Source organism: Artibeus jamaicensis, unplaced genomic scaffold, assembly GCF_021234435.1.
Source record: "Artibeus jamaicensis isolate MK-2021 breed Jamaican fruit bat unplaced genomic scaffold, CSHL_Jam_final contig_311, whole genome shotgun sequence".
NCBI lineage: Eukaryota > Metazoa > Chordata > Mammalia > Chiroptera > Phyllostomidae > Artibeus > Artibeus jamaicensis.
In genome coordinates this window covers 613,920-902,277 of record NW_026521717.1, presented here as the reverse complement: position 1 = coordinate 902,277, position 288,358 = coordinate 613,920, and the positions used below count along the sequence as shown (strand labels likewise).

Below are 288,358 nucleotides of genomic sequence, written 5' to 3'. Positions count from 1 at the left end.
CATGCTTTCTTATCCATTCAGCTATCCTGTGTCTTTTGATTGGAGCATTTAATCCATTGACGTTTAAAGTTATTATTGATAGGTACTTATTAATTGCCATTTTTGTACCTTTGTTCCTCTCTGTCTCTCACTTTTCCTTCCTTTCCTTAAAGCAGACCTTTTAGTATTTCTTGTAGGACTGGTTTGGTGGAGGCGTATTCTTTTAGACTACTTTTGTCTTGAAAGCTCTTTATTTGGCCTTCTATTTTGATTGAGAGCCTTGCTGGGTAAAGTAGCCATAGCTGTAGGCCTCTGTTTCTCATTACTTGGAATATTTCTTGCCATTCTTTTCTTGCTTGGGGTGTTTCCATTGAGAAGTCAGTAGCTAACCTTATTGGGACTCCCTTGTATGTTACTTCTTTTTTCTCCCTTGCTGCCTTTAAGATTCTCTCTTTGTCTTGGAATTTTGCCTTTTTGATGATGATGTGTCTTGAAGTGGGCCTCCTTGGGTTCCTCTTGCTCTCTGTGATTTCTGAATTTGTGTGACTTTTTCTCTCATCAAATTAGGGAAATTTTCTCTCATTACTCTTTCAAATATGTTTTCCATCCCTTTTTCTTCTTCTCCTTCTGGTACTCTATTATTCGGATATTATTATGTTTCATATTGTCTTGTATTTCTCTTAATCACTCTTCATTCTTTCTGAGTTTCTTTTCATTTTCCTGCTCTTTCTGCATGATGCTTTCTACTTTGTCCTCCAGCTTGCTAATCCTATCCTCAGCCTCATCTATCCTACTTTTGAAACTTTCTACTGTGTTCTTCAATTCAGAAATTGTATTCTTCATTTCCTCTTGTCCCTTGCTGATATTTTATATTTCCTTTTTCATGTTAATATAGTTTGTGGTGAGATCATTATAGTTCCCCTGTAGTTTCTGGTCGCTCATTGTGAGCTCTTTCAACTTCGTTGTAACCAGTGCTTAGAATTCCTTATCTGATAGTTGATTAGCCTCTATTTCATCTAACATTCTTTCTGAAGCCTCTGCTTTTTTTTTCATTTGGGGATTGTTTCTTTGTCTCCCCATTGTTTGTGAGACTCTTCTTGTTAGCCTCAGCTTCTAAAATTGATCTGTTCTGACTCCCTGACCACAGAGGTTCTACTGTGAACCTCTGTGGTATAATGCCTGTATATTTCAGTGGTGCAGACTCCTTCAGGTATCTTGATGTTCTCTGTTTCCACATACTCCTTTTATCGTGTATGTGTAATCAGTTGTAGGAGGAGGCAAAATGATTTTTGACAGCAGAAGAGTATTTTATGATATTTACAGTCACAGCCAGTAGAGAGGAGATAGGCGATCTTTAGGCTATATATAGTGTTAACCATATTCTTCAGCCCAACTTGCCACTTTTATGAGAGGATGGACAAAAGATAAGCCTCCCGTTGGGGAGGAAAGTCTTGTTAGTTGGAACTAGAAAGCAGTGAGGTTTCAGACAGTCAGATTTTGAGGTAAGGTGAGTGTAAGGAACAGTAAATAGGTGTAGTGTGTGAGCAAATAGTTAATCACTACAGTGATAGAATTCAGGGACCTGTACAATGGGGTAAGATCTGTGAGATGTGTTGTGAAGTATTTACTTTTGTATAGATCAGCTATTATTTACACTAATATTAGAGCAGCACTCATACAACAAACTCTATGTGATCTGTCTGAGTAGGGGGAATAGAGCTTTAGGTAGTGTGCTAAAGGAAAACAAGTGGCATGGAGTTTAGAGGATTAGCAAAGCACTGTGGAGGAAAAGACAGGGGGAGCCTGTCTAATAATACCATATAACTACTCAAGACTGAGAAGCCTCTACAGAAAGAGGAGGAATACAGAGATATTATTAAAATATAAAAGAGGTGAAAATAATGAAAAAATATGTAACACCTCATGGCTTCTCTGCTATAGGAAGGTGAAATTAGTCTCTCTGTGTCTACTGTTGAGATGCCCCCTCTTTGGGTCCCATTCTGGTCCTTTCACAGTTCCTAGTTGTTTGTGTCTCTTGTGGGTAAAAGGAAACGAAGCAACAAACAAACAGAAAGGCAGGAGAAGGGAGGTGAAAGCGATGAGTTTAAGAGGAAAGGAAGAAGGACTAAAATGGAAAAAAAAGGAGAGGAACAGAGTATAGAAAGATAAAGCAGTGATAAAATTTAAAAAATATAAGAGTACTAAACAAATGTACACTGTATGTATGTGCTGGGATAAGACAATTGGGGCCCCCAATATTCTTGGTCTGCCACATCTGGGATAAGCCTCTGCTCTATAATTAGGACTGGGTGGAGGAAGGAGCCCCTTAGCTCTCCATAGCATTCATCTGGAATTTAGCCTGTGCAATTCAGTGTGTAGGAATGAGAAGTGCCATTGGCCAACACCCCTAGGGAGATTGTCTAAGAGTTAGAGTATGAAATGGGAGAATAGGGAACCTTACTTTCTTGTCCCTCACCCCCTTAGAGCTGCTGTCACACCAAACTAGGGGAGGGAAAAAGGAGTACCTTGTGGCTAACATAACTATAGCCTTTTTAAAAGCTAACTGGCTTTTACTGTTCTTGCTAAGATTTACTATATTTTCTTGAATGAATGTTTTTTCACTGCTGTATGCCATAAGGACAATATCCAGAGAATTTAAGTATTTGATCATTTTTACCAGTAATGGTTCTTTGGCTGAGAAGCAAGTCAACAGGTTACCTCACTTTGTTGTTCTGGAAGTTGTCCTTCAGTTTAACACTAATTTCTGTGGGTTCAGTGCTTCTGTTGTTTCACCTTCAAAGTGACTCACCCACCTCCTGAGACATTCTTTGACTATGGGCCAGGTGCTTTTTCTATATAATTTTCATTTTGTTCCTCATACAATTCCTGTGAAGGAACTTCTAATAACTAATAACCATGAGGCTCAGAGAAGTTACAGGTCTTTCCAGAAATCACATCTCGTGCTCGGATTTTGAGCCATTGGAAAGTTTAGACTCATTTCTACTCAGAGGGAAGTCATCTGACAGTTTACTTCAGAGAGTCAGAGAAGCACTCCTTGTTATGCTTTCCTTTTTAGAGAACTTACCAGCCTGTTCTACCCTCCCATGGGGTCTCAAACTGCGGAAAATTTCCTGAGGAAACCAATGATCACCGCAGGATAAAGGTGGTGCACTACCCAGATTCCAACTTGTTGCTCTGTCATTGATTACTAACAGCCTTTACTAATATCATTCTGCCTAACACAGCCCAAAGTTTGTAAAGGTCTATCAGTAGTTTTTCAATATGTTTAGTGGGGTGTCATAGGCTACTACAGAGCTTTTCAGAGCCTTTAAGATATCAAAGGGCATTTTTGACTGTTCAAGAGTAGAATATTTCATGCAACATTTCTCAGTTTACTTGGCCATGCATTCCTACATTTCCTTGTAACATTTATATTCTGTGTTGGAGAAGGTTGGCCTAAAACATATTCCACAAAGGGCATGAGAAATCTTCACCATTGGCTGGAAAACATTTGGATACCAACAATTGTTTCCAGCTGCCATCCTTTAGGGTGTGCTTATGGAAGAGAATACCTACATACATTTTGTCTTTTAAAAGGAAGGCTCATTGACAAAATGTTCAGTAGCTGCAAGGGTCTGTGAAGGCATACCCAGCTTCCCATTGAACCCTAATCTATATTTGTATCTGGAGAACTCTGAAATAATCTCACAAACTGTCGACATGTTGATCCTTGGAAAAAATTCAGAAAAACACTTGAAACCAGTGATTAACCTTGCTATAACAAGAGCACATTGTTGGATTCTCCAGTGTCAACATGATGCTTTGTGTATAATAGGAATTAGATAAATACTTGTATAACTACATTATGTAAGTACTAAATCAGTGCACCTTTGAGTCAAGTCTTCAAAAAAAAAAAAGAAAGAAAGAAAAGAAAAGAAAAGAAAATTACCTCTGTCCTCACTGTTGGGGAGGGGACTTATTCTGACAAGAGAGAGAATGAAACAATCTCTGCTGCTGGAGACATTTATCAACCTGAAAAGACTGGGTCACTGGGGCCTGCATTATTATGCATTGCTCATACATTTATTAGAAATAGAAGCTCATGTTTCTCTTCCCTGAACCTGCTGAGTTAGAATCATTGGGGAATCATTTGCCCAGGAAACTACTTTAACAAAGCATCCAGGTGATTCTTATTCACATTAAATTTTAGAAAAGTTATTCACCTAGACCAGGGATGTCAAACTCATTTTCAGCAGGGGCCACATTAGTTTCACAGTTGCCTTCAAAGGGCCAATGTAATTTCAACTCCTTAACAGTTAAGGAGTAGTTATATTTGTACAGTCCTAAAATTATTTTGGCCCTTTTAAGGCAACTGCAAGGCTGATATGGCTCCTGGTAAAAATTAGCTTGACACTCCTGATGAAGACCATCCTTCTGAGGTAAAAGTGATTGCTTTGGACAGACTAAATATATGTTTGTCTCCTTCAAATTTATGTGTTAAAATCCTAATTGTAATGTGATGGTATTAGGAGGTGGAGCCTTTAGGAAGTGATTAGATCATAAGAGTGGAGCTCTCATAAATGGATTTAGTGTCCTTATAAAAGAGATCCTAGAGCGCTCTGTGGCCCATTTTTTTTAATGAAGTTGTACTGAGAAGACTGCTGCTTATAAATCAGGAAGCCAACTTTTTTTCAGATACCAGATCTGCCAGCACCTTGATCTTGGACTTCTAAGACTTCAGAAGTGTGAGAAATAAATTTCTGTTGTTTAAGCCATCTAGTTAATGGTATTTTGTTGAAGCAGAAGAACAGTAGTTGTGAAACCTGGGTGAACATTAGAAAAATCTGTAAAACTTGAGAAAAAACAGATGGACACAAAGTTCCATCCCAAAAGATTTAAAGAAGAATCTTCAGACAATAAGATTAGATTATTGATAACCTAAATGGTTCCTTAGGTGATTCTATTGTGCAGTCCACAGAGAACCATTGACTTCATGAAATGGGCTTTCAAGATGGGCTGAAAGAACTGTGGTACTCAAAAAACCAGTGGGGCTCAGCAGCACTTTGTTTGACCAGGAACCCTGAAGCTTACCAACTAAAGGCAGGAACAATACAGTGGTGCTTCACACCTGAGGCTACATTAGAGACACTAATTTAAAAATATGTGGTAACATCAAGTGAGAATCCTTAACCAAAAGTTCAACACGTCGAGTGCATCTATGTGTTCTAGGCGCTTGGATACAGCAGCATACAAAAAAAGGCAAAGTCCTCAGTCTCATGGGGTTTACCATCTAGTGGTGGGCACAGAAAAATTTTAAAAAATGGTTAAACTATGTTAAATGACAAATGGTAATTAAAGAGAAAAATAAAGCAGAGATTTAGAGGGATTGTTTTCATAGCAAAATCAGAGAAATTCTCATTAGTAGGGTACCAGCTGAGCAGACCTGAATGAAGTGAGGAAGTAAGTTATGTGGGTATACTGAGGTGTATTTGAAGAAAATGCAAGAGCAAAAGCAAAAGCAAAAGCAGAATCATGCTTGGGATGAGGAGGTTCTGTGTCTGGACTACAGAGGGAAATAGAATCATAAGGTTAAATGGGAGTAGAGGGGGAAATGGGCAGGTGATATGGGCTTCTGTAAGAACACTAGCTTTTCTTTAAATCAGGAAACTGTTGGAGAGTTTTGAGTAAGAAGTGAAGTAATTGGCCCTGGCTGGTGTAGCTCAGTGAATTGAGCATGGGCCTGCGAACCACACAATCGCAGTTTGATTCCCAGTCAGGGCACATGCCTAGGTTTCAGGCCAGTTCCCATCAGGGGACTCATGAGAGGCAACCATACATTGATATTTCTCTCCTTCTCTCCTTCCCTTTCCCTCTAAAAAAAAATAAATAAAATCTTTAAAAAAAAAGAAGTGAAGTAATTGGAATTATATTCTATCAGGGTAATTCTGCTGCTGAAGAGTATAAAAGCAGGGATTCCAGTTAGCAGTCCTGCAATAGTCCTGGTGAGAGATTACAATAGCTTGGACCAAGGTGGCAACAATAGGATAGCTGAGACATGGCTGCACTCTGCATGTATCTTGAAGATAGCAGCAACAGAATTTGATGATGAATTGGATACAAAGTGAGAAAGAAGGATAAAACTTGAGGAAGATGCTAAAGTTTTTGGTCTGAGAAGTTTTAAGGATAAAGTTGTTATTTACTGAAATTGGGAAGACTGAAAGAGAAGCTGGTTGGGGTGGGGAGGCAAAACTGAGGACATGTTCAGGATTTGGAATCCTTAGACATGTTAAGTTTGAGACATCCAAGTGGAATGTCAGGTGAACTCTTTGAATACATGGGGCAGAATTTTAGGAGAGAGGTTCATAATAGAGACAGAAATACAGTATAAAACTCATCAACAAGTAGAGTGTGTTTGTGCCATGAGAGTAAACTTGAGCCTGCTACTTACAGCACTTAACATCATCTGAGATGTTATTAGAAATCTCAGAACCTACTTCAGAACTACTGAATCAGTATTGACATTTTATCATGATCCCCAGATGACTGGTAGGCATTTTAAAGCTTAAGGGTGTTTTCATATTAGATAATCTAGGGTCTGAATGAATACAGAAAAGAGGGCCTGGGGGCCTGAGACTATCTAACTTTGGAGGCTGCAGAAAAAAGATAGAGACTAAGATGGTATACTGGAAGGAAATTAAGAGAGAACAGTGTTCAATCTAGTTCAGAATGAGTTTTAAGAAGAGATATATATCTACTTAGTCAAATGTTATAGGTTGCAGGTGGCCAACACAAGGCCCACAGGTCAAATACAGCCCTCCACCTTGTTTTATCCAGCCCAGCACCTTGTTTCTACCCAGTGGCTGTGCTGAGCTCTCACTTTACTGTTAAGGAGTCCTTCCACTTATGCAGTCCTAAAATTACATTTGGCCCTTTGAAGGCAACCATGAGGCTAATGTGGCCCTCAGTGAAAATAAGTTTAACATTCTTGTGTAGGCCAATTAAGATGAAGAAAGAGAATTGACTACTGGATTTAGAATTTAAAATGTCACTGGTGATTTCTATTAGAGCACTTTAGAGGGATTCAAGATACTAGGAAGAGAGAAATTATAGATGCTGAGTATAGACTTTTATGAAATTTGGTTGAAGTAAAGTAGATAAATGGGTAGTAAATGGATGGTAAAGTGAAGTCATTTTTTGTTTATATTTGAGATGAGGAAATAACATCTTATTGGTGTTTTGGATGGGGAGATAATTAACTAAGGAGAGATAGGAATTGGTGGAGCTGAAGGAGAGTTGTCCCAAATACCTTGAGCAGGTGAGAGTGAAGGTATCTATCTAGGGCACAAGAAAAGGGATCACTGTTAGTGAGGATGGTGGACATTATTATTGGAACAGGAGAGAAAGTAGGTTGATAAATGTGGGAATGGGAAATTATGAAAGCTTTTTTATTTTGATTGACTCAACTTTCATCAATTAAATAGGAAGAAAATAAAAAATTGAGCATAAGAATGGCAAAGGCAATATTGGGGATTTACAGAGAAAGAAGTGTAAATTTTCTTCTAAGATAATTTCCTCTAATTTTTGAAGCCAAGGTACACATTTAAAAGAAATATTTTAGTGGCACACTTGGGTAATTAGGAAGGCATTTGGACTCCTGGACAAATTTATTGGGGCAGGAGGCAGCTGGCCCAAGAATTCTGGTTGTCATTGAGCACTGTTTACATACCCAGATAGCTAAAGAAAGTAATTTCTTCTAGCAACCTGGTCCTGTTTGGCACACATAAAGGTAAATGGACAGAGAAAACTTAAAAATATAGCTGGGTATCAGGAAAGGATCCACGTGTATTGGAGTTCATGAATTTGAAGAGAGACTAGTAAAGATGGTTGTGGTTTTTAGCCATCTTCAGCTACACACGTATAGTCATATAGGTGATTACATTTGATAGATAACTGGGTTTAACTAGGTTTGGCGTTATACCAAGCAGATACGACAGAAAATAGAGGGGTTAAGTAGTTGATGAAGATGCTAAGGAATGAATAATTATGTAGCAGGTAATATAAACTAGGTGATGAGAGAAAGTAGGACATGGAATGGGTGACGAATATTGAAAAGATAGGTGGTTTAATGGACTGTGAATGTTATGGGGTCTTAATTTTTTTTATTTTGTAAGATGATCAGATGATAAAATAATTGAAATTGAGATCGTGATGGGATGCAGATATTGGTAATGACAAAGTCAGGGTACTGCATGGCAGTGAATAGCTGAGGTGAAGTGAAGGAAGAGGTTGGTGAATTCAGAGGTCAGAATATCAAAAGAATTATTTACATTGATATTAAAATCACCAGGCTTCTGGCCGAGATGGAGGTGTAGGTAGACACACATTGTACCTCCTCATACAATCAAAACAAGGACAACAAAAAATTTAAAAACAAAAACCAACCATAACTGACAAAAAATCAAACTGTATGAAAGTCCAGCAACCAAAGAGTTAAAGAAACATTCATCTAGACAGGTAGGAGGGGCAGAGATGGGCAGCCAGGTAGAGAGTACTCTCAGCAAAGCGGCAGCTGGCAGACTGGGTGAGGCAGTGACTTGCAGACTGGGCAGTCTCACTTCATGTGCAGATAAACCTAGAGGAACAACTAGGGAGTGAGACAGACCACACAACACAGGGTTACAGTACTGGGAAATAAAGCCTCAAAGCCTCTGACTGAAAACAGCTCTGGGGGTTGAGGCAGCAGTGGGAGAAACTCCCAGCCTCACAGGAGAGTTCATTGGAGAGACCCACAGAGTTCTAGAATTTACACACACCTACCCACTGGGAATCAGCAACAGAAAGGCCCAATTTGATTATGGGTAGCCAGGGAAGTGACTAAAATCCAGCAGAGAGCAGAGCAAGTGCCATTGTTCCCTCTCAGACCCCTCCCCCACATACAGCATTACAACACAGCCACGTGGGTTGCCTCGCCCTGGTGAACACCTAAGACTCCACCCTTTATTACATAACAGGTGTGCCAAAACACTGTAGGGGACCACTTTACCTGGTTTCAGGGATTGTAACTCTAGCCCCCCCCCCCCCCCCCCGTGGCTAAGGATGAGCGAGTGACCTCTGGAGTGCGAGCCACAGGAGACAAAGCTTATCTCTGGTAGCAAATGCTGCCTCAGTTTCCTCCCTGCCCCCAAAGCTTGGTCAGAAGTCAATGACAGGTAAGACCCCTCACAGCAGGGGGCCAGACTCAATCACTTGGGAGGCCTTCATGGAAGGACTTGGGGAGCTGCAACAAAGAGCCAGCAATAGACTCTTGCCCCTCGGCTATGTGACATAGCCCAAGTCTCCATTTCCTCTGGGAGAAGCGCTTACTGGCTCTTATCCCCTTAAGTCTGAATACCTGATGGGGAGGGGTACAGCTCCTTGCATTGCCAGACCTGGTCCTGGGGGAAAATCTGGCATCACAAAGAATTCCTGAAAAACCTTTGAAATCTGTTCTGCTAAGAGTGCTTTCATTCATATGTTAAGGGTCCGAGCAGGAAACCCAAAAGTTTCTGCAAAACTCCCTTCTTGACAGACTCTGACTCAGACTAAGCCTTCAGATTTCTTTGAAATGTTATCTACTGTTTGATCCTTGCTGCCCTGTATTCCTGTGTATTACAACCCAATAAAAGTCCCTGGAGGAAGGGGCTCAAGGCCCTTTTTTCCTCGGAGAAACTGGCCACCTCTCCTTTTCAAGCAGATCATGTCTTGGTAGTGTTTACTTTTATCCATGGCAGACAGGGGGACTCATGAGAAAAGTCGCCCCAACATGACACAAATGAAAGAACAGTTGAAAGCTCCAGAAAAAATACAACTAAGCCTTGAAGAGATAGCCAACCTATCAGATACATAGTTCAAAACACTGGTTATCAGGATGCTCCAGGGACTCACTGGGCACTTCAACAGCATAAAAAAGAGCTGGGGAGCAATGAAAGTTGCATTATGTGAAATAAAGAGAAATCTATAGAGAACCAAAAGTGATGTGAAGGAAACCGGGACTCAAATCAATGCTTTGAAGCAGAAGGAAGAAATAAACATTTAACCAGAACAGAATGAAGAAACAAGAATTCGACAAAAATGAGGAGAGGCTTAGGAACCTCCAGGACATCTTTAAATATTCCAACATCTGAATCATAGGGGTGCCAGAAGGAGAAGAGGAAGAGCAAGAAATTGAAAACTAATTTGAAAACATAATGAAGGAGTACTTCCCCAATCTGGCAAAGGAAATAAACTTCCAGGAAGTCCAGGAAGCTCAGAGAGTCCCAAAGAAGTTGGACCCAAGTAGGAACACACCAAGGCACATCATAATTAAGTTATACAAGATTAAAGATAAGGAGAGAATTTTAAAAGCAGCAAGAGAGAAGGAGAGGGTTACCTACAAAGAAGTTCCCATTAGACTATCAGCTGATTTCTCAGAAGAAACCTTGAAGGCAAAAAGGGACTGGAAAGAAGTATTCAAAGTCATGAAAAGTAAGGGCCTCCATCCAAGATTACTCTACCAGCAAAGCTATCATTTAGAATAGAAGGGCAGATAAAGTACTTCCCAAATGAAGTCAATTTAAAGGAGTTCAGCATCACCCAGTCCTTATTACATAAAATGTAATAAGGGACTTATCTAAGAAAGAGAAGATAAAAAATATGAACACTAAAATGACAACAAACTCACAATTATTAGCAATCACACCTAAAAAGAAGAACAAAAACAAACTAAGCAAACAACTAGAATAGGAACAGAATCACAGAAATGGAGATCACATGGAGGGTTATCAGTGTGGGAGTGGGAAGGGGAGAGAGGGGGGAAGGTATAGAGAATAAGTAGCATAAATGGTAGGTAGAAAATAGACAGAGGGAGGTTAAGAATATTATAGCAAATGGAGAAGCCAAAGAACTTATATGTATGACCATGGATGTGAACTAAAGAGGGGGAATGCGGGTGGGAGGGGATGTGGAGGGCATAGGGGAGTGAAAGGGGGAGAATGAGACAACTGTATTAGCATAATCAGTAAAATATATTTTTAAAAAATCTCCAAAAACATTACCAAATGAGGGTAATAGTGAATCTAAAGATAAAGCTTTAATAAATGAGTCTCAGTAAATGAAAGTCTTCAATAAATGAAAGAATATACATGACTAGAAGGATAAGGTCTAGTGTAGTCAGGTAGCAGAGTCTAATGTCAGAACTTCAAAGAAGGGAATTACTGAAAAAAAGAGATACAACTTGTGGATGGGACAATGAGACTCAAGGAGACCATCTTCCTTCACCTCCAACTCTAGTGGTACAAGACACATGAGGGAAAAAGCACACCACTTGAGATAGCCCCAGGGAGGACAGTGAGCTCAGAGGGAGCCATGTTTTTGTTAGAAAAATGTGGCAAAGAAAACAGTTGGCCAAGTGTTTGAATATGCAGGAGAATCTGTTGAGAGGGCCATGATTCCAGGGGGCATACTGGGAGGATTTGAAGGAATCTGGGTGATCTGAAAGATGGCAGCAGATTGAGGGATATGTGGAATCACAGGGTGGACTTCAGGTGGACTTCAGGTGATGGCCTATCTTGAAGCTCTGAGCTTCTTGTTACTAATTACTGCTGTTGTTAGAGTTACTCATGAGCAACAGCTCCAGGTCGTTCAAAGTTTTGTGCCTAAGTAAGTACATGTTATCTAACATCACTCTCCAGAGAACATTTTTTTTAAAGGCAGAAAATATTTTCTCCATAATCTAGCTGAGGAAACTGCTTGGCCTCCCCTGACCCTTACTTTAAAATTTCCTCAAAACTATCAGTTCCAGAAATGAGAAATTGCAGAATCTTGTCTAATCCCTTGCATTAAGAAATTCATCCTAGAAAAATAATTACCCATTTTCTTTAAGACTCTGGCTTTCAAGCCTCTTTATTTTTCCTTTCCAAACCATAAGCAGACCTTACTTCATCATATTCTTACATATCAGGGTATGAACCTTTGCTGTGGGTGTTAGGGAGTGTATAACAGTGTACGTGAGTACCAGTATGTGTGCTGGGCGGTGGTGTAGTGCTGTCCTTAATTCTCTTTAGACCTCACCTTTATGGATCTCATGGTAGTTCTGTTTCCTGTGACCTGTGTGACTTTGGTGACGAATATTCTTTCAAAAAGCACTGCACTAAAGGGCAGCTAGAAAATTCTAGGAGTCTGTCCAAGTTCTAATTGACTTGCAATTTCCTACCCTCACAGACATTTACTGAGCAACTTTGTTAGCACGTATTTTCCAAGTTTCCAGATTACTCATTTCAGAGTTCAACTACCCAGAAATTACTTACTTCCATATCAACAATAAGAGGTAAGCAAGAGGTGTCTGCAATAAAGACAATCAGTATCCAGGACGAGAGCTGTCAGGTGGGTGGTTCCATCTTTGTTGTGAAGCTACAGGGAAGAGAAAGGCCGGCATTCCAGCAGGCAGTGAATAACCCCAGTGGGACATCCTACCTCACATCTTGGCAGTTGTATTGGTTGGGCTTTTCAAAATCACAAAAAGGAGTTCTGTTCACCTAACATTCAGTGATACGATTTTATTGTCTGAATATGTAAGAACTTTGGGTAGGATGGGAATTTCCTCATCAGTTGCATAACTCTTCCTGGTCCCAGGGCTTCAGAGCTGAAATAATCAATATTAATCCTCTTACCTAACAATCAAAGCACAGAGAGAGAACATGTCTTCCTTTTGTTCTCCTTATACAACAGAGAGTGTTTGATTGAGTTTGATTGAATCACCACTGGACTTCTCACTATGGAGCTCCCCAACTAAAAATAATTCCTAGCAACTCACCTCTTTTGACAGTTAGCTCTCTAGCATCAGGGGTTTTGACTAGGGGCTTTGGGGATCCATAAACTTCCTAAAAGTTATTTTCTCAAATGAGGATTGGCCTACATGTGCATTTTCTGACCCATGTCTCTGTGCAGAGGGAAATTTTTAACTATTCCCAAAAAGTTCTTAGTATTTCCATTGTTGACTCAGACCTAATCAAAAGCAATATGAGAGCAAATGAACAGCAAATCTTAGAATGTCCCAATGCTGTTATTCAACCACAAAGATGAAATAAGTGACGTAAACTTGTGTTGACTTTTTAGTCAGTTATTCTAAGTCAAATCCACTTACCTCTTAGTGTTATTATTTGCTTTCATAGCCAGGGGTCTACCTGGTTGGTGAGTTAGAAAAACTGAAAATGGAGGGGAGGTTTGGGTGCTGTTCACTTTGGAGCAATGCAATATGTACTTCACATATTCAACCTGATGTCATTAACTCTATGAGAATTCATCAGCAGTACCTTCCTACCAAAGGTAACTGAAGTCAGGAAACAAAATTTATTTCACCAGTCTTTCAGTTCAATGACATTGAAGGGTTTAGAGACTTGATAACATAAATATATCACGAAGTCCTTACAATTTTTTAAGACAAATCTGCTGGGGGGATAATCACTGCTCTACTCAACTCCATCCATGTTATTCATTTCAACTTAAACTTTCTAGTGAAGATGAATGTAATTTGTAAGAAATACTCTTAATTTTCATCCACTGAGTAAGCTGAACTCCTTTTTTTTAGATTTTATTTATTTATCTTTAGAAGAGAATGGAAGGAGAGAGGGAGAGAAATATCAGTGTATGGTTGCCTTTCATGCGTCCCCTGCTGGGAACTGGCCTGCAACCCAGGCATGTGCCCTGACTGGGAATTGAACCGCAGTTCTTTGGTTCGCAGGCCCGCGCTCAATCCACTGAGCCACACCAGCCAGGTTGAACTCTTTTTTTTAAGGGAATGAAAATTAATTTCACTCAGTGTTTATTTGTATTTTATGCATTTGTTTGGGGGGATATTTTATTTTTATCAATTCCAGATTTTTTATTACAATCTTCTGAAAAAAGTCAATATTTCAATAACATGTTTCATAAAGCCTTAAAGAAAGTTCCCATATAAATAACGAATAGATTCTAAAAGATGCATATAAAGAATGACAATTACATTTTACTTTGCTCTTTGGAGTAGAAAGGGGCTGAAACAATGCTTAAAGTGGAACAAAACCCCTGTGAAGAAAAAACAGTCAACACAACAAGCTGGCATCATGTTTATGTCTCAGTATTAAAAGGGGAACTTTTTTGGCTCTGCTTCTGACCTTGTATTTTACACTGTTGTTCATTTGGTTTTCAGAGGGCTTGGTTCTTTTTATTTTATTTATATACAAATCCTTTTTGTTGGAAGAACTTTCGTTAAATTCTCTTGCCAGCTCCCACCAAACTTTCTTCTCCCAGTTCTTGCTATCTATGTTGTAAGAATCCATGGCAAACCAAGAGGTCCAGAAGGAATGTGTGTTGAATCTTCTAGAAACATGCTTGCCCTGGATTTTGTGAGATCTTTGCCTCTGGGTAAACAGCAGGGAGAAGGTAGGTTAGCCTGCAGAGAGTCTGTTATGATGGACAGGTTTTTCTTTACAGAAGCCATGTAAAGTAGTAATACCTTGGGGACAGATACCAAGCTGAGGGGCCAGAAGAATGTTATTAATAAATGTGAAATACTCAGCTCTCCTGCAGTTACTTCTTGGATGATGTTTATCCCGAGGATTCCCTCGGAGTCTTTGGAATCACTTCCTTTCAAACTTTTTGCTATGAAGACAGAAATGATGAAAACAGTGACACCAAGTACATTTTATTTCAATGAGCAGTTTTATTTCTTCTAAGGGACAGTTATGGCCGCTGTGGCTGTGAATCACTGCATTAGGTTAGTGTGGCTAACTGAGGGTATGAGACAGTCCACTCTCCTTCGCAGCTCTCTGTCTTGGGAGTGCAGTGCTAGGTGGGTAGTGACACGTCTTCCAGCTTTCTTTAGTTGAAGTAGAGCTTGGAGAGAACATAGAATCCAGTCTCTTGTTTTTAAAACTGTGAAGAGTCATCTTAATTCAAATAATACAGTAAACTGACAATTTACTTTTAAAACAAAGTGATATACAAGTTAGAGAAAAATACAAAGAAATGCCGACTTCTAGGTTTGACTTAAACATTCTCATTCCCTAAATTAAGGATTATTAAACTGTGCTAGTGTGGCATGGAAGGGAGGAGAGTTAAACCCCCAGGCTCTGCATCAGGGGACTTGTTTAATAGTGTTATACATACTGGGAAATGCTCACTTTAGACCTAGTGTGAAAGTGACACCTTTCTTCCACCAAAAGGAGCAGAGAAGAAAGCTATCTCCCCCAAAAATATAGGCACTCTCACTAGGTAGAGCTGTATGAAATTGCTGATACCCAATTTCATGATACCTGATAGAATCAACAACTTCTTCTAAGGAAGACTGGGCTTTTACATTTTTTTTTCCTTTCTCCCATGCTTGAGCAGACATTTCCAGTAGGGAGTGAAACTTACTCTGCCCCTAGAACAGACAAGGAAATGTTTTCTCTTCTTCCATCCAGCTGCAGTATTACAGAATATTTGGGAGTGCCCCATGAGACCTCAGCAGTATGCCTGCTCTCTTCTGGGATCCAGCCATCTCCATTTCAGTGAGCCTCAACTTTCTCTCCAATGTTTAATGGGGCAGAGGAAGGGTGGGGCAAAGGAGAGACTGTTTTTCTCTACATACATAAAGTTATTTCTCTATAGAGTAGGTATAGTTATTCTCAATTCTTATTTTCTGATATCTTACATTAAAAATAAAACTCCTTTGGGTATTGTTAGTGATATAAATCTATAACCTCAACTGATTAGGATTGTGTTATTCCATGAGTGTAGGCCAAATAAGCATCATTCTTACATAATGCTGCAGCTTAATGAGCGTTACAACTGTCTAAGAATGGTGGGTGTTACACTTTCATACATTTTGGCTTTCCTAGAGACTGTCTCATACATTTATATGACTCACTGCTTCTATATTCTTGGCTTTCTTTAAGTACAGTTGATAGCAATGTGTGCTTGCTCACAGTACCTACTATTAAACTGAACACTTATTTCCTGGAATGGGGAAATAACTTCTAACTTCTTCAGACCAGTATCAAACATATCCAGGCCAGTTCACTGTTAACTCTTCTCTTAGAATAATCTCATCTTTTGTAGAATTTTCAACATTCAAAATGAAGGAACTTTCAGATTATTATGGAACTCTTTTCAACATCTTTTTTCTTTTTTGTTAAAAAAGTATATCATCTCTATATTGTTTTGTGTGTTCATCACCCTAAGTCAAATTTCCTTCCATCACCATTTACCCTCTCCCCTTTACATTTTTCTGCCTCCCACTACCTCCCTTTCCCTCTGGTAATCACCATACTGTTGTCCGTATCTTTTTTTTTTTTTCTGCTTAATCCCTTCACCATTTTTACCCAGCCCTAACATTCCTCCCTCTGACAGCTGTAAGTCTCTTCTCTGTATCTATGAGTCTGTCTCTATTTTGTTTGTCTGTTTATTTTGATAATTAGAACCCACATATAAGTGAAATTACATGGTACTTCTCTTTATCTGACTGGCTTCTTTCTTTCTTTTTTATTTCCTCAGGTCTTTATTTTTTTAATTTAATCTTTGTTGTATTTTTTCCATTATCATTTAGCTTCCTTATCCCTACCTCCCCACAGCAATCACCACATTGTTGTCCATGTCCATGAGTCCTTTTTCCTTTTTACTCAATCCCTGCATCCCCTAACCTCCCCACCAACACTAGCTATCATCCTGCTTTCCATCTATGAGTGTGTCCCCATTTTCCTTGTTAGTTCAGTTTGTTCACTGGATTCCACATCTGAGTGAAATCATATGGTATTAGTTTTTCTCTGACTGGCTTATTTCACTTAGCATAATGTTCTCCAGGTTCATCTATACCATCACAAAGGGTAACGTTCCTTTTTCATGGCTGAGTAGTATTCTATTGTGTAAATGTCCCATAGTTGTTTTATCTACTCATATACTGATGGACAATTGGGCTGCTTCCATATCTTGGCAATTGTAAATAACACTACAATGAACATAGGGGTACCTATGTTCTTCTGAACTAGTGTTTTGGGTTCCTTCAGATATATACCCAGAAGTGGGTCAAAGAGCAGATCCACTTTTAACCTTTTGAAGTATCTCCATACTGCCTTTCACAGTGGCTGCACCAATCTGCATTTCTACCAAGAGGGCAAAAGGGTTCTTTTTTCGCCACATCCTCATCAGCAATTATTATTTGTTGATTTGTTAATGATAGCCATTCTGAAAGGTGTGAGATGGTATCTCATTGTAGTTTTAATTTGTACTCTCTGATGATTAGTTGATGAGCATCTTTTCATATGTCTATTGGCCAAATATCCCATACTTTTTATCTTGAAACTTTTCTGAATTTACTTAACAGCTCTAGTGTTTTGGGGTGGAAGCTTATGGTTCTCTCTATTTGGTATCATGCCATCTGCAAATAAAGACAGTTTTACTTCTTATTTTCCAATTCAGATGCCTTTTATGTATTCCTCTAGTCTGACTGCTGTGACTAGGATTTCACTACTATGTTAAATAAGAATGGGAAAGCAAACATCTCTGTCTTGTTCCCATTCTTAAAAGAAATGCTTTTAGTTTTTACCTAGTGAGTGTGACGTTGTCTGTGGGTTAGTCATATATGGCTTTTATTACATTGTGGTATGGTCCCTCTATCCCCACTTTATTGAGAATTTTTATCATAAATGGGTGCCAGATTTTATGAAAAGCTTTTTCTGCATCTATTGATATGATCATGTGGTTTTTATCCTTCATTTTTTTACGTGGTGAATCACATTTATTGATTTGTAAATATTCTGCCTACCTTGCATTCCCAGAATAAATCCCACTTTTTATGGTCTATGATCGTTTTGATGTGTTTGATGCGTTCCTATATTCAGTTTGCTAATATTTTGTTGAGGACTTTAACATTTATGTTCATCAAAGATATTGGCCTATAATTTTCTTTCTTCATAATGTCTTTAACTGATTTTGAGATTAAGATAAGGTTGGTCTCATAAAATGAGTTTGGGAGCCTTCCCTCCTCTTGAATTTTATGACATACTTTGAGATGGAGAGGTGTTAGTTCTTTTTGGAATGTTACCAATTTACCTGTGAAGCCATGTGGTTCAGAGCTTTTGTTTGTTGGGAGGTTTTTGATTACTGCTTTAATTTCACTAGATATAATCTGTCTATTCAGATTCTCTGATTCTTTCTGATTTAGTGTTGGAAGAGTGTATGTTTCTAGGAATTTGTCCATTTTGTCTGTTGTCCAATTTGTTGGCATATAGTTGTTCATAATATTTTCTTACAATCCTTTGTATTTCTTTGGTGTCAGTCATTATTTCTCCTCTTTCATTCCCCATTTTCTTTATTTGAGTCCTCTCTCTTTTTTACTTTATGACTCTGGTTAAAGGTTAGTCAATCTCGTTTATCTTTTCAAAGAACCAGCCCTTGGATTCATTGATATTTTGTATCATTTTTTAGACTATTTGGTGTATTTCTGCTCTAATCTTTATTATTTCCTTTCTTCCACTCACATTGGGCTTTGTTTGTTTTTTTCAAGTTTTTGTAAATATGAAGTTAGATTGTTTATTTGAGATTTTCTTGCTTTTTGAGATAGGCTTGTAATGCTATGAGTTTCTCTCTTAGGAGTGTTTTTCCAGTGTCTCACAGATTTTGAATTGTTGTGTCTTCATTTTCATTAGTTTCAAGGTGTCTTTTGATTTCTTCCTTGATCCTGTTATTGAGCCATTCATCGTTTAATAACATGATGTTTAGCTTCTGTGTCTTTGCTTGTTTTTCATTGTTCTTGTGATTGACTTCTACTTTCATAGCATTGTGATCAGAGAAGATGCTTGATATGATTTCAATCTTCTCAAATTTATTGAGACTTGTTTTGTGTCCTAAATGTGTGGTCTATCCTAGAAAATATTTCATGTGCACTTGGAAAACATGCATATTACACTGCTTTTGAGTGAAATGCTCTGGAGATATCAATTAAATGCATTTCATCTAGTGTGTCCTTTAAGGCCTCTGTCTCCTTGTTGATTTTCTACCTGGAAGATATATCCACTGAAGTCAATGGGGTATTAAAATTCTTGACTATGACTGTATTTCTATTGATCTGTCTCTCCTTTAATGTCCATCAAGTTTTGCTTTACATATTTAGGTGCTCCTATGTTGGGTGCATAAATCTTTACATCCTCTTGTTGGATTGTTTCCTTTATCACTATGTAGTCCTTCTTGTCTCTCACTACAGCCTTGGTTTTGAAGTCTATTTTTTCAGATATAAGTATTGCTACCCCAGCTTTTGTTTTTCTTCTATTTGCATGAAATATCTTTTTCCATCCCTTCCTTTTAGCATGTGTGTATCTTTTGATCTGAAATGGGCCTCTTGGAGGTTATCCATTTAGCTACCCTATGTATTTTGATTGAAGCATTTAAGCCATTTACCATATCTTGCCACGTATAATGTGTACTTTTTTCCCAAAAGTTTTGAGGAAAAAATGAGGATATTCATTATACATGGGTATTTCCTGAAATACCTTGTATCTGCTCTTGTGTTTCATAATTATTTGTTATATAAAATTGCTTGTACCATAATATGTTAAAAAATAAATCCTAAAATTTCTTTATAAAATGAAAACAGATATCTAAATATAAATAGGTAAATAAATTGAATTAAAAAATTAAAGCAAAAGATTTTTTTCCCTCTGGGCCAAATTTGGGCCAAAAATGTGTGTGCACATATACATGGGAACTCATTAATAGTTGGTAATTGATAGGTATGTATGAAGTGCCATTTTATCGTTATACTATTTTCATCTTTTTAAAAAATTTCTTCTTAAAGCAAGGCCTTTAATATTTGTTGCAGTAGTGGTTGGGTGTTAACAAACTCCTTTAGCTTTTTCTTGTCTGAGAAGCTCCTTATTTCTCCTTCTGTTTTAAATAATAGCCTTGCTGGTTAAAGTAGGCTTGGTTGTATGTCCTTGGTTTTCATCACCTTGAATATTTCACACCACTCCTTTCTGGCCTGAAATGTTTCTGTTGAGTAATCAGATGACAGTCTATTTAGTGCTCCCTTATATGTAACTATCTGCTTTTCTCTTTTGGCTTTTAGGATTCTCTCCTTGTCTTTAAGCCTTGTCATTTTAATTATGTGTCTTATTGTAGGTCTCTGGGTCCAACTTGTTTGCAACCTCTGAACTTCCTGGACTTGTCTTTTTTCTCCACCAAATCAGGGATTTATTATTTCTCTCTAAGAATCGAACTTACAACCCTTCACTTTGTGGGAAGATGCCCAACCAACTGAGCTGAACTGGTCAGGGCATCTGAATTTTTTGAGGTTACTGAATATTGGTACAGTGGCTGTACCAATTTTCATCTCAACTAACAGTACATGAGGGCTCCCTTTTCTTCACATACATGCCAACACTTTTTTGTTGATTTGTTGATGATAACCATAATGACAGGTTTGAGAGGATATCTCATTGTGGTTTTAATTTGTATTTCTTTGATGACATTGAACATCTTTTCATATATCTATTAGCCATCAGTATACCTCTTTGGAGAAGTGTCTATTCAAGTATTTTGCCAGTTTTTTTAATTGGATTGTTGGGTTTTTTGGTGTTGATTTTTATAAGGTTCTTAAAAGTTTTGGACATTAACTGCTTGTCAGATGTATCATTGGTGAATATGTTCTCCCATTCAGTGGATTGTCTTTTCAACATCTTTTTGGATACTGATAGCATTGAATCTCTTGATTAATAATAATATTTTTTAAGAAAAGTGATGATTATACTTCTTAGCAATGCTATAACAAAGTACCAAATTAGGTTGATTCAAACAACAGAAAGTTATTCTTCCACAGTTCTGTAAGATCTATAAGTCCAAAGTCAAGATATTGGTACAGCTTGTTCTCCTGAAGTCTCTAGGGGTGTATCCCTCTTTCTTCTTCCTAGTTGATAGTTGCAGGTAATCCTTGCCATTCCTTGGTTTGTAAATATGAGGTTTGTCTGTAAAAAGCCCAGCCACTAATATAATGAAAATGGTTTGAGTAACATCAGTGTTACCTGGCAGCCAAGGAGGGTGGACTGGAATGTGCATGTGCAAACAATAACGACTTCGCTGTATTAATCAGTGGGGGCGGTAGATACTGTTGAGTGAGCATATGTACAGTATTGTCATTGCATTCAAAATGACTAAATGAATAGAGCAACAAATCTGCATAAAATTTTGCCTTAAGCTTGAACATTCCTCCATGGAAAATATTCAGATGATTCAGAAGGCTGCAGCTATGAGCAACTGGTGATTGTCAGTTTCATCACTACAAAATGCCTACTCATGCATCACATCTTGTGCAGAGTTTTTCAGCAAAATATCATCACCTAGGTGACTCAGGCCCACTATAGACTTGATCTGGTGCCCTGAGACTTCTGGCTTTTTTCAAAACTAAAATCACCTTTGAAAGGGTAGAGGTTTCAGACTGTCAGTGAGATTCAGGAAAATACAACAGGATGCTGATGGTGATTGGAAGAATTATGTGAGGTCCAAGGTGTCTACTTTGAAGGGGACTGAAGTATCCTTGTCCTACATACAATGTTTCTTGTATCTTGAATCTTGTTCAACAAGTGTCTCTATTTTTCATACTATATGGATGGATACCTTGTGGACAGACCTTGCATGTCTCTCCAGTTTCTGACTCTGGATGTTGGAATTTTTTTCTTCATATAAGAATATTCAAGAGTCACTATATTAAGACCTATCTTCATCCTTAACTTAATGTGCTTACATATGCAAAGACTCTATTTCCAAATTGGGTTTCATTCACAAGTTCAAATGGACATGATTTAGGGGAAAACATTGTTGAACTCAGAACAGGTAATCTGAAAGATATTCTAAATCCTTTTAAATAAAAGTAATTATGATTGAAACAAATACCTATCTATAAATAAATAATCATCACCATGCCCCAAGCTCCATAGGACCATGTTTATAGCCATTTAACAAATATTTATTGAGAATCTTTTTATGTCCATAAACAGTGCTGGGTGCCGGGGACACAGTAATGAACCAGCGAGCTGAGGTCCTTGTTTTTAAGGAACTTACATTCTAGTTGGGAAAAAGACATGCAAATATAATTTCATTTTTGCTCTTAAACAATATTCATTGAGAATTGATCATGGGGTCACCGAGAATGAAAAAAAAAAGGGAAAAAAAGCCCAAGCTTTCATGTAATTTACATTCAATTGGTACAGGGATAATATGAATAAGTAAGTAAACAAAGTAACCTTAGATAATAATAAGTGCTATGAAGAAATAAAAGGCAGGGCACAGTGGTACAGGATAAAGGGTTATGTATCTTCTGATAGGAACTCTGAAGAAGCCCAGGCATTAGTATTGTGAAGATTTGGTGTTCTAGTGGAAATAAAGTATGCAGGCACAAATACCCTGAGGGGATCCTGAAGTAGAAAAAGCAGAAGGCTACTGTGGCCTCTGGTAGCAAACCAGAAAAGAATGGAAAGAAAAGGATTCAACAGTTTGGAAGCTGGAACAGAGACTAGTAAACCACATAATAGTTAATGCTCTAAGTGCTCTGGAAAGCAGTCTGAGGGGTGTGAGAAGGACAGTAACTTGATTTTACTTGGATTTATAGGGGACTCTCCCTTACCAGCTATTGTGTGAGTAATGGAAAATAGGGAACGATGGATAGAAAAGAGGTCAGGGTTAGGGTGGGGGAATTTGAATACAGAACCAGAGGGATTCAGACAGTAGAAAGTGCTATGAGGTAAACAAGCCATGAGAGAGAGGATTTATATGAAGGAGGGCTGGGTAGTTAGTAGCCCTGCAAAGGGTCCCTAATGTTACATTTTAGCTCATACACTAATGACTAGAATTAGCCAACTTTGTAAAACTCCTGGGAAACATGTTTTCAAGTAGAAGGAATAGACATTAGAAAGCCCTAAGTCTGGTGTGTTAGAGGTAAGAAAGAAAGACAAATGCTGTAACTTCACAGAAACTCCATTTCTTTAACATGGCCCTTTGTCTTTTTTGTCCATCCACATCCTTCTTTAATCATTAAGCCCTTAGGACATCAGATTCTGGTCATCATCAAACTGTCTCAAGAACAAAGCCTCATGCCTATTGACCACAAAAACAGAGTTTTGTTCAAGGCAAAGATAACATCTTAATCTCAGTTGTGTTTCAGATCCAAGCCATGAAAGCAGACAGCACTATGGACTGCACTCCCATGAAACCAAATGGAACAGTGCCCTGGCTGACATTGGGACCTGATACACTGATCAACTGCTCCTTACCCACAACCTCACTGATTTTGCCATCATGATTTTGTTTTCTGAACCAATAGATTTATTGAGTTGCAGCTTGGCAGTAGTGCTGCTACTGGGCAGCATGGGGTTCAGCTACTTGTTGCCATATACACACATAACATGAAGATTAATGGGGAAGGAAATAGGCTTTTATTAACAGGGGTCCCAATTTGATGGGGCTGGGAGCATTTCTGCTCCAAGCTGGCCTCATCCACAATGCACAGACATTTCCCTATTCCCAGAAAGATTAAAGCCCAAAACCAAACCCAGAAGTTACCCATTATTTTCTATCTGTAGCCCAAGGTTGTTACTTGAACAGCTCTCTATCCTTCCTGCTCTAGACTCTGTTTCTCTCAGGTGCCAGAGTTGCCATTGCCTGGGGCTGAAGAACTTTCCAACTCTTGTCTCAGAGTGCTGCTTTCAGGGTAAGAGAGTGGAGGCAGTCTAGGACCCATGTTCCACGCTGCCCAGTCATGGGGTCCCAAGGGATGGTGCCCAGGCAGGCACACATCCCAACGTGGGACCCTGCCTGCTGCAGTTGGCCTCTGACTGTGTGGGGCCTAAGCCCCAGGTTGGTCATCCCACGAATGCTCCAGTCAGTCCAAAGAAGAGTGCAGCTTCTGCCTGACTTTGATAGGGGACTCAAGAGTTGGAAAACTTTAGTTTAAAGTAAATAGTTAATAAGCCTAGTAGGTAGTGCATACGTAAAAAGCTATTGTTTCAGGAACTTAAGGTATGATCCACCTTGACTTCAGGAGACTATAAGTGGTTCCACCTTTGTACCTCAGGAGGACTGCAAGTAATTCAAGATGGTCTGTGACCCACTGTACTCCAGAGTGAGATGACCACTGCCTAAGACACAGCTAAAAACCACTGCCTGGGGCAAGAATGCTACAGTTTTTTCAATCCAATTAACTTTTACCTGAATTCCAAACCCCTTTGTTCTTCTCATAAAAAGGGCCATTTTAAAATGGAACTTAAGACAGTTTGTTAGGGTACAAACATGCCATCTTCTCAGATCACCAGCCATCTGAATAAGGCACCTATAAGAATTCAATTCTGTCTCTGCTTTTGGGTTTGGTAAGTGACATGCAGCATGAATGCCGGGGTATTTTTTATGGTTTCACCTTTTTATGGCTCCCCAAATCCCCCATGTGCAGGAAGCCAATGGGAGTGTCTACCTTTTCAATAAATGAGGGCTAATTTTGGCATGTTTGTCTTTGCCTCTCTTCTGGCCACCACGTTCCATAAGAGGGCAAAGTCTCCAGTCATCCACAGTGTGGCGACAGCTTATGCAGGCTCTGTGCAGCCTGTGTCATGACCTGTGTTGATTGTTAACTTTCCCCAAGAATATGGAAGCAGGCTCCAGCTCCAGTTTTAATCCCTGGCTGACTGGTCCTTCCCAACTTTTCAGGTGTGTTTCTGGAGAGTGCATGCAGCTCTGGCTCTCTGTCCCTCCTCCTGCTAACTGCTGCTAGTGACCCTGCCTGAGGCAGTAGCCTTCTCTGCAGCTCCCTTGCTTGGGAAGGCATGGGCTGCTTGGACGTTGGGGCAACATATGCTAGCTCGTTTACTGTTGCCTTTGGGGTAATCTCCCTTCTTTGGCAGCCCATCTCTTTGGAGAAGGCAGGGTGCTTCAGTCTACTGCCTTAGCAACTCTCCCCATTCTCTGCCTTCTCCTGTTGTGTGTGAGGGAGTAGCATCTTGTGCTAAATTGGGTTTTTCTGAATTCAGGTCCTCAGCAATTTTGTCTGAGAAGTCAGAGAAAAGAAGTCTTTGGAGACAAGTTTAGAGGGTTAGTCTGAGATGAACTGCTGCTGCTCATTGCTCCCCTCTGGAAGTCTCATGAGATCCCTTAGAGTGTAGGAGATATATTCCTGCACTCTCTTATGGTGTATGAGATTCTCTGAGCCATGTGTTCAGAGATGAGTGAAGTGAGGAGAGGCAACTTTCTCTGAAAAATGTCTCTGTGTCCCATCATTGCAGGACAGCCTCTGCTGAAAGACCTGACCACCATTATATTTACTCTGCCACTCTTTAGCCACCATATTGTTACCTGAGGTATACTGCACTAATAAACCAGTATCTTGGGTCTTAATTTTTCTTTGACAACAGACTTGCTCATGGTAGCCTTGAGTTAATCACTCTGGGTCTAAGCTATTCATCTGTAAATTGAAGATAAAGATACTATATTCATACTTGTCTAAAGGCAGGAGAAGTGAACATGTAGTTCTTCCAATTTCAATTTTTATTATGACCAACTTTATTCTCTGCTTTTCTCTTGTCATATTCTTTCTGGTTTTCCTATCTTTTCTATTATATATACTGAGTATTCCAGATATCCCATTATTACCTGAAATTGAGATTTATAGAACTGAGCTCAGTGTTGCATGCTAAGAACTACTATCCATGCAGTTTCTAACTGAAGAGAAGAAATTAGGGCGACTTGCATGTTTCATGTCTCTATGTTACTGACAACTAAGATAAGAAACCAAGGATAAGAGCTCATAAAGGTCAAAGAGAAGAAATAGGTGCAGGGGTGAACATGTTCAACTTTAAGGCAATTCTCTGACACCCATCTCATTGTCAGTTCAGTCTAGGTATTTACAACCTATCATATAGATATGCATTTTGGATAAACATCATCATAGAGGTTGTTAAAACCATGGGAGTGGATGAGATTCTTCAGGAAGAGTGTGGTAAGTAGAATAACAAGTGCAAAGGTAGATTGTTCTTGGACTTCAGAGGGAAACAGATACAGAGGGTCCAGTAAAGGAGCCGGAGAAGTAACTGCCAGGGAGGAGAAAGAATATTGAAAGAGCCTGGTGTCCTGGAGGCAAAGAAAGGTGAGAAAGCTATGTGGTGGTGGTTGGGATGGGGGGAACATGATCAATAATATCAAATGCAACATGGAAATATAGCAATTTAAGGCTTAATAGCCACTCATTGGTTCTAGGTATTAGAAGATGACTGGTGATTTTAGGAATAGCAGTTTCACTATAGAGTGAATAAAGAGCACATTTTAATTGGTTAAAAAATATAGGAGGAGAGAAAAAGTCTGGGTATGAAGGCATGAAAAGATATCAGTCACTAAAAAGGAGTCCTTTTTATTTCTTAATGAGGACTTTTCTAACTTACCTACTGACTTAAGGAAAAGAACTAAAATGAGGGGAGATAAAGTGGATCAAGTAGGTTATTGAAGGAGTGAGGTCTTGGGGATCATTGTGGAGGTGAAAGAGAAAACCCTATCTTTTATAATACAAAGTGTCTAGTTTGGGTTCTTTAAGAAGCAGACACCAAGATGTAATTAGTTGTGTGAGAGATTTATTGGGGAAAATGCCTGTGAAGGCTAAGGAGGAGGGACAAGAGAAAGTGAAGAGACCACAACTCAAAGTGTTGACAGGAGAGAACTGGTTCTTCTTGCTGACATGAGTAAAGAATTACAGATTAGCAAATCTATTAGCATATAATCAGTTTACTAGTGATCCATTCCCTTGTAAGAAAACAAGACTAGCTAGTGTGGAGGGTGAAAGGTAAAGTTTCAGGGCAAAGCAAGGTGGTAAAAGTAAGAGTGGCTGAAGACCAGGATGGCAAGCCCCTCGGTGGCCTGAGACCAGGTGGCCAGAGGCCCAGTGGCCAGAAAACCAAGAGCACCAAGAGCACCCTGACCCCTCAAGAGAGAGGAGTCCTTTGTTTTGAGGACTTATATAGTTGGCTGTATAGGAGAAAAAAGTTGCATATTGATTAACAGGTAAATATGGTACCAGCTCTCTGGGGGGAGGGGATGTGGCTACCCAAACTTAGGTATGTGTGGAGATCTGTTAACCCTAATCTTTATCTTGCTTGAGACTCCATTGTTCATCTTGTTATAAAACATATGTGTGACAAGAGGCAGTTAATTAAAATTGGAGCACTTTCCAAAGTTATTTATGGGCTTCTTCTTTGGGCACCATGGACCCTCTTCCACATTCCAGACTGGGATGAAAGCACAGTTTCCAGGTTTTCTCTCCCAGATAGTAGAAACGCTACATAGAAATTCAAGGACTTCCCTCCTTTCTTGCTAACATAGTGTTTCTTGTGACGTTGGAACACTTGGCAATATTATCAGACCAGGCTCAGGACTACTGAGTTAGCATGTGAGACATGTCTTCTTCCTCCCTGCCTTGGTTTACTATTTATTTTACCTACGTGATAAAGGTGTTTCCTGGCAACCAGAATGCTAGATGCTGGCCAGGAACAGCAGTACATTCTGAGTTCTTCCTATGCTGTCTCCTGACTCAAAAGGAACTCTGACACTTGTGAAGGAAAGTGAATGAAAGGGGAGGCAGGAAGTATTTCAATTGTAGCGCAAGTTCCAAGTAAGTTTTGGGCAGTCTTATGGAATGCCAAAGTCTCTAGTTAAAGGAGTCCCATGTCTCACTGGAATGGGTCTACTAATGTCCTCTCAATGTTCAGTCACTGACTGAGGCAGAATGTGGGAAGCCTGGCCACAAAAAAAAAAGTGCATGCTAATCCCTTCACCTTCTTTCATCCACTCTCTGCTTCCTCCCCACCCCCCCATGCATAATCCATAGACACAAATAACAATGTGGTGATGGCCAGAGGGAAAGGGAGGTAGCTAGATGGAGTGGACAAAGTGGGGGATATAGGGACATCTGTAATAGTATAAACAATAAAAATGAAGTAAAACAAAATAAGCTTGCTTTTAGAAGAAAATTTTTTAAAAGTGTAGAAACAAAAATAGAATAAATGTAGGCACGAACCTCTAAAATTATGCCTCCTGCACCAGGAAACCTGGACAGTGCATTTTCATGGCAAAACACTGATATACTCTGGCTCTATTTGAATGTCAAGAACTGAGGACTACCAGAAGATAAGGAAAGTTCTGGCTGGTAGTTTCCTTTACCTTTTAAGTAAGAAGCATTATTCTGGTTAGAATGAGAGAAGACAGATCAGAATTGGGGGAGAGATTTCTGTGATGAAAATTTGGAAGAGCAGAAACTGAAAGATAAATGATTTTATGTCATGCAAGTTCTCATGGAGGATAGAACTATAATGGACTGTGTGTGAAATGGTACTAACAAGTCATATATGTTGTTCTCCATAAGCATACAGTAAGAATAGAGAAAGTAGGTGTTATGGCTGATTCTTTTACTGTTAATGCTAACACTCCTGGTCCTCAGAGTTTTTTAGCTTTAGACTTAAGTTATTAGGAAGTTATTCTTCATTTAATTAAATGCAAAAATATAGATTTATTGATTATTTATTATGTATAAAGTACAGAAAGAGATATAAAGATGAGTTTTTGTCCTGTGGTAATATGTAACTTAATAATAGCAGTACCTCTGACACAAGGGAAACTATGACTGGTAGGCATAAGAGAGGCACAAATAAAGGCTGTGGGGCTTCAGAAGAGTTATAAAGCCACCTGAGTGAGAGATGCAGAGTGGGGATGTGTAAATCAAGAAAGCCTTTGTGGAGGTGGCTTTGCATTGTGACTACTGAAGTGGCTATAATTGTGACAGGTTTATCTTTATTGTCTAATATGTATCAGGCACCAACACTTCATTTCTCCTTTTTTAAATCTCCCTATTGAGGACCTTGATTTGTACTGGATGGTGACCACCTCAGGCTTATATTGCTAATAAACTGCTCAGTCACCCTTTAAATATACTGTCTCATATTGAAAACGGAAAAGCCAGCATTCATACTCCCTGTCACATACCAACCCTATAAGCAGAGATTGGGTACTTTATTCAGATGGCCAGGGATACGAGAAGACAGTGGGGTTATGTCCTAATGGACCATCCTACATTTCCTTCCAAGCCAGCCTTTTTATAACAGAAAACAAAGTGTGGTGAGGGGGTTTGAAATTCAGGGAAAATTAGATTAAAAAACTGCAGCATTCTTGCCCTGGGCTGTCAGCAGCCCCTGGTGTGGGGTGGTGGTGGGGGAGGAGAGTGGTCTTTAGCTGTGCCCAGGAGGTTGGCTGTGTCTTCTGGGAGTGGTGGGCCTTACCTGCAGTTCACAATAACTTTAACATATGCAATACCTACTAGGCTTATTAAGTATTTACTAAAATTTTCTAACTCTTGAGTCCTTTATCGATATGCTCAATTTGCACACAGTTGGGTAAATTATGTTGTTTATATACTCCAGAAACTTCAGGGGATCTTTCCTATTGCCCAAACATAACTGGTGCTACAGCATTTTCATATTTTGCACATTTGCAGATTACCTTATTGCTCTAAAGCATTTTCTCCAGTAAATGGTGATAACTTTGTAAGCAGGAAACTACACATATTTGATAAATAGTAGTGTTGGTGCAAGGTCTTAATTACTCATTTTGTTTTCTTACCTGCCAAGGAGTCTTTAAATAGCTATCTAGGTCTGGGTTGGGAGAGGAAGAGAAGTAGCCCTACTAAGTTATCTAACCTACTTTAACTAGTAAACAAGCTAATCCTAAACATTAATTCGTATCTTAATCTGTTCAGGCTGCCTTAGAGAAAACACCTTAGACTGGGTGGTTTATAAACAATATAAATTTATTCCTTACATTTCTGAAGGCTGGGGAGTCCAAGACCAAGACACAAACAAAAATCAGTGACAAGTGAGGAACTGCTTCTTGGTTCATAAATGGATGAATTTCCCATGCCTTCATGTGGCAGAAGGGTCCTGGGAGCTCTCTGGGATTTTATTCATAAAGGCACTAATCTCATTCAGTAGGGTTCCACCCACTGACTTAATTTCTCTCCAAAGCCCCACCTCCTAATACCATCAATTGGGAATTAGGTTTCCACATATAAATTTTGAGGGGACACAAACTTTAATTTTACAGAATTTCTTCACTTGGATCATTTTGTTGGTTTCCAAAGGACTGAGCCTACAATATGTTCATAATATGTGGATTTATTTAAATGTAGTTTCCACTCCTTAATAATAAACCTGTAATAAGTTCTTCTGCCTTTCAAGTAACATGAAATAAAAATCAATTGGAAGACACAGAAAGTGGAACACTGTATAGTCAAGGCCTCTATCTTATAAAATAACAATGATTGCCACTTCTTCTGGAAAATGTACTTCTTGTAGAGTATGGAGTTTATTCAATGCTACTGCTAAGTTCTTCAGATAGAGCAAAATGCAATGCATCAATTAGCTATGCCTAAACTCATTATCTTCACTGTTAATGTTGCACAGTGGATTCCAGTCAAGAAAATATGTTTAAGATGCTTCAAACTTCAATGATTCACTCCAGGCTTCATAATGTCTTATAGAGGTATGCGTAAATAGTTGTGAATGAAATTAGTGTCCCTGAAACCTTCAGCCCCTTCCAACAGGTTTTTCTGATGAGTTTACTGATGTCACTTGAAGTATTTCATAATTAGTAATTTTTCATCCTTTCTGAAATCATCTGAGAGGTAAAATTTTGAGGATAGAGATTTCAGCTCCAATCTCTATGTTCTACATATACCATTGTTCTGTTAAGATTCCTTTTCTTCAGAAGGCAGTAAGGCTTCTTTTTGGAAACTTTGGTAAGGTCAGAAGAACACAGAATACATTTATTTTAATAATTCTTTTATCTCATTGTGGTTTTAATTTGCATTTCTCTGATAATACGTGATGTTGAGATTTTTTTCATATGTCTATTGACTGTCCTCTTTGGAGAATTGTCTATCCAGGTTCTTTGCCCATTTTTAAATTGTATTGTTTCTTTTTATGGTGTTGAATTGTATAAGTTCTTTATAAGTTTTGGATATTAACCTCTTATTTGATGTGTTACTGGCAAATATTTTCTCCCATTCAGTGGGTTGTCTTTTTATTTTGTTGATGGTTTTCTTTGGTGTGCAAGAACTTTTTAGTTTGATGTAATCCCGTTTGTTTATTTTTTCTTCTGTTTCCTTTGTCTGAAGAGATATATCAGAAAAAATATTACTATGAGAAATGTTTGAGTGGTTATGTCTAAGATGGAGATGTAGGTAGAAATACTTTGCACAACCAAATGAATAATACTTCCTTGCACAACCAAATGAATAATAACAACCAATTTAAAAATAATAAACAACCAGAGGTGCTAGAAAATCAAATTGCATGGAACTTCTACAACTAAGGAGTTACAGAAACATTCATCCAGACTGGTAGGAGGGTTGGAGACCCACAGCCAAGCAGACAGGATGCACAGAAAGGTGGTGGACCATGTGGGTGATGTGGAACTATGTGGCTGAACAAGAAACAAAAGACTCAAAATCTTTAGCTGTAAAATGCCATGGGGGTTGAAACAATGGGAGAAACTCACAGTCTCACAGGGAAGTTCATTGGAAAGTGGGGCTAAAGTGGAGAAAGCAAGTGGCATTGTTCCCTCTCTGCCTCTCTCCCACATACAGCAGCCATAAGACAGAAAAGTAGGTTGCCCTGCTTTGATGAATATATAAGTCTCCGCCCCTTACACATAACGTGTGCTGAGACAAAGAAATATGGCCCAAATGAAAGAACATATCAAAACTCCAGAAAAAGAGCTAAGTGATGAGGAGATAGACAACCTATCTCATGCAGAGTTTAATATACTGGTAATCAGGATGCTTGCAGAATTGATTGAACTTGGTCACAAAATGAAGGAAAAAAGGAAGGCTACACAAAATGAAATAAAGCAAAATATACAGGGAACCAACAGTGAAGGGAACAAAACTGGGACTCGTATGATGATTTGAAACAAAAGAAAGAAATAAAAATCCAACCAGAACAGAATGAAGAAAAAAGAATTCAAAAAGATTAGGAGAGCTTTAAGAATCTATGGGACAACTTTAAGTGCTCTAGCATCTGAATTATAGGGGTACCAGAAGAAGAAGAACAAGAGCAAGATATTGAAAACCTATTTGAACAAATAATGAAGGAAAACTTTCCCAATCTGGAAAAGGAAAAAGACTTCCAGGAAGTCCAGGAAGCCCAGAGTGTCCCCCCAAAAATTTGACCCATGGAGGAACACACCAAGGCACATCATAATTAAGTTATTCAATATTAATGATAAAGAGAGAATCTTGGAAGCAGCAAGAGAAAAGGAGAGGGTTACCTACAAAGGAGTTCCCATAAAAGACTGTCAGCTGATTTCTCAAAAGAAACCTTATAGGCAAGAAGGGGCTGGAAAGAAGTATTCCAAGTCTTGAAAGGCAAGGACCTACATCCAAGATTACTCTTCCCAGCAAAGCTATCATTTAGAATGGGAAGGCAGATTAAGTGTTTTCCAGATAAAGTCAAGTTAAAGGAGTTCATCATCACCAAGCCCTTAATATATGACATGTTAAAGGGACCTATCTAAGAAATAGAAGAAGATCATGCCCAATTTCAGGCTAAAGTAAATTGTCAGAAAAGTCTGAACAACAAAGAGGTTTGAAAAATGTGATTTATGCTGTTTTGCTTTTGTTTTTCAATAGTATTTTAGTGAAAGTATTACTATATTTGGATTTCAACACTATTGAAAAAATTTGTCATGAAGAAAATATAACATTGATTATTTAAGACTCTTGGTATAGAGGCCCAGAAACCAAATTAATTTAGCAGTATTTGTTATTTCCTAAAGAGAATACCCTAAATCAATGGGTGGTCATCATAGAGGGAATTCAGCTATAAGCCAGAAATTACTTGAATATCTGTGTGCGGTTTCTAGTTGTGAGGGCCAAGCAGATACATCAGACATTTTGGATAAAAAAGAAGTTGTATAGTTAAAAGAACTTGTTGATTTCTTTTAAAGAATCTGGTAGGATTTTTGTTAGGATTGCTTTAAAATGTATATTTAGGAAATACTGACTCAAAATTGAATCTTCCTAGTGCTAACATCCTGTATCTTGACATTTATGTACTTCTTGTTTAATTTGTCAGAAATATTTTGTTTTTTCAGTGTAAAGGTTTTACATTTATTTCATGTATTTGATGCTATTGTAACTGGCATTGTTTTCTAATTGTTTATCAGTAGAATATAAAAATACAATTTTTCTTTTTATAAATATTTTTATTGATTATGCTATTATAGTTTTCCCATTTTCCCCCTTTTATCTTCACTCTGCCAAACTATCCAGCACCACCCACCCTTAGTTCACGCCCATGGTTATACATATAAGTTCTTTGAGTCCTCTGTTTCCTATACCATTTTTATCTCTCCCCATCTATTTTATGCCTACTAATTATGCTTCTTCTTCCCTGTACCTTTCTCCAACTGTTCCTGTCTTTTTCCTCCACATTGAAATCCTTCCATGTGATGTCCATTTCTCTGATTCTATTCCTGTTGTGGTTGTTTGCTTAGCTTTTGTTTTCATTGTTCTTCTTTTCTTTTAGGTTCATGTGTTGATAGTTGTGAGTTTGTTGTCATTTCATTGTTCACATTTTAATCTTCTTTTCCTTAGATAAGTCTCATTAACATTTCACACAATGAGGGCTTGGTGATGATGAACTCCTTTAACTTGACCTTATCTGAGAAGCACTTTACCTACCCTTCCATTTTAAATGAAAGCTCTGCTCAATAGAGTACTCTTGGATGTAGGTCCTTACCTTTCATGATTTCAATACTTCTTTCCAGCCCTTTCTTGCCTGCAAAGTTTCCTTTGAGAAATCAGCTGATAGCCTTTATGGGAACTTCTTTATAGGTAACTGTCTCCTTTTCTTTTGCTGCTTTTAAGATTCTCTCCTTATCTTTAATATTGTGTAGCTTAATGATGGTGTGCCTTGGAATGTTCCTGTTTGTGTTCAATTTCTTTGGAACTCTCTGAGCTTCCTGGATTTCCTTGAAATCTATTTCCTTTGCCAGATTGGGGAAGTTCTCCTTCATTATTTTTTCAAATAATTTTCCAGTCTCTTGATCTTCCTCTTTTTCTTCTGGTGTCCCTATGATTTGCATGTTGGAACAGTTAAAGATGTCCTGGAGGTTCCTAAGTCTCTCCTCATTTTTTTGAATTCTTGTTTCTTCATTCTGTTCTGGTTGAATGTTTCTTTCTTCTTTCTGATCCACATCATTGATTTGACTCCCAGTTTCTTTCCTGTCCCTGTTGGTTCCCTGTACATTTTCCTTTATTTCACTTAGCATAGCCTTCATTTTTTCCTCTAATTTGTGACCATATTCAACCAATGCTGTGAGCATCTTGATTACCAGTGTTTTGAACTGTGCATCTGATAGGTTGGCTGTCTGTCCTATAGTTGTATTTTTTCTGGAGCTTTAATCTATTCTCTCATTTGGGTCATTTTTTTTGGTCTCAGTGTGCCTGTTACATAGTAAGGGGCAGAGCCTTAGATGTTCACTAGGGTGGGCCAACCCACGTTGCTGTGTTGTGATGCTCATGTGGGGGAGGGGTCTGAGAGGGAGCAATACAGCTTGCTCCACTCTCTGCTGGTTTTCAGCTACTTCCCCCACTACTCACAATCAAATTGGGTCTTTCTGGTGCTGATTACCAAGTGGGCGGGCTGGTGTATGTTCTAGGACCCTGGTGGTCTTTCCAATGAATTCTCATGTGAGGGTGGCAGTTTCTCCCACTCCTGCCTCAACCCCCATAGGTGCTTTCAGTCAGAGGTTTGAGGCTTTACTTCCTGGTACTGGAACTCTTGGTTGTGCAGTCTGTCTCACTCCCAGTTTATCTGCACATGAATGTGGGACCATCCAGTCCACAAATCCACCAATTTGCAGGGTCTGCAAGCCACTGCCTTGCCTGCCATCCACAGCTTTACCCACCCCAGTCCTACAGCTGCTGCCTTGCTGGGAGTCCTCTCTGCCTGGCTGCCTGTCTGCATTCCTTCTACTGGTCTGGATGAATGTTTCTTCTTTAACTCCTTGGTGGTCAGACTTCCATACAGTTGGATTTTTTGTCAGTTCTGGTTGTTTTTTGTTTTTAAATTTGTTGTTGTCCTTGTTTTGGTTGTATGAGGAGGCGCAGTGTATCTACCTACACTTCCATCTTGGCTGGAAGTATAAAAATACAATTTATTTTTTTATGCTGACCATATATTATGGAACTTATCAAATTTAAGCATTAGTTCTATTAGCTCTTTCGTAGATGCTATAGGACTTACTATGTACATGATCATGTCATCTGCAAATATAATGACAGTTTAATGAAAATAATAACAGTTTAATTGTTACTGTCCGAATACATGGACCTTTATTTTGGGCAAGTGTCTGTTTCTAGCAAAAGTGCCAAGAGTATGACCAGAAATTAGACCTGCAACCTAGGTATATGCCCTGACTGTGGATCAGACCAGCAACATTTTGGTGTATGGGACGATGCTCTAACCAACTGAGCCACCCAGCCAGGGTTACATTATGGATTTTGATTGTAGCATTTAATCCATATACATTTAAAGTGGCTAGTGAGAGGGATGTACTTATTGTCATTTTATTATACATATTTATGTTCCCCTTTTTCTTTTCTAGTTCTTAAATAAGTCTCTTTAACATTTCTTGTAATAGTTTTGTGATGATAAACTCCTTTAGCTTTTTCTTGTCTGGGAAGCTCTTTATTTCTCCTTCCGTTTTAAATAATAGGCTTGTTAGGAAAAGTATTCTTAGTCGTAGGTCTTATTTTTATCACTTTGAAGATTTGTTGCCAATCCCTTCTGGCCTACAAAAGTTCTGTTGAGAAATCAGCTGAACTCTAAAGGTAGGTTCCTTATAGGTAACTAACTGCTTTTCTCTCACTGCTTTTAAGATTCTATCTTTGTCTTTAACCTCTGGCATTTGAATTATGAGGTGTATTTTGGTGGGCCTCTTTATGCTCATCTTGTTTGGGATTCTCTGTGTTGTTTTGGACATTTGTGTCTCTTTTCTTCACCAGGTTAAAGTTTTCAGTCATTTTTTTTTTCAAATAGATTCTCAATTCTTTGCTATCTTCTTTTTCTGGTACCTCTATTATGTGAATGTTACTGTGTTGGTGGCATTCCAAAGTCCCTTGCACTATTTCTATTTTTTAAATCCTCTTTTCTTTTTGGTGCTCTTACACTTTGTTGATTTGATCTTCTGCTTTATCTACTGCGCAGTTGATTACTTCTAGTACATTCTTCATTTCAGATATTGTAATTTTCATTGCTGACTGGTTATTTTTATGGTTTCTGTTGAGGTCCAAAACAGATGTTGAAAAGGGACAATCCTGAGCGAGCCCCAGATAAAGTTAGGCTGACCAAGAACTAAAGTTAGGCTGACCAGGAACAGGGAAATTTTTACTTCCTAAAAGGGCTAACCGCCAACTACATAAAGAGCCTTTTGAATTTCCCTAATAAACCAATGACAATCAGCTGCTTAGAGCTAGCCAATAGCTAACAGCCACATCTGCTTCTGTTCAAAGCTTGCTTGCATACCCCTATGTAAGGACATAGCTGTAAGCGCCGGGGTGCGGCTCTCATCTGCAGCTCTCTTGAGCGTAGTGTCCTCGGGCACTCAGAGAGCTCGCCCCTGCGCAGGTAAAACTTGGCCAATAAAGTAACATCTTGAAAATTCGGAAAGTCTCCGAACCTCTGTTTCTCGTGACGGCGGATGCAACAGTTTCTATGTTTTTTATGTTTACTATATTTCTGTTTAAGTTATAATTGAGTTAATCTATTCTTCCCCTAAGTTCATTAAGCATCATTAAAACCATTTTTTTTGTTTTTCCCATTTTAAACATGTCACTTTTATTTATTAAAATTTTTATTGTATTTTCTCTCAAAACCATTGTTTCTAACTTTCTGGTGGCTTGCTTGCCTTCATTTCATTTAGTTTTTTGTTTGTTTTTTCTTGAGATTTATTGTCCTGCTCTTTCATTTCAGGCAGGTTTCTTTGTCCCTTGATTTGTTGGATCCTCATATTTGTTTCTGTGCATTAGGAAAACCTTCTTTGTCTCCCAGTCTTATTTAATACAAAAATGATAGATTTATTCTTTTTCCTTCTTTTCCCATTTTTTAATCCTTTTTATTTTTAATTAATAGTTGGCATACATTATTGTATTAGTCTCAAGTGTACCTCCCAGTGATTAAATATTACATAACTTGCTAAGTGACCATTCTCATAAATCTTGCACCCCTTTGACACAATATATAGTTATTAGAGTATTACTGACCATATTTTCTATGCTGTACTTTACAACCCATGGCTATTCTGTAATAACTAATTTGTACTTCTTAATCCCCTCAACTTTTCATCCATCCTCCCAGGCCCTTCCCATCTAGCAACTGTCGAAATGTTTTCTGTAATGTAGTCTGTTTCTGTTCTGCTTGTTAGTTTACTTACTTAAGATTTTTATTTATTTTTTAGAGAGAGGGAAGGGAGGGATAAAAAGTGGGAGAGAAACATAGATATGAGAGAAACATTGATCAGTTGCTTCTCATATGTGTCCTGACTGGGGATGGAAACTGCAACGCAGGCATGTGCACTGAATGGTAATCAAACTAGTGACATTTCATTTTGCAGAACGATGCCCAGCCAACTGAACCACACTGGTCAGGGCTGTTTATTTATTTCACACTTCTGATTTAATTGTTGATATATATGTATAATGCCATTTATATTTCATGTTTTTAACAGTTCTCTGGGTTTTATTTATTTATTTTTATAGAGAGGGGAAGGGAGGGAAAAAGAAAGGGAGAGACACATCAATTGGTTACATCTCCCATGCCCCAACTGGAGACCTGGTTTGAAACACAGGCATGTACCTTGACTGGGAATCATACTGGCAACATTTCAGTTCTCAGGGTGGCACTCAATCTACTGAGACACACCACCCAGGGCTATTTAATTATTTTTTTATTCTCCTTAAAGAATACCCGTTAACATTTTATATAGTACTGGTTTAGTGGTGAGGAACTCCTTTAGCGTTTTCTTGTATGGGAGGCTCTTTATATATATATTTTTTTAATTTTAAATGAACGGCTTTGCTGGGTAGACTGATCTTGAGTATAAGTCCTTTCTTTTCATCATTTTGATTATTTCTTGTCAACTTTTTAAGGTCTGAAAAGTTTCTGTTGAAATATCAGGGGTGGACAATGGAAGCTCCCTTGTAGGTAACTAACTGCTTTTCTCTTGCTGCTTTTCATTCTTTTTGTTTTTAATATTTTGTACTTTAATTATGATGTGTTTTGGTGTGGGATTCTTTGGGTTCTTCTAGTTTGAGACTTTTTGCACTTCCTAGACTTGTGTGTCTATTTCCTTTGCCAGGCTAGGGAAATTTTTTTGTCTTTATTTTTTCAAATAGGTTTCCAATTATTCTCTCTCTTCTCTTTCCAGCATTGTTATGATGTAAATATTGGTATGCTTGATGTTATCCCAGAGGCTCCTTATACTATCCTTGTGTTTGTTTGTTTATGTGTTTGTTTTGCTGTTCTGATTGGGTGTTTTTTGCTTCCTTATATACCTAGTTGCTGTTATAATTGCCTGCTTCATCTACTTTATTGTTGATTTCCTGTAAAGTATTTTTTCATTAGTTAGTGTGTTCATTTCTCACTTTTTTATGCTGTTTAAATTCTTACTAAGTTTATTGTGCATCCTCATAATCAGTGTTTCGAACTCTACACCTACTAGATTGCTCTTGTCTCAATTTTGTTTAGTCTTTTTATCCTGGAGTTTTGTTCTATTATTTCAGTTGGGACATGTTTCTTTGTCTACTCATTTTGGCAGCTTCCCTGTATTTGTGTCTATGTATTAGGTAGAACTGCTATGTCTCCAATCTTGGTAGAGTGGCCTAATGTAGTAGGCTGTGTACACATGGGCTGTGTAAACACATTCTGTTGTAGTTGAGCCTTGATTGCTATTGGCCTGTCAATGGGAGGGATTTACCTTCACGATGATCAGCTACAAAACTGTCTGTGACCACTGACCTCCAACAACTGTGGAGAATCAGCTGTGTAGTGACCCACCTCACAGAGCAGGAATTACTTTAGTGGTGCTCTGCTAAGTCTTCTCCTTGAGTATATCACTTATGGTGATGCTTCAACAATGTCTGAAGCTGTCCACTAGGTACAGACTCCCAAGAAGTGCAGAACAAGGTCTGCCATATCTTGTGTTCTGCCATTATGAGCTACAAAGCAATATTTGATGTCTACTACTTGTTCTGGGATTGGATGTCCCCAGGTGAGGCTAAACTGTGAACCAAGGTAGGCTTCTTCTAGTGCCGGGGTTGGAGCCACTTAGCCAGTACAAGTAATACTGAGGCCAGATGCTGCTTGTTTATAAGATTTTAGGAAAATCTTAAGCATGAGCCAAGACAGGTGATTTGTATGAAAAACCTACTGGAAACACCTTGGGTGGGCCTGAAAGATTGGGCTGGGCCCCAGGAAATCACTAGGATGGGGCAACATTGTGAGCCAGGTTGATGAGTCTCAACTATGGCACCTGCCTGCCCACTCATGTTTGTGAAGTTTCAGAACAGGAACAATGGCCTCTGCCAGCATTTCTGCCTGGGATAAAGCTGTCTCACTGGCTCTTGCACTGATGTCAGACACTTCAGTTCCTCCCCATATGAATCTGGTGCCTTTCATGCTGCTTCTCCAGTGCTGGAGTCAGAGAGAGTCCATGTGTGTGAGACCTTTAAGAGCAACTACCTGGACCTCCAAAAATTCTTCATTTCCCTCAGCCTCAATCCCTGCTGCTATTTACAGCCAGAAGTTATGGGGACTTCTTTTCCTGGCATTGGAACCCTGGGATGGGGTGCCTGAATATGGGGGTGGCACCCCTTTCTCCTCAGGGGGGATCTCTGCAACTGAGATATACTTTTCAATATTTGTCAGCTACTCATAGGTGTTGGACCAGCCCATTCCTCATCTCTGGTTTTTGTACTAGTCTTGATGTGCTTCTTCAATTTTCTATTTGTAGGGCTTCCATTTACCAGATTTTAGGCATTTCTGAATGATGATTATTCTAGAGTTTAATTGTAATTTTGATGTGTTTGTGGGAGGAGGTGAATACTGCACTTACTGATGCCACCAACTTGCCTGAAAGTCTCTCCCAGTCTTGATAGGGTGGCCTGTGGGGCTCAGTGGTGCAGTCTCTCTGATCACCTGAGCTGGCACTCAAGGAATGTCCTTTGTGTTGGTTATATGAGCCATCCTGTTGTAGTGAGTTTTGATTGCAGTTGACTTGTTTGTGAGTGATATTGACCTTCAGGCTGGCTGACTAAGATGATTGACCCTGACCAACTGTACAAGCTGCTGCTGTGTGTGGGCTCACCCCATAAAGTGGAATTCACCTCTGCAAGGTGGTGTCTCCCTAAATCTTCCTTTGGATATGCAACTTGGGGAGCTAATAAGGTCATGCTCTCATGTGGTCTGAAGTCAGCCACGGTGTGTGTTGATTCTGGGTCTTCTAGGGAAAGACTCTGGTGCAGGTCAGTGTCACATGCTGCCTATGACAATCCTGGACTACCTGTAAGAAGCTACAAAGAAATTCATGTTTTTTAGCTGCGTGAGCTAAGCTTGGGTGCACATGGGAGATATCAAGCTGTTTGCAGAGGCCAGCTGCCACCAATACTGAGCCTGGAGAGGGGCAGAGAAAGCCCCAAGATACCTAAATATTTGCTTCCACATTCCAGTCACCTATTAGGTTCTGCCACTGAAAGAGCCTCTGGTGATTGGGTGACTTGCATGAAGCAGGTTCTTAATGAGTTACCAGGTAAGTTCACCAGGTTGATATGGATTCAATTTTGGCACCATTGCTGCATCTGAAGCAACTCAGCAAAAGTCTCAGGGTATACCGAGGTCAGCTGCCACCCATCTTGGGCCTGTGGACCTCTGTGTTGGGGCAGTATCTCATGGAGTCCTCAGCATGAGGCCAGTAGATTTTATTAGGCTAAAATATTAAGATTTGACTGTGTGCAGGGAAGGATCTGCAAAGAAACTGAGCCAGTGGCTCTGGTTGGGCATGCAGGGAAGAATGGCCCCCAAACCACTCCACTCAGTTTCTCTTTGTGTATCTCTTACAGCCCCCAAGTCTGTCTGGACTTCCTCAAGAGCCTTCCAGGAAAGACTAGCATTCCCAGGCTGTCCACAGTTAGCTGATTGCTCTGCTGGACTTGAACTTGGCAGGGCAGGGCCACAGGTATTCAGCAGGTTGGGAATAATGCCATGTGAAGGGGCATGCTCAACCCAGGAAAGATGGTAATTTGTGGGCAGTATGAGAGATGGACTCAGCGTAAGGACGGGACAGCTCTCCTTTTAACACTTTGCCTGAAGCCACACAACACAATCTCTTTCTGTATGACTCCACTGGCGAATGTATTCTGCCTTATAGCAGTTTCCTTTTTATTTTGTTGATGGTTTCTTTTGCTGTGCAGCTTATTAGTTTGATGTACTCTCATTTGTTTAATTTTTCCTTTATTTCCATTGTCCTAGGAGGTACATCACCAACAATATTGCTATGCAAGATGCCTGAGATCTTACTGCTTATGTTTTCAAAGGATTTTTATGGTTTCATAACTGACATTTGAGAGTTTTATTCATTTTGAGTTTATTCTTCTGTATGGTTTACGTTGGTCATCCATTTATTTATTTATTTTGCATATACCAGTCCAATTTTCTGAACACCATTCATTGAAGACATTGTTTTTTATTCCATCATATGCTTTTGCCTCCTTTGTCAAATGTTAATTAACCATAAAGGCATGGGTTGATTTCTGGACTCTCTGTTCTGATCCTTTGATCAATATGCCTATTCTTGTGCCAGTACCAACGTGTTTTGATTTTAGTGGTTGGTGGTTAGATATCAGATATTATGAGACCACCAACTTTGTCCTTCTTTCTCAAGATTGCTGTGGTTATTTGGGTTCTTTCTTGGTTCAATATACATTTTTTGAATATTTATTCTATATCTGTGAAACATTTCATTGGTATTTTAACAGAAATTGCATTGAATCTATAGGTTGCTTTGTGTAGTATGAGCTTTTTGATGATGTTAATTCTTCTAATCCATGACATATGTGTTCCCACTTGCCTGTGTCTTCGTCTATTTCTTTTTAAAATGTCCTATAGTTTTTCAGTATAGGTCTTTTACCTCCTTGGTTAAGTTTATTACTAGGTACCTTATTATTTTTGTTGTTGCATTGGTAAATGGAATTGTTTTTAGCTTCTCTTTCTGGGAGTTCAGTATTGATGCCATCAATTTCTGAATATTAATTTTGTATTCTGTTACTATGCTGAATTGATTTGTTGAATCTATTAGTTTTTTTTTAGTGAAGTCTCTAGGGTTTACTATGTACAATATCATGTCATCTGTGAATAATGACAGTTTTACTTCTTCCTTTCCAATTTGGAAGTGTTTTCCTTTATTTTTATCCAGTTGCTTGGCTAGGTCTTCCACTACTACATTGGATAAAAGTGGTGAAAACGGATATCCCTGTCTTGTTCCTGATTGTAAGAAAAACACTTTCACTTTTGCCCATTAAGTATGATGTTGGCTATGAATTTGTCATATATGGCCTTTATTGTGTTGAAGTATGATCACCCTATTCCCACTTTCCTGAGAGCTTTTATCATAACTGGGTGCTAGATTTTATCAATTGCTTTTTCTGTATCCATTGATGGTATCATGTGAATTTTATCCTTCATTTTATGTGATGTATCACATTTATTGATTTGCAAATATTGAGCCAACCTTGCATCTATTTACTATTTTCTTGAGGATCTTTCCATCTATTGTCATAAGGCATATTGACCTATAACTTTCTTTCTTTGTGGTGTCTTTATCCAGATTTGAAATGGGGATTATGCTGGCCTTATAAAATGGGCTTGGAAGTCTGCCCTTTTCTCGAACTTTTTCAAATACTTTGAGGAGAATAAGTGTAGTTCTTCTTTGAATGTTTGGTAAATTTGAACTGTGAAACCATCCAGATTAGGACTTTAGTGTGCTGGGAGTTTTTAAGTGACTGCTTCAATTTCATTAGTTGTTTTCAACCTACTCAGGTTTTCTGATTTTTCCTGATAGAGTTTTTGAAGACTGTGTTTCCAGGAAGTTGTCAGTTTTGCTCAGGTTGTTCAATTTGTTGGCATATAGTTGTTCATAGTATTTTCTACAATCCTTTCTATTTCTGTGATGTCCATAGTTACTTGGCCCTTTTTATTCTTGATTTTATTTATTTGAGTCCTCTCTACTTGTTTCTTGATGAGTCTGGCCATAGGTTCTTTTTTAAAAAATAAATTGTATTGATTATGCTAATACAGTTGTCCCATTTTCTACCCTTCATTATCCTCTCCTCTGCACACCTCTCCAACCTGCATTCCCCCCACCTTCAGTTCATGTCATGGGTCCTAGATATAAGTTCTTTGGCTTCTCCATATCCAATACTATTTCTAACCTCCCCCTGTCTATTTTCTACCTACCATTTATGTTTCTTATTCCCTGTACCTTTTCCCAGTTTCACCCCTCGCCATCCCCTCTTGATAACCCTCCATGTGATCTCAATTTCTGTGAGTCTGTTCCTGTTATAGTTGTTTGCTTATTTTTTTTAGGTTTGGTTGTTGATAGTTGTGCATTTGTAGTCATTTTAGTGTTCATATTTTTTATCTTCTTTGCTTTAGATAAGTCCCTTTAACATTTCATGTCATAAGGGCTTGGTGGTGATAAACTCTTTGACTTGACCTTATCTGGGAAGCACTTTATATGCCCTCCCATTCTAAATGATTGCTTTGCTGGATAGAGTAATCTTGGGTGTAAGTCCTTGCTTTCCAGGACTTTGAATGCTTCTTTCCAGCCCCTTATTACCTGTAAAGATTCTTTTGAGAAATCAGCTCATAGTCTTACAGGAGCTCCTTTGTAAGTAACCATCTCCCTTTCTCTTGCTGTTTTTAAGATTCTCTCCTTATTGTTAATCTTGGATAATGTAACTATGATGTGTCTTGGTGTGTACTTCCTGAATCCTACTACTTTGAGATTCTCTGAGCTTCCTGGAAGTCTACTTTCTTTGCCAGATTGGGGAATTTCTCCTTAATTATTTTTTTCAAATAAGTTTTCCATTTCTTGCTCTTTCTCTTCTCTTTCTGGCACCCCTATGATATGGATGTTGGAATGTTTAAAGTTGTCCTGGAAGTTCCTAAGTCTAACCTCATTTTTTTTAATTGTTGTTTTTTCATTCTGTTCTGGTTGACAGTTTATTTCTTCCTTCTGGTCCAAACTGTTGATTTGAGTCCCAGTTTCCTTCCCACCACTGTTGGCCCCTGTACATTTTCCTTTATTTCACTTTTTATAGCCTTCACTTTTTTCTCTATTTTTGACTGTACTCAACGAAGTCTGAGCATTGTGATTACCAGTGTTTTGAACTTTACATCTGATACATTGGTTATCTCTTCATCACTTCATTGTATTTTTTCTTGAGCTTTGATCTGTTCTTTCATTTGAGCTCCCCCCCCTTTTTTTTTGTCTGAGTGTGCTCGTTATCTAGTAAGTTATTAGGGCTGGGCAACCCACATCAACATGTTATAGCACTGTATATGGAGGAGGGGCCCAAGAGGGAATAATCTATGAGTCAAGAATCTATGTCCAGAAATTCCACTTGTTCAGCTCTCTGCTGGCTGTACACCACTACTCACAAGCAAATTGGGCCCTTCTGATGCTGATTACTGGGGTGTGGGTTTGTGTACAATCTAGGATTTGTGGGTATCTCCAACAAACTCTTCTGTGAGGCTGGGATTCTCTCCCACTGCCTCAGCCCTCACAGGCTTTTCAATCAGAGGTTTTGAGGCTTTATTTCCCTGTGCTGGGACCTTGGGATGTGCTGTCTGTCTCACTCCCCAGTTGTTCCCTCCAGTATCTGCACTCAAATGTGGGACCACCCACTCTGCCAGCCGCCACCTCACCTGGTCTGCCAGTTGCCACCTTGCCCACCTTGGTCCTCTAGCCACTGCCTTGCTGTCAGTCCTCTCCACCCAGCCCTCCTACTGGTCTGGATAATTGTTTCTTCTTTACCTCCTTGTTTGTTGGTCTTCCATAGAGTTCAATTTTCTGGCAATTCTGGTTGTTTTTGTTTTTAAATTTGTTGTCCTTCTTTTGGTTGGAGGAGGAGGCAGAGTGTGGCTACCTATGACTCCATCTTGGCCAGAATTTCTGGACATAGATTCTTGACTCTTATTTATGGTTTCATTGATCTTTTGCATTATTTCGAAGTTTTTATGTCATTTACTTCTTCTCTAATCTTTATTATTTCCTTCCTTCTACTTACTCTAGGCTTTTCTTGTTCTTTTTCTGATTCTTTCATGCAGGATTAAATTATTTCATATTTTTCTTGATTCTCGAGGTAGGCCTATAATGCTATGAACTTCCCTCTCAGGACTGCTTTTGCTGTGTCCCATAGATTTGGGGTTGTTGTATGTTGATTTTCATTTGTTTCCAGGTAGTTTTTGCTTTCTTCCTTGATGTCATCAGTAACCTATTTATTGTTTAATAACATACTATTTATTCTCCATGTATTTGAATGTTTTTGAGAGTTTTTTTATTGTAATTGATTTTTAGATTTACACAATTGTGATCCTAGAAGATGCTTGACATAATTTCATTCTTCTTGAATTTGTTAAGACTTACTGTGTTTCCTTACAGGTGGTCTAATCTTGAAAATGTTCTATGTGCACATGAGAATGTAGATTCTGCTGCTTTGGGATACAATGTTAATTGTATCCCAAATAATAATGTAAATATTAATTAAATCCATCTGTTCTGGTGTGTCATTTAAGGTCACTGTTTTTTTGTTGATTTTTTTGTCTGGAATATGTATCTACTGATATCAGCGGAGTGTTAAAGTCCCATACTATGTCTGTATTGCTGTCAATCTTTTTCTTAAAGTCCACCAAGAGTTTTTTATATGTATATATTTAGATGCTTCTATATTAGATGCATATATCCTTACAACAGTTATATTCTTTTGTTGGTTCAATCTCTTTAGTATTATGTAATGTCCTTTTTTGCTTCTTGTTATGACCTTTGCTTTGAAGTCTATTTTGCAGTATTGCTGTCCCAGCTTTGTTTTGATTCCATTTGCATGGAATGTTTTTTTCCATCCCTTCATTTTCAGCCCTGTGTGAATCTTGTGTTCTGAGTTGAATCTCTTATAGACAGCTTATACATGGCTCCTGTTTTCTCATTCATTCAGCTACTCTGTATCTTTTAATTGGAGCATTTAATCCATTTACATGTGAAGTTATTATTGATAGGTACTTATTAACCGCCATTTTTATTCTTTATGCCTATGTTTTTCTCTTTCTTGATTTCTTCTCCTTTAACATTTCTTGCAGTGATGGTTTAGTGTTAATGAACTATATTAGCTTTTTTTTTTTTTGGTCTGAGAATTTCTTTGTATTACATTCAATTTGGAACATAGCATTGCTGGATAAAGTAATCTTGGTTTCAGATCTTTGCTTTTCATTACTTTGAATAGTTAATATCAATCCCTCTAGTCTGTAGTGCTTCTGTTGATAAATCAGCTGACAGCCATAAGGGAACTTCCTTGTAGGTAACTAACTGCTTGTCTCTCTTGCTGCCTTTAAGATCCTCTCTTATCTGTAATGTTTGCCATTTTAATTATGATATGTTTTGGTGTTGGTATATCTGGGTTCAATTTAATTGGGACTCTTTGTACCTTCTAAACTTGTGTGACATTTTCCTTCATTAGGTTAGGGAAGTTTTCCAACATTGTCTCTTGAATCAGGTTTTCTATCTCTTCCTCTCTTTTTTCTTCTTTTTGTATTTCTATTAAGTGGATGTTGTTACATTTCATGTTGTTTCAAAGATATCTTAAACCATCCTCCTGCTTATTCTATTTACTTTTGCTGCTCTGATTGATTTCTTTCTACCTTGTCTTCTAATTCACTGATTCAATTTTTTGTTCTATCCAACCTATTGATTATTCCTTCCAGTATATTCTTCATTTTATATATGTCATTCTTCATTTCTGACTAGTTACATTTCACGGTTTCTATGTTGTTTTTCATGCTGTTCAGCATACTTATAACCCTTATTTTGAAATCTGTTTCTGATAAATTGCTTACCTCCATTTCATCTAGCTACTTTTCTTGAGATTCCTCTTGTTCTTTCACTTGGGGCCTGTTTATTTGTCTCCCTTTTATGGCTCTTTGTATTTGTTTATATGAATTAAATAAAATGGCTCTGACTCCAAGTCTTTGTGGGGTGGCATTCTGTAGTAGGTGCCTTGTGGTTCCCAGTGATTCAGTCTCCTTGATCTCCTGAACTGGGGGCTTAGGAATGACTTTTTGTGGTTTATGTGGGTCCTCTTGTTATAATTTGTTCTTGATTGCTATAGTCCTGTTCAGGAGTAGGCTCAACCCTCAGGCTGATTAACTATAAGGCTCAACCCCAGCAATGTGTCATGCAAACTGATGTACAGGTGCTGAGAGAATAAAACAAGAGAAGATAAGACAAAACAAAACCATAAACAGCTCAACAACGAAAAATAAAGCAACAACAAAAACAACAATGACAAAATAGTAAGAAAATAAAATAATAAGAAACAAAAAGAACTGGAGAAGGAAAAAGGAAATGGAAAAGAGGATATGATAGGGAAGAAGGAAGAGAAAATAAAGAGAAAAATAATAATTAAAAAGTACTAGTTCATTTATACAATGGAATACTCTGCATCAGAAGGAAAAAAGGAGCTCCTACATTTTGCAATGGCATGGATGGAACTGGAGAGCATTATGCTAAGTGAAATGAGTCAGGTGGTGAAAGACAAATGCCATATGATCTCACCTATAGGTGGAACCTAATCAACAAAACAAAGTAGCATGCAAAATATAACCATGTCAAGTATGCAGAAACATTGAAATTAAGAACAATCTGACAGTAACCAGGGAGTAGGTGGGAGTGGGTAATGGGGGGTAAGAGGGGAAGTGCTTTCAGGAACAACTGTAAAGGACACATGGACAAAACCAAGATGGGGTGGAATTAGGGGAGGGATATGAGGATGGCTGGGGTTGGGGGGAAGTGGTGGAGGTGAATGCAGACAACTGTACTTGAACAATAATAAAATAAGCTTAAAAAGTACTAGTTCAATAAATTTATATATATATATATATATATATATATATATATATATAGACAGAGAGAGAGAGAGAAGATAAAGAATAGGAAAATAAATTGTAAAAAATCTTTAAAAAGTGAAATAAGTAAAGAAAAAGAGAATGAGATATGGAAGAAAGAAGAGAAGAAAAAAATGAAATAGGAAAAAAAGGATCCCTGGATGGATGTCGAATTTTGTCAGATGCTTTTTATATACCTAGTGATATGATCATATCATTATTTTTCATTCTACTAATGTAATTTATCACAGTTATTGATTTATATATGTTGAACCATCCTTCCATGCCAAGGATAAATCCCACCTAATCATCAAATATGGTCCTATTAATGCGCTGATTGATTTTTTCTTACTAATCTCTCTCTAGTCTGTTTGATTATAATACTATCCCCAGCATCTGTTACATACTATAGGTGGTAAACTCTTATTGTCTGAAGCAGTTACCTACTTGGTAAACTCTTATTGTCTGAAGCAGTTACCTTCTTTGAGTTTTTTGTCAACACCAAACCTTATCCATAGAAGACATTCAATATGTGTGTGTGTTTTAATGAAAATAAAATATAGTTTTACTGGAACAGGGACTCAGTCTGGAGTGAGTCAGCCTCAGGCTGATCAGTAGGATGTGGGTTCTAGACTCCATGCAGGAAAGATTTCATAACATGAGTCCAGGTAATTTTCAGAGAACATTTATTAAAGCTGGATACAGTAAAACAAGGGAAGGCCTAGGGCAGATGAAGCGATAAAAGAGAGCCCAAGTTGGAGGCTCTGGCTATCTAGAAATTCAGAAAAAAGATGGCATTAAAGACATGATCACGGTGTTAGTCTGGGCCAAGCTATCACTGCCTATTGCTCCCCTGATAGCAAGTCTTATGGGGACCCTTAGAGTTTAGTAGAAAGAAGATTCACTCAAAAAGATTCAAGTGAGCATGCCCCAAGGAAAATGCATCTGATTTTTGAATGTTTATCAAACTTTGCGTTTCTGGTACAAACTTCAGTTGGATATGATGTAGTACGTTTTATTATATTGCTATTCAAGTACAATTGTCTCCATTTTCACCCTACCACGAACCCCCCCCCCACCCATCCCTGCTTTCTACCCTCAAACCCACCCCCTTTGGCTTTGTCCATGTGTCCTTCATACATATTCCTTGATAGCACCCCATTATTCCCTATTATCCTTCTCCCCACTTCTGTCTAGCTAGTCAGATTGTTCTTTATTTCAATGTCTCTGGTTGTATTTTGCTACTTGTTTGTTTTGTTGATTAGGTTCCACTTATAGGTGAGATCATATAGTATTTATCTTTTATTGCCTGGTTTGTTTCACTTAGCATAATGCTCTCCAGTTCCATCCATGGTGTTGCAAAGGGTAGCAGCTCCTTTTTACTTTCTGCTGTGTAGTATTTCATTGTGTAAATGTACCACAGTTTTTTGATCCACTCATTTACTGATGGGTATTCCATGTTGCTTCAAGCACTAGGCTATTGTGAATTGTTCTCCTATGAACATGTGCTGCTGAATTCTATTTGCTATTATTTTATTAAATATGTTTGTATCTCTGTCCATGAGGATTATTGGTTTTCTTGTAAAATGTTTGGTTTCTGTGTTCAGTTAATTGATTATTCTTTATTATTTCAACTTTATCTACACTGTTGATTTGCTAGGTATGTTTTAGTAGTTTATCTTCAGTTGGCAATGTTTCTATTTAATTCATTACCTTGTACCTTCAAATAATATTTCAACACTTCACATATACCACAGGTGGCAAACACAAGGCCCATGCACCGAATCTTGCCCTCTGCCTTATTGTATCCAGCCTGGCACCTTGTTTCTATCAGGTGGCAGTGCCAAACTCTCACTTAACTGTTAAGGACTGCTTACATTTATACAGTCCTAAAATTAGATTTGGCCCTTTGAAGGCAACCCTGAGGCTGATGTGGCCCCTCGTGAAAATGATTTTGACACCTGTGATGTGTACTGTAAGAATCACAGTTACCACAATTACTATTTCCCTCAACATATCCCATCTCCTGTGCTATCGTTGTCATACATTTTACTTTCATGTCATAAACTCCATAATTCATTGATTGTTACTTTTTTCCTTTAAACAATTATCTTTTAGATAATTTAAAAAGCTTTTATTTACTCACATGTGATTTCTGGCACTGCTCATTTTGAGGGTTAAGGTCCAAGTGTTTTTGTTTATTTTAAGTGTACTTGGAATATAATCTTATATTGGTTATATTAATGTCAGGTAGACAATATAGTGATTTGGCATTTTGATAACTTACAATGTGATCACCTCACTAATTTGACTAATCATCTATCACTGTGTAAACCTATCACAATATTATTTACTGTAGTCCAAATATTGCTTAGGAATAAATCATTTTATCTGAAGAACTTCCTTTGATATTTCTTGTAGTGAGATCTGATGAGAGCAAACTTTCATTTATCTAAAAATAATAGTCTTCATTTTTTATGTAAACTTTAGTCTACTTTTAAAGACTTATTATAAATATAATTTAAAGTATCTCAATATTTTACATTGATTAGTTTTTGAAATGCTAATATTTTGGATATAGTGAGTTAAATAACATGTACCATTGTTATAATTAACTTTAAAAAATGTGGCTACTAGAAAATTTAAAAAAATATATATATATGTGACTCACATTCTTGGCTAATATTATATTTTGGACACTACTGAACTGTAAACAGTCTTTTAAAAATATAAATGAATGTCTGACAGTTGCTTAAAACCATTCAGTTACTTCTCATTGTGATACAGATTCTTTCCAGAGCCTTCCAGAATCCAGTATCTGTCAAACCATTCACCTTTGTCTCTTCTTTTTCTTGTGGCTAAATGTGTTCCCGGCCCACAGGCCTCCTTCCTATTTATTACTTTTTTTAGAGCAGCTGCCGGTGCTCTCTCTCCCTGGCTTCTACATTCCTTAATCCCTTTCATCCTCAGGTATCAAAGTAAATGTTTGGTCTCTTGGAGACCTTTCCTTGAATTATTCTTCCCTGAAGTATTTTTTTCTCCATGACCTTTACCAAGAGCTCTGTCTCATCACTCTATTGATGTTTTAAAAGAACATACAGGACATGAAATTAATTTGGTTTATTCATTTACTCACTGTCTCACCCTAATAGACTATAAGTTCCAAAACAGAAGGTACCTTTACCCCCCAGTCCCTGAGGGCACTTTGAATAGATGCAAACTTTTGAATTAGCTCAGGAGAAATATTTTCCTCATTTTCTGAAACTATAACTCAAATAACTTTAATGGTATATTTAGCTGATACCTTTATAAGGTATGAGAATGTATAGAAATGACTATCAGAATTTCAGGTTTTCTGTTGTGCTTATCTTTCTGGGAACAAGAAAAATTCTCTAACATCCACTGAAGATACTGAAGCCCTAAGATATTAAGTATCATCTCAGTTAGCTTTGTAGTTAGAATTTTAGCTCCTGCCTCTTGATATTCAAATGTCTTGACTATTACAGGCAGAGTGGATATAGTGTGTAATTGTGCATATCCCTTCTCAATGTGTCCCTTCTCTCAAACTAACACTTAACTGACATCTTGGTCCACAACTAAACATATTTATTCACAGTAAAAAGAAAAACAAGCTAAAGTGAGTATATCTATTCACTAATTACACCTTTGACACCTATGGGATCTTTTACTTTTTGAGAAAAATGACTTTGCAAAAGGACTGTGAGAGAATTCAGAAAGCATCACCTAACTTGTGTAATTGGTCATAGTTGCTAACAGCTGGTGCCTAAACCATGCGATAGCTAGGGCTAGGCAACTGAATTTAATTATTATTAACTGCCCAGGAAAAAATGTATTTGTGGGACTTCCAGCCAAGATGGAGGTAGAGATACATACATTTTGCTTCCTTACACACCTAAAAGAAGGGTAACAAAAAAATTTAAAAACTAAAAATGACCAGAACTGTATGGAAGTCTGACAACCAAAGAGTTAAACATTCATCCAGACTGGTGTGCTGATACAAAGAGATATAGCCCAAATGAAACAACAGATCAATATTCCAGAGAAATAACTAAACAATGAGGAAATAGCCAACCTATCAGATGCAGAGTTCAAACCTCTGGTAATCAGGATGCTCATAGAATTGGTTGAGTATGGTTGCAAAATAGAGGAAATGACTATTTTATCAGTGAGGGTGGTAACTAGGAACATTTTGTTGTTACCTCATTTCATGGTTATGGACAACTTATAGGGTTAACACAATCCTATTTTACTACTGAGAAAACTAGATCAGACATTAAATAATTTCTTTGGCCACAGAGCTAATAAATGGCAGTGTTTAATTCAGCCCCAAATTTGTTTATCACTAATGACCTTTTTACCTCCCAAACAACCCAGCCCCACCACTAGGTTCCCTTATGTGGTATAGCCTTTCAAAGATTTTTGGCCATGACATCACAACCCAGTATGTGTATTCATACATCTGCATGCTGGAAACAAAAGCTTCACAAACAGTTCTTACTTTTATTGACTATGAAACTGCAATGTTCTCTGTCATCTGTTTTTTTCTTCAAAAACCTTGCTAGTAGTGACTCACTTAATTTCTATAATGACGGTAGGTCTGTACCTGTCATTTGAAAGCCCCAGATCTAAATGCCTTTAGACATCTTGCAGTCTGCTATTCCATCATCAAAACTGCACATAGAGAATTTTACTGACAAATCAAAACTGCATGGATCAGCTACTATATGTCTTCTAAATAATGTATTCTGATTTCGGTTGTGTTTTCTCTGGTCCCTAGTATACTAATGGGATCTTTATCTTCAGAAAAGAGGCTAATGTAAAACGCAATGACTAATCACTAAGAATTCAAAATGGATATAGTCTAAGCAGGTGTCTGTAAGCAGAAGGAAACACATTAGGTATTGGTCTGATTTTGAGAGTTTTGTTCCCAAGATTAGTCTTCTTGTGGAAACACTTAAGAGTATCAAATACCATGGAGCACCAAGAACTTGAATTCAGCTCAAAGGAGTTGTGTTCAAACCTAAGACTATTTTCTCTAGCCTCTTCCCCCCACCCACCCACCCACCCACCCACCTCAATGCACATTTCTCTGTACACATGGTCTAAGCTGTACACCTCCAGGATTCTCCTTGCAGTGGTAAAGCCCAGGCCGAATGTTGACATGTATTAGAACTGAGTTCTTTCCTGGTAGGCTTTTCTCCACTTCATCCCTTATGGCATAATCTGGACTACATATTTTTTTAAGATACTGTATTTGTAGTAATTTGAGTTTAATATAGCAGAAAGGCATTGTGTGTACTTCAGTGTTAACCATTCTGACCAAGAATAATTTGAGCTGTAGACAAAAAATTGCAGCAAAATTATTTCACTAATTCAATATTTTATTTGATGTCAAAGCATCTTAACTTTGAGTTGTATAAGGGTAATTTCATTAAGTAATTTAAAAAGAAACAGTTCTAGAAAGTATCAATTATACTACTAGAATTAAATTGAAAAGGGAATTAACTCAAATTAATTTATTGAAGCACTTACACAATTCTTTTTGATATCCACTTACATACAAAACTTTTTATAAGAAAGATAACCTTTTTATTGCATTATATAATTTTATATTTTACAGTCACAATGCAAACTCATGAGCATAAATATACATGATGCAACCAAACAGCAATGTAACTATTAAAAGATTTAAAATATAAAACTAGAATTTAACAGGCAAAATACTTAATATGGCTTTTAATGGAAAATAACTGTTTAGAAATGATTAAGTTATTGCCTCATTCTAGTCGTTCCTTATCAAGTGAACATAAAATTATGATCTCCATTTAAAATGGCACACTTTATCCAAGTCAACACTGTACACATTTTATAACATGTAGTATGCAATATGATTCATGGACTTTCTTAAATATATACATATATACAGATACATGGTACACAGTTTTGTTTTAATACCCCCTGAACATGTTGATTAAAACTATTACAATAATTCTATTCTACAACTACTTGGAACGTTGGCATAACTTCTTGATATTGAAGTTCGACCCTACAGAACTAGAAAAAAAACAACAAAATGTTGGTTATAAATACATTCTTTACAAACAATTGAATAGTGGTCCTGCACTCATACTTCATATTGCTGTGAAAATATTTTATTCATTTAAAGGTATTTACATCTTGTTGTCCGTGGTTTATGTTTGAAATATATTGAAGTTAAGAGAGAGAATATTGTAGGCAGGCCTATTTGTTAGGTTTTTGTACTTGTTCATTTTTGTGTAAGTTCCAAATCTCTTCTTTTGAGTTGTTGTTTATTTCTATTTGCCTTGTATTACTGCTGCTGCTGCCTCTTTTGGTGCTCTGGGAACACTGAGTAACTTTACTTCTGGGAACAGGAAGAAAAGATTTAACTCTTAAAACACCCAACTCAGTCTTTGATTTACTGTTGCTGCATTCCATAGTTTGATGGCTGCTGAGAGGACTGACCTCCTGTGAGAGAAGATATACAAAAAACAAGTGTCACATTTGACAGTGTTACCAACTTTTAGTATCAGTCCTAACACTTCTTCCTCTCTTTATCTGAGCACCCATGTGGGAGTTTCTCCCAAAACAAAGTTAAAAAGACAATGGAGAGAAGTTGTTGAACAATTAACTTCCTAAAGACTTAGTGATTTTCATCAGGCCCTTTGTGGTGTAAGAAAAGTGTGAGATACAGGAGTCAGTGAAGCAAATGCCAAAGAGTCTGGGATTTCCTCACCAAGAGGAGCTTCACAGAAATTATCAAACTGGACCAACTATATGTAGGCAGCTGTACAAATCGACTATCACCTACCTTTTCTGAGTGAGTCACCTAAGTTTTCTGCTTTCTACTTTCAGATCTATAAAGTAAAAGTTGGACTAATATTCAATAGTAATCAACAAATATTTTTTGAGCATTAATTTTAAGATGAGCACTGTGCTAGCTAGGTGCCTGGCATAGAGCAGAGAACACAAGAGAGAAATGCCCTTGCTCTAATGGCGCCCACACAGTAGTGTAGGTTCTGTGCAGCAACGCTATGATTAGGTGGCTCCAAATCTTCTGGGCTTGCTCTCATTTCTCCAGTGTTTGTTTTAGAATTCTTATGACCATCTGGTCCATGTCTCTCATTTTTCCCACAAGGAAACTGAGCACTGGATAGGTAAGATTATCTGCCCAGAGTCACACAGGGATGAAGCTGGCACAAGGCCTCATGCTCCCAACTTTTACTCAAGGTGTCTTCCCTGGTATTGTGTTAAATTCCAGCAACCAGCAACAGTGAAGTGAGTTGCTGAGTGAGCTGCTCCAAATGCCTCTGAAGCAGTTAACATTGATTACTTTCCCTAGTTTTAAATTTAAAAGTAATAACACAACCAAACAGCAATGTCATCTTTAAAAGATTTAAAATGTAAAACTAGAACTTAAAATACTTAATGGAAAGGAACAATTTGGCCTCAGCTGATAGTTGGATTCTCCTGGGTGTCTTCGTAAATCTGTAAAATGTGACTGACTCACCAGCCTAGTAAGGCAAATCCCACTTTGTAATTTAGTCTAAAACTAAATTCAACACACAAAGTATTCAGAAGACACAACATGTTATAATACAAAGAACAGCTAATGCGTAAGTATATAGAATTCATGAGGAAGAGAGGTGGTGTAACTATAAAAATTTTGCCACAATCTTTGACTTTCTGGAAATCAGAGCTAGTGCCAAGGCCCAGGTAGAGTGAAGGCAACTCACGATGTGTTGTTTACTTGTCTGCCGCTTCATCTGCATCATGCGGGCAGGGAACTGCATCTTTATGATAAGAGGCAGGAAATGCTCATGTGAACTGAAGTACCAGGAAGCACCAATAACAGTTAAAAATGTGGGTGGGGTGTGGAAGCTGGGCATGGATATATGGAGCTGAACCAGTCCTTGGAGGTAGGAGGACAGGACAGGAGAGTGTAGAAAATCACTTGCTGAGTGAGGCAAATGATTTAATTCAGGGCTGAGAGTATAAGAATAGGGCAAATGACTGATACACACACAGCAATGTTCCTGAGACTCTGGCAGCCAACCACAGGTTTTGAGGTGTTTTCCCCACAACTAAGAAGTACCAGAGCTAAGAAAGTTAAAGGTGTTTACTGCTTCCTGAGCTAAAATCCAAGCGTTCTCTGTGTTAAAAACATATATGGTTACTATCAGTGCTGTGCATACCTGGCTCGAAGAAAACCTCAGTTTGTATAGCAAGGCACTGCCCATTAGTAGTCTGAAAGAAATATTGTTAAATTATAGTTGTTCTTTCATTCACTCAATACTGAACATCTGCCGGAAGCTAAGAGAATGTTATAATTTCTGCTCTCCAGATGGAAAAGTAGGGGGCAGGAAGTAAGGGAAAATGCTGTAGGGATGATGGCATTGCAGATGGCACTTCAAGGATGTACAGGATTGTGACAGGTGAAGAGGAGTGAAAGGGTTCCATGGGTAGGAGAAAGGGTGGACAGACAAGGAGAGGTGTAGGGTATGCAAATAGAAAATTACATCTAAAAATAAGTTACATGAAGGTGTATCAACCCCTCTAAAGATACATTTGAGAGGAAAGGAATGGGGTGGAAAATAAGGATGACAGAGCTGTTTTAAAGCCATGAGTCTAAGCAAGCCTCAGCTCCACCTAAGAACCACTAGGGAGCTTTTAAAAACTTCATTGTCAATGTTGCACCTCAGATGAATTACATCAGAACCTTTAGGGAACATGGGCCAAGCACTGAGGAATAAAAAGATATCCTCAAGTGGATTTACTTATGTAATAACCAAAAATAGCTTTTGCTTTAGGGCGATTAATTTGCATTTTCATGAGAAGAAAACATTTGTTAGTATCTGCTCCTTCTATTGACAATTTATGTGTGTGCTGTTTTTCTAATTTAGAAGGGTTGCTAACATGCCATGCAATTAATAAACCCCACTATGTTCTCTTACTGCTGTAGTAGTAAGGAATTGTATCGTGACAAATGAAGAGTAGGAGGGTAATTTACTGAAACTTGTGTTCCAGTGTATGATGGTGGCTGCTAAGCTCCTTTAGGGCTACACAGGATAAATGATTTCTAGTAAGCCAGAAAGCTCTTACTTCTAAAGGGAATTACTTCCTGATAACAGAAGAAACTGGGCATCTGACCAAGAAATGCCAGCTGAGGAAAGGGAATTAGCCTGCCAAATAGTCAGAAGGTTGCCAAGTGAGTGCTACTTTGCCCTCTGCTGGCAGCTTCTGGGAAACACACTTTCCAACCATTGGGGAAGTGTCTCCTACCTAAGGTTCCATCAAATCACATTTCAACAAGCACATGGTTCTATTTTTAACAGCCCAGAGAGCATAAAAGAACCCATTTTTAAAAAGTGTCCCTTTTAAAACAAAGCAGCCCTGAGCTTCCCAGAACTTATCCCACTTTCGGTACTATTTTTTATAGGTAGTACCTTATTGTAGCAACTGGACATGTTCATGTGACAGAGAAGTAGGGGTACAAAACTGTCTCCATTGAACATGTAAACAAAGGCAGCCAGTCACTACCAGTCAGCATTTTTCTATAGAAAGTGACTTAGCCCTGTGGAGAAACGGTGGCTCATTGTTCCTCTTCCTAGACCTTCATGGCTCCTTCCACTGCCTATCCCACAAGGAATCCTGAAGAGCGGTCCTGGAGGCCCAAGAAAGGTGCTCTGAGCCAAAGGTCAGTGACAGCTCCTGAACAATTCTCAGTAGTGACCCCAGGTCACCTGCTTTCACCCTCCCTTATATGCTCTCCAAACTATGCTGTGCTACTAAACTGTTCCCAACTGAAGAAAGAAAAAGCAGACATGATGAAGTGAGCCAGAAAGCTCACACTCATCTTCACAGATAGTCATGTGATGTATTTGTATGTGGGATTTAGTCTTGCCAATACCTCCTGACCCCTACTTCTTTCCCCAACACACACAACAGTTTCACAGATAACTCATCAGAACTGAAACCTAACAAAGCAGGGAGAGAACATGGACCCAAGGGCTCAAGGCTCTCAGGTGATCAGATAAGGATTAATAATTTAATGGTCTCACTGCATTTGCTTTATAATCCTGCTCTGTGCACTCCCCCCAACCCTCATAGGTCTCTGAGCCACTGTATGAGAGGATGAGAACAGGATGTAAACCCCATTAACACAGGTTGGTAAGCAAAGCATATAATCCTAAATGCCTCTATGAAATCTGCATCCTCACAAAATAACTAGTGGATGAGATGTAGTTTTACTGTTCCTCTCTACTCAGGTGCACCATGCTGGCCCATCTTTTGGCATTTATTAAGCAATTGCAGAAGTTATTTTGAGAGGTTAATGATGAAGTCTTTGGAAATTCTGGCTCTTCAGTTTGACATTCTGACTTGTTTTTAAAGGAAAGCCTCTCACTGAGATAGTGCATGTTAGGGCAAGTTAAGAAACTAAACTAAAAATGAGATTTTTTTAACATGTAAAAAGATCTTTATGTTATCACTCAGTCCTTTGCTATAATTAACTCCAAAGTTCTAAAGTGCAGGAAATCTTAAAATTTCTCAAATGAAAAACAATACATTTAAAATGGAACAACCAAGAAGACACAAATTACATTATTTCCAGTTTTGACATACACAAATGAAGACCTCAAAAGACACCTAAAATTTCTGAGTAAAAGTTTAGGTATCAAAAAGAAAGTTAAAAAATAGTTATTCTTTTCTGATTATTCTTTCTAGCTATTATCCAAACAAACTTTCTAACTTTGCTTAACTAATGAACACATTTACCTTAATTCTATTTCTTATTTCATCATAGTTGTGGTTTGAAAATAATTTTGTCATTTACATTAAAAGAAGATTTTTGAAGTCAATTCCAAAGCAATTCCTGTTTGCTTGATTTTGAAGGCAAAGGAACACTTACCTTTTGTGACACTGGCATTCTTAGGTTATTAACAGTTGCTGAAAATGTAGGGTTGTTTCCTGGACTATCAAACCTCCTTACATCACCCCTGAAATCTGCAATCTGGAAAATACAATTAATCAAGTCATGTTTTCACAGTTACACTGTGACACACTTAAGACACTATTTAGGCACCCTCTTGTTCCCTGATGTGCAGTAGCTCTACAGAACATATCCTCAAGTCTTATACTGTTCACACAGCAGACTTGAAGTCTTCCTGTGAACTAACAGCAAATGCATGAGAAACAGCCTTTAAGGGAAGAGAATCTACTTTAAAAAGTCAGAAGGAAATGAGCAGAATAGTCCTATAAAAATTAGTTGGCAAAAAAACAAAGAATGTAAAAATTGTAAATTTTTATTCATTATTTTTTCCAGTGGATAAGGGTTTCAGTTCATTTTTCAGAAGGTTAAATGAGATAGGTGATGCTACTTGGTTCTAGAGATTATGACTTGTCAAATGCAATAGTTGAGCTTAAGTAGAGATCCCTTATTATATATAAATGGTATTTTGGAATAAAGGGCTTTTCTGAGCAAGGATAGGGTTATTCTGATCTGGAGCATTAACCATGCTATTTCATAAGTAATTTCTTTCAGGGAATGAAGGTATAATGTGGCTCCAAGAAGTCTTTCTGCTGTTAGGTGGAGCCATTTAATGCCCCCCTAATTTGCTCTGCTTACCTTGCTTATATCTGATTCAGATTTGCTAGAGCACATACTTTGAAGTTCCTTGACAAGGTCTGCTTCATCATCTGAATCCAGACAGAGTCTGTGATCCAAGTTCAATGTCAAGGACAGATCATTCTCTAAAGACCTAACACAAAGTTTAGAAAAGAGTTTTTATAGTGAGAGGCACAATACAATTCCCAATATGGAAATCTAGACATAATGCCTTGTTTTAACTTTGGTGTGCAGTAGAAAAATTGTTTTAAAAATCCTTTAAATTTCATTTAATATAACAACCCACTTTCCTAAGATTTTGATAACTCTTATTCACCATTTTCCTTAATAGGATAAAATTTTATTCACCAAGAAGAAATCCACTTTGACCTACTACATTCCAGTCTCCTTACTCTTCCCTTTCCTTCTCCATCTATAAGGCTAAATAAAGCTAAGACACCATATACTCTGTGTCATAGAGGACAGTATGATAATGAAACAAATATGAATTTCAAACTTAGCTCTGCCACGTACTAGCAATATGGCCATTGCTCAGGTTTACTTTAACACTTCAGTTTCTGGTTCGCTTCTGTAATGGATTCCTTATATGTGAATTATAGAGTTACTGGGGAAAGTATATACCAAACGAATCTAGCAGTGGGCCTGGCAGGAAGAAGCATATGGTGCTGTTCCTTTATCACCTTTCTCTTCAACCTCCTCACTTCTGTAATTCAGTGAACCAGGGACAGGGTATTATATGTTACCTGCCAGGGGATAGACCACACAATTTACTGGGCAAACTGCTCAACATTTCTACCCTATGATTAACTAAATCATTCTTTACCTCAAAATTTGTAAGCTGAAATAATCAACAATAATAACACAGGAAAATAAATAATATCAGTTTAAACATTTAACACCTACAAGCAAACATCATACCATGTTTCTATAAATCTAGTATTAAAAAATCAGTCATCTGAAGTCTGTTTAAAATGTAAAACACAGGATTTTACATCCTTATGTCAAATGTATTACTAATAATTTTCAAGTTTGATAAAAATAAAGCTAATAATAATAATATTCTAACCTTTTCAACAAATTGCTTTTTTAAAAATTTTATTAACATTATGAAAGCTGCACAACTAATAATGAGAGTGTATTGTTTGCTCTGAGTTAATTGGAAAGGGGAACTTACTTTTGTTTTGACAGAGACACATTCCTGTTACAATTCGGCTGTGATATAGTCATATTTTTGATACCTGCAAGGAAAAATTTAATCATTTCAATAGAATGATTCATTGTCCCTGTGCATCTTAAATTCTGTATTAAAAAAAACAGACTATGGTCTCCACTGCACTTTTATATTGTTTTTGGATTGAATCCATCTCTTGAGGGGTTTTCCTCAGACAGTGGCTCCAGATGTAACTTCCTGCACAGCCACCAGGGGAAAGTCCTTGTGTATTTTCACAACTGAATTAAGCCCAGTTAATACCACCTGACCTTGCAAACCAAGTACAGTTTCTGAGGTGTGGACCCCCCCCCAATGTATCACAGTGTGTGGTATAAGTAGTGTACTTGTAGAAATTCAACTTTTAACTACTGTGCATTATACAGAAAAGAAAATATGAACAGTATATAAAAAGATACAAAATATCAGATTTCATTGTTTGCAGTAAATATATTGATTGTATCAGTTATATATGCACAAAAAATGCATAGGTTTATATATGTATTAGTCATAATATAAAACATTTCTCACTGCGGGGTATGGTCAAAAGTTTGAGAAAATAATGTTTTAAACCATTTCGGACTCTAAAATGTCTGTATAATATACTAAATTTTTTAAGCTCATTTAAACATGTAGTTGCTTCTGAGTGAATTCTAAAATTGTATGAAGATTTTTAGTACAAATTCTCTCTAGAGAATAATTTAAAAACAATTTTTGAAGATTTTATTTATTTTCAGAGAGAGGGAAAGGGTGGGAGAAAGAGAGGAACATCAATGTGTGAGAGGAACTTTAATCAGTGGCCTCCTACATGCTCTCAACTGGGGACCTGGCCCACAACCAATACATGTGCCCTTACTGGGAAATGAACTGGCAACCTTTTTGGTTTCCAGGCTGGTGGTCAATCCACTGAGTCACACAAGCCAGGGCAAGAATAATTTGGAAAAGTAAACTGAATTTAATATATCCTCATTAAAAGCAAATAATCAGAGATAATGTTTCTACTAGTTTCTTTACCCATACTTTTGTCCTTATTGTCAGAAAGCATTGACTAGTGGCTTTTTTTAATTACTGAAAGTGACTAGGATTTCCAGAATCCTATGACCTAACATCATACGTTTCTGTTTCAGGTCAGGGAAGAAAGAGGCTGTATATTTACTAACTTCATGACCTTCCATGATGATCTGCATGGAATGCAAAGTGGTTCCTATTTTTGTATTCTTTTAACAATGGTATATAAAAACACCCAAATCAAGCCCAATTTTGTTATAATCCTACACTGAATGCAATTATTGGAAAAAATTACTGTTATAAAAAAACAATAACCAGAGAGCTATTTGAATCTTTGGTTCATTCATCTACCCATGATGTGTGGTTAAAATTAATGGTCCATGAATTTGACTTTGTAAAATTAGTTTTTAGGTTTTATAAATATTTAAGTTGAAATCCATGTAAAAAGTGGTTACAATAATTTTATTAATTTTTCAAATAAGGTTTCATGTTTTAAAGAATATTTTAATAATATTATGTCAAATAGTTTAAACTATAAAATAGTTATTAAAAATATAAATTTAAAATCATTTGTAATTCAGTTTTCTGAGTTAGAAATATTTCCATAATAATACTTTAAATCTATATTCATTTTATTGATTGTGTTTGTGAACAAGTATATATTTCAACAATTATTATTTAGGTAATTATTTAGGTCAAGAAAGAAGCTGGTCCTAAACCCTACAGAAATTATAATAAACTTAGAAATGATGATGAAAAGCTTGGATGGGTGTTTACTTATCTGGGCGCTTAGGGATTATTACAGGTGCCACAGGATTAGAGTCACATGCCCTGAAGAAAACAGCATTAAACTGGCAAGAAACAAAAACGTGGACTGCAGAACCCTATGTCTCCAGGAGGGGATTTTCAGCAGGCAGCAAGGGTTTCTGAACCTCACTTTTGTTATCTGTAAATGAAGATAATAATCCTTATATTTGAACTCTTTTGCATACTATAATGGGATAAACAAATAAAAGGTATAGTTCTTTAATCCTTGCTACAGAAAGTCATCTGGGGAGTCTCTGCTACATTGGGGGACTTTATTCTCTGACTCAAACATTCTTTGAGGAAGTAATAGTAAGATCTTGAGGTCAGAATATAACCTGTTATAAATACATACAACAAAAAAGGTATCAGTAAAACTGTCATTTTACTTAGTGACTCTCCATTTAATCATTAAAAAAAAAAAGTAGTCATGGGTTTTCAAGATGGTGGTAGAGTAGGTGGACCTTACTCTCATATCATCCGAGAACTTAATTGGGGAATGAACACCCTGAATTACCAACTAAAAAGACTATCTGAAGAGGAGACACATCCAAGGAAAGGAAGAAGCCACGGCATGACCACTTCAAACAGGTTGAGCCAGCATAGATAACATCTCTCAGTGGATTACATCAGAGTCCCTTCTGAGAGGCTCAGAATCAACACATCATGTGGCTAGCTTCAGATAATGTTGGAGCAGGGTCCAACAAGCTTCAATAAACAGCATATCCAAAGAGAGATCACAACAGGCACTAAGCTCTACTGAGACAAACTCCACTTTTTTCTTTTTTTTCCTTGCTTTTCTTATTTTCCATGCCTTTTTTCTTTTTCTTTTCTATTTCTCTTTAATTCTTTCCTTTTCTTATTCTATTTTTCCATTTTTCTTATTTCTTTTTCACATTATTTTCTTGTTTTTCTTTTACCACTTTACATTTTTATTTACTTAACTTTTTTTCCCTTTCCCTATCTTTGTTGTTTTTGGTTTTTTGTTTTATTTTGTTTTGTTTGGTTGGGTTTGCTTTTGTCAGAACAGCTACTTGCACACCATGGTGGGGGTTCAGCCTCCCAGCCAGCTAGACTGAGGGTTGATCCAAGACATGAACAGGCTAATAGTAATCAGGACCCAATTATAGCAGGAAGCCCACATAAACCACACAAGAAACATTCCTAGACACCAGCTCAGGAGATGAAGGAGACTTGTACCATGGGATTCCACAGGACACGAGCCACATAAGGCCACCCCACGAAGACTGGGAGTCACTGCAGTTCTATTAAATACATAGAAAAAAAAACACACAAAGAGACAGACAAAATAGGCAGACAAACAAATCTCAAATGAAAGAACAAGAGGAATCTCAAAAAAAAGAGCAACATGAAATGAAGGTAAGCAATTTATCAGATATAGATTTCAAAGTAATGGTTCTAAAGCTGCTGAACAACATGAAAGAGGATATACAAAAATAACCAATTAAAAATGAGGATTAAGATATCTGACAAAAAATACACTGGAAAGAATAAAAAGTAGGTTGCATAAAACAGGAGCAATTTAGAAGACAAAGTAGGAAAAAACATCCAATCACAGCAAAAAAAGAAAAAAGAATGAAAAAGAATAAGGATACTTCCATATCTTGGCAATTACAAATAACCCTGCAATGAACACAGAGATGTTCATGTTACTTTTATTTAGTGTTTTGGGTTCCTTCTGATATATTTCCAGAAGTGGGGTCACTGGGTCAAAGGCAAATTCATTTTTAATTTTTGAGGTGTCTCCGTATGGTTTTCCACAGTCACTGCACCAATCTACATTCCCACCAACAGTGCACTAAGATTCCCTTCTGTCCACATCCTTGCCACCACTTGTTTGTTGATTAAAGATAGTTGTAGGGAAAATGGAGTCGGTCAGGCTCCCTCACCTGGATGCCCAGGCAACTGTGGCTTAGCAGCATTTATATAACCTTGAGCAGGATCAAGCTCTGTTATATAATATTTTGGCATTCTGCTGGTTTTGTGTGCATTTAGTATATAAGGGAGTTGGGACTGCCTGCTGTGTGACATGCAGCTTGCAACATGCGTGCATTGCCCTACTCCAGAATAAAGGTATGTTAGGCATTCCCATGGCTCTGTGAATTTTCTTCTGTCTGCCTGAATCCCATCTGAACCTGCCTGGCCTTGAATGGCTTCAAGACAATAGCCATTCTGTCAGGTGTGAGATGTTATCTCCTTATGGTTTTAATTTGTATTTCTCTAATGATTAGTGATGTTGAACATATTTTCATATACCTATTAACCAATGTATGTCCTCTTTGGAGAAGTGTCTATTCAGGTCCTTTCACCATTTTTTAATTGGGTTGTTTGGTTTTTTGGTGTTGAGATTTGTACGTTCTTCATACATTTTAGATATGAACACCTTATCAGCTGTATTGGCGAATATGTTTTTTTATTCTCTGGGTTGTCTTTTTTGTGTGTGGATGATTTTCTTTGCTGTGCAAAAGCTTTTTAGTTTGAATTAAGTCCCATTTGTTTATTTTTTTTCCTTTGATTCCCTTGCCTGGGGAGATATATCTGATAAAGTACTTCTATGAGCAATGCCTGAGATTTTGTGGCCTATGTTTTCTTCTATGATTTTTATAGCTTTGGATATAATGTTAAGTCTTTGTGTCTATCAGCAGGTGAATGGATAAAACAACCATGAGGAATTTACACAATGTACTACTACTCAGTCGTAAAAAAGAAAATTTTACCTTTTGAGACAAATACCATATGATCTTACTCATATGTGAATCTAATGAACAAACTGAACTAACAAGGAAAATTGAAACAGACTTATAGATGGAGAGCAGGATGATATCTAGTGGGGGGAGGGTAGAGGGATTGAGCAAAAAGGTAAAAGGACACATGGACAACAGTGCGGGGATTGCTAGGGAGAGGGGTGTATAAGAGGACTAAATGGTAATGGGAGACTAAATTACAGTAAATATTGAATTTTAAAAGAATAAGAATAGTTTAAAGGAACTCTGGGACAACATGAAATGTAACAATATCCTCATTATAGGGTACCAAAAGGGGAAGAAAGCAAGGAATCGAGATCCTATTTGAAGAAATAATAACTTAAAATTTCTCTAACCTGGCAAAGACAAAAAGAAACACAAGTCCAGGAAGCACAGAGTCCCAAATAAGATGAACCCAAAGAGGCTTACATCAAAGGGCAAATTTAAAGAGAAAGAAAGAATCTTAAAAGCGGCAAGAGAAAAGAAGCTAATTACTTACAAGAGAGATCTCTTAAGACTGTCAGCTGATTTCTCAACAGAAACATTTCAGGCCAGAGAGGTTGGCATGAAATATTCAAAGTGATGCAAAGCAAGACCCATGACTATGACTACTTTACCAAGCTATGAAATCATTTAAAGTTAAAGGAGAAATAACTTCCCAGTTAAGAAAAACCTAAAGGAGTTTGTTACCATCAAGCCAACATTACAAAAATGTTAAATGGCTTACTTGAAGAAGAAAGTGGATGAGAAAAAGGAGGAGGAAGAGAGAAACAAACAAAAAGAAACTAAGGTAAAAGAATAAAATGGCAATAAATGTAATCCTATCAGTAATCACTTCAATGTAAATTACTTAAATGCTCCAACCAAAGGCATAGGTTAGCTGTATACATAAAGCATGACCCACATATGCTGTCTACAGGGACCTGCCTCAGAACAAAGGATATTCACAGACTTTTAAAAGTAAAGGATGGATTCAACATAAGGGATGGATTCAAGAGGGATGGATTTCATTTCTATTTCATTGAAATAGAAATGAAAACTGGGGTAGCAATACTTATATCTGACAAAATAAACTTTAAAACAAAGGCTAGACTAAGAGACAAGGGACACAGTATAATGATAAATGGAACAATCCAACAAGAGAATATAACTGGTAAATATTTATACTACCAACAAAAGAGCACTTAAATATATAAAACAAATCTTGATGGACATAAAGGGAGAGACTGACAATAATATAGTCAGAGTAAGAAATTTTAACATGGAATTGACATCAATGAATAGATATTCAAGGGAGAAAATCAACAAGCAATCTTGAGAAAGAAGAACAAAGTCAGAGGTCTCACAATACCTGAGAGGCAAATCAAAACAACCTGGTACTGGCATAAGAACAGGCATATAGAAAATTGGAACAGAACAGAGTTCAGAAATCAACCCATACCCCTATGGTCAATTAATATTTGATAATGGAGGCAAGAACATATAATGGGGTAAAAAGTCTCTTCAATAAATGGTGTTGGAAAATTTGGACAGACACACACAAAAACTAGACCACCAACTTACACCACACATGAGAATAAACTCAAAATGGGTAAAAGACTTAAATGTAATTCATGAAACCATAAAAATTCTGGAATTTGAAAACATAAGCAGTAAATTCTTAGACATCTCTTGGAGGAATATTTTTGCTGATATAAATGAAAATAAAGAAAAAATAATGGAAATAAAGAAAAAATAAACAGTGGAGCAATGGAAATAAAGAAAATAAACAGGACTTCCACCAAGATGAAGGCATAGGTGGAGATGCTGTGCTTTCTCACACAACCAAGTTTAGAGACAACAAAATATTAGCAACAGAAAACACAGCCAGAACACAAAAAATTGAACTTTTCAGAAGTCTGATAACAACGAATGCTTCAGCCTGACTGGTAAGAGGGGCGAAACCAGCAGCTGGTGGAACAGGATTGCACAGGAAAACTCAGTCAGATGGACTCAGGCGCGCAGATCCCAGGTGTGGGGTTGCAAAGGGTGGACCCAGTGAGCAACCCAGAGAGCACAACCCAGTGAGTGACCCAATGAGTGACCCAGTGAGCAACTGGCAGATCCAGCGAGGGCGCGGGGCGGTGGGTGGCACATTCCTGCGCAGATAGACTGGAGAGGGAGTGGGCAGTGAGACGGGACTGAGCGGGTCCCAGCAATGGGAGGCAGCAGAGAGGGCCGCCATGTTCTGGCTCTGACCCTGCCCCCACATACAGCGTCACAACCTAGCGACTTGAGCGACCCTACCCTGGTGAACACTTAAGGCTCTGATCCTCACCCAGCTGCGGGAAGCAGGAGAGGGAGATGCCATTTCCTCACTCTGACCCTGCCCCCACATACAGCCTCACAACCTGGCGACCCCACCCTGGAGGCCCCACCCAGCCCCTAAGGCTCTGCTCCTCATACTTAATGGGCATGAACAGACCAAAAATGACTCAAGAAGATCTCAAAGCCCCAGAGCCCGTAACTCTAAGTGATGAAGAAATAGCAAAACTTTCAGATGCACAGTTCAAAATACTGGTGATCAGGATGCTCACAGAACTGACTGATTTTAGTCACAAATTAGAGGAACATATGAAGGCTAAACTAATTGAAATGAAGGGAATTGCACTGGAAACCAATAGTGATGAAAAGGAAACTAGTACTCAAATCAAGGGAGTGAACCAGAAGGAAGGCAAAAATGACCAAACAGGAAAATATGAAGAAACAAGAATTCAGAAAAATGAGGAGAGACTTAGGAACCTCCGGGACATCTTTAAACGCTCCAACATCCAAATTATAGGGGTACCAGAAGGGGAAGAGGAACAGCCATGAGTGGAAAACTTATTTGAACAAATAATAAAGGAGAATTTCCCCAATCTGGCAAAGGCAATAGACTTCCAGGAACTCCAGGAAGCTCACAGGGTCCCAAAGAGGTTGGACCCAAGGAGGAACACACCAAGTCACATCATAATTACATTAGCCAAGATTAAAATGAAGGAGAGAATCCTAGAAGCAGCAAGAGAAAAGGGGACAGTCACCTACGAAGGAGCTCCCATTAGACTGTCAGCTGATTTCTCAAAAGAGACCTTCCAGGCAAGAAGGGGCTGGAAAGAGGTATTCCAAGTCATGAAATCCAAAGACCTACAACCAAGATTGCTCTATCCAGCAAAACTTTCATTTAGAATGGAAGGGCAGATAAAGTGCTTCTCAGATAAGATCAAATTCAAGGAGTTCATCATCACCAAGCCCTTATTATATGAAATGTTAAAGGGACTTATCGAAGAAAAAGAAGATAAAAAAGATGAACAGTGAAAGGACAGCAAACTCAGTTATTAACAACCACATCTAAAACAAAAGCAAGCTAAAAGGACAGCTAGATCAGGAGCAGAACCATAGAAATGAAGATCTCATGGAGTGTTAGCAACAGGGGAGTGGGAGAAGGGGGGAGAAGGTACAGAAAATAAGTAGCATAGACGGTAGGTAGAAAATAGATAGGGGGAGGGCAAGAATAGTATGGGAAATATAGAATCCAAAGAACTTGAGACACATGGTCATAAACTAAAGGGGGAGAATGGTAAGGGTAGGGGGTGCAGGGTGGAGGGGAATGAAGGGGGGGAATAGAACAACTATAATGGCATAATCAAGAAAATAAAAATAAAAATAAAAATAAAGAAAATAAACAAATGCGACTACATTAAACTAAAAAGCTTCTGCATAGGAAAAGAAACCATCAACAAAATGAACAGGGAACCTACTTAATGGAAGAACGTACTTACCAATGATACCTGTGACAGGGGTTAATCTCCAAAATATGTAAAGAACTGATACAACTCAACACCAGGAACACAAATAATCCAATTAAAAATGGGCAAAGAAACTGAACAGACATTTCTCCAAAGAGGACACAGACATGGCCAAAAAGATGGCCAAAAGACATATGGAAAATGATCAGGGTCACTAATCATCAGAGAGATTCAAGTTAAAACTATGAGATATATCACCTTACACCCACCAGAATGACTACCACTAATAAAGCAACAAATGACAAGTGCTGGTGAGGATGTGGACAAAAGGGAACCTTAATGCTCTGTTGGTGGGTGCAGACTGGTGCAGCCACTGTGGAAAACAGTATGGAATTTCCTCAAAAAATAAAAAATGGAACTGCCTTTTGATTCAGTGATACCACTTCTGGAGATATATCCTAAGAATCCCAAAACACCAGTTTGAAAGAATATATGCACTCCTGTGTTCATAGCAGCCTTATTTACAACTGCCAAGATATGAAAACAGCCCAAGTGCCCACTAGTAGATGAGTGGATAAAAAAGCTGTAACATATTTGCACGATGGAATATTATGTGGGCATAAAAAGAAGGAAAGCTTTTCTTTTGGATGGATCCATCCAACTGCATGGATGGTTCTGGAGATTATTATGCTAAGTATAATAAGGTAGGCAGAGAAAGGCAAATACCATATGATCACACATATATATGGAATCTAATGAACAAAATAAACTGACAAACAAAATATTAGAAAGAGAGGAATAGATATGTGGAACAGAGTGACAGCTTTCAGAGAGGAAGTGGAGAAGAGGGACTAGAAGACAGAAGGTGAAGGGATTAGTCAAAGAACATATATGTACAAATCATGGACACAGACAACAGTGTGGTGATGGCCAGAGAGAAGGGAGAGCAGGAGGTGGGAGGAGAGGGGCAAAGGGAGGAAATGGGGACATCTGCAATAGTATCAACAATAAAAATAAAGGAAAAGAAAGATGAGATAACAACTACTGGAGAATATGTTGAGAAGAGAAAACCCTTGTACAGTACTGTTAGCAGAAATGTAAATTGATACAGCCACTATGAGAAACAGTATGAGGTTCCTCAAAAAACTAAAAACAGAGCTACCACATGATCCATCAATCCCACTTCTGGGTATATATTTGAACAAAATGAAGTCATTATCCCAAAGAGATATCTTCATTCCCATGTTCACTGCAGCATTATTTACTACAGCCAAGACATGGAAACAACCTAAGTTTCTATCAAGAGATGAAGGATAAAGTGAATATTATATACATATAATACTTATACAGAAAATGGAATACTACTGGTATATATAATATTTACATATAATGGAAATTATTCAGCCCTAAGAAGAAGAAAATTCTGCCATTTGTGACAACATGGATGGGCCTTGAGGGCACTGTGCTAAGTGGAGTGAGTCAGAGAGAGAGGGACAAACTCTGTATGACCTCACTTATGTGTGGATTCTCAAAAAACCAAACTCGCCCCAGCTGGTGTAGCTCAGTGGATTGAGCACCGGGCCTGCAAACCAAAAGATTGTGGTTCGATTCCCAGTCAAGGCACATGCCTGGGTTGCAGGCCAGTCCCCAGTAGGGGATGCATGAGAGGCAACCATACATTGTATTTCTCTCCCTCTCTCCTTCCCTTCCCCTCTAAAGATAAATAAATAAAATCTTAAAACAAAACCCAAACTCATAGAAACATTGTGATTATCAGAGGATGGGATGAGTTGGGGAAATTGGGTAAAGCTGGCTAAAAGGTACAAATTTCCAGTTATAAGATATGTAAGTCCTTGGTATGTAATATACAACAGAATGACTACAGTTAATAATACTGTAATGTAGCCCTGGCTGGTGTAGCTCAGTGGATTGAGAGGGGACCTGTGAACCAAAGGGTTGCTGGTTTGATTCCCAGTCAGGGGACATGCCTCAGTTGCAGGCCAGGTCCCCAGCAGGGGCTGTGTGAGAGGCAACCACACATTAATGCTTCTCTTCCTTTCTTTCTCTTTCCCTTTCCCTCTCTCTAAAAGTAAATAAATAAAATCTTTAAAAAAACCCCAATACTGTATTGTATAACTCAAAGTTGCTAAGAGAGTAAATTTTAAAAGTTCTCATTACCAAAAAAATGTGTAACTATGTGAAGAGATAGATGTTGACTAACTTTATTATTGTAATCATTTTGTGTTGTGTGTGTATATATATATTTGAAATCATTATGTTGTACAATTTAAACTTATTCAGTGGTATGTGTCAATTATATCTCCATAAAAAAAGACATAAACAGTCATACATAAATGAATGGGTACAGCTGTGGTCCTAGTAAACAGACCCCTGGTCTACTAGATCATCAGTTAATGAAGGTATATGTATCTTACCTTAAAATTTCCAAAAAATATGATATCTGAGAAGATATTTTCAACTTCATTATTTTTCCAAAGAGATATAAAGTACAACATTTGGAATATAGTCAATAATATTGTAATAACTTTGTATCGTGCCAGGTGGGTACTAGACTTACTGAGGGGATCACTTTGTTAGTTATATAAATGTCTAAACACTAGGCTGTACACCTGAAACTAATATAGTATTCAATGTCAACTGTAATTGAAAACTAAAGAATTTAAAAAGGAGAGACAGGAAAAAAGTCAATCATAATTTACTAACACACACATTTGAGGTAATTACAAAACTCCAGCATGAATTAATATGCTTAAAAATCATATTAAATTTTTATTAAAAATTAACAAAATATAAGCTAAAGTGTGGGTATTAATGAACAAAGTGTTTTTATGTTTTTAAATTTCAGGCATCATATTCACACATTTACCAACCCCACTGCTGTACACTCGGCATATAATGACACAGGACAAAGTAGTTGGAGGTGGCTCCTCAAGGCCTAAATTACATATATCAGAAATCTACCACATATGTATGTTGGAACATCGTTTCATTCTTACTGAAATATAGATTTCCTTTAGGAAGGACATTTATAATTTATATAATTATCAAAACCAAAAGAAACAGGTCTAACACCAAAGATAGATGTGCTATATCTCCTTTGTTAAAATGAAAACTTATGTATTCCTTTTTTATAAATGACATTCCATTATATAGATTCTGTTTAATGATTTTTTAGAATGTAAACTCTATGAGGGCAGTGATTGTTGCTGCTTTTAGTGCTTTATTTCCATTGCCTAGAATGGTACCTGGCAAATGGTACACATTATATATGAAAAAGAAATATATAAAAGTTATATGTATTCACTTATAAAGGTCTCAACTGGTACCAAATACGTCTGTACATATACCTTTAAAAATTTAAGGTTGGCTTAAGGATGGCACATAAACGGAAAGCAATATGCCAAAGTACAATTACTGAAAGACAAAAATTTAATTGTGGACACCACAAATATCAAATTAATTTTAAAAGACCATTAACATGGTAAAGATAAATTTAATATCAGAAATCTAGTATGAAAAATGATTTTCAGTTAGGGGACTCCCATGTAATTTTGGAAATGTACCTACCATGTACTTTATTTCATGAAAAATGTGCTTTGAGATACTCAGAATTTTGTTGAATGTATAGTGAAAAAAAAAGAAAGAAAAGAAAAGCACATTTGCATTGAGAAACTAGATCTTGAGTGCCCAGGTGCCTCTAGGTGCCATGACAGCTCCCTTACCTTTCTCACTCAGGACTGGCTTGCTCCAGGTGGGTGAAGACAAACAGCCAGACTTCTTGTGAGGACTGGTGCTCACCTTTCTCTAGGCACCACTCTCTCCTTTCTTCTTGCTGCAACTGTTATAACTTCAAACTATGCATAAAGGGAAACTTCCTCCTTTGAAATCAGTGGTATGCTGGTCCAGCTCTGAAACAACAAAAATCATGTTTTGCCAAAAAGAAAGAAGTGATAATGCAGTTTCATAGTGTCAAGCAAAATGCACATTTCTAATTCTCAAAGGAGACTCTTCAAAATCACAAGCCTACTTAATACTGAAGCAGGAATTCCGTGAACCATCACATGTAGTAGACTGCTCTGCCTGATTTTAGGAATTGTATCTCTACCCCTTGTAGCTAAGGGTGAGAGACGACCTCTGGAATGCCAGCCACAGGAGACAAAGTTTGTCTCTAGTAGCAAATGCTGCCTCAGTTCCTCTCCCTGCCCCCAGAGCTTGGACGGAAGTCAATGACGGGTAAGACCCCTCACAGCGGGGGGGGGGGGGGGCAACCTAAGCCAGACTCGATCACCTGGAGGCCTTCATGGAAGGACTCAGGGGGCTGCAACAGAGAGCAATGGACTCTCATCCCCCAGCTTTGTCAAAGGCTGAGTCCCCATGTTGTCTGGGAGAAGCGCTTCCTGGCTCTAATCCCCTTAAGCCTGAATACCTGTTGGGGAGGGGTGCAGCTCCTTGCCTGGCCACAGCATGCCCTGGGGAAAAATCTGGCACCAAAGACTTGCTGATAAACCTGTGAAATCTGCTCTGCTAAGAGTGCTTTCATTCATATGATAAAGGTCCAAGAGGAAACGAGTATGTCTCCCGAAGTTTCTGCAACTCTCTTCCTGACAGACACTCACTCAGACTGAAACCCTCAGATTCCTTTGAAATGTTATCTACTGTTTGATCCTTGATGCCCTGTATTCCTGTGTATTACAACCCAATAAAAGGCTATGGAGAAAGGCGCTCGAGGCCTTTTTCTCCTCAGAGAAACTGGCCGCTGCTGGCCTCTTTCTCCCCAGAGAAACTGGCCACAGCCCATTCCTCCATCCCCAAACAGATCTCATCTTGTCTCGGCCATATTTACTCATTCACGAGTGACCATGGCACCAGGGGGACCTTGCAAAGTAGTCGCCCCCACAATCACACTTTACTCGGAGGTGTCAAATTTAAACATTAGCAAGTAATTACAAAAGAGAGAGACAGTTCTGGAGCAATGGTATGAAATGTTCATTAATGCTGAGATAATTTCTCTAGTTACAGAAAGAAAAACCAGAGCTCTCTAATAACAAATTTAAACAAGTTTGACATAAAAGTACAGCTTCTCTCTCCTCCCAGCACAAGCCCACATACCTGCTCTCTGGAGGGGACATCCATGCAGAACAGCTTTATTGAGCAAGATGCTGAGCAGTTTTAACCACAGCCTGCTATCCTTGGCTAGGGTGCTTTTTTGTTTGCACAAGACTAGGGTGTCTTCACAGAGGCTCTTGCCAATATTGCTTCTTGAACTCTGGGTGCAATGACAGCATTCCACAGTTTACACATCCACCTTGCAAAAGAGGGGTGGACACAGTTAGGACCAGGCCTCTCAGGAGTTATAGACAAGTCTACAAAAGTACAATTTGAAGACCGTAGAAAAAACATAAGTGTTTCTAAAGGTATGCTATTTTTTCCAAGTAGCTCTGGAACAAGTATAATTATCCAACCCCAAAGTAGTTTGACTTTGCCTCAAAAATACAATCTATTTCAAATGAAACTGTTTACACGCCCCTCTCCTTTTGCTTTGTATGATCCTTGAGAGCAGAAATCAATGCTTGAGTGTGTGTTGGATGAATGCATGAATAAAATATATGGAAAGATATTATTATATAGTTGTACACTTGAAACATACATAATCTTATTAACCAAAATCACCCCAAGAAATTTAATAAAATTTGTTTAAAAAGACATGGAAAGGTAAATTTATAGACAGAAGAAGTCTGGAAAAAAAAGGTTTCCTGCAAGTTCATGTTTAAATAGCTTAAATTTATTTGCCATATTTCCTTAATAAGAAACATGTATTTTAATAATTCTGAAATTGGGATACATCTAAAAATCACTGGCAAGTTAAACATTGCCCCCAGGCGAGGGCTCAGTGTCTGCACTCAGGCAGGCTTAGCTGTGCAGACAGGGGACAGGTAAACAAGCTTCAGGCAGACCTTTGCATTAATAGCTAGCTGTAGCACTGGAACTTAAGCTCAAGTTTGGAGTACCCAATACCAATGAAAATTCCTTAAAAAATTACATTTTGTTGTAGAATTAAAAATCAGTTAACATGATCAAAGTTATAGGGACAAAAACACATCTCCCAGAATAGGAAAGTTTTCAAAGCTATTAGGTAGTGGCATAAACCTTTTATGACTGTTAAAACGCCCTGGAAGGTGTGGCTCAGTGGATTTGAAGTGGGAAGCTTTGGAAGACCTTTGTTCACCCAAATCCCAGGTGCCCTGAGAGAGCGATAAAGCCCTCTGGGAAAAGCAAACAGCAGGATAGTCACAAGAACTGGGGCTAGCACCCCCGCAGATAGAACTAATTTTCACATTTGGCCTTTGTACTTTGCTTCTGCCCCGTAGCTAGAACTAATTTCTGCATTCCACTTCTGTATCCTGTTTTGCTACTTAGACAGGAAGACCCCATAGACTATATAAACCCCAAGAATCCTTTGTTTGGGGCTCAGAATTTGGAGACTGACTCCTCTGAGCCCATGCACGTTAATAAACCTCGTACTCCAGAATCCCCCGGTGTCTGGTTGCTTCATTTTCCTGTAACAGATTGAGTGCCGGCTTGTGAACCTAACGGTCATGGGGCGGGGGTGGGGAGAGGGGGCAGTACAGGGCCTGTGAGAAACAACCACACAGTGAAGTTTCTCTCCCCTTTTCCCTCCCCTTCATTCTGTCTAAAAAAATTAAATCTTTAAAAAATTGCATATTAAAAAAAGACTTAAAACTTACTCATGTATCAAGAATCTATCTACTGTAAACTTCTTCATTACTGTCTAATGATAATGTAATTCAAGAAAAAAAGAAACTACAATAGAGAATATAAAAATAATCTGGTATTCTACCATGTGAGTCAAACTTGCAGTTACTCTAAAAGTGCTAAAAGGGTAGAGATAATAAGCTTTGTTTTTAAAAAAATAGCAGTTCCTTAATATGGCTGTTGGGAGACAATTCTCTATGACACATTTGCACACTGTGTGTCAGCATTTGTTCCAGACTACCTTTTCAAGGATGTTAGTAGAGCACACCGTCTTGAAGATGGACCCAATGTCCATCTGCTCTCTTTCTGGAGCAGAAGGCAGGTTTGTTTCCTGACCAGGATAATGAAAGTAACATCTCCTTCCAGGGCAAAGGGTGGGAAGATCTGGCAGCAATCTCTTTAGAAGCCTGGGGATTCCCAAGCTCAAGGTCTGCAGCTGTTGATGGAAATCCAGCATCCACCTGGGTCACTGTGCATCACCTAGGGGAATGTGAGGAGCTGGGGGAACCAATGAAATATGAAGCCCAAGCTGGGGCTGTGATGCAAGTGATGAAGTCCTTGGCCTCTGACCCAGCACCCTGAACTTGTTAGCTTGCAAACACAGTACAAATCTCAGAGCCTCTACAGTTCTCTATATTGACTGTACTCCTGACAGGAAAGGCCAACACTGGATCCTAAAAATCTTGAGGCTCTGAGTGTAAAAAGGCTTAACTTAATTGTAATACTGATTTTAAAAAGGGCATGATTATATGCATAAATGTATTTCTGCTCTTGAGTAAGAGAATGCTGTGTATATTTTAACACAGTGATTCTTCCTCCCCACTCCCAATTACCTGTAATTAAATCGACAGTTTGTCTTATAATAAAGAAGATATACTATTTGTATTCCACTTTCCAAAATGGATTTCTTCCCAGGATGCCAGCAATTGCAGAATAAAAGCTACCAGCTAATCACAAAACCCTTACTAAGCTGGATCGTGACAATTATTTTTCTACCTTTTGATTTTCTCTTTCATTAACTGTATTGTTTATCTGTCTGTTCTCATAAGCTGCTACAAAGAAAAGCATTGTAAGTACAAAAGTTTCATTAATATAGAAGGCAGTTTTGAGTTCAGCAGTAGAATATAAGGCTTTGGTTATGAGATACTTGACCAAATTTCTCATATGGGCCTTCCCAGGAGACACTGCACAGCCAGTCACACATGACTTTGATGAGAGTTTTGTAAAAGAGGTAAACTGCTATCTAATTCTTAGTAAAAAAAGTTTCCTTAAGAGTTACCCAACAGACGTCATAGTTTTCCTCTGACACCTCATACTGATGACAGGAGATGGCTATCAGCATTCTTACTCTCAAAAAGAAGCCCAAGTTGGCCATGGCTCTATTTTAAAAAGGCAAATAAAGACAAAAGACACTTACTTCACTGTCACTTTGGCAGGTCCTGGGACTACAGGGCAAGACAGGAAATACTTTGGCCCAAGAAGTGCTTCGGGTATACCCAAGTGGACCAGGCAGAAGATGAGCTGGTGCCAGACGGCCAGGGCCCAGTCAACTGTCTTGCACATGGGGTCGCAGGGAGAGGACACCTGACCTCTGAACTAGAGTCAGGGAGGCAGAACACAAGGGCATGATTTAGAACAGTGCTTGTTTCCCTTTTGCTTTTAACAGTCCAAAATTAAAAACAAACACATTTAAAATTACAAAACAAAAATGTAGCTGAATCAGATTTTACATTCGTTTGATGTAGTTGAAGAAGGGATAATATCTCAAGTGTTAGTATGAGATATGGACCTGTGCCTCCTCATATGAACTGGAAAGGTTCAGACATAATGGAGCAATAAGTAGACTAAGGAGAAACTTTGGATGAATTCTTAAACATCAGTTCTGGAAGAAATCCTTGTTCACTAGTACATAAAGGACCTCATAGGGTCTTACATATAAGTGTTTCTAAAAGGAGTTTTGAATTAATTAAATAAAAAATAAAATTAAATATTTTCATATTTGGGGTGATGAGATCTACATGGTACATCTGGATCTGTAGCATGTTCACCCGTATTGATATAATTTCCCTAGCTAAAATGCGAACTTCCTTAAAATGTACAAAGCTCTGCTGATAAAAAGAAACTTGTCTTTTGTTTTTTTAAAATTTACTATCATATCAATAGATGTGAAAAAGCATTCAATAAGGTATAGCACCCATTTATGATAAAAACACTCAGCAAAGTGGGAGTAGAGGGAGCATTCCTCAACATAATAAAGGCCATATATGACCTACAGCCAACATCATATTCAATGGGCAAAAACCTAAAGCTTTCACACTGAGATAAGGAACCAGATAAGGATGTCTGCTTTCACCACTTCAATTCAGTGTAGTATTGGAAATCCTAGCTACAGTGATAATACTAGAAAACAGAACTAGAAAAAAATTTTCATCTACCATAGCAACAAGAAAAATAAAGTACCTAGGAATACACCTAACCAAGGGGTAAAAGACCTGTACTCAGAAAACTACACAACACTGAAGTAAGAAATTAAGGAAGATACAAATAAATAGAAGCATATACCATGTTAATGGATTGGAAGTGTCCATACTACCCAAAGCAATTTATAGATTCAATGCAATACCTATTAAAGTACCAATGCATATTTCACAGATATAGAACAAACATTTCAAACAATTTATATGGAGTCATAAATGATCCCAAATAGCCTCAGCAATTTTGAGAAAGGAGAACAAAGTAGGAGGGATCACAATACCTGATATCAAACTATATTACAAGGCCACTGTAATCAAGTCTGGTACTGGCATAAGAATAGACACATAGACCAATGGAACAGAATAGAGTCCAGAAATAAACCCATGTCTCTAGGGTCAATTAATATTTGACAAAGGGGCAGGAGTATAAAATGGAGTAAAAATAGCTTTTTCAACAAATGGTGTTAGATCTGGACACCTACATGCAAAAAAATGAAATTTGACTATCAACTTATACCATACACAAAAATAAACTCAAGGTGGATAAAAGACTTAAATATAAGTCACAGCACCATAAAAGTCCTCGAGGAAAACATAAGCAGGAAAATATCATATATTCCACACAGCAGTATTTTCACCAATACATGCTGTAGAGCAAAGGATATAAAGGAAGGAATAAACAAATATGACTACATCAAACTAAAAAGTTTCTGCATGGCTGAAGAAAACATCAATCAAATGGAAAGGGAACCAACTGTATGTACCTCAGACAAGGGTTTGATCTCCAAAATATATGAAAAACTCATATTACTCCACTCCAGAAAGATAAACAATTCAATTAAAAAATGGGCAAAGGACCTGAACAGACACTTCTCCAAGAAGGACATAAAAAGGGCCCATAGACACAATGAAAAAATGCTCAACATCACTAGCCATCAGAGAGATGAAAATTAAAACTGCAGTGAGATACCAGTTCACACCAGTCAGATGGCCATCATAAACAAATCAACAAACAACACATGCTGGCAAAAAGGGAAATTGTGGAGAAAAGGGAACCCTAGTACACTGTTGGCATGCAGACTACTGCAGCCACTGTGGTAAATAGTATGGAACTTCCTCAAAAACTAAAAATGGAACTGCCTTTCAGTCTAGTGATTCCACTGCTCGGACTTTACCCTAAGAATCTTAAATCACCCAGTGTTATTTACAACAGCCAAGAGCCGGAAACAGCCTAAGTGCCCGTCAGTAAATGAGTAGATCAAAAAACTGTGGTACATTTACACAATGGAATACTACTCAGTAGAAAGAAAGGAGCTCCTCCCCTTCACAACAGCATGAATAGAACTGTAGAGCATTATGCTAAGCGATATAAGATAGACAGTAAAAGACAAATACCATATGATCTCACCTATAAGTGGAATGTAGTCAACAAAACAAACCAATGAGCAAAATAGAACCAGAGAGTTGGAAATAAAGAACCAAAACAGTGACCAGAGGGGAGGGTGAGGGGTATAACAGAGGAAAGAAGAGGAAGGGGCAAGCAAAGGAACTCGAATAGAGGATTCATAGGTGTGAATAATGGGGAGGAACTGACTGTGGAAGTAGGGGGAGGATGGGGTAGGGGTGAGCTATGGTGAAAAAGGCAGTACAACTATAACTGAACAACAATAAATAAATAAATAAAAAATAAATAAATGAAAATCTGTCATGATCTTTACCTCACCTTTTTGGTTACTGGTTGAGGTCATACAAGAGCTGTGCTCTGTTCACAAGTATGTATTTATAACCAGGCAACTGACTTTAACAAACTTGAGTTTGAAGATTTCTCTGATTAAATTAAGAATTCCAGACATTACTTAAATGACTAATTGCAGGCACTGTTCATTGAATTACCAAAGCCACTCCTACCCCACACTTTTCCCTCTGTCCAACCTCCTCTGTCCCCCACACCCACAAATGCATGTCCATTCACATCTTCTATGTAGCACAACAGACATAATTTTGTTTAACTATCTGGTGGAGAGCTGTGATCTAAGAAAGGTAGTTCTGGGATAGCCTGGACTGAAGGGGTGGGCATAAAACCAATTCTGGTTAATGAAACATTAAAGGAAGTCTTATATTTCTAGGAGTTCCAGAAAAAGATGCTTTCCTCCCTAAGAAGGAGACTGATAAAACTTTTTACGCCCACAACACCCTGATTCCTGCCTTTGAACATGTTTGTCTGAGTATGTGGTGCCTGAAGTCCTACGGACATTCTGCAATCTTGAAGGCAGAGGTCACGAAACTCCCAGACCTGGCACCTGACATCATGAGGTTCTGGGCTGATGCCAGTAAAACCTACCTTATGACATTTGGTATGGTGAGGGGAAAATGCCTCTTTTGTGAAGCAGCTAGTGATGGGATGTTGTGTGATTTACAGCTTCAAATACTGTGCTGATCCAAATGGTCTCACTGTGCAGGAACACATTTTTATAAATCATGCTAAATAAAACTTTTATTTCAAATCTGCGTTGACACTCAACTACTCACTGAACTTAAGATTACTAAATTAAATAGTAATGCACTAGATTTTGTTAGCCTTAAGCTAATTTGTTATTTGGGAGAATATATACTATTTATTTTAATATTTAGAAAAATCACTAAAAGTTATTACTCTTGAAAATGTATGAAAAGAGGCTCTGGCCAAGATGATAGAGAAGGTTATATTGGGAACCATCCTGTCTGGTTTCAGAAGCTGTAACCCCCATGGCTAAGGCTGAAAGACCTTGGGACCATAAGCCACTAAGGAGACAGAGCTTATCTCCCTGGCATGGGTGCTGCCTCTGCCCCCTTTACTTCACCCTATCTGGCCCCCAGTGCATGACCAGCTAGCCAATGACAGGTAAGATTTCTCAAGGGAGGGATGACCTAAGACAGGCACAGTCACAGGGGGCCCCTCAAGGAAGGACTTGGGGTGGGGATATAGCAAAAGGGGGAGAAGAACTCTCACCCCTCGGCTTTAACACAGCCTGAGTCCTTATTCTGTCTGCAAGAAGTCTCCTAATCTCTTGGCTGCCTTACTTCCCCTGACTTAAGCCTGAAACAATGACAGAGGGAGGTGCAGCCCTGTGCTTGAAAGGGCAGGTTCCCCAGGAGATCAGGTCTAAGAAAGAATACATGAACTCCTATAAAATCTGTTTTGCTAAGAATGCTCTCAATTAAATGATAAGGGTCCAGGCAGGAAATGAGTTTGTTTCCCAAAGTTTTATGGCCCCTTAGCTAACTGACCCTGACTCAGAATAAGCCCTGGTAGTTCTTTGTATGTTATCTATTGTTTGATCTTTAATGCCTGACAATGACTGATGAGCTTTACCTGTATTCCTGTGCAAATTGAACCCAATAAAAGCCCACTGAGGAAAAGGCTCTTGGTCCTTGTCCTTTAAGAGATCAGCCACCTTTCCTCCCCAAGCAGATCATGTCTTGGTAGATTTATTCTCATCTGTGGCAGATGAGGGTATCTGCAGACAAAGCTCCCCTACAAAGATAAGTGTTATACTTGCCTCCTTCCATAATCACATCAAAATTACAACTAATCTGCTTAATAACAATCATTCAGATGCCTGAAAATTGGCTGAACAGAACTCCTGTAACTAAGGATATTGAAAAGAAGCCACATAGAGCCTTGGAGGAGGGGTGGAGACATGGAATGGGCTGCTCCAACACTCAGGTGTGGTGGATAAAATTCGGAGGGCTAGCTCAGCTGTGGGAGGTCCCGCCTAAGGAGTGAGAGTTCCCAGCCACACACAAGGCTCCCTAATCCTGTGTTCCAGTGTTAGGAAGAGAAGTACTCAGACTTCTGGCTGTAAAAACCTGTGGGGACTGTGGCTGAGACAAAGGGCTCCTGGACTCTCAAGTGTTCCTTTTTAATATTCTGCACATGGACTTACCTGTTGACAGATTCACTCGCTCTAAGCTCCAGTGGTAGGACAGAAACTCAAAAGGCACCAGGAGGAAATGAATTATCTGGCTTTAGCACAAGTGTTGGATGGACAGCTTTCTCCCAGACAGAAGTGCGGCAGAGGCCATTGTTCATTTGCTGAGTCCTCCCCCTGCATGCAGGTAGCTTATCTGAATTTCCATCAGTATGGATACCACTGTACGCCTGCCTTGGTGATTTCCAGAGACTCCACTCACCCAACTAGTAAGCCCACCCAAGCAATTTCCAGTGGCTTTTTCATATATATGGACTGTCTTGGATCATCCTCTGGTCTTTCCTAAAATCCCTCAAAGGTTCACAAACCCCAAACAAGTAGCATCTGGCCTCCACATACCTCTCACTAAGCAATCCCCAGCCAAGCATTAGTGGTAGCTGGCCTCAGTTCACAGCGTAGCCTCTCTCAGGCACCTCTAGGCCCAGAACGAGTGGCAACCATTTTCAAATTACCTCATAGCTCACACCAAGTGGCCCTGGGGAACTGTAAAAGCAGTGGCAGACCTTGGCCTGAACTAGAGTTCCTGCCAAGAGGCTCCAGAACTAACACACCAGGTGGCTAGCCACTGATCACACCAGCTCCACAAACAGTACATCCAAAGAGCAGACATGGCAGACCCTAGACCTCTACTGAAGCAAACCCTGCTCCATAGGGTCACCTCCTACATAATAGCTCCTCCACTGTAGTCAAGGCCAGTTCTCACTACCAATCAGCCAAAGGGTGAATACCTCACAATGATGTGCAAACAGTAATCAAGGCTCAACAACAATAGGAAGACACACAACCCACCTGGAGCACCCAGCTCAGGTGACCAGGATGACTATGCCACTGGGCCCCACAAGACATCTACTACATAAGGCCACTCTACCAAGACTGAGAGATATATCAATTGTACCCAATTCATAGAAATAAACACAGGGAGGCAGAAAAAATGAGGAGACAAAGAAACATGTCTCAAATAAAAGAACAAAACAAAACTCCAAAAAAAGAACATAACAAAATGGAGGTAGGCAATTTATTAGATACAGAGTTCAAAACACTGATTATAAGGATGCTCAATGACTAAGTGAGAATGTCAACAAAGAGACAGGAAACATAAACATGGACATAGAAAACATAAAGAAATAATCAGACATGAAGAATACAATAACTGAACTGAAGAATATATTAGAGGGAATTAAAAGTAGATTAGGTGAAGCAGGGGATTAAATCAGCAATTTGGGAGTAGCAGAAAAAATGAATCAGAACAGCAAAAAAAAAAAGAATCTTAAAAAATTAGGATAGTTTAAAGGGCATTTAAGACAACTTCAAGTATAACAACATTCATATTACGGGAGCATCAGAAGGTGAAGAGAGAGAAAGGGATTGGAAACTATTTGAAAAGATAATGATGGAAAACTTCCCTAACTTGGTGAAGGAAATACAAGCTCAGGATTTACAGAGTCTCAAACATGATGAACCCAAAGAGGCCCACATCAAGACATCTCATAACCGAAATGTTAAAGTTTAAAAACAAAGAGAGAATCTTAAAAGCAGCAAGAAAAGTAGTTGGTTATCTAAAATGGAGCTCCCGTGAGTGTGAGCTGATTTCTCAACAGGAACTTTGCACACCAGAAGGGACTGGTATGAAATATTCACAGTGATGAATAGCAAGTACTTACAACCAAGATTATTCTATGCAGCAAAGTGATCATTTAGAGTTGAAGAATAGATAAAAGACTTCCTAGATAAGAAAATGCTAAAAGAGTTGATCACGACCAAACCATTATTATATGAAATGTTAAAGGAACTCTTTAAGAAAAAAAGAGAAAAAATATGAATAATAAAATAGCAATAACCACATATTATTAACAACTACATTAAATGTAAATGAATTAAATGCTCCAAACAAAAGGTGTATGGTGGCTGAATGGATAATAAAACAGGACCCTTCAGATGCTGTCTGCAAGAGACTCCCTTCAGATTGAAAACAACACATAGACTGAAAGTAAAGGGATGGAAAAAGCTATTTTATGAAAATGGCAACAAACAAACAAAAAAGCTGGGGTATCAATACTTATTATACCAGACAAAACCAGACTTTAAAATGAAGGCTACTATGGGAGACAAAGGACCTAGCAATTCCACTTCTGGGTATTTTTTCCAGAGAAATCCAAAACACTAGTTTGAAAAGATATTTGTATCCATATGTTCACTGCAGCATTATTTATAATAGCCAAGTTATGGAAGCAACCTAGGTGTCCATCAATAGATAAATACATAAAGAAGAAGTGGTACATATGTACACTGTAACATGACAGACCCATAAAAAAGAATCAAATCCTGCCATCTACAACAACTCTAATGGACTTAGAGGGTATTATGCTAAGTGAAATAAGTCAGACAGAGAAAGACAAATGCTGTTTAATTTCACTTACATGTCCATTCCAATAAACAAAATACACAAGTAGGACTGAAACAGACTCATAGATATAGAGAACATTTTGATAGTTTCCAGATGGGAGGGGGTAAGGAATAAAAAAGGGGAAGAGATTAATAAGTACAAATTGGTGGTTACAAAATAGTCACTGGGATGTAAAGTACAGCATAGGGCCCTGGCTGGTGTGGCTCAGTGGATTGAGTGCTGGCCTGTGAAACAAAGGGTCACGGGTTCAATTCCCAGTTAGAGCACATGTCTGGGTTGCAGGCAAGGTCCCCAGTGTGGGGTGCACAAGAGGCAACCACATATTGATGTTTCTCTCCCTCTCTTTCTCTCTCCCTTTCTCCGTCCCTTTCATTCTGTCTAAAAGTAAATAAAAGTAAAATGTTTAAAAAAATAAAGTACATCATAGGGAATATGGTCAATAATATTGTAAGAACTATGTACAATGCCAGGTAGTTACTAAATTTATTGGGGTAATCAATTTCTAAGTTTTATAAGTGTCTATGTTGCACACCTAAAATTAATATATTATTGTGTGTCAACTGTAATTGAAAAATAAAAAAATATTTTAAAAAAGGAAATGCACCAAAAAATAGAGCTCTAATTTTTCATGTGACCTTTTAATATTACTGTAGCCAATTTAACAGTCTTATATTAAAAGTAGCTTGAGTGGGTGGATGATGTTCTGAAGACCTCATGGTAGCACTGGCTTCTCCTTAAGAATAGTGATTAACTTTACAATCTAGTCTTCTATGGCATCTAGAACTTGGTTAGTTAATAATGGTAAAAACCTATTTACCTTTAGATAACTTAATATGGTCTAGAAACTGTTATGGATTTTATATACCTTATCTTATTTAATCCTTGAATATGAAAATATTGCACTTGCCTGAGGCCACAAAGTTAGTAAATGGTAGAACTAAGCCCAAGTTTCCAGACACCAAAACCCCTCTCCTAAAAAGCTGCAGCTCTGGGCTGGCTACCTGATTTACAACTTTCCTTCTTAAGGACCTCTGCAGCAGGCCCTGCACGGGCTTGCTGTCCCACCGCAGCTGCACCCAGTGAAAATGCTGCTGCACCAGCAAGTCAGAGCCCTGAGACAGGCCTTCGCAACGGTGCCCATCAGAAAGCAGCTCTCATGAAAGTAGTAACATTTTGATGTTCCATTTCCCAAAATGAGCCATGTTATACAACAAATGCAAATTAAAATAAGTCAAAGAAAGAAGAAAAAGAAACATAGCATGTACTCTGGAGACAGAAGGAGTAGAATGATCGCACAGGAGCTTGCTTTTCAGCATGGTCTTGTCTCACCGCAATCATTACCTGTTTGGAAAGTACAGGGGCTTTCTGTGCTGTGATTTTCCAGAGGTGCCAAGCAGTCCCCCAATAACTCTGACAATGAAGATTTTTCCAAATTCTCTAAGATTATGATGATTTTCTTATTAACAGGAGATTGTTTCACTGGGATCAGACAAGATGTGGTCAGAAATGAAATTAAGTGATTCAAGCTTTTACAACCATCTATATGAATTGGCAAAAATTACAAAGTCTGAGGACATAAAGTGGTAGTAAAGATGTGACATAACAAGAATGCTCTTAAGTTGTTGCAGGAGTATAGGACTCTGGCAGACAGTTTGGCACTATTTAACACAGTCGAAGATATACACATGCAACCAGTCAATACTAGTTCCACAACAGATCCCAAACAGAATCAACTGAACTGTCCGCCAACAATGCAATGGATAAATAAACAGGAATATATTCAGGCAATGGGTATGAAAGTGAACAAATAACCAGAGCAACAACACAAAGGATTATCACAATAAAGTAAGGTGCAAAATACAAAAAGATATGTACAATATTTCATCATATTAAGTTTGAACATGGGCAACATTACACATATAAAGATTAATATATTAATAGTGAAACTATAAATAAAAGAAGAGAAATGATTATCACAAAGGACACATTCATGGTTATCTGCAGAAGGAAGGGTTTGTGAACCTAGGCAGGAGCCTGTGGGCACATTTTAGAAGCTGGGAATATATTACTTGTTCTGATCAGTAGTTAAATGGTTATTTTATTTTAAATTATTCACTGATTTGTAAATACATAGGTAGGATATATTTTACAGGTGTATTTTTCACAATACAAAAGGTCAAACTCCTTGTATGACCTTTAAATTGCACATATATAATAAAATGTTCATAAAACGAGGGAGACAAGATCTCAGAGAGATAATCAGACCCTTCCTTTCTTTTCAAGTCTCAGAGAGGTTACTGTGATGTGACTAGGGTTTTAGAACAGTGGTAACAGAGGACTAAAATCTCTAGGGCTTGAGAGTCTTGTTTTAGTGGTCCTGGTCCTCTCAATAAAGATAGGGAGACTGTATTGAATACCAACCTCATATAAGAGAGAAAGCATATGGAAAGTTATTATATGTAGGAAACAAATATGTCAGTGGACAAAACATACTTGAAATAGTGCCTCACACCTACCAAGCACTCAAATGTTAATCATATTGTAGTTAAAATGCGTATAGTATTTTACTTCTTCTATACTGATGAATTAATAAAAAATTAAAGTCACTTTTAAAATTGTTTAGAAGATTCTAATAGCCTGTAGTCTTAGCCAATTTAACCTTGAGGAAAAGATCAGTTTAAAGTGCTTGAGGAATTTTGTCAAATATTTCACTTTTCTCAAATACTCCTAATAGCGTATTATATACTCCCTTCTTCCTTGATACTATAAATACAATGCATTCTCACTTTCAAAAGAACTCCTTGAACATTGTAAATGAATCTCTTCTGAGACTGAAATAGCTTTTCTGGATGCTATGAAGCTTTAAAAATTAGAAGACTAGAAACACTAACATCCTCCTCTCAATTTAGTTATATTTGTGGGGGTCACTACAGTAGTGCCTAGTATATGCTGGATCCCCTTCTATGAAGTTATTCAGTAAAAGGTGTTCAACTACTATGAGTCTTGGTGTTCAAATGTTCTCTCAGGAATAATTGATTATGGTAGTATGATAAATCTATAGTTTGTTAAAACAACGATGATAAACTAACAAACCAGTAATAAAAAGTAGACCAGTCTGGATGGTTTATGTATATATGCATTCCTGTAACTAAACACTAAAGGTCTCCAGTTTTCTTTGATTTTTGTTAAGTACCTAGCTAGTTTCTAGGGCCCTAAACTTTCTGTAGTGAGCCAGAATCTCTCTAGGAACATGTAACTACATGTCAACAAATGTTTACCCAGTGCCCCTTCACTGTGCTACATCATATTGAAGATGACTGTTTCTAACTGGGGGATGTGGCACTTTAAACTGGACCTATTATAAGGAATGGCATCCCAATAGGTGGAGAGGTTAGGAGAAGGCTTACTAAGTGTATGAAATGGCATAGGCAGAGAATGGAGGCTTAGCAGGACTCAGTCCTGGAACAGCTGCAGAGTGGCATGACAGTGACCTCCAAATTGATAGCTCCCTCCAGTCAAGACTGGTTGGGATCTTCTTGTGGTGCCACACTGGTATACTGGGATCAAGTAGCAAGAGCTGTGGGGAGCTGCACAGCAGGCTGTGTCCCTCCAGGGCTGCACAGTGCCATCACCCGGGGTCTGCCCCCAAGAGGCTCTGATTTAACTATCTGTGCTGGGCCCTGAGCACTGTGTGCAGCCATGGGTGAGAACAGCTGCTATGATCACAACTCAACTACAAATGAAAAGTGGAAGACCCAGAATGTCATGCTGGGAGGGAGAAACTACCAGTTCTGGTAATCAGTGGACCTCTCTAAGCAGGGAGATAAACAGGATTTGACTCCTGCTTTGAGATCTCACTTCGATGTGAAGAATTCACTGGAAAGGACAGAAACAGGAGAACAGGCTTTTATTGCTGAAGGCAAAAGGCAATGGGCACCTCATCGAGGGCCAAGGCAGAGAATGCAAAGGCATCTTGAGAGACAGTAAGTAAGCCTTGGGGGTGGTTATCTTGAGAGAGTGCTGGGGAAGAAATCTTAGTAACACTGGAGTTCCCATGGGAGAAGAGGTTGTACAGGAAATGGAGGTGAGGCACATGAGCAAGAGTGTACTTGCAAATGGGGGTGAGGTGCTAGTTTATACCTCAGGCCTGATGTGCCTGATGAGCAAGACAGCCCCTCTGAGATGTCCAGCAGGTGGTGAGACGCGAAGATGGGAGCAGAGAGGGAGGATTCAGGATGCAAATAAAATACGTGACTTTGTAGGAAAGAGACAGCAAACTCATTCTGGGTCTACAAACAAGTACTGTATTGCTAATAGCTTAATTAATCCCACTCCTAATGGACAATCTGAGCCCTAGATGGGGTTGCTGTTAATAACATCTGGGTTGGGCTTTGACTTCATCTTTGTCTATCTTGGTCTCCCATGAAGGACAAACATGAGTCAAACAAATGGGTTTCTCTAGTGAAAAGCTTGGTATTCTACACTGCTAACCTAATTTCCTCAATTTTTCAGGAACACCAATTTCTCCATTTAACCATTTAAGTTCAGTATCCTCAAACAAGTTAGTCCAAAGGCAAACTTTATTTTAGTTGAGAAAAAGCATGTGTCTAATTCAGGTTATTTGGTATAATTTCAGGTTTACTATTTTAACCAACCACAGAAGCAGGAAGTCATTACTGTTTCCAGTTTGAAGGGTTCAACAGCCTCTGATCAAGGTTTATGGAGATGAAAGGAGGCCACAGTCCCCACCCACTTTGGAGCTATAGAGTCCTTCTGGTTTGGTGCCAGAAAGGGAACTGTTCAGAATACCTCTGTCTGATGCTACTTGATGGTCCTATTTATGGAACTTATCTACCCTTTTGTCCTTTTTTCCTCCAACTTTATAAGCTGGTATTGGTGAAGAAAAGATAGAAAAAATTCCAGGGGGAAGATGGCGACAGAGTAGGGTGGAGCGGATTCCAGCTCCTGTACTCATGGGTGAAAATCCTGGCAGATCTATAGAAAAGCAGCGCACTAATTCATCAGTTATCCAGCATTTGTGAAATTAAAAGAACAGAGACTGTGACGGACGCTGAAACACCAGAAAGCGGCAGGTCAGTGGGGTCTTGGGGACCAGAGTAAAGACAAAGCAGCAGTGGGGGCTGGCACCCCTGGCCAGGTGGCCCTGGTGCTGCCTCTACGGCCAGGGTCCAGAGCCATTGGTCTGAGACCAACACCAGAGAGGTCTACCACAGGAGCCTGGGCACCCAGTGGCCCCAGGGGCCACCGGCGCGGGCCAGCAGCTCCCCCGCTTCCTGTATAAGCAAAACTGGACAACACCGGGCAGAGACCTGTCTGCTTGCCCGCCTGCATTATCAAGGAAGGGTACAAAGACACAGGGCCCGGTTCAACTGCAGACTCTGTGACCGCAAGCCTGGGAGAATTGAGAGACGCATTAGCCCCACGGTCTGGTCGGGGACTGAACAGGGCTGAGAGACAGGCTGTCTGGAGAGTTTTGTTTTGTTCTGTTTTTTTATTGAAAGTGGACTGAGGTATTTTCCTGCCAGGGTAGCTTGGCTTGCTTCCCATCTGGCCTTGCAGTGAGCCAGGGGGAAACTGGAGGCATTTGGGGACTAGCCACAGTACTGGAAGTGCCCTGCCGGTATCTCAGGTCCCAGACGGCTTGGTGATATCGGAGGCCTCTGAGCCACCGCCAGGGGACTGGGAAACACGCTGCTGGTTTCGCATGTCCCAGAAGGCCAGGTGGACGAGCGCATGGGTGCAGAGAATTCAGGGCCGGTGCCACAGGACCTGGAAACGCCCAGCCAGTTTCGCCGGTCCCAGAAGGCCTGGCTGTCCAGGGTGCAGGCGCAGAGAACTCCAGACCGGTGCCACAGGACCGGGAAGCCCTTGCCGGTTTCGCAGTCCCTGACTGCCCTATGAGTGTGCGAGTGCCCACACCCCAATCTGGCAGCCTGGTTGGGGCGCTCACTTGCCCCGGCATCCCAGCACACATAGAGATCTTGCTGCAACCAGAAAAACCAGTCTGGACAGTTTGAAACCAACAAGGGAAGGGTTTCTCTGTTGTTGTTGTTTTTGTTTTATTTTTGTTGCTGTTTGCTTGTTTATTTATTTTTTTAATTTTTTTCTATTTTTTCCCTTTTTTAGTAACTTTTTTGTGCATTAGTTCACTAACCTTATATATTTTTTAATTTTATCACTGCTTTATCTTTCTATACTTTGTTCCTCTCCTTTCTTTTTCCCTGTTTTAGTCCTTCTTCCTTTCCTCTTAAACTCATCGCTTTTGCCTCTCCTCTCCTGCCTTTTTGTTTGATTGTTTGTTTGTTGCTTCGTTTCCTTTTACCCACAAGAGACACAAACAACTAGGAACTGTGAAAGGACCAGAATGGGACCCAAAGAGGGGGCATCTCAACAGTAGACACAGAGAGACAAATTTCACCTTTCTATAGCAGAGAAGCCACGAGGAGTTGCATATTTTTTCATTATTTTCACCTCTTTTATATTTTAATAATATCTCTGTATTCCTCCTTTCTGTAGAGGCTTCTCAGTCTCGAGTAGTTATATCGTATTATTAGACAGCTTCCCCCCATTCTTTCCTCCACAGTGCTTTGCTAATCTTCTAAACTCCATGCCACTTGTTTTCCTTTAGCACACTACCTAAAGCTCTATACCCCCTACTCAGACAGATCACATAGAGTTTGTTATATGAGTGCTGCTCTAATATTAGTGTAAATAATAGCTGGTCTATACAACAGTAAATACTTCACAACACATCTCACATATCTTACCCCATTGTACAGGTCCCTGAATTCTATCACTATAGTGATTAACTCTATTTGCTCACACACTACACATATTTACTGTTCCTTATGCTCACCTTACCTCATAACCTGACCGTCTGAAACTTCACTGCTTTCTAGTTCCAACTAACAAGCCTTCCCTCCCCAACAAGAGGCTTATCTTTTGTCCATCCTCTTGCAAAAGTGGCAAGTTGGGCTGAAGAATACGGTTAACACAATATATAGTGTAAAGATCGCCTATCTCCTCTCTACTGGCTGTGACTGTAAATATCATAAAATACTCTTCTGCTGTCATAAACCATTTTTCCTCCTCCTACAACTGATTACACATACACAATAAAAGGAGTAGTTGGAAACTGAGAACATCAAGATACCTGAAGGAGTCTGCACCACTGAAATTCACAGGCATTATACCACAGAGGTTCACAGTATAAACCCAGGGAGTCAGAACAGATCAATTTTAGAAGCTGAGGCTAACAAGAAGAGTCTCACAAACAATGGGAAGACAAAGAAAAAATCCCCAAATGAAAGAAAAAGCAGAGGCTTCAGAAAGAATGTTAGATGAAATAGAGGCTAATCAACTATCAGATAGCGAATTCAAAGCACTGGTAGTCATGAAGCTCAAACAGCCCACAATGAGCTACCAAAAACTACAGGGGAGCTACAATGATCTCACCCCAAACTTTATAAACATGAAAAAGGAAACAGAAACTATCAGCAAGGGACAAGAGGAAATGAAGAATACAATTTCTGAATTGAAGAACACAGTAGATAGTTTCAAAAGTAGGATGAATCAGGCTGAGGAAAGGATGAGTGAGCTGGAGAACAAAGTAGAAAGAATCTCACAGAAAGAGCAGGAAAATGAAAAGAAACTCAGAAAGAATGAAGAGGGATTAAGAGAAATACAAGACAATATGAAATGTAATAATATCCGAATAATAGGGATACCAGAAGGAGAAGAAGAAGAACAAGGGATAGAAAACATATTTGAAAGAGTAATGAGAGAAAATTTCCCTAATTTGACGAGAGAAAACGTCACACAAATCCAGAAATCACAGAGAGTCCTAAACAAGAGAAACCCAAGGAGGCCCACCTCAAGACACATCATCAAAATGGCAAAATTCCAAGACAAAGATAGAATCTTAAAGGCAGTAAGGGAGAAAAAAGAAGTAACATACAAGGGAGCCCCAATAAGGTTAGCTACTGACTTCTCAATGGAAACACTCCAAGCAAGAAGAGAATGGCAAGAAATATCCCAAGTAATGAGAACCAGAGGCCTACAACTAAGGCTACTTTACCCAGCAAGGCTCTCAATCAAGATAGAAGGCCAAATAAAGAGCTTCCCAGACAAAAGAAGTCTAAAAGAATATGTCCCCACCAAACCAGTACTACAAGAAAAACTAAAAAGACTACTTTAAGGAAAGGAAGGAAAAGTGAGAGACAAAGAAGAACACAGGTACAAGAATGGCAATGAATAAGTACCTATCAATAATAACCTTAAACATAAATGGATTAAATGCTCCAATCAAAAGACACAGAATAGCCCAATGGATAAGAAAGCATGACCCTCACATATGTTGTCTACAAGAGACCGACCTCAGGACAAACTACCATCACAGACTAAAAGTGAAAGGCTGGAAATAAATTTACCAAGCAAACGGACAAGAAAAAAAAGCTGGGGTAGCAATTCTCATATCAGACAAAGTAGACTTCAAAAAAAAGGCTATAAAGAGAGACCCAAAAGGTCACTTCATAATACTCAAGGGAAGAATCCACCAAGAAGACATTAACATCATAAATATACACACGCCCAACATAGGAGCACCCAAATATATCAAGAAAATCTTAGAGGACTTCAAGAAAGATATTGACAGCAACACAATTATAGTAGGGGATTTTAATACCCCACTATCAAAAATGGACAGATCTTCCAAACAAAAGATCAACAAAGATATTGTGGCATTAAACAACATACTAGAGGAAATGGACTAAACTGATATATATAGAGCCCTTCATCCCAAATAAGCTAAATACACATTCTTTTCAAATGCACATGGAACATTCTCAAAGATAGACCACATGATAGGACACGAAACAAGCCTCAACAAATTTAAGAAAATTGAAATCATACCAAGCATCTTCTCTGACCACAAGGGACTGAAATTGGAAACCAACCCCAAAGGAAAAAACCCAAAGCACCAAAATCATGGAGACTGAATGGTATGCTATTAAACAACGAATGGGTCAAGAAAGAAATGAGGGAAGAAATCAAAACGTTTCTGGAAACAAATGAAAATGATCTCACAACAACCCAAAACTTATGGGGCACAGCAAAGGCAGTCCTGAGAGGGAAGTTCATATCAATACAGGCCTACCTAAAGAAGATAGAAACATTTCAAACAAAACATCTAACCCTAAGCCTGCAAGAACTTGAGGAACAAAAACAAAGACAGCCCAGAGCAAGTAGAAGGAAGGAAATAACCAAGATTAGAGCAGAACTAAATAACATAGAGACTAAAAGCACAATTCTAAGGATCAATGAATCCAGGACTTTGTTCTTTGAAAAGATAAACAAAATAGACAAGCCTTTAAGTAGGCTCATCAAGGAAAGAAGGGAGAGGACTCAAATAAACACAATCAGAAATGAAAGAAGAGAGATTACAACTGATACCACAGATATAGAAGAGATTGTAAGAAATTACTATGAAGAACTGTATGCCAAGAAATTTGAAAACCTAGGGGAAATGGACACATTTCTAGAAAAATTCAATCTTCCAAAACGTAATGAAAAAGTAAGCACATAATCTAAATACACCAATAACAGCAAAAGAAATTGAAGCAGTAATCATAAAACTCCCATCAACAAAAGCCCTGAACCAGATGGTTTCACAGGAGAATTCTACAAAGCATTTAAGGAAGAGCTAACCGCTATTCTCCACAGACTATTCCAAAAAATACAGAAGGATGGAAAACTCCCAAATTCTTTTTATGAAGCCAGTATCATCTTAATTTCAAAACCAGATAGAGACACAACAGAGAAAGAGAACTTCAGGCCAATATTGCTGATGAACATAGATGCTAAAATCCTCAACAAAATACTGGCAAATCGCAATCAACAATATATCAAAAAGATCATACACCATGACCACGTGGGATTCATCCCAGTGATGCAAGGAATATTCAACATTCCCAAATCAGTAAATGTAATTCATCACATAAACAAAAGCAAAGACAAAAACCACATGATCATGTCAATAGACGCGGAAAAAGCTTTTGATAAGGTACAACACCCATTTATGATAAAAACACTCAGCAAAGTGGGAATACAGGGAGCATTCCTTAATATAATAAAGGCCATATATGAGAGACCTACAGCCAACATCATGCTCAATGAGCAAAAACTAAAAGCTTTTTTTTCCACTAAGATCAGGAACAAGACAAGGATGTCCACTTTCATCACTTCTATTCAATATAGGTTTGGAAGTTTTGGCCACAGCGATCATGCAGGAAAAAGAAATAAAAGGTATCCAAATAGGAAAGGAGGAAACAAAACTGTCACTGTTTGCAGATGACATGATAGTGTACATGGAAAATCCTCTAGACTCTACCAAAAAACTCTTCAAACTAATTAATGAATTTGGCAAAACATCAGGATACAAAGTCAATATCCAGAAATCAAAGGCATTTTTTTATACTAACAATGAATCAGCAGAAGTGGAAATCAAGAAAAAAAAATCCCATTCCATATAGCAAAAAGAAAAATAAAATATCTGGGAATAAACCTAACCAAGGAGGTAAAAGACCTGTATGCAGAAAGCTACACAACACTGAAGAAAGCAATCAAGGAAGACACAAACAAATGGAAACATATACCATGTTCATGGATTGGAAGAATTAACATCATCAAAATGTCCATACTACCCAAAGCAATATACACATTCAATGCAATACCTATTAAAGTACCAATGGCATATTTCGCAGACATAGAACAAACACTTCAAAAATTTATATGGAACCATAAATGAGCCCGAATAGCAGGTGCACTTTTGAGAAAGAAGAACAAAGTAAGAGGGATCACAATACCTGATATCAAACTGTATTACAAGGTCACTGTAATCAAAACAGCCTGGTACTGGCATCAAAACAGGCACATAGACCAATGGAACAGAACAGAGAGCCAGGAATCAACCCAGATCACTACAGTCAATTAATATTGGACAAAGGGGGCAGTAACAGAAAATGGAGTAATGATAGCCTCTTCAACAAATGGTGTTGGGAGAACTGGACAGCTACGTGCAAAAAAATGAAACTTGAGCACAAACTTACACCATACACCAAAATAAATTCAAGGTGGATAAAAGACTTAAATATAAGCCGTGACACCATTAAAGTCCTAGAGGAGAACATTGGCAAGAAAATCTCAGATATTTCACGCAGCAACATTTTTACCGGTATGTCCCCTAGAGCAAGGAATATAAAGGAAAGAATAAACAAATGGGATCTCATCAAAATAAAAAGCTTCTGGGTGGCTGAAGAAAACAGTATTAAATTAAAAAGACAACAAACTGTATGGGAAAATATATTTGCCAATGATACCTCAGACAAAGATTTAATCTCCAAAATATACAAAGAACTTACATGACTCCACTCTAAGAAGACATCTAACCCAATTAACAAATGGGAAAAGGACTTGAATAGACACTTCACCAAGGTGGACATACAGAATATCCAGAAACACATGAAGAGATGCTCAATATTGTTAGCTATCAGAGAGATGCAAATTAAAACCACTATGAGATACCACTTTACACCAGTCAGGATGGCTATCATAAACAAAGCAACAAACAACAAATGTTGGAGAGGTTGTGGGGAAAAGGGTTCCTTAGTTCACTGTTGGTGGGATTGCAGACTGGTACAACCATTATGGAAAACAGTGGAATTTTCTCAGAAAAATAAAAATTGACCTGCCTTTTGACCCAGCAATTCCACTGCTAGGATTATATCCTAAGAATCCTAAAATATCAATTTCAAAGAACCTATGCACCACAATGTTCATAGCAGCACAATTTACAATAGCCAAGTGTTGGAAGCAACCTAGGTGCCCGACAGTAAATGAATGGATCAAAAAATTGTGGTACATATACACAATGGAATTCTATGCAGCAGAGGGAAAGAAGGAGCTACTACCATTTGCAACAACATGGATGGAACTGGAAAGCATTATGCTGAGTGAAATAGGCCAGAGGTTGAAAGACAAATACCATATGATCTCACCTTTAACGGGAAGCTAAACAACAAAACGAGCAAGCAAGCAGAATAAAAACAGAGACACTGAAATAGAGAACAAGGGGACAGTGACTGGAGGGGAGAGGGAAGGGAATTTAAGGGGGAAGGGGGGAGGGATTTCGAGGAACAAATGTGAAGGATGCAGGGAGGAGAGCTGGGGGGTGGAGATGGGAGGGAGGTGGGAGGTGGGAAGCAGAGGACAGGGGGCGGGGCTGGGATGGGAGAAATAGATAGAAAAACTGTTATTGAAAAATAACTAAATTAAAAAAAAGAAAAAAAAAGAAGATAGAAAGAAGTAAATGTCTGCTCTGCTCCTCTCCTATAGGTTGATAATCTCAATCAGACATCCCCCTTGGCTAGCTCAGGGCTACACTGCAGTTTTGAACAACCTTGTTCTAAAAGATCTGTACAGTCAGTCCTAGAGCAACACTCATTGGTTTAAAAGTATTTAACGTATCACATTTATCATTAAATTCAAACTCCTTTGTGGCTAATGTCACTACAAGTCTACAATCTTCCCCATGGGAACAGAAAGCAGCTGTCTTTTACACTGCGTACTTAAAGGACAAGGCTCTGAGAGTCCAGATGAGGAGCAAGGGGTAAGCCCTGGAAGAGCCTCCTATATGTCATGCAGGATCCAGGAAGGTGAACTCAGTCACATAGATGCTGATGAGCATATTCTCCTCATGTTATGATAGTAATTCCATCTTTATTACTTCTAAAAAGGAAAGTCCTCTCAGGAATTCAAAGTAATATTTTAAAATACTAACGTAGGATTAATTTTTTTCCTTACTGTCATGTGTAACTTAAAAAAAATATCTGTCTGGCTAACCTAACTCTATACTTTACACTGAGACAAATTTTGATCCAGTTCTAGTACATGTTCTCACCCTTCTTACTATATAGCAGAGGCATGGGGCATGGCTGTCTCTCAAAAAGGTAATATGAAAAGGGAGACCTCGTTTTAAATGGTTTTAAAATAAACAGAATAACTCTTGCTAGTGTAAGTGTTATGTTATTCTTTCTGAAGTGTTCTTTTGTTCTACCTTCTTTTCTTCACTGATACAATTTTAATCTCCATATAAATTTTAAATTCTTAAAACTCATTATTTAAAATACATTTGCTATGTTTTTTGCTTGTACAGTTTTTATTCATTCTCTGTCTACTGGCTTTCTCCTACAGATTTGTAGAGAGAAACAAATAAGGTTATATATGTGCTGTGCACAGTGGAAGATAAAATTCAACATTCTCACATTGGCCCAATCTAAGTAGTTTAAATCTCTTTCATGAGAGAAAATAAAGTTAAACACCAGGAGGAAGCATAGAATGCCTTATGAATAAGTATACTTCTCACTTGTAGTAATATAATTTGATCAATTTTATTTTTTGTTTAATAAAGCAAGAGAGTAACTGATAATTGTTATCCCCTCATTATTCTAAAAGTTTGAGTGGAACAGCCTAGGAATACCTTTTTATTCTCCACTCTCCAGTCAAGAGGTAGACAGAGAGTCTACTTCAGAGAATGAATAAGGTAGACTCTCCATCTACCTGTTGACCAAAAGAACATCCCTGCATTGCGCTTTCTGAACTACAGAAGTGACACCAAACCACTGACAGATCTGACCCTCTTTTTCCCTCGAGATTCTCCAGCACTCTCCGAAGCATTCGGTGTCCCCACCTACAGGACTTTTGGTCTATGTTCTCCAGGAGCTCTTCATTGGTCACAGTCAATAGCAATAGGTCCTACTGAGAAAATGATGGTGATGGTGGAGAGAGTTTTAGGAGATAAGGTTAGACGGTAGCAAGAGCAAGGTCAGACAAAGGCTGGACCATAATGTTATTGACATAACATTCAGGGAACTCTACATTTTATTCTGGAACCATTGCAGCATAATAGCAGGGAACTATTATGAGCAGTTTTGTCTTCTGGACTGAGCCTACAGAAGCTCATAGATGGAGAGAAGTCCAGAACAAACAAGAAATGTTAGTGTTGAGGACTCCTTAGTTTCTGAGCGAGAAATGAGAGTTGGTATGGTGAATGAAGAGTAGGAGGTAGAAATGAAAGATAGGAAGCAGATTCAACAGAACTAAAGACTGACTAGACATGGGAAATGAGGCAAATTGAGGAATGGATCATAAAGCTCAGGCAGCTAAGTTGGACAACTGCATTGAAGGTCTTAGCAGATGAACTTTGTGTTTGTGTCTTAGCACTGCTATTTTAAAAAGAAGCTTCCTTTTTATTTTTTTTATTTTTTTTATTTTAATTTTATTTAGTTATTTTTAGAAGTTCTTGCCCCCCCCATTTCCCCCCTGTTCTGTCTTCTTTTTCTTTCTGCCTCTCTTTTTTTTTTGCTTTGTTTATGATAGCCATCCTTTTTAAATGTATTTGATGTTTACAAATGACTTATCTTTTACTTACTGATAATAATTGCTTATCATCTCCAAACACAGAACAAAATCCTTTCATATTTGGAGATGACACACCATTTCCTACATAAGAAAGTAGATGGGAGATTTGGGGGGCCCCAGTCTACTGCTTAAATACTTCATTTTTCATGCACTGTACAGCATGGTGACTATGGTCAGTAATATGATATTGTATATTTGAAAGTTGTTAAGAAAGTAGATCTTAAAAGTTTTCATCACAAGAAAAAACTTTTTAAATTATGTATGATGACAGATATTAACTGGACTTATTGTGGTGGTCATTTTGCAATACATGCAAATGCTGAATCATTGCGTTATATATGTGCAATTAGTATGTTACATATTAATTACATTTCAGTTAAAAAATAAAATTTAAAATATACTTCATTTTTCAAATTTAATTAACTCTATAGCCCTATGCCCTATCAACTCCTCCCTTATCAACCCCTGCACTCTCTAATCGTATTTCTTACTGCCTTCACTCCATGCAAGTTCTTCTACTTGCTGACACCTGAATATGACTCGCATTTCTTTTTTCTTTTCCCATTCTATTTTCTGTGTAAGATTCACCCTTCTTCAACATATAATCATTGGCAATCAGTGTGCAATGTAAAGTTAAAAAAAAAGCTACACATTACTAGCCTTCAAAGAGCTCAGTATATAACATGTGTTTGAGCCAACGCAACAGCCCAAATAATATCCTCACTGCCTTGACCTATAGTTAGGTGGGAAACAGAGGTTTAAACAAAGTCTACTGCTGTTCATTAAAGGAAGCTGTCATTTTGGGAGGGATCAGAGAGGCCTTCATTTGAGGTGTCTTTAGAGCATTTTAAATAGGGATTTTTCTTGTCATAGGTCATATCTATTTTAATGAGTACTGTATAATATACTTTGTGTAGTACCTGCCATGTGGGAGTTGTACTGTGTGTTGGAAGTAAAAGGATTGTGTGTTCACTTTATAATTCTAGGTGAAAATTGCAGAAAGAACAAACACGTGGACAGTAGGAAAAACATGTAAGAAACACCATATTTTGCAGGAGGATAGGCATCTATTTTTTAAAAAGTCAGATATTATAAAGAAGACATACTAATGGCCAATGGGTACATGAAAACTCAACATTACTAATCTTCAGAAAAATGCAAATCAAAATCAAAATGGCCTATTGCTTCATGCTTGTCAGAATAACTATTATTAAAAAAAGAAGAGATAAGTATTGGCAAGGATGTGAACAAGAGGGAACCATTGTATACTGTTGGCAGGAATTTGTGCAGCTACCATGGAAAACAGTACGAAGAGTCCACAAAAAAATTCAAAATATAACTACCATATGATCCAGCAATTTAGGTATATATCCCAAAAAGATGAAACCAGGATGTTAAAAAGATATATGCTCCCCTATATTCACTGCAGCATCTTTTACAATAGGCAAGATAAGGAAACAACTTAAGTGTTAAACAACAGATAAATAGATAAAGAAAATATCATTACACACACACACACAATGGAATATTATCTAGTCATAGGAAAGAAGAAAATCCTGCCATTTGTGACAACGTGGATAAACCTTGAGGGCATTATGCTAAGTGATGTAAATCAGGCAAACAAAAACCATATATCACATATGTGGAATCTGAAAACGCCAAACTCATAGAAACAGAGAGAGTAGAATGGTGGTTGGTGGCACAGGGGGATCAGGAAAATGGGGAGATGTTTATAAAACAAATAAATTTTGGGGATCTAATGTATAGCATGACTATGGTTAACAATCTATTATTATACATATGAAAGTTACTAAAATATGTTCTTGCCACAAAAAAAGAAATGGTAATTATGTGGGGTGATGATCGTAATCGTTTTTCAATGTACAAGTATATCAAATCAACACACTGTAACCAATAATCATATATAATGTTATAGCTAGATAAAAAATAAATAAGGGTCAAATAAGCAAATCAGATGAATGAATGTCCTTGGACAGAAGGTCTTGAATAGCATTGACTTAATTTAGTGGGCAATGGAAGGATGTGAGGAGCAGGAACCACAGAGAACTTTTAATCAGGGGCTGGCTTCTGAGGGGCATTCAGAGAGAAGAAACAAGCAGAGCAGCCACTTACAGGAAAGCATATAAGAAATAGGCAAAGGGGGCAGAAAGTAAGGTGGTGCTGATGGCAATGAAGGAAAATGCACACAGAGAGCAACTTGGCAGGACATAACTGTGGACTGGCTATGGGATTGGGGTGATGGGTCCATGAGTGAGAGGACCTCGGGGTTCTATGTCAGTCTCCTATTGCTTTAAAAATTGAAATAGCTGACAATACTGAAAGGACAAAACCATACATTTCACATAAATACCTAAATTTCTGGCTTCTTCCTAAAAGTTATAAGATCTCAGGACACTAAATCTACACTTCTGCCAGTAACAAGCTGCTGGAGCTGAGAGCTACCTTCAAGGTAAATGGAGACATGCCTCCTCCTCCCTCCAGCCCCATCCAGCCTGGTTCATCTGTTAATGTGGCTTGTTGGCACCTGTGGTCATGTAAGTTTTCAAGCCTGTGAATAAGACCTGAGTTTCTACTTCGAGGGACCAAAAGACTTGTGCCATTAACCAAATTTGAAAATCATTAAGAGGAGTTCTTTTTCTTTGGGGGGGGGAAATAATTTTTAGTTCTTTTTTCTTTCCAAACACACCAGAGAATCATGCAATGCTGCCAGCGTTGGATGCAATCCTGGGCCACAAATCCAAGATTTTCCCCATAGATTTAGAAATGTGAGTCATCCACCTTAGGTCACCTCATGACCTACTTCACTGCTCATCTATGTTCTTAGCTCTCTAGGCTTAAGTGGAATACAGTCTGTAGTTGCTATCTATCTGATAGGGAGAGAAAAATATTTTAGCTTCTTACTTTGAGATAAAAAAAAGACAAAGCCAAAAAACGTGCAGTGCATTAATTACATAACTAAAAGGGAAACAGAAATTTTGGCACAGGTGTTTTTAAGAAGTGGCTAGCAGTGATTCAGATTGTGTTCAGGAGTCAGATGTTTGGGTTTAAGTCTTCTTCTGTGTCTTAGCTGAAGGACCTTATGCAAAGTACTTAACCTCTCTCTTGTTTCTTTTTAAGATTTTATTTATTTCTAGAGAGAAGGGAAGGGAGGAGAAAGGGAGGGAGAGAAACATCAATGTGTGGTTGCCTCTCACATGCCCCCAACTGGGGACCTGACCCACAAGCCAGGCATGTGCCCTGACTGGGAATCGAACTGGCAATTCTTTGATTCACAGGCTGGTACTCAATACACACTAGCCAGGGCCAAAGTACTTAATCTCTTATTTCAAGTGTTTCATGTTTATAAATCAGGGTGTTTAGAATAGGTCCTACCAGAATAAGAGCTTAATAAATTTTAGCTATTATTAATAACATCTTCAGAGGAAACAGTTTTCTGTAGCTAACATTCACTGCTTTCTGGCCAAAGGCTAGCCTGGGTACTACAGCAACATTCAGATTCTAGCGGGATTTTCCTGTATCCAAAGTGTGCGTCTAGGAATCTTCAGTCCATCCCCAAATCTGCCTCTTAATTTTATTTCTTGAGTTAGGAACTACTGGTCATTTCCTTCTTCCTAAACTTGGTCAACAGCTGCCCCAGCCACAAGATAGTACACTTGATTACAGCTCCAAAGATGAGAAGAATCCCTCCCTCCAAAAGGGAGATCTGAATTTGGGCTTCAAACCATCCTTCATGTATCTTACAACTAACTGCCTCCCCTCTTCAGCTGCTCCCCAGGGCTCTCTGTGGCTCTTATCCTGTGGAAACTGGGGTATGCTTCATTTCAGTTTTGTGTCATAGTCACTAGTCATGCTACCCTATGCAGGGCTATGCTAATTCCACCTGTGGTGAAATGGTCATAGTCTTAAACTCTGAAACCTAAGATGTACAATTCAAGAAAACGCATTTAATCCTCGTTCTTTCACCATGTAATTGTGGCAAGTTATTGATCTTCTCTGTGCCTATTTCCTCACCTTTGAAATGGAGATAATTATACCTCCTTTCATAGTGTTGTCAGAGATTAAATGCATGCAATGTGTTTAGCAAAGTGCCAGTGAATACCATACTGAGGGTGGTGTGAAGAAGGTAGTTCAATAATAAAAATTACCATAACCAATCTCTTATTATCACCATGCAATTCTAAACAGTATCAGTGATGCAATACTCAGTCCCACTAGGGTAGACTGCTCCCACCAATTTCTCCTTGGTATACTCTGGTGCCAGTAATACAGTATGCTCACATAGATGACTTATTTTAAAAAGATTTAAAAAGAAGAAAATGCAGAATGTAAAATAAGTATAATGATGTATATATTTTTACAACTGTTGATGCGTAATTTTTGCAAATGTTCACCTGAGTTGCCAATTTTCATCCCATAGCTGTTGAATAATTGAAAAGTGGATTTTATTTCCAAGCAACAACTTTACTGGCTTTAATGGGATCACTGAAGAGCATGCCTTTGGTTATTACAGTTCAGTTTGCTGAAATGGTCTTACCGCTACTGATGAACAGGTCTACTAGCTGTTCCTTAGAGAAACCAGCATCCACTTCCGCTCTCACTATTTCACAGGAGAATCCTGAAGTCATTTGCTTGTGCTTTGATAAGGAAGGACACTGGTTAGTTCTGCACACATTTGAGTTTTCAAAGAAAAGAAGAGGGTATGCAAGTAATTGGTACCTTCATGCAGACTGCAAGCTGATATACTATGTAGTCCTGCAAGCTTCCTTGTGGGCCATGGAAAATGACAGTATGATATTGCTCAACCTATTAATAAACCAAGAAGAGAATTTAAGTGAAAATTCTAAGTTCAGAAGAGAAAAAATGATGGTATACAAGTGTGAAAATCCCTTTATGATTGTCCTTAGTCTTTCAAAGGATTAAAATAATATTTTAATTAATTAGCTTTATTCATTGGACATGCCATGTTTTTCACTTTCATGTGAAACATTGGAATATATTATATATTTATATGTATTTTTGTATAGTGCTTGTATATTTAAAGCAAGAGATGGTATTTTATGAAAAAGCATACTCTTTGTTGTATTATCTACAGCTGTACAGTGTATTAGCTGGGAACAGGGTTCCCAGCATATTTTGTCCCTTACAGAAGTTCTATTATTCTTTTTCTTTATTATTGCTTGTAGATGATCTTTAGTTTGAGTTTTTCCACTGCTTATTTTACTTTTCATAATTAAGAGGTGAACATTAAGAAGAGTTTGGAAAAGAAATATGCAAGGCCCAGGCGATGTAGCTCTGATTGGGGACCTGCGAACCAGCGATCGCGTTCGTTCCCAGGGGCACATGCCTGGTTGCAATTCCTGCAGGCTATCCCAGCAGGGGCGTAGAAAGGCAACCATACATTGATGTTTCTCTCCCTCTCTCCTTCCCTTCCCCTCTAAAGACAAATAAATAAAATATTAAAAAAAAAAAAGAAATATAAAGCAGAGAAATCACTAAAGCAACCATTATGTTTCCTTCTAGCTTTTTTCTTTGCAAAGCTGATGTATTGATATGTTTTTAAGAATATATGAGTGTTATCTATTTATGGCTGTTGTACATCACAGAGTATCTTTGACTTTTTATGTAAAAGATATCTTGATGAATATCAAAAATTCTTTGATAAACCAAGGGTGTCCAAGCTGTGGCCCATGGGCCACATGTAACTCAGGATGGCTATGAATGTGGCCCATTACAAAGTCATAAATTTACTTAAAACATTGAGGTTTTTTTGTGATTACATGTCACAATGTATTTAATGTGTAGCCCAAGACAACTGTTCTTCCAGCGTGGCCCACAGACACAAAAAGTTTGGACACCCCTTATAGTATTCTGTTCTGAATTTAATGTTTCAAAGAAATTTAGGTAGAGACTGATCACTTTTACTTTGTAAAAAAAAATCTACCTGGATGCCTATAGGATTTAAAAAAATGTTTATCTTCATATATAAGGATATTTCATCTGAGAACATGTAGAGATGTAGCACTGCTGGGATGGAAAGCCAATGTCCTTCTTTGCCATTGGGCAAAGACAGTGATGTTTGGAGCAAGATGTAGAGGAGATGTCATTTTCCACCTCCATCACCCCAGAGCTGAGCTCCCACTCCCAACTTACATGCTTGAGAGAGGCTTTCTTCTTGGAAAGGTCTTTCAGAATAAGACGTGCATAGATAAAGTGACAACCTAACTGGTACAGTCAGAGGTAGCTCATGTACACAGATTGAGCCACACAGACTTAGAAACATGTTAAACCTGAAAGGGTCTGTTTTCTCTTTATAATTTGGAATGGGACAATGTAAGTATACACTTGTGTATGTAACCTTTGTGCTGCTGTTGCTCTCTCATGCTCTGATGATGCTATCCCTTTGAGATTATAAGGGAAAGCCACATCTTTGAGGGTGTTTGGAGTGGACTTCTCTGAAAATGGTGAATGTGCCCCTGGTTTGTCATTACAGGAGAAGGCAGATTCTAGGATACAAAGGGAGAGCTTGAGAGAAAGCCTTCAGCATGAAAGAGGAAACCCTTTCCTATCTGGGGCCTCCAAGGAGACCAAGACATGCTTAGAAGAACTCCTGGAAAGGGGAAAAATGAGACTTGATTACCAGATGTCAGACCATGAGCTAACAAAAAGTGGTCCTTTAAGGGACTCCTTATGTTTGTTGTTGAACTTGGGTTTTAGGCTCTGAAAGACAACATATCTGGTAGCCATGAGCAATTTTCTCAGGGTTTGAATACTATTCCACTACTGTTAACCCTTCAATAGAAAAGGGAGCGGTTGGATTCACACTTGGACTAAGGCAGCAACAGGGAAAGTGGTATGACAGTGGTTTTAGCTGCCCAAGAAATGTCAGCATCCTAAAGTCACAGGGTGAACTCGGCAGTGGCTGATCTGGGCTGTTTTCTGTGGTAGGGGGTCTGTGAACCAAGCAATGTTATACCTGCCAGCGAGGAGCAAGACATGGACAGGGACTCCCCACACACATGGGAGACAGGATATCCTAGCAAGCTCAACTGAGGTTCTGCTTCTAGGGAGTGAGGCTATGGAGCCACCAAACTGAAGAGGTAATTTATTACTAAAAATAATTTTTAAAGGATAGTCTGTTCTCATTTGTACCTACAAGATGCAAAAGCTTGGGGATAAATAAATTGTACCTGTAAAAAAAAATGTAACCTGGAGTTATCTAGTTGTGGCTTCTCTCTCTGAATTTTACATGAAACATGGTAAATCCTATAGATATGCATAGCCAGGCCTTTTTTGGCTTAGACAATTTTTCTCCCATTATGTTTTTGGTAATTTCTCCTTTCCTAGCTCTGTTACTTCTAACCTATCATCCAATGTTAGAGTAGGTAGCTAGTTAGATATTAACAAGGAAAGAGGGAGCAAAAACCCCAAAACATTTGTCTAAGCAGGGTAAATAGCCTTGCAGTCACGATGGGGTGGGGGACAGTAAAAGACATAGTTCCACCAGCTCAACAAGCCTGGGAAAAACCACAGGCATCCTGTGAGGAGAGTGAAAGGGTCAGAGGGAATTGCCTATTATTAGCTCCTGGGCAGACCTGTACACAAGTCGCCTTGAAGTGACCTCTCTTCAATTATACCAATTATAATAAATTAGCATTGCATTTTTGATACCTCTCCATGCCCCACTGTAGACAAATCTAGACAATTGTGGGCAGGAGCCAGAGTGGTAGGACACTATCCTAAAGAAAACAGGACAGGATTGGATAGCTTAAAAATAAGCCTGTTCTTTTTAGGGATGGGATAGTTCTAAATAAACTCACTCTTCTACCAGCCTAGGAGAACAAAAGGATCATAATACCAAAGGATCCATGCAGTTGCTTTTTTAGCTTACCTGCTCTCTCTCCCTGAGTGTACTTCTGCTTTAAGGGGCATTTGCTCTTTCAGCCTGCCCACTCTCTCTGAGTATACTTTCACTTTAATAAATCTAGCCACTGCTGCTTGAACCACTCTTCTGTGAGTGTATCCCTGAATTCTCTCCTGTAATACCTCAAAGAACCTTCTCCATCTGGGGACATTATCATGCTTACTTATTTTCCTTTGCTGAGCTCTGTGAAGACATCTATCATCATCATAACTCTGTCCTCCATCATAACTCTGTCCTCTCTGGGAGAGCTCCAGTTAGACTTCTCACAACACTAACTATTCCCTGTCTCACTTCTGTTCTTTATTGTCCCAAGTACAGTTTAATGAAGCCACTGCATTTTTAATTGTTTTTATAGTTCCTTACCTTGTCCACCTCCTTTATAACACTTTTTTTTTTAAATCTTAGCCTGCACTCTACCATGGCTTTAGTGTCCTGATTTCATAGTTTATCTCCTTGCATTCTCTAGAGAATAAGCATAAGTTTCTACTTTTTTCTTGTAATTTTTAAGGTGTGCTTTTCTTCTGAGTTTTGAAAATGATTAGCTCTGCCATTCTTCTGCAATATTCTTCCTACATAATGTTAACTTGATATTAGTATTTATGTACTTGTGAAATCACTGGAAGAATTCTGCAGTAAAGCAAGATGTGGGAACTAGGACAGGCTTCATTTGGTGTCTAGTAATTTTTTGGCTGAATTCCTGCCTTAGGCCATTGGGCGGGTAGTGGGCTGGTGTCTAGAGTTTATAGCTAAATTCTAGGATCCAGGACTAGCTGCAGTGGGCTGAACTCTTGCAGACACTGAACACCATGGCAGACAAATGCATGAGATAAAACTGAAGACCCAGGGAGAAGGATGCTCCTGTATCCACCCCACTGACAGTGTTTATCTAATACACTATCCAGATGCAGCACACTCTCCCCAAGCCCAACAACTTCCTGCCAGGTATTTCCAGGAGCTTTCATCTCTGAATGAATGTGGAAGGACCTGTACTGACAGAAGGTAAAGGAGCAAGCATGTCAGGGTAGTGCAGAAAGCAGAGACTATAAAGTCAAGGTAATATGTCCATTTTCTAACCAGTATAAACCTTTCCTTTTAAAATATTAGTAATATAATAATAGTGTAGTAGGCAGTTAGAGAGGCATGAGCAGAGCAAGGGTGATAGACCAAGTACCAAAGTCACCAAGGGTGGAAAGCCCTGGGCACCTAGCAAATGGACAATTGTAGGGTTGGACCTCACTGCTAGGGTGACCTTTCCTTCCCTAGCATATCACTGGTCATGTGATATGCTATGGGAGTTCAGACTGGTCATGTGATATGCTATGTAGTTCAGACTCTGCTGACCTTTCATATTGCTGGTCCTGTAGTTTGAGCACTCCTTGACCTTTCCTCCCCTGGGATGTCACTAGTCATGTGCTAGATCCCCTTACAGGAGGAAAAGGGACCAGAGAATAGCCACACAACTCTCAAAAACCCTTCCACAGTCACTCCCTTAAGCATTAATCTGTAAAGATAATAGATTAGGCCTGTTGTGTTCCAGCTCTAGGCCCCAAAAATCAGCAAGGCCAGGTGGAGGCAATGCCATCAGGAACCTCCGCCTTGGGGCCAACCAGTTAGTAGAGACCATGACTCTGAAAGGGCACACCTGAGAAGCTGATGAATATTCTATTGAGATCCTCCCCTGAGACCTCCAGATAAAAGATAAAAACCCTCAAGACAAACAGCTCAGCATGGTATCTGTTTATCTGTCTGTTTCTCTAGAACATCCATACCTTTCTCCACCCTTTGTCCCCAGGGGGCACTCTCTCTTTCTGGAGTATACGTGTGTTTTTCCCCCTCTCCTCCCTCCAGGGGCATTCTTTCTACTTTCTCTGAATATCCAAGGGCCCTTCTTTTGCCTGTATAACTTGTATCCTGAGCCCATGCAGCCCAACTTGCTCACTTCTTCTGTAGCTCACTCCTTCTACCTCTGACTTTCTACATAAATTTGCTTATCTTTGAGTCTTAGCTCTGAGTTCTTTCTTAGCCAGAACTGAAGTACTGAGGTTGCTGAACCAAGGTCCAATTGTGGGTAATAATCTGATGTCTTTTTTGCTGCCAACAGTAGAAAGGCATTAAAAGTGTTTTCCTACCTAATTTCTAGTTGGCCTAAAATAAGTAGGCCTAAAAGGGCAGTAGAAAGTTTTTCTAGATTATCATCAAAAAGAGAACTTAGTTCTATTTTTTCTGTTATTGTGAGGTTTTATCACTTTTCAAAAGTATTTCAGTGGGAAACTGTGTGTTAGGCACTGCAAGCCAGGTGCAACTTTAAACCATAAATCTTGAGCTCTCCAAATTAATTTCAAACTGCCATGACTTACTGGGTAGAAATTCTCTCACAAAGAATGGATTATTTCATAACAGTGAAATTAAATATAGAATTTCAAGATTTACTGAATATTCGACCTCTGAGATTTTCAAGTAGCATTGTCATTTAATCTTGTCTCACTTTTGAAAACAAGGGTGCTCTCTATTCATTACAGCCATCCTGTCAAACAGCCTGTACTCTCTTAAGATTGATTTTGAAATCATATAACAGCAAGAGACCCATCTTTGCAGATAAGCTGTCTTCAATTTCAACACCTCATTTGTTCTCAGACTGTAGGGGTCTTATGAAATATAGGTAGAATACATTTCATTTACAATTTTATTGAAAAGACTGTTCACTAGCAGTGAGCATTTTGTATTCACAGAGACTATTATCCTTTCTGCAAAAGAGTAAACTATAAATAAGTGAACAAAGTAAGTAAATAAAGAGAAAAACAAACATATGCATTCCAATAGTAAGTTTCTCCTCACTTCAGGCATTATCACATTTTTTCAATGTTATTTTGTTCTATCTAGTCAATGATATAGCTGTGCTGGTTACCATTTAAATTCTGAACCAAAAAGTTTAATTGCTGGGAGCCTATTACTCTACTGAGACTGGTGCAAACATGCAAAGCTATGCAAGAAAAAATAGTTAGCTATTTTAGCATTACCATTTACATTTCACTAAATACTAAGATCTGAGGTATGGTAATTATATATGCTACGTGCTTCCACCAGAGGGCTCTAAAGATAGATAGGTAAGTAGATGCACAGAAAGACATGCAAGCAAGCAGACAGATTTTTTAGGGTAAGAGGTAAATATTTTAATTGTGTTAAAAGGAGATCTCTTCTTTGAAAAAGAAAATCAAAGTTAATTTCTAAAAAGGTGAACTGTAGTTGTCAGAATTATCCCCTACGTGCATGCTTATAGTGTAACATTTTTGCTTATTAGTGAAAGGACTTGGGCCTTATCACCACAATTGGTACCAATCCTTTTTATTCTGGTGTCTTCACAGCCTATTCAGGAAGCTGTTATCACATGTCAATTAGTGCTTTGTGAGGCAAATGAATTCTGCATTAAATGGAACAATGAACTCAACAAAGGCCCATCCATTCCTTTATTTTTTTCCCTGCACAGTGGTTTTTCTGCAGAAATGGAGTTCACAAGACTACTCACAAGAGTAGTCTCCACTATGGTCAATGTGGCAAATGCAATGTGGTTTCAGGCTTGTGGCATTGTTTCAGAATTGTGGCAATATACTTCACCTTTTATTTGGAGTTCTATTTGTCAGAGTCTGAGGAAAAGCTTCTATGGTACTGAGACAGTTTCAGGCCAGGTTGTGGTAAGATGCTGAACTCAAAAAAGAATGAAAAATAAAAGGTCTTTACCCAGCCAATGAAATATGGATGGCTATAGCTTAACATGTCATGTTTTATAGCTAGAACTTTCATTCTGACTTCTTCTGACACTTGGTTTTAAAGAAATAATTCATATGTGACTTCAGAGCCACAAATGACAGTTACTAGCAATTTATTCATATAAAATCCTCCAAATATATTTGCACATCCAGCACAGGGAATACACAAAACTGGAGTCCTTCTTGTTAGAGAAGGTTTTAACCATTTGCTGAGGTCCCTCTTAATAGAATAGATATATAAGAGAATAGAACTGAAGAGAAATTACAGTTTACAAATGAAGACACACATTTTCTATTTTTAAAAATTATCCCACTGAAACTGTAAAAGCTGACTTCAGACTTGGTTACTAAATTCCAATAAAGCTAGGCCATCATTTATTAACATAAATATACTAACTTGGTTATTATAGTTATGTAAGGAAAAAGGACTGATGGACAAGTGTGGTGATTGCTTGGGGGAAGGGGATATAAAGGAACTAAATAGTAATTGAAAAATATAATAACGATTATATAAAAAAATAAAAATATAAAACTCTAGATATCTTGACCATAACCCTACCTTGTACCTAGGTTCTAGCACTCATGAACTCTTCCTGCTCCAGACCTCCTCTGGACTGACAGCAGCACAACTGGCTAGAACCTTCCTCTACTACAACCATGGGAGCCTAAAGATCCACTGGTTTTAGAGCCACCTCTTCCTCATACTGGGAAACGAGCCTCCTCCTTCTACTGGAACATCACCCAGCCTTGCACCTTCACATCTTGGAAAAGATCAGGATGGACATGGTCATCTGCTAAAGAGATTGATGGAGATTTTGTGGGCTGTTTTAGGTATATAACCAGTATTTATGAGATCATTTTTATGGGGCCATAGCAAATTTATTTTTGTATTTATTAAAATAATCTCCTAGTGAGGACTGAAGTGGACAGCCAATAAGTGGAAGAATCTAAAGATTTATGTCCTGTTGGAATCAGAGTAGTACATTTTAAAAATAGTGCTCAGAGTAGGACTTCTGGCCAAGATGGAGGTGAAGGTACACACACTTCGCCACGTTGCACAGCCAAAAAAAAAAAGACAACAAATTTAAAAGCAAAAAATTAGCAAAACTGACAGAAAACTGAACTCTACGGAAGTCCAAAAACCAGCGACTTAAAGAAGAAACATTCATCTAGATTGGTAGGAGGGGTGGAGAGGGCAGCTAGAGCACAGAGAACTCGTGGCAAGGTGGTAGCTGGAGGAGCAGGTGGTCCCACATCTGCATGTGGATAAACTGGGAGGTACAACTCGGGAGTGAGACAGACCTCTCAACCCAGAGGTCCAGTGCGGGAAATAAAGCCTCAAAATCTCTGAGTGAAAACACCTTCGGGGGTTGAGGTGGCAGGAGAAACTCCCATCCTCACAGGAGAGTTAATTGCAGAGACCCACAGGGTCCTACAATTCACACAAAACCAGCTACCTTGGAATCAGCACCAGAAGGGCCCAATTTCCTTGTGGGTAGAGGATGAAGTGAATGAAAGCTGACAGACAGCTGAGTAAGCAGCACTGTTCCCTCTCGGACTCCTCCCCCACATACAGCACCATAATGCAGCCACATGGGTTGCCCCATCCTGGCAAACACCCAAGGCTCCACCCCTTACTACATAACTGGCATGCCAAGACAATAAAATATGGCCCAGATGAAGGAACAGATCAAAGCTCCAGAAAAAATATAACTAAGTGATAAAGAGATAGCCAACCTATCAGATGCAGAGTTCAAAATACTGGTAATCAGGATGCTCACAGAAAGGGTTTAATATGGGCACAAAACAGAGGGAAAAGTGAAGGCTATGAAAAATGAAATAAAGGAAAATGTACAGGGACCAATACTGAAGAGACGGAAACTAAAATGCAAATCAACGGTTTGGAGCAGAAGGAAGAAACAAACATTCAACCAGAACAAAATGAAGAAACAAGAATTTTAAAAGTGAGGAGAGGCTTAGGAACCTCCGGGACATCTTTAAATGTTCCAACATCCAAATCATAAGGGTGCCAGAAGGAGAAGGGGAACAGCAAGAAACTGAAAACTTATTTGAAAACATAATGTAGGGAACTTCCCTAATCTGGCAAAGGAAGTAGACTTCCAGGAAGCTCAGAGAGTCCCAGAGAAGTTGGATCCAAAAAAGGACACACCAAGAGACATCATTATTAAGTTACTCAAGAACTTAACGAGAGAAGAGGGGGAGAAGAGAACAACTGTAATGGCATAATCAGTAAAATATATTAAAAAAAGAACTTAACGAGACTCTTAAAAGCAAGAGAAAAGAAGACAGTTACCTACAAAGGAGTTCCCATAAGACTATCAGTTGATTTCTCAAAAGAAACTTTACAGGCAAGAAAGGGTTGGAAAGAAGTATTTGAAGTCATGAAAAGCAAGAACCTACATCCAAGATTACTCTATCCAGCAAAGATATCGTTTAGAATGGAAGGGCAGAAAACGTGCTTCCCAGATAGGGTCAAGTTAAAGGAGTTCATCATCACCAAGCCCTTATATATGAAATGTTAAAGGGATTTATCTAAGAAAAAGAAGATAAAAAATACAAACAGTAAAATGATAACAAACTCCAAAATATCAACAACAGAACCTAAAAAAAACAAAAACAAAAATGAACTAAGCAAACAACTAGAACAAGAGCAGCATCACAAAAATAGAGATCACATGGAGGGTTATCAGTGGGAAAGGGGAGGGGAAAATGTGGGAAAAGGTACAGGGAATAAGAAGCATAAATGGCAGGTACAAAATACACAGGGGAGGTTAAGAATAATATGGGAAATGTGAAAACCAAAGGACTTATGTATATGACCCATAGATGTGAACTAAGGTGGCAGGATTGTACAGGGTTGAGGTTAATAAAGGGGAGAAAAAAATGGGACAACTGTAATAGCATAATCAATAAAATATGTTATAAAAATAGGGCTCATCTATTAGCATGATCTATTCAAGTATTTTTCTAAATAGTGTGATCTAGTCAAGTATTTTCTATTATATTCTTCTAATATAATAATCACTAAGTTATTAAAATACAAAGCTATGAATAAGCTAATAAAAACTGCTAACTGGCTATAAGAGAAAAAATTGAGTTAACAGAAAAAGTTCAGCTACTATAAATTATTAGTGATTAAAAGCTCAAATAAGTGAAATGCTTCCATATTAACTCAAAAATGGAGATTTAAAATGGATTTGTATTAACTATTTATTAAAAGTATTTAAAAATAACATCGCTTATTTTAAATGCTTGATTTGGAGTCTTCATTCCATATGGTTTTCTGCATAAAGGCTTTCATACATGCATTTGATATAACACATTTACGCACATAATAAAAACTGATTACTACAACTCTTTCTTAACCAATGAGTTAATAACTAGTATAAAGTATGGTTAAATGCATGTGAACAAAAGACAGCCTAAGTTCAACTCCTCAGGTTCAACCACTTACTTGCTGAGGACCTTAGGCAAGTTATTGTGAATCTTGGTTTATTTACCTGTAAAATGGGAGTAATGAGTATAAGTACCTACTTTATAGAATGATTAAAGACACAATCTATTAACTTAGAACAGAGCTTGGCATATAATAAATACTCATTAAAGTATTACTAGCTTTGCACCTCTATTGTACAGATTTTCAACAATTCTAAAGCACAGCAGTGGGCATATAATTATTTTTGTACATGCTAATTCATCTGCTTCAAATACCCTCCATGAGGCCTTCACTTCACTTGGTCTTCTGTTTACCTGTTACCACAGAAAGGTTTTTCCTATCAACTCCATCTAAAATCCATCCCTGCCACTAGCTTTTATTTCCTCACCTGCTTTATTTTTCTTTATATTTATAAATAGTGCTGGCCTCACATTATATGTTTTTATTTGTTTGTTTTTTATCTGTCTTCCTCACTAGAATATGAGCTCCATGCATTTAGGGAATGCATCTTATTTATACATAGCTATATCCTAAATTCCTAAAACTGTCTTCATTTAGGAGGCTTTCAATAAATAGTTATCGAACAATTGAATTAAATAATTACACAAAATACAAAAATGCATAACACATGGTCTCTCTCCTTAAGGGGTTTATACTTCTGTATGGAAGAGGAAACACTGACAACCATTATAGTATACTATTGCCTCACTCATTAAAATTTTGAAGCAATTGCTAACATTATAGTTTTTATTTTCATCCATGAGTTAATTATTAGATTAAAAACATCCTTGCCTACAATCATTAAATTGAGAACAGTGTTAACAACACTACTCATTTAGTGTCTGGTTTGCTGGTCATTGGTAGGCAAACTATGCCTTATGCGTTAGGAGCCACACCCATAATTGCAACTGGAATGTGACTAGTGGACATTTCATTTGACAGATCTACTCAGACAAGGCTAAAATGCAGTTGTAATTCAGTTTTCTACTTATTTTATTAGCTAAACAGGTGAATGAGAAGCTCTGAGCCTAACCTGGCCTGGTACAGAGACACTGAGGATGGGGAAGGAGAGAAGGAAGTGGTTGTAGAATCTGACTCCACTGAGAGCTTTAAGTTCACATTCCTTAAAACCATTTGCTGACACAACTTCAAGCTGCACTTAAGCAAAGGAATGAGACAGATCCCCTTCCCATTTGTATAAAACCCACAGGCTTACTTTGATGTACTAGAGAAGAGGAGCAAACAGCAAATAAAAAAAGTAAAAGTGAGAAGACACCATCTCTCCTAAATTGTAAGGTCTTTGAATGTTTCTATGCCACTGTAGCTACTTTTATCAGTCCCAACTTTGAGCCTAACTAGATCAATGGAATGGTTTTCAATACTTCTTTTCATAAGGGCTTCTGGCTAGTGTTGATGGTTGAAAAAGCAGGACTTAAACCTGCTAATTATGTCACAATTTTGGTAAAAGAAGACGTAGAAAAACATTAGAATCCAGTAAAATTTCTATGCAGCAACCATCTTTGACCAATACAACACTAATTAAAAGCAGCCACAGCTGCTGATTCCTCTGAATGAACAGAAAGCTGCTTTTGAATCTGTTTTTGTTGAAACTAGCAAGGATTCACCTGATTCCACTGGGACGAGTGGAGATAAACAAGATCTTTGATATCTTTCATGTTTGCCTGCAGTTGAGCTAGAGAGCACTTAAAAAATTCTTACAAAGAAGTCACTCTACAATACAATGAACACACTTAGTTGCTATTCCAGGTATTTGCTGTTAGAAATTATTAAAGTTGTACACTAGTATCCTGGTCTGTGACCTGGTTACATTTTATAAGTTATTAGGCCACAAAGATGTTTGTTTTACATTGATTTTAAGATTATGGAAACTGTTATCATTTTCATCTTACTTGAAAGAAGGGGGAAGACTAATGAACTATGGAATATACTATTTGCTACAGTGGGGATTATTAATGCAATTTAAAATTCTACATCAACTGTCTTGGAATGCTCAGAAATTGAGTGCTAACAGATGAGAACATGAAAAAGGGCCAATTTTTTTTACAACTTTAATTATATTGAATGAAAATGTTCTGATCTGTATTTAAAAATACTTCTTTTCATCAGGAACAAAGATACCAATTCATAGTTAATAAAAACAATTTTTGTAAAGGGTCATACTCAAGCTCATTTACTTTAAAAAAAAATCCTCACCCAAGGTTTTTTTTTTTTTTTTAATTGATTTTAGAGAGGGAGGGAGGGGGAGAGAGAAACATCAATGTGAGAAACATGTGCCTGGATCAGGGATGGAGCCTGCAACCTGTCAGTGTATGCACTGACACTCCTACAATCTAATTCAAAAATGATTCCTTAGTTAATGTTTTGCACCACCAACATATATGAGTTTTAGAGAGACCTCACATATAGATACACATGTGTATCTGGGACTGTATTACCCTGGCTTCATCACTCTGTAGCTATGTGGCCTTGTAACTATTTTACCTCTCTTTGCCTCAGTTTCCTCATCTATATTTATAAGATGGGTGGTATTATCTATTTTGGAGGGGTATTTTCAGGAATCAATAAATCAGATATATTGCTTAGCATGTAATAAGTACTGGACAAATGCAAAACATTACATTTATCCATTTTGTATTGAGGATTTGCTACTTACTCTTGATAATCATACTCCCTACTTCTGTATTTTAGTAACAGAACTGCTTAATATTAGCAGAGTTGCCCAGCAAAACACACTTGCCAGTCCCACCTGGACGTGTGTCTAAACTCTCGTCAGGGGGATGTGGATAGGAATGGTGTGTGCAACTCCCCTGAAAGGAAAAGGCTTGCCCTCCAGGCTCTCCTTCCTCAGGCTGAAGCCTGGGGATGCAGCTGTGCCTCTCTGAGACAGGCTACATAAGCCATGCCCCAGGGAACAGTGGAGCACTGAGAGAGAAGGTGCTGCAGGGGTCACCCAGCCCTTGCACCCTCCCTGGATCTCTCACCTGCCAGGACTTCTATATTTGAGAAAAACAAACTTCTATACTGTGTAAAATATAGTTTTCTGGTTTCTGTTAAGTGGCCAAATAAAAATTCAGACTAATGCTAATTTACTTGTTTTTTAATTATGAAAATTTATAGCAAGGCATCTTGGTATTATTTATAGCCACTCTCTTCCATACTGATTAGTTACTTGATGTCAAGTCCTTGTTAGGGAAAGACAATCTTCTCCTGTTCAAATTACAGCAGTCACAACTCACAGGTGGTCTCTGGATCCAGGTAATGAACACCTAGATGGCAATGGCAGAAATCCAGAATTAAGTGATCAAAAGCCTCCCAAGGAGAGGGCTATTGGGGAAGGTAATGGGATCAGGGCACAGGCAATAGGGTGGGCAAGAGCTCACACACTCTTGTAAACATCAAAACAGGACACCTGATGTGGGATGGGAGTGTGAGGCTCCACTCAACAATGTCCACCTACCAGCCTGAGGTAGTTCTGCAGCATCTGAAGAGGAATCGTAGATGCATAAGTCACACTACAGAGGCAGCCTTCTTGAGGACCTGCAAGAAAGAAAAACAGAGAAGAAACACCAGCTCTGATCAGTGCATTCACTATTTTACTGTTTATAAGCAAACAATATCAGAGCTTGGTTCCGATATTCAGAAAGCTCTAGTCTTGGTCAGTATCAGTGCACAGGTCTGAGTTCTCCCTTTGGGCCCATTTCTCAGCTCTGTCTTCCCAACCCCCTATAAGTTTTGCTATTCTCTCAATGCATTATTTGAACCTAAAGGAATTTTCTAGGAGAATCCCATACTTTTTTAAAAACTAAGTATTATTCAAACAATAAAATAAAACTTTATTAGTTGAGACTGAATTTTTAAAGACTCCATTCCCAAGTATGGGAAATACATGATGAAATCTATAGCCTTCAATCTGAGCTTTAATTTCCTTGTATACAAAACTAGAACAAACAGAAATATGTATCCCTTTGGGTTGCTATAAGGATTAAATGAATTTATACTTTAAAGAAAATTCCTACCTGAGGATATTTTTGTTGACTTTAGAGAGAAAGAAAGGGAAAGAAAGAGAGAGAAAGGGGAGAAGTACAGATGTGGGAGAAACACTGATCAGCTGCCTTCCATACATGCCCTGACTGGGGATCAAAACTGCTATCTAGGAGGAGGAATTGTTAGGTTGAGGAAAAGGAAATACATTGATGTTTCTCTCCTCTTTTTCGATAAATAAAAAAATCTTTAAAAAACAAATGTGTGCCCTGACCAGGGATTGAGCCTGCAACCTTTTTCGTGTACAGGATGATGCTTCACCTGAGCTGCCCAGCCAGGGCTTGAATTTATACTTTTTAATGTGCTGTAAACAGGGCTTAGCACATAGCAGGTACTCACTAAACATTAGCTGGTACCATTATAGTAATCATATTGATCATACACTGTACTTGACAGTAACAAACTTCTGTTAACACCCTTTCTGTCATTCTTATCAGAGCATTAGTTTGACCTCTGATTTGTTCCTAATGGAATGCAATAAAAAATTGCAGGAATCAACAATCATCACCACAGTTATCCTTCTTAATGGAAGGTTCCAACAAACACTAATTACTATTAGTGGTAGTCACATGTGCATGGCTAGAGGAGGCAGGATTAAAACATGCAGGTTTAAGAACTGGTACTTCTAATTAATCATGAAGCAAATGCTCTGTCAATGTTATCTCACTGTAGAATATCTTTACCTGACAAAAGCACAGTGACTTGCTCTGTTTTATATTTTCTCATAAAGTCCCATGGGGATAGGGTGGAACTCTGACCTTCTGACCATGGCACACTTCCTAGTTCAAAGAAATTTTTTAAAATGTCAAGAGTTTTAAAAGTAATTTTTCTTCTAAAATTTGATATATAATCTCCTCTCTGAGAACCCTAAGGAATCCAGAGCTTAAACTGTCAAATGCATAGAGAGAATGTGTAAGGGTTACAGGTGGCGAACTTTCTAGTACAACTTTTATGGAAGGTCAAGAGGAAGACCTTCAAACTACAGGCCTCTCCAAAGTTGTCCTGAGGAGGTTTTGGGAGCAAACTTGAGCATGAAAATACAACTAAAGATTTCTAGGGTTAAGTTTTCAGGAGTGAACTGGTTACAACTGTTCATTGTTCTTCCAGTGCCTACTTCATAAAGGCCAAGCACTTTGAGCAAAGTAACAGGTCCTTTATGATCTAGTCCCTGACTCCTTTTCCAGCAAAATTTTAGACTCCAGAAAAAAAAACTCAGATAACCTCAGGTGCTCAGGAGTTTTCTCACGGTCTGGGCCCTCTGCTCACTCTTACTCAGAAAGGGTTCTATTTCACAGGTGCCTTCTCTGTGGAGGGATTAGTAATAACTTGTTTTCATCTCCTTCCTTCCACAGATTAATTCTTAAATAACTATTCTCAGCATGTCCCCAACATACATGTCCACCCCACCTGTAACTTTCAGTTATCTGTTAGCCAGGGCCCTTTTAATTTAGCTTAGGTTATCAACACAGTAGAATGACATATATATATGAATAACAACAATAATGTAGTTATCGATTATAAGAGGCTATAGCCAGGAACTTAACAAAGCCCTGTACCCAATGATTTTAGATCTAAAATTCTATGGGGGTGCCCTGCCCTCAGTGATGAGCATCAATGCTGAAATCCACTGCTCACAGAAAAATCTACCTGATGGTGGTGAATACCCATCTTCCTTTGCCAGTTTCCAGATTAACAAGATGAGGGCATATGGTAGAAGTATGTTTCCTTCAAAACATAGCTGTCTTTGTTTATCAGACCCCTAAGGCTGACCCACACCTTTAATAACACTGTTGCATGGACAAAATGTGATGCTCAAAGTCATTTCCAACTTCTTTTAATGCAATTATTTAATTATATATTTTTGGTAATAATTATTGTAATTTTAATTGTGCCAAAGAGCTTTGGAAGTTGTTGTGAATGTTTTAAAATCTAGCAGTAATATATATTTTCAAAGTATATTAGCATATATGAGTGAAGAAAAAAACATTTCTACTATAATAAGCCTATACATTAATGGCATGGTGAAAACCACCCTTCTCTCTACCTGGACCATGCTTTTGCAACATGGTTTTGTTGAGGTAAACAGGCTTCCCTATCAGATACACTGGGGTTTGAGTCCTGACTGCTGTGCTTGTTAGCTGCACTTCAGACAGGTCATCATGTAACTTGTCTAGTTATCTGTAAAATGAGCCTGTTGTAGGTCCCTGTTGTAGGAAACAATAAAAAGCACCCAGCACAATTCTGGCACAGTCCTAGCTGGTTACTGCAGATGTTAGCTCTCCTGGTTTAAGAGGAATGAAACTAACCACTGATGACTAAAATTTACAGAGCACTAAATATGCTCACAAAAAAGCAAATTTTATCTTTGTAAGGTCTTTTGAGGATGTTTCATGGATAGTCAAACCTTAGTTCTTGAATGTCTTAGTTCTCAGACAATGCTATTCTCGACCAAGTTGTTCATGGAAAAAAATGCCTTGGTTGTCTAACAAAACTTCAGGTTTCAATTCTCTACCCAGCAACACTTTCATGCTGATACCTGTATGATTACTCACAAGTCTCTCAGGTGACAAATAAAGATTTGGTTTTCAAACAAATTGTTTCTCAAACAGTTTTCCGGAATGAATTAAGTTTGAGAACCAAGGTTCCACTGTAACCAGCCATCACTCTGATTCACCCCATGTAGGGGATTTAAATATATTTTCATCAAAGTACTTCTTCCAACTCTAGACTTCATTAGGACTCTTGTTCTTGGAGGTGTTAATGGACACACAGGGGTTTCCAACCTGTGGCCCATGGGCTGCATATAGCCCAGGATGGCAATAAATGTGGCCCAACACAAAATCGTAAATTTACTTAAAACATAATGAGATTTTTTTGTGATTACGTGTCACAATGTATTTAATGTGTGGCCCAATATAACTCTTCTTCTTCCAGTATGGCCCAGAGGCGCTAAAAGGTTGGACACCCCTGGACAGCACCCCTGGAACTGCTCATGTACAAATTTGGAGCTGTGTTCAGTACTTGTGCATTAGCAAGCAGTTGCAGTGTGGTTACTTTCTTGCATTTATCTAGTGCAAGTGCAATCACAAGTCCTCATCAAGGGCTTTCATGTTCTTTACTCTCTGAGTATTATCTGAGGCATAAAAGCATTTTTATACTAACAGGCAACATTATGTAATGGTTGCACTGTGAATACTCAAGTTTCAGCACCAGCAACTGCCACAAGTGAGCTTTGAATGTGTTTAATCAGTAAAGTAAGTCTCAAGTTATGAAGCTCATAAACACAATCAACCCAGAAATTCAGCTTTCTCTTTACCACAGAACTGTTGATACCTAGAGTGATGGATTGCACACTGCCTGCACCGAGGCCAACACTGGAGTCAGTGGTGTTATTAAACGTCACATCTTCCAGACTCCACCATTTATCAGAAGAGATGGCTTGGAAATGATCTGTCAGAGCTTGACTCACTGCTTTTGAAAAATCATCCCATGATGTCTGTTTGCGGATATTTAAAGCACATATTGTATTTTCACATTCAAAGTCATCAGAACTGTAGTTGCCTGGTTGGATCTCACCCACTGAAATCCTTAAGGGTATTTTAAGAGCATCTGTTGAAAGAATTTAAAAAATTAGAAGTTTAAAAAAATATATCCTGATAGAAAAACAGCAAAACTATAATGTAAAATAAGCAAATATGAACATTTTAAAAGCAAATCTAAGGGTAGCTTCAATATTTCTTTAAATAACATCAATTCAGTGTTCTCACACTGGAGTAAACTTTGGTCTTTCATCTCTTCATGGTTTTTTTTGGAATCAAGGTTGCTTGAGCTGTTAATCTTTCCTTGTATCTTTGGCCTTTTCTTCTTCACTGACTCATTCCCTTCAGCATGATTCTCAAGTCCTTTAAAAGAATCTGTGAAAATAGGGGCCTTCCCTGAACCCTGGATTCTCTGTATTGCCCTTTCTCCTTAGCTTCATTGATAATGTCACGAATGAGGCAGGTTATAAATACTCTATGTATATAAAAGCAACCATAACAAGAATCTATGGGTCTTTAGTAGGGCTGTAAAGGACAGAATATTGTGGATATCACTCATTTGAAGGGTGGCCAGGAGTCAGAGCTAACTCAATGGCATGTAACATACACATGGCTCTATAGGTCAATGTGCTTAGGTTATGGCTTCAGTCACACAAACTTGATCTCAGCCTCAGGATAAGCAGTCTCTTAGCTGTGAGTACTCAGTAAATTGCTTCCATTTCGCTATACCCCAATTTCTCCTATACAATGGAAGGAAGGTAAAATCAAGGTATTCTGGAGAATAAATGAACTCACATTTGGAATAAATTTAACACACTGTTACATGATAAGTACTACTAAGAATGAGATAAATGGCAAACAGTACAGTATAAGCTTCTAAAATGATCTTTCCAACCTTTCTGTGACACCAACTGACTGAGGCCCCACTTAGGTGGGCAGCAAACCCCATGCACTTCCTTCCGTATGAATCGATTTAGATACTTACCAAGTCACATATCATTATTCCCAAATCCTCTATGTCTGTTAACTCATCACTGTAATTAGCAAATTAAATGTTTTATAAACTGATTTAAATGAGTTACTATTCCTAAGAAAACTAAGTTGAACACTTTAGAGACACAAACAAAGGAGTTTCTAAGAAAAAAGTCATCTAATAAAGTACATGAGGCAATTACATAAAATTAGTAAACAATTTAATTATCTCTATACAGATACTATTTTCAGTTTGTTTCACAAACACAAGATCTGTACAGAAAAAAAGTCCAGCCATTTTAATAATTAGAATGGTTTTGTGACATTCATGTGACCTGGCAGCCCAGGAGAGTGGACTGGAATGAGCATGTGTGCACAATGACAATGTCATTGTACTAGTCAGTGCGGGTGGTAGACACCACTGAGTGAGCCCATATACTCTATGGCTATCACATTCAAAATGACTGAGCAAGGACAGCAATGAATCTGCATCAAATTTTACATTAAGCTTGAACATTCCTCCACAAAATCTATTTGGATGGTTCAGAAGGCTGTAGCTATGGGCAACTGGTGATGGGCAGCTTCATCACAACATGCCCACTCATGCATCACATCTCCTGCAGAGATTTTGGCAAAACATCAAATTACCCCAGATTTAGCCAAATAGCTCAGATTTGGCACCCTGATACTTCTGACTTTTCCCCAAGCTAAAATCACATTTGAAAGGGAAGGGACTTTAGACCATTGGTGGCATTCAAGAAAATACCATGGGGCAGCTGATAGCGATTGGAGAACTATGCGAGGTCCCAAGGTGTCTGCTTTAAAGGGGACTGAGGTGTCATTATTCTATGTACAATATTTCTTTTATTTGGTGTCTTCTTCAAGAAATGTCTCTATTTTTTATGTTATATGGCTGGATACCTTCTGGACAGACCTCACATATTTAAATCCCCAAACAACAGATATCATAGATAAAGCATTGAAGGTGTGGTTGTTCAAACAAGAATAGTATGTAGAACTTCAGTCAGTAGAGACATACTAAAATGAAGACTTCCACCTAAAAATTAGTAAAAAGTTACTTCAAATTAAAATAAAATGTTTAAAAACATGTATTTTATGATCCCCATTCTTAAATTGGCTTTTCCTATTAACTGGATAACTAGTGGATTGTTTTCTTTTCTGGTTGTTAATACTCAATTCTCGACTTAGTTATCACCAGCATCTGACCGAACGGATGTCTCTGCTCTCTGATGAAGACTCCTACTGGATTTCCTCATACCTCAATGGCTACTCTTTACTGTTGTTCCTTTTTAGGTCCCTCCACTTTTTCAAGATTTCTTAATGACAGTGTTGCAAGGCTCATTTTTCTTATTTTCTATCTGCGTTCACTTCCTTAGTGATCTCATTCAGTCCCATGACTTTAAATATCATCTACAGACTGCTGACTCTCAGATTTACACATCCAGCTTATACTCACCTCTGAATTCCGCTGACTTGACATCTCTGTATAGTTCTAACAGACATCTCAGATTCTTACACTCAAACTGAACTTCTGATCCTTATTAGCAAAATCTGCTTCACCCGCAGCCTTCCCATTGACAGTTGACAGGGACTCCATCCTGCCAGTTAGTTGCTCAGCCTAAAAATCTGGAGTTATCCACAAATCCCTTCTCTCATACACTTTATTTAAATTTTATTTTTCAATTAAAGTTTATATTCAATATCACTTTGTATTACTTTCAGGTATACAGCATTCCCCTCACTTATACTTCAATTTCAATCCGCAGGAAGTTTGATTGGCTCAACCTTCAGCTATATGCAGAACCAAACCCCTTCTTACTATCTCACTGGCTACAATCCTAAACTGAGCCATCATTATTGTCTCTTACCTAGAATACTACATCAATGGCCTAGGAAGTCCCCTGATTTTTACCTGCGACTCTTACAGTTTATTCTCAACAAAGCAGCCAGTATGACTATTAAAATGTACTTCAGATACTGTCACTCCTACATTTGAACACTGACATGGTTCCCCCCTAAGTCCTTAGGATGCTGCAAATTTTGACAAGATCAGGCCCCCTAACCCACTGTATCTTCAAACTTCTCTGACCTCTCTTCCTTCTTCTCTCCCCTTGCTCATTCGTTCTGACAGTTCCTCAGGCACATAGGTATGCCCTACCTTAGGGCCTCTGTCTACCTGATGTTCTTCCTGGAAAACTCTAACCTGAGATATCTACATAGCTTCCCTTCTCCTCCTTCAAGTGTTTGCTTGGATGTCTTGTCAGTGAGGGTACCCTGTCCATCATTTTAAAAACTGGAATTCCTACACTCATTTTAAAAACTCCCGTTCTCTATCCTGCTTGATCTTTTCCATAGTGCATATTACCACCTCACATATCCCAGAATATATTATTTCTTATATTTATTGTTCATTTCTTTTCTCTTAACATTAAAATACAAACTGAAGTAGAATTATTTATATGGCTAGCTGACAGAATAGATTGAGTGATAATCTCAACCTAAGAGGTCACTCATACTATTTTGTATGACCTAGCACTCCATATTCATAAACCCACAAGTAAACCTTTCATATAATGTGCTGAGAGTATATATTCTTTAATCTGGAAGACACCAAAAAAAATCACCAATTACCTTCACAGACAGGCAAACAGATGTGGAGAGACAAAAAACTCACCTAGGTGCATACAACCAGCTCATGGCAAAGTACCCAGCCATGATTTCTCATACCCTCTTAGTCTCATGTCTATAAAAACAATCTAAGTCAGAAGGAAATAATAATAATCACTTAGACTTCTTTTCCAGAAAGATTGTTCATTATCTGAATATCAACTAATTCTGTAAAAAAGCCATTCTACATGGAAAAAATAATTACCGTAGCTGTGATCAATAAAGAGGGTTTTTTTGTTTGTTTATAACAGCTAGGGTTCAAAGAAAGGTAATGCAGAGAATGAGAAAACAGAGTTGCATTAATATTTTTCCCATTGTCCCTGAGGCCCCACACTGAGGATGAGGGATGAACAATGACACTGTGAAAGGTACTCACTCAGGTTCTCCAGCAGATGCTTGTAGTCATCAGTGGCAACGTCATGCGCAGTCCAGCCACACTTATCTCTCCTATCTGGCTTGAGTCCTTCATGTGTACACAGGATTTCTAGGCAGTTCTGTAGGACAAGAGCTCTATTACCTCATGCCCAAATGAATAATCTTAAGCTTAAGCCCCCAGGGAAAAGTCTGTTGCCCACAGCAAGCAAATCATGAATTCTCAGCCAGAAATCTTATTTCAATTCCAGTAACCCAAATATACAGATTACTCTTATCAATGTCTCAAAAAGAAAAGCAAAGAGTACTTCATTTAACTGTGAATCATAGTATCAAAACAATGTCCACAGAATAGCCTCTTAGGTTTCACTAGAAAAAAGATTAGTTTATTAATCACTCAGCTTGCACGGTGAAGTTAGGAAATTGACTTCAGTAGATGGCATCCCTCTATGGTAATTCAGCAATGTAAAACAAAAAGACTTATGCTACAACTGGATGCTACTTGCTGTCTTTTAGACTATGAACTGCTTTCCTGGTCATATAAGTGCACAGCTCCAATTTTAACAATTCTGTCCTTGAAAGCACTTTTATATTAAGATCTTACACCGTCTGTTTTTCTTTTAAAAATTATTTATTTATTTATTTTTAGAGAGAGGGGAAGGGAGAGAGAAGGAGAGACAGAAACATCAATGTGTGGTTGCCTCTCATGTGGCCCCCACTGGGGACCTGGCCCGCAACCCAGGCATGTGCCCTGATTGGGAATCGAACTGGTGACCCTTTGGTTCATAGCCTGCGCTCAATCCACTGAGTACTGTCTGTTTTTCTTTTAAATTTAAAATACATAAAGACCATATTGGTTGAATTTTTAGAAACATATTCCCAATTGATACTAAAGTTATATTCCCTCTTCTTCATCTTTTCTTCTTCTGTGCTGCTTAGGAAAAATCTTCACTCAAAAAACATCAATAACCTACAAACTGACAAGCCTTATTTTCAAAAGTCTTCAAACCAATGTAGAAGTAAATGCAAACATTTTCTAATAAATAATTGCATGGCATGATATGACATCAGGCTATTTACCAAGGAACTCTACTAGCTTAACTTTGGCCACTTCATGTTTCGTTCACTGATTTCCTACAAGAACAAGCACAAAACTAAATGGACCAGAGTCAATGAAAAGGAACTACCAACCAATGCAAGCAATATCCTTCTCATCACTTATACATACACACAGGCTTTGATATAAAATACCCTTTTTATGTTTGGAAAAGCACACTCTTTTCCTTTTTATTTTTCTCTTTTAGCGAAGTAGAATATTTACATAGGATGTACACAAATAAGTGTGCGGTTTGAAGAATGATCACAAAATGCAATGCTTGTGTAAGGAGCACTTTGTGAGTTTCCATCTCAATCTCTAGCCCCTGCTTTCTTTCCCCACAGGTACCAACAATTCTGATTTCTAGTATTAAAAACTGGCTAGCCTATTTATGAACTTTATATAAATGGAATCATAGTGTAGCCACAGTTTTATATTTGGCTTGTTTCAGTCAACATAATGTCTACAAAAAATATCCATGTGTTGGGAGTAGTCACAGTCCATCTTTTGTTTTGCTCTTTTTAAAATTACTATGTGGTATTGTGTGATGTGAATATACCACAATTTATAATCTCATTCATGGGCATTTGGATCCTTCTATGAACATTCTAGTCAGAGTCCTTTGGAAGACACATGCACACATTTCTATTGAGTACATGTACCAGAGTTGGACTGCTAGGTCACAGGTATCCACATGTTCTAAGTCAGTATATACTGCAAAGTGCTTTTAAAGAAGCTATACCAATTTCCACTCCCACCAGGAGAACAAATGAGCTCCAATTGCTTTGTATTGCTCAAAAAAAATTCTTTAAATGAACAAAGAATGCAAGTTTACAAGGAAGTAAAAGAAATCCCTAACAGCCAGAAAGAAAACCAAGGAGTCAGATGAAACCACCAATTAAGTGAAATTTGAACAGGAAACCAGTGCTGGTTTAAGGGCAAAGCTGATAAAGACATGTTTTGGACACTGTGGGGATGGAAATCTAGGCCTTGGGACCCGCAGATTGGAGAAGCTGAACCAGAGGAACCCTGGGTAAAGAAAATCTGCCCGTCTGCCAAGGGGATCAGCTCGGACATCTGTTTCTCGCTGCCTCTGCTCAGAGTAGAGGAATTGCCCCTATAATTGTAATCAAAGTCTAGCTTTTGTGGGTCTGGGATTCAGATCTAAGAAATCACTATGTCAAGAAATTAATTGAAAACAAAGCAAAATATATAAGTAACACTTCTAATCAAACTGTTTTATTAATTAGCACAAAAGCAGTGAATGCATAAGGTAGTTAATGAGAAATTCAGAAATGCTGACTTAGACATGAACTCTAAAATGAGTATTAAGTAGAATGCAGTCTAAGCACTAAACTCTGTGAATTCCCAGATGATAAGAGAGAAAAACACATTTATTATACAAGTTAGTACCTGCAGCAAAAGCCGGTAAGACTCAAAACAAACCTGGATTGTAATCCTGCCAATATAAATTATTTTATCTGTATCTTTGGTAAATTATTTAACTTTTTTTGGCTTCAGTTACCTTATCTGTGTTTCAAATGTCTATTTAAATAGGAGTTTTTATATCATTTACATGAAAAGTAATTATATCATTTACCATCTCTACCATGGTCCTTTAAGAAGAGCTGAGAAGCAAGGTACAAGCACCAAGGGGACTAAGTAGAAACCCCAAGTCCAAAGAGCTAGAGATAAAATCAAAGTCAAGGCAGAGAGCTGAGAGTTTGATATTGGACAGAGGGAGTGACAGCAAAAGCAGTTTGCAGACACACAGGAGGTAAGGTCCAGTGCAGGTACTAGGAACAACCTTGGGTGTGGGTGTACCCACTGTTTTGCAGGGCAGGGGAGATGAAAGCTGTTAAAATGGGAAATAAGGGCATAAGCAAGAAGGTAGATTTTTGGATGAGTGGTGAAAAATAAAGACAGCTGGAGTCAGCTGTGAAGGATTGAGTGCTATGAGTTTGGATGCTTTTCTATTGACATGAGGATATGTTCAGGTAGCAAAGTGTCACAATCAGGTCAGTTCCCAAAACCAGCTAGTGCATTTGGATGATATACTGGAAAGGAAGAGGGTGATAGGAAGGGAGCTGTTAAAAAGAACTACAGTAATTTACTCTTTGATTCAACAAACATTAGTACTTTGGGTCAGAGACTCTGCTGGGCATATACAAAGATGGAAAAGTAATTTTGGAGAGGAGGCAGAAAAGAAGAGAGGCATGCAAACAATTACAGTTTTAAAGTACAAACTCGCTAACTGAAGTGTGAAGAGGTGCCCTGGGAATATCTGTCTCTTGGAAGCTAAGACTTAAGCTGAGATGTTTTCTAGGCAGAGAAGGGTCAGGACAGGAGAGGAAGCCATTTGAGGTAATAGGAACAGCAGATGCAAAGATAGGGAGAGAAGAGAAAGCACAGGCTGCCTGCACTGCAGTCAGTAGTGCCTGGTTAGAACAGGAATGCATTTTGGAATGAGACAGGAAGTGCACCTGAGGAGGCAGACTGAGGCCAAATTAGGAAGGGACTTGTCTGCCATGACAAAGGTCACTTATCCCAGAAGTGATAGAGCCTTGTAAAGACATTAGGCAGGTAAACTACATGATCTTTGGTCCTGTTTGCAAGGCCCCTCTGATGGCAGTGTGAAGGAGTGGGAGTGACTGAGTGGAGAGATGCCACTGGTGCCTGCACAGCAGATGATAAGGGCACTCCAAGGACGGTGCTCATCAGGCATGAGAGAGGTGACATATTCAAAATTCAGTCATAAAAGAATAAAATCTAGAATTTTACTGATCAGTTGAAATCATTACGTTAGGAAGATGAAGCAAGTGAACACAAATGGCAGGTGATGTTTTCAGATAAAGAAAGGAAGAACAAGAGAGATGTGGCAGACAGGCTAAGGAGCATAAACATGGGGGCCCAAGGATTCACTGACTTGGAGCTGCTGGGTAGAAGCAAAAATGGATATGCTTGTCAATAGGGTTAACATGTAATTTTCTAAACTGGGACACTTTTAAGAGTAAAAAGGAGGCATTGTTAATAATTACACTGATATGACAGGTATAAGCAAGAACTGTACTAGCCAGAGTGGAAAGTTTGAATCTCTAGTTATCAAGGAAATGCCCTGTGAACTGTGGTCATCAGGGAGAACTCAGGAAATGGTAAGCTGGGCAAGAGGTAAGATTTTGGAATCTCTAATAGATTGCATTCTGAGGATCGATAAGATCACTCCAGGGAGTAAGTACAGAGTGGGATAAATGGGTCAAAATCCAGATCAATGAAGGTGTTGGTGGAAAATATTGCAAAGTCTATGAGCATGTCTGTTAAAAGTTTATGCACTGCTGCTCAAATTAGGCAAGAATGCCATACTCTGCACTGAACACTGTGGAATGTGTATTAAAAAAATAGTCTTCCCTCTGTTTACGCAGAGCTAAGTCAATCTGGTCTTTCAAAAATAATTTTATAAAAATTAAGAGAAAAAATAATCATGGAAAATTAAAAGCACAAGAACAGATTCCAAAGAAGAGATTTCTATTTATCATGAAAAACCTCTAGTCCCAAAGATATGGTTCAACTTCACAGGTATCCCGTCTTTCTCCTCTCAGTCAGTTATCCAGCTCTGTGTGACTCTTGATCACTTTTTTCTCCTTTCAGCCATGATCTACGAGGAGGGAATCAAAATCTCAGGGCCCCAAGTAGACCTGCGCACTTCAGACACACACTTCATCCAGACCAAGCAGTTGAGGGAAGATGGTACGATGTGAACAGAAATTTCTGACACTCGCCCAGCTGAAAGTGAAGGATGCCTCAGGGAGACCACAATCCTAACACAATGCAAGAATGGCCTGAAGATGGTGACAAGAGGGCCACCATCTAATGAGAAGACAATGGGCATGCCCAGAGATGACTTCTAGGATGCTGGAAGTAAATGTCTGGAAGACAGTTAAAAAGCCAGATGTGAAGATTTGGGTTTGGGACTAGTTACTGTAGAAGCCACAGTTGAAGCTAAAAGACTGGGTGAATTCTTAAAAAGTAGGACTAGCTAGCTGTGAATGGAGCTTGGAAACTGCTTATGGTTAAACAGAAGAAAAAATCTGGAAAAACAAAATGAAAACCTGGTCATCAAAGTCAGAGGGGAAGCGAGGAAGTGAACAGTGTTGGGGGAGGAGTTTGCATTAAAGAGTCAACTCAGAGAGACCGAATAAGAGCGTTAAGTGGTTAAGTGGTAAGAAGGCAATGGCTTTGACAATATATTAACTAGAACTATAATCTCCTCCTGCAGTCAAAAAGACACTCAGTTCCAATACAAAGAATTTCTTTGTATGAGAGTTTCAACAGCAAGGATGCTCAAATCCACACAATCTCCCTAATATGTTTCTGCTGCAGGAACTTGAAATGTCAACGTTCTCATAACAGAACAGAGTTTTGCTAAGACAAGACACTCTTCTAACTACACACACTAACTGATGAAAATAAAGGCATATCCTCAGCGATTAGTTCAGCTCCGGAGTCACACCCGAGTTTTAGAGAGGGGTACATCCTAATACCAAACAAAAGATAATGATTTGCACAAATTGCTTAACTGTTGGGAAGAAGACCAAGGATAAAAATAGAAAAAATACTGATTTAGAAATCTGATCTCCTACAAATCGACCTTGGGGAATTAGTTATACTAATTTATAAGACTTAATTTTTCCATCTGTAAGATGAGGATGTTAGACTGGATGAAGTATCTCTCTTTGAACTCTGAAACCCCACAGTTCTTTATTAAAAAACTGGAAAACTGAGGTCATCTTGGGTGAAAGTACTACTACTTTATGTAGACTGGACACATATACTACTGCAAAGAGAAAAAAAACTCATTTTTTAAAATCTACTTGTGGTCAGTGCAGAACCTTTTTACATGATTACCTCAGAACTGTTTTTTTATTTTTTCAGAAAACTGTTCTTCACAACTTAGTCGTAAATGGATTACCTCTCTGGAGAACTACTTTAACCAGAATATAAACTTTGTAAGGCAAATGATGCAAAAATATTTTCCAATACCTTTGACTAGGAAGGAAGGCAGCATGGTATAGTGTGAAGAGCAATAAATTAGGCAATATAGGCTTCATTCCTGACTTCTATCTATTAATCCTTCAAGGTTTAAATGTCTTCATACTCATAATAATAAGAAAACAAATAAGTCAGACTGAAAGATTAAGTATCCACTTCAGGGCTAAAAATCTATTATTTTACTTAGATGAGTTTGAATATTGTCAGTCAAGCTCAAGATCTTTTTAAGATCTTTCTTTTCTTATTGAATAGAGAATTGACTCTTTTCCCCACTGACGATGGCAATTCTAGCTCACTCTGCAAGGATAAATATCCAAATGATATTTAGCTCCTCTTGAATGAGTAATTTCTGAGCCCAACTCTCCTGTAAATCTTATGCTTCTTAAAGTATAAGAAAATACAGGGACAGACACATTCCATGTGAGAAAGAGGTCACAGTTCCTTTTATTCGACAAGGACAGAACACCCACATTTGCCAAGTGCCTGGGGACCCATGAAGGTAATCAAGGGTGTATCAAAAGCACCAGCACTAATAAGGAGTCATAATTAAAAAGCTGAGCTACAACACAAGCACCCTCCCTACACTGTAGTGTGACTCATGCCAGAGAGCAGGTTCTCCTCTCTGCCTAGCATAAGGTTCAATAGCTGAATATTCTAGATCACTTATGTTCAGGTTTTGTTTTGCTCTTTCATTTCTTTTTGCCTTCAGGTTGAATACATGTACACTCACTCCTACCAGTCACATACTGCATTATACTCAAGAGATTTTCTTTAGGGGGTTTAGAATAGGTTGTAAACTACCCCTTACATGCCCCATTCCATCTTTAAATGAGATTCACTGTCCTAGATTAATGGTCTATTTTTAAATTTAAACTTTCCACATTTCTCATTTTTGTCTCCTACAAATTTTATGTCAAATCCTATTAAATTCCATGCAAATCAATATATTTTGTATACATATTAAGTGTACAAGATTTTTGTAGTTTTTTGTTAAAGAACAAAATGAAAAAACTGTTAATGAAGAATACCTTACAATTGAACTGAATCATACCTTTTTCTCATTAAAAAAAAAACCACCAAAGTCCCAAATTACCACCTTTTTTTCTAGATCACAGTAACAGGAAGTTATCCAACCAGGACTTCCAAATGCATATTTTTAGGTATTCCCATATGTCTCCAACTGGATAAACATATCACAGCACATAAATTCAGCATGTCTAAACCCACATTCTATCTTCTTGATCACATGATATCACTTTTCTTTCTGGGAACATCACTATTACCCTTTTATTCAGCTTCCTCATTTCCCATATCTAATGTGCCTTCAACCCTTGGACATTTCTAGTCTGAAATAGCTCTTATTATTTCTACCACTCCCATCATCTTTAAGCTAGTCTCTCTCCCTTGATTCCCACTTTTTTATAATCCTGAATCTTCTAAATGTTTTTGCCAAATTAATCAATTTAAACTAGAGGGCTGATTACTTTGCTCCCCTGTGCAAAATCTTTCAATGGCTTTACTCTGACTAGTAAATAAAGCCCAAACTCCTTAATATATCAATGAAGGCTGATGCCATTCTATGAAACTCCCAGTCCAGTCTTATTTCTTCTCATTAACTCAGTTGGAGCTATTGCCCACCTGCCCTTCCCATTCTCTGTTCCTATTGCTTCCTCCATCTGAACTACTCTTTTCCCCACTGACGATGGCAATTCTAGCTCACTCTGCAAGGATAAATATCCAAATGATATTTAGCTCCTCTTGAATGAGTAATTTCTGAGCCCAACTCCCCTGTAAATCTGCTCTCTGAAATATGGGCATTCTCTTTTTTCCACAAAAATAAAAACCTACATTTTTCTATTGTTTCTACCATACACTTCTTTTTAATATAATGTCCATGGTAGTTGACATTCTGTTATCTTGTTTTAGGTTTTTTGTGCTTATCTTACAGCTGCCTTATACCCCACACCCTTGCCACTGGATGAAAGACTTACCTAATGGCATAAATGATCCCTGCAAATGATATCATAAACAGTGCCATGAACTCAGAAGCTTTCTCATAGCTTATTATTATAGAGCATATTATTTCCAAAATGGCATAAATAGAAAAAGAAGTTTAAATGAATGTCTCACTATATCATTTCTTTAATATTCAAAATCTTTTTCAACTTTAACTGGTAAGTAAAATCCAGAGCTCCCTCTATTAGCAGGACAACACAGGTAGGGCATCGTGAGGCTGTCATGTTAGAAGGCAGGTATCTGAGTTCAGGCCCTTCCTCTAACTAGTATGATAGGCTTGGTACTGAATCAAACAACCCAGTAGACTAAACCAACACCAGTTTTTTTTCCTAATTTTAGATGAGATGTTTCTATAATTACTCTTACATTTCTTGTTAACAAACACCAAACATTTTTTATGAAAAGTCTCATATACTCTTGACCATAAATATTTGCTGGACAGAAAAAATATCAGTTCCTATAGGTAGCTAGTTAATCATCTACTGCAATGGTATCATTCAGTTTCCTATTATGTAACTGACATACACTCAGTCAATAGCAGACAACTTTGCCACTCATCAAATCACAACTGCATAATGAGGTCAGCTGCACCACAGGCACACCTTAAAACCCTTTGAAGCAGCAATATGGGCAGCAGTCCAGCCTTCTCTGTCAGCATAGTTAATGAGGTCTGCAGGAACAACAGGTTTGGCTGTGCCTTCAGGACTCTCTTCTCCCTGATCCAAGTCAAAAACATCCGACCTGACTTCTTCCTCATGCAAGGAATTTCCACGAGTTGGTGCTCCATGATACATGGAGCTTGAGCTGTCCACATTGCCAGTGCCCACAGCTGCGTGAACTGGTGTACAGCCATCCTGAAAATAAAATGACCAGGGGAAACTGTTGATTATGATATTAAAATTGAGACCAGTGTTACTTAAAGTTCACTTCTAAATGTTCCTGAGCATGGACCATTGAGCTGGGAAAAGCAGGCATTCCAATCCTGAATATCACTGATGAGTGGAGTCAAGTTCTCTGACCTCGGTCAATTAGTGTATTACCATCGCTATGACTCATGTTTTTTTTGTAAGAATTTCTACTTAAAAGTTAACCATTTGGAATAAGTAGGTGCTACCCAGGTTGGTAATTAAGCATTATGTATGGAGAACCAAAATCTCAATTTAATACTACAAAAGAGAGTAAACTTTAACATGAAAATGTTTTTAAAAATGTATATCTAGCTACAGTTTACTAAATAAATGCTATTATAAGCTGTTTTTATTTACAGGGCAGAGTTTTAATTCTAGTGATCTTAAAATTTTATGTTAATGATTCTGGGAGATTCTAGATAATAGGGAAAAGGTAGGCATACAGGAAAAACAGAGCCAAATTACTTCATGGTGTGCCTGTGGGTCTCTATTGAGTGTTCTGTAATGGCAGTGGGCCACTGATACATAAAGCTTAGAAATGTTTCAACTAAAATGCTTGGGACCATTTTCTGGGATGTATTACTTTGAAGTCTCAATCATCCACTTAGCTGATTTCTAGAGTAGACTCAACTCTTCTGTAGGGCAATGGTTCTCAGGTATGGGCCCGAGACCACCAGCATTGCATTACCTGGAAACTTGTTAGAAATGCAAATTCTTGAGTATAATTCAAAAACTACAGAATCAGAAAATCTTCAGGTGTGGTGAGCAATCCAGGTGATCTGGATGCACTAAAGTTTGACAAGCACTATTCTAGAGTAAATCTTTGTCCCCTTGGAGGGTTATATTTTCTTATATAGAGATGAGCCTGCCTTCTATTCAGGTATTTGTCTTCATTAGATTTTTAACACTTCCATAAAAGAACTGAGCTTCATTTTGGTGATTTTTGTCTTGGCTTTATTTTATTTTCCTACCTTTATTTTCCTTTTGGCATGTTTTTTCATGTGGTGTTGTTACCAGTAGACAGTCTGTCCAAAGCCCAGGGAATCTCCCCCACTGAGCAAGATGGCAGCAGGGGGTGGTCCTCAGACTGAGTGCCAAAAAGCTACCAAGATAATTGGATAGGAAAAAGCCCCCTATTCCAGTACCAGATTGGGTGTGGGACCAAGGAAAGGCAGACACATGCACCACAGAAGTCAAAATGGTGCAGGAGGAGGTGGTGGACCAACAAAGTCTATTAGTCTAGCCTGGGGAAAGAAGGGATTGGTTGGGAGGTAGACCCACCCAAAGTGCTCAAAAGTTTGGAAAGTTGATTGGTCATTTTGAGAAAGCACCTGGCCTAACTCACACCCAAGCTAATATCCCATGGAAACAAAAAAAGGTTTGTTCTCTCTGGCTCATGGCTCACTGGCTTGGGACCTGCACTGGTACAGTGCACTGGCCTGTTCTCTTCTTAGCAGCCACATGGCTCATGGCCTTCAGGAGGGAGCCCCTCTCACTCACCTGGTGATGCTTTCACTGGTGTGTTCACATGCTCTTTCTGGAGACCATGCAACCTTGCAGTCCTAGCAGACGCATGGCCAATGACCACATGGGCTGCACATGCAGGCTCCAAGAGGGAGTCTGAAATGGACAGCAGCTGGAAATAAGCTAAGCTACCTGGATGGCTACTTAGCAGCCACTGGCCAGCTTCAAAGGGCTGTACTTTGAAATGTGCTTTTGTCTTGGTTTTGTGGAGTAGGTGAGCTTCGAGACAGGAGCCTGTCAATTTAACAGATAGTGCAGCATCTGAATAAAACCTCTTCTTACACCAGCATCTGCTTCACAAGTTTGGCTTCTGTGACTATAGGCAGCTGAACCTCCTTTTTTGGTTCAGTAATAGTGTTTCATATAGCTATACTAGACATTTTTTGGTGAGCTCCAGTACACTTTAAAAAAATACAGGGTAAAAGGGAGAAAACTAGACAAAATGGTAACAATGTACATTAAGACTGAGTAATCCAATCATTTGCTAATGCTGCCCCTTGATAAAGTGGTTTTCTTTTTTTCTTTTTTTTTTTTTTTTGGACTGGTTCTGTACCACCTATCAGTGAAGTCAACTTGGCTAAGACCATGGGCAGTAACTGGAATACCATACAATGCTTGGATGGGCTCCAGCAGGCTCCAGCCATGTAAAGCATTTAACGGCTTGTTCTTTTTTGGGCTGTGGACACCTTTACTTGGGTATCAGCCTTACATAGCCTTACATAGCTACTGGAGTATAAGTGCTCTTAACCATCCCTAATTTACATTACAAAGGCCATGCAGCCTTTCCTGAAAAACTTTCAATCTTCCATTTTCCTGTGATTTCTTATTAAAAGTAACAAGAGATAATTATTCCCTTAAAATCCTCTATCAATTATACTGTTTACCTCTGTACTTTCAACAACTTGCTTGAGAACATGAATTTCTGTGTTCTCTAACTTACAGGCATGTGACAAATTTTTCTGTGGCACTATTTATTTTTCATTCAGTTTGATAATGTAAAATTCTTTCAGTTTTCACATTAAGGTAGAATTTCACAATTTCATATTGAAATCTATATAACATCACATTTTTTTCAGAAAAAAGCATATAAACAGCATGAATAAATATAACACTAGATTTCTCTTAGATTTTCAAAAATTAAATAGAAAGTTTTTTTTAAAAATAGCTTTAACACTAGTATTCAATGGAAAATGTTTATACCTAACTTATTTCCCTGATTATACCCTTAATTGCTGGTTCTTTTGGGAAATTACTTAAGAAAGCCCATATGAAACAGTGACCTACAAAACAAGATAATACACCTTTTTATCCTAAAAGGATAAAATTTTTACCCTAAAAATTTTAAAGATGTTTCCTATGAAATGGATGCCCAGTATAGTCAATTCTCTATTAACAGAAGCAATCTAAGGTACAGACAACCTTTGGACATTAAAATGTCTGTATTTGTCTTTCATCAGGTATATGTTGGAGGGTGATAATTACTACATAATATTATGGGAAGCTGCAATAACAAAAATAAAATAATGCCTGGGCCCAATGACCAGTGGATCATGATGGAAGCTCCTTAACTCCTCCAGACCTTAAATAGGCCTCTGTCAGAGAAGCGCTTGTCAGTGTACACAGGGCCGATTTCTTGATCTTCAAGGACACCATGATAGCTTGATAAAGACAAATTTTGGAGAGTTAATTGGGAAGTTTTATTTCAAATGCATTCTCATGTGGCTGAGCCAGAAGTACCATCCAAGGACTTTGTCAACTTCTAAATCTCTCTTCACCTGTGCAGCTTTGTACAGGCATTACTGGGACTGTGAAGGGTGAAGTCAACAGTTACATCACTGTGTTAGGTTTTATAGTACATTTCCACATAGTGTTTCAAGTTCTGAGGCGAATTAGACGGTGACCTTGAGCTCTGTGAGGTGCTGTACAATCTTAGCAATAACAAAAACCATTCTAGGAGAAATAGTCAACACAAATAACCCTCCTCCATTGCAGGGCAGAGGCCACCATGAAACTCCCTTTTGTTTACACATTACAACTCAGTACTACTATTGATGATGATGATAATACCTAAGATTTGTTGAGTACTTACAATTGTTCCATTTTCACTGAAGACTTTTCTGATCAGTTTTTTTATAAGGTAATCTCTGCCCCGGGTATTCCTATCTCCTGAACATCCAACTACTATCTAGTGACTTATTTGTTTACTATTGCCCTCTCCCCAATAATGGAATATAAGATCAATGAGGGCAGGGGCTATTTTGGTGGCTGCTCTCTCTTTTAGTCCCTAGGACAGCTGGTACTCAGGAAATACTTGTTGGATGAATGAAAACAGTTCAGGACACAGGTACTCATTTTGAATAAACTGTAGTCCCGAGGTAAAGGTCTGGTTAGCCTAATAGACAAAGCTTTTACTTGGAAGAGCTTCAAAGAACAGACATTGTCCTTATTCAATATCCTGAAAGCAAAACAAACTCTAGCTTTTTAACATATTTTATTTTTCTAGCTGTACAATTTGTAGACACATTGTAAATTATACAACTAAACCCCTAAAACTGGTACTCACTCCGGTTTTTACACTTTGGTCACTTCCAGCTTCCAACAAGAGCTTAATACATTCTTTATTTCCATTTTTACAGGCCAGGTGTAGAGGTGTCTGTCCTCCATCAGCAGCATGGTTAATGTCAGCATCATATGCAATTAAGAATTCTACACACCTAAACACAAGATTATGATTAATAACAGATAAACTGGGTTTGATTTCTGAAGTGGTACCTAACCAAAATATTAAATATTGATAATTATAAAGTAATTTTGCATCTTTATATATGAAATATATAAATATATATGAAGAACTAGTGTGGGTCTTATTATATGGGAACTTTTTTTTAACAAGGCTAGATGTGTTTTAATCACAAATTTAATTACTCCTACAAAGATTTAAAACAGTAACCTTGATTAAGTGCTGAAAATTAGTTTATGACACTTCTCTGTAACCAACTTGTAAAAGTGGGAGTCTTTGGAATATATTTAACTTATTGGAATGACTGACTGACTTAACTATGCTTGACATATATATTGTAAGTGGTTCAAAATAGTTTGAACCTTGAAAAAAGTCAGGCTGCTGAGTAATTCTGAGATTTTTCACTTGAGAAAATAACTATAAATAGTGCAGACAGCAGGGCACCATGTGCTTCCACTATAAAAAGCAGCAAGGAGAGAGAAAAAGGTTGCCTGGGGGAAAAAAGACGGCAGAGGCTGTGCTGTCCCCTAACGGGCTGCTGGTTTACCAGGGAAGAGACACAGCTAAGCAGAAACTTACTGCCCTGAGATTCAAGACAGTAAGAAATTAGGTGAATGCAAGACGCAGTAATCACTTACTAACTAGCAAAACAGTGAACCTTGAGTTTATAAAATTAGATGAAAATAAACTTAGAAAAGAAGACTAAATCATAGTTAAATTAAGAAGTAATTCACATCTTTTTTTTTTACTTTGGGTACATGCTTTCTCATCATTTCCCTTGACATTTGATATTTGTGTGTGTGTGAATATATGTATATATATGAGAAAATATTACATATTAATATGTGTATATATAACATGCACATTTAAATTAATCAACCCCAGCACTCTTCTTTTTTATAAAGTGATCCATGCCTCTATTCCCATGACTATTATACTATCCAAGTGAGTGGCCCTACAGATTGCCCAGTGAAAGTAAAGGTAAAAGTACAGCCCAGAAAAAATCCTCTTGGAGGACTCAAGACGTACAAAAAGTAGGAGCAAAATCTACAGTCTTCAATAACAACTCAGAGTGATGATATGCAGGAAAAAATAAATAATGTATACTTTAAGGGTGAATTGTGAATTTTGAAATTTTTCCAATTAGAATTTAAGTTGAATTTATTAGGTTACACTGGTTAATAAAATTATTCAGGTTTAAAGGGTATAATTCTCTAATACATCATCTGTGTATTGTATTGTGTGTTCACCACCCCAAGTCATGTTTCTTTCCATCACCATTTATCCTCCCTTTACTCTGGGCTTACCTTCCCCTAGTCCCATTTCTCTCTGGTAACGACCATACTGTTACCTGTCTATAGGTTTTTGGGTTGTTTGTTTGTTTGTTGCTTAATCCCTTCACTTTTTAAAATATCATTAGCGTGAGCCTTAAAACCCATATTTTAAAAATTCTGAACTTCATCAAAGAACATTTCTATCAGGATAGTGATGTAAAAAGTTGAACATAGCTTGCAATCCCTGCAACCTGCTATTTCAGCACAGGCCCAGAAAACAATTTAGCTACATTCCCTTTTAGTAAAATGTGAGACAATTTTTAAAAAACTATTACTATGTTCAACTGCCTTAATAAGCTACTGAAGGAATCATTACTACAGTTATGTATATTTTAATTGATAGGCTCTTTTGGTTTTGTGCTCTCATTATTTTCAGTATATAAAGTTTCTGCTTCTTTTTATGATAAAACAAGGTAAATAATTGAGATTTAATACTGAATAAATTGCTACTAGTAAGTTAAGATTGTTACAAATAATATAGTCCAATGTTGTATTTTTAATGCCATTGTAAGTAAAATTGTTTCTTTGTGTTGGAGTGGTAGAAAATGGTGAAGAACAAAGTCTAACAGCCCATTAAATTGCCACATATATGTTGCCATACTATCACAAGATTATCTTCTTCAGAATCAAGTTCACTCCTGTGAGGTTTGGACACTGCATATTTCTCTTCTTCCCATCTCTCATACACAGCTCTTTACCAGTTACTAAGAACAATTTTAGGATCCTAATGTGTTTAAGTCCTCAAAAAAATTTAATAAATTTATTTGACAGTAGAGTTTAAGCACTAGCTTACACAGTAAGCCAGAATAAAATATGTGTGCAAATTATAAATAACCTCTCCTCATAAGAAAACAAAGAATCACTTACTTGAAATGTCCCTGAGAAGCTGCAGCACACAACGGTGTGAAGCCATTTTTATCAGCAGCATTGACTTGGGCTTCTGCATTCAGCAGCAATCTCACACAGTCTACGGATTTTAACAGAAAGTCACTTTAATTCCCCATTCAAGGTTTCAGTGAACCAAACTCTATAAAAGCTGTAGACAGATACTAAACCCAAAGGACCTCTTCCATGCACAGTCCATCTGATAACTCTATCATCCAAATGTAAGACCCCACAGACTATTTACAGGAAAAGCAGCCTCTTTTCCTGAACACTGTAATACCCCAGACTTACCAACTGAGACGTGATCTTTATTTTTTTTGGTGCTTTGGGAACAGTCGCTGATGAGTGAGAGAACTGTCTGTCATGTCAGAAAACACTTTACCAGATTTTTCTACCAGACTACCCCAGAAAATAATGTTATTGGATGGAGAACCAAATCCATTTACTTAATTGAAATACCACTCTTTATATTTAGTAAACTCTTACTTTATGTTTTGTTTAATCTTTAAAATGCTTGTGTCATGGTCATGCTACACTTAACTCCATGAATGAGTCTAAAGGTGACCCAGTCTTCAAACTGTGTTATGCCTGACTCAGGCATAAATAGCACCATCTAGATCTCGTGTTCCTCTTGTCATTCACTAGATTCAATTTCTCTATACTAAAGAAAATTCCCATAGTGCTTTTGAAGTAAAAATGAATCCCAAACTACTTTTAAAATAATGACCTACATTCTTAGCTCACTAGAACCTTCCATTTAATCCACTTGAACACAATGAAGTTCTGAAGACTTCCAAACCACCTTATCTGAATTGACAATTGTCCAGTTACAAATAGCATCATAGACAATGCTATTTGACTTTACATTTGCAGTCAAATCATCTTTTTCTTCACTAGCTTATGTTTTAGTATATTTGACTAGGATTTGCATTCAAGAAACAAAAATAATTCCCAGACTTCATCAATCTGTCATTTACAGTTGTATAACTTCTTAGCCTCTAAAACAATCCAAATAACTATAAATTGCTTCAACTACAGGACAATTTCAGACCCATTACCTGTCCTAACTACTAAAACTTTCCCTCTCCATAGCATGCACTAAAGTTCAGGTGCTTTGACTTTCACACACATCAGATATTTCTAACAGACAAATTAGGGCTGTTTCATCCCGACCAAACTGATCACAGGTGGAGGGTTTTATTCTACAATGTGCATTACAGTTACTAGACCTAAAATTTCTGTATACACATTTCATTGTGCATAAAAGGACACTTTTTTCTAGCTGCTAAACATTTTACATTATTATAAAACTGTACAATTTGGATTCTTAAAAATGTTTACAGTAATACTTAAATCATAAAAAAATTATCCAGTACTATCTGTAAGGGAAAATTGAAATAAAAACGAAACTTTTGCTCATGACAGTGTCACAAATGCTTCTGACTCTCCATCCTTTTGCAAGCAGGTACTGGTATGATGAGGTAATATTATCACCATCTTTACCTGTATGTTCATTCTTAGCAGCAGAATACAAGGCAGAATGGCCATCTTCACAGGAGTAGTTAATGTCCAGTCCTTCTTCATTAAGCAGCATTGATAATAAAGTGACATTTCCCTGGGCAGCAGCTTGCTGAAGAAGGGTGGGCCTGCCAGCCAGGGGGGCAGGACCACCACTCATTAGCAAAGGGGTTAGGGAGGGTGACCAGCCTGTAGGTTAAAGTGACCCTAGTTAGAGAGTAGGAGGGAGGATAAATGACAGACATCACCCACTCCTTTCTGAATTATAGACACACAGATGCAGGAACATGCATTCTTAGAGAATTATGTGGTTTCTAACGTTATCAATCTGTTAATAGTTATTGAGCACAAATCTGTATGGTTATCTCAATCTTATATTTACTAATTAATTTACTAATTAATATACATGGTGACAAATTATTTGTAGACATCAGTCTTGCACAGGTAAGGGTTAAGGTGGGGACTGGTTTTAGGAAACTACAATGGCTATCTCATTTTGAAAGTTCAAATTCATTTTCAAGGTTTTAAAGCAATGTGAATTTTAAAATTATGTAGAATTTTTTTCAATTTCAGTATCAATCTAAATAAGTGAGCTAATCTTAAGGTGTAAGACAAAAATAATTGTAAGAAATAGAGGTTTTCCTTCTTTGAAAATGTTTCCAAGGTACTTGATTTTACATAAACCACTAAGATGGACCAAATACTGTCAAGGAATTTACTTACACTCCTTGAATTTCCTTATTTGAGAATAAAAATAATGGGGGCCAACTATTCCATATCAACAGCTAATTGAAGCACTACATATATAATTGCATCTAAAATATATCACCATAGACCTGGCTGGTGAAGCTCAGTGGATTGAGTGTGGGCCTGTGAACCAAACAACCATGGTTTGATTCCCAGTCAGCGCACATGCCTGGGTTGCAGGCCAGTTCCCAGCAGGGGATACACAAGAGGTAACCATACACTGATATTTCTCTCCCTCTCTCCTTCCCTTCCCCTCTAAAGATAAATAAATAAAAATCTTTAAAAAATATATATCACCACAAATCAATACAATTTTTAAAGATTGTATCATCTGGCCATCTTTATAACATGTGTTCCATACATTTTTAATCAGCTAACAGAATAGGACACTGTACACAGAGATTTAACAAAAATTATAAGAGTTATCATAGTTAGATATTTATCATCAGTATTCAGCAGCTTTAGAAGAGAATCTGTTAAGTGTGTAAAGTTGGCTGCATATAGCATGGAAAATTTTCTGAACTCTTCCTTGATTAAAAAGCTGTAAAAACAGTAAAGCAAAAATGTTTATTTAATGTGACATAGGTATTTTGTGTACTTTAAGCTTAAATACCATTAACTTTCAAAACACATCATTTTATTTTCTTCCTCATGGAGCTTGAAATACATCTAAGCAATGCTGATAAAAATACAAAGGCATGTGTGCACACTGTCAGCCCTTGGGTACAGTTTCTAATATCTCTGATAACATTCCATGTAGTAATATATGCTAGATGGATGTTTTATATTCTCTGCACATTCTAGGTATATGGGTATCATATTTGTATGTATGTAATATTCAATTCTTAAAATTGAATCTTAATTATTGGCCTTAAACTATTTTAATAAATATTAAGAGTGCATATCAAAGGATTTCTCAGTATTTTAAAAATTCTTTGTAATAAAGCAGTTAATACAAATGAAACTAGAACTGCTTATTAAAAGCTGCTGATTATATATCTTCATATTCAATTTATTTGGGCCCATAAATAATTTATTGCTTTATTAGACTGTAATGACATACATTGAAATGGCTATAAAATTAAATATTTATCTAAACTTTGTGATATTTTCCCATTGATATTCATTAATGCCTCTAACAAAGTTATTATTTTTACTTCATACTTACAAGAAAGCTCCTCTCTGGTACATTTTACCTTTTATATTAAAACAAATAAAAACAAACCCATAAAAATTAAATCAGCACTTATTAAAATGGATGATAAACAGAAAAACTATAAACACCAAGGTACAAAACCTTGACTGCAAAGGAAACACAATGGCAACACGAAGGCATTGTACTGTGGTCCTCTGTAGAACCCCAGGGAATGTGGCTCACACTCTATTTCTCTCTTTCTCTCTTCTTTCTTTTCTTCCCTCCATTTCTCTCTCTCTCTCTATTTCCCTCTATCTCATCCAAGTGTTCTTTGATATCCCTTTAAGAATATTGCTGGGGCCATGTGGCTCCTTGGTTGGAGCATTGTCTCATACATCAAGAGGTTTGATTTGATCCCTGATAAGGGCACACAAGGAGGTTGTGGGTTTGTTCCCCAGCTGGGGCAAGTATGGAAGCAACCAATCCATGTTTCCACATCTCTCTCCCTCCCTCTCCCTCCCTCTATCTCCCCCTCTCCTTTCCTCTCTCTAAAATCAATAAAAATATATCCTCAAGTGAGGATTAAAAAAATGTCAACAGGTGTATATTAAATGGTTTGCTATTATTTGGGTTTTGTTTCCATTTTTTCTATACAGTTCTAAGCTTTGGAAGACAATTTAAATATAACTATATTTAACTGATGTATATGGAAATAGTCAACCTTAGATATAATTTCCTGAGAAACCCTATTTTCAATGAAAAGCTATCTGAATAATAAAATATTTTTTTCAAAACTTTCCTTAATCCTTAGGCCACTCAAAAGCCTTCAAGTTCTGTTACACAAAACTGCAGGAAAATGTATATTAATTTTCTTATTACTTACCAGTTTGCAACAGGGTTTAAAATGATTTACAATGAAAAACTGTTAAAGTTTAAGTAAATATTCTATCTGCACTATCATTTTCAATTTTCTCTAACCAAACTTAAGTTATTGTAATAAACCTCCTCTAAGTATGAGAAAAATAAAACTTTACCATGAAAAAAACTTTGACATTTATTAACTCATCTGAAGTTGCCAACAATGATAAAAATGATATTTAGTTGACTTTTTAAGTAATGCTTTAGTAATGAAGAACAGATCTGCACTCATATAGCTATTTTAATGATGTTAGGAAAAGGTCTTCAGCTTTACAGTGTCACGTGCAAGCATCAGGAAGGTGAGCATCTCACAGAACATGCAGTGACAAAGGGAACAGACAGCACATGCCATGGCAACAGAAGAGTTGAGAGCAACTTCTGGCATCAGCTTCAGAGTGTGGAAAAGGTTAATGTATAGCTCAGATCAATCTTGCTTTCTGATTTAGCTTTTAAGCCAATCACATGTGGTGGAGAATAATTTTTAAAATGTATGTGTAAATAAGAGAAAAAGGTCTGAACCAAAATAAATGTATCAAATTAAAAAAATACAGAAAAAATCTCCAAGGGTATGGAAACTCAGCTGCCGGGGGTGATTTCTGGTTTAGGCTTCTCTTCCTCTAACAAATCCAGGAAGAACAAGAAAATCCAATTTATTTAGAATTTAAAATGTTATTTAAAAAATTATCATTTGGCCATAAAAATTATTAATAGGGTTAGAGTAATTCACAACATAATTCACCGAAATGGTATCTTTTGCCATTGCGATCTCCTCAGTGCTTTATTAATCATAATTGTTTATCATAAATATAAGCTGATATAGAAACACAGAATTTTAGAGTTTGAAAGATCATGAGATCTAGCGGTTTTCCAAGGAGGGAGAAGGTAGTGAGTAGTTGGAGAATTCAATAGGCGAGTTTCATAAATCTTTCTGGTTTGGAATCATTATTACTTTTTGGTTCAATGCTTTCATTTTTAGATGGGAAAATTAACAGTTCAGAGAGAATTTGCTCTTTAGGGTGATAATTAGAAAGGGACAGAAATGGACTAACTTTGCCTTCTTACACTTAGCCTGGTGCTCTCTGCACCACTGAAACTGGAACAGATATCTACTATGTATTTGGCAGATGTGATCTGTCCCCATGACCAGTTTTTACCAACTATAATGGCATTGGTGGCTTTTTAGAAGAATAATGCCCTGCAATGAGCTTATGATCTGGAGAGGCACGGACTCACTCAGGCAGAAATGGGTTAAGAAGCAGGCTGGAGGAAGCTCTGGTGCCTCCTAGATGCAATGGGTAAGTCATCACAAGTGGGGTACTCTAAATGGAAAGCAGAGTTGAAGTCCTGTATCTCATTTAAAAAATGTAGGCTGACCTGCACCCATGATACAGTTATACACCCCCCATTATGTAATAGTAATATTTCCATCCCCCGAATACACTACATGTTCAGTAAACACTTGCTGAATAAGTAATGACCTCACTGTCTCCATTTCAACTAATATGCCACACCCTCAAATCAAATGAAATAGAAACCTGTTATCCCACCAAAGGTAATCCTGCAGTTCTGAAAATATTTTGGGCAAATTACAAAATCAGAGAATAAGAAATAAGGAACCAGTTTCACATATTTTTATTGGCTGTTATTTATTTGGTTCCACTATTTACTAACTCTATAGGTACAAACCAAGGGCACTTTCAGATGGCTCTTTCATCCAAAATTCCACTGTATCCTATGCAGGTCATTCTGGTGAATACACATTGGCAAGCAAAAGTAGGTTTATAGTTGGTTGTACGGAAAATAACACAATTAATAAATAGTAATACAAGAGTAAACTGTTTCACATACTCACAACTATAAACCTACTTTTGCTCATCCCTACTGACAAAATGCTCATCTATTACAAATCCTGGTTTTAAAGCTTTTCTACTGAACCCTGGAGGCACATAAAAACTGACAAAATTTATATATCCCAGGAAGTGTTTTCTGTGCATTTACGTTGATAACGCTCCACTGCTCGGAACAGATTTTTTGAAATCTGTTTTGCGACTGCCTTACAACCATACAGCACATTCTCTGATTCTCCTGAATGCTAGCAAAAATTCCTTCTTTGAGGGTGGATTTAAAACGTGGGAAATCAGCCAACATCAATCATTTCAGGCCAGGAGAAGGCCATCTAGCTTAGTAATACCATTTTGGATCATATACACATATATAATGCTAGATGTCCATAAACACATAAAAAAGTAACACTGAAGTCAATTCTAAAGCATATTTTCAAAAATGCTTTTAGTAACAGTATCACTGAAGCAGCAATATCACCTTTACTTATTCATCACCCATGCTGCTCTACACTCAATACTACGCTCTTTGGACATGTTATATTAAAACCTCCTGTCACCCTCCCCACATTAGTAGCATAAGTTCCAATGAGAAGACTTGCTCAGTTCAAGAAAATACATCCAAAATACACAGCTGCAAATGGCAGAGCCCAGATTCCAACACAGATGTGACAGATACCAAAGTCCCTGCTGTTTCCAATTTTGCCCCTAAAATATAAAAAAAAGCCTCTCAAGGAACTTAATTTCAAGGATACAGTTTATAACTGGGTGAATAAGTCCTGGTGTGCCGCTCTCATTACCTGATAATTACCAACTACTTGTTTCTCTATGGAGAGCAGATAACAGTAGTGGGGTTGGGGGTAGGTTAGGAGACTGAGGGATTGAGTGAAAAGGAAAAAGGACTCATGGACACAGACAACAGTGTGGTGCTCTCTGGGGTGTAAGGGGGGTAGGGGACTAAATGATAATGGAAAAAATACAATAAAGATTAAATCAAAAGAAAGATAAAATAATTCTTAAAGCTCTCTCATCAGAACAAATAGTCTCTGCTAACCACTAGGATACTGTGAAGAGCTAATCCAGTCACACTGGTAAAAAAACCACTTCCTCTAGTACTTCATAACAAAAGGGAAAAATCCAGATCTTTATCAGCTTCTTTGTTCAAGAGTCCCAGATTCTGTGACTTTGTAAAAAGCACATCTGCAATGGACACCTTTTCAATGCAGGCCACATGCTCACCACCTGTGCTCAAGTGTTAGCAGACAGCTCTGAAATAAACTACACTTAAAACAGAGATCGATAAATATACACACTCTTTCTGAGGTTAAAAAGTTAACACCAAACTGATATTAAAATTTAGAACATAACAATTATAGAACAAATCTAAACAATTTGATAATCCAAGTCGGACTGTAGTGTTAATAACTACTTGAAAGGATTGCTTTTCTGTCATAGCAGACAGGGTAGAACTAAACACATAGTGCCTGGTGATGACTCACTAAAATTGAAGTCTTGAGAGAGAAATATTTAATAAAAAGGAAAGTCTTTCTTCCCATGGAAATGCTTTAGTCTCTAAATCAATGATCTCCGTGTGCTACAAACCACAATTTTGGGTTATTAAAAGCAAAAAAAGAAAGGAAAGCACTTAGCATAACAAAACCGCAATTCATATAGCAAAATGAATCACCATACCCTGGAGCCTTTAAAAAAAGAGGAAAGAAATATATATTAAAAAGTATCAAATTAAAAAAAAGTTTCAAGGAATTGTGAAAGAAATTAAGGCAAGTAAGAGGACAGACCACATTCTTAAAAAGGGTATAACATTACAATCCCTTTACCTGATGCTGTTACCAGGAGGCTGTCTGAGGCACCTGTTCTACAGGATGAGGCACTAACAGGGTTTATGGAAGAGCAAAAGGCAATGGTGGTGGGAATGACAAGGGAATGTTCTGAACATGCAGGCTGATTCAGTCCAGGGGTTTCAGCAGGCCAGGCACCCACCTGAGACGTGGCCAGGGCTGAAACGGCACAGCCTGCGGGTGCCACAGTTAAATCTATGGATGGTTTTGGTGGAGGTTGAGGAGAGGATGGTTTAGGGAGATTCTCCTCACTTATGACCCTGCTCCCTTGGGGTAAACTGGAAGGAGGTGAAGCCACAGTTTTGTTATCCACTTTGGCCCCAGCACTGGAGGCCCTGCCGCTATCCACAATAACTTTGAACTGGGGGTGGGGTGGAGAAGGAGCTTGGGAGAGCCCTGGCTTTTTTGGAGGGATAGGAGGAGGGTTTCCTCTGTCAACTCGTGGTGCACTGGGAGTCTTTACGCTGGTCCGGCTGACTGAAGGGTAGGTGCCAACATCTGCAGCCACTCCAGGCCTTGGGGGTGCTCCTGCTTGAGGGCCTGTAAATCTGGAGAGTGCTTGGGTCACAGTATTCCGAGCCATTTGTTTGGCCACTAGGTTGTCATGGCTTGTAGGAGAGACATCTCTTGATGGAGGACTTTGAGTAGTATTTCCATTTTGGTCTGGGTCATTAGCATTGCCCTGGAATCTAAATCTAGCTGCTTGGATTCGTGGGTTTAGACCTGAATGCAGAGATGCATTGGCACACGGTGAATGTAAACTGTGTGCAGGTGGAGCTTGCGAGTAGTTCTGGGGACTTGTGCCTGGTGTTTGCACGGTGAGAGAAGCAGCATTGCTGGGAGGTGGGGGTGTACTACTTGTTAAATCTGGCGTTGAGACTGTGCTGGGTCCATTTTCCTCAATTCTGTTTACACTTGGAGGTGGAACAGTGGACAGAGAAGAACCAATCAAGTCACCATGGGAAGCCTGCCTGTCAATACCTGGTCTGATAGAGGTGGCATTTGTACATGCATTCCCTTTTGCATTTGCAGAAACTAGGGGGCTCCCTGTGGAAGGCTTTACAGGCACAGTCAAAGGCAACTTCTTCACATGGTCAGTGCCTTCTATCACTAGGTCTGTCTGGCAAGCAACAGATCTTGTCATAGGTCCTTCTGTTCCCACAGATATGGAGACCAAACGCCTATCTTTTGTCTTCCGGGGGAGAGAGAGGCTTGGTTTGCTGTCATTTCCCCTTTTTAGTTGCTCAATCATTTTCTTCATCTTGTCTATCTCCTCTTTGAGGTCAGTGGTGTGTGCTTCTTCTCGGTGCAGCTTGGCACGAAGCTGTTCCCGTTCGGTGTCAAACTCAGAGAGCTGTTTTTCCATCTGAGCTTCCATTTCTATGCTTCTTCGTTTCTCAACAGAGAGTTCCTCTTCTAATGCACTCGTCTTTTTCTTTTCTTCATTCAGTTTGGCCATTACTTCCTCTAGCTTCTGGGCCTCCTCTATGACTTTGCCTGAGAGCTGTTTGCACTCCTTCACCAGCATCAGGACCACATGCTTGTTCTTGCCACGCTCTTCCTCCAGGCGAGAGGTCAGCTTCTTGTGCTCTTGCTCAAGGGTTTGTAGCTGAAGCTTTTCCATCTCCAGCTGAAAGAAATTCATAGGACAGCTCTGTTAATATGCAGAGAATTCTTTTAGACCAAGAAGTGCTTCTTGTGACATTTTTGTTAATTTCCTTACAATTACATGGTTTGGTTTAGCTAAAATACCACATTTTCAAAATGTGTTATGATATGAAAGATATTACATTAGACACATTAAAATGAGAAAATAAATGTAAGTGATTTTATGAAAAACATCTAAGTTACACCAAAAGAGAATTTTCTTAAATCTACTAAAGTTAACTATAGAAAAGAAAAATAGTAATCTCGTGCTTCAAATCATAGCACAGAGTTCAATAAGTTCTATTTTCTTGTAAAAATATAGCTCTGTTAGGAAACTGATTTTTTTAAGGTTTAATGCTTTAAAATTACTAACTAATCTTTGAGGTACAGTATAAAGAAAAGTGCTACTTAACAGCAGACTTCAGTTACAGTATAAGCTCCTATATTTTCTAATTGTATTACTTAGCATTTTTTAAAAATCTTCAAGTTTCTTATGATGGGTTGCTGTAGAAATCATTTAAAATTATATATGAAAGTTCTCTGGAAACTATAAAGAGCTAAAGAAATATCTTTGAACTATAATCAATGTCAGTGAACCCATTTCTGACCTCATCTTCTACTTCAGTCTCATTTGCACCCTTAAATTCCACTACACTGGGTTCTACTCAGTGTCTTGAACATAGTCCCACCTTAGAGTCTTTGACCTTGTTCTTTTTTTTTTTAAAGGTTTTTAAAAATATTTTATTTATTTATTTTTTGAGAGAGGGGAAGGGAAGGAGAAAGAGTGGGAGAGAAACATCAATGTACGGTTGCCTCTCATGCATCCCCTGCTGGGAACTGACCTGCAACCCAGGCATGTGCCCTGACTGGGAATCGAACCTCAATACTCTGGTTCACAGGCCCACGCTCAATCCACTGAGCTATGCCAGCCAGGGGGTGACCTTGTTCTTCTCTCTGCCTAGAATCCCACCACACATCTTCATGTAGGGTTCCTGCAGTAGGCAATGACCAAAAGAAGAGAATGGCTCCCTGCCCAGATAGGAGTCTGGCATATTATTCATTTATTTGAGGTGCTTCCAGCTTTGAAGCTGTTGAGTAACATTGCAATGGGTCCTGTGAATAAGTAATCAGGAATACAGATAATTCTCCAAGATTAGAGGCCACTGTTTATTCACATACATTACTACATTATTCACATACATTCTACTATATAAAATTTGGGTGGTGACTTTATAAGTAGATCAGGTAAGACTTGGAGAAAAATAGTGTTGTAATATATTTATATATGCATTTCTCACTATATCACAGATCGTGCCCACAAGCATTTCTTCACTATGGGTCATCAAATTTTATTTGCTGAAATGATAACTTTCATCTTAAACTTTAGAATCAAATTGAAGACAGGCCTCCAACTGAAGATGAACTCAATCTCAACTATTTATGTAGAAAACTCTACTACTATAACTCTCCCATAATTCATTGCATGTTTGCCCTTGTATCACTTGTGCTTTATAAATATTATCTCAAGCTAACATGAGTCCTTTATAATCTTACCACAGACTGAAGAACACAGAGGAAACCACATAATTGATGCACCTACAAACACATGGCTCTAAACTTGCCTGAGCTCTGAGCCAGGCGAATCGTCTGTCATTCTACCTAACTCTGTTTACCTTCCCTCACAGGGTGTCCAACCTTTTGGTGTCTCTGAGCCACACTGGAAGAAGAGTTCTCTTGGGCCAAACATTAAATATACAAACATTAACGGAAACTTATGAGCATAAAAAGGTCTTAACAAAGGGGGCAATAACATAAAACGGAGTAAAGATAACCCCTTCAACAAATGGTGTTGGGAGAACTGGACAGCTACATGCAAAAAAATAAAACTTGAGCACAAACTTACACCATACACCAAAATAAATTCAAGGTGGATAAAAGACTTAAATATAAGCCATGACACCATTAAAGTCCTAGAGGAGAACATTGGCAAGAAAATCTCAGATATTACACACAGCAACATTTTTACCAATATGTCCCCTAGAGCAAGGAATATAAAGGAAAGAATAAACAAATGGGACCTCATCAAAATAAAAAGCTTCTGCGTGGCTAAAGAAAACAGTATTAAATTAAAAAGACAACCAACTGTATGGGAAACCATATTTGCCAATGATACCTCGGACAAAGGTTTAATCTCCAAAATATACAAAGAACTTACACGACTCCACTCTAAGAAGACATCTAACCCAATTAAAAAATGGGAAAAGGACTTGAACAGACACTTCTCCAAGGAGGACATACAGAGAATCCAGAGACACATGAAGAGATGCTCAATATCACTAGCTATCAGAGAGATGCAAATTAAAACCACAATGAGATACCACTTTACACCGGTCAGGATAGCTATCATAAACAAAGCAACAAACAACAAATGTTGGAGAGGTTGTGGGGAAAAGGGATCCTTAGTTCACTGTTGGTGGGATTGCAGACTGGTACAACCATTATGGAAAACAGTACGGAATTTTCTCAGAAAAATAAAAATCGACCTGCCTTTTGACCCAGCAATTCCACTGCTAGGATTATATCCCAAGAATCCTAAAACATCAATTTCAAAGAACCTATGCACCACAATGTTCATAGCAGCACAATTTACAATAGCCAAGAGTTGGAAGCAACCTAGGTGCTCATCAGTAAATGAATGGATCAAAAAATTGTGGTACATATACACAATGGAATTCTATGCAGCAGAGGGAAAGAAGGAGCTCCTACCCTTTGCAACAACGTGGATGGAACTGGAAAGCATTATGCTGAGTGAAATAGGCCAGGGGTTGAAAGACAAATACCATATGATCTTACCTTTAACAGGAAGCTAAACAATAAAACAAACAAGCAAGCAGAATAAAAACAAAGACACTGAAATAGAGAACAAGGGGACAGTGACTGGAGGGGAGAGGGAAGGGAATTTAAGGGGGAAAAAAGGGAGGGATTTGGAGGAACAAATATGAAGGACACAGGGACGAGAACTAAGAGGGGTGGAAATGGGAGGCAGGTGGGGAGCACGGGGTGGGGGGGCTGGGATAGGAGAAACAGACAAAAAACTGCACTTGAAAAATAACTAAATAAAATTATTGAGAAACAATAAAGAAAAAGAAAACAAAATGAAAAATAAAGTCTCAAGTAAATTTATGATTTTGGGTTAAGCTGCATTCACAGCCATCCTTGGCCACATGCTGCCTGAGGGCCATGGGTTGGACACCCTTGCTAATTTACTTCATGGGATATTTAAACCTTTGCCACTCTGCCCTGACTGGTGTGGCTCAGTGGGTTGGGTATAGTCCTGCAAACCGAAAGATTTCCAGTTCAATTTCCAGTCAGTCTACATGTCTGGTTGGCAGGACAGGTCCCTAGTTGGGGGCATGTGAGAGGCAACCTATCAAATGTTTCTCTCCTTCTCCCTCCCTTTCCCTCTCTAAAAATAAATAAAATCTTTGAAAAAAAATAAATACATGGCAAAGGCTCTTCCACTATCCCGAAAACTTCACCCAAAGATTATTGAACTGGCCCTCAGTCTATTCTAATGGATCCATTTAACAAGATAATTCAGACTAATATCCTGTCTTTTATATCCTGTCTCCTGCATTAAGCTTTTTCATAGCCATGCAAATCCGTATGTTCTTCCCTTCACTCTAAGGGAGAAAGGTTTCCATCTGTTGAAGTTCAGACAGTCTTCAGCAATTAACTTCATTCTCTCCTGTTACCTCTGAGACTTGCTGAATTACTCATCACACTGCTCTTTATAAATATTACACATCTCTACCAGCTCCTTCCAATTAGTATAAACATACTCTCACATTTAAAAAATAAGTTTTTACATTAAAAATTCTTTTGACCATTCTGGCTCAGATACAGGGTTTTTGTGCTTGAAAAAGTAAGAGATGAGGCCCTGGTCAGATAGCTCAGTTGGTGAGAGCATCACTCCAATACACCAAGGTCGAGGGTTTGATCCCTGGTAAGGGCACGTACAAGAATTAGTAACCTGATGTTTGTTTCTCTCTCTCTCTCTCTGCCCCCTCCATCTCTCTAAAATCAATAATTTAAAAGAAAGAAAAAATATAGTATTGAGTTGGCCAAAAAGTCTGTTTAGTTTTATCCATAAAATAAAAGACACATTTTTCATCTTCACCAATAACTACTGATTTGGATATTTTGAGTATGTCAGACACACCTGCTTGGTATAACACTGATTGTTCTCAATTAATGTCTTGATTTGATCTCTATCAACTTCAACTGGCCTACACCCAACTGTGGAGAAATCTTTAGCATGCAACTTCACAAACCACCTTTGACACATTTGATCAGTCACAGTACCTTCTCTATACACTGCACAAATCTTTTTTTCTGCATTTCAATTGTGTTTTCACCTTTCTTGAAATAATAAAGCATAATATGCCAAACATGTTGTGTATTTTTTCATGTTCAATATTAAAATGGCTACACAAATATTCACCAATTTTGATGTTTTTTTAAAATGCATACTGACATGACAGCTGTCACAATACAATCTGATAAAATTGTTTCGAATGAAGTTATAAAGACAACTAAGCACTACTAGAGACATCTTATGGACAAAACCAAATGAACTTTGTGCACAATACACAAAAAATAGTGACTACAGATTAAATAAGGCAGCACATGTACAGCTTGCACCATTGTGCCTGCCACTAAAAAATGTTCAGTTTTCCGTTTATAATAACAATTTTTGCTACTTAAAAATGTGTTGCTTTTGCACAATGTTTTTCCTCTGAAGACATATTTATAGGCAAACCAGGAACTAGAGAATTGTCAATACTGAACATATAGATGTTTCTGTACATTAGATAGCAGTGGTAATTCAACAATTAAAAAGTACAACAGAGAAAGTTCTACTACCAGTAATGGTGAAATAATGTCTTTAGACTATCTATCCTGCAAATAATTATGAACCTTTGAAAAATACAAAAAATAACTATTTGAAGTCTCTGGAGAGCAGTAAAAGTAGTAGAACTAAGAAAGGAGCCAACAGCATTGGACAAGCTTTACCCTTGTGTAGCTTTTCAAGTGAGGGCAATTCTCTGTCCTGATAACACTGGCAGCAGGAGCTCAAGCACAGAGCACCCCTTATTCTGGTCCAAGAAGGCAGAGGGTGAAACTGAAAGCTGCCACAATGAACCCACGAGCATCTTTGGTTGACACTTGAGTTACACATTCATCAGGGAGACTCCACACTAAATGACAGAGGTGGCTGCTGAGTGGCTGAGAGAACTCAGCAAATATTTCAGGTATTGCCAGCTGCAAGGGGACAGAGTATGAAATATGAATTTCACCAGGTTCACTGCTTCCTAGAACAAAACACATTCTTCAGAAGATAACAGAATCTAGGGTCTCTACCATATCATCCATAATGTTTAGTATAAAACAAATTATTAGACAAGCAAAAAATTTATTTTTTAAAGTGATTCACTGTCAAGAGAAATGTACTCAAATATAAACTGGGTCCAAGATGATCTATATTGGAATTAGAAAACAAGGACCTTAAAGCAGTCATTGTCAAAGAAAGTATGGTCATAATGACAGAACATAATGGGAATGTTGGCACAGAAATAGAAACAAAAAAATAAAATGAATATCTAGAACTAAAAAATGTAGTATCTAAAATAAAAAACTAGTTCACCAAGTGGGCTTAACAGTAGATTTGAGAGAGTAAAATTAAAAAGGACAATGAATATGAAAATAGAGCAAAAGTATCTAACTTGAGACATAGAAAAAAAGATTGACAAAAGTGAACAGCCCCTCAGTAACCTGTAAGACAATATAAAGTGGTCTAAATTCTATGAAAGTAGAGTTTAAGAAAGAAGAAAGAGAAAATGAGGAAGAAAAATATAGTAAAAGAAAGAATAGCTAAAAAATGTACAAATACAATTTTTAAAAAAAATTTATAATCCAGGAAGCTCAGCAACCCAAAGCAGGAGAAATATAAAGAAAATCATACCTAGGTACATTATAGTAAAACTGCTGAAAACAAAGATAAGAAGCAATTCTTGAAAATAGAGGGAAAAAGACACACTACATACAAATGATGGCTAAATTATTATATCTAAAATATACAAGACGAAAACTGACATAATCAAGGGGAGAAATAGAAAAATATATGATAACAAGCTTCTCTCAGAAAAAGAAAACTATATTAAAAATCAGCAAGAATAGCCCTGACTAGTGTGACTCAGTGGGTTGGGCATCATCCTTTAAACTGGAAGGTTCAATGCCTGGTCAGGGCAAATGCCTATGTTGCAGGCCAGGTCCCCAGTTGGGAGTATGTGAGAGGCAACCAATTGATGTTTCTCTCATACTTCAAAGTTTCTCTTCCTCTGTCTCTCTCACTTTCCCCCCTCCCTAAAAATAAACAAGTAAAATCTTTTAAAATACCAGCAAGAATACAGATCTTAATACTATGAACATGCCATGGCCTAACTGACATTACAGAATAGGATAGCCTATGACTACAGAAGATGTAGTCTTTTGCAATTGTTAAGCTTATCAAAACCACCAAAAAATTTATGGAAGACTAAAATCTTACACAATATGTTCTCTGACTACAGTAAAATTAAATTATAAATAAATCAAAATAAGATATTAAGAAACCCCAAAATTCAAAAATAAAAAACCATACTTCTAAATAGTAAAAAAGTTTTAAAAAGAAATCACAAAGGAAAGTAGAATATATTTGGGGTTGAATGAAAATAAAAACAGAACATACCAAAATTTGTGGGACGCTGTGAAGAATATTTAAAGGTAGCTAGGGCAGAGGACAGAAAAATATTTATATCTCTAATTGCCTATCTGGAAGAGTTATCTGAAATCAATCCTTTGAGTTATACCTTAGGAAGCTATGAAAAGTTAAGCAAATTGTAGGAGGAAATAAAGGTTAAAAAAATGAAATAAAGGAGACAAATGATAGAGAAATTATGAAAACCAAAGTCTTTTCTTCTCAAAGACTGATAATATTGTTAAACATTTAGAACAAACAGGTTAAGGCAGAGAAACACATTGCAGATAACAGGCATATAAAAGGAGATAATCACTACTGAATGAATATTAAAAGAATAATGAATAACCTTGTGGTAACAAATTCAACAAATTAAATTCCTGACATAAAAACACATTTTATGTCAGAGTTGACATAAAATGGCACAGAAAATTAAGTAGCTCTGTATTTTTTAAAGATATTGAATTCACAAATAAAAACTTTTCCTCAAAAAGAACTCCTAGCGTATACAACTTTCTAGTGACTTCTACCAAACATCAAAGAAAGAAATAATGCCAAACTTACACATGCCCTTTAAGAAAACAGAGGAGGGAATGTTCTAGTTCACTATATAAACCTAGGACTAGCATCAGTCAAAACACCACGTATTTATTTAATTTACAGAAAAATTATTACTAATGAACACAGAGACAAGATGCCTTAGCAAAATATAGGCAGACTGAATCCACCAATAAATAAAATGAATAAAAGGTGACCCACTGAAGTTTACCTCAGGAATCCAAAGTTACTTTAATATTTGAAAACCAATTAATGTTTTCACAAGATGAAAGAGAAAACTATGTAGGTGGTTGCAGAGCAGCATTGTGAAGGCAATTACTTCTAATTCAAAGTGGAAAACAGAGAAGGAAGCAACTGTGGTCATTCATAAAATGAGAAAGCAAACTGCATGCAACCACAAAATATTCTTATGACATTTAATTATATCCATTATTGCTTCACCATATCTTTTAATACTCACTGCATTTTTGTCCTCTTCTGCAACTACACACCCCCAGCCACCTGCCCAATACTGGTAAACAAATAAATAACAAAATACATTAAAACATTTTTTTCTTTATAGGGGCTGGAGCTCCCAGTCAGCAGTTAGGGTTCTGCAGATGCCATCTGTCTCCTCTTCATCTAGAGTTTCATAGGGAACACAAGACATGGATCAAGTGAACTGCCCTCTACTCTGTTTCTGCTCAGAGCCACAGACCTCAGTAGCCAGCTCCCCCTTAACACTCACTGCAGTGTGCCTGGGGAGTCAAAATGCATGCTGAAATGTAACAATGAATAATTAAAAAAATAATCACTCATGTACAAAATGCCCTAAATACTCTTCCTAAAAATGCTATTTTAGATGATTTCCTACCATGTTGTCCCTTAAACAGAAGTCTAGAAAGCAACTTAAATTATATTTTATAAACCAGTATATAATTAAGTAGAAAGCACTAAATACAATTGGCAGAACAGTTCCATTTGTTATAATAGGAAGAAAAGACATGAAAGAAATTAAACAAAATAATTTGATTACACTTTTCCGGTCTAACTGTCATTTCTTTGGCTACCTAGCACCTGAAACTCCTTCGTGTGTTAGAATTCTCCACCTTATTATTCTCCCCTACAGAAGGAAAATATGTCCAATAGTAGCTTTCCTAGTAGCCAAAGAGAGAGTGTGGGGCCTTAGCCTGACCAACCAAATACTCCTGTTCTTAGGCTTCAAGTGAAAAATGAGAGATGCAAAGAAGCAGGACCAGGCGAGGTACCACAAGAGGCACCACTAAAGACCCAATGATGGCAAAGGTGCTGCCTGGAGTCTGCAACCTGCAGACTCGGGCATCACCACTTAAGACTAGATCTATAGAGAACATTTGTTGGTGGTGATGTTGACTGGAGGAGTTGGTCCCTTAACTGTCCCAGCTATGCTCTACCATGCTGTATACTAATCAATAAATGCTTTTTCAGCTTAACTCAATAAAACTGGCTTCATTTGCTCACAACAAAGAATCCTGCATGATACATCTACTACCATACAACCAACCTCAGTATGCTGAACTGCCACCTAAAAGAAGCTACACCCAATATACAGAGCTACTTCAAGTTTTCATACTGGTGAAAAAAAATTTTTTTGCCCCCTTCTGAATTTCCTACTTATCTTAGCTTCTTACTTTTAAAGGCTCTGCTCAAATTAAAAGGTCTTTCCTCTTTCAGGGTTAGAAATTATAGTTTCTAAGGATGAATAAAATGATTGGAAATAAATTAGGATACAAACTATTAAGAGATGATGTACAAGATAATAAAAAGACAAATACCATTCTATCCTAAGTTACTATCTGTAAACAAGGAGTAGATTACTGGAGGCAAAGTTCCCCATGATGATTATTCATTAGCTTATTCAAAGCGGCTTTAAGGACTCAGTCCATTTGCCAAATTGATTCTTGCCCAAATTTTCCTGGCACACAAACTACCGGTTAACCCTCCTATTAGCAGTCTCAGTAGGAACCAACACATGAATGAGCATGGAACCTCTTCTCTCTCCTGGAGAGGCCAACCAGAGCAGCACTCAGGCCAAATGTCTCAGAATTACCCAAGAGCTGTGCCCAGTGTCAGATAATAAATACTTGAATTGTAGATAATAAGGCCTTTGCTTTCCCTGACTCTTGCTCTGGCAGTGATTTAAAGAACTGGTCTCATTGAAAATAATGGATTTTTTGGTCTTACTATTTTAGATTTCTAAAGCTTCAGTTTATTCTATATGCAAGGGAATTGAAGATGTTTGGTTAAAACACTTTCAGGATTACAAGTGACAGGTAATTTTGTTGCTAAAAAGATGAGTTTGGTGTTTCTGGCCTTATCAGCTGATATAGTATTTTTGTTGTAAGATTCAGGATAAGAGTATGAACTGTAACTTTTCTTACATGACACGATCCACCAGAACAGAATATCCATCAGGTGCACACAAGGTAGCACTGCCTAACAGAATGAACCTCCACTGAGACTACACAGCCAATGAATCCGTCCATAAAGGACCACTGTATCCCTATTATATGGGAGACAGATCACTGGTTCATTTCATATTATCCTGTCAGGACTCATAGGACAGAAAAATATCTTTCATTCCCAGCCAGGTTGGAAATGACCCTGTCATTCAGAAACAAACAGGATGTAAGTCAATTTTTTTAAAAGTTAGTTAGATAATAAAATCTTTGATTCAAGTCAAAATGAGTTTCTTCTTTTTCTAAAAGAGAAATAGGAGATAGAATGCACAACTGAAGTAAAATTTTAAAAAGTATGTATTTTCATATGTTAAGTGAAAACTATAATGAAAACCAAATAGTTCTTGATTTTTGATAATACAGCATAAAATCTAGCAGAATCTGACTTTATTATGAAATAGGTCATTGGACATGTTGAGAACATAATTGAAAAGTGTTCCATCCAAGAAATATAAATGAGCTTCAGTGACATCAGTTGAAATACATTGGATCTTGCTTCTGTAGTTTCTGGAGATTTCTGACAATCTTCGGAGACCTCAGTGGTTGTCTGCTGGGATTTGCAGACGGTCTGCAACATCCAAAGTAAAATTGTTTGATTGCACCTCACATCCATGCAAAGCCTTCAGTTCTTCCTTCTTTAATATATTACCCGGTGCTATAGTGATGAAAATGTCTGCTTTTATTCAACGCCCATACCAGAAACACTGACATACATATGTTAATGCAAAGATATAATTACAGGGAAAAGACATACACATTAAATGACAGTATCATAAATATTTATAGTATAGTGCATTCAGGTTGATAAGCAAGTGTTACATGTGAGCTGTACAACTTCTCTGAAAAGCACAAATAGAAATATTTTAATTTATGCTTTAATGAGGGCTGGAAGAACATATTGCTCTTTATTCTGATTACACTACACATCATTAGCTTCCATGAGTTCCTCACTCTCTTTTCTAATAAAGGAAATTAGCAGTATTGGCTGCATATCAGAAGGACAAAATTAAACTTTTATTTCCTCATGGCTGATGACAGTAAGCTTCTATCACTTGGCAGTCTTTGAACCATCTACTCATGTGCAATAAATAAGTGTGTGTTGGTCGGGGGGAGGCGAGGGGTGAGGAGGAAGTCAGTTTAAATGAAACACATGTGAGCGGGAGCCTGGCGGTCTGCAGCAAATACAGCTATCAGACCTCAGAGGCAAGTCTGAGACTGGCCAGGACTTCAAAACGACACGAAGTGAGATCGCATGCAAACTTTCATTCTAATTCTCCTCATGCTGGAGAAATAATTTTCCAAAGAAATAATTTAAATGATTTTGAGTTTTAAAGAAATATTTGAGACAGCTGGATAACGTAAGTTGGGAATGCCACCACATGGTCAGGGTCATGGCTGCATGACTGGATCTCCCACCTAGCAGTTAGGCATGTCTTATGCCACTAGAAAAGAGAAATTAAGAGGAGAAAATTCATATTTTAAAGAAGGCATTAAAGTCACCATTATGGAAAACACAATTTGTTTGTCAAACATCTTTTCTAGTTCAATATTTTGTTTTTTTTAATTTTGAGTGACATTTGAAAAAAAAACACTAGAATCTGTAAGAATTTTGAATTTCTGAGTACTTATCCCACACAATACAATATTTAAGAATAAGAGATAACCTCAGAGATGGTCTCTGCATTCTACACTGTATTATGGGACAAATGACCATTTGAAAGTCTCAATACCTTCTTTTGTCTGCTCTCAGCAGCAGCTAGCTGTGTGGACATCCTTTCTTGCATTTTTCTGCAGTGGGCCATGACTGCTTCAAGGATGGAGAGGGGGTTGGTACAAACTGGCTTCTTGTCTTTATCGCCGGCACCTGCTTCATAGTCTCTCTGCAGTGCCAAGAATGGGTCGTTTAAATTAAATCTTCCATATCGTTCCTGGATAAATACCTCCTTCCTGCGAGCCTAGAACAAAATCAGAGGAACGTACTGAAGAAAGAAATGAGAAGTTAAGATATTTATAAGGAGGTTCTGTGATTACATTTCCAAATGGAATTCACAATTCTTTTATGTAATGGCTTGTGTGTAATATTAGGTAGAGAGCAAGATGCAAGGGGAGTTTGACCCCAATTTCTGACTAGCCTGGCATGTCACTGGATCTACTTTTAAATTTTCTTCCTTTAAGAATATTGTCTTTTAAATTGCAAATGATAATGATATATTTTTCCTATGATGCCCACTCCTTCAAGGATCTGTTTTAGGTGCAACCTATTTTTAATTTAAAGTAAAAATCAGAACAATCAACAATTAAAATAAGTTTTAGCAAAAGTTCAAAAAATAAAATTATCTCTGTTGTCAGAACTTATATTATTTCTCATAATACTTATGCAGTCACAAAATATAAATCTCCTACAAGTTTTGTATAGCCAAAAAGAATTTGTAAGGATATTTGCTAAAGAAGAAAATACTTTATGAATTTTTTTTAGTTAAAAATTCACAACATTCTCATTTTGTGAAGTTTAAACAACTATAAAAAACCTCCAGAAAATTTAAGGAGATATAAATATCTCATCATTGAAGGGCATTAAAATATAGTTGACATAATCCCAGGAAAGAATGTAACTGCATTTTACTCTAAATGTCAGTCCATCAGCATTCAAAGTTAATGGCACATCCACATGGCACTACATGCAATCTTTGATAATTAGCCTACTCTAGTCTTTGCATAAAATGGAAAATTGAAGTAGAAATATATTGAAAACTAGCAACATTCTTCTAATTCAGGTCATTTGAAAGAGCCCTTAGGGAAAAAAATTATTCTATGTCACTGCCAGTGGAAAAATAGGATAGTTTATTATAAATCAAGCTTAATTGTCCCAAATGTTAAGTGTGTTTTCCAAAGATATATTACATACTTTTCCTCACTTTAAAAAGCAACCACAATGAGCTACACTATTCCATTTTTAGACCACTGTCAGCAAGCCAACAACTAGATAAACACAAGTGCAAATGACAAATGAGAAAACCTAACATTTTGTTTTCCTATTACCAAATTATATCAATTTGGAGATGCAATTTACAAAAAGTCCAATTTCATCATTAAATCTAAGTGAGTGTTCAGAGCATCATCTGAAACTTAAAAGTGAACATGGTTTACGAATCAAAAAGCATTTGATATTTCTAGATTCTTATGTAATCAATACACTGAAAAAAAAATGCTTTTGAGGTACAATTTCAAAAGAAGTTTCATTTTTAACAATTTAAAAATTAAGTCATTCACTTAATTCTTATTCAATGTAGTAGTTCACCCCCCACCTCAGACGAAATCTTAGAAAACCCCATGGTTTTTCAAATTACTGTTATCTAATACAAGTCCTGTAATCACTTTAAAACATAAAAGTCTCCACCTGGCTATTGGAATCTCCAGCTTCAGTGGTATGACAGCTTACCTTCCCCACCAAGGACCTGCTGCAGATTTGCATGCACCACCTGGGAAAGGAGTGTTTATGAAAACCTCTTTTCATCTGAATCATCTCTCCCCCTTCCTAAGCTGTTTTTAGTCCTCTCTGGGGTGGAAGGGACTGGAGGTAGATGATGAAAATAGAGGTCAGAGAAGCAGGAACATTCTACCTGACTGGTTCACTAGCCTTGTCAATGAGTATGGTGAGTATTTAAAGACTACTCTTTCTCACTTTAGAGCAGTGGTCCCCAACCTTCTTGGCACCAGGGACTGGTTTTGTGGAAGACAATTTTCCCATGGATCCTGGCTGGGGGGGGGCAGTCACAGGTAGTGGGGAGGCAATGGCTTCAGGATGATTCAAGCCCAGTACATTCAAGCTCACCTCCTGCTGTGTGGCCCAGTTCCTAACAAGCCACAGACCACTACTGGTGTGTGGTCAAGGAGTTAGGGACCCCTGCTTTAGAGGACCATCCCATCTCCCCCTGCTGAGACCCCTTCATCATAGTTTCCTTAAGGCAGGTAATAAATGTAAGACAGACTACAAATGGTAATCTGTGGGAGTCCAGTAAAAAATGAAAACATAAGGCTGTTTATTTAAAAAATTAAGAATTTCAAGATGGTAATAGCATCCTATTTAACCAAGTATGGGGCCCTTCTTAGGGCCTGCCTTTTTGCAACTGCGTAGGTCACACACCCATGAAGGTGGCCCTGCATACACTTCTTGTGAAGCATCTAGAAAGCAGATTTTGTGGGCTGAGGTCCCATGTTATCGAGTCTTCTTTATTAAACAGGACCTGAACCAATCTCATTCCCACCCTTTGATGTCCATGGCCCAACATCATCTATAGGACACACTCACAGGTCTTCATCTAAACAAAATCTGACAGTGCAAGATGACTCTTGAAATCACCATTGTCATTTCTATAGGATTCCAGCTTTTTCATCTCCACTTAGATTCTAACCACCAAGGCCTTCAGGAGAAACTTATTAAGTCAACTTGTGTCCTTGAAGCCTGTCTCTCAACTTGAGATGAAAGGAGAAGCAACTAGATGGGGTAGGACTCAGCCCAAGTCTCTCCAGAGACTTTGTCAAAGAACATTTACTCTGATTAAAAAAAACAAACAAATTAAAAAAACAAAAACTGTCTTTATAATCTCCAACAACTACATTCTTTTACACCCTCAATGTGGGTAAGGCGTTTAAAAATTAAAACTGGATTTCAAAATTGCTTTACAAAATTGTGTATCTCCATCCTCACTTTAAGGATCCAATATTTATTATGGGTTCCCCACTGAAATGTATGCTTTAACAATCAATTATAATTACTTGATGTCTACTCACATATCCAATATATTTTATGACATACAGTGCTATAACACACTCAAGTGATTTCTTAACCACATGGGTTATTCTTAAATCAGAGTGAACTTTTGATAAATGGGTTAATTTTATATTAATATAAGAGATAAATACATGTATCACTGACCTGTTTCCAGTTGAAATAGATTTTATGTTCAGCAAACATTTAATATTATTTTTACTAATGTGAAAAAGTTTTGTGTATTTTTTGTTGTGTTTGCTTCTGTTTTAAAATGACTACTTTAAATGATAGTCCCGCTGAGACATTGTTAAATGTGGGCAATTTTTTTTCTGCTAAAAATGTACAATTGTATTCAAGATCATCAACAAAAAATGGCCAGTGATTTTCTTTGTAAATGTACACTTACATTTAATTTTATGACGAAGTACAAGATACATACATTCAGTTCCTTTAAGGGTACCAGTAGTGGCTCTATATTTTCTGCCATTCATTTCAAATTATTTTCTAAGTTCTTTGTGATTTTGTCTTTGCCGTATGAATTAGAGAAATTTTTTTCAAAAATTTTCAGATATTTAGAGTTTTCCTACATAGCTCATTGTTATTGAGTTCTAGGTTACTTCTTTTGAGTTCACTGAATACATTCTACAAATACAAAGGTCAATTAAGATGATTGATAATACTGGACTTCTGGCCAAGATGGAGGTGCAGGTAGATACACTTTGCCTCCTCGCACAACCAAAAGATGGACAACAACAAATTTAAAAACAGAAAATAACCAGACCTGACAGAAAATCAAACTGTATGGAAGTCCCACAACCAAGGAGTTAAAAAAGAAACATTCATTCAGGCTGGTGGGAGGGGCAGAGAGAGGCAGTGGAAGTAGAGAGAATATTCAGCAAGGCAGTGGCTGCTGGTTGGTGGAATATATGTACATTCTTATACATATATAAGAACTTGTATGATCCATGGACATGAACTAAGGGGGAGGAATAATGGGGGGGTACAGGGCAGAGGGGAATAAAAGGGAGAAAAAATGGGACAACTGTAATAGCATAATCAATAAAATATATTTTAAAAAAATATTTTAAAAGCTTTTTTCTTTACTTTTATTTTTATTCTCATCTATAAACTATGGCTTATTTAAAAAGATGATAGTGTTATTCATATTTCCTGTTTTTACTGTTTTTTCCTATCAACTACTGATGGAGGTATTAAAATTTATGATTATGAAATTATGTTTCTCCCTTTAATTTGTCATTTTTTGTCTCAATTTCATATATTTTGAGGCTCTGTTACTAGTCACACAAACATTTATAGTTACATCTTTGTGATGAATTATCCCTTTTATCTCTATAATCCCGGGTCTGTTTCTAAATCTTCATTCTGCTTCCTTTATCTTTCTATTCATAATTTGCCAGTACAAATGGTCTAATTTGTATTAAGTGCTACCAACCAGTAGAACAAGCTTCCTTCACAAAAATGTTTCTAAAAATTCCTTTGCTATGTTGTCAGCTCCTTTTTCTAGATAAAATGGCAATTTATCAACTTCTAAAAAATGTATTAAAATATTGATTGGAATTATGCATACATTAGACCAGGGGTGTCTGTGTCAAACTCATGTTCACCAGGAACCACATCAGCCTCAAAGTTGCCTTCAAAGGGCCAAATAAATTTTAGGACGGTATAAATGTAACTACTCCTTAACTGTTAAGGAGTTGAAATTACATTTGGCCCTTTGAAGGCAACCGCAAGGCTGATGTGGTTCCCAGTAAAAATGAGTTTGACACGCCTGCTTTAGATACACACTGGAAGAAGACATTTTCATGAACTTGAGTCCTGTCATTGGAAAATAATCTTTTTCATTTATTAAAATTTGTTTTTATATCTTACAGAAGTTTGATATTTTCAAATCAATTAACATAAATTGAACAATGAGATCCTTTGTACATACCCTTGGCAATATTCCCCACTTTCTTAATTATCTGTGCACAGTACATATTTTATCTTGATTAAAATCGGTGGTGCTCTCAGTGCTGGCTGCTTTTCAGAATCACACTCAGCTTTGTCCAAGCACTCAGTTGGAAAGTCTACCAAAAGTCCCCTTAGTACTTAATGCCCCAGCCAAGGACAAGAACTAATAACCAATTTTTTTGTTCCTTTGTGCATTTCTTGTACCATTACTTATTTTTATACTGATTTCTAACTAGGAAATTCTCTTGTCATTTATTTTTCAAGTAGATTTTAGATGGAATTATTTTATATTGTCAATCTCAGGATGATTGTTTCTTCTTATATGATCACTACCTTGTCTAGGTAAAAACAGTTATAAGTGATTTCCTTCAACTAAGACATTGTTTTAAGACACTGAAATAGAGAACAAGGGGATAGTGACCAGAGGGGAGAAGGAAAGGAAGTTAAGGGGAAAAAGGGGGAGGGATTTGGAGGAACAAATAGGAAGGACACAGGGATGAGAACTAAGGGGGGTGGAAATGGGAGGGAGGTGGGGAGCAAGGGGTGGGGGAGGCTGGGATGGGAAAAATAGACAAACTGTACTTGAAAAATAACTAAATAAAATTTTAAAAAAAGACATTGTTTTATCACCTTCAGCATTCTGCAGTGCACAAGAGCAAGGCTAAGTGAGGCAGTGTTTTCTCCCTTTCAGGTAATCCTTGTGCTTTTCTGCCCAATTAACTTGTTTTCCTACCCTTAAAATTAATAAATAACATTTAAGATTATTCCTAGTGTTGGCTGGTATTGCTCTGGCATGTAGTTTTTTTTAATCTAAAGATACTGCTACATTTGGTTTGCAGCATCAATTCCATTTGCTCCAGTCTCTTTAAAACACACGATTTTATCTCCTATGGAATCTCCATTCTGTATTGTCCATATACATATATATCTTTTCTACTCTATCACTGTATTCCATTCCTCTGGGTTCTGGGAGATCTTGATTTCATTATGGATTTAATTTCTAATAGTGTTGATTTTTCACTGTTACTTCCATATATGCTTTGTTTCTCCTAGTTCATTTAAAATTTTCGTAATAACCATATTAAGTAGGTACCCCAGGAGAAATCTGCCAAGTGTCCAGTGTGCTAGATGATTGTTTTCATGTATGTGCCCACATGTGGACAACTATTCTGTCTCTCCTATGCATCATATACCTTAATAGGGAAGCCTGTGATTCTGAAGTCCATTATTCTAGAGTCCCCTCAGTGTGTGTGGGAAGCCACGCACTGAGGGCATACTCATGAAATGCTACACATAAACAGAATCAATGTGCCCATGGGCGGAAATGAACTCACCATCCCACAGTTACAGAAATACACACAAATACGACACTCTATGGGTAGAGAAAATAGAAATAATATTTTTGAGAGATCTTTTTAAAGAATTACAGAACAAAAGCAAAGACTTAGAAAAAATACAACAGAATCCTTTTTCAATACTACTCTTTAATACATAAAATCAAATGTTTTAATGTAAATCAAATGATGTATTCTGATGCACCATATTTAGGGAAAGGAGATACTGTTATGAGATAAACCTCAGAAGCTTTGCCATTATGAATAGAATTTAAATATCACATGTAAATATTCTATTTGTGGCCATAAAATAACAAATGTATTTCACTTGCTCAAGTTGTACATCGTATTCTTCATGCTAAGTTTTCAAAAGTTTTTAGATTTTGAGTAAACTGGTAGAATTTTCCAACAAAATAAATAACCCCATCAAAAAATGTATCAAAGTTTGTGACATTAGAGTGAAGCAGCAACATAAAAGCTCCTGGTAAAGAGGCAACTTAGAACATATGTAGGAAAATATGTTTCCAATGATTAAAAGAGAGTAGATTTGGCTTGAGCATTTATTTTCAAAATAAATGTTTGAAAAACAGGCTTTTGTTGAGTGGTCAGACACTGTCTACTTCTGGGGACCGAGCAGTCCTGTACCAAGTGCGCCAGTGGGGATTCTGCAGGTACCTCCCTTCACATGTGCTGGACCAAATCTGTGTTCTGAAAATCACCAAATAGGTCTTTCTCCCACTTGCATGTTATTCACATCATTAGGACTGCACAAAAGTATTTCCTTAATTGGTTTTAATCATCTAGGACTTCTAATTCATACCAAGAAAAAAAACCAGCGTTAAACATCTTTCCTAAAAATGAACATAAAAGCAGTTATCCAAATGACCAAACAAACAAACCTCAAGAAAATGCAAGGTAGCTTCTTGGAAATGTTTTAACAGCTCCGGAATAATGTAGTTAGCCAATATGATAATTCCAGAAATACCTATTATTTATAACTCAAGGAGAAAAATGTGGAAACAGTGTTAATATAAGCATGCCTACGCAAAATTTTTAAAAAATGAAAAACAAAGAAATAAAGGCAGTGTCTTGTCTACTGGGGATAATGTAACAGATAATTTCTGTGGACAGAGGTTGTGATTAAAAAATTAAAATACCCTCCCTTTTTTAGCTGCAGGAAACATAAGTTGGCTTGGTTAAAAACAAAAGTCCCCAGGACACAAAGAGAGAATGATGGAGACAGTTTTGCTCTCGGTGCTGTGCCCTTTCCCAACTCCCTACAAAACCTCCTTTGGTCACCTGAGTAGTAACTTACTAATCATGAGAACTGTTGAGCATCAGCAAAACATAAATAAAAAGATCTTAACATTCTCACCTCCTACCAGCTGAAACGGCTCTCTTTTATCAACAATTAAGGGAAACGGAAGGTCAAAGGTTGAAAAGCAGTCTTTATTCAAACTCTGCCAGTAATTTTACCACCATTAAATGTTCCCAAGTTCTTCAAAGAATGTATACCTGCTGCTTCTCCCCACAGCAAACCAGAAAATGGCTGCAGCTGCCAGAAAGAATTCTTTCCATGGATCACAGGACAACCCTGGGAGAAAGCAGAGTCCCTGGCAGGTAACTTCATCAGATGCCTGCATAACGGTGTGTGCTCCATTATGTGCAGATGTACAAACTGTGGGTTGGACACTCCTGGCTACCCTTAAGTTAGAGGCACAAAGACCTAATAGGCAAGAAGTGAGGAAAAGAGCTGACTGTCTTAAAACAACAGGCATATCTCAGCAGGACAAATGTCATTTGCAAGAACAGGGTAAGACTCCATTTCAGATCATGGAATTTTATTTCCCTTCATTGTATCTGATGCAAGGACAGCTGCAAAAATGCTTTATAAACCATCAAATGTGGTACACAGGGTGGCTGATATTATTAACATGAAACTTGTCATTTTTCACAGGCCTGTTTGTGTTGGTTCATACCAGTAAAAATGCTCAACTCTTTGTGTTTCTGCTAGACTTTTCTTTTTACATTTCATCATTTATTCAAGCAAGGTTTACACATTGGCTATTTTTCTCCAGCAACCAAGCTGCCCTTCTCTTCTTTATTGTGCTGGGCATCTGTGAGCAGAATGGGAAGGGGCACTTAACTAGTCTGCAATATAGAATAAATTACGGAATACTGTAAGCATGTGTTATACATTATGAAACAGTGGAATGTAGAGTATCCTCCAAAGGAGTTTAGGCCAAGATGAATGGTAATCATTTCCTGAGTCTCCAACATGATTTGTGACTGACTGTGATCAATTTCTGAAGAGTAATCTGAACTATAGTTTTAAAGTTTATTCTTGTAAGAATTCAACTTCTCCTCTCTCCAAGCTATGCCACCCACTTTCTCACTGAAAGACTTAGTGGCCTTAGACCAGATGACACTGCTGTTCTGTGTAGGCGGCAAGTTACAGTGCTTACTGGAATGTGCTGCAGGAAGGAGATGAGGATTCTGTCATTCCCACCCCCTCTGTTCTGGAGCAGTTACTGAAGGCATCTGTTTTTGTCCTCTAATATCCTTAGTCTCCTGTTAACACTCCTGGAGAACACAAGGAGAGTGAAATAAAGTTACTTAGGATGGGATTAAGGTCACCAACTTTGCAAAAATCATTTAAGCTCTCAAACTCTCATCAGTTATAGGCAACTGTTACATGTAACTAAAGCCTACAATCATGGTCCCTCAGCTGAAGTAAATAAGGCTACCATTCACATTAAAGGTAATAATTTCCTGTATACAAGATCAATCAGATTATATTATGAAATGTCCCAGAAGACATACATCCCCTAGGACCAACAGGACTAGGAATGGGCTATCCAGACACACTTGTTGCCCATTCCTATGAGGGGCTGGGTGACCCCCCCATAGGGCTAGCCAGCAGGGAAGGATTCGTGTATAATTTTACTGCTTCCGTGCTACAGTAAATGTGCCAAGTGGGAACAACATCCATAATCCTGGTCACAGCCCCACATTCATAACAACTGACCTAAATGCACATCCGAATTTCTAAAGAAGGATCTGCCAGAGTATACACAGACATCATGAGAGCTGTCTGAGCTGACTCGGTATATCTATACACTTAAAAGATCCCTGCAAAATAATATTGTGCTTGGAAGTGAACACGCAGACTGTTTTGCCTGTATAATCTATTTTTAAATATTGCTACCAGGCATGGATACCTCCAGCTAGCTGTGTTCGAGAAGTAAAGGATAACATGTACTTTCTTGAAATTAGGCCTTGCATCCACAGAAACATTCCCTACTCCATACAAAAAATCAAAAAATCTTAATAGCCCATTTACAAAATAATTCTTCCTGAAGCTGAATTAGGATTCAGTAACAGTCTTAATTTTATTAGTATTTCCTAGTGTAAAAATGACCCTAACAAACAAAAACATTTTTAAATGCACATGACACATATGAACAGGTAAATTGCCTTTATATCATAAAGGATAATAGTCAAATAAATGCACCCTTAAAAGTGATCTGTTATAGTGTTTTTTTGCTATGATCCTGTTGGGCCACGAAATCACACTAGAAGTCCAGCATCAAGGGCCCCCTGAGTTATCTTCTACGGTCAAGAAATTCATCAGCACTGTGACATACTAAGAATCTACCCTAGGATTAATAAGCCCATTAGCCAACATCTGAGTGAAAGGAACAGAGACACATCAGAACACACTATGCATGGTTCTCTAATTCTTTTCTCTCACTTTTCAAGTGTGAAGATTTTGAAATTAAGATTTGGAAATAAGAGTAAAAAATCAGAAATCCAAACATAGAGCCACTGGGAGGAATGTTGTCTTCATGCTGACACATTATTTGGAGAGAGAAGAGTCCCAGAAAGGCATGAAAGCTGCTAACCACTGATGGTTTTGCTACAGCATTGGACTACTTTTTCCTTCATTACAAAGGATTCACTGGTAGAATGAACCACACTCTTCCCTGAATATATGGCCCTGGAGGCTGCCTGCTCCTCATAGGAAATAAACACCTCTCAGCCTGAATTAATTGAAAAAGTAATGACTGTTTTTGTTTGACAAGGTCATAAATGAAATTTATATTTGAACTACCCTTTGGGGATGAATGACCTAGATTAATAAATGGTCAAAGAATCCTACTGGCTATTAAAAAGCTAATGATGTTTCCACATGTAAGCTTTTTTTAAGTAATGGATGTTAAGGTAAGGTACAAATCTAACTGGATAAAATATTTACTGGTTATTGTATCTTCATATCAAAGACTTGGGGAAAAATAAAATGCCTTATCTAAGAGTTTAATGTCCCCCACCCCACTTCACTAAAAATTTTTCTACAATCCAGGAGGCCTTGAATTATGTGAATAAGCAAAAGGATCGGAGTTTACCATTTATTAATGTCCTTGGCCTCAACAATAAACTCTCAATATTCTCATGTCCTGGTACTGCCACAGGTAGCCAGGGAGTCTCCTCTATAGGCCCAGATGCTACCAGGGGAGTTTCTTACAGTGAGTGCAATAAAAACTAGAAAGTTGAATGAACAGGACCCAAGTGCATCAAAAGCTAGCCAGATAATAAGATTGAAAAAAAAGGCCTCCCCTCCTATCCTTATAAGAACTCTGGACTTGAGCAGGAAGGGGAATGGACTTTAACATGGGAGTCCACCATTCTCCCATGTCACAGCATCTGAATAAACCTCTTACCTTCTGTACCAGCACTTCTATCATGGGTTTGGCTTTCACTGCGGCAAGCAGCTGAACTTGTGTTTTGGTTTCAGTTTTTGGCGACTCCACTGGGACAGTATGGACCTTGGTAAGTCCTGGAGGGCCTAAGGCTGGGGTCCCAATTGCCTGTGGCAGGCTGACCCCAGGAATGGGGCTAAGGGGACTTCCAGTAGGTGCTGAGAGCTTTTTTCAGGGAATTTTCCTGCATTCCTTGTGTATGTGTCAGCCACCTTCAGTACTTGGCTGGTGAAAGAAAACAGTTTTCTGGGGAGCAGGGAGACTCCAAGACTGGGTAAGTTGAGCTAGTGTGCACACTGGAGGTCCTCCATCCCCACCAACTGGGCTTTGCGCTACTTGGAATTCATGCCATATAGGCTTTATGCAATTTGGGTCTGGGTAGGACTATTTGGGGCACCAGTTTGTAGGCACCTGTTTGTGACAACTGAGCTTCGTGACACTAGGGCTTTGTGCCACTTAGGAAGAGTTAGGATCATTTGTAGTACTGGTTAGTAGGCTATCCCTGCGTCTTGGGCTTCATGATACTTGAGTTTGGTCAGGAATGCTTGCAGTATTGGTTGGCATGAGATAAGATGCTATGACTTGCTTGTGAATGCTCAGTGGACTAACAGAATTAATAGATGCAAGTTTTGCTCATATTTTCTGTTTAGTCTAGGGTCTTTCTATGCTTCTGATTTTGGGTTTGTACTTTCATGCCATCAGGCATTGTTCGGGTTTAACTCCTGAAAGGAGTTCGGCCCAACGGGCCAAATTTTAGCAAACCAGTCCATGTACAGCTATGATCCAATGACTAAGACGCAAATGGTTTTTTATTGTAACATTTCTTGCCCTATGTATACTTTAGACTATGGGGAGAAATGACCCCTAAATAGTTCCCTAAATTACTACATAATCATACAATTGGAATTGTTTTGCCAACAGTCAGGGAAATGAGATGAAATACCTTACGTCCAGGCATTTATGTTTTTACACAATAAGGATTCAGCAAAGAAAGGGAACAACTTAATGATGCAGAGAAGGGAAATGAACTTAAAACCCCTCCCTGATAGTAAGACATAGTAACAAAAAGAAAATGGGGAGATGAATCTCTGTAATGCCCTGAACCCAGGAGACCCAGGGTTAGTAGCAAGAAGATTTCCCCCACCACCACCCCAGCTGCTAGATACCCCTGAAATAGGGCTCAGAGAGGCTACAGCCCCATGTTTTTATGATGAAGGAATGGTCTCTCTCTGGAAAACCTGGCAGGGGCCCAATTTTCCCAGGGTGCATCTCTATCCAGAGCAGGACAATTCTCTTTGAGGCAACACCCTACAGGCAGAATAAGCCAGCCCACTGGCCACTACTGGGCCCATACTCCATTTTCCACATCAGATTTACTAAATTAGAAAATTCCAACCTCTCATATAGGGAGGATTCTCAGAAAATGGCAGATCTTATCACCTCCATTTTTGTCACTCATCATCTAAACTGGGAAGATGTACAGGTTCTCCTTAATATCCTAATAGGAGATGAAGCCAGCTAGTCAGAGATAAGGCTTATTGCCTCCATCGAGAGAATCCCAATGTGACTCCCAACCCAACGGAGGTGATTCCCTTGATAGAGCCAAACTGGGACTAAAACAGCAGGGACCCAGTCTGCACAGAACATTGCAAAGGTGCATATTAGGAAGGCTGACAAAGGAGTGCCTAAACAAAAGAGCCTGAATATGATACGTGCCATTCAACAAAAAAAAAACAAACGAAGACCCTTCTAAATTTTTATAAAGGATCTATCAGGCCTACCAAAAGCACACTGATGCTGATCCACAGGCACCAGAAAATGTCTACATGGTAAATATGGCTTTTATTGGGCAAAGTGCCTCAGACATCAGAAGGAAGTTCCAGTGTTTAGATGGGGCATTGGGAATGAATTCCTCCCAACCAGTGGACATAGCCTTTGAAGTTTACCATGGCTGAGAAACAAGGAAATAAATACAGGCCATTGTTTTCATAGAAACAGTGTGGGGGGAAACCAGGAGAGGTAGGACCCAAAAGAAAAAGGTTTTGAAAGACCCACTAGATGCTAATCAATGAACCTATTGCAAAGAGGAAGGGTATCAGAGAAAGGATTGCCTGGAACTCAAAAAGAAGAATGCTTATAAAAAAAACAGAAACTCTTGCCAAGAAACATTAGAAAGAATGATGAATCTGATGATGAACAAGGAGGCCCAGGGACTACCCGTGATACTTCTCAACCTATTACTGTTTTCCCATAGGTGCCCTGAGTACAAGTGACAGTGGCGATCAAGCTAATTGACTTCCTTATAGATGTGGGAAGTTACCTAATCAGCACGTAATACAAAACTAACCAGGAGAAGTCCATCTGTGGTGTCAGTTACTGGAATGAACAGACAATTACAAAAATAGGTGTTCATTCAAGCTCTAAATGCCAGTCTGAGGATCAAAAACTTTTGATTAGTCTTCTTTACATGCTAAACTGCCCCATTCCATTGCTAGGCCAAGATTTACTTTGTAAACTGCCTACACAAATAACTTTTTCCCCTGAGAAGCAGCAATTAATGTTTAGGAGTCCTGCAGGAACATGCTCTCCAGCTCCAGGTGCTCCAAACTTGCCCAGAAGGACTCAGAGGTGAACTCTTCCCACATGAGATCTACAGACAGGTTGCTAGAGTCATTTGGGCTGATAGAAGCCCAGGTAGGGCAATTAACACCCAACCCATAAAAATTAACCTGAAAAAGGGTATGGATCCCATTAAGAAATAATACTCTCTTTGAAAAAGAAGCTTTAGAGCATAGGTGGCAAGTACAAGGCCCGCAGATTCGGCCCTCTGCCTTCTTTTATCTGGTCCGGCACCTTGATTCTACCAGGCAGTAGCTTTGAGCTCCTTGCCCCAGTTAAGGAGTAGTTACATTTATACAGTCCTAAAATTACATTCGGCCCTTTGAAGGCAACTGAGAGGCTGATGTGGCCCCTAATGAAAATGAGTTTGACACTCCTGCTTTAGAGGGAGGGGATTCAACCAGCATTGCAGAAATTCTTAAAATCAGGATTAATTTGACCATGTCAGCCTACCTATAACATCCCCATTTTGCCAGTCAAAAAGCCTCACACTGAAGAACACTGATTTGTATAGAACCTTAGGGCCATAAATAACATCATTCAGGATATTTATCCTACTGTGCCCAACCCTTATACTTTCTTGACTATAGTGCCTAGGGATAGCCAATGGTTTTCTGTCCTTGACTTGAAGGATGCTTTTTTCTGAAACCTAATAGATGAACAGGCTCAAATATTATTTGCCTTTGAATGGCAGGACCCAGAAACTAAAACCACACTCTGAACTGTTGCAGACTGTCACCAGAAGGATTTAAGAATCCCTTCACCATATGTAAGAAAATATTAGCAGAAGATCAAGGGACATTAAATTTAAATCAAAAATTCTTCTATAATATGTAGATGACTTAACACCTACACTGACTGTAAATATGTCTTCATGGTAGGAGTCCATCGCCATGGGGCAATATGGAAAGAAAAACGACTCACCCTCAGGGAATAAGGACATCAAACAACCAGACTGCCATAATGCACTGCCCAGGACATGAGAAGGATGGTTCCCAAATAAGTTAGGGACACCAAACTGCCAACAAAGCGACAAGACAAGGCACCCGAGAATCACCACTTCTTGGGGTTTTAATTCCCCACCTAGACTAATGAGAATTTAAACTCCATTACACAGAATAAGGTGAGGAATAAACCCATGAATGGGGATTCTCTAACACTAACCCTAATTTTTTATGGAAGGTCAACACTCACGGTATGATCTTACTCCCTGAAGCTCTAGTATATCCTATCCTCAAACACCTAAATGAAGGAACATATTATGGAAGGGATACTTTAAGGAACCTCATTAGACCACATCTGAAGGGCCCTCATTTACAAAGAACCATTCAAAAGATTACCTGAGACTATCAGATATGGGACAAAAACAATACTAAGATATAGAATGCACCCCAACGAGAAAGGGAGTACAATATAAAGGGATATCCCATTTAAGGACTGGCAAGTTGACTTTACACAGATGCCTAAAACCATAGGAAACTTTAAATTTTTATTAGTTTTTATAGACACCCTTCCTGGATGGACAGAGAAATACCCCACTAGAACTGAGAAGGCAACTGAGGTAGCAAACCTTCTACTCAGATAGATGATTCTTCAGTTTGGACTTCCTTACAGCATTCAAAATGACAATGGGTGGTTGCACACTTCAGAAATCTTCCAGAAGATAGGACAGGCACTACAGATTCAATGGGAAATGCATGCATTTTGGAGACCCCAATCTATGTGGAAGACTGAAAATATGAACCACAAAATAAAGACCATGCCAGGAAACACAACTAAAATAGGACCAGGCACTGCCTATTACCTTGCTCCAGATTAGGGATGATGTCACTTCCCAAAGCTAAGTGATAATGTTACATTTTATTTATTTTTTTGATAGTTGCTACTGACAATGCCTTTGTCCACATTTCCCAGACAGTGGCTTTCTTGGCAAACTTATCCTGATGTTGGGTATGTCACCCAAAGCCCCACTCTAGATTATATCATGGGAATCCTTTAGTCTCTCCAGTTCTGATTTCACTACGATTCCCCCTGCACCACTAGGCATACTCCTCAATAAATACTTGATTCCTTGTCTACACAATAGGTCTCACTTTGGAAACCCATCTGCAACACTGCCTCTTGAAATATGAAGCAGTCTACCAGCTTTTCCTGTTCAGCAGTGCCATCCTCTAAACATTGCATGTTCTGCCTTCCAAAGTCAGCCATCCTTCCTCCTCGCATAAAGGCTTCCTACCATTATTGATCCCCTTCTTCTTTTGGTAGATAGCAAGAATCTCTGGACCCAGTGATAGATAAGACTATGCCCCTTAACAGCAGGAAGAAACTATATATGATAAGACCTCTATCTATTTATCCTTGTAAGATTAGAAGAGTCCAGAGTTTGGAAGGGAAAACTGCTACCGTAGATAATCAAGGAGCACTGGGGAATCTCCCCCATCAGCAAAAATGGTGCAGGAGTAGGTTCTTACACTGAGTGAACCAAAAGCTAGAATGATGAATGTACAGGACTTGAGAGTGCCAAAAGCTAGCAAGACAATTGATAGAAGAAAATGTCCTCCCTTCCCTATTTCTGTAAGAACTTTGAACTTGAGCAAGGCGATGGTCTTTGACACAGGAACCACCATTCTCCCAAGTCACAACACCTGAATAAGCCTCTTTCCTTCTGCACTAATACCTGTCTCATGAGTTTGGTTTTCATTGAGGTAGGCAGTTGAACCTGCATTTTGGTTTCTATTGGACTCCATCATGACAACACAAAGATCTCAGTGCCTTCATTTCCCCCAGTGAATTTCTCACTAAAACACTTCTCTGCATCCAGTGTAGAGCTCATGTTTCTCCAGATGCTATTTCTTCAAACCATTATTTCTCAATATTGTATGCTTGCATCTATCCAGAACATTCCATCTATGCTTTCTCAGGAGGCTGAGCAGTGTGAAAGCACACAACTGCATATTTTAAAGCCAACACACATTTGAAGTCTACAAATTCATCTGAGCTAAGACTTCTACAGGTCCAGATCATACTGGACAAAGGAGTCTTATTCTCCCACATGGACCTGGTTACAGGGTAGACATTCCAAAACTTCTCTATGTTCCTAACCCATCTTTAGTTTCCTCATGACATTCAAACTTGCTTTCTTCCTGCTGCTGGTATTCACTTTTTATTAGTATTCTCAAAATTCTGTTTTATGCCTTATTATCATTCTGAAAGGAAACTGCCTGTAAGGTTAATTCTATCTATGCTTCACCTTCCATCTCTACTTTTATCTCAAAGCTGCTACAAACAGTACTACTCTGTGACTAAAATTACTTTTCCCAGGCCCTTAAATTCAACTGCCTGCTAAATTACTTAATCTGTATGCTTCAACAAGACCAGACAACTCAATAAGCACCAAATGGAACTTTTCATCTTCCCCACTACACACCTTTTACCTCACATATTCCCGGACTTGGCTGTGGCAGCACCACCCTACAGCTCACCTGAAACCTGAGTGTCAACAGAGCTACCACTTTCAACCCTCTCATACTCACAGCTGACCAGTACAAGCTTATCAGTGCTACACCCTAAATAATTCTCCTATGTGTCCCCTCCTCTTTGTTCCAGCCATCACTGCCTTACTCTAGCCCCTTGTCATCTTTCCCAGTAACACTTGCAAGAGTCTCCTGGGTGATCTCCACATCTCCAGACCTGACACCCCCTCCAATCAATCTTCCTCTTTGTTTATAAGAAAGATTACCCTGAAATACAGGTCTAAGTTATTATTGCATTGCTCATAATCTGCCAAGAGCTCTTTATTACTTCCAATGCTGTTACAAGACCATCAGCTATTCAGTGGCTCTAATACCTTCCTGGGGATCTTCTCCCTCCAATTAATGTGTCAGCTATGAGGACAACATTCCTCTCAGGAGTTGTATGTTTAGATTTCTAATTCGTTACTCTCATTTCTAAATCTTACTTTCAAGTTCTTCACACTTGAAGAATGAAAGAAAAGAAATGAGGATACCATGAATAGTGTGTTCTGAATGTGTCTGTTTCATTCAGACATGGGCTAATGAGTTTATTAATCCTGGAGTAGATTTTAGTATACCAAGGTGCTGATTAATTTCTTGACCTTAGAAGACACCCATGGAACCCCTGATGTTGGTCTCCTAGTGTAACTTTGTGGCTCAACAGGATCATAGCAAAAAACACTCTCCCAGGGTCAGCTGATGATTAGAGATAGCAAATGACTCTCTGAGAAGGGGACTGTCATTTGTAAACCAACCAATCTAGAGCCCACACCCCCCTTTATCAAACTTTAACACTTCAAGCCACTATTCCCCTGACCTAGTCACTGCAGGGCCAGGTATCAGACAACTAGGCAGAAGTCCCCATATTCTGGAGCCTTCTGAAATTATTCAAACTAGCCAAAATATGCCTGCTTACCTTGGCTTGTGCATTCCTTCACAGGGAAACCACAATAAAGGCTTTGCCTATGTTTTGCCTTCCCCTTTCTACCTCCCGACTAACCCTGGTGCTTCCCCATGTGGCCCTGTGAGGCAGTGCTGTGCTTCCTGTTTGTAGGAATCTGAGTACAAAATTTTCAACCTTCAAAAATGTCATTTTCACGTTTGCGTGTCTTACCATATCTTATTAAAACAAATCCTGTTTTACATTGTAAAATCAGGTTAAACTACAAAACTATTGACAAGGTCCTGAGTTCATCATGCTGTTGCATAACTCTATGTGTAGATGGTATATTGTATTCTTCTAATGAGACCCAATTTCAAGTTTATTTTTCTCTGGAAAACCTTTTCTGACCACCCCAGTGCTGAACTGGTTCTCTTTGTGCCAACACTGTATTTTGCATACAGCCTTGGCTGAATATTTGCTATTTTACCACAACATAGTTATTTGCTTGAAAGTCCACTTCTCTCTTCCCAAAAAGTTACGCTGTGAATATGAGTGTATACTGGCACACTCATATTTATTATGAGCACTGAGCCTAGTACACCATAAGAACTCAGTGAATTCTTCCTAAACTAATTTAAATGTACATAAGTAGTGTTAGTATAGAATAGTGCTGATGACCAGCTTTGCTGCTGTGAAATAGAGCTTTCTTGTTACTAATTTCCAGCTGGAAGTTGATCAGTAACAATACATATACATATATAATTACATATATTATTTATATACATATGTAAATGTATATAACATACAATACTACTATATATTCTTATATATTATTATATATACTGTGTGTATGGATAGCATCTTCATGGTGGCTCAACCAGTGAGATGTGCTGATTTCAGAATGTATTTTTATACATATTATTTGGCTAAGGGTATATGATATAACCTGAGAATCAACAATATAATATACCTTAAAAAATCGGGGAAGACAAATCTGATTCTGACTTAGTAGTAACTGGTAACTTCCTACTTAAGACTTCTTTTGTCATTCACTCCATTTAGGAAATGATATAAAACACACATCTAAACAAACTGATCTCATTTCCTCCACATAAAAGGCAATTTACAATTTCGATGTTAAGTTGGTAGACTTCAAGGTAAGTTCACAGTTTGGAGAAAATATTGATCTATGTCAATTTATTAAAGAACTATGATAAAATTAACATTAAGAACAAACAAACATTACTTTTTAAAGTGGTGGTCATACATTTATCCATTTTAACGTTTGAAGAAATCTCATTTAAGGCATTCAGTCTATTGCTTTTAAGAAGTAATGAGCTTTTATAATTTGTTCTGTTTTCTTTTGAACACAGGAAGAGGAATGCAGAGACTAATTCTCTGTTCCACGTGGACTGTGCCACACTGGGTTTACATATGTTCTCAAAATAAAAGAATTATGGTCCTTCAAAAGCTATATGAAGCCAAAAAGTTCAGGTTTTTCTTGTTTATTTAGAGGTGTCTCCTGAAAATGCCCAGAAGGTATGCAGTGGTGCTCCAGTTTTCCCACACCTCTCAGTAACTGTCAGCATTAACAAAAGAAAAACAGCTCACAAAGCTCACATCATTTGGTGGGTTTCTGAACGCAAGTAAGCCAGCCACCACATGTGGATGGATGCTCTGACCAAGCTTCCAACAGGGGATGACTAAAGTTGCCTTTGAAAAGTGTTTGCAGGAGTAGTCCTCTCTGAGCCCCAAGGACATCATGAAGAGCTACCAGTGTGTCTCATCCAACTTGAAAGACAAGCACACTAACACATGGCTCATTCGTCTTGCCTAAAGTAAGAGGGTCTGGTTGAGCATCTGGAAAGAAATAGGAGATTCTGGAGATGGAAAACCACACAATTCATTCCAGAATAAGGCTCTAGTTTCAACTGCCTCGATTTGAATTTTGGTTCTAAAATTTGCTACCTCTGTGACCTTTGTCAAGCTGCTAACCACTCTAAACCTCAGTTTCTCATGTGTAAAATACAAATAATAATACCTAAATCATAGGATTGTTTTAAGGCTTAAAGAGATCATTACTACACAGTGCATAGCATGTTGCCTGATACAACAAGCGTTCAGTTCTGTCGCTGTAATAGAGAATTTAAAAACTTATACACAAGTTACAAACTACTAGACTAAGACGTTTGGGCTGGAGGGTGGGTTATAGCAGGCATTACCAAGACTGATGTTCCTACTTCCTCCTGCTACTTCAAATTTTAAACACAGGCAATGTTCTTGGATCAGCAGGCTAAAACCTGCTGCTATAACTTTTCAAAAACCATTTTTTAGAGCAGTTTGAGATTCGAGAGAAAGGTACAGAGATTTCCCATACACCTCCTGTCCCTATAACTGCATAGCCCTCTCCCCAATATCAACACCCGCCACCAGAGTGGTACATTTGTTACAACTGATGAACCTACACTGGCAAATTATAATCACCCAAAGTCCACAGTTTACCTTACTTAGGGTTCACTCTTGGTCTTGCACCTTCTATGGGTTTGGACAAACATTATGACATATCCTTTTATTATCATACAGAGTAGATCTGCTGCCCTCAAAATACTGTATTCTACCTCTTCTTTCTTCTCCCCCTCTTCACTGCTGCCACAACCACTGATCTTTTGACAGTGCCTGTTTTGCCTATTTTGGAATGTCATATAGTTGAAATCATGCAGTAGGTAGCCTCTTAGATTGGCTTATTTTATGTAGCAATATGCATTTCAGGTTCCTCAATGTCTTCTCGTGGCTTGACAGCTCATTTCATTTTAGCACTGACTAATATATCAATGTGTGGATATACTACTGAATGTTTATCCATGTTGTCCTACTGAAGGAAATGTTGGTAGTACCCAAGTTTGGGCAATAATTTAAAAAAAGCTGCTATAAACATCCATATGCTGATTTTTGTGTGGACACAAAATTTTGCATTTTCAACCCATCTGGGTAAATACCAAGGAGCACCACTGCTGGCCTGTATGGTGAAAGTTAAGTTTAGTTGTTTTTTTTTAAGTTATCCCCCATGGGCATTTTTTCTTTTCTTTTTAGAGAGAGAATAAGGAAGAAGGGAGAAAGAAAAGAAACATCAGTGTGAGACAGAAGCACCAATTGGTTGCCTCGAGTACGTATTGGAAATGGGTATTGCACATGCACAGCCTGGGGACTGTATGCACCTGGACCTGGGACAGAACCTGCAACCTAGGCATGTACCCTGACTGGGAATCAAACACGCAAACTTTCAGTCACAGGAGGACACTCCAACCAACTGAGTCACACCAGCCAGGGCAAGTGAGTATGTTCAGTTTTGTAAGAAACCTCCAAACTGCCTTCCAGAGTGGCTATATCCCTTTATATTCCTATCTATAATAAGAGAGTTTCTGTTGCTCTACATCCTCACCAGCATTTGGTATTGCCAAGTGTTTGGATTTGGCCATTCTAATAAGTGTGTGGTGCTGCTAAATGTTTTACTATTTCCTGTTTCCCCCCCTGTACGTTTCTCTTTCATAGTGGTCTTTATGCCCTGGCTGGTGTAGGTCAATGGATTGAGCACAGGCCTGTGAAGCAAAGGGTCACTAGTTCAATTTCCAGTCAGGGCACATGCCTGGGTTGCAAGCCAGGTCCCCAGTGGGGGACACATGAGAGGCAACCACACAATGATGCTTCTCTCCCTCTCTTTCTCCCTCCCTTCTCTTCTCTCTAAAAATAAATAAATAAAAAACTTTTAAAAATAGTGGTTTTTATGAATACTGACTGAGAAAGTTAATAAAATGTAAGTCCTATAGAAGATACTGTTAGACAGAATAAGGGTCTCAAGGTCTGGGCCTTTCTTACTAAATGCTATTCTTGCTAAATGTTAAAATGTAGCACAGTGTTTTGCAGACCAGCTTTAAACAGGATGAGCCTCACAGGAACCTAACCCAGAAGTCTAGCCAACTGAAATCAATATAAAATGACTAAATAGTGTATATAAGCAATGGCTATGCCCCCTTTCAGGGAGGCAAAGTTCAGGACATGAATCTGGTCTCTTTTACTTGCTGTGAAAGAATAAACTACCTTGTGACAACCACATTTTGTTTTTGAATAGAGCATTCCAAGTGGTGAACCCCTTGAGTTCAGTAACAATACCCTAATGCTCCAGCTCTACCAATATTGTACTTTTCAGAGAAACCAGGGCCATTTTTGGTGATACTGAGTTCTGATTGACATCCCTTAAGTCCTTGGGTTTAGCCACACCTAAAGTCTAGACTTATTCCTGTGATTTTTCAATTACGTGAACCAATATATTCCTTGGGAGATATTTGGTTTCTATCAATTGCAACCAAAAAAATTTTAATAACAGTGACACTTAATTCCACAGTTTGTAGCAATACCACCAATAACAACAAATGTTCAATGTTAACATCCACTAGCCTAAGAAACTTTAACTGCTCTCTCAACCACTGTACTGACAGCATCCTTTTCAGATTCTTTCTGATCTCCACTATCCTCTCTTGGTACTCTCTGGCTACACTCTTTACTCTTATATTCTTCCCATCACTTGCCCTAACCAATTTCTCCCAGTTAAGGAAATATAAAACTATCTGCATCTAAAGAATGGCTTAGAGGCCACAGAAAGGTGGCATCAACCTGGAGCTGAGACCCACAAGGTCCTTCCTTCTCAGCCTCACCTCTCACTACCCTATCCTACCCACTAGTCCATTTAAACCCTACCAACCCACAAAGACCACAACAGAAACAAATCACGGTTTAAAATAAAAATGTTGTAGATTATTTATTCGGCAATAGATAACTAAAATATTGGCCTAAGGGATACAATCTTCTGAGAGGAGATACATAGACCTCACCAAGAGATTAAGTGCCACACTCAGTAGCATTGAATAGTTTAATACTTTCTACAAATCTTCTTATGCATCAGAGCCCTTCTTTGGTGTTAGAAATCACCAGCATAAAGTGGGAAAAAACTAGATTCTAACACTAAGATCAGTGCAGTTAACCATCTGAGCTGCAGTTCCCCATTGTAAAAGGGGGCACATTATAGAGCAAGGGCACCAAACTCATTTTCACTGGGGGCCACATCAGCCTCGTGCTTGCCTTCAAAGGGCTGCATGTAATTTCAACTCCTTAACAGTTAAGGAGTAGTTACATTTGTACAGTCCTAAAATTATTTTGGCTCTTTTAAGGCAACTGTGAGGCTGATGTGGCCCCCAGTGGAAATGAGTTTGACACCCGTTATAGAGAATGCATGGCACAAAATATCGGCATATTCCCTATCGCCAAGTATTACTAAAGGGCTAACATAATATATAACACTGTAATGGGAATGAGTGAAGCACTGAAGACAGTGTGTGTCACCCCAGTGACCAGGACCTGCACGTGACATGTACATGATACAGCAGAAAGAATCGTGGCATAGGGCTGGTGCCAAAAGCTGAGGAGGTAATTGGATGGGAGGGACATACCCTCCCACCTATTGCACTGTGCACGGGATTATGCAGACAGTTTGTAACAGCAGAGCACGTGGAAGTTGGGTGCTTTTGCTCCCCCACCTCCTGGCTGGTTGGTCTGCAGCTGGGGGATGAGTTTCCTGAGCCAGTAGGCCTTGCCAGGATGATACCTCAAGCCCCTGCTGGGCCAGGAGTACAGCAGGCTGGTAAGGGGGCAGAAGAGAGGCTGGTGCACTCAGGAAAGGAGGCTGGCTGGGATATTCACTCCTTTTCCCAGACAGGAAACCTTGGCCACTGCCCGTCAATGGCCCATGCCAGTGCAAGCCTGCCAGGACAGGTCTCACACTTGTCCCCAAGAGTTCTGGTCCTGACCAGGAGTGCTGTGGGTGCTAGGCTCATAAGAAAGGGGTAAGGAAGTTAGGGCTGGAGATTCCAGCTGTGGGCACAGCCGGGCAGAAAGCCCTGCACCCGTCCCCCACACACACGAAGTCTCAGGAAGCTGCCTCAGCAGCCACCCAACAGCCACCTGTGCACTCCTCTGGCTGGAGGTAGGTCCCATCAAGAAACCTGCTGTGCATATTTTAAATTTAAAAAGTTCCTTCTTCTTTTTAATTCAACTCTGTCTCTAGAGTTTTTTCTATGGGTGGTTAGCAATAGGACCCCACTGGGTGTTCGGTTATAATAATGATGCCCAACGTGGGGCCTCAGCTGCTTGTGGCAGGTTGACTCCCCCCCACCCCGACAAAGAGTAGGGCTGTGGGGCTTCCCAGTCACTGGGAAGTTCTCTGCACTCCCACTAAAAGCTTTGGCTACTTAAACATGCCTGGCAGGTGCAAAGAAAATGGGTCTGAGAAGGGAGCAGACTCTGGGAAGGAGGAAGGATCACCTGAGTTTTAGGGCTGTGAACCAGGGTCTGAGTAAGAACAGGCCAAGTTCTGGGAAGGCCATTGTTTTGGGAAGGCCTGTTTGTGCAGTTGAAGGGCAGAAAACCTTGCTTGTGAGTATTTGTTAGAATAACAAAGTTGCAGATGCCAGTTTTCTCTGTATGTTCCCAGGTTGCCTGGCTTCTTTTGCTCATAGGGTTGGGACTGTTGTATATTTGGGCCAGCAGAGGCCATTCTGGGTTGGTTCCTGGAGAGTCCTCTGGGTGAAATGTTAGTGTACTGGGGTATGTACAACCATTATCCAAGGTCCAAGGAAGTATTGGCTCATTACTGTAATACTGTATGAGCTATGTACATTTTGGATTGTGCGTAAGGGGGCCCATGGATGGTTCCCTAGATTACTGTATTATTATGCAACTGGAACAATATTGCCAACAGTTACATAAATAGGATGTCAAGGCATCCTATTTCAAATGCTGTGCCAAGGCATTTATGTCATTGTATAACAGGATTTCACCAGAGACAAAGATCCACATGATGGTGCAGAGAAGGGAAGGGGAAACCTTGCCTGATAGTATACAGGAAGAGAAGAAGAATGAGGAAATAGGCCTCATTAATGCCCCTCCTCCATCACCACCCCCACTGCTAGCTATCCCTGAAGTAGGGCCTACAGAGACAATGGCTCCACCCCTGTATGATGATGGATGGATCTCTCCCTCAAAGACCCACAAGGGCAGCCAATTTGGCCAGAGAACATCCTGATCTGGAGCAAGGCAGTTTCCTTTGAGGCAATCCCCCGTAGGCAGAGTAACTCGGGGAGGCCAGCCCGCTGGCCACTGTTGGGCCCATACTACATTCTCCACTTTAGATTTACTGAATTGGAAAAATTCCAAACTCTCTATGGGGAAGAACCTCAGAGAATGGCAGAACTTATTGCCTCCATTTCTGTCACTTACCCTCCAAACTAGGCAGATATACAGGCTCTCCTTAACACCTCACTAACAGTAGATGTGAGACAGCTGGTTACATATATGGCTAATGAAGAGAATATGGCCTTGAAGAGAACAAATATGGCCTCTACCAAGAGAATCCTAACAGGATCTCCAACCCAGCTGGAGCAATTCCCTTGACAGAGCTTGACTGGAACCCAAATGGTTGGGGCCTAGCCTTCCTGGAACATTATAGAAAGTGCATACAGAAAGGGCTTAAGAAAGAGGTACCCAAGCAAAAGAGCCTGAATGTGGCACAGACCCTTCAGCAAAAGCCAGATGAGGACCCTTCTAAACTTTTAGAAAATCTATCAGACCTGTAGAAAGCACACTGATGCTGATCCACAGGCACCAGAGAATGTGCGGATGGTGAACATGACTTTTATTGGGCAATATGCCCCAGATATGAGAAAAAAACTCCAGCGTTTACATGGGACATTGGGAATGAATCCCTCTCAGCTGGTAGACACAGCCTTTAAAGTCTACAATGGCCAGGAACCAAGGAAGATAAAGCAGGCCACAGTGTTTTTAGAAACAGGGTGGTAAGATGAGAAGAGGCAGGACCCTAAAAAAGAAAAAAAGAGAGGCCCACTAAGTACCAATCAATGTGCCTATTGTAAACAGCAGGACCACTGGAGAAAAAAGTGCCCAAAATTCAAAAGGGAAAGTAGGGATGGAAACCCTTACTGGGAAATGCTAAAAAGGCAAGAGAGTCCGATGATGAATGAGGAGGACCATGGGCTCCCTTGGACATCTCCTGACCTATTACTCTTTCCCCACAGGAGCCCCAGGTATGGTTGATGGTGGGAAACCAATTATTTTCTTGTAGATATAAGAGCCACATGCTCCATACTGAATTCAAAAGTAACCAGAGAAAGTTCCATTATAGTAACAATTACTAGAGTGACTAGAAAATTACAAAAATAGGCATTCCTTCAACCCCAAGAATGCCGGCTTGAGGAACAAAGGACTGTACAATAGTTTTCTCTACAATGCCAGTCCACCCTATTCCACCACTGGGACAAGATTCACTTTGCAAATTGTATGCACAAATAACTTTTTATCCTGAAAAGCAGCAACTATGTATAAAGGACCCACTGGAATATGCTCTCCAGTTCCAGGTGCTCCTTACTTGCCCAGAAGGCCTCAGAGGTAAACTTTCCCTACCTGAAATCTATGACCAGGCCCTGTTTGGGCTGATGGAACCCTAGATAAAGCAGTTAATGTGCAATCCATAAAAGTCAACCTAAAAGAAGGGGCATGGATCCCATGGAAAAAACAGTACCCACTCAAAAAGGAGATTTCAGAGGGGACTCAGACAATCTTGCACAAGTTCTTAAAATCGGAACTAAATTGGTCATGCTAGTCTCCTGATGACACTCCAATATTTCCAGTGAAAAAGGCTCACTCTAATGCATATTGATTGGTAGAAAATCTTAAGAGGCATAAATGACATTATGCAAGACAGTCATCCTATGGAGACCAACCATTATATTCTGTTGATCATGGTGCCTGGAGATAACCAATGTTTTTGGTTCCTAGACACAAAGGATGATTTTTTCTGCATCCCAAAAGATGAACAGGTGCAATTATTGTTTGCTTTTGAATGGCAGGACCCAGAAACAAAAGCTATGCACCAATACTGCTGGACTGTGCTGCCACAAGGATTTAAGAACTCCCCGACTATAGTTGGTAAACTATATAGCCAAGGACGTGAGGAATATTCAGTTTAGATCAGTTCTTCTTCAGTATTTAGATGACATATTGATACCTCACAACATCAGTAAGGATTGTTTGCTCAACACCATCACAGTCCTAAATCATTTAGCAAAAAGAGGATATAAGGTATCACTTCACAAGGCCAAGCTTTGAAAACAGGACATGGCATACCTGGGATTTCAACTGAAACAGGGCACTAGGATCTTGATGGTGGATAGAAAACTAGCCATTGCTCCACTAAAAATCCCAATCCCAGGGAACTAAAAGGAGCTTTGTGGGTTCTTAGGGATTGCAGGGTTCTGCCAAAATTGGATTCTGAACTTTAGACTTATAGCCAAACCACTTTGCAATTCCTTGAAAGGACTGGACTCTGAACATTTAGAATGGACAAAGGATGGTCTGGTAGCATTTGATAACTTGAAGGAAAAGCTGATCTTGGCTCCTCTACTAGGATTGCCCAATTTACAGAAGCCTTTCAAATTCTACATTCATATAGGCAGAGGACTGGACTGGGTTTACTAACCCAAACTCTGGGAGACATCCCTACACCCATAACCTATCTCTCAAAGAAGTTGGATCATACGACGAAGGGATGGCAATCACGTCTTTGAGCAATGGCAGCTCCTGTGACATCTTACAGGAAGCCGAGAAGTCCACTTTGGGACAGTCCACTACAGTATCGGTCCTAACTCTATCGGAACAGGAGGGTATTGGCCAACAGTAGATTGCATGAGAAAATACCAGGCCATTCTGTAGGACAATCCAAAAATGGTGCTCTGAGAACTTCCTTAACTTTAAATCTGGCTACTCTGCTCATGGACTCAGAGGAAGACTCAGCCCTCCAGCATGACTGATTGGAAATTACTGACTAGATTTATACTAGCAGGCCAGTTCTACTGGATCAATCACTCGTAGCACCAGACTAGGAGCTATGTACAGAGGGGAGCAGTTTCATGGACAATGTCCAACAATGAGCTGGGTATGCAGTAGTTACCACAGCCAAGGTAACAAAAGCCCAAGTCCTTGCATCAGAAACCTCAGCACAAAGAGCTGAGTTGATGATAGCCCTCACAAAAGGATTAGTACTGTCCCAGAGAAAGAAGGTTAACATCTACATAGATGTCATATATGCCTTCATGGCAGTCCATGACCATGAAGCAATATGGAAGGAGAAAGGACTCTTAACCTTGAGGAATAAGGATGTTAGACATGCAGAGATTTTACAATTGCTTGTGGCAGTTAATCTTCTGAACTAGGTTGCCATAACGAACAGCCCAGAACACCAAAGACACAGTTCCCAAATGAGCCAGGGAAACCAAACTGCTGATAAAGCAGCAAGATAAGCAGTCAGAGGGCTGCCACACTCAAGGGTATTGATCCTACTTGGACTTGTCAAAATTTAAACCTTGTTACACAGAACAAGATGAGGAAAGGGCCTGTGAATGGGGATTCACTAACACTGATCCCAATTCCATATGGAAGAGCAACACCCATGGAAAGATCTTACTCTCTGAGACTCTAGTGTATCCCATCCTCAAACACCTACATGAAGGGACACATTATGTAAGGGATGCTTTGATGACCTCATTAGGCCACATCTGAAAGACCCCCATTTGCAAAAGACTGTTCAGAGGATTACCCAAGCCTGTCAGATCTGTGCCAAAAACAATCCTAGGACAGAATGTGCCCCAGTAAAAAAGGGAATACAATATAGTTATGCCCACTAGAAGACTGGCAAGTATTTTACACAAATGCCTAAAACTAGAAGGAATTTCAAATTTTTATTAGTTTTTGCAGATACTTTTTTTCAGATGGGTAGAGGCATAGCCATCTAGAACTAAGAAGTTGACTGAGGTAGCAAAACTACTTAGAGAAATAATTCCCAGGTTTGGATTTGCTCACAGCATTCAAAATGACAATGGACCATCATTCACTTTGGAGATCTCCCAGAAGGTTGGACAGGCACTGCAAATAAGATGGAAATTACATGCATCTTGGAGACCTCAATCTACAGGAAAGACTAAGAAAATGACTCACAATAAAGAAGATCCTGGCAAAATATAGCAGGAAATGCATTTGAAATGGGACTGCGAACTTCCCATTGCTTTGCTCCGGATTATGGTAGTGCCCAGAAGTAGACTTAAGTTAAGCCATTTTTAAATAGTTTATGGGAAACCCTTCCAAATCTCAGTTATGGGAGAAACCCCTCAGATATGGAGTATGAGTCAAAAATGAAGCAATCTGTGCAACATGTAGGGGAAATACTAACCATTCTGCACATTTGCTCATTGCAGGTCCACCTATCCATCTAACAAGCCCTTACACTCACTCCAGCTGGGGGACTGAGTCTTTCTTAAGACTTGGAAGACTCAAGGACTTTAACAGCAGTTAGCCAAGCAATGAACAGTTCCCTATTACACAGAACTGACAACACACTATTCTCTAAAGCTCATGGGAATTATGCCCTGGATCCACCATACATGAATAAAATACATACTGCCTGAGGAGAAATTGAACCCTGCTACTGTGGTTGATGCTGAACCTGCACTCCAGAACATTTTAAATTTCTCAAGAAGAGAGCAGGCCCCAATGCAAAGTGACAATGTTCCTTTATTTGTTTGTAGATTTAAGGGCTTTTAGCTGCTAGATACTGAATTCGAGTGTGGTCATTTCCATAGTTAAAAGGAAAAGGACTGAAAGTGTGTTATGGTTATTCCTTAGCAAGTGAGAAAGTCTATGAAGGTTGGAGGTGTGTAGAAAGTTGAATGCCTACAGAAAGCTAAAGAAAAGGTTTGTGAAGGTTGTAGAGGCCATAAAAGGGTATGAAAACATTTTTTGAAAGGAAAGAAACCTCAGTGCTTGGGTTCAGTTATTCTTTTATTTATGTTTTATTTTGTTTCTTGCTTTCTGATTACCGGGGACTTGGAGAACATTACTGTTCTGTGTATATTGGCATCTGGGCCTCATAAAAGTTGTTTGTGGTACCAGTTTGCATGAGAACAAGTCTCTGTTGTTTGCAGCTTTGTGCCATTTGGACCTAAAAGATTGTCTAGTGCCAGTGAGAACCGGCTGGGATGAGAGAGCATGTTTCTGCCATGATACCAATTGGTCAGAGCTCATGTCTGTCAGAAGACCAGTGAACACAATGGTGGCAAGAGAATGCCTTGGGGCTTTGTGCCATTGGTGCCAGGTAAATTACAGCTGGCAAGAACATATCTCTGCTGTTTGGGGCTTCATGCTGCTCATCTGGTGCCAGTTAGAGCCAGCTGAGGCAAGAGAATGTCTGTACCATTGAGGCTTCATGCTATTTGGGACCTGAAAAAAGTCTGTGTGACTGGTTAGTGTGACTGGTTGGTAAGGAACAAGATTCTAAGGCTAGTTTCATTCCGTGCCCCACCCCCACCTTTTTGAACTCCATCTTTGCTTTAGATTTTTTGTTTTGTTTCTGTTTTAAAAAATAAATTGAGGTTTCTAAGGGTTAAAACTTCACATTAAATTAGGAATTAATGAAAGATGTAAGGCATGGAAATGCAATTTGGGTAGATATTGGAAGAAAAAAGATTTTCCCTTTTGCTTTGTATTTTTCACCCTACTTGATCTCTCTAGGATTTGGCATTCTTAATGATGAGTAATGATAGAAAATTTCTTTTATATGAAACCAATAAGACCAGTTTCAAAGTATGGTTTTAATAACCAAGACTTTGACTGGAATGTTATGCCTCCAGGAGGCGTGCCTGGGCTCTGACTGTCACCAGAAAGCCTTGAGGAGCTAAGAATGACTTCAGAAGCTAACAAAAGCCCATTGAAGAAATGGCCTAGTACCTTTTTGGTCATGTGGTTCACGACAGTCTTTCCAGGAAAGGAATGAAGGTTTCTTTCCTGAAAGATGGCAAGGAGGATACCTAAGTCTTTGATGGGAACCTCAAAGACTTGAGGAATATAGGTACTGCAGGCAAAGCTGAATGGCAGGTGTGGGGCTTGGCTTCTATGCCCTGAAGGGTTGACTAAGGATCAATCTAAAGGTTCCTGGTGTAAGTTCCAGAAAGCAGATTTGAATAGTCTATCTGATCAATTGTTGTTCTTGTTGTTTTTATGCTAACAATGAGTCAAAATTGAAAACTGGCAGTCTTTTTTTGATGACAATAAGGATTATCTTAGGGAGAGGAATCAAGGTTTAAGGAAATCACAATGGTCAGTCATGAACATCAGATTCTAGTGCCGCTGTCTTCAAAGTTTGTTTTTACTTGAGAGTTGAACTGGTTTCCCTTGATGATATCAAATTGACACTGCTTAGTATCATTTCAGCAAAGACCTTGCAACTTAATTTCTTCTCAAAATATATTCTTACAAACATAAGTATGGTGTAGGCCTCACTTAAGAAGCCAATTTCCGTCATTGCCTCCTGGGACTCAATGGTGCGGCATGACTAAACTGTTGAATTAGTGAAGTATGGGTGGCTTCTTGACTTTACTTTAAAACTGATTTTGTTTTCTGTTATAATGGTTCAGCGAGAAGGGATCCATAAATGTTAATGGGGAGAATCTCAGGATATTCCCCTCAGCCTAATTTAAGTAGTAGACAATAGGGCTTTTGACAGGTGTGACACTCTTTGCAAATCTTCCTCCAAGGAAGCCACTTTTTCTTCATTAGGGGCACTGCAGAATTTACCTTTTGTTACTTAGTTGTTATAATTTTGATTGTGCCTGCTAACCCTCTTGCCAAATCTGTCACCTCCAGAATAAGACAAGGATGCTAACTCACCTACTAATACCATCTTTGGACACTGCATATGCCACTTTCCAGGGACACCACTGACCTGAACATTGCAAGATCTTTCTCCCTCATATGATAGCTACCCTCCACACCCAACCCCCCTTTTGTTAGGGACCTCTGTACCAGAAGATAGGCAGGACTATGTTACTTGACCAGCAGGAAGTAGTTACAGAAGAATGAGACCTTCATGTATCTGTTCCGGAAACTGGGATGACAAACTCATGACAGCAAAAAGAGGTCCATAGGACTGTTGCCAAAAGTTGGGTAGGTAACTGGATGGGAGAAATGTACCCTCCTATTCACTTCTGCTGCTTGGGAAATATGGGGCAGTTTTAAAAAGAGGAGCACATGGAAAATATGTGCCTTTGCTCCTCTATCCCCTGGCTGGTAGGCCCAGGCTGGGAGATGAAGTTCCTGAGCATGGCAGAGTTCTATGACTCTGCCAGAGCACTCCAGGACCTGCCTGGCTAGAAGCATAACAGGTTCTGGTAGGGTGCACAGGGGAGGGTTGGGCTGGCAGGCACAGAGGAAGCCGTTGTGGCTTCCACCCTTCCACAGCTCACAGCTGTTGGGTACAAGCCCCAGGACAGCCAGGGACAGGCCCTGCACACATCCCCCAATGCTTTGGGCCTGATTAGGAGCATTGTAGGTGCTAGGCTGGAAAGAAGAGGGAAAGGAGTCTTGGGCCAGTGGGTCCTGGCAGGCAGTGCAACTTGGCAGCAAGTCCTGTGCCCCTCCCCTGTGTGCGAAACCATGGGAAGCCACCATGGGCACCACACACCAGCTACCTGCACACTCCTCTGCTATGAATAATTTAAATTAAATAAATCATTTTTCCTTTCCACTGGACTCTGTTTTGGGAGTTTTTGTCTGTGGGCAGCATGTGGTAGGACTCCACTGGTTGTTCAATTACAATGCTTTGCTTGAGGATATAAGTTAGAACACTACAGGGAATTCTTCTCTTGAGACACTAATCATTATACAAAAACAGAAAGAGGAATTTATAAAGTTCATTAACATACATTAACTGCAGTATTATATGCCCAACCTTTGAAAATCACCCTAGCTATTAAACAAATTTAGAGATCTGAATTCAGTCTTTTTCTTTTTTTTTTTTTAAACAAATGATTAGCTTTTTAACAAGTGATCCAATTTGGAAGGCTTGGAGCAGAAATTCACCAAAATCCACTATTTAATTTACAGGGCTCAATTCCTATATACTACCTTTGTGCCTTTACATAAATGGTAATTAAATAGTAGCATATAAAATACTGCAAAAAAAAAAACACTTCACAAAAGTAAAGAGTTTAGGACTTAATATAGTTCCTTTAGGCTTGTTCCTAAAAATCCTTTTAATAATAAGCATTATTATTAGTGTCTGAGAACCACAGCACCATTTCATTATTTAGCATTTATTTCTTTAAAGTGTATTCTGTATTTTTGTTTAATAATATACAACATGTTCCAAATGGGACTTAAAAAAAAATCCTCCAAAATGCAATTTCCACACGTTCATGGTCATTTCCCAGAGAAATATGTTGAAATTAACTTTAAGGCCTCCCTACCCATTCTATTCAAAGTAAGAACCTACCTATTATTTTATTAATACAAAATCTTGTCACCAGTACTAATATTTTTCCACAGTTTGTTCTCATCTTCTATCTGGCACATCATAAGGGCTATTACTACTAGAATTTGCATATGCAGCCTCATTAAGTCCTGACAACCACAGTAAGATAGCTATTTTTACATGCTATGTGTCAAAATGGTAAACTGAGATTTAAGGTATGGGAATAATTTTCCTAAAAGTCACAGACCTAAAACAGGCAAAGACTGGTCTTAGTTCCAAAGCCCTGATTAGCACCACAGAACTGCCTTTATAACACATCTAGTAGTTGGTAAAATCCTTTAGTAGTGAATGATTAAAGGTATCACAAAAATGAAAAACTTCAACACATTCAAAATGAGACAAATAATTGTATTTCCTATTCTACTGGGTTGACTTAATAATAGTTCATTTGGTCTTTTTCTGTTAAGATTGCTCAAGTAGCATTTAGTTGTCTTTAACTTTATTTAAAACAATTTTGTTAGATTGTATTTTGACAGCTGTAATATCAGCAGGCATTTAAAAAATTTATCAAAATTGGTGAATTTTTGTGTAGCCATTTTAACATTGAAGATGGAAGAAAATAAGCAAGATTTTTGGTATATTATGCTTTATTATTTCAAGGAAGGTAAAATACAATTGAAACACAAAAAAGATTTGTGCAGTGTATGGAAAAGGTGCTATGAATAATTAAATGCATCAAAAGTGTTTTTGTGAAGTTTTCTGCTGGAGATTTCTCGCTGGACGATGCTCTATGGTTGGCTAAAACAGTTGAAGTTGATAGCAATCAACATCAAGACATTAGTTGAGAACAATCAACATTATACCATGTGGGAGATACCTGACATACTCAAAATATTAAAATCAATAAAGTTATCAATGAAGATGAAAAATGTGTCTTATATTTTATGGAAAAAACTAAAGAGATTTTCTGGCCAATCCAATAGATTATTCACTTTAATAGTATCCAAGCACTGAGTCTTGTTAATTGTTCTTATGAGCATTTTGGCCACAAAGTAAATTTAATTAAAAATGCTACTTTTATCTAAAGGAAAAACAAGGTCAAACCTCTGACTTCAGGAGCAACATGGTAGAGTGGCAGGCACCTGCAACTATGTCCCAGTTCTGCTCCTAGATCATTGCTGGCCAGCTGCAGGATCTGACCCACAGCCCCAGCCCCACCATCAGCTTCATCATCTAAAACATGATTACCTGAGGGTCCCATGGGGTAACACATTTTACATCTATAAAATTCCTCAAAAGTGGTTTTTTAAATGAGGCTTTGTCCATTAAATGTTTTTTTTAAGATTTTATTTATTTATTTTTAGAGAGGAGGGGAGGGAGAGAGAGAGAGAGAGAAACCTTGATGTACAAGAGACACATCTACCAGTTGCCTCTCGCATATCCCGAAGTGGGGATCTGGTCTGCAGTCCAGGCATGTGCCCTGAGTGATAATTGAACTGGTGACCTTTTGGTTCTCAGGCTGGCACCCACTCCACTGAGCCACACCAAACAGGGATAAATATATTTTTTTTAGAACCATCGACTACTCTGTATAATAATGATTACCAAATAATCAAATCTGATTAACCTAAACTGTAAAAGTATGACTCAAATTATTTTCATGACTAAAGATTCACTATTTTATGTGGAGTGTAGAAATTAATAAACACAATCACATATTTTATATGTGTGTGCACATAAAATATACATACACATATAAACACCTGCTCAAACATCCTATAAATATTTAGGGTATATGTTAAAGGTTTTTGAAGGCTGAAAAGTACATAATTGTAACTAAATATCACAATTTCTTTAAAATATATTTTATTGATTATACCATTACAGCTGTCCCATTTCCCCCCTTCATTCCCCTCCACCCTGCACACCTCCTCCCCCACCATTTCCCCCCTTTAGTTTATGACCACGTGTCTCAAGTTCTTTAGATTCTATATCTCCCCTACTATTCTTACCCTCCCTCCTATCTATTTTCTGCTTACCATCTATGCTACTTATTTTCTGTAGCATAGAAAATGCTCCCACTCCTCTGTTGCTAACCCTCCATGTGATCTTCATTTCTATGGTTCGCTCCTGATCTACCTGACCTCTTAGTTTGCTTTTGTTTTAGGTGTGGTTCTTAATAACTGTGAGTTTGCTGTCCTTTCACTGTTCATCTTTTTTATCTTCTTTTTCTTAGGTAAGTCCCTTTAACATTTCATATAATAAGGGCTTGGTGATGATGAACTCCTTGAATTTGATCTTATCTGAGAAACACTTTATCTGCCCTTCCATTCTAAAGGAAAGCTTTGCTGGATAGATCAGTCTTGGATGTAGGTCTTTGGTTTTCATGACTTGGAATACTTCTTTCCAGCCCCTTCTTGCTTATAAGGTCTCTTTTGAGAAATCAGCTGACAGTCTGATGGGAACTCCTTTGTAGGTAACTGTGCCCTTATCTCTTACTGCTTCTAGAATTCTCTCTGTCATTTTAACCCTGGCTAATGTAATTATGATGTGCCCTGGTGTGTTCCTTCTTGGGTCTAGCTTCTTTGGGACTCTCTGAGCTTCCTGGACTTCCTGGAAGTCTATTTCCTTTGCCAGATTGGAGAAGTTCTCCTTTAGTATTTGTTCAAATAAGTTTTCCACTCATGGCTGTTCTTCTTCCCCTTCTGGTACCCCTGTAATTTGGATGTTGGAACATTTAAAGATGTCCTGAAGGTTCCTAAGCCTTTCCTCATTTTTCTGAATTCTTGTTTCTTCATCCTTTTCTGTTTGGTCGTTTTTTTTCTTCCTTCTGGTCTGCTCCCTTGATTTGAGTCCCAGTTTCCTTTCCATTACTTTTGGTTCCCTGTGCATTTCCATTCATTTCAGTTAGTTTAGCCTTCAAATGCTCCTCTAATTTCTGACTAAAATCAACCAGTTCTGTGAGCATCCTGATCACCAGTTTTTTGAACTGTGCATCTGATAGGCTGGCTATCTCTTGGTCGCTTAGAAGTATTGGCTCTGGGGCTTTGATTTGTTCTTTAGTTTGAGCCATAATGTTTTGGTCTGTTTGCACCTATTACGTATGAGGGGCGGAGCCTTAGGTGTTCACCAGGGCGGGGCCACCCAGGTAGCTGGTTTGTGATGCTGTATGTGGGGGTGGGTCAGAGGTACAATGGAGGTCCCCTCTGCCAACTCCCACTGCTGGGGCCTGTGCAGTCCATCTCACTGCTTGCTCCTTCACTGGTTTATCTGCACGCAAATGTATGACCACGGTCAGCCCAGTGAGTCCACCCGCTACTCCACACCTGGGATCTGCCCACGTCTACCTGCACACCTGGGTCGTGCGCCCTGGTCAGTCTGGTGGATCTTTCCTCCCTGACCCTGCTCTGCTGCTGGCTCTGCCCCTCTTACTGATTTGGCTGAAGGGTTTGTTGTTGTCAGACTTCCGTATAGTTCAATTTTCTGTTGTTTGGCTGTGTTTTTGTTGCTAAAACTTTGTTGTTTTTAAACTTGGTTGTGCGAGAAGGCACAATGTTTCCACCTATGCCTCCATCTTGGCGGAAGTCCCCACAGCTTTACTGAACCCACTGGCTTTTGAAATGTTTCTAGTCTCAGAAATAAGCTAGAAGGGGAAAAAAATTAATCTTTTGTGCAAAGCAGGACAACTCGGCAACAACGAGCACTTCTGTCAAGGTCAGAGGAGGGGATATTTCTAATTCTTCTCAGCATCTCCAGCATCAAATTGAAATAAGGCATATCAGAGGACCAAGAAAAAAATGCATTTCCCTGCCCCTACAATATACTCCCCACATATGTGAACTATTATCACACAGGTGTATCATTTATAAGCACATGTTTAGAGCGCTGTACAATCATCTAACAGAATTAGTTTTCAGCAGCTGCAAGGAGTATAATTCTCTCTTTGGAAAGGAGTCCGAGCTTCTCCTATAGGTAATTATTTCTAGTATCACTGGGAAAAGCTTTGTTTTCCAGCAGGAAATCTAAATTGTGTGGGGAAAACCCCACATAATCAAGATAGAAGAGGCAGGTCACCAAAAGGCCTTTTGTCTTTTACTCAGAGATTGCCATGAAAAAGTTGAGAACTGAAGGATGACATCATCTGACTCTTCTAACAATGGGAACACTCTGACTGCTTTGCAAAATACAGACTATAGTGCAGACATGGATGGAACTAGTTAAGAGGAATGAGGGTTTCCATAGAAAGAGTAATTGCCCCCAAAATATCCATGTCCTAATCTCTGAAACCAGTGAATACATTACTTTACTTGGCAAAGGAGACTTTGCAGATGTGATTAAGGATCTTGAGATACAAACATTATCCCAGATAATGTGGGTAAGCTGAATATAAACACAAGGGCCCTTGTATAAAAGTGACTAACAGGAGGAGAAGAGGTGGGTGGGGGGAAGAGAAGAAGGGAAGGATAACATAATTCACAGCTATATTTGAAGATGAAGAAAGGGACCACAAGCTAAAAGATACAGACAGTCTCTAAAAGCTAGAAAAGCCCTTCAGACAGAACAGAGCCCTGACAACCCATCTTGGACTTCTAGCCTCCAGAACTGCAAAGTAATAAATTTGTATTGTTTTTAAGTCACTAAATATGTGATAACTTGTTATGACCATGCTAGAGGCTCAATGTTTTTATTCTCCTAAAATTCATATGTTGAAACCTAATTCATAATGTGATGGCATTAGGCAATGGGGGTTTTTGGAAAGTGATTAAGTCATGAGGATGGAACCTTCATGAGTAGGATTATTATGCCCTTATGAAAGAGTCCCCAGAGTTCCCTTGTCCCTTCTACAATGTCAGAACATGAACCAGGAAGAGGGCTCTCATCAGACACTGAATCTTGATCTAATCTTAGACTTCCCAGCATCCAGAATGATAATAAATAAATGTTTGCTGTTAAATTCACTCAGGCTGTGGCATTTTGTAGCCCAAATATACTAAGACAGCAACAGGAAATTAATAAAGAGAAATGCCAGCAAACATGGTGGGGAGTAAGACTGTGCATTTATCTTACAGTTAGAGACAATAAGATTTACAGAGATTGGATGTGGGGTGTGGAAGAAAAAGAGGAACCAAGTCTTACTCCTAATTTTGTTTTGTTTTGTTTTGTTTTGTTTTGTTTTGTTTTGTTTTGTTTTTCCCCTGGCAATTATAAAAATGGATGGACTTTTGATTGGGCTAGTGTTAGAAAAAGCCTGGTTAGGTAAGGAAGAGTGGAAGAAAAAGCATGGCATCAGCTAGTGGACAGCTATTTAAAGGAGTTTTGTGGTAACAGGGCAAAAGGAAATGTCGGAACACAGAGAACCAGAACCAATTTGAGGAAAAATGTGATGATACAAAAGGTGTGGATAATTGACTAAGAGGTGTCCCTGAATATGTAAGAGGGCACAGAACTGTGCACACAATAGCCAGCTGACCCTGAGCCAGGAACATAAACAGTCTACCCACAGTGAAAGGAGGAAAGATGAGTATATAGGTACAGATGCCATTTGGTGATGTGCTTCTCACCAAATGAGAAGAGAGCATTGGTGAGAGAGTAGGGAAGTTCTTTCTGATTGCTTCTATGTGCTCAGTAAAACTGAAAACAGCTGAGAGTAAGGCAAATGAAAGGGAGTGCTAAAGGAAGATCTCAAAAGACACAAGTGTTCAAAAATCTAGAGCCCTAGCTGGTGTAGCTCAGTGGCTTGCGTACCAGCCTGCAAACTAAAGGGTTGCTGGTTCAATTCCCAGTCAGGGAACATGCCTGGGTTGCCAGCCAGTCCCCTGTAGGGGGCAGGTGAGAGGCAACCACACATTGATGTTTCTCTCATTGTCTTTCTCTCTCCCTTCTACTCTTTCTATAAATACATAAAACCTTTTTAAAAATCTATAGTAAATCTCTAGAAATGTGACGCAACTGCCAACCAGCACAAAGGACCAACAAAAGGATGTGGTCATGAATTTAAAATGAGACCAGGCGGGAAGGTTGGATGGTTTTTCTCCAGCCTATACAATAGATGTGGGTAAGAGGTAGACAAAGTGAGTTTAACAAGCACTAAAGTTTTTCCAAGTGAACAAAAGCAAACAGAGCACAGAGGAAATCAGGGGTATCTGCTAAGGAGAACTGCAGCAATAGCTCATGTGATCTAAAATGGGTAAGGAGATTTCCAATGAAATAACTGAGGTTTCATTGATTATTATGCAGTGGTAAAAAATCACAATGTTGAAGAAAATCTTGTGACATATTCATAATATAGTGAGAAAATAAACAGGCTGCACAAATTACTATGTAGAGTATGATCCCATTTTGAGAGAGATATTACATATGTTTATTAAGGCAGAGAAAAATGGTTACTTCTGAAAGGTGGGAAATTTCCTTTTCTATGCCTGTTTAAGATATTCCACAAAGAACATTTATTACTCTAAAAAATAAATCCCAGGAGAATATTATGCATGTTATTTAAAATAGTATAGCTGTTAAAATTGTTTGTAATTTATGCCATTTAATGCTGTACCCACTTAAATTATACGTTTAATCTGTATGAAGAGGTTATCCTAAAATCATTAAGAAGTGCTACCAATAGGAATTAAGATGACAAAGATTTTTTACAAGCAAATGCATTTGATTGGACTCTGCATCTTCTTGGAAGGCTTCCCAAGCTGAAACATTTCAGAAAGATACACATAGCAAAGGCTCTTGTTCAGTGAGTATGCATCGAGATGGTGTAATAGGTGCCATCTGTCAGGGATAGTTAGCAGATGAGAGAATATAGAGGAATAATTAGGTTTTAGTTTTTCAACCATGTAAAATACAGCTTAGTCAAGAAGGCTATAATTTATAAACACTAGAAACAGAAAATATTTAATATGCTTGATAAAAAATGGAGAACTGTGTTAAATAACTAGTCACAAACTATGTTAGGGTGGTAAGATTATGGGTGAATTTTTAAGTTAGTAATTTAACAATCAAATGACATATGTTTCGACTAAGAAAAAGTAGTATAACTTTCTGGTACATGAAGGATTAAAATTCAATTATTTGTGAAGAAAATAGAGCTATGGAGAAAGTCTGATCTACATGGGTCCGATAAATAAAGTATAAAAAATTTTTAAAAACACTAACTTTAAAATATCACACAACGCTATCTGTCTAGTTAACACAAAAATTAATGAAAAGACATTTAAATAGCCTGTAAAATAAACTGTTCCATTTTACAAAGCTGATACAATTTTCAATTTTTTAAAATAATCTTTCTCTTATTGATTATGCCATTATATTTGTTCTATTCCCCCCTTTCATTCCCCTCCACCCTGCACACCCCTCCCCCACCATTTCCTCCCTTTAGTTTATGACCATGTGTCTCAAGTTCTTTAGATTCTATACTTCCCCTATTATTCTTACCCTCCCCCTATCTATTTTCTATCTACTGTCTATGCTACTTATTTTCTGTACCTTCTCCCCCCTTCTCCGTCTCCCACTCCCCTGTTGCTAACCATCCATGTGATCTTTATTTCTATGGTTCACTCCTGATCTAGCTGTCCTCTTAATTTGCTTTTGTTTTAGGTGTGGTTCTTAATAACTGTGAGTTTGCTGTCCTTTCACTGTTCATCTTTTTTATCTTCTTTTTCTTAGGTAAGTCCCTTTAACATTTCATATAATAAGGGCTTGGTGATGATGAACTCCTTGAATTTGATCTTATCTGAGAAACACTTTATCTGCCCTTCCATTCTAAAGGAAAGCTTTGCTGGATAGATCAGTCTTGGATGTAGGTCTTTGGTTTTCATGACTTGGAATACTTCTTTCCAGCCCCTTCTTGCTTGTAAGGTCTCTTTTGAGAAATCAGCTGACAATCTGATGGGAACTCCTTTGTAGGTAACTGTGCCCTTATCTCTTACTGCTTCTAGAATTCTCTCTGTCATTTTAACCCTGGCTAATGTAATTATGATGTGCCCTGGTGTGTTCCTTCTTGGGTCTAGCTTCTTTGGGACTCTCTGAGCTTCCTGGACTTTCTGGAAGTCTATTTCCTTTGCCAGATTGGAGAAGTTCTCCTTTAGTATTTGTTCAAATAAGTTTTCCACTCATGGCTGTTCTTCTTCCCCTTCTGGTACCCCTGTAATTTGGATGTTGGAACGTTTAAAGATGTCCTGAAGGTTCCTAAGCCTTTCCTCATTTTTTTGAATTCTTGTTTCTTCATCCTTTTCTGTTTGGTCGTTTTTTTTCTTCCTTCTGGTCTGCTCCCTTGATTTGAGTCCCAGTTTCCTTTCCATTACTTTTGGTTCCCTGTGCATTTCCATTCATTTCAATTAGTTTAGCCTTCATATGTTCCTCTAATTTGTGACTAAAATCAACCAGTTCTGTGAGCATCCTGATCACCAGTGTTCTGAACTGTCCATCTGAAAGTTTGTCTATTTCTTCATCGCTTAGATTTATCAGCTCTGGGGCTCTGAGTTGTTCTTGAGCCATGTTTTGATCTGTTCATGCCTGTTACATATGAGGAGAGGTGCCTTATATGTTCACCAGGGTGGGACCACCCAGCTAGCTGGTTTGTGATGCTGTATGCGGGGGCGGGGTCAGAGAGGGAGCAATGGCGGTCCTCTCCGCTTGACGGGTCGCCTCACCACTTGCTCCCGCCCATTTATTTGAGCCCAAATGTGCGAGTCCACTGCCCTGCGCTGGGGCCTGCTCGGTCTGTCTAAATGCACATCTCTTCACTGATTTATCTGCACGCAAATGTGCCACCGCAGACAGCCAGCTGCGCCACGCTTTCCCGTAGTCAGCCCCTTAACTACCTGGCACCTGGGATCCATGCCCTCCGCTGCCTGCGCGCTGCCCCAGTCTGGGGGATCTTTTTTTGCCCGACCCGCTCCGCTGCTGGCTGCGCCCCTCTCACAGGTTTAGCTGAGTGCTTCATTATTTTTGGATTCCGTGTTGTTCAATTTTCTGTGGTTTGGTTGCCTTTATTGTTGTTAAAACCTTGTTTTTAGATTTGGTTGTGCGAGGAAGCAAAGTGTTTCCACCTACGCCTCCATCTTGGCAGAAGTCCTCAATTCTTTAAATAATTATCTTTACTAATAAAAATGTTAAAATGCTGTTCATTATTATTGTTATCTGGTAATATTCACTCCTTTGTTAGATGTATGAAGATTTAAAAGCTAGCCTCTTAAATGCAGTGGTCATTTTTAAACAGATATTTAAACCATTTGAGATGTGCTAGGAAAAAAAGGAAAGGTGACATAAACTGGTTTCCAAAGCACAGAAAGTAGAACAATAAAAGGAGGTGAAAGGTCCAAAACTAAGCATGTGGAAAACTGGTACATTTTCAAACTGATGAACTTCCAAATTGCTTAGAGGATGTATATTTAGCAAAATTTTGCTAAATTGATTAGCAAATTGATTAGAGGATGTATATTTAGCAAATTGATTGGAGGATGTAATTGAGCAAAATTTTTACAGTGCTACAAAAATGTTATTTAATGTCAATTAGCAGTACTTAAACTGTAACGTGTATGCAGGAACTCATAACATAAAAATATCAATGTTATAGGCAGTCATCACACATTCTTAGAAAAAATGTTATAAACCAAAATGATCTGACATCAACTCTTGTTTTATTTTGGAAACACTGATAAAATTGTTTCCATGCTTTTGCCCCATGTTCAAATTTTCATAGCTACTGCATTATCTAACCACATTTGACTATAAATGAATATACTGTTCAGTATGGTAAACATGTATATAAAGTGATTAACCAAGGGACATTAGCAAATGATACGAGATTATACTGGCAAATGGTTTGAAGGTCACCCAGCCCATCTGTTTATTTAGAGGAACTACTTGAATGTCTAGTTCACAGGAGAATATAAAAAAGCTGTGCATTTCAACTTCTCACTGTTTTGCCCACCCCTCAACACCAACCCCCCTTTCATTTCTACCCCAGCTACTTCAGATAAGCATCTGCCTCTCATTTATGTCCTTGGATGATATGCAAATACACCCATTTACAGCCAGCTACTGCATTTTATGTGGATACTATTGAAAACAAGGCAGGAATGTTACCCAACACCTCTGATTTGAAGAGGTGGTAAAGAAATTTTAGAACTCAGCCTCGGGTGGAGCTTGCCTCCCTTGAGGAAGTAACTGCCATGGCTTTTTTCCACCAGATTATATAGGAGCATAATTAAGAAGAAGCACTTGGAATCAGAAAGGCCTGGCTTCAAGTTTTGGGGCCACACTGTCAGTTGTGACACAACACATTATTTAACCAGGAGCCTTACAGTGATAAAGTGAGATGGCAATGGTATCTCCTTCAAGGGAGACTGGTGAGGATTAAATGAAACAATCCTCATAAAGTGCTAAGTAGCACTCCTGGCAGATAGGCCTCAGTAAATAATAGCAGCAGTTTTCTAGAGTTTAAACACATTACTCCCAAATTCTTTGATACTCCTCCCAGGTGGTCAGGTCTTTGTATCTCCCCCTTGAATCAGAGCCCTGTAACTACTTGATAAATGGAATATAACGGAAAGTGACTTTGTGACTAAGACTTTAAAGAACTAGCAGATTCTCTTTCCTGTGTCTTGGGATAGTCAGTGACAGATCCCAGCCACTTTGTGGCAAGGAAGCCAAAGCAGTCTATGGAGAAGAACCCAAGCCCCCTGCCCACAGTGTCTACTAACATCCTAGCGAACAACCAGCCATGAGGGAGCCAGCCACCGTGGAAGCATCTCCTCTAACACCCACGGCCACATGAGGTGCAGATAGTGAGCTATTCCCACCATGCCCAGCCTAAAGTGAAGATTTGTGAGCAAAATGAGTGATTACTGTTGTTTAAAACCATTATGTTGTGGGGTTGTTTGTGGCATAGCAATACATAACAAGCAGGAACATGTTATTATCTTTGCATCCTTTCTTCTATCTAGCAGAGAGGATCACAGGTTAGGACCTTAAAGAGCATTCATAATAAGATTCAGACATCTCCAGAGGGAAAAAATCCTCCCAGGAGATTTCTTTCTGTGAGTAAACAGAGAGCTGCTTGGGAAAGAATTTATTTTAACCTATGAAAATATAGTCTTAGTCCTCATCTCACCTTACCCATACCAGAGCTTGACAGAACCCTAAGAAACTGAGGCTTCTATAAATATAATGGAGCATTAAAAAATTCTCTATAAAGCCAGTTCCACTCTGCAATGATCTCAAATAACCCAGTGAATGCTAAATAGGGGAGACTAACATCCACTTTGAAAAACAAGGAATCATGAGACCACCATCTGCATCTGAGGAAAGAACAGATGGAAACAGAGCACAGCATCTGATACACACACAAAAATAGCTTTTGGGGCTATTGCACAAAATCTAGAGACACAGTGAGTAGAGATCAAAACAGAGGAATATGGTTATTTTCCTTTTATTAAATATATTTAAAATGTTAATATTTTACTAAGTTACTAGCATTCTTCCTGACATTTTTACATCGATCTCCACAGTGGGTCTTAGAAACATATCCATTATGGGTATTTAATTATAATGTAGAAGAGCATCATTGACCTTTTAATTATGGTACATATCATGACGCCCAGTACCTCTTTGCTGCATTTATCACAAATAAGACCTATTAATCATGGTTAGTCTCCTTCCCTAGACAGTAAGTTCAATAACTACAGGGACTGTCTAGTTTACACCCTTTTCCCAGGGCTCAGCACCAGGCATGACAGAATACAGCCAATAAATATTTGCTGGGTGAATATTGAATGACTAGCACTCAAAAGGTAATTGAAGGGACTATAGTTTATGATGCCTAGATTAAGTGTGAATCACATAAGGCAGAAACACAATATCCTTTTAAAATAGCTTATACCACAAAACACTGAAATTGCTTTAGAAATAACTGGTCACTGCCACAGGTTAGAAAATAATGCATTCTTATGCTGGGGAAGTTATTTTTATTCACAATCTCCTCTCCAACTATTTACGTCCTTTTATTACTCCCTAACAGGATGTCACCAACATTTAGAACCATCACCCACAATTCAGAGTTGTATAGAACCCATATTTTAATAAATGTCAATTGTAATTGTTTCCTCAGAACCATTCTTTCCTTTTTTCTGTCAATCTACTTCCCAAGGTGGTTAAAATAAATCTCCCTTAAACGCTGTTTTTATCATATCTTTTTCCACTTCAGAGTCTACAGTGAATCTCAATTACCAACTGTTTGAAATTTAAGTTCATTAAGAATTTGACATATTAACTGTCTCTACTAAAAGTTTCTAAAGCTCTTCCATTAATTGTCCTACCTCCTATCCCTCCAAACCAAACTTGTATCTTTTTTTAAATTTTATTTATTTTTCAAGTACAGTTTTCTGTCTATTTCTCCCATCCCAGCCCCCCCGCCCCATGCTCCCCACCTCCCTCCCATTTCCACCCCCCTTAGTTCTTATCCCTGTGTCCTTCATACTTGTTCCTCCAAAACCCTCCCCTTTTTTCCCCTTAAATTCCCTCCTCTCTCCCCTCTGGTCACTGTCCCCCTGTTCTCTATTTCAATGTCTTTGTTTTTATTCTGCTTGCTTGCCAAACTTCTATCTTATGCCCATTCCCCAAATGGGCACAAAAATGCATAGAAGCTCTGATACAGCTGAGCAGAATTGATGGAAGATGTCTTCTCAATTACAACAGTGAGGTTTCATTATTTTATCAAGACACTCCAGAAGGAAGTCCAAAATACTTCTCGGAGTGTCTATGAAAGACTTACCTCCCAGTGACTTATGGAAAGAGACTCATCTACAGAAAATCATTATCAATTATAAGTTAACTTTTAAGAGTTAGAGGTTTATATAAAATAATCTAATCTAAGTTTCTGTTGAATTAGCCTTTGTGAAGGAAAACCTGAACTTTCTAAATTTAAGACCAATGATACTGATATGGGAAACTTTGAAAAACCTGTTTAACCTTTATTTGCCCAGGCCCCAGGCGCCCTAGGGAGAATGATGGGGCCGTCTGGGAGAGCGGATAGCCAGATAGTCAGTAGGACTGGAACTAGCACCCCCGCTGATAGAACAATTATCACATTCTGCTTCTGTATCCCATGTTTGTCACGTAGACAGGAAGACCCCTAAGCTATATAACCCCCCAAGAACCCTTTGTTCGAGGCTCAGAATTTGGAGACTGACTCCTCTGGGACCGTGCACGTTAAGAAATAAACCTCGTACTCCAGATCCCTCGGTGTCTGGTTGCTTCATTTTCCTATAACATTTGGTGCACTGGCCAGAAAGTGACCTTTCACAAATTCCGGTGGACTTGCCACCGACTGGATAAGCAGGGAGGCGGCGGGAGGTCCAACTAGGGAAGCGGGGGTGCACCTGCCCTGAGATTTCTCAGGCCCCGGCCGGTTGGGGCAACGGCCGCCAGCCCAAACTCCAGGGGGGAAGCGAGGGATTTGGACTACGACTTGACCTGAGACCAGAGGCGCCAAAATCGGTAAGGGCCCCGGGGACTTGACCTGAGACTAGAGAGAGGCTGATCACCTCAAATCAGAAATTTGGATCGGATTCATGCTGAGTCCAACCACCTGACCCTCACTCGGAGAGGGATTGTTTAAACTCGGAGTGCTTGAGAGTGAAAGTATGAGTGAATGTGCCCCTGTCCTTTGTGTGTCTGCACCCAATCTTGGGGCTCGGCGGGTAAGCGCATATCCAGCGCTCCGAGCCCTCTCAGCTGTATAAGCAAACAAGAAAACTCAGAAAAGAATTTCTTTGATCGGAAAAGCATGCGCACCCGGCAAGGGCTGCGTGACCCCCTCCCTTTTCCCCCCAGTTGGCACCCAGGTGGCGGGCGGGCCGGGAGGGGGGCTATCTCCTCAGGTCAAGAGCCTGGACAATCGAGATTGCCAAAGGGCCGGGCCGCCCCTCCCCGAGCGGTCGGTGGGTGGGAGCCAGGGGCCCAGTGCGGCTGCGGGCAGGGCGGACTGTCCCCAGTGCGCACCGGCTGGGCTGGTCTCGCTGTCGGGCCTAGGGCGGGAGGAGGTTTCCCTGCTGGCTCGAGGCCTCGGTCTTCTTTGAGAGTGCCCTCCACTTCGAGCACTACACTGTGGACCCCCCACTGTGCCGCATAGCGCCCTGGCGGCCCGGCAAATGCGTGTCCCCGGTGGTGACCCGCTGCTACGCGGGGTCCTGGCACGACTTCAGTGTGCCAACGGCAGCCCCCGCCAGCTACTACCAAAGAGATTTAGAACGCTGACCAGAGCAGCCATGCCCCCCTAGCTGTTTCCTAGCAACAGGTAAGATTTCAGCCAGTGGGCGGGGCTGGTAGCATTGAAGCTGGTTTTCTAGTGCCACAACTTGCGGTGTGAGGAATTTTGAGTTCTAAGATATTTGCCAATGAAGACCTTACAATCCAACTAGTCTGGCAATTGTAAAACAGGCTCATCATACTTTTAAAAGAGTCTTGAGCCTTTCCCCCAAGATAAACCATTTTAACTCTTAACTTGGAGAAGAGGGTATGCTATTTGCTTTTCAGAATGACCTTTAGAACTGCAGGCGATGAGAGTGAAGCCATATCACAGAAAAGGCTTCCCCAACGGGTGATGGACCTCCACACATTAAATTCTCCTGATTCAGATTTCTCCAAGCTGTGTGGAATTCCAACCAACACCCCTGGAGTGGTCACCTGAGAGAGACTTTTTCTACCAACATAAAGGGACTAAATTAATGCTGCAGGACATTTAAGGCTTAACCAAGCAGGAGTTTTTTCAGATTCTTAATGCTGAACTGTCTCACCCTGAGTTCAGATACTAGCCCTTGCTGCATATCTTTAAAGTAACTTTGTAAAGTCTGTGCTAATTCTTTCCAAAATTGAAATGTAACCAGACCTGTTACTTTTGTCTATCCTGTGTGTTTATATCATTTTTCAACTGACTGAATTTAAGAGTTTGAGTTATAACAACCCGGGAATGCCTTATGTTAATTCTTGTTTGTATTCTATGATGTATATAGAAGTTGTTCCTTGTAATTGCATTCGAGAATAACAAATAGCAGATTTCACAGGCCTATTTTGATTTAATTTTATAAACAAGAATAGAGATATTGCTGACCGCTCTGCCTGATTTCAGGAATTGTACCTCTACCCCTTGGGGCTAAGGGCGAGAGACAACCTCTAGAATGCCGGCAGCAGGAGACGGAACTTGTCCCTGGTGGCAGGCTCTGCCTCGGGTTCCTCTCCCTGCCCCCAGAGCTTGGTCAGAAGTCGGTGACAGGTGAGACCCCTCACCACGGGGCGGGGGGGGGGGCGGCCTGGGCCACGCTTGATCACCTGGGAGGCCTTCATGGAGGGACTCGGGAGGGCTACAACAAAGAGCAATGGACTCTTGCACCCCCCCAGCTTTGACAAAGCCCTGGGTCCCCATGTACTCTGGGGGGAGGGGTCGTTTCCTGGCCCCCTTGGGCCTGAATGCCACTGGGGAGAGGTGCAGGCCTGGCTCCAATGTGTCTTGGGGAAAATCTAGCGTCACAAAGAATTGCTGATAAACCTGTGAAATCTGCTCTGCTAGGAGTGATTTCATTGATATGATAAGGGTCCAAGGGGGGATGGGTGTGTCTCCCAGGGTTTCTGCAGCTCTCTTCCTGAAAGACACTCCCACAGACCTCTTTGAAACGTTATCCACTGTTTAATCTTTACTGCCCAGGAAGGATTAATTGGGTCTGCTGCGTGCTTCAGCCAGAGACAAAGCAGCATGCCTCTGCAAGGCACCAGTGAACACACTGGTGCAAGAGAGTGCCTCTACCTACGTGTTGTTTTGAAACTGTGTTTCGGATTTTGCTCTATGTCTACTCTGAAAGGAAAAAGAAGGAGCCCACTAGCAGGTGACAAAAGCCAGGGTTACAGGTGCCTACAACCCTCAGCCTAGCTGGCTTGGACCCAGACCAGACTGCCACAGGGCTTCAGAGATTCTCTCACTCCTCTGGGGGAAGGGGGACTGGCCAGAGATCTGGAGTCGTTCACAGGGAGGAAAACTAACCCAGTCTTCCTTGACTCCCGACAACGGAGCTGCAGGGCCCCCACCTTCAGAGTCCGGCGGGACCTCTGCCCCGCCTCCACTGGTGACTGCAGCCTCAGTAAACCACCCCAATGGGTGGAGGGAGACTTTGTGGTGCCTCTACACCCACAGGTAGAAGGGGCCTCGGGGGCTTCCAGGATTCCTTAAACCGGAGTCCTAAGACCTTTGCAGGTAGGCAGAACCAGAGTCAGGGTACTGCTATTTTAGGTAAAATAGATGAGCCATGTGAGTGAACCACCTGGAGGACAGAGCATTCATGGGCGTCACCATCTTAGAACTGGCTAAGGCTTCTTTTCTGATTATGAGCTGTATGCTGCTGTTGTGTGGACACTGCAGCCGTCAGGTTCTCTGTGTAACTGGTTCTGATAGGAAAAGCTCTAGTTTTGAAGGTCATGAACTGAGATCCAAGGCTGACCATCTGATTTATAGGGTGTTTGCAAGGTCTAAGCTTCAGAAAGGTAAAAAAAAAAAAATGTCCCTGCAAATCTAGAGACTTTTAGTAGAAGATGCCTATAGAAAATGCCTATAGTACTAGGGACTTTTAGCTGCCAGATACTGAGTTTAAGTAGAGTCCTTCCCAGTGTAAGAAAAAAACAGAGATTAAAAGTAAATTATATAGATAAGTAAAAAGGCTATAAAAAGTTTGTGAATATTACAAAAAGTCTGTGAGAAGTTATAAAAATAAATAGAAATATAAAAGTTTTAGAAAAAATTATGTAAGGTTAGTAATAGAAGGTATAAGGCATGGAGATGCAATCTTAGTAGGTATCAGAAGGAAAAGGATTTTCCATCACGCTTTGTATTTTTTTTTCTCCCTACCTGACCCCTCCAGAATTTGGCATTCTGTAAGATAATGACACTATAAAGTTTCTTTGCATAAAACCAGTAAGACCAGTCATTAATAGTAATTTTGTTAACCAGGACTTTGACTGAAATGTCACACCTGAAGAAGGCATATATAGGTTCTGGTCATTACCAGAAAGCCCTGAGGAACTGGGATTGACCTGTGAAGCTAGTGAAAGCCCACGAGAAAAGCCTGGTACTCTGGTTAGTTGTGCGGCTCATACCAGTCTTTCCAGAAAGATGGTTAAAAAGAAGCTGAAGGCACAATAGAGGCTCAAGGATTTGAGTGAAACAATTGGTACAGGCGAAGACAGATGGCAGGTGTGTGGTTCTGCTTCTGTGCCCTGAGGGGCGGACTGAGAAGTCAATCTAAGGGTTCCCTGTGTGAGTTCCAGCAAAGCAGACTTAAGGATCATAAGTGATCCAGGCTGCTCTTGGTGTGTTTATGCAAACGAACAGTTAAAATCAAAAGCGGGACCCAAAGGAGTCCCTATAATGACAGTGAGAGTGACCTTGAGGAGAAAAATTGTAGTTCAAGGAAAATCACAATGCTCAGTATTAGACATCAGAATGGCACAGCTAACTGTCCTGAAAGTTTGCTTTCATTTGAAAGTTAAAACCAGGTTTGTGATGTTACTGAAGATGTACTACAGGTGCAAAGGACCTTGCAATGGAATGTCTTCCCAAAAGACAGTCTCACAGGCGCAGAGACTGGTTTGGGGATTGTTGTGTAAATTAACCTGTGTGTTCTTCTGTTTTCATAGGGTGTATGCCTATGACCTGCCTATGCCTATGAGTGATTGGTTGCAATATAGGCCTCACTTAAGGAGCCCATCTTTGTCATCACCCCCCGAGACTCAACGGTTTGGCTGAACTAAGTAGTTGGGTTGCTGAAGGGCTGGAGCGGTCTATGGGCTTCACTTTAGAACTGATTTTCCCTTTTCTGTCTTGATAGCTTGGACAGAAAGGGCTCAGAAATCTGAAAGGAGGGATATCTTAATGTATTCCCCTCAGCCAGAGTAAAGTATAGTAAGCCACAAGAGTCTTGGATAAGTATAGCATGCCTTGTACACCTTCCACTAGATAAGCCATTTTTTACTGAAGTCCCTGCCTTTGTCAATTAATTTAATTTAACTTCCAATTTTTTTGCTTAATCTGTCACCTCCAGAATACAACCTGACCAGTATGCCAACAGTCCAGTAATGCCAGCCTTTGGACACCAAGCCTGCGACTTCCTGGTGACAGCCAACTGACCAGAACCCTGTAAGGTCCTTCCCTTTACAGGAAGGACTCCCTCCGTGCTGCACCCCCCCCTTCCAGGGCACCCCTGACCCAGGGGTAGGTAGGACAGCGTCCATTTCCAGCCGGAAGCAGTTAAAAGAAGATGAGACCTTCGTCCATTTTCCTTTATATGATTATAAAGTGGGTGTATATATGAAAGGAGGAATATTGATACAGAGTGCATGGGGGGGGGCCCAGAAAGGATTTAGGATAAAGTCCGAAGTTCAGGGTGTCCAAGAAATACTGAGATGTCCTCACCCCCCAGGGGGAAAGGACGAGTAGAGCGAGGCCATTGAGAGCTGTTTTGCATAGCAACGGCTTTGCAGCTGACCTCTAGAGTGATTATTTGACATATCTATGGCCTTTGGCTAGTTTTGTAGATGTGTTAAATAGTGTGGCCAGGCTTAGAGCTAGGAGAATAAAGTCACTTACGTGGGATATAACTAGGAGCAGAGCCCCTGAAGGGGAGGCCTGTATAAGAGTTTAGAAAAGATCAGCTCCAGGACATGAGGGGATAAGTACCCAGGTAAAAGAGGGAGCCACTCGGTTTAAGGCAGAGTGAGGACTGCTGCAGCTTTAGTGGAAGCAGCCCATATGGCTTTGGGGTTCCCCCTTTGGCCACATGGCCTGGAAAGCAAGAGAGACTGACTAGAACTTAGTGCAAAAGAACTCTTGCCAGTGGACTGTGAGGGAATGCCACATAACTTTGGATTGGCTAGAGATCCTGCCTGATACAGCTGATGGTGCCAGCGACCTGAAACACAGATGTGTACTCTTTCCTGATTTACAGTACCTGGAGTTGGGACAGTGCAGGTAGAGAGCAAAGACATGAAAGTATTTTAGGTTAAAAACTTGGTTTCTGACTGCTCTTTTGCAATAATAGAACTAGAATTATAGGTAATAGCAAGGGAAATACCTGGTCTTTATACCATCTGTATTCTTTTTGTTCTAAATCTTTGATTGCTTTGTTAGAACTATGTAAGTAATTCTACAAAAAAGTATATAATAGTCCAAAAGGAAAAAAAGGCCTCAAAACCCCTCCCTGATAGTAGATCACAAGAAGAGAAAAATGATGAAGAAAGAAACCTCATTAATATGCTAAATCCAGGAAAAGGGGGGACTTGTTTATTCCTACAAAAATATATTATGCTTAAACAAGCAACTAGTGCTGTTTAGCATAAAAGGGGGGAATGATATGGGAAACTTTGAAAAAACCTCTGTTTAACCTTTATTTGCCCAGGCCCAAGGCACCCTAGGGAGAATGATGGGGCCGTCTGGGAGGGCGGGTGGCCAGATAGTGAGGACTGGAACTAGCACCGCCGCTGATAGAACAATTATCACATTCTGCTTCTGTATCCCACGTTTGTCACGTAGACAGGAAGACCCCTAAGCTATATAACCCACCAAGAATCCTTTGTTCGAGGCTCAGAATTTGGAGACTGACTCCTCTGGGCCCGTGCACATTAAATAATAAACCTCGTACTCCAGAATCCCTCGGTGTCTGGTCGCTTCATTTTCCTATAACAATACATCACTAACCTAAGTAGTAGGAATAATAAATGCTTCATTGGTAGTAAATCTACCATTACCCCGACTACATAATCTCCCTTCCAAATTGTCTGCAACTAATACTGATTGGGGAAAAAAAAAATTATAACTCAAGAAAATCAGTACAACAGACTTCCATGAAAACCAAAGTAAATTCCTTTTTGATGACTCAATTTACCACCTGCCAATTTTTTACATGCAAACAGAAACAGAAAAACAAATTGATCAAATACCAAAATAATCAAAATATGAAATATAACTATAAGAGACAGATTTAATAATGACTGAAATGTGACTGGGATAATAGCAGTTCCTTACCTATTGCATCCATGTTTATTTCAAAAATTCTCCTTTATTTCCTTAAACTAGGGTTATGCAGCATTCACACATGCTCCAACATGTTTGCACCCAGAGGAAGAGAATATCCTATTTACAGAAAAGTACAAACTTTTCTGTACTTTGTATGATAATTAGTGAGAGGAAAATGTATCAACGATGCTCTTTTACACTACCATAATAGTCTTTCAGTAATGTCTTAGAAGTCTTTCAGTATTTACTTCCATTTATAATTGCCTACAGTCAGTGGGAGGGAATAGCAAATAAATGATTAAACACAGAAGACTAACAATTGCTATGTTGTTTCAATTTCTGTGCAGCTTTTGATATTTACAATTGATTACAGGTGTGTGGGAAATGTTCTGGGAATTCACAGCAGTTAAAGTAAAATAAAGGATCTAAGAATGACAACCTCCAGCTCTAGCTAGGAAAATGGTTAATTTCATGAAAAATGCCTTTGAAGCAGAAGCATGGTAAGAGCCAGGGTTAGGAGTCAGACAGAAAATGGCTTATTATTCTGAGTCCATTTCTCCTTTACTAAAGTGAGGTACTATCCCTGATCTCAAAGGATTTCATAGCAATGCCAGGAGATAGTGCATACAAAGTGCCTGGCACACAATAAAAGTCCAGCCATGTTAAGTCCCACACCATCTCCATGTCCTAATCCAACATCAGCCTGCTGGAAACACAAAATCTCAGGACTCCTAAGCACATATGCTACATGGCATTGCCCCTTTTCTTGACTTGTCTACTGCCTAACACATAATCATGGGGTGGAGGAAGTGTTATACCCAGCTAGGAAAATTACAGCTAGGGCATTACCCAACCCTAAATCTGCAGTTCCTGGAACAGGGTAATGAACAAACATCCGGGAACAATTGGGTTTAAAATTCTAGCCAAATAAGGTAACTAACCCGGGCCTGCCAGAAAGTGCCCGCCAGCAGCAGCACCCACCAATCAGGGACCCTCGCCGTTTTTAAATAAGCCAATAGCTAACCGCCACCTCTGCTTCTGTACGCCTTTGCTTGCTTGCTAGAAAATATAAATACCCAGTAGTCTGTAAGCCAGGCGCGACTTCCATTTTGTAGCTCTGAGTAGCTACGTGACTCCGGTCACAGTTGGGGAAGTTCGCCCCTGTGCAGGAAAATCTTTGGCCATTAAAATTTTTATCAATTCGGTTCCGGACTCCGAGAGTGTGTATTTACCTGCCGATCATCTACAACAGAAGGAGGTTGACAAAAAAACTGTTTTGGTTTAGAAGGACTGAATCACCTCCTTCCTTGTCATTTTTAGAAAGCTGTGAACAGAGGTCACTGTAAACAGAATTATTCGTGCAAAATTTAAAATAATGCCACTGAAAATAGAAGACTTAACATCATAAAGAATATGCTGCCTAAACATATGAACTGTAGGGAATAGCCTGGCATGTTGAGGATAAATGTTTAAAACAATTCACAGGTCTAATTTTTCTCATGACATTCTTACATACATAAAGTCATTTTAAGAATAATTAATACATTTTTTCTGTTTTAGGTGTGACTGTTGATAACTGTGAATTTGCTGTCCTTTCACTGTTCATCTTTTTTATCTTCTTTTTCTTAGGTAAGTCCCTTTAACATTTCATAAATAAGGGCTTGGTGATGATGAACTCCTTGAACTTGATCTTATCTGAGAAGCACTTTATCTGTCCTTCCATTCTAAATGAAAGCTTTGCTGGATAGAGCAATCTTGGTTGTAGGTCTTTGGATTTCATGACTTGGAATACCTCTTTCCAGCCCCTTCTTGCCTGAAAGGTCTCTTTTGAGAAATCCGCTGACAGTCTGATGGGGACTCCTTTGTAGGTGACTGTCCCCTTATCTCTTGCTGCTTCTAGGATTCTCTCCTTCATTTTAATCTTGGCTAATATAATTATGATGTACCTGGGTGTGTTCCTTACAAAAGTAAATTAAGAGGACAGCTAGATCAGGAGCAGAACCACAGAAATGAGGGTCATGTGGAGGGTTAGCAACAGGGGAGTGGGAGATGGAGAAGGGGGGAGTAGATACAGAAAATAAGTAGCATAGACAGTAGATAGAAAATAGATAGGGGGCGGGTAAGAATAGTAGGGGAAATATAGAATCTAAAGAACTTGAGACACATGTTCATGAACTAAAGGGGGGGAATGGTAGGGGAGGGATGTGCAGGGTGGAGGGGAATGGAGGGGGGAATAGAGCAAATGTAATAGCACAATCAATAAAATAAAAAAATATATTAAAAAACAAACAACAAACAAAAAAGAATAATTAATACATATCATATTCCCAATACAATAGAAGTTTCCAAAGTTCCTAAGCCCTCCTTGGGATCTGGGGGCAAACATGTAGTTTTGCTTTAGAGAATGTCACCTGGACAACATCAACAAGTCACTTCTCTCTCTCCAAGACACTCTTACAACTAACTGTTTAGCACCCAAAGCGGTCATCTGAGCCCACAAATATAATGCTGATCCCAGCTCTTTCCAGCCCATGGTTATATTATCTAAAATATCCATCTGATTTCACTTTACTGCTTACTTCCCACCTGTAGGCCTATGGTGAGGATAAATTAATAGAGGAGCTTAGTCTTTTGTCCATCTGGCACCTTCTAACTTGATGAGTGTGAGCTTCACTCTGGGGAATAAAAGACTATGCCTACTCCTTGAGACAGAAAGCAGGCAACCAATAACCATCCTGTAACTTTCAAAGTGTGAGAAGGAGAAAGTTCAAGGGTAAATCTTTCTACTAAGACTGAGATTCAACAACAAATATTTTCTCAAGCACCTACTATGTACCAAATACTATCTTATTTCATCCTTAAATGCAAACAAAACTATGACTGTGTATTAAGGCCTGAGCAGTGAAATAATAAAGCATCCCCTGAACCTCATTTAACTAGGAATTTAAAGGCCACCTTAAAGGCAGACTGGGTGCAGTGCCCAGACATCAGCAAATGGACAGGTCATTTCCCCCTAACTTGGTGAATCTCAACCTCTACTGTAAATAAAAATTATTACTTGAATATACAAAACCATGTTTGAAATACTTTATGGATAAGTTCAGAGCTTCCCAAGGGTTTAACATCTGCAATATTCTAACCACTAAAGCAAAGCCCATAGGAGCCACAACCCCATTTTGAAACAGGCAAGGTGCCTAGTATATATAGCACGTCTCACCAAGAACAAACTGTCCACTGCCTGATTCTATAGAAAAAAAGTCATGAGAAGAGTTCAAAGCTGTTGAAGAGCTTGTCAGCGCTAGCATTTTTATTTCATAGGGGATAATTATGTGAACATAACCCCTTAACTGTCCATTTCAAATAGGCCAACATGCCTGTATTAAAGCATAACAAAGTCAGACACTATTGAAAAAATTTTACATTCTTCCCAGATCACTTTTAGCATTATGTGAAGCAATGTTCTGCAACTGTACACAACCCTATCCAAAAAAGTTTTTTAAAAATTGATTTTATAACAGATAAGCCTTTAGAAATATATAATAATCTTAAGGTCTAAAAGAAGCAGCTTTTAAAAATTAGGTTCATTCAACTTAAAAATCCAAACTCAAATGAGATGAATTAGACTGGAAAAATAAAACTGAATATAGAATTTTGCCTTTTAAAAGAGTTCGAGTGGAGAATTACGTTATAAATCTTATTTTAGGTACACAACACTTTAACTAAAAACCATAGTCCACTCAGCTTTAACAGTCTGAGGAAAGACACTGTTCACAGCTAAAAGACACATTTTTCCACGAGGAAGCACACTTTCCATGCCTTTAAGGCAATAATTATAAACATTTGAGATATTCACATTTCTCAGACAACCAATATGAATTTCTGCCTTCACTCTGGCTTTCCTGCAACCTTTTGTCTGCCTAGCAGTTAAAGTGGTCTTTGCCATTTTTCCCTTGAAAATCATGATAAATTTTAAATATTTACATTTAATAAATTAAAACTTTTAATACAAAAGATAAAATACAGTATAACTGTGCTATGAGAGTGGTCTGTTAGAAGATGTATGTCAAATCACAGGTACTCTTGAGCTTAAACACTTCAAATGGTTATCCACCTGATACAGGATGAAATCCAGCTTTACAATGGCCTCTACCCTCCAGCACGGCTGGGTCTCAGCATAGCTCTGCACCTGATCTTGTGCCATTCTCTCTCTAATCCTGACTTCTCTCAGTTCCTATAAGTTGCCAAACTCCTTCCTCTCTCACAGTCTTTGCATATATGCTCCCTTTGCCTGAGCACTCTTTTTCCAACTGAGTTTACAGTATCCCTCCTGCAAGTCTCAGGTGAGGGTGTCCATTCCTAAGAGAAGCCTTTTCTGTCCCAACAGTAGAGTACCACCCCCTTTAATCCCTTTCATAGCATTCTTTCCTTTTCTTCCACAAAAATAATTTGTACTTAGATGGTTTGTTTATTGGTTTAATGTCAATCTCGCCCATGGGATTCTAATTTCCATGAGAAAGAAATGCTCCATGTTCACTATTCTTGAAGTCGAAAACATGCCTAAAGACAACAAACATCAGTTGAATAAATGAATCTATGGATCACCACTCTCTTCAAATACCATCTGAAAGATGGGATACACTTTTCCATTCTTATTTCATTTGTTCAACAATTATTTATATTTTGACTCACAACATTGGAAAGGCTGAGGATCCAAGATGGCTGCAGAAAAGCTGGAAGCTCTATCCACTTGCTCCCAGATCCAGAACAATCTTGTAGATAAACCACAGAGCAATCAACTCAAAAATCCAGCTGAGAGTAAGATCATGTAGGAGTGAGTGTGTGTGGAGTATGTACCAAGAGCCTGCCCACCTGCAGGGCACTCAGAAGTGGGTGGTCCCAGCTCACCTGCATGAACTGCTGTCACCACTGCACAAACCAGCACCTCTGGCTGCACAGATATGGTGCAGGAGCTAATTTAAACATTTTAAAATATCCTCCTTGGGAAGAAGCCTCCAGAGTACTGATACCTTGGTGCGTACACGTCTCTGTGCCCTCTGCCCTGGCAGGGCCATGCAACCCGCTGCCACCGGGAGCTAGGATCTGGGAACTACAGTACTTACTGGAGAAAGGGCTGTTGCCTCCCTGACCTCGGGCACCATGGGAACTGCAAATGGGTCAGAATCTGACAGAGGAGGCTGTGGTTCGACTTAGGAGTCACGATACTGGGGGGTGACGAGAGATGGCCAGGGCGGTGTTGGCTGCAGAAACAATGTGGCAGAAGCTGGCCCACCCAAATCTGAGAATCACTGGTGGGAGCAGTGAGAGCATCCTACCTCTGCCCTGTGTTATAGTATCACTGGGCACCATCTGGGAGAGATCCAGAGAGAAATTTTATATAAAACTGTCAGAGGCTCTGGCAAGCTCTGGTCAGCTCTTACCTAGAGAGACTTTGGTTTCTCTATGTAAGAGAACAGGTAAGAACAAGCTCCCCAGGGCTCAGTGCTGCTTGAGGGCCCTACACAAAAACTCTTTTAAAAGAGGAGTCAAGGCCAGATGACAGACTCCACAGGGACCCTGTGCACAAAGGCACAAGGACAGACAGGTGCCTAATGCCTGGGGTTAGCTGTAGCCAGGCAGGTTTCCTCACATACGCCACCTGAGGGATTACAGGCTCTGTAGATCAATGAGGCCAGGCTCAGGAATCTCCTGCTGGGTGCATATTCACAACTGAAAGCTAAAAACTCTGAAAGGGCCCTTTCTACCAGACACTACAGCTACAGCCTTCCTCAGGCCCTCATTCATTGAAACCAACAGAGCAGAGAGATTAGAAACAGGCTTAACAAGGGCTGTTTGGGGTCCTGCCCAGCCTCTGTGCCTAGAAAGTGCTGCTGTCTGTACCAAGGAAGAAAGAACTAAAAACTGCCCCTTTTATACAGATTGGTCCCTTATGGGAAATCGACAGCTAATTCACCAGAAACCATACATTACTAAAAAAAATCTGGGACAGATTTAGGTCCTGTGGTGAGGGGGTGGGGAAACACTCCCACTATTATACCTAAAAACTGAACAAGACCCCCTAGGGATTTCCCAGCATTCCCTCCCTCCCAAATGCACCAGAGCCCCCATCTGGAGACAAATGAAGAAGGTGACCTCTTGGATCATTAAATGAACCATCGCTGGCCCTGGGCAGAGGGAAAGCCAGTAGGGCAGAGCAGTGGGGTCTAGCCAAATATAAAGGAGACAACCACAGACTGTGGATCACCTGTAGTCTTGACAGGCTGCCAATGGACCTGAACAGACAATGGACCTTTCTCCAAGGAAGACACATAGATAGCTCCCTGACGTACGAAAAGATGCTCAACATCACTAGGCAGAGGGGTGTTAAGTTAAAATCACAATGAGATACAACCACACTACATTCAGAGTGGTCATCATTAATAAATCAACAAACAAGTGTTAGGTTGTGGAGGAAAAGAAACCCTTGTGCACTGTTGGTGGGAATGCAGACTGGTGCAGTCACTGTGGAAAACAGCATGGAATTTCCTCAAAAAACTAAAAATGCAACTGCCTTTTGACCAGTGATTCCACTGCTGGGGTTGTACTCTATGATCCTAAATCATCAATTCAAAGAACCTATGCACCTCAATTGTTCACAGCAGCATTATTGACAATAGCCAAGTGCTGGAAACAGCCTAAGTACCCATTAGTAAATGAATGGATCAAAAAGCTGTGGTACATTTACATAATGGAATACTACCCAGTAGAAAGAAAGAAGGAGCTCCTACTTTTCATGACAGTGTGGATGGAACTAGACAATATTATGCTAAGTGAAATAAGCCAGGCAGCGAAAGACAAATACTATATGATCTCATCTGTAAGAGGAACCAAATGAACAAAACAAAAAAAACAGAGGCAGGAAAACAAGAAACAGACTGACAGAGACCAGAGGGGATGAAGGAGGGGGATAAGATTGGAAAGATGGGGAAGAGAGTTGTCAAGAAACATGTAGTAATGACCCATGGACATGGATAACAGGGTGGGGACTGACTGTGGGAGCAGGGGTTGGGATTAGTGGAGGACAGTAAAGAGGGAAAAATTGGGATAACTATATCAGAACAACAATAAAATATTTAATAAGAAAGAGGCTTCTAGCCAAGGTGGAAGTGTAGGTAGATATATTTCACTTCCATGTATAACTAAAAAAAGAATAACCAATTAAAAAAATAAATAACTGCCAGAAAGTCAAACTGTGCGGAAGTCTGACAACCAAGGAGTTAAAGAAGAAACATTCATCTAGAATGATAAGATGTGTGGGGACAGGCAGCTGGGGTGGTAAGGACACACAACAAGTTTGTGGCTGGCAGACTGGGTGGTCCCATACTTGTATGCCAGTACCACTGGAAGGCACACCTAGGGAGACAGACATACTATGCAAACCTAGGGTTCCAGCACTGGGAGGTAAAGCCTCAAAACCTGCGGCTGTAAAAATCTGATGGTGTTGTAGTGACAGGAGAAACTGCCAATCTCCAGGAGAATCTACTTGAGGGGCCTATGGGATCCTAGAATGTACACAAGCCCACCCACCCAGGAGTCAGAACCTAGAAGGGTGCAATTCACTTGTGGGAAGCTGGGGAAGTGAAGGAAAGCAGGACAAGAGCCAAGGGAGCGGCACTGTTCCCTTTCTGACCCTTCCGCCACATAGAGCACCACAATGCAGTGAAATGGGTTGCCCTACCCTGGCAAATACCTAAGGCTCTACCCTTTACATCATAATAGCTGGGACAAGACAACAAATATGGCCCAAATGAAAGAACAGATCAAAACCCCAGAAAAAGATCTAAGTGACAAAGAGGTAGCCAACTTATCAGATGCAGAGTTCAGAAGAATAGTAATCAAGATGCTCAAAGAAATGACTGAGTACAGCTGCAAAATAAAAAAAGTTAAAGTTATACAATGAAATAAATAAATAAATAATACACACACACACACACACACACACACACACACGCGCGGAACCAAGAGTAAAGCAAAGGAAACCAGGACTCAAATCAATGATTTGGAGCAGAAGGAAGAAATAAACATTCAACCAGAACAGAATGAAGAAACAAGAATTCAGAAAAATGAGGAGAGGCTTAGGAACCTCTGGGACAACTTTAAAAGTTCCAACATCCGAATCATAGGGGTGCCAGAAGGAGAAGGAAAAAAAGCAAGAAATGGAAAACTTATTGGAAAATATAATGAAGGAGAACTTTCCTAATCTGGCAAAGGAAATAGACTTCTGGGAAGTCCAGGAAGCCCAGGAAGTACCAAAGAAGTGGACCCAAGGAAGCAAACACCAAAGTACATCATAATTACACTACCCAAGATTAAAAAGGAGAGAATCTAAAACGCAGCAAGAGAAAAGGAGACAGTTACCTACACAAAGGAATTCCCATAAGACTGTCAGCTGATTTCCCAAAAGAAACCTTGAAGGCAAGAAGGGCCTGGAAAGAAGTATTCCAAGTCATGAAAGGCAAGCACCTCCATCCAGGATTATTATATTCAGCAAAGTTCTCATTTACAATGGAAGGGCAAATAAAGAGCTTCCCAGATAAGGTCATGTTAAAGGAGTTCATCATCACCAAGTCCTTATTACATGAAATGTTAAAGGCACTTATCTGAGAAAAAGATTAAAATTATGAAAAGCAAAATGAGAACTTGTAACTATCAACAATGGAACCTAAAAACAAACAAACAAACAAAGCAAACAACTAGAACAGGAACAGAATCACAGGTATGGAGATCATTTGGAGGGTTATCAGCAGGGAGGTGGAAGAGGGAGAATAAAGGAAAAGTTACAGGGAATAAGAAGCATAATGGGTAGATATAAATACACGGGGAGGTTAAGAATAGTATAGGAAATGGCAAAACTAAAGAACTTATATGTACAACCCATGGACATGAACTAAGGGGGGAATGCTGGAGGGAATGGGCGTACCTGGTAGAAGGGGACAAAGGGAAGAAAAAAAATGAGAAAACTGTGACAGCATAATCAATAAAGTATACTTTTTAAAAAATTGGAAAGGCAGATGAGTGCTCTTAATTTTTCTTTCCAAAACAATAACCAAAGAAAAGACATACTATTTCAGATCCTTGTTTCCCATTACAATGAAACAATCAGCAACCTTGGCAAAGGAAATTCACACACGGTGGTTAAAATATTATCAAAATGCCTCAAAGGAACACCTGGTGTTTTCAAATCAGAAGGAGCTAATTCTAAAGAAACTATTAGTTAAACTGACAGTTCTCCAAAATATGATAATCTTCAAAGTGTACAAAAATATATTCCTGGTTTCATCCTTTTTGTAACCCTAAATCTATCCTGTACTCAGTGTGGATCAAGTGGTACATCACTGAGCTGGGAAAGCCTCATCTTTAGTTTGTTCTCGTAATATCCTGATGAGTTCTTACTAAAAATCAGCATGAAAATGTTGCTCAAGTAGCTTCCAGTGATCAACATCTTGCTTTCTCAGTGGCATCAACTTCATTTCTTAATCTGTGAAAAAGCATTATTTTGTCTGGCATTGTAATTTTTTTTTTACTTCGCTAATAGTAAATGTCCATCAGAAAAAAAGAAAATTTATCAGAAGAATCAAAATTGATATTTACTGTGTTTGACCTACTGGGCAAAATACAATGCTATTTAAAAATCACCAGATATTTGTATTTTATTAAAATTGATTTGCTTGCAAAAACAATACAATATTTGGTCAACTGTCCTCTTCCTTTCTCCAGACATGAAATGAAAGCATTATCTTAGTAGACAGGGATAAAAACAATTTATGTTTTCATGAATTCAACTCTGCTTAGCAAATTAATTCGTTCATTAAATAAAATGAACAACACAAAAAAGTATGTTTTGCTCAATCAATTGCCTACAATCACAAGAGACTTTTGAAATGCAAGGGGCTGTGTGTTTTTCTTAGCTGAAACCAGAATATTACTGTTTCATCATTATTTAGCAGACATGTTCCATGAGGAAAAACCTCACAGTACTCTGTAGTGTATCCAGAAGCTGCTTTCAACATTATTCTATTTACTACTTTTATCTTAAAGATATTTCCTTTATTCTATATAAAAATTCCAGAACTACACAATAAAGTTTTTTTTAATTTGAAAAATAAAGTCTAAGTTCTGCTTTAAAAACTAATGCAATTTAAATATGGAGTGTTTTGCGATAGTCATAAAATGTTAAAATGAGCATTTTCAGATTAATTTAACTTTGATGAAAAATATTTCACAAACATATTGTATCATAGTAATATGTATTTGAATAACTAGAGTTCTTACACTTATATCATCAAATACAGTTTTAAAAGTGTTATTTTCTTGACCATCATTACTTTACATCAGTGTTTCCCAAGTGGACACAGTGTATTCCATAGGAACATAACTGGGGAGGTGCTCCTGGCATGCAGTTAGTAGACGGAGGCCAGGGATGCTGCTAAGCATCCTACAATGGACCTACAATAGGTAAGACAGTGCATCTCCCAACAACAACAACCACCTCCACCTCCACCACCACCACCCAGTCCCCAATGTCAGTAGTGCAAACCCGCTTTAAAACAGCACTGCTAAAAACATTTTTTAAGCAAATGAGTTTTGAAACCAGTGACAGATCAGATTTTCAAAAATAGTGTGGAAAACTAAGGAATTTCCTCAAAAAACTAAAGATGGAACTGTCTTTCAATCCAGCAATCCCACTGCTGGGACTATACCCTAAGACTCCTAACTCACTAATTCAAAAGAACCTACATAGCACAATTTACAATAGCCAAGTGTTAGAAGCAACCTACATGCCCACCAGTAAATGAGTGGATAAAAAAACTGGTACATTTATACAACGGAATACCTCACAGCAAAAAGAAAGAAGGAGCTCCCACCCTTTGTGACAGCATAGATTGAACTGGAGAGTATTATGCTAAGTGAAGTAATCCAGGTGGTGAAAGAAAAATACCATATGAGCTCACCTATAAGTGGAACCTAATTAACAAAACAAATGAGCAAAATATAACCAGAGACATGGAAATAAAGAACAAACTGACTGACCAAAGGGGAGGGAGGAGGGAGATAATGGAGGAAACAAAAAGAAGGGGCCAACAAAGGAACACTAATAGAGACTCATGGGTATAGAGAATGGGAGGGGACTGACTTCAGGAGTGGGGGGGGGTAGCAGAGAGGAGAGCAATAGGAAAAAAGGTGGGACAATTAAAACTGAACACCAATAAATAAAAAAATTCAAAAAGAAAAGAATCATTTCAGGCAAAATCTGAACATACAGAGTTACAGTCTAAGAAAAGTAAATATAAAGTCAAGGTATACAATTTTCTAGATGGACACAATTTCAGCGTAATAATAAACCTCCACTTATATTCACTTCAAACTTTTTTGTGCCTCATCTATAACAGGTACTCAACAAACATTTCAGGGAAGGAGAGGATCTATCTTCTTATACTCCAGAACATTTTATAAGAGAACTTGAAACCAATAAAATGGACTGCACTAGATTGTTTAGATGCTTTCTACAGTCCTCCCTTCCTCCATAATACTAGCATGTTCCCAGGTAGCCAGAGTGAGTTCCCAGTCTCCTCTGCAGCCAGGTATTTCCACAAAAGTTCTCACCAATGCACATGTGTGCATTGCCTAGAAGCTACTGGTCCTTCATTTCCTCCCTTGCCCCTTTTACCAGAGTTTGGGATATGCAGGTGGCATTGACCCAACTTCAACCATGCAGATGAGGTAATTTCCTAAGGATAGAAGTAAGACAAAAAAAACCTAAGCTGTTGAATAACCACGCTTGGCATAGTGCTGCTTCTCAAGCAGGAATCATTAAACTCCAGAATGGTATGCGAGAAATAAACTTCTTAATCGATCTATCATATTTTGGGTCTGTGTGTTGCAGCCACTAATACAAGGCAAATCTGTAATTTGACGTCCCCTATGATACAAGTGCTATAAGTGCATTCTACCTGAAGAAATGTTAAAATGGCCAATTTTTTAAAAAACATTTCAGCTGCATCCCCAGTGCCGCCTCCGCAGCCAGCACCACTGCGATGGCGGAGGACAGCGAGTCTGCAGCCAGCCAGCAGAGCCTGGAGCTGGACAACCAGGACACTTGAGGGATAGACAGGGACAATGAGGAGGAGACCCAGCACACCAAGGGAAGTTCCAGAGGTGACTTGGGTGCCAAAAAGAAGAAACAGAAGAGAAAAAAGGAGAAACCAAATTCCAGAGGCATCAAGTCAGACTCTGCATCTGATTCTCAGAAGATCAAGATTCAGCAGCCTTCAAAAAATCCTGCCATTCCAATGCAGATGTTGCAGGATACCCAGAGAGCAATGGAGCTGTTATCAGCGTGCCAGGACCCTGCCAGGAACATCGGTGAAGCTACCTAACACAGATACCAGTTTGGGGACACACAGCCCGTACCCAAACTAAATGATGTGATAACGTCTCATGGTGCAATTGAAGCAGATAAAGACCACTTGTGTCAAGAACCGTATTCCTTGCCACAGGGTTTTATGTGGGACACTTTAGATCTGGGTAATGCGGAAGTGCTCAAGGAGTTGTACAGCTTGTTAAACAAGAATTACGTGGAGAATGACGACACTATGTTCCAGTTTGACTATTTGCCCAAGTTCCTGCTGTGGGCTCTGCGTCCCCTGGGCTGGCTTCTGCAGTGGCACTGTGGAGTCAGAGTGTCTTCAAACAAAAACCTGGTAGGATTCATAAGTGCCATCCCAGCCAACATTCGGATTTACAACAGTGTGAAGAAGATGACTGAAATCAACTTTCTTTGTGTTCATAAGAAATTGAGATACAAACTGGTTGCCCCAGTGTTAATTCGAGAAATAACTAGAAGAGTGAACCTGAAAGGGATTTTCCAGGCTGTTTATACTGCTGGTGTAGTTCTCCCTAAACCAGTGGCCACATGCAGATACTGGCATCAATCGCTAAACCCCAGAAAATTGGTAGAAGTGAAATTTTCTCACTTGAGTAGAAACATGACTTTACAGAGAACAATGAAGCTATACAGACTTCCAGATGTGACAAAGACTTAGGGCTTAAGACCAATGGAACCAAGAGATGTTAAAGCAGTTCGAGAATTAACCAACAGTTACCTGAAGCTGTTTCATCTTGCTCCAGTGATGGATGAAGAAGTAGCCCACTGGTTCCTCCCCAAGGAGCACATTATTGACACATTTGTAGTGGAGAACTCCAGTAAACTTACCGACTTCCTGAGCTTCTACACACTCCCCTCCACAGTCATGCACCACCCTGCTCACAAGAGCCTCAAAGCTGCCTACTCCTACAGCTTTGCTAGAGACACCCCTGCTAGACCTCATGAACGATGCACTCGTTATAGCTAAATTGGTCGGACTTGTATTACAATAGGTGAATGTTTCCATTTCTAGAACTCTGACAACATCATTTGTTAATATTCTACTTAATGATTCCTGGAACTTCTTTCCAAAGAAGAATAAAAGCACAACTTCAGTGGAAATTGGTGTAGTTGGTAACAATTGGAAAAGATGAAAAAGCATCCATATATGACCAGTACTATGTATTTCCACCTAGAATGTTAACATTCTTCCTTTTTTTTCCCATGGCTTACCCATTTGAAGGAGGGATGAAAGTGTACAAAGAGCACATTCATCTAATTTTCAAACTTTTGGCTGTCTCTTGATGAAGAGAAGCTATTTTTCCATTCTCTAGTAAGGGACCCTTTTAATAGATGGAACAGAAGTCACAGACTCATATAAGAAAATCTTTGCTAAGGTGTGGAGATAAACTGCTGCATTTCCATTTATCAAGTGGTGGTCTGTGAGTTTTAGGAATTGTATCTCTACCCCTTGCGGCTAAGGGGGAGAGACGACCTTTGGAATGTCAGCCGCAGGAGACAAAGCCTGTCTCTGGTAGCAAATGCTGCCTCAGTTCCTCTCCCTGCCCCCAGAGCTTGGTCGGAAGTCAATGACGGGTAAGACCCCTCACAGCGGGGGGGGGGGGGGCAACCTAGGCCAGACTTGATCACCTGGGAGGCCTTCATGGAAGGACTCAGGGGGCTGCAACAGAAAGCAATGGACTCTCGCCACTCCCCCACCTGCTTTGACAAAGCCCGAGTCCCCATGTTCTCTGGGAGAAGCGCTTCCTGGCTCTAATCCCCTTAAGCCTGAATACCTGTTGGGGAGAGGTGCAGCTCCTTACCTGGCCAGAGCGTGCCCTGGGGGAAAATCTGGCAATGCAAAGACTTGTTGATTAACCTGTGAAATCTGCTAAAAGTGCTTTCATTCATATAATAAGGGTCCAAGAGGAAATGAGTTTGTCTCCCAAAGTTTCTACAACTCTGATTCATAGTAAGCCCTCAGACCTCTTTGTAATGTTATCTACTGTTTGATCCTTGCTGCCCTGTACTCCTGTGGATTACAACCCAATAAAAGGCTATGGTTGAAAGACCAGAGGGGAGAGGGAAGGGAAGTTAAGGGGGAAAAGGGGGAGGGATTTGGAGGAACAAATAGGAAGGACACAGGGACGAGAACTAAGGGGGGTGGAAATGGGAGGGAGGTGGGGAGCAAGGGGCGGGGGAGGCTGGGATGGGAGAAATAGACAAAAAACTGTACTTGAAAAATAACTAAATACAATTAATTTAAAAATTTTTAAAAACATAATTATGAAAATATATGCACATGTTCTCATAAAAAAAAAAAAAAAGGTGCTCGAGGCCTTTTTCTCCTCGGAGAAACTGGCTGCTGCTGGCCTCTTTCTCCCCAGAGAAACTGGCCACAGCCCACTCCTCCATCCCCAAACAGATCTCATCTTGTCTCGGCCATATTTACTCATTCATGTGTGTCCGTGGCACCGGGGGGACCTCTCGGAGAGGTCGCCTCCACAGGTCTATCTGTCTGTGTAACAGAATAAAGGATCCATTTGAAAAAAAACAAAAACAAAAAAAACCATTTCAATGCAAACAATATTTGAAAATCTGGATTATGCAGTCACTGATAGCTTAGAAGTAGACATGTCTACAATAATGTAATTCTTGACTATCCAATCTAAAAGGAAAAAAGGACACAAGAAATCTAGAGCTAATTATTCAAACTATTCATTGTTGCAATGATATAATATTTACATAAACTCATGCTAATAGCAGGCTAGACCCTAAAATGTAGCTGCAAACACAACTTTCTTAAACTTTTATGATTATAGGATTTTCATTTTCTTGCTCTTTTTTCTCTTGACTAAGATACTGATAGAAAATACTAGTAGCAAGAGGGAAAAAGAAGTAAAGCCCAGAAGATTCCACAAACAAAACAATTAACACTGAACAGATGATTACTGGATAAATTATTTATTCAAATTTTAAATATTTAATTAAACTTAATTCAGAAGACCTTTTGTCTGTCTTGGATTTCAGAAAATGTAACTGCTTCTTCAAAGTACTTTCCTCCAAACTTTATTTGAACACATATTATTCAAAGATTTACTGTTTTTTTGTGCCAATGAGGGGGAATCATTGAAAAACATTTCTTTATACAATTCAATTAAAATATATCTCAATTAAATAACTTTCTGCAATTCATATTTCCATCAATATTTCTTTTTTAAGATATAATTCCCCATAAAAATTAAATATCTCAAATATTACATCTGTCATAAAGCTATGGAACTGTTTTATTGGGTAATATTTTCACCTTAAATATACAAAAACAGTAAAAGTACCAAGACATACATTGTAGTTTCATAATACCCTCCTCCCAAAAATCACATTTATGGATTGTACTGAAAAGTGTATTGTCACTTGTTTGGAAACAAGTGACAGCATTTTCAGTTTTCAGTGACTGGCCCTAGGGGGCAGGGTTAGGGATCTGCCACATATCCAGGAATGGTCCCATGTCCCCCCAAACTTTCAACTGTCCTTCTGTTCATTCCTTTCATCTCAACCGTTGGTGTGACTGTCTGAGCCTAGACTAACAGTAAATTCTTTTCACATTTCAGTTTTTTAAATATATTTTACTGATTATGCTATTACAGTTGTCCCATTGTTTTCTCCCCTTTATTCCCTTCTGTCCCGCACACCCCCTCTCACCAGCATTCCCCCCAACCTTAGTTCATGTCCATAGGTCATACATATAAGTTATTTGGCTTCTATATTTCCTATACTATTCTCAACCTCCTCCTATTTATTTGGTATCTACAATTAATGCTTCTTATTCCCTGTACCTTTTCCCCCATGATCTCCCTTCCCACTCCCTGGTGATAACCCTCCATGCGATCTCCATTCTTGTGATTTTGTTCCTATTCTAGTTGTTTGCTTAGATTGTTTTTGTTTTTACGTTCAGTTGTTGATAGTTGTGAATTTGTCATTTTATTGTTCATATATTTGATCTTTTTCTTAGATAAGTCCCTTTAACATTTCCTAGAATAAGGGCTTGGTGATAATTAACTCCTTTAACTTGACTTTATCTGGGAAGCACTTTATCTGCCCTTCCATTCTAAGTGATAGCTTTGCTGGATATTGTAATCTTGGATGGAGGACCTTGCCTGACATGACTTGGAATACTTCTTTCTAGGCCCTTCTTGCCTTCAAGGTTTCTTTTGGGAAATCAGTGGATAGTCTTATGGGAACTCCTTTGTAGGTAACTGTCCCTTTTCTCTTGCTGCTTTTAAGATTCATCTTTAATCTTGGGTAACTTAATTATGATGTGCCTTGGTATGTGCTTCCTTGGGTTCAACTTCATTTGGGACTTTTTAAGCTTCCTGGATTTCCTGGAAGTCTATTTCCTTTACCAGACTTAGGGAAGTTCTCCTTAGTTATGTTTTCAAATTCGTTTTCAAATTCTTGCTGTTCCTCTTCTCCTTCTGGCACCACTATGATTCAGATATTGGAATATTTAAAGTTGTCCCAGAGTTTCCTAAGCCTCTCCTCATTTTTTTTTTTGAATTCTTGTTTCTTCATTCTGTTCTGGTTGAATGTTTATTTCTTCTTTCTGTTCCAAATTATTGATTTGAGTCCTGGTTTCCTTTGCTTCACCGTGGCTTCCCTACATATATATATATATTTTTAGTTTCACTTTGTATAGCTTTCACTTCTCCCTTTATTTTGCAGCTGTACTCAGTCTGAGCATCCTGATTACCAGTGTTTTAAACTGTTCATCTGACAGGTTGGTTACCTCTTCATTACTTAGTTCTATTTTTGGAGATTCGATCTGTTTTTTCATTTGGCCATATTTCTTTGTCTTAGTGCACCTATTACATAGAAAGGGGCGGAGCTTTAGGTATTTGCCAGGGTGGGGCAACTCACTTCACTGCATTATGGTGCCTTATGTGGGGGAGGCATGAGAAATAAAACAATGCCACTTGCTCAGCTCTCAGTCAGTTCCTCCACTACCAACAAGCAAATTGGGTCCTTCTGGTGCTGATTCGTGGGTGGGTGGGCTTGTGTACATTCTAGGATCATGTGAGTGTCTCTAATGAACTCTCTTGTGAGGCAGGGAGTTTCTTCTATGCCGCAATTCCCACAGATTTTTACAACAGAGGTTCTGAAGCTTTCTTTTCCCCATGCTGGAACCCTGTGTTGCACAGTTTGTCTCCCTCCCCAGTTGTTCCTCCTGGTTTATCCACCTGAGAATATGAGACTGCCCACACTGCCAGCTGCCACCATCCTCTCTTCCCAGCCCACCTGTCTCCTCCCCTCTTACCGGTGTTGATGAATCGTTCTTCTTTAACTTCTTCATTGCCAGACTTCCATACAGTACAATTTTCTGGCAGCTGTGGTTGTTTTCTGTTTTTAATTTTGTTGTTGTCCTTCTTTTGGTTGTGTGAGGACACAAAGTATATCTATGTATGCCTCCATCTTGGCCAGAAGTTCTACATATTTCAGTTTTAACAAACACTGAATTTTGGGATTCAGGGATTCACTGAATTCCAGGGATTCAAACCTCATGCAAATATGCACTTTGGTTCTGGAATTTTACCAAGACCCATACCCATTTCAGAAAAATCATTTCACCCCCCCATTAAAAATCTGCTCACTGTACCTGAGTTGACAATATGGCACACCTGGGTCAGAATTCTTTTGCAAAGATAACAATTCATGGCAATACTATGAATAGGTACAAATAGCCACCTACTTTATTCTGTCTTCCAGTAGAGTCATAACCAAGCTCTCACATATTACAATATACAACATTTTGATATAAACTTATTTCCTGTTACTTTATATCATAATTAGGACAATGTATTGGTTATTTTTAATATAACCTACATATACATGCAATTATCCATAAATTTCATTGTGGGATAGCAAGAGTAATACAAAGTATTTTAATGAAATGAAACAGTAGGCCTGAGAGGGATGCAGAACACTGACCTAAATATCACGTAAGGCTCGTTGCATCTCCAACATCCCTCATTCTGTGAAGAACTTTCAGTTTGTTAAGCTCTGATCATTAGTAAAGATTTACCTCTACTTTCACATATGAAAATACTGCAATGAAGTTAAAAAGAAAAAGACATGTGGTTGCTGAAAAATTTGGGTGAGCAGTGGGAAATGCCATGTACCATAATGATGATGACTTTTACAGTTAATAGAGAGGGATACGAACATACCTAAGGGAGAACAGGAGCCTTCACCTCTGTATGGTCTCAAGAGACTACACTACTGACCTCACAGGTGATGTGCTCCAGCCTTTCCTTGGACCAAGGGTCAAACATTTTAGTGATATACTGCCTTAGCAATTATTCCATAAAGTTCCTTCAAGAAAATATACACTGGTAAGCAATGCAAATGCTCCAAATGTGGAGCAGGATGAAAACCTCTCACAACCAAACTGCAAAGTCTACTTGGCAAAGCTTGTTATTCAAAAAAGCAACACCTTCAAGGAAATACTGGTTTAGTTATACTGATATAACTTAGACTCCCATTTTTCTGAGGCAATCATTCTCTGTCATCAGACTGAGGAATAATCAATATCCCCATTGTATTAATTTTCAGTTTGTAAAAAGGTACAAAAGTCATTATTCAGGAACTGTACCACCCCTTGCCCACATAAATGGATTCTTAGCACATCTACTTTCTCCATTATGTCTGACCACCCATTATTATTACCTCTTTCCCCCACCCTTTTAGTGCCCATTGAAGGCAACAAGTGTTTGACATTCCACAGACTTGCATATGTTAAAATAAACCCCCTAAAACAAAGTGTGAGGAACTACTCCCTGGTGAAAACAGATATCCATACTTCATGTATAATAAATGTCTTGGCCAAATGACTTACATTTGGCTCACAAGCCAAAATAAGCAAAAGACTGGGAACAACTGATTAGAAAATTGTGCATTAATAAAGTTTAACAGCATTTTATTTTTTAAAAAACTGTATTGAGGTATTTAAGTAATATATTAGAAGGTAATTCTTCACAAATTATGAAAATTCAAAATGACTATAAGATCAGATGAAAAAGTAATACTTGAAGCTATATAAACATTTATTTTTTTATCTTTTCTAAGTTTCTTATAATAAGAAGTAACAATTTATATAGAAAGAAAAAACCTCTATTGTCAGCAATATCTTTTATAAGTACTAATTCTTTCAATTTTTCTTCACTGACCACACATATCAATTTGCTGAAAACTACATCATTAACCAAATAAACTCATGAAACTTAAAACGATTTGGGAACAAAAAGCACTTAATTCTTAAGTTTCCCATATAGTCCGTATTTGGGTTTATAATGATTGTGGGTTGATGTCTGGGATAAAGGACACATTTTAACATGATGAAACATTTTAAATCTAAATGATGGAAAAATTAAGGAAAAGAAGCATCCCCACTGGCCCCTCTGACAAAAGAAATGACATAGTGATGGGACTCAGCCCTGGAAAGCTCTTACCCGCAGGGCTTCGATGACCAGGTCTCTGGCCTCCAGCTCCCCTTCCATCACACTGAGGAGCATCCGGAGCTCAGATTTACTGAGGGTGTCCACATCAAACTCTTTTTTCTGTAACACAAATTTTTAAAAAGCCATGAAAAAGCTATTTCTAGGAACAAGACACATGTCTATGTATGCAGCCCCTTTAGAAGGACTATGCTCTTTACTTTGTACCTGTCCCTCCATCCCCCCCAAGACACAGACATACAGACACACACTCAGAGCAGGTATGCAATGTATCATCTTTGCTCCAGTGGTTCAGTAAATCCAAGAACACAAGGGCCCTGCTTGGCAGCAATCTGCCCTGACCTTGAAAAAGGAGGGGTAAAAACCACAATGCCAATGTCTTACATCTCTCCATTAGGCAGACCTATTTTCCCAACCTGCCTGGACATCTAGATACAGAATCTCTTCAAATTGTGACATCAATTGAAAAGTACTTAGAATCTGCATCAAAATAGGCCCAGAGTACTTGAGGAAAAGTTGGGAGGGTAGCCAAGAAAGCATAGAAAGTATTCCTAGAATGGCCCCCAGGTAAAGGCTCCTGAAAGGTTGTTATAAATTCCAGAACATCTAATAATAACAGGTCATGTTTTTATAACACTCTGCAGTGGAGGCTACCAGCTGGCAGCCTATAGCCAAACCTAGCCCACAATATGTGTTAGTTGGACCACAAAGTGTTTTGATTTTTTTTAATTCAGTCAGCATTAAAAAACCTTAAGATGTCACCAAAAAATCCAGATCTCTGTCTTGTCTTCAAATTCAGATGACTGGGAAACCCCAGATGCACATTCTCATGGGGTAATATGCAGAGCCAAGTAGCAACAGCCCCTTTAGAAGGAACATGCTCTTCACTTCGAGGCACACACACACACACACACACACACACACACACATACATAGCCAGCATATGCACTTTTGAGAGGCCTGGCCCACTACCCACATTTCATTTTCTCGGCCTATGGTAAGGTGAATTTGGGACCCCTGCTATGTGGTTATCAAATGCTTACTGATACAATGCTTCTGTAGCTTCTTGCTATTCCAAAGGCAGCTGGGGCTAGAATAAACGAGCCTCCCAGAGACCCAGCTAACCACGAGGCATCGGCTCCAGGGCCTTGGGGGTCATAATCCTCACCCATCACTCTTCCAGCCCTGCTGTCTTCTCTGCATTGTATTTCTCCTTTGGGGACTGCTTCCAATATCACCACTTTAAATTCCACTGACCTACCACTGAGTCCCAATTCTTTTGTCTCCAACTCTGCCCACTATCCTCACAGCAAGTTTTGTGAGCAAGTCTTAGGGCAGTCATGTTCCAGGTGAAGCTGAGAGGGTCAGTGTGATAACTCTGCCTGGAAGTTTTCCACAGTCTCAGCTCCCTCCACAGCATGTGTTTTGCTGAGTTCTTCTGGGGAGAGACTCATCTGATAAGCCCAGTCACCATCAAAGGGCAGGGAACACACATTCATCCCCAAATGTCCCAAAATAGCCAACCTCAGAAGCCAAACCTTGGGACATCCCAAAATATCTCTTCACACTTGCATAGCACTCAATGGTTTATAAAGTATTCTCAAAAACCAAATCTAATCGGGAAGATATCATCATGTCTATGTTTCAGCTGAGAAAACCACAACTCAGAGAAGTTGGATAATGTGCCCAGACCTTGCAACCAAAAAATGGCAGCCCTACAACTAAGTGCTTGACTTGTCTACACACTTTATCAGTGCAAACATTCTACAGAAGAAAAGAGTGCCATTCTCCATTATAAACAAGTCAATAAACAACAATACTGGCAAGGTTGTGGAGAAAACGGAACCCTAGCGCACTGTTGGTGGAAATGCATTTCTGTGGAAAATGCAGCCACTGTGGAAAAAGAGCATGAAATTTCCTCAAAAAACTAAAGATGGAACTGCTTTTTGACTCAGCAATTCAACTGCTGGGATTATACCTTGAGAATCCTGACATACCAAATGAAAAGAATCTGTGCACCCCTATGTTCATAGCAGCACAATTTACAATACCCAAGTGCTAGAAAGAGCCTAAGTGCCCATCAATAAATGAGTGGATCAATAACTGTGAGTACACTGCAGCAGAAAGAAAGAAGGAACTCCTACCCTTCACAACAGCACGGATGGAACTGGACAGCATTATGCTAAGTGAAACAAGCCAGGAAGTAAAAGACAAATACCATATGATCTTGCCTGTAAGTGGAACCTAATCAACAAAACGAAGCAAACAAAATAGAGCCAGAGATGCTGAAATACACAAACTGACGGGGGGTGGGGGGGGGGGGGGGAGATAATGGGGAAAGTAGGGAAAGGGTCAAATCAAGGAACCTATATAAAGGATGCATGGACAAAGACAACAGTAAGGAGGATTAAATGTGGGAGGTGGGGGTGGGTAGGGCAGGGGAGAGTAATAGGGGGAAAATGGGGAGAACTATAAATGAACAAAAAAAATTACACGGACAAAAAACATAAAAATAAAAATAGTGCCATTCTATCAATCGGCTAATGAGAAGTAGGTTAGCGCCTATGTAACTAACCCCACACTACCCCTTTGACACAGAAATAAACATGAGAAATTCGTAAATGATTACAGAGGCTTTCAAATAGGCATTGACCAGAAACTGGTCACTTCTCAGTTTCAAAGGAAACTTCTAAAAGGATATAAAAATAGTATAAAGAGGAAAGAGACCAGAGGTCATGGTCCTTGAAATATTTTAAAAGGATCTTCCTCTTAAAATTGTTTCTTTTTGCACATACATTAGACAGGGCAGTTGTTTGGAAAGGCAGGGGCTAAATTTAAAAGAAGAAATGAAAAAGCTGTAGCAAGCCAAACCATGGGTAGCTCCAAGAGGCTTAAAAGTTTAACTTAGAGACATTCCTTGTGACTAGTAAAATCCAACATAATAGGGCTCAAATCTGCTATACAGTGGTTTCACATAGGTCTTATAACCCAAATGTTCTCAAATTCAGACACAGAGAACAATCACCTGGTGATCTTGTTAATAAAGACTGCATGGGCTCCACAACTGGAGTTTCTGGTTGAGCTATGTGAGAGGTAGGACCCTGAAACTGCCTTTCTAATAGGCTCCTGCTGCTGCTGCTGCTGCTGGTCCAAGGACTGCACTTGGAGAACCATTTTTGCAACTTACCCTAGTAAGTTTTCTCATATACAAAACTTAACATCTATCCTACAAAGTTCTCATTTATGAGGATTTAAAAAAACATTAAGTGCTAAATGTGATTGTTACCAATTAAGGCAGGTGATTGTTATTAAACCTGAAGTATTTTACGTAGGGAGGAGTGAGATATTAGCTACAAGCCTAATTCTTTGAAAAATCTACTAGCCCAAATCCAATAAACTCAGTTTATTTACCATGACAAAAGACACACTTTTATCCTTTTTTCTACTAAGATGAGAGAATAAGTTGTAATTCTTATGTGCTTTACAGCAGTGATTTTCAACCAGTGTGCCACAAGAATTTTTAGAACATGCAATACCTATTTAGTTAGGGGCACTGACCTCTTTTCCCTTAGACTGTCACATTTAAAAAATGACAACAGCCAATACAATAGTTGTCCAATGTAAATGAGTCAAAATTATACCTATTTGTTTTTATCACATCAGCAAATAATTTTTTTGGTGTGTCGCAGAATTTTAGTAATTAGTTTATGTGCACAATGAGATGAAAAATGTTGAAAATCACCACTTTAGTGGGTATTTTTTTAAATCTGCTGCTAGTTGTTCTAAAGGTTTTTATTAATTGTATATTTTATTGTCTTTTTTTTCTCCAAAGCTTCATAAGTAAAGCACTCCATTTTAAAAACTAAAACATTATGAAAGACATTGCCAAGATTCTTATTCACATTAAGAGTTAGGAGAGCTTGCCCTGATTCCATCATCACATGCAGCATGTGACCTGCAACCAACACTTGTTTTTCAATATATCAGTAAAAAGGGAAGTTCATTAAAATAAAAACATAGTTTCAACGGTTCTTGCTAAACCATAGATTGTTACACAGTGTTTAAAAAAATCTGTCTCTCATCACAATATATAGTGGTAGCCAAAACATTTGTTTTTTTCCATAAGATGTCTCTAGTAGCACTTAGTTGTCTTTATAACTTCATTCAAAACAATTTTGTTAGACTGTACTGTGAAAACTGTAATATCAGCATGCATTGAAAAAAAATCTTATCAAAATTGGTGAATGTGTAGCCATTTTAATATTGAAGATGGAAGAAAATAAGCAACATTTTTGGCATGTTATATATTATTTCAAGAAAGATAAAAACAAAATTAAAACACAAATCAGATTTGTGCAGTATATGGAGAAGATGCTGTGATTGATCAAACGTGTCAAAAGTGGTTAACGAAGTTTTGCACTGGAGATTTCTCCCTGAACAATTCTCCACGGTCGGATAGATCAGTTGAAGTTGACAGCAATCAAATTAAGACATTAACTGAGAACAATCAACGTTATATCACATGTTAGATAGCAGACATACTCAAAATATCCAAATCAACTGTTATTGGTGAAAATGAAAAATGTGCTTCTTATTTTATAGAAAAAAATCCATACAGACTCTTTGGCTAGCCCCAATGTTAAGTGATGTGTTATTTTTACAAAAAAAATATACTACTTCCTGGCCTACAATAATAAAAATATTATAAAAATTTCAAATTGTCAAATTTAATTTTCAAATTTAAAATTTCAAAAATTTCAAACTCCAATGCTTGAAGTTTCCATCCCCTATTCTGTCAAAACAGAGTAAATGAAAGCACATGAAAACATCACAGGGCATAAGGCTTTGGTTATTTTACAAATAAATTCAAAGCATTTTGGTATTTTTAGAAAAAGAAAGATGCTTAAAAACAAAAGTCCAAATAAAAAATGTTATTGTTTCATAAGAAGTGACATTTATCTAATCTAACACACATATGGCACAAAAGTACTTAGATATAGAAAAAGTAATGAAATTTTCTTGGTTAATAAACAAAACAATTATTCTAAATCTTATACTATTTTAAAATCACTTTGTTGAGGTATGAATGACATACAAAATGTGTACATATTTAATGTATACAACTTGATGAGTTTGTAGATAAGTATATAGCCATGAAACCATCACCATAATCTATATGCCATAAACAAATGTGTCACCTCCAGAAGTTTCCCCCATTTTTTTAAATCCTCACCCCAGAATACATTTGATTTAAGGAAGAGAGGGAGGGGGGAAAAGGAAGGGAGAGAGGGTCAGAGAGGGAGAGAGAAGGAGGGGGGAGAGAGGGGAGGGGAGGGGAGGGGAGGGGAGGGGAGGGGGGAGGGGAGGGGAGGGGAGGGGAGGGGAGGGGGGGGAGGGGAGGGGAGGGGAGGGGAGGGGAGGGGAGGGGAGGGGAGGGGAGGGAGGGGAGGGGAGGGGAGGGGAGGGGAGGGGAGGGGAGGGGGAGGGGAGGGGAGGAAACAGCAACTTGAGAGAGAAACATCAGTTGATTGCTTCCCTTTACTCCTTGACTAGTGACCGAACCCACAACCTGGTATGTGCCCTGAATGGAATTGAACCCACAGCCTTTTCGTGTATGGGACAATGCTCTAACTAACTGAATCGCCCAGCCAGGCCCATCCTTTTTTTTGATAAATGTTATATTAAAAAAAATTAACTTGATAACCTAATTTGCAAAAGTAAAATACGACAAGTCCAAATGCCATGCTCACATAAAAAATTAGGGACCTGCATCAGGGCACCCATGAAAATATGACACCTCTCAAAAAAGGTCACAGCAGACATGGTCACAAACTAAGCTTTATTATTACTGAACTTCTTTGTCCTAACTAACAAAAGATGATCCAGATCTCATCTTTTAATGATGGCAAGGCACGCGCGTGCGCACACACACACACACACACACACACACACCCCACACCCCACCCTCCACCCCCATGCTAGATTTCAACTCTGCAGGCCTCTCCTCTGCCCATCATGTTTTCTGCCTGCCAGAAAAAGTACTCCGGGAAAAGTGTTTAACATTGAATTCTACAAATCTGGCATAGGAAGCTTAAACTCATCCAAAATCTAGTCATCATACAGAGAGCCTTCTTTGGGACATAAACAAATTATATGTAAGGAGGAGACACAATCTCAAAATGCTTAGTGTTCAGCACAGCCCTTTTCAATAGCTCTGAATTACTGCAAGTGGGTGTGGGGAGGGCATTCTTTTCTAGTTTCTCACAGGGTGAGAAAGGGCAGGGGAGAGGGAGGGAGGGGGAAGGTAACCTGGCTGAATTGTCATATTAAATGGTCACGACTGAACAGAAACCAATACCAAATTTCCTTTGAAACCACTCCCCCCACCCTGCCCACAAATTTAAAAATGCTGGGTTTATGTACCCATTTCAACAGTCACAGCCAAACAGGGCCACAAGACCCACATTCTTTAAGAATTAATTAATGGAGTCAGCAAGTAAATGATGTGTAAATACTAGAGGCAACTAAATAACTCATAGTTCCATCATTTCGATTGTTTCAGAAACCATTCAAAATAATATAAACAGGGCAACTTTGTGTGTGCCTTCAAAGCACCATACTAAAAACTTAGGGTCAGCTCTCTATGGTCATAGTCCTCAAATCAACCAAACTGCTTGGAGTCTTTCACGCAAGAAAAGCAACTCAGTATATTGGAAGGAGGTAAAACTGACAAGTAAATAGGCTGTCAGAAAGGAATCCTGGTAATGGATGTAATTAATTTTAAGTACAAGAAAACCAGACTGAAAAGCAGAAAAGTGGCTCAGTCAGGGATGGCAGCCTCTGATTCTTAAGGACAGCTATCACCCTTTTCTCCTTTCAGAAGTCCCATCAATCCCTATTTTCCCTTCGGAATAAAAGGACTAGAGTTCAGATCAAACAAATGTCTATTTCCATCCCAACTCAACTTTCCAATGTTACATCAGTCCTATGTGAGACATGGATCAATTCAACATGTGAGCTGGCATCCAGATCCAGTAATTGTCCACTAAGAATCTTGTAATGAACTGAAGATCATTTGGGTTATCTGCAGGTGGCAAATAGCATGCTGATTTTCCAATAAAGAGGCTGAGATGTAGATGGCTACAGAATATTCTTACAGTTACAAAGCCCTTCTGTGGAAGATTTCAGGCTTTCAGGGTCACCTTGTTGCCTTTTCAATGAAATATAAATAGGTCAAAACCAAATCGTTTGAAAAAAGTTATCTACTCCAAAGAACAAAGTTAACACACTCACACACACAAAAAAACCCTACATTCTATTCTGAAACAGTTCACTGCCTAGTGAGATTTATAAGTACAAATAATTTTTGAAAGTCATCAACAAACAACTGTGACAGAGTGTGGTATTAGCTATTGAAACTCGAATTTTCAAGTAGGAAGTGATTAAATGCTAGTATATCAAGAAACTGTCACTTGAGGATATATAATAATAAAATGACACAGAAACATTAAAAAATGACTTTTTAGATTCAGCCTCAAACTATTTGGTTATTTACTAACAATTTATTCCAAGAGAGCACTTTTCTCCCTTAAAATCAGGATTTCTACATGAATGACATCATATTGTACATGGTATTAATACCATGATCTCATTTTTGTATAAGTTATAACTAATTAAACTACAACTTTAAAAGCTTCTGCTATAAATGTCATTACCATCTCTCTTGTAACTAACTGGTCTCCATTTCATTACATAATTGTCAAAGACAAAGGACAAGGTTCCTCTCCCATGTTATGTAAGCCTTGCAAAGGAGGTCCAACAGAGAATACAATTAAGTACATTTAAATAAACTCTTCTAAAGCAATATTCCGATGTGTTTAGTGCTTCGGTGGCAACGCATGTGGGCATGGAAGGGAGACAGTGCTCCAGCCTTCCTAGGCGCACTCAGAGTGGGATTCTGGTCCCTTAATTCTGGGCATTTGCAGATGGTTCCAAAGCCCTGCCTGACCTCCTTCTTCCCACCCAGTCTTTTCTTCCCTTTTCCTGTTTCCATACTTCCCTGTTCTTGTCTTGACACCTTGTGGGTGACTGGGCCTTGATTCTATTATAAGAATTCAGGATGGGGAGGGGTGCAGTTACCACCTCACCACCACATTCCAAGCCTCAGTCGGTATTTTGAAGGGGAAAAAATCTAAATGAAAAACTAATAGTGTTGGATATTGAATTAATTTTTTTAAATCTGTAAAGTATCTGAAATGTTATTGAGAAAAGCAGCTTGGAAAAGGGCCACATACAAATGTAAATCAAAAAAGAATAAGGGTCATCTTTCTGAAACAAGAAAACATCTGTGATATCTATAATGTTAATTATTACAAATTACAAGAGTTCCATTACAATCTGGTAACACACAAAGTTTTCCAATTAGCCAATCAATATTAAGTATTATGATATAGTCTCTGGGTGAGTGTTCATTTTCTTCATTCAATAAATATTGGTGAAACACCTACCATGTTCCTGACACTGTGCTAAGCAACCTCTGCTTTCTTTTACAGAACCCACAAAGCTCTTCTTGGAGGAAGCTGTTCCCTCCCAGCCACAGACCTGCTCTCCATGTGATATACAGCAGATATTTGCAAATGGCTAAGTACTAAGTCCATAAAATGTTTTCTCACCTCCCAAAGTTACCTGAAACAGAAGAGAAGAGAACCAACTGGATTCAAGTACAGAGAGGATACATGCTTCTCTCTAAACAAAATTGCTCTTGTGAGAAATGTAATAACAGTGATCCCAACAACAATAATGAAGTCTAAACAACAGGTACAAAGAGAAATATACAACCTATTATGTGAGAAGGAAAAGATAATACAGTGAAAAGCATCACATCGAAAGCAGTTATATTCTAATCTTGAGGGGATATTTTAGTCTATTTCCTCAACCTTGCTATTTTCCTAAGGCACATAATTAATACTGAAATTGAAACTTACACGCTCATCTTTGAAAGACCCTCATATGTGGTCTGGGTTACCTCTCAAGGAATCCTAGAAAACTCCCAGTCACAACTGAACACAGGTTCCTGTGGTCTCCCTGTACAGACCTTCTCACTTCTTAAGCCCCAGTTCAAATGCCATCCTTCTGTGCAATGTTTCCAGATCCTTCCACTCGTAATCCTCTCCATGATTCTTCCTCCCCAGACTCCTAATGCAAATTGTTTGTGCTCTCATGACACCATCATCTCCGACTTGATTCTTGATCTATGTCAGTTTCTATCACTGGAATGTGTTCCTTTAGGACAGTAAATATGTTACTCATGATTCCTCCATCTCACAAAGTGTTCAGTAATGTATGTCCAATCTAGATTATTTTCTATTTAAAACTATGCTGTGAAATTTTCAATATTCTATAGCTGCCATATAATTATACAGAGTTTCTTTTAAAGAAAGCTTAGCAAAATTGCTAAGATTCTTCTCATTGCATTTATGTTCAATACTGTGTCTGGAAATGAAAATTTCAAGGTGCTGGCTGTTTATTTATTTAACATCACTGTTGTACATTTTTAACAAAATCAGTGTTGAAGTTTTTTCTTGTCACCATCACCATGACAACAAAATTTATATCTACTTTCTGTATGTAGCTGCTCCAGAAAAGCCCAGAATGACAACAATGTTGGTGTAGCCCTGACTGTTTGTGGCTTGTACCACAAATCAAAAGATTGGAGATATGATTCCTGGTCAGGGCACAATCCTGGGTCCTGGGTCCTGGGTCCTGGGTCCTGGGTCCTGGGCCAGGTCCCTGGCTAGGGAGATGTGAGAGGCAACTGACAGATGTTTCTTTCCCCCTTCAAAGTTTCTCTTCCTCTCTCCCTCCATTCCCTTCTAAAAAATAAATAACACCATTAAAAAAAAGAATGTTGGTATGCTTTCTAAAGATAGGTTTAAAAAGATCCCCTTTTCCTTTAACTCTTAAATTATTTGGTGACAATAAAAAACAGAAAGGGCTCTGTTTTCCATAATGCCTTATCCATTAGGGGATATTTTCAAAGTAGAAATAGCAATATAGGCTATAAAAGTCATCACATTTGGCTAAGGTGCTGAAAATAACCCAGGTCTCTTGGCAGGGTTCACAGCAAAACAAACAAACAAACAAACAAAAAAACCCTATTACGATCCTACTGAATAATGTAGCTGTTACACAGCTTTACACTTGGGATGCTTTCAGGATTTAAACAGCTAAGAACAAAAGTTGCAAACTAAATTTAAAACACTACACTGAAAATCACATTAAGCTGAAAACTATAAATTAAATTTGTCTCTAAGCAACAATCTAAATAGTCAAAACTTAGTGAAAACACTTACTTTCAAAAATAGCCTTCTGCTTTAGAATCTCCACTGGCTTACTGCTGTCAAATATATGTGTAAAAATTCAATGTATATAAAGTGAAGTAAAGTGGAAAAAATCACAAAAAAAGTAATAAGCCTGCAGTTTTCACAAACCCAGAATGCATTAAAATGTCTTTGATTTTTTAAATCATTATTTAAGGAACAGTTATAATGACAAATACCAGTCCTCAACCTAGATTTTCTTTAATTTAAAAATCAGTCTACATGACAAGTGCTGATATGAGAGGATTATGCTTTTTAAGTGAAAAATAAAATGCTCTATATTACCACATAGACATCAGAGTTTTACTATAAACTCAAAAGTTATTTAAAAATTAAAAAAACTATTAGACTAAGAAACCTTACTGTATCTCCTCACAACACTAAAGAATTCCATGGAAATAACAAAGGACTTGGACTTCCACAGATTTACAGTGGGTATCTCGTTACCAGGGTGAAATGATCAAATCCCCACCTGTACACTGAATTCAATGTAAACTCCTAGAAATTTTCAACATTAGAAAGGGACCACTGACCTGGTTAACACAAAAATCTGCATCCAAGGTTCTGTTTACAATCTAACCAAATAAAACTACAAATCAGCTACAGATCATAAGTCAGATGCTTCTAAATGCACCTCGACCATCCTGACCCTCAGATGCTTCTGTTTGGTTTAATTGTCAAGTGGTTAAAATACTGAGGCAAGTAGAAAGAAGTTTAAACAAATTCAACCTTCCTGGGAAACAAGAAAACACACACAAACAGCTCTTTTTCCTCTCACTCCCTCTCCTTACCATCTCTTGAGGATGAAAGTACCAAATCATTTCAACTTCCAGAGAAGCTTGTTTTAACAGCAAGTTGCCTTATTGTGTTTCCCAGAGGGCACGATTGGTTGGCAGGGTTGATTTGAAATTTTAAGAAAGTTCGCATTTTCCAGGCAAAAGAAAAATAAATTTTCCTTAAAATTGCTAATCTCAACTTGCCAGTTTCACATGTAGAAATAAATCCGCAGCTCTTCTCCTCCTCCGGTTTTCCTGCGCTCCCTGTTTTCTTTTTCCTTCCCACGCTTGGCTGCTCCCACGCCCCAATAGCCTCCTTCACATCCCTCCTCTCCCGCTCCGGAAAGCCTTTCCTCCTAGCGGAGAGTAAGTTAAAGCAGCCCTGACTATTTACACCTGGCCCTGCGCTCTGCTGCTTCTGCACTGATTACGCTCAGGTCACAGGAAGAACTGAAAGACGTGCACGCTCCTCTCACGCCATCCCCCCCCCCCGCCCGGAATCTGGCGAGTGGGATAGCGCCATGGGTGGGAGGGTCTCCCCTGTTGCCTTTCTTGCAGATCCTGCAGCTTTCCTGAGGCTCCTTCCCAAACCCCGAGAACGTCGTTATCCCAGGAAATGTGGGTCCAGCTCTCCCTCGAGGTAGGGCTAGAAACCACCACAGACACTGTATTCGCGGATACTCTGAGGGTGAAAGTGGAGACCAGGGATGAGTAGAAGCTCATTCAGTTTCCAGACCCCATAGAACACTGTGTTGATACCAGGTGCTGAACTTCCACCTCTGCCGAGTACCCTCTCAGGAAGGACGAGGATCTGCCCCCACCCCCTCCCCGCATCCACCACCACTAAGTGATGGGGCAGGCAGGCAGCTAGGACCCAAAGCACCCGCGTTCGGCGGTAGCGGTGCCCGCAGCTGGGCACTGGGCCTCTCCCAAGGGCCCTTGGCACACGAATACACACAATAGGCATCCCCCACACCTGCACGGTGACGATCCGCGTCCCCCTCTCTGCTTTCCTGGGTCCGATAAGAGGTGCCAGGCACCCCTAATTAAGGCACGCGCCCACAACTACGCGAGCCACGAGAGGTGAACAATGGGAGGGGGTGTCAAGTTCACCGGAAAACACACCCCAACACTCACCCCTGGCCAAAGGCGACCACAGCGAAGGGAATGGGCGTAGGGGTCGCACAAGACGAGCGGAAAGCCCCGACCACCCGGCGGTCGAGGCTGTTTCCCGCTGGATTCCGTAAGGACGACGGGGGGGGGGGGGGGATCCCCAGCCCAGGAAGCTGCCTCACACCAAATGATCTGGCCTCTGGCCATGAGGACACCCCGAGGAAAGGCACCACGGTAAAGGGGCACACAGGGGAGCCCAGGCTTAAGGGGCGCCCCGGGTCGCAAGCCGGGTCCAGCCGGGACACTGGCCCCAGTCTGTACGCTCCCCGCGCCCACCCGGGGACCTTGGTTACCGCCGTCTCCGCCGCAGCCCCCGCCGCGTCCTCCGGAGCGCGGGAGAAGTCGGGCTCGCAGCTTGCGCCGTCCGTCGCCATCTTCCTGCTCCCGCCGGTTCAAACGCGAGCTCGGAGCAGCGGCTTCAGGTTCAGCCTTCTCGGCACGGGCGGTGCTTAACCCGCTGCGGTCCCCGGGCGCCAGCTCTCGCCGCCCCGCAGCCGCGGCGTTCCCTCCGCCCCTTGCTGCCGCCCCCGCCCCCGCCGCCTTAACCCGCTGAGCGCCAGAGCTCCGCCCGCGCCGCGGGGTTGGGGCCAGCGCCCAGCGCCCTGTCGCCTGCTGTCAGCAGGCGGGTCCTTGGAGGTACCAGAAATGGGCACACGCCCAGGCCCGGTTCTGGCCCTGCGCGCAGATGGAGAATCACAGTCCCTGGTTGCGGTGAAGGAACGAAAGAGCCCAAAAGGTGATTCGCCCAGCATTGTCCCCACCAAGACGGCGGCGCACAGACAGACCTGATGAAATGTCAGGCCTCCTAATCTGAATTCTCTGTAACAAGGAAAAGCCTTTACTTCAGCCCCTCTGTCCCACCGCTAGGAATCACATAAGGCGCCCGTGTATTTTTTGTTTTTTGATTGTTTGTTTGTTTTTGCAAGACTGGCACCAGGGCGTTTTCATCTTGGTATATCTATCTGGCTTTGTTTCACTATATTGTTGCCTCGTGTCCTTCTCCAAAAACCATCAACTCCCAAATCAAAATGCTTCCTGCTACTCTTTATTTCGTTGCACCCGGCTCCTCAGCCATACCTTTCTATACAACCTTTCTTCAAAAAAGCTGAAGCAGGGCCCCCTTTGACCCCAAGTCTGAAATATTTTATGAAGGGCTAACCAATAAATATTAAGTGCCATTGCTTATAAAAGGAGGGTATCTACTTTTAAGAGTTCAAAAGAATTGCCTCTGTGCAGTGGATACATCCCCCCAAAAATCCTAAAAATTGATTTAACGAATACTATAGGTCTTAAAAGGCATTTCATGAGAATGAGTTAGGTTCAAATTCTCAATTTTCCCTGCTCACGTCTGGTTCAATTTGTACCCCTTTCTGCCAATTCCCAGAAAATATCACTTTATCAGGACCGTATGGTACAGGCCTTCCCAAATTACCAGATCGCAGAAATGTGTTGAAAGCACAAAATCAAACAGAGGCATTCAAGCTGTGTCTCAAGTAAAATCAAACTACAACCAAATCATAGACTTGAAATACTGGAAGATAAATGTCTGGGATGTTGATTACAAGGGTTACAGATCAAATGTTATTTTTTTTTTAAATTGAGACTCCTATCAAAAGGTTTTCGCATTTTTACTGCTTCCCTTCCCAAATTGGCTCTAAATATGACACAAATCAGAGCAGACAAAATCCTTTCTTCAAAAAGGCTCTGAAAGTGTTGATCAATAAATTGTATGAAGTTTATTCATATAATTCTACCAGAAGAGGTCTACATTAAGAAAGAACTTTCACCTGGAACCTTGGGGTTAAGGGCCCACAGGTTTAGAAATCACCTCAAGTTTATCCTATAAGCAGAGGTGCTCAGTGATTTACTTTCTTTGACTTTATACCTACTCCCTCTCTTAGCCCTATGGTTTTCATCCCCATTCATTATACCGCTTTCCTTTATCAGACACTTTCTCTGAAAATGCTCAATAGTGCAATAAATAGAGACTTTATAAGATGAAAGAAAAGTATTTGACAGTTACAGTTACATGCTGAAATGACAGTAAGAAATTAAAGTTGGAACCAAAAGCATTCCTTATTCTTTTCAAAATGCATATTCACACATTTACAAGGTAATGAATTTTCTCATACTGATACTTGACACTGATGTTAAATTGCTATTCAAGAAATTAACTGACTCACTTTTGGGGGGAGAAACAAAATAATGAGCTTCACTTAGGGGTTAAGAACTAAGAATATGACATGACAATATTTCTGGGAAGCAAATCCCAATTATTGTGCACAAGTAGCTCAATTCAAAAAAATTATTATTAGGAAGAAATAGCTTCTGTTAGTCTAAACACAATTAAAGAAGAACAACAACTCAAAGGAATCCCTGAGTGATTTCTCCTCTCTCACCTCTTTTTTTTGTAATTTATGATTTTATTCTTTAGCAAAATGAAAAATAAACAGGGAAGAAAAAGTCACAGGAAAGCACATTTTTTAAGTGCTAAAAGCCGGGACCTTGGAAGTAAAATACACAGTTTTATCTCTACCTTAAAGCTGGCACTGCCCACTAGCCAGAGTAGAAGAAATGTCCCACCCTACTGCACAGAAATAGCACACTAGGAGTTAATTCTAATGGGAGAATACTTACTGGCTTAAATTCTCTCCTGAGAATTAGTCCTGGTGAGATTGAGATTGCAAATTAACTCTTTCTGAAAGGCTTTCTTTGCACAAAAGCAGGATGTATTACAGTCAAATCAAATATATATGAAAAGGTAGTGACTTGATGGTTTTAGAAATTAAATCTTTTGAAGCTTTGTTAAACAGGTTAAAAAAAAAAGGACACCCCAGAGCTAAAGTGAATATTTCTGAAGGTAGGGGAAAACTGAAAGTATAAATACAAAGAAAAGAAATCCCTATAACAAATTCGAAAGTATTTTTTAATCAGTAAATTACTTGCAGCCTTTAAAACGGAATGAGAGATACAAAATACATTATAAGCAGAAAAAACTAGTTACGTTGTTTTCTCTGAACTAGTGAAGTAGATGACCTGACAAATGAATCTAAACAAATTATTTTCTGACCCCTGAAATGGATTCTTGTACCCACGAAATGGGTTGCTGCAGCTAGGAATGCAGACCGTGGGACTGCCAGTGGGGGTTGGGCAGTGGTGGGTAAGTGGTTTTCTGATTAAACCAAGGCCTTGGCCACATCAGCCACATTCTCCAATCCACTAAACCCAAAACCCAGAGAGTTATACGCAACGATGCAATAGGATGCTTCCTCCCACGTGAAAAGATAAAGAAACATACACATATCTTAAAACAGTTTCCTTGTGGAATAAGAGAACTCTCCATTTCAGTCAAATAACAACATTTATGTCAACCCCAGAGAGCAAACCATATGTTATCATGTCTTAGTATTGCCAAATGACAAAATTATAGAGTAGCAAGTCACTTCTGACTGAATCCACAACTCTGTAGTTACACAATTTAAATATTCCAGAGCACACTTATCCTTGTCCACACCACTACAAGCAATTTAAGCCCCAAATCTTGACACAGGGAACTCTAACAAAAAGCCCACAGGAGCTTGAGTGCCATCTATCTATAACATATTTTTGAAACCAAGACATTGCCAGAAACAAGTTTTCATATGACTTAACTACATTCCCTCATAGTTAACTTGTCATTATCTACATGTGCTTAGGCTCTTTGTGGATTTTACTCCGTAAATTTAGTCCTAATGTAGTTAGCCACTCCTGTCAACAACCTAGGGTTTGGAAGGCTTCCTCCACCAACTGTAGTTGGTTTGTGCCAAGGGAATGCAAGCTAATTTTACCAAGTTAAAGCAAAACATAATTAGGAAATTAAATCTGCTAGGTAGGAAGCAAGCCAAAGCTTAATATAAATACATATTTATAATCACTTCCAGCCCCTTTTAACACTACCTCTAGCTCGGAACTTAATTTGGTCATTCAATGCTAAAGTGATATCCAAAGACAAGGTTTCATTGAAGAATTAAAATACACTAATAACACTATTCTCCAGTTACTCTAAGAACAGAAACTGGAACTGATACAGAATAATAAAGCAGTGATGGTTTTGCTCTATTAAATGTTTTTTTAAAAAACATCACTTTTTAATTGGATTCTTATCTGCAGAAATCATTTACAAGAGTAAGTTCTAATGCAGAAGGATGTTTTAGTGAAAAAAATGTTATGGAAACCCAATTTTAATAAAGGAGTCTGGCCCTCTGCTCTTCCTCATTCACCTGAATTGGAAATAGATCTTAATATTTCCATGTATTCAGCCTCTTTAGCAATCCCACCAGCCTGCAGTATGTAGTTACTAGGCAACCACTAATGCAGGGGTGTTTATACCATTAGGCATTAATTATAGCAAGCTTTATTTTTCTTAGAAAGTTTTAAAACTGTATAAATAGGTTGTGAGATCAGACCTTTTTCTCCTTTGATTAAGAGTGAAGAGATAGCTAAGCTGTAAAACCAAAGCAGAGATGTTCTTTTCACCATAGATTTGTATCATTCAGCTCAAAAGGAAATGTAGTGTTTGCAGCATTAATAAGGAAACTAAAGAGTATACCCTTCAATTTTAGTAAATAAGGAGATGGCATTCATGACTGATTCAGTGATGATTTACTTATGATAAAAAATCAGGAGAAAAGCCATAAAAGTAAGCTATCTCCTGTTAAATTGTGAAATAAATCAATACACGAACATTTCCCACACAATCATAATCATTAGCCAAATACCAAGTTAATGCAGCTTTAAATTCACTGGAATTTTTGAAACATGAATTCCACCTTATACTACCCAAAAGCTTACTTGATGACATTTTTTTGATTGATTAAAACCAGTTGGGTTAATTTAAAATCACCTGGAAATGGGATGTCATTATTTAAAAAGAAACAATATAAATATATATACCAAAAGTTGTTCAGTTAATCAATAAATAAAAGACAAAAATGTAATTCACAATGCTTATAAAACAATGCCTTGACTAGACTTGAAGGGGCAATTATATTTGTGATTCAAGAACTGAAAGGTAAAAAAGCACTGGTGGTGTTATTTCCTTTCTAGGGAAGATGAAGTCATTTTGGAGAATAATAAAGAATTTTGACAAATCAACATTAAGGTTTAATGAAATGGAATGTTTTATTCTAGCAATTAAAGAAATATTTAACCACTAAAGTAACTTAATACTAGCAACACAATATTTATTTCTTATGGAAAAACTGAAATAGCCACATACTGGCCATTACTATCAGAATGAACATTCCTTTATCATTACATCATCACTTAATGCTCCTGGATTATCACTTTCAGCATTAATGTCTTTTTGTTAAAAGTCAATTCAGTTGAGATGTATTTTACACTACTATCCCATCCCTTCAATATCTGCAAAGGATATAATTTTGTCAGCTTTCAGTCTTCACCTCCCAACCTTTGGCCATCCAAGGGCATAATGCCATCTAGATCATAGGACACCTTTGCTTGACATTTTCTGCTTGGATAAACCCTCCGCCTCCACCTAATGAGGTCGCAGATACCCACTGGTATCTATGGTGATAGGAACCCGTCCTCAGAATTTAAAATCTGAGGTGGTGGTAGGGAGGAGTTGAACTGAATCTGCCCAAAAAACCCTGAGCATGAGCAATGGGTAAAGGCACCTCGTTTACAAACACCACGTTGTATGGTGGCCATTTTCTGTAAAAATCATTTCTAGAGATATAGAAACAAATAAAAATGGAATTATAGATTCATACATGAGTAGTAAAGCAATAATTTCAAAAAAGAATATTTTAATGAACTTGCAAATCAGATCATAAATTCTCAGTCATGATGCAATTTCTTGTATGGTAAGTGTTTTGTTTGAATCCTGTTTATGAAATCTTTTCTCAGCTTCTTACTTCCCTAAATGCTGTCTTCTATTGGCTTTCTTAAAGTTTAATCCTGCATGTACTTGGCTTAGAATGCAACCTAAAATTTGAAATGAAATTGTGTACAGAGTTTTTGGACTTTTTCTCTTAAATTTCTTCCTCTCCAGTACTTTGTCCTTCAAATCCTGGGTGCTTAGGTAACCCTGAAATCCTGACCTCTATCTTCTTAGCTCCTTAAACTCTTCTTTATTCTCTAATTGTGCCCCACCTCCCTTCTGGCCCTTCTCTCCAGAATCATAGCTCCCCAAGTCTCACCTGCATTCACATATATGATGTTTCACTTTTTTTGTTTCTTTCAGTAGAAGGGTTGGACCAGTATGACTAGAACTGAAAAGCACACCTGTTTACTTTTAGAGAGAGTGTTTATAACTAAGGTAAATTCCTAATGTTCCATTGTCTAATTAGATTGTATCCAGGACTGCATTGTTTGTTTGTTTTTTAATGGGGATGGGCTTAAACCCACCTAGACTTTCCAGTTACCATTGACAAAAATCCAGGCACTGATCTGCTAATTCATCTATAGTCAGACATGAAAAACCATGTTGGCAATAAAGGATGACTTTGCAGTAGTGGAGTATAATGCCATGGTGAACACACTATTACCAGTCTTATAAATTTAGCAATATTTCTCTCATTTCTAGGGAGTGGCATGCCTGCATTGTTTTCAGAAAATGAGAGAAAAGTTAGTGATTAAAAAGCAGAGGAGAAGAAATAGTGTGAGAGTGGCCATAGGTTTCTCTCAGTGAAAAGACTGATGATTACATGGGTGTCTTCAAAGAACAAAGATATCTTGAATGTGAAGATCTTGGCACATTCTGGAAACTTTGTAGATTTTCTGAACTTCAAGGTCAAATGAAATCGGAAGGTTTATAAGACTATTAATTCCAAACCAATCATCAATATCTAGCATACCAAAAGCAGTCAATAATAAATATTTAATCAACTTAATTCAATGTAACAAGTGTGTGGATAGTAGGAAAGTTAGATGAATAAACAGATGAAGTAAATATAATTAATTACTTTTTATGCCATTGACATCTTTGGTATTATAGTGAGACTTATGGATTCTTTCTCAGAAAAAATTTAAATAATTTTTATGTTTTGTTTTATGCATTTATTTAAATGCATAAAACAAAATAGAAGATCATAAAGAAAATCAGTTAAACTCAAATTCAATGATCAAAATTCTGAATATAAAAACAGATTTTTAGCAATAGATGTGCTTTTTTATTATCAAAATAAGTAACATGATATAATGGTGGGCCCCATAATTAATGTAATTTTGAAGTTTCTGTGACTGTAAATGACATTTTGTGACCTCTGTAACAATTATATTGGGCTTATAAATTATCTGTGATTTTTACTGTCACAAAGTCATGGCACAATGTCACAGCATTGCCAGGTCTGCTGTGGTCTGTTGCCTAAATTCTTAGTTGAAGTAAATTCTAACTGTTGAAGGTTAGTGAACCTGAAAATATACATTTATTCATTTTTTTGGGTGTGGAGTTGCTATGGAATTCTATGATCCCAATTGTTTAATAACCTTATACTATAGATATTAGAGTTCATACTTATTAAAATAAAAATTTTAGACATTAGTGATATATGTTATTATATATAACATAGAATGTATACTTATATAAATTATATATAAATATATTTTTAATTTTTCTGGGGGAGATTAACATTTAGATGTGATAGGCAAAGTAGCTTATTCAGAGAAGAAAGGTTAAGATTCTCAAACATCACACTCCTTTCACCCCAAACAAAACAACTCAGGCCCTATACTGTATATTATTAGCTATATACAAGGTTACATGATTAAGAACTTATTTTTAGCTATGTGATCTTGGGAAAGTGCTTCTCTCAGTTATCACTTAAATGGCCATGATAATGGCTCTTGCTTCCAAAGGGTTGTTGAGAGGATTAAATCAATTAATTCATTTAAAGCACTTAGAATAGTGTCTGGTCCCCAGTAAAGTTTCAAATCATGACTATTTTCATGATCTGCACACACCTATTAAAAAGTGAAGTCACCCTAATATATGTGGAATTTCAGAAATAATTTATTGAATTTAAAAGAATTCTAAAATTACGTAATAGTCTTAACTAGGTTATTTGTATAATTCTTTTATTTTAAATCAAATATTCCAAAATTTTGAAGTATTAAAAGCTCTCCTTAAAAAATATCTTTTATTGACAATGCTATTACAGTTGTCCCATTTCTCCCACTTTTTATTCCCCTTTGCCCTGCACCTTCCTCTTATCTGCATTCCCCCCCTCAGTTTATGTCTATGGGTTGTACATTTAAGTTCTTTGGCTTCTGTATTTTCTATACCACAATTAACCTCCCCCTGTCTATTCTGTATTTACCATTTATGCTTCTTATAACCTCTTTCCATCCCCCACCCTCCTCTTTCCCCCTCCCAGCTGATAACCATCCAAATGATCTCCATTTCTGTGATACTGTTCCTGTTCTAGTTGTTTGTTTTTGTTTTTTTTTAGATTCAGTTGTGGATAGCTGTGAGTTTGTTCTCATTTTACTTTTCATAGTTTTAATCTTCTTTTTCTCAGATAAGTCTCTTTAACATTTCATATAAGGGCTTGGTGATGATAATCTCCTTTAACTTGACCTTATCTGGGAAGCACTTTATCTGCCCTTCCATTCTAAGTGATAGCTTTGCTGGATAGAGTAATCTTGGATGGAGGTCCTTGCCTTTCATGACTTGGAACAGTTCTTTCCAGGCCCTTCTTGCCTTCAAGGTTTCTTTTGAGAAATCAGCTGACAGTCTTATGGGAACTCCTTTGTAGGTAACTCTCCTTTTCTCTTGCTGTGTCCAAGATTCTCTCTTTATCTTTAATCTTGGGTAACTTAATTATGATGTGCCTTTGTGTGTGTTCCTCCTTGGTCCAACTTCTTTGGGACTGTCTAAGTTTCCTGGACTTCCTGGAAGTCTGTTTCTTTTGCCAGATTGGGGAAGTTCTCCTTCATTATGTTTTCAAATAAGTTTTGAAATTCTTGCTGTTCCTCTTCTTCTGGTACTCCTATGATTCAGATGTTAGAGTGTTTAAAGTTGTCCCAGAGGTTCCTAAGCCTCTGCTCATTTTTTTGAATTCTTGTTTCTTCATTCTGTTTTGATTAAATGTTTATTTGTTCCTTCTGCACCAAATCGTTAATTTGAGTCCCGGTTTTCTTCACTTCACTGTTGGTTACCTGTACGTTTTCCTTTATTTCACTTTCACAGCCTTTTTTCTCTATTTTGCAACCATACTCAACCATTTCTGTGAGCATCCTGATTACCAGTACTTTGAACTGTGCATCTAATACATTGGTTCTTTCTTCAGTTATAGAACTCATCACTTAGTTCTACTTTTGGAGCTTTGATCTGTTCTTTTATTATGGCCATATTTTTTTTGTCTTGGCACACCTGTTATGTAGTAAAAGGAGGAGCCTTAGCTATTCGCCAGGACGGGGCAACCCATATCACTGCTCTGTGGTGCTGTATGTAGGGGAGAGGTCTGGGAGGGATCAATGATGCTTGCTCAGCTCTCCACTAGCTTTCAGTCACTTCCTCTACTACCCATAAGTAAATTGGGCCCTTTTGGTGCTGATTCCCAGGTGGGACCGTTTGTATATAGTCTAGGACTCTGTGGGTCTCTCCAATGAACTTTCTTTGTGAGGCTGGGATTTTTTTCCTGCTGCCTCAGCCCCCACAGATTTTTACTGTTTGAGGTTTAGAGGATTTATTTCCTCATGCCATAACCCTGTGTTTCACAGTCTTTCTTGCCCCCCAGTTGTTCTCCCTGGTACCTGTGTGCAAACATGGGACCACCCAGTCCACCAACCAGCCACTGCCTTGGTGTATGTCCTGGCTACTTCTGCTGCCTGTCTCCACCCCTCCTACCAGCCTGAATGAATGTTTCTTCTTTAACTCCTTGGTTGTTGAACTTCCATACAGTTCAATTCTCTGGTAGTTGCAGTTATTTTATGTTTTAAAATTTGTTGTTCTTCTTTTGGTTGTGCATGCAGGCAAAGTATATCTACCCATGCCTCTGTCTTAGCTGGAAATCCTAGGATAAGTAGTAAAAACTCATAATAAGTGCTTACAAAAATCATAATAGAGAAGTGTGGGAGAGGTCATAGAAGTCAGTTTCAGTCCTATTGATTGTTGCTACACTTAGGGTATGCCTCTTTTTATCAAATGAGGAAATAAATTTTAATTAAATAGTACGTAGTATTTGTTCAGAATATAACTAGGGATTATGTAGAGTTAAGATCACAAACTCAGATCTAGTCCAGCCATTAGTCAAAACTAGCCTAACTCAAGCCAACAGGCTAATCACATAAGCAGACATGTTTTGTTTTACTCATACGATGTTTCTTTTAAAAAATACTAAGTTGTCAACACTTATAAAATGAGGCATTTCACATCAAAGTTCAGCTTCCCATATCTCTAAAATTCAAAGGATGATACCACTGGGCTCATAGTGAGTTTCTTTGAGACTGAAGCATGCTCTTTCCAGCTGGCTAAAATTTCTATCTGCCCTGTTTTATTTTACTTTACTTTAGTATTACTTGTTATATGTTACCTGCTTGTCTTATACAGGGTTTTAATTTTTTATAATCCCTAGTGGAAAACATTGTAGTTTATGTGAGTACTGAGATTGAATACATCTTATTCATTTCAATAAGAAAAAGTAGAAAAAACCTGTACTTAAAAACATGTTTAAGCCCTGGTGGTGCCAGTATCTTGCCATTTACCATCAAAATGCATGTGCTAACAACTCATAAATCCTCTGATAAAGGTCAGTATATGCATCTGTTATGGACTGAATTGCATGCTCCTCAAAATTCATGTGCTGAAGTTCTAACCTCCAGTACCTCAGAATGTAACTGTATTTGGAGATAGAAATTTTACAGTGGTAATTGTGGCACAATGAGTTATTTAAGATGGGCCCTAATCCAACAGTGCTGGTGTCCTTATAAAAAGAGATTAAGACACAGACATGCAGAGGGAAGGCCATCTGTGAGAGAAGAATATGGCTGTATACAAAGTAGAGAGGTCTCAAAAGAAACCAACCTGCCAATATCTTGATTTTTGACTTTTAGCTTCCAAAACTGTGAGAAAATAAATTTCTGTTGTTTTGAGCCACCCAGTCAGTGGTACTTTGTTGCAGCAACCTTAGCAAACTAATGTAGCATCTGTTCTAAATGAACTCATTCTTCCCCTGCTCTCCCACAAGAGACTTTTATATCAGCCAGAGAGGGTGAGAAGTTATGGACAAATCTGAGGCAGTGTGGAGTGCTTTGGTGCTTCTCAGTACAACTGTTTTGACATAGGGGTTTGCAAATTTTGCTACTCACAAGCAATTTGTCCTCAATAGTAGGCATTCTGAAGTTTGCTCACTTCTATAGCATCTCATTCGCTTAATTTTGAATATGCTTTAATGAGTCTAAGAAAAACAGAATTTACAACCAGCCTACCATGAGTTGCATAAAGCTTGTCACATGTCTTATTCATGCCTGCAGTGTACCCCGCATGCAAACATTTTCCATCAATGTGCCAGGGCTCAGAACCACCCACATTGCACAACTCCAGGGGGTTCCACTTGTCTGGTGGTCTATGTAAATAGCAAACCCATCCATGCTCCACAGAAGACTATAAAGGCTGAATAACAATAAAAATACCCCACTGATTGTAGTTTAAAGTGTAGGGATTTGGTATAAGAAAATCTCTTTGACTTGAAGCAAGTGACACATCTTCAGTGAATCTGTTTTCATCTCTATAAAATAGGAATGATCACTTCAATACTTAATTCACAGTTTTGTGAGGACTAAATAATATTTACATACAAAAGTGACTCAGATGCTGAAAACAGCTACCTAAGGGGTATTAATGCCCTTGAGTTACCTTCCAGCCCTTAGATTTAAGGATTCTTTCATCTGGACATCTGTAGAAGTATCATTAAGAAACACTGACAGGCCTTGATTAGGTCAAACCACAGTGGAATTCCTGTCCTAAATACTCACATAGTCTGAGCTTTTTATTAAGGAAACGCCTTTAGGGTTAAAGCGTGGAAGGAGTTTCTCATTCACTCATTGCCACATTTTTTTATGTAAGTCAAATTTCCCCTGTCAGAAATACATCAAGATACCATGGTGACAGTTTCTATAGAAATACTAGATTTAGAAAGAACTAAGTGATTTAGATTGTTTCCTGCTACCCCTGTTCAACAGCCTAAACCAAATCAATGTCTGTCAGGTGACTGAAAGTGATCACCTTTCCCAAATATCTTGACCAATCTCTGCTCTAGAACCTAAAACTCCCACTTCTCAAAGACCTTTCAGAGGTTGTGCAGAGAATTAAGTCCTATCCTAATGTTACCTGGAACACAGGTAAACTGGGAGAACATTAACAGAGTTGATTCTTAAAAATATGTAATTATCCACTTGAATCTAAATCACAGGTTATTAAATGAAATGATTGCAAGGTATGTAGGCTACTGAATAATGATAGCCGGGTGTATAAGACAATAAAGAATGAAAGAATTCTGAGCCATCAAGAAGGAATGTACAAGCTCTCTCCAACTAAAGTTGAAAAATTTCTTGAATTGAGTTGAATTGAAATCCATGATATCAGAGCTTCAATTTTTTGAAGAAAAGAAAGAAGTCAACTGTTTATGTGAAAATTCCCATATCTGCAAGTCAAATCTGACGATGGCTGCCAGTGCTCTGATTGATGGATGCTCAATTCACAGAAAAAGGCAGCATGCTAAAAACGTGGCTTCCAAGTGCTCCCCCCAAATAATCCCATTGAGTAAGCCCCATTTGCAGCCTAAGCAACAGCAGATTTTAATACACAGCCCAGAAGATTTGGCTGGACATGACCAAGGAACCACGTTTTGGGGTGGAAGATAGCAGGCTACTCAAAAGCTCATATTTATATTTCTGTTCCTGGGTTCATCATGATACCAGGTAGAGGAAGCTTCAGGGGTGAATGAATTCTTCCATATCCTAGGGCTTCATCATATCCCTATACACTAATTCACTTAATAGTTGTATTAACTATTCACTAGTATTTGTATTAACTCATTTTCATCTAATTGTCTTCAAGTAGCTAGCAAGACCCCCCAGATACAAGATAGTGAGCAAATACAGGAAAATAAATGTTAACCATGGAAGAAAAGAAAAACGAGAAAAATTCTGGGATGGAGCATTGTCTGGGGAGGACAGGCCTGGGTGGAAGGCTTTATATGTAATACCACAGCATTTCAAGGACTTGAGGCACTGAGAAACGTTTAAAAACATCAAAATGGACTCAACTGTTTTTCCATAATAGCAAAGTTTGATACAATGGAAAATAATTAGGCCCTGAATTTGTAGCAATTACCATTTATCTTCAGGTATTTTTATTTGTCAGAATTATGATCATTAACAAAAGAGATCTATAAATTGAGAACAGATAGTAATACAAATCTCCGAACAAATTACCATAAGTATTGGTTTGGAGAGAAGTACATTTAGGGTTTTTTTCCATAACATAAAAGACACATATTTCATTTTCACCAATAACTTTATTGATTTGGAGATTTTGAGTATGTTGGCTATCTCCCGTTATTGGCTTCTGCTGGGTAGAGGGCAAGGGTCCTGCTACACACCCTCCAATGCATAAGACACATTCACAGCAAAGAATTACATTGCCAAAATGTCAATAGTACCAACAAACTTCGCAAACCACTTTTGCGCGTTCAATCAGTAACAGCACCTTCTTTATATACTGCACAAATCTCTTTTTGTGTTTCAGTTGCATTTTTTCCTTATCTTTTTTTCAGTTGCATTTTTAACTTTCTTGGAATAATAAAGCAACTCCAGATATGCTACCTTAATTTCCCTTGAAATTTATTTGTATATTCCCAATGTATTTTTTATATTCCCAATATATTTTGTTGATTACGCTATCATAGTTATTCAATTTTTTTCTCCCTTTTATTTCCTTCTGCCCTTCCCACCTTCATTTCCCTACCTTAGTTCATGTCCATGGGTCATAAATTTAAGTTCTTTGGCTTCTTCATTTCCCATACTATTCTTAACCTTCCCCTGTCTATTTTGTACCTACCATTTATTCCCTGTATCTTTCCCCACTTTGTGCCTCTCCCTCTCCCTAATTACCCTCCATGTGATCTCCATTTCTGTGAATCTGCTTCTGTTCTAGTTGTTTGTTTAGTTTGTTAGCTTCTGTTGTTGGTAGGTGTGAGTTTGTTGTCATTTTATTGTTCATAGATTTGACCTCCTTTTTCTTAGATAAGTTCCTTTAACATTGCATATAAGGGCTTGGTGATGATAAACTCCTTTAACTTGACCTTATCTGGGAAGAACTTTATCTGCCCTTCCATTCTAAGTGATAGCTTTGCTGGATAAAGTAATCTTGGATGGAGGTCCTTGGATGGAGGTCCTTGCCTTTCATGACTTGGAATAGTTCTTTCCAGGCCCTTCTTGCCTTCAAGGTTTCTTTTGAGAAATCAGCTGACAGTCTTATGGGAACTCCTTTGTAGGTAACTCTCCTTTTCTCTTGCTGTGTCCAAGATTCTCTCTTTATCTTTAATCTTGGGTAACTTAATTATGATGTGCCTTGATGTGTGTTTCCTGGGTCCAACTTCTTTGGGACTGTCTAAGTTTCCTAGACTTCCTGGAAGTCTGTTTCTTTTGCCAGATTGGGGAAGTTCTCCTTCATTATATTTTCAAATAAGTTTATCATTTCTTGCTGTTCTTCTCCTTCTATCACTCTTATGATTCTGATGTTAGAATGTTTAAAGTTGTCCCAGAGTTTCCTAAGCCTCTCCTCATTTTTTTTTTTTGGAATTCTTGTCTCTTCATTCTGTTCTGGTTGAATGTTTATTTCTTCCTTCTGCTCCAAATAATTGATTTGAGTCCCAGTTTTCTTCTCTTCACTGTTAGTTATCTGTACATTTTCCTTTATTTCACTTTTCATAGCCTTTTCCCTCTATTTTGCAATCATACTCAACCATTTCTGTGAGCATCCTGATTACCAGTGTTTTGAACTCTGCATCTAATAGGCTGGCTATGTCTTCACTGCTTAGTTGTATTTTTTTCTGGATCTTTGATCTGTTCTTTCAATTGGGGCATATTTTTTTTTGTCTTGGCATACCTGTTATATAGTTAAGGGTGGAGCCTTACGTATATGCCGGGATGGGGCAACCCACATAACTTTTTTGTGGTGCTGTATGTTGAAGAATTGTCCAAGAGGGAACAATGCTGCTTACTCAGCTCTCTTCCAGCTTTCAGTCACTTCCTCCACTACCCCCATGAAAATTGGACCCTTCTGGGGCTGATTCCTGGGTGTGTGGGTTTGTGTAAGTTCTAGGACCCTGTGGGTCTCTCCAATGAACTCTCCTGTGAGGCTGGGAGTTTCTCCTGCTGCAACCCCCATAGTTTTTTCAGTTAGAGATTTTGAGGATTTATTTTCTGATGTTGGAACCCTGCATTGTGCAGTCTGTCTAGGTGCTCACTTGTTCCTCCCCATTTATCTGCATGCAAATGTGGGACAGCCTACTCCTCCAGCCACCACCTCATTGTGAGTCCTCTCTGCCCAGGCTTCCTGTCTCTGTCCTTCCTACTGATCTGGATGAATGTTTCTTCTTTAACTCCTTGGTTGTTGGACTTCCATACAATTTGATTTTCTGGTAGTTCTGGTTATTTTCTGTTTTTAAATGTGTTGTTGTCTCTCTTTTGGTTGTACGAGGAGGCAAAATGTGTCTACCTATGCCCCCATCTTGGCCGGGAGTCCCAGTATTTTATGTTGAATCTTATTTATATATTTCCAATATTTTAATTGGAACTCCAGATTTTCTACCTTAATTTCCCTTGAAACTTATTTACATATTCCTCCAATTATCTTTAGAGTGAATCACAAATTTTCAGTTATTAAAAATATCTATGCAGCAATATTTCTTGCTTCTCAGGAGAGGGGTGATGAATTCTTAATCAATGTTGATTTTGAAACAACTGTTAAGAATATTTTAAAGAGTTAGCTATTTTCCAATTTTTTTCAGGGCTAGCATAGTAAAAATAATAAGGAAGTTTATAATAGAAACAATATATAGTTACATCAGCATTTTCCTACTAATTATAAGGATCCACTATTTCCACCTTCTTCTGTAGAAACTACCTGAAGTTTTCTTACTCAAGGATCCCACTGAGTTGAAGCTTTTAGAGTCTGGGTCGCCTATCTCAATTTCAATAGCTCTGTCCTCTCTGTTATCCATTTGGAACCAATCATATTTTGCCTTGTGACATTATTTGATCATACAAATATAAGTATTGGTGATTGTTTTTTATAAAGTGCCAGATAATAAACATCTAGGCTTGTGGGCCATGTAGTCTGTCACAGTGACTCAGCCCTGTTGTATGCAATGTGAGAGCAACTATGGGTATTGGCCTGGATTTGTCCCACAAACCATATTTTGCTTACTCGTGTTATAGTAGAAAACTATGTATGTTTTATATTATTTGCAATTAAATCTTGTCTTCCCAAACAGATTGTAAATTCCTTGCAGACAGGAAAGTGTAAACATTACTTTACAACACCTATAAGACTTTGGCCTACAATGTTTTGACCATTATATGGGTTGATGAATGCTTGTTTGTCGACTATTAGCTAATTGCTAAACTTTTTGTGTGTGTTTGGAGGATAGGGTGCCTCAGAAAATAAAACATTTTTTCAGTGGAAGAGACCTTGGCTGTCCTCCATTCTCTAACTATATAGATAAAACTAAGGCTCGGATGGATTTGATTTTGGCCATACAGAAGGTCACCTTTTATGATTCAAACATAAATGCAATTCTAGTGAGCAAACTGTGTCAACTTCCTTTAACATCCAAATGAAATAATGTGAGGTCTCATCCCACACAACTCTGTGTCTAGTGCCCTCCTTTTAATTTCCAAGGATTTCCTGAAAGTGTTTTCAGTCCCCTGATGTTCGTCCCTTCCCTGCTGTTCTGAATCCTTACCTTTGACCTGCTTGCCCTCATATTTCCCAATAATGCCATAGTTTACTTTTTTCTACACAGCAGGGGATCTGTTCTTAGCTTTTCCACCATAAAATAGCTTTTCCACATTTTAAACTCAATGTGCCTTTTAACAAATATAAAACTCTAATTCTCTGCTGATTCAGAAACACATTCTCCCAACTGTGCTGAAAGTAACCAACATTTGTGTATTTTCAGCAGCAAAGAAGATGGTTAAATTTTACTTCCAGTAGTTTGAATCCTAAAAACAATTATTTTCAAAACACAGAATTGCACTGTTATGCTAAAAATGCTTTTTGGCATAAAAAAAGCACTTTTCTTACTACACATACATTGCCCATACCTCCAGAGATTCTAATAACTAACAAACCCAGAAATCCACACCCCCTGGTAAGAATCACTGTACCATAAAGGAACTGAATGTAGCTTAAATTCTGGCAGAAAACCTAGGGCGCATTTACAGAGTAACAAGACTCAGATTAGATTATGGTAACATTCTACCACTTCTGGAGTCACACACAAAACAGACAGCCAATTTTACATTGTTTGCTGGAGGGAAGTAGGACATCCTTTGCCACCCTATGGAAAAAGATGCTATGCTTACAAGTGACTTCAGAGTTTGTGCATAATCAAAGACTTAAGTTATCCAAAGAATAGAAATACATGGCTGTCATCTAAAGAAATAGCGCTAGAGTGCAGATCAGTGATGACAATAATTGTGTGAGACTCCCAGCTGGATTAATGGAATTGAGATATAAAACAAAAAGGTGGCCCAGAACTAAGAGTATTGTCTCATCTATGCCTGGCAAAGGATGATCATTAAATCTTAATAGAGAATTAATAGGAATAAATATTAGTACCCTACTACATGTCATTTGTGGTTGTTAAGTAACATGACACCTGAATAAAAACCTCTCTGCAGTATAATTTTCAACTAATCTTTTTGATGATTCATGAAGTTTATATCTAAACTGGGGAACAAACCTGAGTAATAACCTTTGACCTTTTACAGGGTATATTATGTCTCCATGTGCTGTTAGATATTTTGTCTAAATTTAAAACTTCAACCAAATCATTATAAATTGGTTCTTTTATGGTCTTTTACACAATAGAGTAAAACTGTGGCAGAGATGATGCTATGTTTTTGCTATGGCCCATTCAATTACACAGGACTATGGCATTTCTAAGCCTTCTGGGTGGTTTGGGGTCAAGTGACTAATTCTGGTAACCTGGCTGTAAACCAGGGGTGTCAAACTCATTTTTACCAGGGGCCACTACAGCCTCACAGTTGCCTTCAAAGGCCAAATGTAATTTTAGAACTCTATAAATACAAGTACTCCTTAACTGTTAAGTGAGAGCTCAGTGCTGCTGCTGGGTAGAAACAAAGTGAAGGGCCAGATTTGGCTTGTGGGCATTGTGTTTGTTACCTGTGCTGTAAACGTAAGTTACACATAACTTTCTGGCCAAAGCATGGAGAATGGCTTTGATCACTTTTCAAGGGATCTAGAAGTCAACAATTCCACATGGCAAAGGTACAAGGGATATCCTTGAGTCACTACCTGGATGGCAGGTGACCCAGAGATCTGCTGGGTGTGAGAAGCAATGCTCATTTTGTTACACCACTGAGATGTGGGCAGTGATTATTACCACACCGTCACCTATCCTGTTGTGACAAATACAAACCTTTAAAAAAACAAAGAAAATAACTGTTTTGATCTTTAATTTACTGGGAAAATTTGTAAAAGTGAATAAAATTAAAAGTTTGAATTAGAGTCCTGGCCAGGTGGTTCAGTTGGTTAGAGCATTGTCCCATACACCAAAAGGTTGCAGGTTAGTCCCAGGTCAAGACACATACAAGAGGCATAAGAGGCAACCAATAGATATTTCTCACATGGATGTCCCTCTCTCTCTCTCTTTTTTCTCTCCCATCCCACCCCTTCGCCCTCTTTCTCTCTTTCTAACATCAGTGAATATGTCCTTGGGTGAGGACTTTTCTACAAGTTTGAATTAGAAAATAATTTAAAAGAAATACCTTTTGTGGAATTAATGAACTATGTTAATGAGAAAAATCACAACCTCGGATTATAGAAAAAGTTATGCGAACAATGAAATTTTAGAAGTTGAAAATAGATTTGCTAAATAAAATATAAGAACTTTTGGTTTAAAAAGCTAGTGTCCTAGATAAACTCTATTCTATTCATCAGTGGACCCTAAAAATTGCAAAAAATACATAAAACTATTTACTACATTGTAAAAAGTAGAATTGTTTTCATGTACATTTATATTATGCAAATTAAACTGTATAGCCTTCCCCTTTAATTTATTCATGGCCCTTTTCCACTTTAAAAAAGACTAGTTACCAATGCTCTTGCTCAGGTGTTGTTAAACTATGATTTGCAACCTAAATCCCGCCTTAATAAACCTTTACGGGATCACAGACACAACTGCTAACTTATATACTACCTATGATAGCCTTTTCTCTGCAATAGCTAGATCGACTAGTTGAATTAGAGACTGTAGAGTTTGCAAAGCCTAAAATTTTAGTCTCTAGGCCCATTTTAGAAAGGAGTTTGCTGTACACTAAAGCAAGACCACAGAAAAAAATGTTAAAACAAATACAAAAAGTTTTGTCCTTTAAATCTTGTGGGATTCTCCATGGTGTTTTTAACTATGTGCAATTTTCATCTTAACACACTGACTTTAGAAACTACATCATGCTGAATGGACTGAATGCCTGTGTCCCCCACTCCACACCAAAATTCATATGTTGAGACCTTTATTCCAATGTGATCAATGGTATTTGGAGATGGCGGAGATGGCGCCTTTCAAAGGTGGAACCCTCATGAATGGTATTAGTGCTCTTATAAGGACAAGCCAGGGAACTAGTTAACTCCTTTTTTTGCCACACAGAGAGAAGATAGCCATCTACAAGTCAGAAGGAGAGTACTCACCAAGAACCCAGCCATGCTGATTCCCTGATCTCAGGCTTACAGCTTCTAGAACTGTGAGAAATAAATTTCTGTTGTTTATAAGTTATCCAGTCTTTGGTATTTTGTTATAGCAGCCTAAACTGACTAAGACACATGCATAGGATGTAAAAATCACAACACCTGGGCTGGTTATCTCAAATTCTGAATGAGATTAATAAAAAGTAGTTTAAATTCACAATATGTATGGTTCATCTTCAATATATGTCTATGTTACTTTTAATTATTTTTCCAAATTATCTTGCAACTCTTTAAGATAATCTTATTTTCCATCACTCCATAACATTCTTTCTGTGTTGATTCAGATAAATTTTTTTACTCCTTTCTTATATCCTGCATCAAGGAGAATAACATTTGCTTATAAGTGACAGAAAACTTGACTACAATGGCTTAAGCAAATAAGGGTTAATATTTTACTCCCTTAAAATAAGAAATTGGGAGGTGAGTATCCCCTGGTGTTGTCTTAGCAATGCAACAAATTCAAGGCTTGTATTTCTTGAATGTCCTAGACTTTTCCCTTATGGTCAGCAGATAGATAGTTACTATAGTACCATCCATCACATTCATATTTAAGGCAGGAAAAAAAGGAAAAGTTAATGTAAACCATAGCTGTCCCTCTTACCAAGAAAGCAAAAACTTTACCAGAAACTCCAAGCAGAATTTTATTAATATGACTTATCCTCCAAAACTAAGACTCATGGTGACATGGCCAACCCTACCTGCAAAGGCTGGGGCAGTACTTAGCCTTTTTCTATCCTAAGTAGAAGCCGACTAAGACAAGGGGCTAGGGAAGTGTGTTTGGGAAGCAATGCAACAACTGCTACATACATATTAAGCTAATTTATGCCTCCATATTCTTTTGCTTTGTAAAATGCTCCCTCCATCTCTGCTTCTTCCAAACCCTACTATTTTTTTCAATGTCCAGCTTTACATTCATCTCCTTCATTAGAATGAGGCATACTCTGAAACTTCCAACAAACCAAGATCTTTCCTTTTACTAAACATGTTTTTCACAAACAAAACATATAAAATCTGTTTTCAAAAAACTGAATTTTGCTCTACTAATTTCATATACTTTCCTATTGTCCTCTTAATAGGATACTTAAGTTCTTGATGGCAGGACTTTCTTCAATGTCTTCTCTTCAGTGTCTTCTACAAGAGACAGTCTCTTTCAGGTAATAGTAAATGGTATACAAAAAATATACTCTTTTAATTTTACTAGTTAGTGGTTATGTTTCAAAGGTCCTCATAGTGTTTAACAAAGATTTTGTTTAAAACTAGTACATGATTTATGTCTTCACAATAATGAGACCGAGCCCTTAAATCAAACACAAGTGTAACTTTAAAGTTACCTCTTATACATACTGATACCTTTAACATTGTTAATAAGATAAAGATACTGACTTTAAAATGCAATGTATTTTTATATAATAAAAATTATTTTATTGGTTATTTGGAGACTGACTACTTTGCTTATTGGGATGTGAATAAGAACTCTAATTCACATACATTACATGGGAGGCCCACTATACTGACACTTTCAATAAAGGCAGATTAGTCAGGAATTTAAGCAGGAGTTTGGGTTCTAAGTAACTCAAGAGGTTGAAACATTTTTTAAAAACTCTTTTCCAGGTCCCCTAAGCACCTTTTAAAAAACTTTATAGTATGTTTTTAGCACTTTGTTCCTCACAAGGTAAATTTTATTTTTCTCCTCTTTCTTTGTTAGAGCTTTGCATTTTCTTTTCTGAACTAAGTATTTTTAGATTTGCTTTTTCACATGAAATACATGCCTTTCCCTCACAATGGAATAATTTTTTCTCCAAACAAATTACCAAATTACCTGGAAGTTGTTTTAATTCTTGGGTGGAGGTTTGAATGACAGAATATAATTTATAATAATAACTCACATGAGCAAATGTGGGGATGCTTTTGAAAAAAAGGTAAAATAGGAATTAATGCAAGAAATTTCTAGCTGATTTAAAATTAATCTGAGCACAGGCATACCTCATTTTGTTGTGCTTTGCTTTATTGTAACTTCACAAGATAGTGCATTTTTTTACAACTTGAAGGCAATATCCTCCACCAGCAAAAAGACTATAACTTGCTTTATTGTGGAGGTCTGCAACTGAACCCACAATTTAGCCAACATGTGGTAGTGGGTACCAATTTCATCTTAGAACAAGCTTCCCCATCAACATAAACATGCTATAAAGAGTACACTGAGAATCTGAACTAGGAGAAGCTGTAGGGCTATAAGGTAACATACAAAGGATCTGATGTTAGAAGAACCAGGCAGGCTGTAGAAGAGATGAGAGAATGTGGCCTTCACAGAGCTCCACTCTTGGCCTCCTTCTCAGAGAGCAGGCTTTTACACTGAGAAATAAGCCATGCACCTTTTGATGTTATGCCACATCAATCACATACTTTTATATACTGATTAACTGCCTCTCTCAGCAAGAAGGAAGAGCAGGCCAGCCTTCTCAGCATCAAAGACACCAGTTTTGCAGCAATTAACCCTTTTATTTCCAGATAAACTCTTTTTTTTTTAAGTTTTTTTAAAAATTTTATTTAGTTACTTTTCAAGTACATTTTTTTTTAAAATTTATTTCTCCCATCCCACCCCACCCCCCTGCCCGGTCTCCCCCCTCCCTCCCATTCCCCCCCCCCAGTCCTCATCTCTGTGTCTTTCATACTTGTTCCTCAAAATCCCTCCCCCTTTTTCCCCTTAAGTTCCCTTCCCTCTCCCCCTCTGGTCGCTGCCCTCTTGTTCTCTATTTCAGCGTCTTTATTTTTATTCTGTTTGCTTGTTTGTTTTATTCTTTAGCTTCCTGTCAAAGGTGAGATCATATGGTATTTGTCCTTCAATGCCTGGCCTATTTCACTCAGCATAATGCTTTCCAGTTCCATCCATGTTGTTGCAAAAGGTAGTAGCTCCTTTTTTCAGAATAATGAAAACAAGGAAATAACATGTTTCAAATGATTGGATGGCAAAATAAATAGTGATTATCTGCTGGCTAAACTTGTGCTGGAAACTCTAAGATCATTACCTAATAATCTAGAATGGCTGCTAAAAAACAGAGGTGGCCGAGGGTAGAATTAACAAAAGGAAAACATTCATAGCATGCATTCAGCAGCATTCTGCATCCAGTTAGGAAGAGCAAGGGTCCAGAGTAAATATGGATTCATAGAGGATTAGTAGATTCTTGATGTTTGGGAGAACTGAGTTGTCTAATTTTCCATGAAGATTTTTCTAGAGTAATGCTTCTATAACCAAAATGTATTTACAGATATTTATAGATTCAGTACGTCTGGATGGGTCTTAAGACTCTACATTCCTAACAATCTCCCAGTTGTTGTGGCTGCCACTGGTCTATGGACCACCTTAAAAGGTAACATGGTACTAGAAGACTCTAAGCCTTAACTCATCAATCTCAACCTATACTCCAAAGCAATGATGTAACCTTCATTCTCCTCAAATATGTGAGGTCTCTGCAGGTCCACAGTCTCTCCTACTCTAAGCCCCAACTTTAGCTGGACAAGATCAGTGATGGCCTTTTCAGCTTTGGTCTGTTACTAGATGTAGGTCAATAGCTGGGGGACTGCAAGTTCAACAGTATTATTTTCAAACATTGTAGGGTTTGCTTTATTAAAGTATGATATAAATTAAAACATAAAATAGAACAAAATAGAGATTGGGAGAAAACTGTTCATTACATAAAATAGGTAATCACCTAAGCACATGGATTTTCTAATATCTTTGGCATATGTAAAATATATATCAGGAAAAAATACAAGAATAAGTTTACATTCAAGAATGTATTTGTGGTGTTAAACAAGTAACTTACTCAGTTCTGCCATTGGATCAATGCCCAAACAGGGAGTAATAATGATACCTTACTTTCGTATATTTAGTTACAGGACACTTTCATTTGCATTATCTCTTTAATCTCTATAATAACCCTTTGATGTAGGTGTTATTATTATTTTACAGATGAAATGGACTGAAAGGCTCTGTGCCTAATTTCCCAATGAATAGGTGGCAAATCTCAACCTTACAACCACGTTCCTAAATCCACTTATCTTTCTAGCATCCTACATATTCAGCAATAGTTTTCAAACTTATTTGCATACTGAGATCCCTGAAAGAGCTAAAAAAAAATGCTGATGCCTGGGTCCCACCTTCAGACATTCAGAGACAACTGATCTAGAAAGTGGCCTGGATATCTGAATTTTTAAAAGCTTCCAGGTAAGCTTTTCAACCTCAACACTATTTACATTTGGGCACAGATAATTCTTTGTTGAGGAGAGCTGTCCTGTGCATTGTAGGATGTTCAGCAGCATCATCCCTGGCCTCTACCTTCCAATTGTAACAACCAAATGTTTCTAAACATTGCCAGATATTCCTGGGGTCAGGGATGGGGTGGTGCAAGATCACCCAGTTACAAAGCACTGTTTAATGTACAAAGTGTGAATGGATAACTGATAGTTAAATTGTCAGCAGCAACTATCAGTTTATTTGCTCATTTCTTAATTTACTCCATTCATATCCAAGGAGGTGGAACAATTCATCATATTTGCCTTTTCCCAATTTCATCAAAATTATGTGCCAGACCTGACAAATATTTTTGGAAGACTATATTTATGTGATAATTATTTGATCTAAAGTTAAATTGATAGTTCTGCTCAACTGTAGTTTTTAATTCCCTCAATTACATTTTGTTATTGTTGCTACATGCTGGGTCAGTATTTCCCAATCTTGCCTGATAATACAAGTCACCTGATATGCTTGTTCGAGCAAACAATGGATTTGAAGGTACTAACCCAGAACTACTGCATCAGAATTTCCAGGGAGAGGCCAGATAATCCAAATAATTTCTCAAGTACCCTCAGGTAATTCTTGTCACTAGGAGATTTTGGGAAAAACAGAGTAAATCATGGGGGATACGGAGATGAATAAGACACAAGACATATAATCAAATTATAATTCATGCTGGTAAGAGCAAAAATGCAAGTATGTAGAAACCTGCAATGGAGGGAGTAGTATAGGAGGGAGTGATTTGGGTTGGAAAGTGTTGCTCAGAAAGGTCATATGTAAGAGATGACACCTGTCTTGCAATTTGTAGCATAAATAGAGCTAACCAGGGGTACAAGGGAATAAATTACATTTCAAGTGGTAAAAAACAACAGGAGAAAAAATCTCTTAGTTCCAGTTCCTAGTCTACAGTCATTCATGTAGTAGATGCTCGATAAATATCTATTCTTTGGTCAACCTTAAATTCACTGCCTGTTTATTATAGTGATCTCTTGCCAATTATTCCACATACTCAGTATTATCCTTAAATGGGCATGAGAAAAAAATTGCCTAGGCTAAAACGTTATCAATAGATGAACATTTTGCATCTTATTTAAGTCCTCCATATACCCAGATTTAATTTTTATTATCTCCTCCAAATTAACTTCCCTGCCTTTGTTTAATAGCTGCTGATTTTTAAAACCTTATTCCATAGTTCTTTGTAGTAGTTAAATTATTATGTGACTATTATGCAGGCATAAAAGGATTCAACAAGCTCCCAGAGAATATTAATGAGAACATGAATAGCATTTCTGAGTTGTGCAGAAGACCTATCTTCAATGGATGATGGCACTGGCATTGCAAGCCAACCTGAAAATCTGGGGACCCTCTTACCCTCCTACTTTGAAGGCTGCTTTCCATGAAGCCTGCTAAGATGGAGCTGGAGATGGTCCATACATGGCCAACTCAGATGTAATCTCTTCAAAATGGCTTTCTACAACTACCCACTCACTATTTCCTTTATCCTTCTCTTTATCTTTTTCTTCATAGTATTTATCATTTCCAAACACTGTGTTATTTACCTGTCTATAAATGTTGTCAGCTGATGAGGAGATTAAGGTATGGGAGTTTAGTGTAGGGTTCAGAGTGTGTCCCAAAACCCTGTGGAAACCATGCATTGTGTCCTATCTCTTGAGTTACTGTGAGTAGTAGGCATTCTTCTCTAGAAAGTCACTCACAATCTAAAAATGGATTCTACATTAAAAGTGAGCTCTCTATTGACATCGCCTTCAAACTAAATCCTGCTTCATGCCCTATATAGAATGGTGTTCTGGAACTCTTGGCTCCCAGTGCCTATAACCCTCCTCCTCTGTTGTCTTTGGGGCATTCCTGTATCTCTTTTGAGGGTTGTTGCTCAAATGCCACCTTACCAGAGATTTCTGCAGGGTAGTCATTTTTGGTGCTCTCAAATAAGCCTTACAAAATCCTTATCCACTATGCCACACATAGAAGACAATATTATTTGAATAATACAATAAATAGAAATGGATGTTCCACCTGCTAGAGGGTCTGGAAGAGCAGTATGTCAGGCACAACCGGAACCCCTCTGGGACATGGCAATTGGCCTGCAGCTCACTGTTTAGCAGTTCCGCCCTGGCAGCTGTGTTATCAATGCCCAATGATCACAGAGGGACTACTTCGTGTTTAGGTTCTTTATTCATCCTAAAAATGTTTTTGTTCCAGGCACTATTTTACTTAAGGGACAAAATAAGGAGTAAAGCAGAGACCCTTCTGTTGTTAAGGTTACATTCTAGTAAGGTGTGACAGAAAACAGAAAAATAAACCTTTGTCAGGTGATGACCAAGTGCATGAAAATGAATTCAGCAGGATAAACAGATTATAAAGTAATGGGTGCGGGACAGACGTGAATAATTTTATGTACAGAGTGAGAAAATGTCTATTAGTTTCATATTTCTGCTTTAACAAGTTTCCACAAACTTGGTGGGAAAACAACAGAAATTTATTCTCTTTTAGTTCTGGAGGTCAGAAGTCTAAAATAGACTAGCAGGGCAGTGTTACTTCTAGATGCTCTAGGGGAGAATCCACATCCTTGCCTTTTTTAGCATCTAGAGGCTGCCTGAATTCCTTTGTTAATGATCCAACCCTCCATATTCAAAGCCAGCAGTGCAACATCTTGAAGTTTTCTTCCCCTCGGTCTCATTGTTTCTTCTTATAAAGCCCAAATGATTATATTGGGCCCAGCTCAACAGTCCAGGATAATTTCCGCAACATAACATTCTACACCACAGCTGCAAAGTCTATTTTGCCATGAGCTAATATACTCACAGGTTCCAAGGAATAGGATGTCAACATCTTTGGTGGTGGTGGTGGTAAAGGATGTTATGCTACCTATGAGGTGATATTTAAGAGCAACAACCCTCAAAAGAGTTACAGGAATTCCATGTAGACATCAGGGATGAGGGTTCCAGGCACTGGGAGCAGCAAATGCAGAGGCCATATGGGAGAATGAACTTGGCATCCTCAAAGGCTGGTAAGGAGCTGAGGGGAGAAAGAGCACTGAGAGAGAAGAGTTAACCTGGACGAACAGATCAGAAGGGTAGCAGCAGAATGTGTCAGGTGTGTAGGACCTTGTAGGCTGTGTCACGACCACTTGGATAACCTTGTTCAGTCTTCATAACAACCAGATAAAGTAGCAGCTATTATTTGTTTTCTTTTTAAGGTTAAGAAACCAAGGCTTAGAAAGGTTAATTAAGTACACAGCTTCCAAGTGTTTTTTTCTTGGGCTATCTGATTCCGGGGCTTTCACCCATGGCCTGTCTACCACACTGCCTCTTCACATTCTGAAATTTGAGGAGCCTACATTGAACTGGAGCTGACAATCCTGATTTAGAGGAGTGAGAATATTTACCAATGCGGAGAAAATGTCCATATCCACTGAGTCACTGCTTCAATTGGGACTCAGAAACCAAATTAGTAAGACAGAAAGCACAGGAGCAAGGCCTAAGTAGCAGCCCTTATACCAATTCCCACGTGACAACAAAATTAAGGGCTAAGGTTGCTGGTATGTAACTAATATTAAGCCAGGTAACCTTTCTTGTTCTTCAGGTTTTCTATCTGTAAAAGTGATAATGCAAAGCTGCAAATGTGCCTTGCTATTACAAAATAAAAGAGAGATGCAGACTAATATGAACTTTCAAAACAGAAAAAAAGGGGGCCTTGTGTGATCAGAAGACACTGCATTAACAAACAATTATCCAAAGCTTTCTCCCTGATAGTAAGTTCTGGTGCACAGATACTTTCTCTCTTTTTCTGATATTTTATTGACAACATTTTTTTTTGTTTTTTTAGAAAAGCATTAATTACTAGAAATGCCCTTATTGTGCATTGCATATATTAGTTCCTTTCCTCTGCCTTAACATTTTTGCCATATGTTGTAGTAAAAGATGAGGAGTGCTGGGGTGATTTTGCAGGTTGTATCCCTGAGGACCTTCTGGAAAGAATAGAAGACTTCTGGAAGTTTCTCATCACAAAGAGTTTCCTCCTTCTTCCCTGAGTTCTGTGCCCAGAGAGTGCAGTGCATTTAGGGAAAAGAGTAAGGCTCAGTGTGGTTGGCATTGTTGCTAGAACATTCTAGCCATGTGGATGATTAATAAAATTAGATGTTTATAGAAAATTGGGCAATTTAAAAGCAGAGATATGTGTTCCATTCCAAACACCTTATTGGTTGTTTAGAATAGAATTGGTAAGCATGCCAGTTGATTCTTTAGTGTATGGTATTCATAGCTCCCACTCACAGCTTGGGAATTCCTTTGTAGCATCTACTTACGGTAGTCAAATTACAAAAGTTAAATGATACACATTAAGACTAAATGGGCCCCATTGGCTGTTTGTGTTTTTGTTGTCCTGTCAGGAGTCAGGGACCCTAGAGGGACCTGCATTGCTCATGTGCCCTGAGCTTGCAGAAATAACACATGGCCCACAGGGCTAGAAATCATAAAGGATCTCCTTTAATGTGAGCCATATCGCAGCTCCCTGCTCCCCCACATGGTACTGCCTACAGGCTCCTGCCACTGGAGCCTCCTCCACATTCCTTTACATTTGCAGAAGGGGGTCCAAGTCCCTGCATTTTGTTCCACCTCCCATATCTTTCTTCCCACCTCATTCTGCCCCAGTTGAATGTTTTCGGAACCAAAAACCAGCCAGTAAAGAACAACAGACCTGAATAACCAGGACAAGTTCAGGTGAGGTCTGAGAAGTGTCCCAAAGGGAAAATTTTGCCTCATGGGCTTCTGGTGAACTTGTACAATGGAGCAGGAAGCACCCCCATGGCAGGCCCAGAGAAAAATGGACTTTTGTGCAAGTGGAAATACAGGGTGAGTTAAAAGTAGGTTTACAGTTGTTCATATGGAAAATAATATGATAATTAATAAATAATAATACAAAAATAAAGTATGTTTCACATACTCACAACTATAAACTTACTTTTGTCCCACCCCATATATCCAGGTGTAGAACTTCCACATTAAATATTCAATGATGCAGTTATTATACATACAGTTTCTCAATTTTTAGACACTAAGGGTCCCTGAAATGAACAGAACATGCTTCCAATTCTTCAAGGACTTCTGTGATCCAAGCTGAACCTCATCTAGTTATCTGGCTTCAGCATTTGGTGGGAACAGCTCTGCTGGTAGAGAGGAAGAACTGGGAATGGAATTAGGAAGAAATGTATTTGAGCGTAGCTTTTCCCCTTACTAATTCTATCAACTTGGGCAGATTGCATACCCTTCTGAACCTCAATGTGCACATAAGAAAAATGGGCATAATGTTTCTCTCACTGTGTTGTTGTGAGGCACAAATGAGATAATGCATGGGGGTTATGCTGTAACCTGTGAAACTATAAAAATGTAATTTATGAACATCATTAATGGAAAAACCAAAATTAATTAATTGGCCTTGTATTCATTTAATTTTTTTGTTCTGTTTAAATGCAGTAACCTTTTTTCAAAAGAGGTATAGATAGATATGTTGTCAATAACTGATATCATTAGAAATCAACTCATTATTAACATCAATTTCTACTGGCTGATAAAAATGTAATAATGCAGAATTGCATTAGGTATAAAGAAATAATGAGCCTACTCAAAGTAGTTGTAAAATATGTAATGTTTCAAAATAATGGGGCTATTTTGGACAGCTGACCAAGGAGGAGGGTTGGTAGAAGCTGAGCTGAGGTCTGCCTAACACAATCAAAGTTAGGCATTTCTGTATACAAAAGGGGTGGTTTGTTCACATGAAAGCCCATTTCCCTTTGACCATGACAACTATGTAGTTTCCACTAGTCATGATTTAAATGCAGCAAAAAATATAGTGCATGGCCTGAGTAATATGCTAACTCAAAATGTGTGATGTCCATGATGGTATCTGGAGGTATGTGTGCTGTAAAGTCAATTTCAATAATTTTAGGCATTGCCATTCTGTGAGCATGGCCTTCCTCTTGTCTTCATACTTACTCTCATTGTCATTTTTCCTTTATTCTGCTTGCTATTCTTCCTTCTTTCTCTCTCTCTTTTTTTAAATCAGCTCTCTGTCTTTTTAAGACCATTAGATGTGACCATTCAATCAGATAGACTGCTTCTGTTAGTGTATCAGATCAAACCAATATATTTTGGTTTGAACCCCTTGTTCTTGAAATACTGATGTCCAATAAGGGAAATTCTCTAATGATGGACCTGGAATATACTATTTTGTGCTTTAGAGAGAGAGGCACATACAGGTATGTTTGGGAAAAGAGCAAATATTATGATAAGAAAAAATGAGGCAAGTGTAGTTATCCATTCAACATACTCTGAATTAAACAAAAGACAGCAAGGCTGTTTGACATACTAGAAATACACCCAAGTAATCTAGCAAACAAGACATGCAGGCATGGTAAATTGGTTGAGTGACCTTTAAGGAGAATTAAAATACTATATATAGGTATAATAAAATATTTTTCATATGTCTTCTTAGTTTGATAAGTCTGTGAGAAACAGAGACATATACATGTAACCTACATCTTTACCCTTAATATTATTGTGACTCTCTGAGTTTTCCCATCAATTACAGTGATTTTCTCCATATTCTCGTTTGCCAGAATATGAATAAGAGAAATGTCTTAATGATATGATTTATTGCAGCAGCACAGTATGTTGAGAAGTAGATAGCAAAGACTTCATTTTTTTTTTATTTTCATGACAAGATTTCAGAAAAATAGATGTGAATAATTCAAACTAGTTTCCCTAGGACTGGGAAACATCGGTTGTCATTTTAGTTGTTTCTGCATTTCTGGCTCTGTATTTCATGTGCTATCCACCCCCCAAAAACACAGAACTGGGGTATACATTTGATTCTTACATTGCTTGGGACCTAGCCTTAACATCAAAGAATTTTTCACATTCTCATCACATCCTTGAATTCAATTTTTTAAATGGAATTCTTTAAGCCTAAAAAGAAATATAGTAGAATCTTCAATTTAGTTGATAATTTTACTATTTTGCTCCTGCCATGAAGTATATTATCAAGTAGGTTACAATTTGAGAGTCCTCCTTAATCTTTTCTGAATTTCTCACAAATAACATAAATATAAATGGATTTTAGTAGAAAATATTTATTCACCTTGATTTAAAATAAAAGCAGATTCCATTATTTCTGGTGAGTTGTTTTTGAAATGACTAATAGAAGACATCAGTGAAAGGTTTTCTTAGGTTCTGCAGAGGAAGAAATGCCAATCAGCCACAAAGTTAGGCAGTATAGAGCTTTATTGGGGTTTGTGCACCCCGGCAAGGTTCTCCAGTCCGCAAAGTGGGGCTAAAAAAAGCCATGCCCAAGCAGGGGATGTGGCTGGGTTTTATTTTGGTTGGCTCTCTCCATGGGAGCTGGGGATTGGTCCCCTTTGAACAAAGCGGCAATGTATATCATTGGTGGATTTCCTCAGACTTAGGTGGCTATGCGGATATTCATTTTGGCAAAGGCCGTCCTTTCAGCTCCCTGGTTTGACATCATCTGTCTTTTCCGGGTTGTAGTTTAGACACCATTTTGTCCTACCTCGCACATCCTAACAATCAGGTGATATAAGCAAATGTTAACAGAAATATTAAGCTCATTAGGAATACTTTACATATAATCTTTTATTTAATATGAAAATCTGTGTTTTTGTTAGGTTTGCAATACCATATATTTGCTCATATATTGAGCAAGTAAATGGAATAGTACTTAAAATTTTAGATATATATTCTTAGTGTAGATTGTTTCTATCCTCTAAGGTAGGAACTATATCTTAGGCATTTGTATTTACTTAGTACCAGGCAAAACATCTCATTTGGTCTGTTTCTGGTAACTTATGAATGGGCTCTGCCCCATGTTTCATCCTCCCCTGATTTGAGCTTCAGCCTCTGCCCCACCTCCTCCCCCATCTCCAGAAATCCCAGGGGGTTTTTTTGTTTTTGTTTTTTTGTCTCTATTGAGTACTTTCCCTTTTTTAGCATCTTCCACAGCACTCACTCAGACTTGCCTTATGGCCTTGCAACTCACCAGGCCTGGCCCAGAGGAGGTGCAGGCCATGGTTCTGTACCATCAGCACTTCTCCTCCAGAACTGGACCAGTACCGAGCTGCAGGGCACTGTAAGAGCAGCAGCAGCGGGTATCTCAGAAAGCAGGTTCCTGAGAATCTTTTAGTTCTGCAGCTTGTGAAGAAGCTGTTCCTTAAATACCTCACCTCCAGTGTTAGTTGAGCATCCCCACATATGCTGAACAACACATTTCATTAAACGGTAATCCATTACTCAAAAGCAATTTCTTTGTGCACTGACAAGGTTGTGATGGATCTTGTGCTACACAAAAAGGGTTAATGAGCTCCACAAAACACAACTGTTTCCTTCTCATCTCAGTGAGAAGCTACTATTCAGACGAGATCGGGCGCGTTCAGGGTGGTATGGCCGTAGACAGAAGCTACTATTCATATGCTCCTCATGTTTGGCAAATGTACTCTCTCATTTTCATCACATCAAAATTAACTTTAATGCTACTTCTATGAAGTAAAAATTCCAGTGAAAAATGAGAATAGACTCAATGTGATTAATATCAGGTAGAATCCCCCATCATCTTCTCCATGAAATTGTTTATTTCAAAATTGAATTCATCTATTTTTTAAAAAGTTAAATAAAATGCATGGGATTTGACTCAATAACTAGCTATTTATTTTTCCCAAATCTTTGTTCCACCTATTCCTCTTCACATTGCCTTTTCTTTCCCATCCAAAAATGACCCTCTGCTCATTCTTTGTCCTCTTATATCTTCTCCTCACTGTTAAGCTTCTTGCTCTCCCCTTAATCCTGCACCCACTCCCCACCTCTCATATTCTTGTGCTACACTTACCTTCCATTAAACTCTTTGTCTGGAAAGCTAGTGGTACTCTCCCAGTTGCCATTTTTCAGGTAATTTTTAAATCTCCTTATTACTTTTTTCTTTTAGGATCCCATTTTAGTTCTTTATTTCTCTTTATTCTATATTTTCCTTTCTTGCTTTACTTTATACCCAGAACATCTGTATTAGCCAGGGTTCTCCAGAGAAACAGAACCAATAGAATATATATGAGATTAATTATAGAACTTGACTTACATGGTTATGCAAGTCTAGAAGCTCCATTTGCCTAATGCAAGCTATAGTGCCAGGAGAGATGGTGATGTAATTCAGTCTGAGCCTGAAAGGCCCAACCAGGAGCTCCAATGTCCAAGAGAAGGAGAAGATGGGTCTTGACTCAATCAGAGAGAGCAAATTTTCCCTTCCTCCACAAGATGAGGCCCAACCAACTGAGCCACACTGGCCAGGACTGTCTGCTCATTTTTCAAGGTACAATTAGGCACTACCGTTATGTGAAGTTTACCTTTTCTTCTCTGGGCACATGTGCTTCCAGTGTTATTTCATAATAACTTGAAAGATCATTTTTGTCAACCTCTATTAAATTGTAACCTTCTGGGAGGCTAAGTTATGTGTTTCCATCTATGTATTTGTGTCACATGCACATAGTGTCTAACACAGTAGGAGCCCAGTAAATATGTGAGTGGGCTAAAGTAGGTTAATAGTAATAAGAATAATAAATAAAATAATAATAAACTCTATTTCATGTACCCACAACTGTAAACCTACATTTGCCTACTCCTATATTTGTTAAGGCAACGAATAACTAAATAAATGAGTAAAAAACAGTTACTAAAACAGTTACTAGCTTCAAAGCCATGTAAAGCCAGGTATTTTCCATTTCAGCTTCTTATTTCGATTCTGTGTAGGCACATCATTAATTAAGTTCTGGATCCATGACAAGCCTTGTGGAGCATGATTATATTTCTATCTAAGATGATGATAAAAATATTTACATGTAAATGAGACAATACTCAGTTTCAGAGAAGCACTGTCTCTTAGTACTCCAAATAGACTCCATTACCTGTTGGGAACTAAATGAAAATGAATCCTCTATGGTAATGGGTTTTCAGACCAATTTTCCAAGCAAGAGCTCATTTCTTGCTAAAAGTAAATATGCTCCCCGAGCTTAGGAAATCAGCTGTTGCTCATGTATACACATGCACTGAGGATGAGCTCACATCTCATTCAGGATCCATGAGCTTTGAAATGAGCCCTGAGTATGAGCAAGACATCTGTAGTCTCCACAAATTCCATTTACTCAAACTAACAAGCAAACCCCTACCTTTCTAAGTAAATTAAGTTATAAAGACATCTCATATTTGAAGCATTTGATCTTGTTTCTATGTAGAGAACTATTTCTTAACCCTAGAAATAAATCAGGAAAATGCCCCATTCTTTTGATGGTTTTAATGCTGTCTTTCTTCCCTTTTTCATTCATTCCCTTCTTAAATCTCTATAATGCCCTTCTTAAATTGTCAATGGAAGGATGTGATGATTTACTACTATGTGTCAGCACTAGGCTAAGCACAGTCATTTTCATTGATTTTAATCCTATTAACAACCAAGTGAGATGGATACTATTATCATATTTGTGTACAGAGGATGAACCTGATGCAAGCAGAGGACAAGGCATACAGCTCACAATTGGTAAAGCCAGGGTTTAAACCCAGTGCTAATTCCAGAACTTTGTCACCATTTGTGGCCCACCTCATCCAAGGTATCTGAAGGTTAAAATTTGTGAGATGGAAAATTATTCCAGCTTCTTTGATACTACCTCACACTCTACTTAACAAAAATTGCACACATCCCATTATTACTATATTACCTTTCACGTGTACTTTAAAAAGCAGGTAGGTTTATAGCTAGTGGTGCTAATTCTAGTTTGTGAGATATAATAAATGGTTTAGAGGCTAATGTCCAAAAGAAAATGGAGGAAGTTAGGAGGAAACTTTTCTACTCCCTGATCATATTATAGAGAAATAACAAAACAAAGCAAAATCTAAGAAAATGGAGAAATTTCAAGCAAAACAGCAGTAGCAAATGCAAATTTTTCTTAAAGTATGAGATGATAAATGTTTTGCATGTTGCAGAGGCTTTGCAGTCTGTCACAACTGTTCATCTCTCCACTTGTAACATGAAAGCAGCCATAGGTAATGGGTAAACAATTGAGTGTGGCTGTGTTCCAATAAAACTTCATTTACAAATCCATGTGGTAAGCCAGATTTGGCCCATGGGTCATAGTTTGTTGACCCTTGGTTTGAAGTGTCCAAACATATTTCTTACATTGTATTATCAACCCAGATATCTGGAAATATCTAGATAATTAGGAAAATGATGGTAAATGATGGGGAACTAATGGCATTTCAGTTCTATCAAGATTATTTTTGTGCTACATAGCTGTAGTCCCACTGTTTTCCTGGATGTTACAAGTTCAAATGGAGGTGATCTATTTAAATTCTAGAAACAGGCTGTCTGGCAATTTGTGGAATCAAAGTGTGAAGGCTTTAAGTTTTTGACAGCTATGGAACTATGTTCATACAGTTTAAAATTGCAATCTTAGCTGGGAGGGTTTAGATTCAGACTCAAATTCAGATAATGCAAACAAAGGTGCTATAAATCTTTGCAGTAAAACCACCAAAAGAAGCAGGGCATAGAGGTATCCTTGTCCAAACTGACAAACTGAAAATTTTTTCCTACAAAAACATTAACAAGAAAAATGAAAGCTGTGTATGCAAATTTTCATTTCATGGGTCTACTAAAGTTCTGATTTACTTAAAAATGGCATGCCTGTTTTAAGATCATTGTTATTGTGATTTTTCAGATGGATTACAGATGGTGGAGAAGTGTATGGAAATGCAGTTTCTGAGTTGAGAGCTCTACTCTGACACTTCCTGAGTGCCCAAGTTCTCAATACCCTCTTAGCCTGCACATAGGCCTGGCACATGCTAACTTTTCAAAAATGTTTGCAGGAGTGATGGTGTCTCTTTTCTTGATTTCCTCTACCTCCAGGTGTGGATCTCTGCTTTACTAGAATAAAAAAAGAAACTCAATCTGGATGTTGAATTCTAAAACTAGCTTGAATGCTAAGGTAAAAGGCTTATAACTATTCCAAGCAATTGATCCCAGGCTACAAACAGCTTCCTCATCTTTACAATCATTCATTACCAGTTAGTCTTTCTCCCCAGCCTTTCAGGGATAGAAAAGAAAATGAAATTCTCTTCTTATGGCTTTTAGGTACCATTACAAAATAATTTGTATATAAACCTGTTGTATGTATTCGATACTTGGTTTAAAGAAAAGATGTTGCCCTTAAGTGTGTGTATGTGAGAGATTGAGGGGATTCGGGGCAATTAATGTACCTCCTCTGGGCAATGTATACAATGCAGAACCAGGAATGGGGAGAACCGCTCAAATTTCTTATTAATTGAACAGTTTACTGATATTTGAGAAGAGGAAAATATTGATGTACTGCAGAAACCTGTGCACATCTTGTTCACTTTCTCTCTGTTTTAGGATTGGGGCAGAAGTTTCCAAACCCTTATATCTGTACTCTAAATTCCATAGAGTTGAGGGAGAGATGAATACTACACAAATAGACAACTAAGGTAAAAAGAGAATTACAAGTAATGAAAAGGCAGATAAGAAAATAAGGTGAGGTGACTTGGACTATGCTTATAAACCTCTTTGTCACTCCCACCCCAATCCTGTCTCTGCCTTTCTCTTCTGTCCAGGTTCAGGTTGGATTCAGCCAATGGGAAGCACTAGCAGACTATCAGAGGATGAGAAGAGAGACAAACCAGAGTGTTTATTCCCCAGTCCTCTGCTTTGGCCCTCAAACTGTGGCAGGACCCACACCCAAAGGGTGGGAAGGGGGTATTGTGTGCTTCACTAGAGTCATGTTTGTTCTTTTAATCTTGCTCAGACCTCTGTAAGGAGCCCCTTCCTTAAGTCTTTTCATTTGAACTATGTAGAAGCAAATCTGTTTTCTGCTATGTCCTTGATTGGTATAAGAAATAATTTGGCTCTGGCTGGTGTGGCTAAGTATACTGAGTGCTGGCCTGTGAACCAGGGGGTTACAGGTTCTATTTTCAGGCAGGACACATGCCTGGGTTGCAGGCCAGGCCCCCAGTAGGGAGCACATGAGAAGCAACCACACATTGATGTTTCTCCTCCTCTCTCCTTCCCCGTTCTATATAAATAAATAAATAAATAAATAAATAAATAAATAAATAAATAAATAAATAAAAATAATTTTAAGGAGGCCTATGTACAAAGTGCTCAGAATATTATTCTATATTCCCAAACCCTCTAGATTACTTAAGGTATATTTTGTTGTCTCAAACCTTTTTCCTCACCAATTCTATTATCATTTTTATTTCATGTTCTAAGAAATTAAAGGCTGCAAGAGAGGCAAGATGGTGACGGAGTAGGACAGAGCAGATTCCAGTTCCTTGTACACAAGGGAGAGAAACCTATGGGCGGAGGAGAAGCCAGCAAGCCAGCAGTGGCCCAACATATATGAGAAAAAGGGACCAGAAATCTCGACGGTCATGGAGGAACCAGACGGTAGGGAGACAGCAGCGGTGCAGTAGAGTCTCGGGACGGAGCAAAGAGAGGAACAGCAGGGAATTAGGGGGATGCACAGTCCGGGGACTAGTGTTCAGCGCACGGCGTCCCTTGATGAGCGCCCAGCATTCTGGACCAGTGCCCCATGCAACTCCCTATTTTGGATTCGTCTGGAGGTTGGGGCCTCCCAAAACAAAGACAGGAGCTGAAGAGTTTTTGGCTGTTGCGTGGTTGGGGGGCCAGTGCTGGCACACAGTGTATCTGGGCGATTGCAGGGCGCGCTTGCGCCAGTCCCCTGAGCTGCTCCCTCCCTAGGATTTTTGGGCCAGGGCCTGCCAAGGGACCCAAATAAAGACAGGAACAGAAGGGATTTCAGCTGGTACAGAGGTCGGGGTCCAATGCTTGGTGTGCAGTGCGTCTGGGTGATTGCCTGGCGCTCTTGGGCTAACGTTCAACGCTCCAGACAGTCTCCGGTGCTGCTCCCTCCCTAGGATTTTGCGGCCAGGAGTCCCAAACAAAGACAGGAGCAGAAGGGATTTCAGCCGGTAGTTGGGGGATCAGTACATCACCTGCAGCTCGCCTTGACATGCGCACAGCGTTTCACCGGCGCCGAGTCAGATCAGCTCCCAGCTTTCAGTTCATCTCCCTCGGACTATCTGGAAGCCCCTGGCCTGCTGAGGGGTCCTGGGGAAAGAGCTGAGATCCTCAACTCCCTCCCTTTCTGGCCAAGCAAGGTTGGGTGCCAGGAGAGACTTGTTTGCTAGAGTTTACACAGAGGGTGCTGAGGACTCTGCTTGCCAGCCCTGGAGATCTGATAGGTACAGTGCGGGGTTCTGAATCCCATAGACACAACCGCCCTGTAGGCACCACACTCAGCCTGGCAGCGAACCCAAGGTTGGGCAAAGGGTCTGGAGCTTCCCCACAGAACAGGGGCAGGTTTGTGCTCCATGCACTTGGAACCAGGCAACTTGGCCGACACAAGCACCTGTGAGCACCCTGCAACCCAACCCACAGCGGTAACCCCTGGGAAAAGAGCACTGAGAGGAAGTCCTAGTTCCCCACCATAGGCAGCTGGGGAGAGGCGCTAACAGTCTGGCTCCTGAAAGAGGGTTGGCAGAAAAATCACAACAATTGACCCTCAGCTAACTGCAGCCAGAAAAACCGGTTAGGCCAGTTTGTTTGTTTTTAAATGTATTTCTTTGATTATGCCATTACAGTTGTTCTATTCCCCTCCTTTTCCACCCTGCACACCCCCTCCCACACCATTCCCCCCCTTTAGTTTATGACCATGTGTCTCAAGTTCTTTAGATTCTGTATCTCCCCTACTATTCTTGCCCTCCCCTCAATCTATTTTCTACCTACCATCTATGCTACTTATTTTCTGTACCTTCTCCCCCCCCCCTTCTCCCACTCCTCTGTTGCTAACCCTCCATGTGATATTCATTTCTATGGTTCTGCTCCTCATCT

The 288,358-nt window shown here is 38.7% G+C and overlaps 1 protein-coding gene across 1 annotated transcript; it reads right to left on the bottom strand.

Annotated features, from left to right (window-relative positions):
- Positions 1–53,903: 53,903 nt before the first annotated feature.
- CTTNBP2 (cortactin binding protein 2) lies at positions 53,904–249,508 on the bottom strand. The gene is given in 25 exon segments (XM_053662975.1): positions 53,904–54,797; positions 59,239–59,340; positions 59,956–60,088; positions 61,130–61,193; positions 73,247–73,432; positions 74,634–74,689; positions 74,691–74,756; positions 74,758–74,829; positions 77,716–77,894; positions 86,149–86,264; positions 86,267–86,338; positions 86,492–86,626; positions 104,199–104,298; positions 104,381–104,467; positions 118,285–118,364; positions 122,202–122,477; positions 126,444–126,561; positions 135,200–135,451; positions 139,593–139,743; positions 141,971–142,070; positions 143,492–143,695; positions 149,986–151,636; positions 163,218–163,442; positions 236,741–236,848; positions 249,368–249,508. Coding segments are annotated over 25 exon segments (4,860 nt in total). The 5' UTR covers positions 249,449–249,508; the 3' UTR covers positions 53,904–54,551.
- Between the last annotated feature and the right edge of the window lie 38,850 nt (positions 249,509–288,358).